At 44.3% G+C, this 288,358-nt stretch overlaps 1 protein-coding gene and 1 long non-coding RNA gene across 3 annotated transcripts; both read right to left on the bottom strand.

The window, feature by feature from the left end:
- Nucleotides 1–137,419: 137,419 nt before the first annotated feature.
- LOC127574350 (uncharacterized) lies at nt 137,420–265,238 on the bottom strand. 2 transcript variants are annotated; one of them, XR_007956905.1, is made up of 4 exons: nt 265,112–265,238; nt 189,359–189,440; nt 154,915–155,057; nt 137,420–137,812 (listed from the first exon to the last, which is right to left on the bottom strand). It is a non-coding gene; the product is annotated as an uncharacterized LOC127574350 (long non-coding RNA). The 2 variants fall into 2 exon arrangements; XR_007956904.1 differs by having other exon boundaries at nt 264,992–265,233.
- Nucleotides 265,239–268,624: 3,386 nt separating this feature from the next.
- Nucleotides 268,625–271,273, bottom strand: LOC127574653 (myc proto-oncogene protein-like). The gene is given in 5 exon segments (XM_052023862.1): nt 268,625–269,820; nt 270,558–270,743; nt 270,821–270,941; nt 270,943–271,171; nt 271,173–271,273. Coding segments are annotated over 5 exon segments (1,245 nt in total). The 3' UTR covers nt 268,625–269,212.
- Nucleotides 271,274–288,358: the final 17,085 nt, after the last annotated feature.

Raw genomic sequence — 288,358 nt, 5'->3', positions numbered from 1 at the left:
ATCAGGGTGCCCTTTGGAGAGAATCATGGTTTAAATGTCTTCATACAACAGACATAAAACTAGAGATTTGAGAAGAATTCTCTCAATTCCTGCTAAGTTGACAAGCTTTTGAAGACCTTTTTAAGGATAAGAAAGCCATGTGTATGCTTGATGTTGCTCCTTAATTTTTTTGGAGTTGTTGTGTGGTAAAGATCATTGTCATGATGGGAAAATGTGATTGGCAAGAAAGGATTAAGGAAAACTAATGCCTTGTGAGTCCTCATAAAATGCTTAGAACATAGGCTTATTATATCAAACACCCTGCTTCATCAGAGAGGCAACATCTATGTCAATACATCCAATTGAGGCACTGGCACCTGTTATATTATGTCATCATCGAAACAAGAAACCATAAGGATCTTTGCAGCACCCATGCCGATGGCTACTGGATGGACCACTGCCTAATTCACTCTATTATAGTCATCAGTCTGGCCCCAAAACAACAGCACCATTAGAAATGCTACCAGAAGAAACTCAATGTAGAAGACCTTAAGAACTCTGCTAAGGAAGGTCTTCTCTGATAACAGCTCACAGACAACTGGTGCCTCCCAAGCCACAGGAGTCAGAGTGCCCACAGTTTTATGACTGCTTTGAGACCCACCGTAAACAGTAGAACTTGTTTGATGAGAATGACCAGGAGATCCAGGAGTTAATTAACCCCAAATGCAAATTGCAAACTCCACCATACCTCAAGGCAAAAAAAGCAGCTCCGCAGCCACCCAAAGGCTGAGGTTCAATTGAAAATCCATGAGCTAAGAAGAGGTAGTAATTGGAAAGAGGGCAAGAGGTTTGACAACTCACTGATGAGCATGACATGCACAGATTCTACAGTTCTGACAAGACCACCTATGACCAAAACACACAAGAGCCCAGATGCAGGGTCTCAACCTAAAATGCTCTACAGATGCTGCCTGACCCGCTGAGCAGTTTATTTTTTACTCAAGAGCCCATCTTGCTGAGAACCAAGAAGGGTAGATAATTCGACTACTAGAGGGCATAGCTTTAAGGTGAGAGGGGGAAAGTTTAAATGTGCAGGGCAATTTTTACACAGGGAGTGGCAGGTGCCTAGAATGCATTGCCAGGTGTGGTGGTAGAAGCAGATATGATGGTGGTACTCAAGAGGCTTTTAGATAAGTACATGAATATGTAGGGAATGGAGGAATACAGATCATGTGCAGGCAGAAGAAATTAGTTTAACTTGGCATCATGGTTGGCGCAGATACTGTGGGCTGAAGGGCTTGTTCTTGTGCTGTAATGTTCCATGTTAACAATGATAGAGAGGTGGTCGACAGACATTGGAAGAAACACTTGAAAGAAGTTCTCAGCTGAGACTTTATCCTTGACCAGATTGTCATTAACTCCACAACAAATTAACTGGTCAACTCTCACCACCGTCACAGAATGATGAGAGCTTGAAAAGGCCACATGTTAAACTGAAATTTAATAAGATCTCACAAACAGTTGGTATGTGCTGCTGATTACTGGGAATGTCATCACCATTGTCTCCTCCCATGGACTAAAGATCAGCTGTCTGATTTATGCTGTGAATTCCATCCATCCAAAATATTCAAAGGAAGCTAATAAAGTTCAATGCCATAGCAGGTTCCAAAAGCTAAGAACATGTAAAGACTTCGGGGGAACTTTGCATTGACAAGAATGTCTGGAATCGGGCATGTAGCAAGCTGAGAAAAGAATGTGTAAAGACACAGTGACAAAGATAGGCAGATCCAGCTCAAATATTTCTAACTTCCATCATCACTCCAGTATGAGTAAAACTAGAGTAATCCAAACACAAGTTAAATCTCAAAACAGGTGACAAGCAGTGAGGAGATATGACAAGGTAAGTAACAAGTTAACTTACATTTGCAACAATATGGGATAAATGAAAAGTAGAAACTGTAATTGGGAACATTTGTAAGTGTAATTTTAATATTCAAATTCCATGTGGCACAGTGGAAGAATTGATGAATTTTGAATTGACACTAAAACCTCGCCACTTTCACTAATGTGTTAAAGCTGAGAAATTGAGCAGTTTCAACTTTAGGGATTTTGTGGTGTGCAGCAGTTAGGATTTAAAAGTTAGGTGTTTTTTTAAAGTACAATCTAAGAGGTTCTACTATTGTATAAATGCAGAGGGTTAATGGTATAATTTCGGCAGTGGTACTTAATTGACTTCAGGTCAGTGATTGTGTTGGTTTTGCCAAGTAAAGGTCAAGTGGTTCTAAATGAGGCAGGATGGAGAAATCCAGTGGGATTTCAGCCAAGGCTGCCCTGGAACGTTGCCAGTGTTGGCTGTGGTTTCAGTGGTAGCACTCTCACTTCTGAGGCAGAAGGTTAGGGGTTCAAGTCCCACTCTAGAGACTTGAGCACCAAAAATATGGCTGATGCCTCAGTGAAGGAGTGCTGCGCTATTGGATATATCACCTTTTGGATGAGTTATTAACAAGAGGTTTTGTCTGCCCTCCCATGTGGATATAAAGGATCCTACGGCACTACTTTGAGGAAAAAGAGCAGAGTAATCCCTAATGCCCTGGCCAATATTTATCCTTTAATCAATACCATTGAAATGCTGGTCATTAACACATTGTTTTTTGAGGCACCTTCCGTGCACAAATTGGCTGCAACATTTCCCATGACAATGAACAGACTTCAAAAGTATTTCATTGGCTGGGAAGTGCTTTGGACATTTTAATGAGGTGTTAGACCTTACTTCTTGCCAATCTACAGCAGAGGTTCAGGAAAAATGTTCCAGCAACTCTTCTTTCCATCCTTGCCTCCCCTCAGCGACCAGGAATCTGACATATATTTGAGTGGATTTGATGGATGGATGGATGGATTTTCCAGCTCAATACGCTCCTTAACATATTTAAGAAGGTTAGGCTTCATCAATGATGAGAGACAGAGTACAAGGAGAGGTTGTGAAACCTGTGTCATGGCGTCAGAACGACAACCCAGCCCTTAATGTCAGCAAGATGAAAGAGCTGGTTGTTGACCTAAAGAGGCAGAGTGGTGAACTCAACCCTGTCCTCATCAATGGAGCTGCTTTAGAGATGGTCAACAGCTTCAAGTTGCTAGGCATCCATATCACAAGCAACCTGCTCCTGGTCCCTCCATACTGATGCATTGATCAACAAAGCACATCAGTCTATGTACTTCCTTAGGCATCTGAGAAGATTCAGCTTGTCCATGAGGATTCTTTCAAACCTCTACAGATACACTATTATAAGTATTCTGATGAGTTGCATCCCATCCTAGTATAGTAACTGCTCTGCCCTGGACCATCAGAAGCTACAGAGAGTGGGAACACTGCCCCTGCCCAGTCCATCACAGGCTCGTCATTTCCTTCCATCCAGTCCACCTTCACAGTATGTTGCACCAGGAAGGCTAACTACTGCAAGGATGCCTGTCACCCTGGCCATTCCCTCTTCTCTCTTATACCTTCTTGGAGAAGATACAGGAGCTTGAAAGCCTGGACGAACAGACTCAAGCCAGCTTCTTCCTCACTGCTATCAGACTTTTGAACCAATCACCTCTTTCACATCCCCTTTTTGATGGTGCTTCCACTTTCTCAAACCCTTAATTCTACCTCTTCCCTTATTATGACTCTAGCGTTTCTTTTTGCACTACCTCCATCTGCGCCACTACACTTTGCACCATTCTGTTGTTTTGGCACTCATCACTATATTTGTTGTTGTATTTATTATTACCATGTATACTGATTCGTATGTGGGCATCACACAAGCAAAGAATTTCATTGTACCCTGGTGTATATGACAATACACTAGTCAGAATCTGAATCTGAATTCTTGACATGATTAGGCAGCACAACAACTAACATGCTTTCTATTATGTGTGTATACAATTAGCAACGATGAAGCCTTAGTTTAAGTGGGCTACCCTGGTTGCAGACAGAAATGGGAAGTGAATTTTGTTGAACTCATTTTATAAGTGCAAAACGGGATCACTGAGGTCCAACTTCTGCCCAATGTTTTCAGTCATTTATCAGGAGTGCATAATGGGTGCCTAAGAGAGGGAAAATGTGTTTTGTATATGCTAATGACAGGTGTAATGCCCTGTTGCTGGCCACTTTGGGAATTAGCTTGTCCGACTTTACCGGGCAGATGTGACTAATAGGAGAAGGAGAGTCAGCCATGTGTAACATTCAATATTTTTAGGCACTGCTGGTCAGCATTAGAAGCCACTCCTTATGCACTCCTTGAAGGGAAGATGGCAAGGTGCTTCTTGAACAGCTGAGGTTCGCATCGTGTTGTGTATGGAGCTCAAGGATTTTCATCCAAGGATGACGAATGGATGGCAATATACTTCCGGAATGGTGTATGTTTAGGAACAGAACTTATAAGTGCTGGTGTACCTGCATGCCTGCTGTCCTTAGTCTTCCAAAGTGATAGGGGTTGTAGGTTGAGAAGAGCTGTTGGAGCAGCCTAGGTAAGTTGCAGCAGTGCACTTTGCAGATGGCACACATTGCAACTATGGGGCATCAGTGATGGGTGGAATGAATGCTTAGACTGGATAATGGGGTGCCAGCTGAGTAGGCTGTTTCACTCTGGGTAGTGTTGACCTTCATATATGTTGTTTGGATTGCAATTATCCAGGCAAGTGGACAGTATTGTATCATACTTCTAACATGTACCTTGTGGATAATATAATGTCTCTGGAATCAAGAAAGAGGTCATTCACTGTAAGATACCCAGCCTCTGTTCTTCCCTTGTTGTTATCTGACTGGTTATAGAGTCACAGAGTCATAGATCAATACAGCATGGATACAGGACCTTCTGCTCAACCAGTCCATACCGTCCAGTGCTCACCCAACTAGTCCCAATTTCCTGCGTTCAGCCCATATCCCTCCAAACCCCACACCTCCATGTACCTATCCAAGTGCTTCTTAAATAATACTATTGTGCTTGTCTCAATCATTTCCTCTGGTAGCTCATTCCATACACTCACCACCGTCTGCATGAAAAAAATTGCCCCTCAGGTCCCTTTTAAATCTTTCCCCTCTCACCCTAAGCTTATGCCCCCTAGTTTTGGACTCCCCTACCCTGGGGAAAAGACTGTTACCATCCACCTTATCTATACCTCTCATAATTTTAAACACTTCTATAAGGTCGCCCCTCATTTTCCTACGTTTCAGATATTTTCCAGTTAATGATGACCCCAGGATATTGCCAGTGGAAGATTTGGTGATGGCAACTCCCCTGAATATAAAGTGGAGATGGTTCAACACTTTCTTGTTAGAATAAATGTATAAATTATACTGAGACCCACCCAGGCACAAAATGGGAAGAACCTGAATTGAACTGAGCCTGCTTTGCACCACCAAAAACTGGACACTTAAGAAGTGATGAGTTAATCAAACTTGCACAGTGCCAAAGGAGTCAGTTTTCAGATCTTTTCCTTTCTTTGAAATATTCATGGCCACAAATATGCAGCAATGAGTTCATTCAGCAGAAGATGTTCTCTGTGCTGGGAAGCAGCATGTGCCATCGAAAGCCAAAGGGAACTGAATTCTGTTTTTGCGAACTCCCACAAACTTGATATTTAATATGGGTGTTGCAAGGGCACTTGAGACAGATCTCCAGGTGTACCCCGCATTGGAATGTCCAGCTCTAACATTCTCATTTTTAGTCAGCATTTTGCACACACTATTCTGAAACTGTCAAAAAAGGAAATAAAAGCACTTCCATCTTTATCATATACTCTCCCTCATTTTGAAATCTTGTCTCTTTTCTTATTGTACATAGTTTATTCCTGAAATATCTTCAGAGGAGTCCCAGAGTTTCTCATTTCAGCAAAGCTTTGAATTATTTTGTTCGCTTCATGTTTCACATTCCAGGGATCCATGTCCTGATAGTAACTTCCATGTTGCAACCTCCTATTGGCTTTCTTCTCCCTACTGATCAACAATATAGGGGAACAGGTTCATCTTTGCATTCCATGGAGACATGCACCAGTGAAATTCATTATCTTGATGTCAACCCTCTTCCAGTGATTTTACAAGCTTCCAATTTACTTGAGATAAAAATGTCTTCCTCTTTGCAAAAATTGTGGCAAGCATTTTGTTTCCAAGTGAAGACCTTCGGATAAATGGTCAGTTGTGATTCCTTGCTCTTCCCCCACTCATTTATGAGACATTGCAGATTAAGGAGCTAACATCAACACACTTAGTTATTGAGGGAAAGTTGTGAAGTAGTGTATGACATTCATTGCATTAGTCATTTTTGTTACAGTGCTTGAATTAAAGCATTCTGCCTGATTCATTTGAGAAATATTTTGTTTGGGATAAAATCTTTAACATGACCTTGTACATCTACCACCTATCATGTGACAAACCTAGCTGTTTTATCTAATAATCAGCTGGGGAGAAAAGTAAACATTTTGGATCAATTGCTTTAAAAGCAAGAAAAAAAAGATTTAATATTTCTGAAAAGCTATATGTGCAACTTTTTGGCTGTATCCATAACTCAATGTCAGTTTTTAATGGTCAAACTTAACATTGAATGAAAGATTAAAATTCAAAGGATTATAGAACAAAGGCTCTCAGAAAGCAGACAGAGCACTCAGACCAGAGAGGACAGCGACCAGGGATTACTCACTGCATGTACCATACAAAATCAATGTTTGTTCACATCCGATGACATGTATTAAGGATGACTGCACGAGACCACTCAATGGATATGCTAATGTAAAATCAAAAGACCAGAGGCATACAGCAACTACACTATCAGTTTTTCATCTACAGGTATTATCAATCTGCTTTCTCCTTAGAAAAAAGAACCAATATTGTAAACTGGAGGGGAGTTTTAAGCAGAACATTATGGGGGAAGGAAAGAGAAAACCAGCATACAATCTGCTGGAGGAGCTCAGCGGGTCGAACCGCATCTGTGGGAAGAAAAGAATTGTTGACATTTTGGGCCAAAACCCTGCAGGGTCTAAACATCGATAATTCCTTTCCTCCCACAGATGCTGCTCGACCCACTGAGTTCCTCCAGCAGATTGTTTGTTGCTCCAGATTCCAGCATCTGCAGTCACTTATGTCTCCAAAGAGAAAACCAAGTTGGTTTTCCATTGATCTGCATCAATCTGCTTTAATCTTCAATGGCTACATTTAACAAATACCTAGAAAGAAATGTAGTTGAGAAATTCATAAGTGAAATACTGCATGTGATGGAAATTTGAAATAAAATGGAAAACCCTGGAAATACTAAGGAGGTTGGACAGTTCTTCAGAGACCCTTTGTCAGAACCTTGTGGTAGTGTCACAAAACTGAAATGTTAACTCTGTTTCTCTTTCCACAGATGCTTCCTGGCTTACAAAGTTCATTTTGTATAGTTCAAAAGGCAAATTTTAATCATAAAAATATATACAGGAAATTCAATACAAACAGTACGTCTTTCTTTACCTTCATAGTATCATTAGATCAATATATTCATAGTGTCGTCAAATCAATACTTTTTTATTTACAAAGCACCGATGTCTCTTATCTGGCCTCTTTGAACAATTCACCCATAATGTGTGTTAGAGACTGTTACACTGAATTCAGCCCTCAGTTTCCAATGGCCTGTTGAGTATTTCTTTTAATTTTTATCTCATATTTCCAGCATCCGCAGCTTTTTGGATTTTCAATCCAACATGTGTTTGTCTAGCTTCCCCTTTAATGCATCCTGACTATTTGCACAGGCTTCCACAAGAGTCTAGTAGTGTGTGATTCATTCAAATAAGAAAGCTTGTGGCTTTCAGTCTTTGAACGTCCCAAATCATTTGACAGCTTAAGCAAAACAACTTGCAGTATAGTCACTTTGCAACGTAGAAAATACAGCATCTTATCCCACTATCAGCAATGTTGTGAAGTAACAAAAACAGAATATGTTCGAGATACACAGCAGGTCAAACGGACACAATTAACGTTTCAGATTGAAGGCTCTCCATTGGGACTGGGAAAAGTAAGAAGAGTGGGGAAAAGGGGAGGGGCAGAGGGAACGAAGGGAAACATCTGTGATAGGATGTAACTAGGAAACACAGAGAGAGTGGTGCAGGTACAGGGTTGGAAGTCGAAGGAGATGAATCGAGTCTGAAACACCAGAAGAAGGAAGAGAAAACAAAAATATGTGCTGGAAATGTGGGATAGAAGACTCGCTGTTCACTGAATGGAAAACTGCTGGAATTGTTAAATTCATTGTTGAATTCTGAAGGCTGTCAGAGAATCATGTAGAGTCATAGAGTAATACAGCATGGAAATAAGCCCTTCAGCCCAACTGGTCCATGCCGCCCACAGCATCCTCCCTGCTAGTCCCAGTTGCCCACGTTTGGCCCATAACTCTCCAAGCCCCTCCACTCCATGTACCTATCTAAATGCCTTTTAAATGTTGCAATTGTACCCGCCTCGACCATTTCTTCTGGCAGCTCATTCCAGCTACTCACTACCCTCTGTGTAAAGAAGTTACCTCTCAGGTCTCTTTTAAATCTCTCCTCACTTATCTTGTATTTGTGCCTTCTAGTTTTGGACTCCCCAACCCTGGGGAAAAGACTATGACTGTCCACCTTATCCATACCCCTCATGATTTTATAAACTTCTATGAGGTCACCCCTCATTTTCCTATGCTCCAAGGAATAAAGATCCAGTGCGGCCAACCTCTCCCTATAACCTAGGCTCTCTAGTCCAGGCAGCATCCTCATATATCTCTTCTACACCTTCTCCAGCTTGACAATGTCTTTCCGTAACAGTGTGACCAAAACTGTACACGGTACTCCAAGTGCGGCCTAAGCAATGACTTACATAACTGCAACATAATGTCCCTACTGCTAAACTCGATGCCCTAACTGATGAAGGCCAGAATGCTAAATGCCTTCTTCACCACCCTGTCTATTTGCATGGCTGCTTTCAGCAAACTATGCACTTGTACTTCCAGGTCCCTCTGTTCCACAGCACTCGTCAATGCCCTGCCATTCACTGTACAGGTCCTACCCTGGTTTGACTGTCCAAAATGCATCACCTCACACTTATCTAAGTTAAAATCCATTTGCTATTCCTCTGCCCATCTCATTAACTGATCAAGATTTCTTTGCAATTCATTGTAACCTGCTTCACTCTCAACAAGGCCCCCTAATTTAGTATCATCAGCAAACTTGCTAATCGTGCCATGTACGTTGATATCCAAATCATTTACATAAATAATGAATAACAGACGTTGAAACACTGACGCCTGAGGCACCCCACTAGTCACAGGCCTCCAGTCAGAGAATCGAACTTGAACCATCACCTTCTTCTTCCTATCATCAAGCACCTCGCTAGCCCCCCCCCCCCCCCGAACCCTTTGCGACCTCATCTTCCAGATCAGCCTTCCATGTGGGACCTTGTCAAAGGCCTTACTAAAGGCCACTGCCCTACCTTCATCTATCCCCTTAGTTACCTCTTTGAAAAACTCCAAAAGATTCATCAGACATGACCTCCCATGCACCAAACAATGCTGACTATTCCTGATCAGACCTTAACTATCCAAGTGATGGTAGATCTTGTCCCTCAGAATTCCCTCGACTAACTTCCCTACAACTGAAGTCAGGCTCACCGGCCTGTAGTTCCCTGGCCTGCCCTTGTTACCCTTCTTGAACAATGGAACAACATTAGCCACCCTCCAGTCTTCTGGAACTTTGCCAGTGGCTAACGAAGAAGCAAATATCTCTACAACGGCCTCTGTGATTTCTTCCCTGGCCTCCCATAAGGTCTGGGGGTGCACTTAGGCCCTGGGGCCACCTTAAAAAGCTTCAAGGCTGCAATTATCTCCTTCCTCTTAATATGCATATGATCCAAGACTTCACTACTTATTACCCTCATTTCTCTGGCATCCATGATATTCTCCTTAGTAAACACCGAGGAGAAATAGACATTAAAAATCTCAGCCATCTCCTGCGGTTCCACGTCGGCGGTCCCGATGGTCTTCAAGAGCACCTAGTCTCTACATAGTCACCTTTTTACTGTTAATATAATTGAAGTACCTCTTGGGGTTATCTTTAACCTTGCCTGCCAAATCAATCTCATACCCTTTTATTGCCCTCCTGATTCCTCCCTTAAGCCTGGTCTTAAACTTTTTATTTTCATCGAGGGATTAATTTGTACCCAGCTGCCTAAACATGATGTATGCTTCCTTCTTTATCCTGACCAGAGCCTCGATATCTCTCACCAGCCAGGGTTCCCTGAACTTGGTATGTCTGCTGTAATGTGCCAAGATGGAAGGTGAGATGTTATTCCTTGACCTTATGTTGTGCTTTGCTACAACAGTGTAAAAAGCCAAGGACAGAGAAGTGGCGGTGGGAGTGGGATGGAGAATTAAAGGGGCAGGCATCTGGAACCTCAGGATCCCCTTGCTGAATGAATGGAGGTGTTCTGCAAAGCGGTCTCGCAATCTGCATTTGGTCTCCCCGGTGTAGATAAAACCACATCATAGGCAGCAAATGCAGTAAACTGAACTAGAAGAAATACAAGGGTTTTGCTGTGTCACTGGAAGGAGGGCCTTTGGATGACAGGATGGGAAGAGATGGAAGGGCAGATGTTACAACTCCTGCTGTTGTTTGGCAATGGGCCGTGAGAAGAGGACTGGTGTTGCTGTAGATGGAAGAGTGGCCCTGATGCTGAAAGGGAAAGCGAAGAACTGCCAAGTGTTGTCAGATGTTCAGAATCAGGATCAGAATTATTATCACTGACATATGTCGTGAAATTTGTTGTTTTGTGGCAGCTGTACAGTGCAAGACATTAAAATTACAACACGTTACCAAAATAAATAAATAGTGCAAAAAAGGAATGACGAGGTAGTGTTCAGGGTTTATGTATATTTCAGAAATTTGATGGCAGAGGGGAAGAAGACATAGTACAGGCCAGCTCTGCATCAATACTTTGGCCATCAGGTCTGTTATATCCACTTGAGAGAGCAACTGGTGACTCCAAAAGACTGAAGCTCCATTAGCGCAGCTCTCCTGCAGGACTGGAGTGGGAGTTGAATTCACAGACTTATGACTCATGGGCAAAGGTGTTGCCTGAACTAAAGGGTGAATGACAAACATATACTCTCTTTGAAATATTATTATCACATAAAATCCACAACAGAGCCTCAGCCGATTGTGATACCAGGACTTCTGGATTGTCAGCAATTAACTGACAAATTAATGGGTGGTTCTGCAATCTTGCCCCACCATTGAGTGACTCGCCCTTGCAGGAGTAGGGGTTGCAGAAGTGGAGTGACAATTCTGTGGCCCTATCTTTGAACCACATTCTCTGAAATTACAGCTCTGCACTGGAATCATATATTATGAGAATTATACTTTTACAGTTAAGTGGCATTTCTTTTGAACAATGAGTGAACAAATATTTTTGGACACTACCCATATTCTTTGCCTTTATCTATACATGCATTTGCACTATTTGAATACAAACCTTTCTCAGAGACTGATTAATCTAACGGAGCCAGCCGCACCTACTGCTCTCTGACTAAGCACAGAGTGGTACACAAGCCAACATAATCACTGACATACAATCTGTTTTCTCATACATTAGAATCCAAATCCTATTAATCCCAGAATTAATAACTCTTTTGTAAATTTCAAAACCCCATTCATTTACCTCAATGTTTATTAAAATAAATCTCTGTGGTTGGTTGTTTAACATGCAAAAAATGCTTTTGAAGTTAAAAAAGTTACTACCTTTAGTTTTGCTCATAATTCAGATTCTTGAGGTTAACATGTCAAAAGATGCTGTTGAACTTAAATGACTGTCAGGCAATAAAGGAGCAGTGTGTTTTGAAACTTAAATTATTTTTTTCCCTTCTAGCCAGCAATTGGAAATAGAATCATTGTTGTAATTATTTCTTCATTGAATTCACTCCACTGAGAGCTCATACCACAGCTGGTGAACTGCTGTCCAAACTAGAGGAGTGACAGACACAATAACTGGCCTCAGCTCCATCACTGCCCCATGGGGATGATGTGGAAGGACCAGCTATAGCCTGAGGCTCACTGGTCATACAGCTACAGTCTACTCAACCCAGTATGGTTTTACTGGGGCTGTTGGAATGCAACTGAAGCTGGAATGCATTTGATGTATTTGAAGAATAGCTGCCTTTTGTTCTCCTGTGAAAGTAGCCTTCTTCTTCCCCACTCTTCAGATGGATGAGATTAGACAGGGGAATCACCGTGACACCAGATGCCAAGTCACCTCCTCAAAAGAATCAGCTGAAGGAGGCTTTTTTTTCTAACTCTCCTCTCCATCTCTTGATTTCCCCCTCACTTCATCTCTCCTCCCTCTCAGTGGCCAAGGCAGACACCCACTTTCTCCTTCTATCTTCTCTGCAACTTAAAATTACCCCCTTTTATCTCTATTTCCCGGTTCAGACAGCCTGCCACTTTCTCTGCAATTTAAAAATACTTTTTTTTAAGTCTCTCTTTCCCAGTTCTGACAAAAGGTCTTGGACCTGAAACGTTAACTCTGTTCCTCTTCCCACAGACATCCAGTTGCTTGTCTGAAACTGGAGCTTCTTTCAATGGAAAAAAAGTTCAGACTGTTTAATCAATTAAATTTAGATTCCACATGCCATGGTGGGATTTGAACTCATGTCTCAGGATTCTTAGTCCAGGCCTCTGGATTATTAATCCAGCAATTTATGCACTGCATCACCATTTCCATTTATAACCTGTCAGCCACACTTCTCACCATATACTACACTATCATTAGGCTGTCCAAATGTTAAACTATCACAGCCTACAATTACATATAAAAGAAGACTTCTAGATAGGTACCATGACACAGATCATTAGTGTTAAAATGTGCTTAAATATTGGTGCTCAATTTGGATGATTTCCTCAAGGGCACCTGAGAAATCTGGCTACTGTTTGCATCACCATTTTCAGGGGAACAAAGAAGAGTTGAAGTGGGAACCTAGAGGAGGAATATAACGTCGTGCACTTGAAGAGAAATAATCTTTCTCTGCTTGGTAAAGATTACTTGTCAGAGTTTCAGCTGTGATTTTGGAAACATTCAAGTCTTGCACTGCCTTCAGCTCACTGGCTGATAGAGTGGTGTCAAGGTTCAGTTTGGAGGAGACAATCAGTAGCAGCACGTATTACGATCTTCCCATTGGCTGCATTGTTAAATGGTCGTACAAGCCAATGACACGTTGAATTAAGAATAGCGAGGGTATGTCGAATCCTACTTAACTGCTCAGAGAAGATAGTGGCCCTATCTGGAAACAGAACACCTCACTCAAAAGAACTACAGGAACATTGTCATTTGGACTTTCTGTGTTCAAACTAAAATATTATATAAATTACGTTACATGCTTATGATCCCGGTACCTTTGTGAAAAGATATCACAACAAAAATGGAAACAAATCATTCTGCTCTTCTCTCTTCCTGAAAACCAAGACAAAAATCCTGTGGCTAAAAATGCTGGTGGTGCCCTTAAGGTTTGCAAGCTCATTAACCAAGATAATCTGTAACCAAGGCCACTGCTCCCTGCTGCTTGGAATTATTATACTCAAATTAATCATTAGATGGAAACATAATTACACAAAATATATTCATTACGTGTTACCTATGATGTTTTAGTGTTGACGTACCTTCACTGGTACATAAAAACAGTCTGCACAGGAGAAAGATAAGATAGATAAGATATCTTTATTAGTCACATGTACATCGAAACACACAGTGAAATACATTTTTTGCTTAGAGGGTTCTGGGGGCAGCCCGCAAGTGTCGCCACGCTTCCGGCGCCAACATAGCATGCCTACAACTTCCTAACCCATACGTCTTTGGAATGTGGGAGGAAACTGGAGCTCCCGGAGGAAACCCACGCAGACAGGGGGAGAGCGTTCAAACTCCTTACAGACCGTGGCTGGAATTGAACCTGGGTCACCGGCGCTGTAATAGCGTTGCACTAACTGCTACACTACCGTGCCTGCCCCAGCTGTGATTCTTTAAAAACTTCATTTCCGAGCATCTCTTCTTCGCTTTGCTCTTAGTTCTTCTCACCTGCCCACCTCGCCTCAGAGTAGTGACTTGTACAGTGTGAAACTGTGGAAATAAAAACAGAAAATTTTGGAAATATTCAGCAGGTCCAGCAGCATCTATGGACAGAGAAACAGAGATGATGCTTCAGGTGGCAGTTCCTCCAGTTCTTCAGAAGGGTCTTTGGACTGAAACGTTAACTCTATTTGCCTTTCTGGCATCTTCTGTTTTTGTTTCAGATTTCTAACATCTGCAGTTTTTTGATTTTCGGTGACTGTGGACACTGGACTTCCCTATATCCTTACCTTGCAGGGTGGGAAAAGAGGCAGATAATTCAACTGCAGAGATGATCTCAGGCAACCTCAATCCTTTACAACAGAGGGTGCATCATTCAAAGATAGGTTGCTTTGCCCAACCACTTTAGGTTAGCATTCATGCCTATCCAGCCTTGCCTTAAGTGAATCTGCACCATTCTTCCCTGGGGTAATGGTTCCACATCCTCATTACTCTCAGTGTCAAGAAAGGGAAGGTATCAGACTGGCATCTAAAGACCTTTCTTCTGATCTGGAGACATGAGTTCAAAGGCAGCTGGTGAATTTAATTTCAAATAATTGATTAAGCTTCCAACTTAAAAATAATTGGTAGAGCTATTGATGAACATGAAACTGCAGTTTAATTGTTAAAACCCATTCTGGTTCATTAATGTCCTCCACAGAAAGAAATCTCTCATCCCTGCTTGGTCTCACATATACTTCACTACAGGTCTGTGAATTGCAATAATGAATAGAAACTCTCGCTGCCTGTCACTCTCTCCAGCCCAGGTCATTCACACCTCAGCTCTGCCTCTCTGTGCATCTTGCTGGTCAAATAAATACTTTCCAGAACAGTGTCATTATTGGGGTCTCCACAAGAAACCTGGGGCAACATTTTCATCCTTCACTCTTCACCATCAGTAACGCAGGCTGTTCATGCCCTTCTTCAGATTATCAGGTGGTAAACGGAACTGGTGCCAAGTGTGCAAAGGTGCTAATTTTCACTGTAACATGTGATCTTAGAACTCCAGTGCCAGTCTATCCTTGTGCTGAATGGCACCCACTACTTCTATAAATGTGACCTGTGAAACCTCCATCCATTATCCACTGAACCCAGCAATCAGACAAACGGTACACAGCCTGTTAGCATCCCACAGTGGGAATTTACAGACTTGCCATTCCCATGCCATATAACAGGTAAAATAAGATAAGATAAGATATCTTTATTAGTCACATGTACATCGAAATACACAGTGAAATGCACCTTTGTGTAGAATGTTCTGGGGGCAGCCCACAAGTGTCGCCACGCTTCCGGCGCCAACATAGCATGCCCACAACTTCCTAACCCCTACGTCTTTGCAATGTCGGAGGAAACCGGAGCACCCAGAGGAAACCCACAAGGAACGTACAAACTCCTTACAGACAGTGGCCGGAATTGAACCCGGGTCGCTGGCGCTGTAATAGTGTTACACTAACCACTACACTACCGTGCCGTCTACCTGTGGATCCGATCTCGTCCTCCATTTACTTTATGCCCAACCTTTACTCTTGTCATACCCATGCCTAAGGCCTGCTGTCTTCCACCATTCTCTGACTCAGGCTCCTCCCTTGGTCCTAACCCTGTTGTCCACCTTACCTCAATCATCTCAAGGTCCTGGATTTAGGAGTTTACCTAACTGCCTGATATTAACTCTGCCCAACCTTTATTCCAAAACTCTTTGAGCTCCACTGGAATGTAACAGTTTAACTTAACTTCACTCAACAATGTGCGAATGCTACAGCTTCAGCCAGTACCCAGTGGGCTTTTCACATAACACCATGTGTCAGTCATGCAAACTGGAAACAATGAATAGAGCTGGTAAAAACAAATGTTTTCTACACAAGCTGGGTATAATTTTGAGTAATATGGAAAATTAATTTCGACTATGTGACCCACACAACATACAATGGCAAAGATCACACTCATTAAAGATTCTATTGTTTTCCACAATACCTACAAAGTCTGAGATTGCTTGCTGTTGTTTCACAAATTATAGAGGACAAACGATATTAGCTGCAGCAGCTTTTATAAAGAGCATGTTTCGAGCGACACGACCTGCAGTTATAACTGCCTCCTGCTGTCTGACACAATTAACATGATTAGAACATTGCATGCACACTGAACTGCAGTTTTAGGGAAAGCACTGATTTCGTGACTTGAGCAGGTTTGAAGCATTTCTCAAGCTGTCACACAAGGCAAGTGACTCTTGTCAGGTTACAGGTTCACAGGCTGCTGCCTGCTGTATATTAGTCAAATTCATATGCTGGAATACCATAGCGAGGATCACACACAAGCTTAATGCAGCCTGTACAATTCCAAGCAACGGTTGGTGGATTGCAGTTCACCTCGGTGTACAGCAACATTGTGAGCATTGTGGCAGCGAAGATCAAGACACATGGCAAGTCGCTCTGCGAACTGGCAGGCTCCTCATGGGAGTGTTACAACTCTCAGAAATTCAGCATTTGCTCTCTCATACTGTGTGCCCATATGGAGCTGCTCTGCACACTCAAAGCTCACAGATATCCAGTCTAACATTGTGCATGATCATGGCTTTGTCCCAGCTAACTCATCTTCCATGGCTTCCAGTTCTGAGCCATTTTGTTCTTCCTCCTCACCTCGAGGGAGATTGTATAAAGCTGCTCAAGGGGGTGGATGCCAAACCAAGACGGCCACTTCCATCCACCCTCTGCGTGTCTTGCATGACCACCTGCTCTATGGTTGAGGTTGCCCTGCCAGGATACAATGGAGGAAGATCTCTGCCAGGAAGACCCGCATCAGCTACCAACCAAATCCTTGATTGTGAGCCAAAGTCTTTGTCCAGCTGGATTCAACCTGCCACATCATCAGTGGGCCCAAATTAACTTTGTCCACCCCAGGACAGGCTTCATTGTAGTCAAACAGTAAATCTGGAATCCCCAGGGTAAGCCAGCCTGTAGTTATGGTGAAAACCAAATTACATTGTGAACAAGTGCCTGCCATTCCCAAGAGCTCCAGTCACCAAGAATAAAATTGTGTGGATTTAAGTACCTGCAAATGCTAAATTAATAAATAAACCATCAGAGAGATGAAGAAGTGCTGGACTGCAGTTGAGGTTGTGGCCTTGGGATTGATTCAGTGTCCCTCCAGCTTCCCAGACAACCTCGACCCACTGCAATTTGCCTACTGCTGAAATAGGTGTACAGCGGATGCCATTTCCCTGACCCTATACTCATCTCTGGAACATCTGGACAGTAAAGTCATCGATGTTAGACAATTGTTTATTGACTACAGCTCCGCCTTCAACACCATAATTCCAAGCAAACTCATCTCCAAACTCCTAGACCTGGGACTCAACACCTCCCTTTGCAAATGGATCTTTGACTTTCTGACCAACAGACTGCAATCAGTGAGGATAGGCAGCAACACCTTCGCCACAATTATTCCCAAAGGTGGTGCTCCACAAGGTTGCGTTCTCAGCCCTCTACTCTACTCCTTATGCACTCACGACTGCGTGGACAGATTCTGCTCTAACTCTAACAAGTTTGCAGATGATATCACCATACTGGGCTGTATCCAAACAATGATGATTCAGAGTATAGGACCGAGATAGAGAGCCTAGTGACATGGTGTCATCATGTTATCAATGCACCATAGAAAGCATTGTACCTGGATGCATCATGGCTTGGTATGGCAACTGCTCTGCCCAACACAGCTCAGCATATCACGAAACCAGCCTCCCTTCCATGGACTCTGTCTAAACTTCCCACTGCCTCGGTAAAGCAGCCAGCATTATCAAAGACACCACCCAACCCGGACATTCTCTCTCCTCCCCCCTCCCACTGGGCAGGAGGTATAAAAGCCTGAAAGCATGTACGGCCAGGCTCAAGGAAAGCTTCTGTCCCGCTGTTATAAGACTATGGAACAGTTCCCTAGTACAATAAGATGGACTCTTGACCTCACAATCTACCTTGTTATGACCTTGCACCTTATTGTCGACCTGCACTGCACTTTCTCTGTAACTGTTACACTTTATACTGCATTCTGTTATTGTTTTACCTTGTACTACCTCAATGCACTATTGTAATGAATTGTCCTGCAAGACAAGTTTTTTACTGTACCCCAGTACACATGACAATAATAAACCAATTTACCAATTTAAACCATAAACCAGTTGTAGCTGCCTAGAGATGAGCTAACTCAGCACAGTTTAATAATTGAAATTGGCCTGTATGGTTTTCTTCAATGAACAGTGAGCTTGGAGTTAGAATCTTAGTACTTTGTCCCTCTGCTATTAGTACTTACATTAAAATATTCTGAATGGAAGGTAATAGCTGGTAACATCTTTGAAGACTTAGCTATGCATCTGCATACCAACCAGACATAGAATGCAAATGCAAAACCAGCTTTCTAAGGGAAATGTTTGGGCCACAGTGTGACATGTAATTCTGTAATTCAAAGTTTCTACCTTGTTCATATCAAGTTTGGTAAAAATTTTACCAAATAGTAAAGAAATATGAGTACAGTTTATGACGCAGGCAGGCTGCTTGGTGTGGACAGGTTCATAAAAATTGTGGGTGATAAAATTGTGGGTAAAAACATGTTAAAAAGAATGGCTTGTTAATGAGTGATCAATGTTGCTCTTTTTCATCTGAAAGATACTCTTGTGTAGTAATATCTCACATGCAGTTAAAACTGATAACTTGCAAATTGACAGGATCCTGATTTCTTTCCTCAGGTTGCCCTTTTTCCAGATCCATTTGCTCATTTTCGCCTCTTCTAATTTTCGTTTTCCTTTCTTCATTCTCCTGTCAATCACGTCTCAGTGGTAGCACACTCTGCTCTGAGTTGGAAGGATGTGGCTCAACTTTCACTGACAAACGCGAGCTCAAAATCCACTGTACCACACCATGAGAGCAAGAGAAAGTGATAAAGAAAGGCATTTATATAGTGCCTTCCAAACCAGTTCAAGATGTTGACAGAGACACAAGAGAATGCAGATGCTGGAAATCTGGGGCAACACACAAGATGCTGGAGGAACCCAGCCGGTCAGGCAGCATCTATGGAGGGAAATGAACAGTCGACGTCTTGGGTCGAGAACCTTCATCAGGAATGGAAAGAGAGAGGGGAGATAGCCAGTACAAAATGGTGGAGGGAAGGGGTGGAGCAAGAGCTGGCGGGTGATAGGTGGATCAAGGCAAGGGGGCGAGGGGTGATAGACAGGTGAGGGAGCGGGGAGAGTGGGAATGGTGAAAGAAGCTGGGAGGTGATAGGCAGAAGTGACAAAGGGCTGAAGAAGTTGGAACTTGCTAGGAGAGGACAGTGGACCATGGGATAAGGGAAAAGAGATGAGGAGGGGAACAGGTGGGAGGAATGTGCGGGTAATGGGCAGATCGAGAGGGCGGATATGTTCAAGATGTTCTCCTTTATAGCAATATACGGCCATTGAACTATTCTTGAAATGCAGCTACTGTTGTAGTATGGAACATTTTGCACAGTAAGCTCCCAGAACATCAATGACTGGATAATCTGTGATAACAATGTTGAGTATGGTAATGTAGTAGTTAAGTTACTGACCTAGCATCTAGAATGCTGGATCCTTGATGTGATGACATGAGTTCAAATATCATCTTGGCAATTGAGGGTATTTAAAATCAATTAACTAAAAGCTAAATCTTGAATTAAAAACAAAACCACGATCTCAGTGGTACTTACCATGAACTACTGAATGGTTGTAAAAATCCATCTAGTTGACTAATTTCCTTCAGTGGTAGGAATTTGCTGTGCTTACAGTACCTGGTCTGGGCTACATGTGACTCCAGACTACCAATCTGGTTGACTCTTAAATGGCTTTACACTTCAGGGGCAGTTAGGTTGGCCAATAAATGTTGGCGTGGCTGGTGACATCCACATCCTTTGTGTGAATAAAAGCAGTATGCGAACTGTGAGGTGGGATGCTGCAAACAGTAAACCAAATAGGAGGGAAGAGTAAAATTAAATTAAATCAATGAAGAAAGCTGCAAAGATATAGAAAAGGAACATGGGAGTTGATTTTAATTCATCTCATGGAGTGGGGAACAAGCAGTAGCTGGTGAGCCATCAGTCAGTTTGTAAAGGGGGATCCCATCCAATGCTGTCTGTTTCACACTTAGCAGGAACAGTACAAATCGACTCCCGATCACCCCCACCCACCTTTGAGTCTGACAAGTGGGAAGCGGTAACACCGAGAAAACTAGTAGTGCCCTAAGAATAGACAAGGAGAAAGACAAGGCCTGGTTCACTTGACTGAAATATTTAAAAAAATTACAGCAAAATTTTGAAACGTCAGGACCTTTAAAAGGAATGGGAACAAACACGGCAAATGGAGGTGCACATTGCAGAGAGAACTGCTGGAGCAGGAGATGAAAAGGATACAAAGGATACAATTCCCAGGGAAGTAAAAGAGGCAGGAGTCTCCCGGAAGATAAGTAGGCAAATTGGATCAGATCTAAAATTTGGAGCTCATAAATTCCAATATATTTGAATTATTTTTATAATTCTTATTAGAAACATTTCTATAATTTGAAAGCCATGATAAATATACACTGTAAATTAACAACAGGAAGGATTGGAAAGATTAAGGAAATTATCAGAGCATAAAAACAATAATGACAAAGCTTCCTGCAGACACATTGGCAGGCGGAGGAAGACAAACGTACCTCAGTGAACACACAGAGGAAGCAATCTTACAGCTGAGTGAGAGACTGAGAGAAGAGCAGAAATGCTAATTAAGAGCTTTACCTATTTCCAGAGGTAGGCATGTGTCATCAGGTTAGATTATATGAAAAAAAGCAGATGGTGTTCAATGATGATAGCTTGTGAATGGTGAGTATTCCAAAACAGGTATTAAACTTGAACACTGCTCTACACCCATAGGTGCTGATAAGGTTATGCAACTTGCGGTTCGACTTGTGGGTGCTTGTATTATTTATGGTCCACATTTGGTTAACAGCATTCAGCTCTCAAGCTGCGCTGCAGAGCAAAATATAAAGTGATTCGATTTCCTTTTGTGAAAGGTAGATTTCGGAGGTTGCTGCAAAGACAGCAGGTCTCTGTGCCTGCAACTGGAGGTTACTCATTCTAGACAGTCATATCTTTCAAGTTGTGCTCTGCAAAATATGCATGTGGAGTCATACGCTGTCAGATGTGACCTGAATCGATTCTGGAGTTCTCTAGTCACTTTCATTTTTACTTTGCATTCTTCTACAATAGGATGTAGTCAGAGGGCCAAACATTTTGGTTGTTCATATAGATTAGTGAGATATTCCCAATCCTTTTCCTGTCCCCTTTGTCTGCTGTCCTCCTATTGGTACCTGCTCACCCTGGGATGGTGATCCATGAGCAATGGTCATTCTCCCATCCGGTCAAGTGAGTGAAGGAAATTAAGAAGCAGATTTGATCTGGGAATGTTTCCTATTGCTCCATGCATGGCATTCTCTGCATTTCTGACTTTTAAGCTTAGTTTTAAAAACATTATCAAACAGAAAAAGATGTGGGCATTGACAGACAAGGCCAGCATTAAACATTTATCCTGAGTTGCCTGTGAGAAAGTGGTGGTGAGCTGCTGCAGCTGGATAGAGTCAAGCACATTGCTCACCTGTAGGATGGCAAACACAGCAGATTTACTGCCATGAACTCAGTCATTCTTTGGTCACCTTAACTAACAATGCATTTTTTAAAACAAATTCCTGATTTATTTAAGGAGCTGAATTTAAATTGCCCTGCTCTCCAACCTAACTGCCCCTGAAGTGTAAAACCATTTAAGAGTCAGGGTTTTTAATCTATTTTTGATGCACGTTAGTCCAGTACTGTACGTTTATCACTGGGCCAACATTGCCACTTGTACAACAGCTGTAAAGCTGTCAACCTGTGTGTACAAAATTATTTGCCTGGCTTCAGGGAGCTCTATGTGTCTCTCACACTTGTTGTTACCATCCACATATTGAGAGTCAACAGGCAATTTCACAGTGGACACAACAGACCTGACCCCTCATCTCATGCCCACAGATATACCTATATTGGGGCAACAAAATGGCATGGGTAGAAAAACCGCTGCCTCACAGTTCCAGCAACTCAAGTTCGATCCTTCCCTCTGGAGGTGCCTGTGTGGAGTTTGCATGTGACCATGCGGGTCGGAGGGTCAAGTGGCCACCGTAAATTGCCCCTAGTGAGCGATAGAATCTGAGAGAGTTGATGAGAATGCGGGGAGAGTGGTATAAATGAGTGTTTGATGGTCAGCATTGGCTCAGTGGGCCCAAGGGCCTGTTTCCATGCTGCACGTCTCTTTCTCGCTGTGTTTTCTTGTCCCAGAGACATGTCAGCCACCCCATCATTCTAAACCAACCAACTGAGAAAGACACACTTGCATTTCTGTAGCACCTTTCATACCTTTGAGACGAGTAGAAGTGCTGCATTTACGTGTTTTGAAGTGCAGTTACTGTGGTAACATAAGAAACAAAGCAGCCAATTTATGCACAGCTAGCTCCCACAGCCGACAACGTGTGAATGATCAGAAAATGTGACTTTAATGCTGGTAGTTGAAGGACAAATATTGGCGGAGACACAGGGAAGGACCTGCCTCACAGAATCCTTTACAGCCCCTACAGAAGGCAGACACACCCGATTGCATCTGAAAGACAGCTACTCTGATGGTGTGGCATTCTGTCTGCATTTTGCTGATTTGTCTGCATTTATCTGTGATCAAAGCTGGGTATATATTTGTCTGCATGTCACGGGATTGCATGACGCAGTCAGCAGGGAGGAACCACACATTTAACAATTTTAATAAGAATGAACAGCACTGCAATTTTAAAAATTTTAGAAATGGAAGCAAGAGTAGACTGTTCAGTGCCTGAAGCCTGCTCTGCCAATTAATATGGTCATGGCTGATCTTTTATCTCAGCACTACTTTCATGCATTATCTCTATATTCCTTGATTCCCTTAATATCTAAAAACCTATTAATCTGCCTTGAATATACATAGCGACTCAGCATCCAGAAAATCTTGGACAGAAAATTCCAAAGATTCACTCCTTCTGGGTGAAGAAATTTCTCCTCAATTCAGTCTGAATGGCTGGCCCCTCATTTTGAGACCATGACCATAGTTCTGAACACGCTGCCACGGGAAGCTTCATCCCTCCATCTACCCTATCAAGAGCTGTGCACGATGTTTATATATGACTCTCTCTCTCTTCTTGATTTCTGACTGGCTGCAGGCGAGGATGCATGCTTGGTTATCAGCTTTCTCTCTGTTCTATGGCAACGTACACAACCAATGTATTTTCCATTGAAGGTTGCTGTATGATTTTGAACAGCTCATTTTACATCTTTAGTTAGCACATTACAGCATCATTGATTTATATAATCAGATAATAAAAGATGAAAAATACGATGAATCTGGAGGAACTCAGCAGGCCAGGCAGCATCCGTGGAGAAAAGCAGGCAGTCAACATTTCGGGTCAGGACCCTTCTTCAGGGCTGAAGATAGGAAAAGGGGGTGGGGGAAGCCCAATATATAGGAGGGAAAAGCAGAGCAGTGATAGGTGGACAAAGAGGGGAGGCGGGGTGGGCACAAGGTGGTGATAGGTAGATGCAGGTAAGAGATAGAGATAGGCAAGTGCGGGGGAGGAGGGGAGAGCAGATCCACTGGGGGATGGGTCAAAGATAAGGAGGAAAAAAAGGGGGGTTGGAAAAAGAGAGACAGGCTAGGAAAGGGAAGAAAAGAAGAGGTATGGTTAGGGGTGGGTGTAGGGGTGGGGGTGTGGGGATTACTTAAAAGTGGGAGAATTCAATGTTCATGCTGTCAGGCTGCAAGGTTCAAAGACGGAAAATGAGGTGCTGTTCCTCCAATTTGCGCTTGGAATTCTCCTGGCAGTGGAGGAGGCCAAGGAAGATGCAGATCGCGGTTACAGAGTGCAGGTGTTCTGCGAAACAGCTCTCCCCTCCTCCCCCGCATCTGCCTATCACTATCTCTCACCTGCATCTACCTATCACCACCCTGTGCCCACCCCGTTTCCCCTCTTTTGTCCACCTATCACTGCTCTGCTTTTCCCTCCTATATATTGGGCTTCCCCTTTTCCTCTCTTCAGTCCTGAAGAAGGGTCCTGACCCAAAATATTGACCACCTGCTTTTCTCCACGGATGCTGCCTGGCCTGCTGAGTTCCTCCAGCATCATCGTGTTTTTCATCTAGATTCCAGCATCTGCAGTCCTTTGTTTTTCCGCCAGATAATAAAAGTTTTGTGAAATTCCCTGGCAGCAGAGTTGATAATTAGAGTATAGAGATTCAAGATCATTGGCCTAAAAGCCAAGGAAAGAATTATTTTATGATTATCCTATGTAATTCCCTGCCTGTTAAGGGTAGTGGAAGCAGGTTTGGTAGTCGCTTTCAAATGTTAATTGGACAAATATGTGAAGGAAAGAACCACAGATCCATTGGGAAAGAGCAAGTAAGAGGTACACTCTTTCAGAGACCAGTCACAGGCACAATGGGCCAAATAGATTCTGCCTGTATCATTCTATGATTTAGTCTGGTGTGGACTCCAAGGAGCATTTCTGTGCATTAACTTTGTGGCAACAGGACGCTACAATTGCAGGTGGAAAATATCACTCTTCTGGTCCGTGATAGTCAGGAGTTCAACCAATAAGTGGGAGACTGGTTCTATGCAGTTGGCTGTTTCCTGGTTGTGTAAGTGCCCCGAATGTTGTTCCTTGCTTCAGCGCAGCACTGTTAGAGTTGCTGTCCTTTGGTCATAGCCAGGCACTGTCATTCTACTCAGGAATGCATGAAATATCCCTGTTGTTCTCTGTAGTATTCATCCTTCAACCTGCAGCCCCCGTCATCTACCTCATTCAGCAACACACAAAACGCTGGAGGAACTCAACAGGTCGGGCAGCGTCCATGGAGGGAAATGGGCAGTTGACGTTTCGGGTCAAGTCCCTTCGTCTGGAACGGTCCAGTGAAGGATCTCAACCTGAAGCATCGAGTGTCAGTCCAGGTGAAGGGTCTCGACCTGAAATGTCAACTGTCCATTTCCCTCCATAGATGTTGCTAAGTTCAGAATCAGAATTCAGAATCAGAATTAGATTTATTATCGCTGACTTATATGACGTGAAATTTGTTGTTTGCAGCAGCAGTACAGTGCAAAGACATAAAAATTACTATAAATTACAAAAAAAGCGCAAATAAAAGGAATAACGAGGTGTGTTCATGGGTTCATGAACCATTAAGAAATCTGATGGCGAAGGGGAAGAAGCTGTCTCTGAATTGTTGAGTGTGGGTCTTCAGGCTCCTGTACCTCCTCCCCGATGGTAATAACGAGAAGCATTTTGTGTGTTGCTCCAGATTCCAGCACCTGAAGTTTTTTGTGTCTCCATCCACCTCATTGCTGCTTGTGGGAAACTCCTGTGCAGAACTTGGCTGTCATGCATCCTACAACAGCAGCTGCACTGCAGGAGTATTTCTACAGTGGTTTGGGATGTTCTGTGTATGTAAAATGTGCTATATAAATGCACACCCCTTCTCTCAGACACCCTGATAAGAGTTCCTTTCCGGTGCTAAATCTTAAAGTGGCTTTTCCGGCCACAAAAAGACTTGGTGCATCAGTGCACCATCAAAACGTTCAAAAACTGATTCATCTGATAACCAGAGGTGTCAATTGATAACAGTCTATTTTTTTAAACCCAGTTTTCAAACTGAAAATACGGTTATGAACATGGTAGAGTTAAATCAAATTTAGCTGATGTACATTTTATTTTCTCTTTCATATTGAGTGAACACCCAATTCCTACATTGAGTTCAACCTCACCTGCATTTCTCACTCCTTCTCTTTGTTCAAGTAATTAAATCTACGGGGACTGATCTGCCATAGACTTGTGTCTATTTTTTTTCTCTTTGATACTTAGTCCTCAGTGCACATCTGGGCTGTTGTTTTCCAGATTCTTATACATGTGCATAGAGATTTCAGTTTTCCCAACTCAACCCATGTTCTAAATGCTATAACCCGGGGTTATTCCACAGTGTTTCGGTCATATTGTTGTTTATCTGACCCTCGCTCTTTGTAGGCCATGGATTAGTGGAGGCCCAGATATTTGAGCCAGCACTTGTGATAGATGCCTGGAGGAGCAGCCAGTGATCCCCTGAGGAGGGAATGAAAGAGTAAGCACAGCTCAGCAGCCACACCTGCGAAACAATTCCACAGCAAGACTGGCTCTGCCAAGGGTTCTTAAGGTAATCATCGGCTTGGGCTGTCACTCTACAAAATTCTTCCAGTCCACGTCAGATGTATGCCATCTTATTCCACCAGCACCCTACTGTTGCCTTGTATGCGCAGACCATCGAATTCCTCTGTCTCACCGTGAGAAACATAACACCATAAGACCACAAGATATAGGAGTGGAATTAGGCCATTCAGCCCATCGAGTCTGCTCCACCATTCAATCATGGCTGATTATTTTTTTTCAGCCCCATTCTCCCATCTTCTTCCCGTAACCCTTAACCCCCTTACTGATCAAGAACCTCTTAATCTCTGCCTTAAATAAGATAAGATAAGATATCTTTATCAGTCACATGTACATCAAAACACACAGTGAAATGCATCTTTTGTGTAGAGTGTTCTGGGGGCAGCTCGTAAGTGTCACCACGCTTCCGGTGCCAACATAGCATGCCCACAGCTTTCTAACCCGTACGCCTTTGGAATGTGGGAGGAAACTGGAGCACCTGGAGGAAACCCACACAGACATGGGGAGAACGTACAAACTCCTTATAGACAGCGGCTGGAATTGAACCTGGGTCGCTGGTGATGTAAAGCATTACGCTAACTGCTACACTACCGTGCCAATGACTTGGGACTCCACAGCCGTCTGTGGCAATGGATTCCACAGATTCACCACCCTCTGGCTGATGAAATTCCTCCTCATCTCAGTTGTAAAGAGACATCCCTTTATTCTGAGGCTGTGCCCTCAGATCCTAGACCCTCCTACTAATGGAAATACTCTCTCCACGCCCACTCTATCCAGGCCTTTCAGTATTCAGTAGGTTTCAGTAAGATCCCCCCTCATCCTTCTGAACTCCATCGAGTACAGGCCCAGAGACAGCAAATGCTCATTAAGGTGTAAACAGGTCAAATCATTGAACAGTTCTACTTCTTAGGCAGTCTTGCAGGACCAAGGAGAACTTGCTTCCACTCTGATTTTGAGAGTATGGAGATGATATGAGGCCAATGGGGGAATAGCATGACGGAGTGGGAGGGTGTGCTCCTTCTGCCACTTACACAGGGGTTCTGCGTGCATCCAGTGCATGGACTCGAGGGCCTGAGTTATAGGGAGAGGTTGGGCAGGTTGGCACTTTATTCATTGGAGCATAGGCAACGGAAGGGTGCATAATATCATGAGAGGCATAGATAGAGTGAATGTACACTGTCTTTTTGCCAGGGAAAGGGAGTCAAAAACTGGAGGCCATAGGTTTAAGGTGAGAGGGAAATGATTCAAAAGGGACCTGAGAGGCAACTTCTTCACGTAGAGGGTGGTGGATATATGGAACGAGCTGCCAGAAGAAGTGGTTGAGGCAGGCACAATAGCAACATTTAAACGACACTTGGACAGGTACATGGATAGGAAAGGTTTAGAGCAATATGCAGTAAATGCAGGTAAATGGGACTAGCTCAGGTAGGCAGCTTGGCCCACATGGACAAGTTAGGCCATAGGGCCTGTTTCCGTGTTGTATTGCTCTATAACTTGAGGTTTTCAATACCATCCTGAATGGTCCTTCACGTCTTTGAGCAATCATGGGCCAGAGATTCCCAGGAGTCACTGGGGATGTTGCATTCCTTCAAGGAAGCTTTGAACATATCCATAAGTCTTTTCCTCTGATGGGAATCTCTTCCTTGGAGTGGAGTTTCTGTTTCCGTAATCTGATGCTGGATGTGTGAGTAATGTGGACTACCCATTGGATCTGACTGAGTGTCATTAGGGCCTCACTGCTGGGGACATTAGCCTAGGAGAAGACACTGTTGTTGGTTCACTTATCCTGCCTGTGAATTTAGAGGATCTTGCAGAGAGAGAGACGGTGGTATTTGTCTACAAATAGGTCTGGGCACACTCAGCAGGTTAGGCAGCATTTATGGTGAGAAAAACAGACTTAATGTTTCAGGTTAATAACTCTTCTTCTGAATTCAGGTCTCTGTTACACAACTCTGACCAAGAGCCACAAGACGTTTCTTCCTAACCGGGAGCAGAAAGACAAAAACAAAATATCACAGATGCTGGAAATCTGAAATAAAAATGGATAGTGCTGGAAGTGTTCAATCCGTCAAGCAGCATAGAGAAAGAAGCAAAGTTAATGTTTCAATTCGACAGCCTTATTCGAATTTTGTCTCTAACTTGAAGTGTTAGCTCTGTGTCTCCGTAGGCGCTGCCTGACCTGCTGAGCATTTCCTGTTTTTACTTGAGGAGGGTTAAAGTAGGTGGCAACAAACAATACACATCCAAAGTGGAGCAGGTGTTGTCCCACGATGGCTTCCTCAGAGACTTGGCAGCTGCCTTTCGTCATGTGCAGATACGTAAGTCCCACAGCCTGTAGAAATAAGCCATCACATACATCTTACATCTGAGGCTGTGAGCTTAGTGGCTTTTCTCACTCAAACACCACTCTGTCTTCTCTTTCAAGTTACAGTCAAGTAAAACATTGCTGGGGTCTTCGCTGTGCTTTGCCTTTGAGATGGGGAACCCTGCAAGCCTTTTCCTTCTTACCCATGTTCATCTTCTAAATAAGCCCCCAGAGTAGTCAGGATCATAAATGGACTGTGTCCCCTTCCACTTCCATTGACAAGCTCTCCCTTCATACACACGTACAGACCCACATCAATACAGAAGCAGTTTGATAGTTAGTTACCTGATATGTTGAACTTCATCTCGAACTGAATAAGCACTTATTAATACATAAACGCACTTTAACAGATATGAATATGTGGTGTTGATATGTTTTTAGTTTTGTTTTAGTGATGTTTTTATAGCCTATTTTAGATATTTATCACTGTTCTTTTTGTTGCACTGATATGAGCTGGTGAGAAACAGTATTTTGTTTTTTTGTGTATGTAAAGACTCAGAGAAATGACAGTAAAGTAAACCTCTTGAGCAAAGGCAGAAGGTCAGGTGTCGTGCCCCTAACAATGGAGTTCACCCTGTAGCTGTCCTAGGACCTGGATCCCTGCATATACAGGTGACAACACGCTTGTTTTACATGCATTCCTGGGACGTGGGTCTTGCCTCCAACAGTAGCATTTATTGCCCATCCCTCCTTGCCTTTGACCTGAGAGATCTGGTAGGCCTTTGCAGGGGAACATTAAGGGTCAACCATGCGATTCTGCATCTGGAAGCACATTAAGTCCCAGACTGGGTAAGAAATTTCTTTCCTCATAGATGTTAATGAACAACTTGGCTTTTTGTGATGGTCTGTTCATTTCATTTGCAATTGGATGACATGTCGTATTCACACCTCCAGTGGTTTCATGCTTCAAAACATTCCAATACATGTTCAGGCAATATTTCTCTCACCCCCCTTTTACACCCAGACTTTCCTTGGTCATTTGGGCTCATGAAGTTATCACAGCCAAGAGAATGTCTTGGCCCAGTTTTCTGCATTGCACTCAGGAATAACTGAGCGATGAATGCTTTTCAAACCTTTGCTGTTGATAAGATGAGAGGATCATAAGTATGTGTGTTTTATGAGTCATCAAGTCATACAGCAGAGAAACAGGCCCTTCAGCCTATTGTGTCATTGCTGTCCATTGTACCTATTTCCAGTTATCCCATTTACCTGCATTAGGTCCACAGGCTTCTATGCTTAGATGTATCTGCCCCCAGCAGGAATCATATTCCAGACTCCAATCACCCTCTGTTTGAATAAAACGCAGATCCTTCTAAACCTCCTCATCTTAAACCTATGCCCTCTTATCTTAGACGCCCCCACCACGGGGAAAAAAATATACTGTCTACCCTATCTATCTCGCTGATAATTTTATATACCTCCATCGGGTCACCCTCAGCCTCCTCTGTTCCAGGGATTCAGCCTATTCAATCTCTCCTTATAACAGAAATGCTCCAATCTAGGCAACATCCTGGTGAATCTCCTCTGCACACTCTCCAACGGAGAGGAAGCCAAACATAGCAGCATTCCTTTTGCCCATGCAGTAACTGTTGTGGGAACATGTGGGTGGGTATTTGTGTGGCGGTTGAATGAGGACAGGGTCTTGAAATGTTCAAGTCTACTGCTGAAACTTGCAAGCCTTGCTTAAGAAGGTGGCAAGGTTAAGCTTTAGAAATGCAGAAGAATCCTGAAGAAAATTCCTTTGGGTGAAGTCAGGCAGGGAAACCCTTGCATGATTACAGAGAAGACAGCTTTTTACCTGTTCCTACAAAATTGAGTCATTCACCACGATCTATGGCTGGGAGGCAATGTCAAGAAAGTCCGGTCAGTACCTGTACAGTTTTCCCATGACAGCTCCAAGAGGGAAATGTAAATGAAACACAGAAACCAGAGCGGAAAATGTGAAATTATACGGAGAACACAGGACAGATGGGGTGAACTCACTTATACATCCCTGTGAAGTGGTAGACCCTTTGTGTTTTGTTTAACTGTGCCTGCTTATGAAAGGAGGGAAATTCGATCACCCCAGATGGATGGCAAGTTGGAGGAGACTGAGATCTGTACCAGTTTGGGCACAGGGCCTTACCTGAGGAGGAGCATTAAGCTAGCAGGGAGAGCTACTCTGCTGTATTTTGGCTTCAGCAAGGATGATGAGGGATTTGCCTGCATCCTGCTTCAGATACTAAGTCTGTAACAGTCTCTGGGAACATTTGCTTCAGCAGCTGAATAGGCTGCCCAAGAATTGGCAGTATTGCAAGACCCAAACACTCTCCCATTTGTGCCTGGACCTTAATGGGATTCCTCCTGAAACTTTTGTAGGACTTCTTCTCACAAGAGGGTGGTGAACCTCTGGAATTCCCAACCCCGGAGATTTTGGAGGCCAGGTCATTAGTGGGGGTGCGGATATTGAAAGATCAGTAAATTGAAGGCTGTGGGGAACAGGCACAGAGGAGGAGATGAGGCCTGGGGCAGGTCACATTGAATGGTAGGGCAGGTTTGAGGGGCCAAGTGGTCTACTCCTGCTCCTATTTTCTTATGTTCTTTATAAGCAAATAGGTGCAAGCTTCAGGCAGGCCTATCTGAACATGACCTGCAATGGGCTTTAGGTGTCAGTTATTCAACATCTGGCAAGAATAAAGTATATTTATATGAGAAAAGATATCTTTATTAGTCGCATGTACATTGAAACACACAGTGAAATGCATCTTTTGCATAGTGTTCTGGGGGCAGCCCGCAAGTGTTGCCACACTTCTGGCGCCAACATAGCATATCCACAACTTCCTAACCCATATGTCTTTGGAATGTGAGAGGAAACTGGAGCACCCAGAGGAAACCCATGCAGACACGGGGAGAACGTACGAACTCCTTATAGACAGTGGCTGGAATTGAACCTGGGTTGCTGGCGTTATAAAGCGTTACGCTAACCACTACACTACTGTGCCTGCCCATATATAGTGCCTTTAACATAGCAAAATGACCCATTAGCTTTACAATATCCAACAAAATGGATACTGAGCTACACAAAGAGATGACCTACAGATCAGTTTTAAAGAGAGTTTTAAAGAAGGAAAGATAGGCAGAGAGGTTCAGGGAGAGAATTCAAGTCTCTGTGGCCTTTGAAGCTGAATATTGAGGCAAGGGCAGCAGTCACAGAATGTCACAGAGTCACAGAGAGATACAGCATGGAAACAGGCCTTTTAGCCCATTGAGTCCATGCCGACTATCAAGCACCCATGCCGGAGTGTGGCGACTCATTGCAAGCTGCTCTCTGCAGATCTACTCATTACTTTTACTATAATCATTCTACCTCAATGCACTGTGTAATGAATTGATCTGTATGAATGGTATGCAAGACAAGTTTTTCACTGTACCTCTGTACAAGTGACAATAATAAGCCAATACCAATACACCAATCCAACCCTAACTGATTTTATTCTCCATTCATCCCCATCAAATTCCCCCAGATTCTATCACTCATCATTAGATATAGCACGGAAACATGCCTTTTGGCTGAGTCCTCAGCAACAATCAACCACCCATTTTATTCTTCTCACATTCCCGTCAACTTCTCCCAGATTCTACCACTCACACACCAGGGGCATATTACAGTGGTCAATTAACCTACCAACCCACACATTTTTGGGATACAGGAAGAAACCAGTGGACCCGAAGGAAACCCACACAGTCATAGGGAGAATGTGCAAACTCCACACAGACAGCACCCGAGGTCAGGGTAGAGCCTGATCACTGGAGCTGTGAGGCAGCAGCTTTACTAACTGCACCACTATGCTGTACCCAAAACTGTGCAGTTAAACTCGGGCACAATCATAAGGCCTGAATGAGAAGAACGCAGATAACCTGCATTACATAGCTAACAGCTGTGAATTGATTTTATCCCACTCCCAAAAACTTTAGCAGATAATAGAAGCATCTGATGCCAAGTATAATTAAATCGAATGCAGCTATTAGTGAGATTTCCAAATTCCATTGAATTTACATCTTCTGAGTATTGACACTTCTACCTTGAAATAGAAATGCAGTCACCTAAGACACACTTACAGACACTACCTGCAAAACCCACTGTGAAATAAGTCACTGTCAGTTTTATCTACCCACTTCTAATGTAATAGATGCAGTGTGGAAGTGTGTGGGTGATTTCATTGACGAACTGCATTCTGACCTGCTGCTCTTGCCAGATTTAATCCCTACCATAAAAAAAGAATGATTGAAGCTGCAATGCTCTCCATGGCAACAAATTTGCTAATCAATAAAAGAAGGTAACAGGACTAATGTCATATCCGCAGGAAACAGCAAGGATAAAATTAATTGAAATATAAAATGTAACCTCTTACAACCCGAGAGGTGGTGTTTAATCCTCAGGTATAATGACTCTCAGAGTTCATATACAAATATTTCTAGAGGTTTCAAATGGGAATGCGGTTTAGACCAAAATATACAAGTGGAGGTGAGTCAGCTTGTGTTTGTCCTGTGTTACAGGATAGCTTGTTTACTGGAAACCCACAGATCTCATTATTACTTGATGCACCAAATGTGTCAGCATGTAGCTTTAAGTCATGAGCTGTGGCTCCAACTCCAGAGGTTTACACAGAAATTGTAGGTTCACACTCCAATGCCAGGCCAAGGTTCTTCTGTCCTCTTGGGGGCACTGCCATTCAGCCATTCAGGCACAATGGTGCAATGGGTAGTGCTGCCGCCTCCAGCTCCAATGATCCCGGTTCGATCCTGACCTCCACGTTCTCCCTGTAACTGTGGGATTCCACCAGGTTCTCTGGTTCCCTTCCATGTCCCACATTGTCCACTATAAATTGCCTATTATGCAAGTGGGTGGTATGAGAGTTGGTGGAGTGGGGAGGGGTGGGTGGTGGTGTTAATCACCTTGTGTGAAATAAGTGTGGGAATGGGATTGCGATTGCTCGGATAGCTGTCATAGACCTGATGAGCCCAATGGCTTCCTTGTGTTTTGTAAGAGATAAAGTGTGTGAAACCAAGGTACTTTCTGCTCTCTTGGAGGAGTGTAAAGCACTTCACAGCGTTACTTGAAGAGAAATGGGATAATTCTCCATGGTCTCCTTTGAAAATCCATCCATAGAACAGAAAGCAGGTGATCTGGTCATTGTCCTTGTGCTGCCTGTTCACTACAACAGTCACTATCCTTCAAATATAAATCATCAGCTTCAATGCACATGAATATATAAAGTTTATAGAGTCGTACAGCACAGAAACAGGCTCTTCAGCCCACCAAAGCCATGCCAACCATCAAGCACGCACATCCTACACTAATCCCATTTTTCCCTCCACACTCTTCTTCAACTCCTGTCAGATTCTACCACTCATCTAGTGGCAATTCATAGTGGCCAATTAACTTTCCAAACCGCACATCTCTGGGACGTAGGAGAAAACTAGAGCACCCAGAGGAAACCTACACAGTTACAGGGAGAAGGTACAAACTTAACACAGACAGTACTGGAGGTTATGATTGAACCTGGGTCACTGGAGCCATGAGGCAGAAGCCCTACTGGCTGCACCATAGCTTTAAGCTATAAAAGGAGAAATAGAAATGCAAGGAATGCTGCCTTTCACTAAGAATAATGCACAAATGAACTTCCATCTTATTCACACGTTCCAGGGCAAAAGGACATTTCCCAGGACACCATGACAACAGCTTTGAGTAGTTCTCAATTCCAAATTAGGGTTCAGCAAACCTACTACCAGCCCTTTGTTGGGTTATGGGGCGAGCAAACAGAATGACGTAAAATCCAGGCACATTGATCAGGAACTGACCCAACCATAGACGTTTGGTGCTGCAAAGATTTAACACTGTGAAAAAAATGCACACAGTCCTTTTCCCAGGGTTGGGGAATCAAGAACTAGAGGGAATAGGTTTGAGGTGAGTTGGGAAGGATTTGATAGGAACCTAGGGGTGGTCCATATATGGAATGAGCTGCCGAAGGAAGTGGTTGAGGCAGGTACAATAACAACATTTAAAAGACATTTGGACAGATACATGGATAGGAAAGGTTTAGAGGAATATAGTCCAAATGTGTGCAAATGGGACTAGCTTAGATAGACATCTTGGTCAGTATGGATGAGTTGGGCCAAAGGGCCTGTTTCCATGCTGTAAGACTCTATGACTGCCAGAAAATGACACTCTCTCATCAGGAGAAAAGATAGTTGCAATTACAAAACACCAAACAAAGCTCATGAAATCTCACACCTTGAACTATTTTGTAGTAAGGAAATTATTATCGTGTTGTTTTTGCATCATTCGTGTCATTATAATGAACTGAGGGGCCTTTGTAACTGTGCTGGCTGAAGGAATAAATACCAGCCCGAACAAGAATAAAAGCCCCTGGCTTCATACTGCCCCTGTGACCTTGCCCCTTCCTTACTCTGTAACCTTCCTCTGTCATGCAACCCTCCAAAATCTTTGCTCTCTTCCAATCCTTGCCTCTTGTGAATCCCCAGATTTTCTCCATTATTAGAAATGGTTTGTTCAGCAAGCCTGTATCCTAAGCTCTAGAACCCTCCTTAAACCTTTCTCTCCTCCTTAAGATGCTACCTCTCACCTTCCAACCTATGGTCCAACACATTAAATTTTATCCCACAATGTACTTGTGATATTGTAAGACATTGGACAGAAATTGCTGGTAAATGGAACAATGAAATCAGTCACACACACCTGAACAAAGCCTTGGGTTATTCTAATTCAAAGTCAAAGTTAAAGTTGAGTTTATTGTCACATGCACAAGTACATGTATGCACAGGTGCAGTGAAAAACTTACTTGCAGCAGTATCACAGGCACATAGCATCAGATACACAACATTCACAAGGAAAACATAAATTATACACAATTTTTACAAGAAAGAACACAATTAGAACAAAAAAAACAAAGCCCATTGAAGTGCAAAGTGGTTAAGGTGGTCATAGTGTTGCTATACTGAGGTAGTGATTAGGGCTGTGCAGGTTGGTTCAAGAACCGAATGGTTGAAGGGAAGTAGCTGTTCTTGAACCTGGTGGTGTGGGACTTCAGCCTTCTGTACCTCCTGCCCAATGGTAGCTGTGAGAAGTTGGCGTGGCCCAGATGGGTGGGGGGGGGGTGGTTTCTTTGCTGATAGATGTTGCCTTCTTGGGGCAGCGCCTCATGTAGATACTTTCAATGGTGGGAAGGGATGTGCCTTTGATGTATTGGGCTGAGTCCACTACTCTTTGCGCTTCTTACGTTCCTGCGCATTTGAATTAACATACCAGACCATGATGCAACCATCAGAATACTTTCAACAGTACATCTGTACAAGTTTGGTAGAGTGTTTGGTGACATGCCGAACCTCCTTAGCCTTCTAAGAAAGTAAAGTCGCTGGCACAGGCAGTAAATTCACTGTGCTGGTTTAAATATTACTGCATTGTCTGGACCTCCCCACCTCAAAACTGTAAGGAGTGATGATGATGTGCGGAAGCATAATGGGATCGGAAGCACAGGAAGAGCAGTCCTGGCACGAAGTTACTGCTTGGAGAAGGTGTGCAGAGTTTGTACAGGCCTTGTCAAGGTATCGTGGAATAATATCTCCAAAAATTGCCGCACAGGTTTACCCATTTCTGGAACAGATTACTATTCCAGGACCAAGTTCATATCAATCAAAAGCTGCCTCAATTAGCAAGTCATGGCTTAATTTGCACTGGTAACATTATGCAAAGATTTACTATAAGAAATTTTTAAATGGCTGTCTAGACTGTGAAAGTAACAAGGTCAAAACCTTCACACTGACCTTTGAATTTCCCCAAACTTTCCAAAGAAAACAAAGTCCGTTTACACACAAAACCCTGGTCATGGGGGCACAGTCCTTCCACGCATAGTCCAGGGGCACCTAATTCCCTCCGGAGGTATTGATGTTCCATGACGGCCTGCCAAGAATAAAACTGTGCAAATGCTACAGTGGAAAAGTAAACTCGTCAGCAATGAAGGAGAGTAAGATTAAATGTCATTTTGAAGAGTTTTCTTATTAATGTTTACTGCAATCCACAGGGTGAGTCAACACTTTGCCCCTGAACAGTGGAAGGTTTAATCATGCAGCAAACATTAGTAATTAAAAAAAATCTCAATCCAGGTTCTGCATAGGAAAAGCAATGTCCTAACCCATTCGCCTTTCCAAATCATTTATTTCTCACCTGGTTTGGTTAACTTCTTGCAAACTGGAGTAAATCCTGTGCCAGAAAGAAAATAAGTAAAACATTTCCTTTAGAAAATGTATTCATAAAGCAGAAGAAATGGTCTTTAAGTTCCAAACCAAAGTGACTACAGATGATGGAATCTAGAACAAAGAACAGAATGTTGAAATAACTCAGTGGGCCAAGCAGCATCTGTGGAGGCAAAAGGTGTCGACATTTGGTTCCCTGGGGCTGACATATGCCACAAAACTCAAATGAAACCGATGTGTGATATCAGAAGCAAGTGTATTTCTGAAGAGTTGTGTGATAATGCTTTTCGGAGTACAGGAAGGAGATAGAGAGCTTAGTGGAATGGTGTCATGACAACAACCTTTCCCTCAATGTCAACAAAATGAAAGAGCTGGTCATTGACTTCAGGAAAGAGGGCGGTGTACATGCACCTGTCTACATCAATGGTGCTGAGGTCAAGAGGGTTGAGAGCTTCAAGTTCCTAGGAGTGAACATCACCAACAGCCTGTCCTGGTCAAATCACATAGATGCCACAGCCAAGAAAGCTCACCAGCACCTCTACTTCCTCAGGAGGCTAAAGAAATTCGGTTTGTCCCCTTCGAGTTTCACCAACTTTTATCGATGCGTGATAGAAAGCATCCTATCTGGATGTGTCACGGCTTGGTACGGCAACTGCTCTGCCCAGGACCGCAAGAAACTGCAGAGAGTTGTGGACACAGCCCAGCGCATCACGGACACCAGCCTTCCCCTCCTTGGACGCTGTCTTTACCTCTTGCTGTCTTGGTGTAGCAGCCAGCATAACCAAAGACCCCACCCACCTGGGTCATTCTTCTTCTCTCCCCTTCTATCGGATAGAGGATACAAGAGCCTGAGGGCATGTACCACCAGACTTAAGGACAGCTTCTACCCCACTGTGATAAGACTATTGAAGGGTTCCCTTACACGATAAGATAGACTCTGACCTCACGATCTACCTTGTTGTGACTTTGCACCTTATTGCATTGCACTTTCTCTGTAGCTGTGAGACTTTACTCTGTACTGTTATTGTTTTCACCTGTACTACCTCAATGCACTCCGTACTAACCCAATGTAATTGCACTGTGTAATGAATTGATCTGTATGATCGGTATGCAAGACAAGTTTTTCACCGTACCTCGGTACAAGTGACAATAATAAACCAATACCAATACCATTTCCAAAGGGTCATGTGATTCATGTGCATTTCCATATAGCTAGTGAGGATATAACTGTGACAAAGGTCAGTTCCAGAGATCGACATGCTCACTTGTAAGAGAATAATTTCTTAATTTGTTGGGGAAAAGGACTGCGGGAGAAAAGCATGTTGACACTACTGCAAAAATGAAATCCTACAAGCAGTTTGTGAACTTCCATTTGGAACTCAGAAACAAGATTTGGCTGAAACTTTCATTTTCATTTAACTGCTCCCACATAGTCAATTTCTGCTGTTCTGAGATAATGCAGGAAAGTGTGTGACAACTCGTTACCCACCTCTGATAAAAGACGTTGCAGAAGTTTCATTGACTCAAGTATTCCAATCAGCTATTTTTGATTTGGCATCCTCAAATTAAAATGAATAACATTAAGATTTGAATAAGTCATGGAGTCATACAGCATGGAAACAGGCCCTTCAGTCTACCAAGTCTGCGCTAACTATCCACCACCCATTTACACTAATCCTACATTAATCCCACTTTTTATTATCCTCAGATACTCAACCATTTCTCCCCAGATTCTACTACCTACTTTACAGTGGCCAATTACCCTACCAACCCACATGTCTCTGCGATGTGGGAGGAAACTGGAGCAGCCGGAGGAAACCCACAGGGTCACAGGGAGAATGTGCAAGCTCCACACCGACAGCACCTGAGGTCAGGATCGAACCTGGGTCTCTGGCGCTTTGAGGCAGTGGCTCTACCGGCTGCCCTACTGCAATACGATCAAGCTTTGAGTGACTTCACAGTTGGTGAGCTAAATGGAAATTTAGTGAACTGAATCTTACTTACACAAATGGTAAGAGTTCATGTGAAACAAACAGGTAGATTCGGTATCAACCACGCCATCCAATCTGTCTTGAATTTCTTGGGACCTTTGGATTTTTCTGTTCTAGCTCCTGCCCTTTCTCTCCATTCCACATATCCATCGTTTTCTCTCCTCACTTCCCTTTGCCTTGGCCATTACTGTCTATTTCATTCGGTTTTCTCTCCATGTTTCCCTTGTTTATTTGCTTCCCTCTATTGCCAACATCTTTATTCCCAGAGATTAGGATCTAAAGTCCATTTGTCAATGGGCTACACAGATGTCACTGCAAGATAAGTACAGTAAAGAACATGAGAAACAGAAGCATGGGGAGGCCATTCAATCTCTCACACATGTTCAGCCGTTCGATAAGATCATTGTTGATTTTCTACCTCAGCACCATTTTCCTGAACTAACTCTATATCCTTTAATACCTAAAAATCAAGCCTTGGATTGTGTTGCCCTGTCTCCCCTCTGTCTCGTTTTCTATTCCATATGTGCATCTCTCTCTATTCCTCAGTTCCTTCTGCCCTAGGAAGGTCAGCCACGGTCAGCAAGATGGAAATGGCCTTAAATTCTTAAATCCAATTAATCGGTAGCAAATTCCAAGGTTTTGCCTTTATTTTTTGTGTTACTCACACTTATGAAAGCCCTTCTTGATATCAGTCATAAATTTGCCTTTCTCCAGTTTGAATCTTTGACTTTAAGTTCTACTTCTTCAATTCAGTTTGCACCATTTTCCAGATTAATCTTTTACTTGCTGTTCCCAACCTTGCTTTAACTTAGCCATTAGAAAAGACTTTGCAAGGCTTAAGATCCTAGGACTGCACTGAACCCAGGCCTTCAAGGCTCAGGATCAGTCTTGTTGGCTTTTCCTTGCAATGACTCCACTCCCTTCAGGGAGTGGAACTGGTATTAGTGATGTCCTTGAAACTCCATGATCAGAAAAGGCCATCTGACTGGTGGAACACATAGTTTGATTAAGGTTCCTCTGACTTATATCAGACTCTTTTGCCAGTTAGATTGTGAATTCTGGATCTTAATGGGAGCTTGCTCTCTTCAAATTGGCTGCTGTGTTTCTTGCTTTATAACAGAAACTGCACTTTGAAAATACATTGTTGGGTGTAAAAGGTTTTGAAGTAACCGAAAGCATGAAAGACTCGGTACAAATTTTTGTCCTTGCTATATACTGTGGTACACAATACACAACTTGTCTCACTGAATGGCCTGCCATTCCCACAACTCACTCTCAGCTGGGGTGGTAACTTGTCTGGCAGAGATGGCTCCTATCTCAACCCAACTCTCCCTGCTGAAGGAAGAAAACCCTGCCCCCCAAAATGCATCGACAACCCTCACACTTGCTGACTGTCAAAACTGATGTTCAAAAGCATTCCAAAACTACTACAAAATTATTCACACTATTAAAAATTAAAACTTTTAAAAATAAAATCTCTGAAATAAAATGTTTAAAACTACCGAACACTTTCAATTTAACTCTATGAACTCAGAAAACTGTAAGATTATCTGAAACCTCTATAGAACTCTGGTTAGGCCGCATTTAGGGTATTGCATGCAATTCTGGTCATCTCACTATAGGAAGGATGTCGAGGCTTTAGAGAGGGTGCAGAGGAGGTTTACCAGGATGCTGCCTGGATTAGAGGGCATATGCTATCAGGAAAGGCTGGACAAACTTGGGTTCTTTTCCCTGGAGCGGCGGAGGCTGAGGGGTGATCTGTTAGAAGTGTATAGGGTGGACAAGAAATATCTTTTTCCCATTATTGAGTGATCCAATACCAGAGGGCATGCATTTAAAGTGAGAGGGGGTAGGTTCAGAACAGACGTGAGGGGTACGTTTTTTACTGAGAGAGTAGTGGATGCCTGGAATGCGTTGCCTGATAGGGTGGTGGAGGCAAATTCATTGGGGGCTCTTAAGGGGGGTATGGATGGGCACATGAATGAGAGGAAAATAGAGGAATATGGGCATTCTGTAGGTAGGAGGGAATAGCTATGGCGGCACAATATTGTGGGCCGAAGGGCCTGTTCTGTGCTGTACTGTTCTATGTTCTATGACATATCTCCCCTGGGGCTGTTCTTCTCCACTGAACCTGACACAGGTTTAGCAAGCAGGTCCCCCAGATTCCCACTGGGAAACGACAGGGATTTGGCACTCCACCACCATACTCCAGGCAGAGCATAATGTCGGAGTGCATTTGGAATGACACACAACGTTTGTGTCAACCTGGCGCTCCCTTTGAAAAGGCTGTGCTCCACCAGTGCAGTTCAGTGTTGTTAAGAGCACCACTTGGTGTGTGGGGAATCTTGCAGCTCATCACTTCCTGGGCCAAAACTATAGAAAGTCATTTGACTTAGAGGTCATTCAGGTCCTTGAGCCCTGTTTCACCATTCAATAGGATCATGGCCAATCCAACTTTCCTTGTCCACTTTCCCGCCCTATCCCAATAACTCTTGGTTCCCTTACTAATTAAAAATCTATATCAGCCTTGAATATGTTTATGGTTTCAATCTCCACCAATTTCTGGGATAAGAAATTCCAAAGATTCACAAACATTTGAGAGAAGAAATTCTTCTTCATCTCAGTCTTAAATAAGCACCCACTTATTCTGCAGCAAGACCCCCTGCTCCTTGACTCTCCCACATGGGAAACATCCTCCCAGTATTTACCCTGTCAAGCCCCCTAAGTATTTCTGTAATGATATTTATCACCTTTCAACCTTCAAAACTTCAAGCAGTACAGACCCGATCCGTTGATACTTTTCTCAAATCCCTCCACTCCCAGGATCATCCTAGTGAACCTCCTTTGAACTGCCTCCAATGAAATGATACCTTTCCTCAAAATGGGGGACCAAAACTGTTTGCAGTACTCTAGATGTGGTCTTGCTAATGCCTTGCACAACTGCAGTGAGATTTCCCTATTTTTATATTCAAGCCCCTTTGACACAAAAGCCAGCATTCTATTTCCTTCCTCATTACCTGCTGCACCTGTATGCTAACCCTCAAGTCCCTTTGTACCTTCTGCAGCCTTTTTAAATTAAATTGGTAAATTGGTTTATTATTGTTCTGTATACTGAGGTACAGTGAAAAAACTTTGTTTTGCATGCCATCCATACAGATCATTTCATCACATGAGGACATCGAGGTAGTACAAGGGAAAAGCAATAACAGGATGCAGAATATAGTGTTACAGTTACAGAGAAAGTGCAGTGCAGGCAGACAATAGGGTGCAAGGCCATAATGAGGTAGATTGTGAGGTCAAGAGTCCATTTTATTGTACAAGAGATCCGTTCAATAGCCTTATAACAGTGGGATAGAAGCTGTCCTTGAGCCCGGTGGTATGTGCTTTCAGGCTTTTGTACCTTCTGCCCGATTATTGGGGGGGGTGGTGATGGAGAAGGGAGAATGTCCAGGGTGGGTGGGGTCTTTGATCCATTTAAATAAGAATCCATCTTATTATTCTTCCTTCCAAAGTGAACACATTTTACCATTTTCATTTCATTTGCCAACTTTTTATCTACTCACTATCAATATCTCTCTGTGAACTGTGAACTGTAAGCTGCATCCTCCTTGCAGCTTCCCTCTCCTCCCTACTTTTGTATCATTCACAAATTTAGCTACAGGACATTTGCTTCCTTCCTCCGAATCATTAATATATATAATGTGCGTACAGTTAACTGCGTTCCCAGCGTGGCACCAACCATTGACTTGACCCACTTATCTCTTCTTGCTGCTTTCTGCTGGTAAGCCAAGTCAAGTCAAGTCAAGTTGAGTTTATTTTCATGTGCACAGGTAAGGTGAGGTACAGGTACAATGAAAAACCTGCTTGCAGCAGCATCACAAGCACGTAGGTTCACACAACAAACAGAATGTAAATTATCCATAAATTATAGCCGATCCTCAATCTGTGCTAAAGTATTACCTCCAACACCATAAGCTCCTATCTTGCAAAGTAACCTTTGGTGGTACCTTGTCAAATGCCTTTGAAAATCCAAATGCATTATATCTACAGAGTTTCTCTATCCACTCTGGCTGATACTTCCTTAAAGAACTCCAATACATCTATCAGACATGGTTTCCCCTTCAGATAATGATCAGATAACATCTTTCTGCTATTACCTTCTTAATAATTGTTTCTAACATTCTTCCAATAATAGATATTATGCTAACTGACTTACAGTTATCTGCTTTTTGCCTCCTGCACCTTTTCGATAAGGGTATCACAACGGCAATCACAGCACAATGGCAATCCTTCGATGTCTCTCCAGAACTGAAAGATTTTTGGAAGATTACAACCAGTACACCACTATCTCTGTTATCATTTCTTTTGGAATCCTAGGATGCAAACCATTATATCACCATTTATCCTGATTTGTTTGCCTATTTGTAATTCCTCTGGTGATGGTGATAGTATTTCATTCCTCCCTCTGATTTTTCAGTGTAAGTGGGAGGTTCATAGTGTCTTGTACTGGAAAGACTGATGCAAAATATCTACTTAACTCCTTTGCCTTGTCCTAGTTCCCCAAAACGAGTTATCCCTCAGGAGATGTATTCTACTTTTTATCCCCAATGATAAAATGAAGGAGCTAATAAAATTGAACAGTAACACCCACAGTCCATTTGCAAATTCAGCCAATTGGGTGGAAGAGCCATAATTTCATGTTCATACATATTACTGATTCTACCCCACACCCCCCACAACTGAAATATTCTGTTTTGACTTGAACCCTGAGTGTTAAATGTTTCTGAGTGTCATTTAGTGGGAGGGAAGTTGTCTTGTATATTATTCCACACTAACAGTGAGACTTAGCAAAAAGATAAAAAGTGTTTGACTGCATGTTTTACTTCTCCTTTGCTGCAATTATAACAGCAAAACAAAAATCTAACCATATCCTGATCAGTTACCACAACTTCCAGGGCCTTCAGCATTTTCTATTCTACAATTCATTCATAATTCTGTCACCCCAAAACACCAAATGAAAGATTAAATTTAAAATACACAGCCTCTGAGTTACACCAGACCAGACAATACATCTTACATGTAAAATATTGACCAATATGTCTTGTGCAACAAGACCCTGGTGAATTTTGATGATGTAGTGTCTGCATTTTGAATATTCTCAAGCCTGAAAATTTTCTTATCCTTTAGAAAATGATCTTTACAGTGCAATTATCAATGCGCAGCAGTTTCAGTATGACAGCCCAAGACTATTTAAACTGACAGGATGCAACGTGGTAAAATGAGACTGCTTGCTAACTTATATGAAATGGGAACATGTTCACTGAGGCAGTGTGAGAACTTCACTGAAGGTGTGGCTACATACAGATACAGGTATTGATTGCTCTGGGTCCAATGTGCTTTGAAACAATAAAACCTCAGAATGACAGCCCCTCACACCAAACCCCACCCCAAACTCACACACATGGGGATTATTTTAATGTAACCATAACTCCAGTAGCCTCAAGTGATCAAGCTCAGTTTTGGTCCTTACACAGTACTTGCCTAGTCTCTAAGTCATGGAGCACAGTATCAGGCCCTTCAGCCCACCAACTCTGCACTGACCATCAAACATTCATTTTCACTAATCCCATTTTATTCTCCCCACATCCCCAACAATTCCCACCTTCCCTCCAGATTCTACTATTCACCTACACACCAGAGGGAACTTACAGCAGCCAATTAACTTACCAAGCTGCATGTCTATGAAATGTTGGAGTAAACCGGAGCAGCTGGAGGAAATCCACACGGACACAGGGAAAAAGAGCAAACTCCACACAGACAGCACCTGAGGTCAGGACTGAACCCAGGTCTCTGGCACTGGGGAGCAGCAGCTATTCTCTGCCACCCATGAGTCAGGAATGCGAGCGGGGGTCCAGAGTGCAGGTGGAATGTGTGGCCAGAGCAAGGGGCTCTAGAGGGCAGGAGAGGTTGGGTCCCAGAGTTGGGAATGGGGTCCGGAACACCAGTGGTTAGGAACGTGGATAGGTTTGCAGCCAGAGCTCACCGGGTTTGCTGGAAGATTTATTATACTACTGCGTAACATGTAAAAAAGCAAAATTAAATTTTGTTTAGATGTTGATAACATAACATTCAATCATCCCAAAAATCTACTCATTGGGCACTACCAAGGGTCCCAGATTATTGGAATTGTACATACAACTCTTCAATCCTGTTTGATTTCTATGTTACATGAGCCCAGTGTACTTCAAAGTGGGCTCATGCACTGAGGATTTACAACAGGGATATAACCCACTTCTGAACAGCACTGTGAAACACAGGAAATCATATCCTTCATCTCACATTTACATCAATGGCATTTTTCCTCAGTTTGCTAAGTTAATATTTTGCAGCAGCCTGACATTTCTCCCCAGCCAAGAGGCTGCTGTAGCAGCACCCCAGACACTATGTAATGTTCCCCTTGTGTGTTGTTTCTAAAGGCTGCCTGGCACTGGAGATCACCAGCAGATGGCTGGGTTTCAGAAGCCGCTCGCTTCTCTGTTTCTAATAGCAAACAGCACCCAGGCAAACCACTGGTCTGGTGCTAGTCATGGCTTACAGGTCATAGACTCACAGGTGGCCTCTTCATGTCAGAGCGGGGAAGCTTGAGCCCATATCCTTGGCTGTCTCCCCAGTGCACTGCAGGGATTCTGGCACCATCTTTCCAAAGAAGTGTTAGATCAAATCCCTCTAATATTAATGCAAAAGATCCCATGGTTTTATTTCAAAGGGTTGGGGAATTCTTCTGGTTGCCCCGGCCAATATCTAGCCTGTCACAGATTATCTGCTCATTATCACCTTAATCATGGAAGCTTGCTGTGTAGAAATTGGATCCTTCGCTTCCTACGTTTCCACAGTGACCTCACTTCACTTTAAAAGTAGATTTCTGATTGTAAAATTCTTTGATACGTTCTTAAGTTGTGCAAATCATTTTAGAAATGTAAGTCTTCTCACAGTCAATTCTGTTTTCTTCCAGGTTTGATTTTTCTTTGGAGACATAAGAGACAGCAGATGCTGGAATCTGGAGCAAAAAACAAACTGCTGGAGGAACCCAGTGGGTCAGGCAGCATCTGTAGAGGCAAAGGGACAATCGACATTTCAGGTCGAGACCCTTCATCTGAACTGAAAGAGTAGAGGGGAGATAGCCAGTATAATGAGGTGAGGGGAAGGGGTGGAACAAAACCTGGCAAGTGATAGGTGGATCCAGGTGAGGAGGGGTGATTGGCAGCTGGAGGAGAGACTGGGAGATGAAAGGTGGAGGTAACAAAGGGCTGCAGATGATGGAATCTGATAGGAAAGGAAGGTGGAGCGTGGAATCAAATAAGAGGACGGGGGAGGGGCTTGAGTGTACGTAGGAAGACCTGGGTAGATCAGGAGGAGAGAGAAAGGGATAGAGGGGAAGCAGGTTACCTGAAATTGCCTTTTCTTTACTTAATTTGATGATGTGCTGTGGAGGAGACACCGAGATCCTGGGGGCCTTCTTGTACCTCCTTAATCTATCCAAAGAGGTCTAAGGCAGGAAGTATGGTTGACTTTTCCCTACCATAGTCTGCAACACTGAGGCCAGTGATGGCTACCTGGCCACTTCAGAGATCAGTTTAGTGTGCAGGGATCAAGAACTGAACCTGGGACCTTCTCAGCCTATAAGTCAATACTGCCCTGCTCAACCTGAGAAGAGGGCACACCATCATACAATGTTCAAGTCAATTCAATGTTAACACAGGCGTATGAAGAGCTCTATTCTTTTACTTACTTAACCAAAGAGTAAAGTGGGTAAAAGAATAGAAGCAATAAGAAAGGAAAGAAAAACAAGACAGTACTGGCAAATCAAGCCCAAATCTTCTTATAAAACCATTGACAATCCTTTAAACCTTGCAAGTTATCATTTTGACTCATGGCAGTTTCAGTGGTCATAATTAGAACAATTTCCAACGCACTCCCTATGACTAAAATGGTTTCTTTTACATCTCACTTTGACATCACACTGGTTCCAGAACAGAGAGTAGTATGGTGAAGTTAACTGATTCTAAAGAATGATCAGCCAATTCAAGTCACAAAGCTTTGCAGAAAACCCCTGATGAAAATTTCTATTGTTATTCATGATAAAAATACACATTCAAAAGTTTTAACTCATTCTCCACTCAAACTGACTTCAAACATTTTTGTTGATTAATTCTTCTTTGGCAATCCATCAGGATTGTCAATGACATGCTTTAACATTTGTTCTTGAGGTGACTGATGAGGTGAATGTGAGATCTGCAAACTCAACTGCAAGGGAGCTAGGAAATATTTGATGAGGTGGGTGAGTGCATAACTTGGGAGGTGGTACACTCCCTCCTCATTTTAGTCATGGCTTCTGTGTGCTCCCAAACATGGCCCTGAGGCTTTTCTCTACCTCAAAGTCAAAGTGAAGTTTATTGTAATATGCACAAGTACATGTACGCACAGGTGCAATGAAAATCTTACTTGCAGCAACATCACAGGCACATGGCATCAGATACACAACCTTCACACATAAAACATAAATTAAACATAAATCATACACAACTTTTACAAGAAAGAACACAATTAGAACAAAAAAAAGTCCATTGTAGTGTAAAGTGTTCATAGTGGTCGTAGAGTTGATATACTGAGGTAGTGATTAGGGTTGTGCAGGTGGGTTCAAGAACCGAATTGTTCTCGAACCTGTTGGTGTGGGACGTCAGGCTTCTGTACCTCCTGCCTGATGGTATCATTGGCCAAGGATCCTTGCAAGTCAGTGGTGATGTTGCAATTTTTCAGAAAGGCTTTGAGAACATTCCTGAAACTTTCCTTTGTCCACCTGGTCACCTCTGCCTGTGACAGAGTTGGGAACAGAGTATCTGCTACAGGAATCAGGCATCGGCCACACAAACAATGTGGGCTGCCCCATAGAATCAACTGAGTGTAATTAGGACCTTAGCTCTGGGGATAGTTGCCTGGGAGAGGATGCTGAGGATGGGTCACTTATCCTGCTAGTGGATTTCAAGGATGCTGTGGAGGCAACATTGATGGTGTCTCCCTTATGCCTTGAGGTGCTTGCTGTAGGTAGTCCAAATCTTAGCAGCATATAGATCACTGCTGTCCTGTAGACCATGAGCTTCATGGCAGGTTGTAGGCCTTGACCTTCAAACATTCTTTTCCAAAATGTGTGCGGGCACACTGAAGGTGATGATGAATTTCATCTTCAATGTCTGCTCGCAGTGAGGGGTGGCTACCAGATATGGGAAGTGATGACCATTGTACAGGACCTTGTTGTGGACACTTACGGTCAGGGTTTGGTGTGGTACAGCAGGGGCAGGTTGGTAGAAGTCCTTAGTTTTAATGATGTCGACTATAAGGCCCATCTTCCTTCTTGCTTCTGTGAATAAGTCAAAGCTGACTTGGAGCTTGTCCTCCAAGACTGCACAATCACAAGTGTCTGTGTACTGTAGCTCGACTATTGAGGTTTGGGCTGTCTTGGTTCTGAATGGAGGTGATGTAGATTGAACATTTTCCCAGATGTCCTGTAGATTAGCTCCACTCCAAATGGAAGCTTGTTGGAGGTGAGATGCAGCCAGAAAGATTGTTAGAAGTGCTGCAGCAAGCACACAGGCTTGCTTGACCCTGGTTGGCTCTGAGATTGGATCTGTTGTGGTCTCGCTGATTAGGATCATGGCTCACACCTATTTTAAACCAAATGTAAGAAGGAGGCAAATTTCTATGGTCAGCCAATTCTGAGGAGACGCTCCACAATCTGTCTCACTTGATGGAGTCAAAAGCTTTACTGAGGTCGGAAAATACTACATGTTGGAGATGCTCCCTGCATTTCTCTGAGAACATAGAACAGTATAGAACAGCCACAGGCCCTTTGGCCCATAATGTTGTGCTGAACCAATTAAACTAGTAATTAAATGCCTAACTAAACTAGTCCCTTCTGCCTACACAATTTCCATATCCTTCCATTCTCTGTACTTCCATGTGTCTATCTAAGAGCCTGTTAAACACCTCTATTGTACCTGCCTCCACCACCACCCTGACAGCACATTCCAGGCAACCACCATCCTCCGCCAAAAACTTGCCCCACACATCTCCTTTGAACTTACCCCCTCTTACCTTAAATGCATGCCCTCTAGTATTAGACATTTGGACCCTGGGAAAAAGATATCAGCTGTCTACTCGATCTGTGCCTCTCATAAACTTCTATCAGATCTCCCCTCATCTGCCACTGCTTGGGGTTGTTCCACGTTAAGAAAAGGCCAAAGCATGTACGTCAAGAAACGTCCACATTTCTGTAGGCCGAAGACGGCAGCCATTGGTAGCCATGCTTACCTCCTGGCTGGATACAACAGCCTTACACTAATGGCGGTGGGACCATGACCAGGAGCATGGATGGGAGAAGGGAATTGGACCACAGCTGGTGGAGCGTCTGAGTGTGGCCAGGATTGTAGATCAAATGAGCAAGCAACCACCACTATTTATAGTGAAAATAGCTCTGGGGAAATTGCAAGCTTAACATTCAGGTTTGAGAAAGAAGTACTACTTCAAAGTTTGATTTCATAGCAGCCGAGAGGAGCACACTTTGCTTTGATGCTCTCTGCGTTGTGATGTGAAGTAAATAGAATGTCAATGGAAATAAAAATGGGGAATGTGTAGCAGAGTGCCAAGCTACCTTACACTATCACTCAAAATCAATATCTAGCCCGCAGACTGTTTAAGAAGCCAACAGCTTCCCCAAGCTTGGCAACAAGGGCTCTCCATAAGCAAGCATATTTGACCTTGATGTGGTGAATCAGGAATTCAGCCAGAAGGGTATCTAATCAATGAATTACCATTCACTAACCCAGCCACTGGGAAAGGGAACAGAAATTACATATTTTCATGAGCATTAATTCCACAGGTCCAACCTATGGACTGCAAAGTGATAAATGTATTGATTTCTCTGACATTTGTAAACAGCGCTCCAGGGAAATGAGACTGCAGCCATGTGCTGTGCACTATAATTGAAGTAATGCTGGTCTACTTGGCACCCATTACTGAGTCGAGAATTTGATCACCGGACAGTTGAGATGCCCCACCACCAGAGTTGGGTAGGCCTATAATGCAGGGTGCAAGGACTCTTCACTGCGTTGGGGGGAAATGAGTGAAGGAACTGTCTGAATGTCAGTCATGTCTGAACTGAGTCACAGAGATACACAGTGCAGAAACAGGCCCTTCAGTCCACTATTCCTATCCTCCTACACACACCCAACACCCCCGCCCAGCCCTGGTCACCCAGTTTCTTTCCCCTCCTCCACGTACCTCATCTGCCCGTCACCCACACACTCATCCCACTGGGTGCCCCCCCCTTTCTGTTCCCATCTGCACCCCCCCACCTCCCTTATTTGGTTCCATGCTCCACCTTCTTTTCCTATCAGATTCCATCCTCCACAGCCCTTTGCTGCCTCCACCTACCACCTCCCAGCCTCTGTCACTTCCTTCCTCCATCTGCCAACCACCCCTCCTCACCTGGACCCCCCCCCCCTCACTTGCCAGCTCTTGCTCCACCACCCCTTTATACTGGCTATCTGCCCTCTATCTTTCAGTCCAGATGAAGGGTCTCGACCCAAAACATCGACTGTCCATTTCCTTCCACAGATACTGCCTGACCCACTGAGTTCCTCCAGTGTGGGCCTTGTGTACCAGGACATCTCACGACACATTCCAACTTGGCAGCGCTGGAGCAGCTGTGGGTTAAGAACACCAGTCCCTCCCATATTCATAGCTATCAATAGATTCAGGACACACACAACACACAGTCTTGATGAAGGGTCTTGACCTGAAACGTCGACTATTTCTCTCTATAGGTGCTGCCTGACCTGCTGAGTTCCTCCAGCACTTTTTCTGCGTGTTTCTCCAGATTCCAGCGTCTGCAGAATCTCTTGTGTCTCCGTTTTGCTGCTCCCCTGTGAAGTCTCTTCGAGGTATGCCTACCCTGCAGAAGTTTTCCTCCTTTCTTTGACGGGAGTTCTGTGAGGCCGTCTCTCACTGCTCCCACTCTGTGATCTCTGCTGCTCCCCAGCTCTTCAGCCATGTGCTCTCCCAGTCCTGATGAAGGGTCTCGACCCGAAACGTCTACTGCTTATTTCTCACCATAGATGCTGCCTGACCTGCTGAGTTCCTCCAGCATTTTGTGTGTGTTGATCCAGATTCCAGCAACTGCAGAATCTCTTGTGTCTCCAATAGATTAAGGAACAGCTTTAAAATCAATCAGGAAAAAAGGATCCAATAACTAAACACAATGACATACAGTAGGAGGAAGTGGTTAGCTCCCAAACTTTAACTGAGGCTTTGTAAATACGTGTCTGCTGACAGGCGTTGAACCGAACCCTACTTTTCATGGCCACATTTATAAACATCAGCACTTTGCCTGAAATCTTTGGATTCCTGCTAACAAAGGAATTGATTGACTTTTCTGTCAGATAGATAAATATTCAGAGCCTCATTCCAAAGACAAACAGATCACTTTATGCAGAACAGGGTAAGACTACAAGGAGGGGAATACACTCAGTGACAAGAAGTACAGTTAATTGGGAGTCCTTCGCTTATCATTGGAGAGCTGTTGCAGCATCAGTCCCTGGACTCAGAAGAATCGATTTGCTGCCGTCAGCTCTCTTGTCTGTGCTTTGGAATACATACAGACACACAGCTTGTCCCTGGTGAATAGCTGATGGAGAAACTAGCTGAGTCAGAATGCTGTGGGGTCAAGTTCCAGTCTGGAGATTCAATGTGTGTTTTAGGCTGTCCATTCAGTGCAGGGATGATGCATCATCAAAAGGGCTGTCTTTGGGATGAGCCATTAAACCAAAGCCCTATCTCCCTCCTCAGGTGAATATAAAATATCCATGGCACCAGTTGAGGAAGAATAAGGGATTTTTTTTGCTTCAAGTGCTTTATCCGACATCACCAAAACAAATCACCTGATCGTAATCTCATCATGGTTTGCGGGAGCTTCCTTGCAGAAATTGGCAGTCCAATTTCCTACTTGGGTGCAACAAAACACTCTCGGCTTCTGTCCCTGAGGCCAACAAATACAGTGTAGACAAGGGACCCATGCAGATCACGTTGGGGGAGGTGGACAAACACTGGACAGTTAGGCTGCCCTACTCAGTTAAACTCCACATCCAGCACCAGCGCCATTCGGAGGAGCTCTGCAGGGATTGGCTGGGTTTGTTTTCCTTGGAGCAATAAAAAAGTTGGGAAGTTATATTGCAACTTTTCAAAACATTGGTTGGACGGCACTTTAGCATGGTGTGCAGTTCTGGTTGCCACACTAGAGGAAGGATGTAATGACACTGAAGAGAGTGCAGAGGAGAATCTAGGTTGCCTGACTGGAGGACTTTAGTTATGGTTAGAGATTGGATAGGCTGGGCTTGTTTCCTCTGGAGCGAAGGAGGCTGAGAGGTGATCTGATAGAGGTATATAAAATAATAAGAAGAGGAAATAGCGTAGTTAGTCAGAATCTTTTTCTAGTGATAAGGGTATCAAAAACAAGAGGGCATAGGTTTAAGGTGAGAGAAAGGAGGTTTAAAGGGGACCTAAGGGGAAAGTGCAAGTTAAAAAACAACTTGGACCCAAAAGGCAATTAAAGATCTGATGTCTCAGACCAAATGGTTTGCCTCCTTCACTGTTGACTATAAGGTATTACCTCAACGGATAATTTAGTCATTTTTGCACAGGCACACACATGCACAAGTGCAGACATACGCACACACATGCATGAACACACACGTGTATGCACCCAAAGTCAAATTATAAGTAGCATTTAGTTCCAGTTCAGGTTTGGCCTATTCCAGGCTTTTACAGCTTTGTTTTATTACATCACATTACTGGTGTTATATGTCTTCATTATTGCTATTTAATAAAAGCGTGATTTAACAATTCCTCAGTGTTTCTTCCTTACCTTGTCTATCACAGAGAGTGATTAGCAATAGGCAGTAACTTCCAATAACAATAGCCAGTGACAGGTCTCTTGCAACTTATCTAAAGAACCAACCACTGCACAATGGCTTAGATAACTGGTGTTTGTGGAGTCAAACACACCTTCCAACATCTGCATACCTGCACTCTACTAACAGAACTGGCAGGGAAGTACAATTGGACAAGTCATCATGCTCACAGCTGCATTGATCACAACCTTCGTGATGGAACTCTGGTATTCCCCCATCAAACTTGTCAGTAGGTCTTAACCTTTATTGCAGCCTCATGCCTTTCGCACATAACATTATAGAAAGATTCAGCCTATCAAGTCTGTGCCAACCATCAGTCACCCACCCATTTTTATACTAATCCTACATTAATCCCTTTTTTAAATTTCCCCACATTATCTTTAACAATCCCCCCTCCCCTTCCCCCTCCGAGATTCTACCACTCACTTATAAACTAGGGACAATTTACAGCAGCCAACTAACCTCACAACCCGCACGTCTTTGGGATGTGGGAGGAAACCGGAATACCTGTAGGAAGTCACAGGGAGAACATGCTAACCACACACAGACAGCACTCTGGGTCAGGATTGAACCCGGGTCTCTGGTGCTGTAAGGCAGCGGCTCATCTAGGTGCGCCTCTGTGCTGCCCCACTCCTGCATGGAAGTAAAGTGGGATTAGTACAGGATCAGTGTAAATTGGTGTTTGATGGTCAGTGCAGACTCAGTTGAATGAAGTGCTTGAGTCTGTGCTGTCTGTCTCTAAAACTTGCGTTTTGTTTAATTTATTCATTTTTTGGGATCTTGGCTTTGCTGGCAAGGTCATCATTTATTGGCCACCCTTAACTTCCCTTGGCAACTGATTGGTTCTCAAGGCCATTTCAGACAGCATTTCAGAGTCAACCACATTGGTGGGTCTGGAGTCACATATAGACCACACTGGACAAGGGCAGCAGAAGGACATTGATGAACCAGGTAGGTTTTACAACAATCTGACAGTTCGTGGTCATCATTAACAATAACTAGTATGTTTTTTAAAAAAATCTCCAGATTATTAATCTAAATTTAAATTCCACTGGGGCCATGGTGGGATTTGAACTGAGATCCAGGCTTCTGGTTTTCTTGTATGGTAACTCATCCAGTGCACAAACACTGTACCTGATTCTCAAGGTTCATTCCACAGGGAATGTTCACTCTCCAGGCAGCAGGTACTGGCGAGTTAATTAACTGCAATAACCTATCTGTACCATTAACTGACATCAGCAGGTCCACACTCTAGAAGAGGAATCACAAGATAGTATATATTTTGCTCCCTACCCAAGGCCATTTACGATGCTGATGTCACACAGATTTAGAAAGACAAGTTTGGGCAATAGCCCTGTTGCCAGCAGTGAGTAGAGATAGAGATAAATAATTGCCTTGTGATAAATTGTGTTGTTTCATTTTTAAAGTGCCGCTTGACCACGAGTGAAATGTTTCACAAAGGTTCTCACACTCTCACTTTAGCCATTGTTCATGAAACTACAAGGCACAGCCTGTATGAAGGACTGACATTCTTTGAAATGGAAATGGTACCCAACCATGAATGAAAATTCTGAGAGATTAATGGAGCGTGGCAGGTGAATAGTTTATAAAAATATCACTGCGTACAGACAGATTTTCAAATGAATAACGTGTGTAATTGGGTTTACTATTTTTATTTTCTTCTAGACCCGGTTTGGAAGAGAGACCCAATCTAATACGCCAGACTAATTTCACAGTTGTACAGGCGGTCTGAATTGTTGTCACACAACCTCCTGCCCTAGGCCTCATTTAGTTGCTTGGGCCATCAACATATACACAAACCATTCCTGGTCTCTATTCCCCTACCACACAAGCCCTGCATTGCCATATGATTTGTTTTTAGATTTTTACAAATAACTCATCTTTCCTGAAGCACTGCAATTGGAGATAGGAACTTCTCGCAAAATAGGCATTGGTTTCAATTCCAATTTTTTTTTGTCTCACTCAAGTTCAACATCCTGCTCCTGATTATGAATCACAAAGCTGCCTTTGGATTTCATGTGTCTGCTCCTTGACGTGGTTTTTCCGTAATACCCTTTCCCTTCGATCTTTGAGCACTAATCCCATATTCCCACCGTGATACAGAGTTGCTAGGCAATGTGTGGAAGGGAGGGCCACACTGTACCCACCACTTCCTGCCTAACGCTTCTTACAAAGCGTAATTGATTCTTTGATAATTTGTTCATTAAAAAAAAGCTTTTCGAGCAACCTGGTGGAAAAGAACAAATTTAGACTGAGACAAAATGGATAATAATTTTTTTAATGCTGACCAACATCTTCACAGGTAATAGATGTGACAAGGTTAATCAGTGCTTGGAAGATGTGCAGGAGAACATCCTCATGTACTAAGTGTCCGACTATCATACAGCAGCTTTAAGTCAATCACTATTTGAAAGTCTGAAGTGTACAGAGGAATCTGCGTGTCCCATTGCCTGAATCACAAAAGGTTTGCATGCGGGTACAGCAAGTAATTCAGAAATCCTCATTGGTGCATTAGACTATAAGATATAGGAGTGGAATTATGCCGTTTGTGCTATCGGGTCTGGTCCGTCATTCAATCATGGCTGTTTGGGCAACAGAAGAAACATTTTCATTTATTGTAAGAAAATTGAATGCAAAAGTTAGGGAGGTTATGTTTCAATTATACAGGATATTGATGAGATCACATCTGGACTGCTGTGTCAATATTGGTCCCCTTAAGTTAAGGAAGAATATTAATGACTTGGAAGCAGTTCAGAGGAGGTTTACTAAACTAATACTTGGAAGGGGTAGGTTGTCTAATCAGGAAAAATTGGACAAGCTGGGCTCGTATCTGCTGGAGTTTAGAAGAGTGAGAGCAGACTTCATTAAAACATCTAAAAACCTGAGCGATCTTGACAGGATGGTTGTGGAGATGATGTTTACTTTTGTGGCAAAATCGAGAACTAAGAGTCACAGTTTTAAAACATGGGGTGGACCATTTAAGACAAAGATGAGGTGAGTTATTTTCTCTCAGAGGGTTGAGTCTTTGGAACTTTCTTCTGCAAAAGGCAGGGAAGGAGTCTTTGAATATTTTAAGGTAGAGGCAGAGAGAGACTTGATAAGTAAGGGATCAGGGTGGTGGTGGTGAAAGGGTACCAGGGAGTTGGGGGGGGAGTCACAGCCATTATCTTAGTGACTGATAGGGCAGACTCGAGGGGCTGAGTGGTTCCTCCTCCTCCTAATTCAATTGTTGATATGAGAATGCTCTGCTTCCAGGTTCAAGCCTCAGGATCTCAGCCTGGGCTCTCTGGTAGCTCTCTGAAGGGACTCTGCTGGCCTTGACCCAGCTCCTCCAGCCTGAAACAACAAAGAGCTCATTTTTCCAGTCCCTGCTCCCTCTGACCATGCATATCGGAAATTCGGGAGCGTGCTGCCCTTGGTTTTCAATCCACTTTAGGTTTTCTGCTGGCACTGTGAGGTCAAAAACTTAACCAACCCCCACCTCCCTCTTACCACACACAGACACACACCAAGCATTCACATGCACAAACATAAGCACATGCAAACAACACACACTCGTACACACAAACATACACACAGACACAACACACACATGTACACTTATACACACATACACAAATATGTTCATCTATACACCTTCACACATATACCACTATCTCTCTTTCTCTTTCACACATACATCCTCAAATACACACACATGCAAACATAGACACACACACCACACTTGTACACACAACATACTCACACATGCAAACACAAACACGGTAACACACACACACATGCATGTACGCACGCAACGCACGCACACACACGCAGACACACACACACACACACACACACACACACACACACACACACACACACACACACACACCGTTTTTCCCAACCTCCCTCTGTGCCATCTGAGTCAGCGATGCTGCTTTATCCTTTTGCAGTGTCACTGTGTACAAACTGGTTTAAGTGCACCTCAGGTTGCACCCAAGATAAAAGACCCCCACAATCCCCCACAGCAGAATTGTAACAGCACTTAACCAGGCGTGTGTTTCTGAAAGATAAACAGAGGTCCCAGTGAAGAACAAGTACATTCACAATAGAAGAAAAATGCCTGCTTAGATATCTACTCAAGAGGAACTACAGGCTGCTTTCAACAGGAAAAGGAGATAATCTTCCACAAAAACTGACTCTGCTTACAAGAACCAGACCTTCTCAGAAATTTGTCAGGCTGATATCTCTTGAGGCCTCTCAAAGTGCTTTGTCTGGCCAGGGAACTGGCAGATCAAATTCCAGTCTGAACTGATGAGAAAGCCCACCCCAGCCAGCAATTCCTTGATCCCTTCATGGAAATGTGCATCCGTGTGCATCCTTGTATCAGCGCACCTGTACCTACGCGACTGCCTATATGCATGCATGTTGCATCTATGTGGAACTTACAGAGAGTAAATGAGAGATGCAAATTAGCCTTTCCCAAAGAAACAATAGAGAAATCCACATTTGCCCACTCCCATATCTAATAGAGAACATTTATGATAGACAAATGAACCTGCAGATATAAGAAGGAAAGAGGCTGCTTCATTTAGTTCTCTGAAAACACCATAAACCTCCAATATTCTCCGGGGGCGTGTGTCTTTGATGTAAACGCTAGGGCTTACACCATTGCTACCTGTCAGTGGATAGTCAAGCAAGCTATGAGTAATCACCGATGAAGCAGTCCACTCGACAGGAACACTCCCTTCACAGCTCAACTGCAGGGAGTGAGCCAATTTGAAGAAGAGAGGACTCTTCCAGTGGTATCACTGTTCAGCAGGGCTAGATATAATGGCTTCAAGACTTAGAAGAGTGGCAAGGAAAGAGCTGTGCACTCATTTCAGAACTGAACCTCCACAATAATAATCCATATCTTTAAGGTCAATCCCTTAAACCCTCTTCTCCCTGGGCCTTCTACTTCATGGCAACAGGCTCCTTCTCTCCTCAGCTGCCAGTTATCCACTTGCAGGAGACACAAGAGATTCTGCAGATGCTGGAATCTGGAGCAACACACACAAAATGCTGGAGGAACTCAGAAGGTCAGGCAGCATCTATGGAGAGAAATAAACAGTCGACATTTTGGGTCAAGGCCTTTCATCAGGACTGGAAAGGAAGAGGGCAGAAGTCTGGCTTCTGCCTTCTACCTTTCCAGTCGTGATGAAAAGGGTCTCGACCTGAAACATCAACTGTTTATTTCCTTCTATAGATCCACTTGCAAGAGCCTACATTTCTACAGAAGCATGTAATTAATACTTATTCAGACCTGAAAACATTAACGGTTTCTCTTTCCATAGATGATGTCTGAACCACTGACTGTTTTCAGCCTTCTCTGCTTTTGTTTCAGATTTCCAGCATCTGCAATTTTTTTGATTTTCATTATTGGTGTTGGTATTGGTTTATTATTGTCACTTGTACCGAGGTACAGTGAAAAGCTTGTTTTACAAACCGATCGTACAGGTCAATTCATTACACGGTGCAGTTACATTGAGTTAGTACAAAGTGCATTGATGTAGTACAGGTAAAAACAATAACAGTATAAAGTGTCACAGCTACAGAGAAAGTGCAGTGCAATAAGGTGCAAGGTCACAACAAGGTAGATCGTGAGGTCATAGTCCATCTCATTGTATAAGGGAACCGTTCAATAGTCTTATCATAGTGGGGTAGAAGCTGTCCTTAAGTCTAGTGGTATGTGCCCTCAGGCTCCATTATCTTCTACCCGATGGAAGAGGAGAGAAGAAAGAATGACCCGGATGGGTGGGGTCTTTGATTATGCTGGCTGCTTCACCAAGACAACGAGAGTCCAAGGAGGGAAGGCTGGAGTCCGTAATGCGCTGGGCTGTGTCCACAACTCTCTGCAGCTTCTTGCGGTCCTGGGCAGAGCAGTTGCCGTACCAAGCCGTGATACATCCAAATAGGATGCTTTCTATGGTGCATCGGTAAAAGTTGGTGAGAGTCAACGGGGACAAAGCAAATTTCTTTAGCCTCCTGAGGAAGTAGAGGCACTAGTGAGCTTTCTTGGCCGTGGCTTCTACATGATTTGACCAGGACAGGCTATTGGTGATGTTCACTCCTAGGAACTTCAAGCTCTCAACCCTCTTGACCTCAGCACCATTGATGTAGACAGGTGCATGTACACCGCCCCCTTTCCTGAAGTCAATGACCAGCTCTTTTGTTTTGTTGACATTGAGGGAAAGGTTGTTGTCATGACACCATTCCACTAAGCTCTCTATCTCCTTCCTGTACTCCGACTCATCACTGTTTGAGGTACGGCCTACAATGGTGGTATCATCTACAAACTTGTAGATGGAGTTAGAGCAGAATTGGGCCACACATTCATGAGTGTATAGGGAGTAGAGTAGCGGGCTGAGGATGCAGCCTTGAGGGGCACCAGTGTTGAGAATAATAACATAATAAATATCATTACATAATAAATTTTACTTAAAGTAGAATCCAACAAAACACTAGCATTATTTTGCTTAAAAACATTAATATATTAGATAAATAATTTTACCAACCAAACCCACTTACAGTGGCACCTTCTTATTCTGTGTTTCTTTAGCTTGACCACTTTCAGGTCTCCTAGCAATGCTCCCAATCAATAAAAACAGATGCATAACCTCCATACCAAAAGCCAGATGGTGCTGCTTTGGAAGCTCATGTGATGACCAGGCTCAAGCACAACTTCTATCCCGCTGTTATAAGACTATTGAATGGTCCCCTTATATGATAAGATGGACTCTTGACTTCACAACGTACCTCATCATGGCCTTACACCTTATTGTCTGCCTGCACTGCACTTTCTCTGTAACTGTAACACTTTATTCTGCATCCTGTTATTGTTTTCCCTTGTACTACCTCAATGCATTGATGTGATGAAATGATCTGTATTGATGGCATGCAAAACAAAGTTTTTCAGTGTACTTCAGTTTACATGTGAATTTACCTACCTGCAACCAGTCTTTCTCTCTCTATCTCATCCCTCTCTATCTCATCCCTCTCTCTCCCCCCCTTTCTCTCTCTCCCCACCCTCTCTCTCTCTCTCTCTCTCTCTCTCTCTCACACACACACACACACACACACACGCACACTATCAACTCCAGTCATTGTGTAAGTCTCTGTCGCATTGCGTTAGCAGAATCTAGACTCTAGGGTAAATCCCAACCATTAACATGTTGTCAAAACATTGTACAAATTATTAGCTAGTGCAAAAATACATTTCAGGCCTTTAGAAACTGGCTTGCAAATTGACATTAAACTGTAGTTTATTAGTGTTACTACTCAAACAAAGATGCAACTCCACCATATTGCCGAAATTGGTCAAGGGAGAATGAAATCCCACTGACTTCCATGTTCATTTATGAATAAGAGAGGACATTTAGCTCTTCAGACAGAAAATGCTATTTTAACTCAAGGAGCTAAATCACCTACTTCTCTTCCTACTGAGAAGGGCATTCAAAGAGTCTCTGGCTATCTGGAAGACAATTCCACGTTTCCAGCTTCACATCCCAGGTTACCAGAAATCTATTGCTAAGAGTTAATATTAACAAATGATCAAAAGAGAGACCTAAACCTCTGCCACCCTTTGCACGTGGATGGTAGTTGGTACTTGGTTTATTATTGCCACACGTACCGAGATACAGCGAAAAAACTTTGTTTTGCATACCATCCATACAGATCATTTCAAGACATAAGTACATCAAGGTAGTCCAAAGGGAAGAGCAATAACAGAATGCAGAGTATAGTGCTACAGTTACAGAGGAAGGTTGTCTGAAGGGTAGTACAGTTATAGTTACAGAGAAAGGTAGAGTTACAGTGCAGGTAGTCAATAGGTGCAAGGGCCATGATGAGGTAGATTGTGTGGATGGGACTCCTCATGTCACTTACGAAAGGTTTGGCTGTAACTTTTCATAGAATCATTATGTCATAGAGCATGGAAATAGGCCATTTGGCCCACTGAGTCTGTACCGACAACCAAGCACCCACTTACACGAATCCCATTTTGTTATCCCAACATTCCTATCAACCCTTCCACATTCTATCACTCACCTTCGTTCCAGGGGCGATTTACGGTGCCACTTAACCTACCAACCCACACGCCTTTGGGATGTGGAAGGAAATCAGAGCACCCGGGGGAACCCAATATGATTCCAGGGAGAATGGGCAAACCCCACACGGAGAGCACCGGCGGTCAGGACTGAACCCAGGTTGCCGGACTGTGAGACAGCAGCAATACTAGTTCAAATAAAAACAGAACCTTCATCAGAACTGACAAAGGGTCTTCAAACCTGAAAAAATAACTCTGTTTTCTGTTTCCATAGATGCGGCCTGACCTGCTGAGTATTTCCAGCATTTTCTGTTTCTTTTTTCAGATTTCCTGCACCTGCAGTTTTTTTTATTTTCAGCTCTACTAGCTGCACCACCCTGCTGCCCTTTTATGCCAAATGCCTACTGCGAGACTCCTGACCAATGGAAATAGATTCCCTCTATCTTAGTGAGAACCTAATAGAGTGGCCAGCCTTGTCATCCACAACCCTTGGAGACACAAGAGACTGTAGATGCTGAAATCTGAAGCAACAGAAAAAGCGTTGGAGGAACTCAGTAGGTCAGGGAGCAGCTGTGGAGGGAAATGAGCTGTCGACGATTCGGGTTGAGACCCTTCATGTGGACTGCTTTAAAGAAATGATGGTGAAGGAGACAGGGGCCTGATAATCCTTGGTGGTCCCCTGGTTCAGGGGTAGGTAAGAGGAGGCGTCCGAGAGCTGCCGTCTGACCTCTGCAAGGTAGAGGTCAGTCCGCCAGAACACAATGGCACCGCCCTTGACTGTGGATTTGCTGGTGAGGTTTGGATTGGTGCGGAGGGGGTGGAGAGCAGTGGGTTGGAGGGCGAGGGTGAAGAATGCTGGAGGAACTCAGCGGGTTAGGCAGCATCTGTGGTGGGAAATAGACAGTCAACCTTTTGGGTTGACTTGCATTTTCCTCCATAGATGCTGCCTGACTCGCTGAGTTTGTCCAGCATTTTGTTTGTTCATCCATAATCCTTGGTGGTTATCGAGTGCAAGCTTGTGGTCAAGGTGTGGTCCTGAAACCCCACTGCTGCCCATGGACACAACCTGCACATCGACAAAGCTCCAGAAGACAGCTCGTAGTCAACAAAATTAAAACAATAAGTTTGAAGGCATTCCATTACATGGTAAGTTTTATTATACCAAGAATGAAGTTTTATTTCTGAAAAATGAGACATAAAGAAATTAAAGTACAAGCAAAAAGAAAAAAAATCCCCATCTGAGTAAGGACCAGAAATACAATTTATGCAAATACCATTTTTTTCAGATTTCATAACTGCAAAAAAGTCAAACATGAAAAAAAAAACATGCCCTGTTAAACAAATTCTTTTTAAAAGTGATTGAGTGTCAGAGGTGAGGGGGGAAAATCACACAACCTGTCTGAAGCCCCTGATCATTTAGTGCACTCGCCACAAGTTACAAGTGGGAAAGAAGGAAAGTTGTCGTCACAGAATGTGGGTGGTTGGGGCAAGGCTGGTATTAAAAGGTTGTGGTGGGATCACCTCCCTGAACTGCTGTGGTCCATGTGGTGGAGTTGCCCCCACACACAAAGGTAGCACTGTGGGTCACATTGTTTTTATTTAAAAGAGCAGCAAAATTTCTATATAACCACTAACATTTAGCTTCAGAGGAATTTCTGCGTAAATACGCAATGGAAATTTATTCTGACGGTCCATTTGTCTAATGTTCCTTACAGTAAAGTGAACACCAGAACAACTTGCATTGACAGAAAGGTGTCTTTAAGTATAAGTGAATGTCCTGAATTTTTTTGAAGATAAGCAAAGAAGAAAGTGAGTGTCGTCTCAGGCTGGTGAATGTAAACCGAGGGACGTGTGTTTGAGGGCTTTCCTGAAAAAGATGCAGAGGGATAATAGGGATAAGGATGATAGCTACGGCTCCAGACAGTGGGCAGCTGATATCTTTAAAAGGGTAGAGGAAAGGGATTGGTTGGTGGATTGACTGATGCTCTAAAGAACAAGATGTGTGGGAAGAATTGTCAAATAACTTGAATGAGGTAAAGGAGAATTTATGGAGGGGCAAGGATGATGGACTGATGAGGTGCCAGTGAAGTTCAGCAAGGACAGGGATGATAAGCGAATACAACTTAGCATGGGGCAGGATTAGCGTAATGTCATTTTAGACAAGCCAGGACTTTCCAGATGGTGGACAATGGAAAGAGGGGACAGAGTAGCTCGGCCAAGCATCACTAAAGGCATATTGAAGACTTTAGCAATCTCAAGAACAGTCTACACAATATCAAACGTCAAATACAAAATATCAATCTGAATAATATGGCTTCAACGAGCATTATAGGGAGTCACTGAATATTATGACTGGGGACTCAGGTTCTGTCCTAAAATGATGCTTGTTGGAACTACATTTTCATCCGATGAAAATGGTTCAAGGTCTGAAGGAGTGATGCTGGACTCCCATTTCACCAAATAAGGAGGAAACAAAACAACGATTGTTTTCAACTTTTTAAAAATTTGCAACTTCATTCAAAACTGCCTCTTCATGAAAAAAAATCAGAAAATGGTGGAAACACTCAGCAGATCAGGAGCATCTATGGAAAGAGGAACAGAGTTAATGGCTTAGGTCAAAGATAGTTCATCAGAAGACCCATCTCGTTCCACAGACAGTGTGTGAACTGCTGAGTTTTTCCACCATTCTCTGTTTTCATTTCAGATTACCAACATTGCAGTTTTTTGATCTTCTGTCACAAAAAAATTTCATTAACTAGCTCTTTTTGTAACACATTTCAGAATTTTAAAATGGCAAATTTTGCATAAGATGTGCGTATTTTAAAAGTCAAATTTTCCAATCCATTTGAGGGCTGAAGAAGGCTCGTCAATTATTTCCCCTGCTCCCTTTTTGATGGCTCATGATTTATGGGAGATTTATTTTTCCTCTTACTCTTTTCTGAGAATGTTCATCCATAGTGACAGATGATTAACTGTTCTGCAGAATGAAACTCAACTTCCATGTGACTTGTCTGTACTTTATCAACCGTTTAGGAAGCTTCACGTTTCCTGTCAACAGTGAAACCTCACTGGGCTCAGATGAATCATTTCAAAAACTTCACTTTGCTTCTCAATCTCACAGGTGGCTTGGAAAGACACACAAACATTTATGCACGGCCTTTCCCCACCCTTACTTTCCACTTTATTTCAAATTTCAACAGCAAAATGAGTCATTGAGATGAAACCTTCTACCAAAGCTACAACATAAGTAACGACTCAAGAATGATTTCTTGGACCCATGGTTTCCCACACTTCGAATCGAGCAAAAGGGTCTGAGCTACAGGGTGCTGGGAAAGCCAAAGCGAAAATAAGTAGATGTGCTGAAGGGAACACAGACTAAGACAGCTGCCGCCTCACAGCTCCAGCGACCCCGGTTCAATCCCGACCTCCAGTGCTGTCCGTGTGGAATTTCCATGTTTTCCTTGTGACCGTGTGGGCTTACTCTGGGTGCTCCGGTTTCTTGCCACATCCCAAAGAGGTGCTGGTGGGTTAACTGCGCACTGCAAAATTACCTCTAGCATGTGGGTGAGTGTAGTGGGTAGTGATAGAAGCTGGAGGGAGTTGATGGAGATATGCAGAGAATAAAATGAGATGAGCATAAGATTGATGTGGATGGGTACTTAATGGTCAACACGAATTAAGTGGGCCAAAGGGCCTGTTTCTGTGTTATATGACTGTACGACTGGTGAGAAGGAGGGGAGAATAGTTAACGATAACTGGACACAATCTGCCTTAAATTGCATGTCACAAAAAAAAATCAGGCAAGCACGAGAGGCTGGTTGGCTGATTTATTGCTGGATCTCTGTGGCCGAGGTAAAGTACTATATCTGTATCCCCGGCTTAGCTCGAGCTGACTCTCTCCACATGGGGATGTGGAGCAGAGACCTGCCAAGAGGTCCATTCACACTGTGAAGGCATGCATGAATACCAGGCAGTTATGTCTTTGCAATCTTAGGACAGCCATGTCAGCATTAAGTGTGCATTTAGTCCCACAGGGAATGCAAAACAAATTCAAGACAACCTTCTCTTTTAAAGCAGAACAAGACTGCTTCCAGCAAGCAGCTGGGAGAACAGGGGGGTATCATAAATCGGTCACCTCCTTATTTCCAATTTAATCAACATTTCTGATGGATAATTAAAGTTTGCCACTTCCCATTTCCTTTCTCCCAACCCTTTGGATACACCTTCCTATCAGGAACATTTTGGGAAGAGGGCAGAGAGGTTTCTGCAACAGCAATAAAGAACGGCATCAATGCTGTGTCATTAACATTGTAAAATGTCCGCACAAGCAATGATTAAGGAGATATTTGAAGAGGTGACCAAACCCACGGTGTCTTGAGAGGCACAGGGGTAAGGTGATTTAGGAAGGGATTTCCAAACAGAGTCCAAGCAGTTGAAGGCAGAGCCGTCAAGAGAGCAGCAGGGATAATTGGAATGCACAAAGGATCAGAACTACGGGAATGTCATGTTACAAGGATGAGGAGAGGTTGAGGCATGGAGACATCTGAAACAAGGATGAGAATTTATTAGACCAAGAGTGCTGGACAAACAAGACATGGTGGGAGTTAGAATTCAGGCAGCAGTTCAGAAAGTTTACAGAGGCCAGGCGAGAAGAGTGTTAGGATGGTAGAAACAAGGGGTACTACAGTGCTGGCTGAGGGTTTCAGCGGGAGACAAGCTGAGGCAGGAACAAGGACAGGTGACTTCATGGAGGTCTTGGGGTTGAAGGTGATGTAGGATTCCAATCTTGGCCCAAGGCTGCTAAAACCGCGAGCAAGCAGCAGCCATCACAGTGTCCAGAGAGAGGATTAGAGTTGGTGGGTTAGGTGTGGAGCTTCTGGCCTCACTACTTACACCAAAATCAAGAGCACATTCCTCTCACACAAACACCGACACATATTTTCCACATGGTTGTTCAAAGCTGCAGACTGTAATCTCTTTATGACAATGTGTAATCCAACTATGAAGATATGTAACAGATACAGGACTGTCTTGCGTACTTGCCCTCTTCAGTGGGCAAGCAATCATAGTGCAACTAATCACACTGCAGACATGTCAGTCTGCTGTATTCAAGAGTCATGGCTCAGTTTGGAAAACAAACTTGCTCTGGATTCACAGATCTGCTGCTCGCAAGTTCATGTAACTTCTTCACCTCAAAACAAATACTCACTGGCTTAACGTCCGTGGAAATACCCCAGGCTGCACTGAGGCTTCATTTCAAACCAAATGAAGGTTCTGCCAGGTCATCACTTTCATGGTGGAGAAGCAAAATAATTCTTTATCTTCTGAAATCAGGGTAGGCACACAATGCCCAGTTTCCGCTCCTCACTATTTTGCAAAGTCTGCCAGGGCCAGTCCTGCTGATTGTGAGACAGGAGTTCAAATCTCACTATGGTGGCTGGGAAATTTAAGTTGAATTGCAAGAAAAAGCTGGCATTAGTTAACGGTGACCTTCAAAGTCCAGGACTCGTTGCAAAAACCAATCCAGTTCACTAAAGGGAAGGTGCCATTCTTACCGATGTGTGACTCCAGATCCACCAACATGGTTTCCTGTTACCGCCATCTGAAATAGCTCAATAGGCCACTCACTTCAAGGGCTGGTTAGGGATGGGCAACAGATACAGGCCTGACCAGTGACGTTTATGTTCTGTGAGTGAATTAACATTAGACAGAATTGCTCTGAGTTACCTGTTCATGAAGGCAATTAGGGGAGGAGGCAGGGATTATGTCAGTCTGGAAAGTAGTTTGATTCCTGCATTTGTATCACAGCACTGTCACAGGCAGCTACTCAACTGCAGAGGCATCACAACACCACAAACAAATGCTCTGCTGCCTCACACAGAGTCACACGTCCAAACAGCGGGTCTGCCTGACACAGCAGCTGGAGGGACAAGAGATTACTGCTGGTCAGAAGGCTGGCAACCCAGTCTTTGCTTGTAAAGTATTAGTGATGCACCGGGCAAGTCTGAGGATAGAAAATGCAGGCTGCAAGCTCACAAGAAGAAGAACGCTTTAGTGGTGGCCCTGCAAGAGGTGTTGATGAGGTGAGTTGGAGATAATCTATTTCAACTCACCAGTGAGTCAGAATCTTAGAGGGTGTGACTTTAGTATAATCAACAAAATCAGAGGGCAAGATTAAGAAAGGTTTCTTCTGTTTGAAACTGGAAAGGTCTAATACGACAATGGAATGACATTCAAGGAAGTCAAAGCTCTTGAAGCAGAGGTGTGCAAGCAATGCAATTCTAGAGGCTACGGTCATAGGACAGGACAGCACATTAATGGGTAGTACTCTCCGAGTGATCACACAGCTATAATGGCTGCCTTTGTTAGCATGCAAAGATACCAGTGCTTCCAAACGGTGTCATGGGTAACGATAAGTCAATGTGCTTTGCCATTCAGGTTCCCAAACACCAGAAACTAGGTTAAACGCACTTAAGAACATAATAATTCAGCTTTCGTCAGCCATTCAGCCCCTTGTGCCTGCCCCATCACTCAATAAGATCATGGCCGATCTCTTACCTCAGCTACTACTTTCCTACATCTTCCATTTGAACTGGTGCTCTTTAAGATAAATGGTTTAAGTTATCTCTTCAAACTGTTTTCTAGGATTCCCTGGCCACCACGTTTAACAGGGTGTGTTGCTACAATGGGGCACCATTTACTCTTGCAAGGCTGCGCGCATTATGTTGGTGCTGTGGCCATCATGTTTGAACAGGAGAGGTATTTCACCGCAGATGTGGTCAATGCCAAACTCTGCAAACCGCTACTCTCACCCCATGGTCTAGAACAGCTTTTATTTTTACTTTCAATTTAGAAGGAGGACCACAACCAGTTATCAAGTCCCTGGGAGTGTTTATGGATAAGTGGTGCATTTTCAACACGTCCCTTTGAATGCATACTAATTTGCTAAAACATGTACAAAAACAATAATTTTCCAAAACTATCAATGCTCGCTTGTGAAAGAACTTCGAGTTCATGTACATATGGATATCTTGCTTACAAATCCCGTAAAGCATCAATAAAATGGAACATCTTTATTTCTGTCCATATCCAGCCCTTCAAAATTCACTCAAGCCCATTTAACTCCACAGATTTATAGAACATAGAACATGGAACACTACAGTACAGTACAGGCCCTTTGGCCCACAATGTTGTGCCAATATTTGATCCTGCTCTAAGATCTATCTAACCCCTTCCCTCCCACATAGTCCCCTATTTTTCTATCATTCATGTGTCCATCTAAGAGTCTCTTAAATGTCCCTAATGTATCTGCCCCCACAACTTCTGCCGGCAGTGCGTTCCATGCACCCACCACTCTCTGTGTAAAAAACTTAAACCTGACATCCCCCAATCACCTTAAAATTATGACCCCTCGTGTTAGCCATTGTCACACTGGGAAAAAGTCTCTGACTGTCCGCTCGATCTATGCCTCTTATCATCTTGTATACCTCTACCAAGTCACCTCTCATCCTCCTTCTCTACAAAGAGAAAAGTGCTAGCTCACTCAACCTATCCTCATAAGACATGCTCTCCAATCCAGGCAACATCCTGATAAATCGCCTCTGCACCCTCTCTAAAGCTTCCACATCCTTCCTATAATGAGGCGACCAGAACTGAACACAATACTCCAAGTGTGGTCTGACCAGAGTACTATTGAGCTGCAACATCACCTTGCGGCTCTTAAACTCAATACCCCGACTAATAATTACTGTTTTTCAACATTAGTTGCAATCGACTCTTTAGTTATTCTCAACATACTTCACCATCTTCAAAATCCCACTGTGCTGTAAGTATCCCTCTGCAGTTGTATAAGACACTCAAGGTTTGCTTATTTTTTGAGCAAAGTGGGCAGCAAGGACTTGGTGAACCACATACGCAGGGTGGTTCAGTCAATGCGCCATAATGCAAACTCCTACCCTGAAGTTGCCTATCGTGGAGGGACTAAAGCGATCCACTTAACCGAGCTGGATGCCACCGATTGCACATCAAACCTCAGCAAGCAAACTGCAACTTTTTTTCCACTGTTGCATGTCAGAGTTAAACGAAAGAAGAAGTTGTACTTATTGGGTATAAGCTCAAACAACAAGCACTGGTGCACATTACCAGTACGTCATCTCCTGATATTTCTAGCATTGATTTAATTAAGGCAGCCATGCTCCAGGCATGTGAAGACCCCGAGAGTGGGAACTAATGTACAGGAGGGTAGCAGGGGAAATACCCCTGACTTACAGGATTAAACTGCTCCAAGGGTGAGGAGGCTATAAATGGAAAATAACAAACTTCTGGTGTTGGAATGGACCACAGAATGGCTTGATTCTTGGAAGGGTGTTCCTGAAGAAGAGAGCTGCCTCTCCTGCAGTGAGTGCTGAAGGGCTCCCGTGCAGGGTAGCCAAAGGGGAATGGCTGACAGTTGCCACCTCTATCTCATGACACGCTTGGGAACGTCGCACTTCACTGACCTCACCAGAACAGGCAAGGTAGGAAAATATGATGCAGATTGGCACTGGCATGATGTACATGAGATTTACAACTTCACCCCACTCCTCTGCAGCCAATCATAGAGTAGTACAGCACGGAAACAGGCCCTTGGTCCCAACTTATCCTTGCCGACCAAGGTGCCCATCTAAGCTGGTCCCAATTGCCTGTGTTTGGCCCATATCCCTTTAAACCTTTCCTATCCATGTCCCTGTCCAAATCCATGTTCCCAGTTGTTAAGGCTTTGGTAAGCAAATAATAAGTTGTTTCCACTGAGAACAGGGCCTGGAACCCAAGAAGAGCCAGAAGGTAGTCGGCATAAGAAGTATTATAAATTTATTCTTTACCTACAGCTGACTCCGGAATGTACTCCCTGAAACATGAATCGAATCAGTTTCAACAAAAACTCCCAAAAGGTAATGAGGTAAATATTTGTGAAGGAATTTGCTGGGTGATGAGAGTAGAATGAGGAAATTACATTCAACAGAGATCTCTTTCAAACAGTTGGGAACCACCCCATAGGTAGAGATATAACCCCTCTGAAAAATCTAAAGGAGATTTGATTTCCTTTGTTTCTAATGTTTTCTTCAAGGATCTGTCAATCTTCACTGTCAATTATACGAGGCACAACTGTGTCCCTTAAAAGTAATTCTTCACTTTGGCGGTGGCACAGTTATTAAGTTACTGGACTAGTAATTGGAGCAATCCAGAAAACTGTGTTCAAATCTTTCCCTCCCCACTATACAAAGCAAGTTGGAATACCACGCCTTAAAGAGCAGTGGATGCTTTCAAGCAGGAACAGGATAAAACTGAATGAAATTTTAACATCATGAGGAAACGGCAGTGTAGGGGCACTAAATGGATCATTCTTCCAAAGAGCTAGTACAGATCCAATGGGCCAAACAGCCTCCTGCCATGCTGGTAGTTGAAATTGTCCCTGGAAATCTTTGGAAGCGAGGGTGTTGGCCCTGGTGGAAATAGAAGAGGTGCAGATTAAATTTTATTCTCATATTCTATTGCTTTAATTTTAACTGCATGTTCACACCCCTCCAGCACATTAGTGACGGGTAAAACTCCCGACCAAACGGTTCTCTTTCACAGTTCAAACACTCAGTTTCAGAACATGCAGCAGAGGGACTTTCTCCAGCCCACGTGAGAGCTGAGACCATTTATTAATGCAGATCTGTGGCAAAAAAAAGGAAACAGCTCTGGGAAGTGAAGGTTCCACACTACACCCACTGGAGGAGTCGAAAACTCAGAGGCTGAGTTTACAAAAAGGAGCCAGGGCTCTCAGGAAGTAAGGACAGTTGTGTACACACGAAGGCCAGTGGGCATCTCTTCTGCAGATAGCAATTGGTGGCAGGACAATTGTTAATTTAAAATCTCAAATTGATAAGCTTTTCGTTATGGAGACAAGGGGGGGAAAAGCAGGCATTACAGTTACGCTACAGATCAGCTATAACCCCACTGAATGGCCAAAAGGCTCAAGGGCCAAAGAAGCCATGTCCTGGTGCAGTGGTCTTATCCTAGCTGGAGAGTTTCCCTTGCAACTTCTTGAACTGGATTAATCTGTTATTAAGGAGCAAGCTTGGAACAAAACACTGGTCTCAGAACTGTAATGGTGGTTGCTCTGTCGGCTTCCTATGTATTTAATTCGTAAAATATATATGAGCTGGACAATAGCAATTGGCTGCACAGGTTGATAGGGTGATAAAGAAGGCGTGTGGCATGCTTGCCTTTATTAGTTGAGGCATTGAGTTCAAGAGTGGGGAAGTTATGTAGCAGCTATATAAAACTCTAGTTAGGCCACATCTGGAGTATGGTATTCAATTCTGGCTGCCCCATTACATGAAGGATGTGAGGTTTTGGAGAGTGTGCAGAAGAGGTTTAGAACATAGAACAGTACAGCACAGGAACAGGCCCTTCAGCCCACAATATTGTACCAAACCAATTAATTAGTGATAAAATGCCCAACTGAACTAATCCCTTCTGCCTACACAATGTCCATATCCTACCGTTTGTCTCAAATTCATGTGTCTAAGAGCTTCTTGAATCCCCCTATCGTAATTGCCTCCACCACCACCTCCAGGCAGTGCATTCCAGGCTCCCACCACTCTCTGTATAAAAAACTTGCCCCGCACATCTCCTTTGAACTTTCCCCCTCTCACCTTCCGGCTGTCCACTCTATCTATGCCTCTCATATTCGTATAAACCACTATCGGATCTTCCCTCAGCCTCTGCCGCTCCAGAGAAAACAACCCAAGTTTGTCCAACTCTCCTTAGAGCACATGCCCTCTAATCCAGGCAGTATCTTGGTAAACCTCTTCTGCACCCTCTCCAAAGCCTCCACATCCTTCCTATAAAATGGGGTGAGCAGAACTGAATGCAATACTCCAGATACGGCCCAACTAAAGTTTTATAAAGCTGCAGCATAATTTCCTGACTCTTGAACTCAATGCCTCGACTAATGAAGGCAAGCATGCCATATGCCTTGTTTACCACCCTATCAACCTGTGCAGCTACTTTCAGGGACCTATGAACTTGGACCCCAAGATCCCTCTGCTCATCAGTACTATTAAGGGTCTTGCCATTAACAGTGTACTGTCTCTTTACATTTGATCCAAGATGCTGCCTGGATTAGAGGGCATGTGCTATAATGAGAGGGTGGACAAATTTGGGTTGTTTTCTCTGGAGCAGTGGAGGCTGAAGGGAAATCTGATAGAGGTTTATATGATTACGAGGGGCATAGATAGGGTAGACAGCCAGTATATTTTTCCCAAGGTCGAAATGTCTAATACTAGAGGTGAGAGGGGGTAAGTTCAAAGGAGATGTGTGGAGCAAGTTTTTTATACAGAGAGTGGTGTGTGCCTGGAATGTGCTGCCAGGGGTGGTGGTGGAGGCAAATATGATAAGAGGCATTCAAGTGGCTCTTAGAAAGGCACATGAATGTGCAGAGAATGGAGGGATATGGACACTCTGTAGGCAGAAGGGATTAGTTTAGTTAGGCATTTAGTTACTAGTTTAATTATTTTAGCACAATATCATGGGCCGAAGGGACTGTTCCTCTGCTGTACTGTTCTATGTTTTATGTTCTAACAATGAGAGATAAATGCCAACTGCAGGTTGGATATGCGACCTTGCAGAACATAGCTCGGGCTTGGCACCTTCCATGCTTGGGTTCCTGCGATCAACACCACTTACTATGGCTGCTGTTGGGAGGGATATGTTGTACCTGAGTCCTTGCTGGGGTAGGGAATAGCCACAAAGACCTTGCATGTCATTGCTAGTGAGCAGCTGGTGTCTGGTATTTATCAGTCAGACCTAGACGTCTCAAGAGCACAAGAAATTGCAGAGAGCTGTGAACGCAGCCCAGTCCATCACGAGAACCAGCCTCCCCTCCATTGACTCCGTCTACATCTCACGCTGCCTTGGGAAAGCAGCCAACATAATCAACCAAGCCTCCCACCCCAGTCATTCTCTCTTCTCCCCCTTCCTATCGGGCAGAATACACCAAAGCTTGAGAACACATACCACCGGGCTCAAGGACAGCTTCTATCACACTGTTACAAGACTCTTGAGTGGATCTCTTATACAGAAAAGAGGAACTCTTGATCTCTCAATCTATCTACTTCGTCGTGGCCCTTGCACTTTATTTGTCTACCTACACTGCACTTTCTCTGTAACTGTAACACTATATTCCACATTCTTTTTTTACTTTTTACTACCTTCATGTACTTATGTTTTGAAATGATCTTCATGGATGGCATGCAAAACAAAGTTTTTCACTGTATCTCAGTACATAATAAAACAATTATCCATTACCAGTCTAGTGGCCTTGCAAGCCACCCTGTTTATAAACAGCTATTCCTTGCTGGCAATGTGGCTGTATTTATTTCACCACAGCTAATCAAGGAGGGTCACCTCTACCACTGCTCCCTCACAACATCCAGAGGTGGGCTCACATTTGGAGAATGAGTTGTAAGGGATGGCCAGCAAGTCTCCTCAAGGTTGTTGGTCCAGCACCATAATCTCCTCCCTATTAAATCGCAGCATTCCTCAATCACTGACTTGTGACCGTATCTGCCACTAGGAGTGTCCTATAGCAGGAATAGTCAGGAACTCCTGACATCCTCTACACATTCTTGTTACATCCATTGACAAACAGAAGCACTCAATCCCTAGCCCCCTATAGTTGCTGACAGGAGACTGGTGCAGATGCCCACTAATGCCTGTCTGCCAACATCTGTTCACTCACAAGGGTGAGATTAGCACATCACGTGGGCACCGGTCAACCACCCCCCACTCACCACCTCTCCATCGAGAAGTATTCCCTCTACTTCCTCCCAATGCATGTTTTGCAAAAGGCTTGTGTGGAGAACGAGCAAGTAATGGGGAAAGCTAACAGTTTATTATAGCTTATTATTAGAGGAACTGAATACAAAAGTAGGGAGGTCACGCTTCAATCATGTAGGATATTGGTGAGACCACATCTGAAGCACTATTGTTTTTGTTATTTAAGGAGGAATGCAATGGATGGGTGTCTTATAAGGAAAGATTGGACAGGCTAGGCTTGTGTCTGTTGGAGTTTAGACGAGTGAGAGGCGACTTGATTGAAACAAAATCCTGTGGGGGTTCTGAAAGGAGGATGTGGAGAAGATGTTTCTCTACTAGGGCTCATGGTTTAAAAATAAGTGGTCACCCATTTAAGACAAAGATGAGGCACTATTTTCTCTTTCAGAAGGTTGCTAGTCCTTGGAAGCAGTGAAAATAGAGTCTTTAAACAAGTTAGGCAGATTCTTGATAAGGAAGGGGCAACAGTTTACCGCAAGTGGGCGGGAATTCAGAGTTGAGGTTACAATCAGATCAACTGTGATCTTTCTGAAAGGCAAAGCAAGCTCAAGGGGCCAATGTATGATACTCCTGCTCTTAATTCACACATTCATAGGACAGTCTATCTGACAATGCCCTGCTATCTCATAGGGCCAGCAGCAGTTTTGTGACAGGCGCTTGGCTGGTAGTTCCAGAGTCCCCTAAGCTTTGTCTAACCTTGGCAATGCAGCACTCTGCACCACAAACTAACACCCGGCCAAGTGCACTTTACAACTGAGCATGGCCTCTCTCTGCACTTGGACCAGGGTTAGCTTGCGGTGCAGAGAGAGATGAGTTCAGTTTTAAAGTGCACTTTGCAAATGAATGTGCTGCAGAGGTGCGGCTGAAAAGAAAGATCCAATGCAGAGCAACCATCTCTCGAAAGTGCAGAAGGAACGGGAGAGTAGATGGTGCAGCTCTCCAAAAAAGAAACGCAGTGAGGTCAAAGAAGTTTAGAAAGAACGATGTGTGATTCTAAAGGCGGAGTGAGAGAGAAATGAGTTGTCATTACCAGAAAGGAGGATGGATTTTTCTAATCAGTCCCCGCTAACCACTACTTTCCGGATGGTTAACCTACAGTAAATGTGATACTACCCAGATGACTCCTGAAACCCCAGCAAAATTCATTCAAAAATGTGAAAATTTGAAAAAACCGTTTCATTGTACCAATTAGCATAAAATAAATTTGCATTAATCTCACCATTAAGAGCAGTGAATTTGAATTCAATTAACTTAAAGCAGAACTCGTCTTCAGTGATGACGTAAAAATGCATCTGGTTCACTAATGTCCTTTGCCTGCCACACTTACCCAGTCTGGCCTGTACATGACTCCAATGAATTTACTTCCCAGTCCTCTGTGAATCTGACATGCTAACACATGGGGGCACCAGGACATGTGCACAAGTCACCCAGCAGCTGAGTGCTGCGGTGGAAGTCCAGCTTGTTACCATGAAAGCCGAGGCTTCTGCTATTGTAGCCCTTGTACCACTGTTCAAAGGGTGGCACAGTGCTCCACAAATCTCATCACCTGGAGAATATCAGGAACACTGATTTGACTGAGAGGGGGTTTGCAATGGCTCCATGAAGCGTGAATGGGCTGTCTTCTCTCAGGTTGACAGAGTTCACAATCCTGAATTGGCATAAAATAAATTTGCATTAATCCCACCACTAATAGCAGTGGAATTTACATTCAATTAGTATTGTGTTAATGTTAAATCCTCAGTGATGACGTAAGAATGCACCTGGTTCACTAATGTCCTTCACCTGCCATTGCCCACCTTGCCTGTCAGTTATCTAACCCATGCAGCTGAAGTTCATGACAATACAGTATAGTTCAAAACCTGAAGGACACCCCTACCCAAGTCCTGCATCAAAGGCATCTTCAGCCTCTTATTGGTGGTTGACTTTTAAATGCCCTGAAATGGCCTAAGAAGCCACTTAGCTGCCGAGCCAACTGGAGATGAGCAATAAATTTGCCAGCAGTACTCGGATCCTGAAAAATTAACATGTGAAGTAAATAAATAATTCCTGAAGAGTTGTGGAAGCAAAGTATTTCAACGTCTGGAAAATGAAAATAAAACATGCATTTCTGGAAATCTGAAATAAAGACAGAAAATGCGGGAAACATTCAGCAGGTCAGGCAGCATCTGTGCAAACAGAAACAGAGTTAACGTCTCAGGTCCAACCAGACAGATGTCAACTGTTAAGTTTCAATGAACAATCCTCTTGGTTTGCAAATAACTCATGGTATCGATAGGTTGAGATAAGGGTTCTGACTTAGACTATGGTTACCAATGAGTCAAAAACACTTTTTGAAACTTAAGCCAACAAAATTCATACCAGTGACTGAGAAGTAAAGACAAGTGGGATATAGTTTTCTAGGATTCTCAGGTGAGCTTGCTGGGGCTCAGAGGCAGTGGTTTGGACAGCCTAGAAACAGACGTTGTATCTATTTAATAAAATAATCAACCCCAGGAAGCCACGGATGTACAATGTGAAGTTGTTTGTAACTCTGCCATCAAATTAATTGTGTCACAAAGTTCGATGTTGCTCTTCCTCAGGGTACACAGGGCGGTGCACCTCCACATCGAGCCTGTGGCAGCAATGCCAGAGATCTGACTGGTCACTTCTTTATGGATGGGAAAACCTTTGCATTTATATAGTTCCTTTCACAATCTCAGGATGCTTCAACTCAGGTATGTCTGAGGTGTGGTCACTGTGATAGCCACAATCAGCGATGATACCTCAGTGAAAAGTGCGCAAGAAACTGCTAAATGGTATCACTGCCAATTAGTCACCTTTCCTTTCTTTGCTTTGGAGGGAAATGAATGGGCAATAAAATGCGACCTTATCAAACCCAAAACAATATTGGATTCCAGTGTTTTGTGTGCCACTTCCTGAATCAGCAGTTCCTACAAAAAAAATCATCTGTTCTGGCAAAAGAACTGTGCTAGGAAACATCTTGGATGAAGGATGAATTTACATCTCAAAATACTACAATTCCTGACACTTACATCACAAGCTTGCAAAGAGTGGAACAGTGGCCAAACTTTTCTTTATTCTATCAAGTGGCATAAACATAATGGCATGAACATAACATTTCAATTTAATTCTTTGCAGACAAAACTGCAACGTCTAGCTTCAGACCAAAAAGCGAAAACAGAAATTGCTTTTGGTCACCAACCACATTGTGCCCCTAATGAAACAAAACCATCCAACAGCTGAAGGCCTAACAGAGAAAGACAGACAGAGACAAAGAGGATAGAGGGGAAGGGACATGGACAGTGGCAGAGAAGAATAAGAAAGCAAGAGAGGGATAGAGATGGAGAGAGGGAGAGAGTCAAAGATATTGACAGGGAAAATTACGAAAGAAGGAGAGAAGGAGGGAAAGAGTGAGAGAGTGAAAGGAGAGAGGGAGTCAACAAGCACACCAACCATGGTACTTCTGCATACTCTCCAGTACAGGACACTGTGAATGAAACCCGGTCAAATGGTAGCAGTGAGATCAAGGAGTCCTGATGAAGTGTCTCAAGCCAAAACGTCGACTGTCCATTTCCCTTCATAGATGCTGCCTGACCTGCTGAGTTCCCCCAGCATTTTGTGTGTTGCTCCAGATTTCCAGCATCTGCAGTCTCCCTTGTGTAGCCCCATGAACTACTTGACTGTGATCTAACCACAACCCCTTGTGGGTCAGAAGAAAGAGCATTCACAATCTTAGGAATCCTCTACTCCTGAGAGTTGTGGATGCTTGGACAATGAGTATAATTGGGCCTGAGATCGACAAGGGTATTGAGTACTGAAGAAATTGAGTGATGTGAGGAACAGCTAGGAAGTTATTGTAGATTTTTCTGAATTGCTGAGCAAATTGGAGAGACTGTAGCCTACACCAATTTCTTATGGTTTTATGTATGGCCCATCTTTTGCAATCTGAGCAACTGCACAGAGAGGTCCATGCCATCATTTGATCCAGTGGCAAGAAACAGAGTGTCCGAGCTGTGACACAGAAGGAAAACTGGCCAAGATGGTGCTCACAAGGAAATGCTTCCCTTTTCTTTCTTGTAAGAAGGTCTACAAAGAAGCCTGTGGTGAATCCAGAGAAGCCTGTTCCTATGCTGTACTGTTCTATGTTCTATGTTCTAAGCCTGGATGAGCTATTGCAGTGCATCCTGTCCACAGCACTTCAGAGGAGGCTGTGGTATCACTTCTGAATTGCAGACCAAACTGGACAGACCGCATCCTACACAAATTTCTTAAGGTTTTGTGTATGGCCCATCTTTTGCAATCTGAGCAACCACACAGAGTGCTCCACAGCCTCCACTGAAGATCTGTGGAGTGCAGAACTGTAAAGCAATCTTTGACAAGTATTACAAACACATACACAGGATACCTTCAATCACTTGGCCTCTTGGCACACACTCCAACATGCCCTTCAGTAACCATGCACATACTTGATGATCTGTGAAAGGCCACAGAATCACCATCATTTGATGCAGTGTCAAGAAACAGTGTGTCCGAGCGGTGACACAGAAGGAAAACTGGCCAAGATGGTGCTCACAAGGACCTGCTTCCCTTTTTTTTCTTGTAAGAAGGTCCACAAAGAAATCTGTGGTGAAGCCAGAGAAGCCTGTTCCTATGCTGTACTGTTCTATGTTCTATGTTGTAAGCCTGGATGAGCTATTGCAGTGCATCCTGTCCACAGCACATATTGTAGCCACTGAGCACCAGCAACATATGGGTCCTGATTAAGCAGACTACTTTCCCCTGGTATGGAGCTTCTTAAATGATTTTGTGGTTAACCTGCCATATCCATCCCATTACACTCCTGATTTGTCTTGTGAAGTGTTGGAAGGATTTTGGGGTTTTGCTACAGATTAACCCAATCTCTGATTTATTCTACTGGCCATGGCATTAAGTGACTGTTCCAGTCAGGTTTTTGTTCCATGATTAAGAATCAATGTCAAATTCTCAGATGCCTCAGGTTGACATTGGAAGATCCCATATCTCTATTCAAAGAGCAAGGTCGTTATCCGCTGTAGTCAGCACTTAGCCTAAATTGCCACACTGTAGTTTACAGGGTTTGGTGTGTACAAATTGGTTGCCCAATAGAAGTATGACTGCTGTTCAAAAATATCTCATCATTTAATAAGTATGTTAGCACATCTTGAGGTTATGCAAAGCACTATACAAACGCAAGTCTTTTTTTCATAGTGTGGAGAACCAATAATCCACAAGAATACGCATTGCCTCTAACTAATCAACTTCCTTTCACTGGTGATCCATGCTGTGAAGAGTGATATATGAACCTCAATTTTATTGCGGCAAAGCACGAACACATGATGATGGGATTGTCCTTTGTGCTGAGAATTAGCCTGGAGACTCCTGCATGAAAGTTAAACAATCAAGCCTCCTTGAAGTTGTTCACCGAGAAGCACTCCTCAAGCACAGCATGGGAGGTGGTCACAGAAATCCATTGTCACCTACTCTTTCGATATCGGGCCACTCCTTAGATATGGTAAATACCACGAAAACTAGAGCAAGAGCAAGAATGAGAGTGGGAAGCAGTTTAAAAAGGTAGGCCCTGTGTTGTTCTTGTTACTGTGGTGAGTTGAAAGGCCAGTTGATTAGCTAATTGGATAATTAGGCAGCAGCTGCCAATAAAAGAAAGTTAGGGTGAAGCAGAGTGACCATTGTGGAGCAGTCATTATGTGAGTGGACAGTGTTAGAGTGGGGAGCTGAGGCTTTGGCTCAAGAGGCTTTGGTGTGGAGTAGGTGAGTGAAGGCTTCTGGTAGGTACTCTTTCTTTCTTTGTTATTTTCTTTGTATAGAACAGTGAAAATGGCAGTCAGGGCAGAAGTCTGCTCCTCCTGTGGGAAGTCAGGGAGACCTCCAGTGTCCCTGAGGATACACCTGCTGGAAGTGTGTCCAGCTGCAGCTTCTTACAGACTGTGTTAGGGAGCTGCAGCTGGATGAACTCTGGATCAATTGGGAAGCTGTGGAGATGATGGACTAGTTACCAGGAGGCACTTACATTTAGGGTGCAGGATGTAGGTTGCTGGGTGACAGTGTGGGGAGGGAAAAGGAAGAGGCAGTTGGTACAGGATACCCTGGTGACTGTTTCCCTCGATAACAAGTATATCATTTTGGATGCTGTTGGGGGGGATGAATCACCGGTGGAGAGCCACAGCAGCTGGGTCTCTGGTGCAGAGTCTAGCTCTGTGGCTCAAAGGAAAGGTTGGGGGGGGGGGGGGGGTGGAAGAAGAGTGTGATAGGGGATTTGTTGGTTAGGGGAACAGACAATAGATTCTGTGGACAAGAATGAGACTCCCAGGTGGCATGTTGCCTCCCAGGTGCCAGGGTCAGGGATATCTCAGATCGAGTACACAGCATTCCTAAGGGGGAGGGGGAGGAGCCAGAAGTCTTGGTGCACATTGGCACCAACAACATAGGTGAGGTAAGGGATGAGGTCCTGAATACTCCTGAGAGTGAGTATTCGGAGTTAGGAAGAAAGCTAAAAAGCAGGACCTCAAGGGTAGTAATCTTTGGATTGCTGCCTGTGCCATGCACCAGGGAGGGAAAGAATAGGAAGGTACGGCAGACTAATAAGCTGCTGAAGATTCGGTGCAGGGCGCAGGGGTTCAGATTTGTGGATCATTGGGATCTCTTCTAGGGTAGGTTATGACTTGTACAAAAGAGATGGGTTACACCTGAACTCGAGAGACCAATGTCCTTGCAGGCAGGTTTGCTAGAGCTGCTGGGGAAGGTTTAAACTAGGTTGGCAGGGAGATGGGAACCAGAGTGTTAGATTAGAAGATGGATCAGTTGGAGTAGAAGTAGATGAGATGTGTACAGGGAATGTGAGGAAGGATAGGCAGGGGATAGGGCATAAATGCAATCAGTTAGATGGGTTGAAATGTGTTTACCTCAATCTGAGAAGTGTTAAGAATAAGGATGACGAACTTAGCGCATGGATCTGTACGTGGAATTACGATGTTGTGGCCATTACAGAGACTTGGCTGTCACAAGGGCAGGACTGGCTGCTTGAGGTTCTGGGGTTTAGATGTTTCAAAAGGGATAGGGAGAGAGGTAGGAGGGGTGGGGGGGGGTGGCATTGTTAATCAGGGATAGTATCACAGCTGTAGGAAGGGAGGACATCATAGAAGGATTGTCTATTGAGTCAGTGTGGGTTGAAGTCAGAAACAGGAAGGGAGCAATCACTCTATTGGGAGTATTCTATAGGCCTCCAAATAGCCACTGGGACACTGAGGAGCAGCTAGGAAGGCAGATTTTGGAAAGGTGCAAAAATAACAGGGTTGTTGTCATGGGTGACTTCAACTTCCCTAATATTGATTGGCACCACCTCAGTGCAAAAGGTTTAGATGGGGAAGAATTTGTTAGGTATGTACAAGAAAGGTTCCTGACACAGAATGTAGACAGGCAGACTAGAGGAGAGGCCATGCTGGATTCAGTACTAGGCAATGAACCTGGTCAGGTGACAGACCTCTCGCGGTGGGTGAGCATTTCGGGCATAGTGACCACAACTCCCTGACCTTTAGCGTAGCCACAGACAAGGACAGAAGCAGATATTATATGGGAAAGTACTTAATTGGGGGAGGGCAAATTACCATGGTATTAGGCAGGAGTTTGGGAGTGTAAACTGGGAACAGATGTTCTCTGGTAAATTCACTGCAGAAATGTGGAGGTTGTTCAGGGACTACTTATATGGGGTTCTAGATAGGTTTGCCCTGCTGAGAGAAGGCAAGGATGGTAGGGTGAAGGAACCATGGTTAACAAGAGGAAGAAAGAAGCATATTTAAGGTTCTGGAAGCAAAAATCAGACAGGGCTCTTGACAGTTAAGGTAGCCAGGAAGGAGCTTAAGAAGGGACTTAGAGGAGAGTTAGAAGGGGACATGAGAAGGCCTTGGCAAATAGGGTTAAAGAAAGCCCTAAGGCCTTCTACATGTACTTGAGGAACAAGAGGATGACTAGAGTGAGGGTAGGACTGCTCAGGGATAAAGGGGGAAAAGCATGTCTGGAGGTGTAGGGGAGGTCCTGAGTGAATATTTTGCTTCGGTGTTCACCAGGGAGAGGGACTTGGATGAATGTGAGGTTGGTGTCGAACAGGCAAGTATGTTGGAGCATCTTGAGGTTAAGAAAGAAGCAGTGTTGGAGCTACTAGAAAGCATTAGGATAGATAAGTCTCCGGGGTCAGATAAGATGTACCCCAGGTTACTATGGGAAGTGTGGGAAGAGATTGCTGGAGAGTTAATGATGATCTTTGAGTCCTCCCTGGCCACAGGAGTGGTATTGGAGGATGGGAAATGTTCTATTGCTCAGGAAAGGTAAAAAGGATAATTGCAGGAATTATAGACCAGTGAGTCATACATCAGTGGTGGGCAAACTATTGGAGAGGATTCTTAGGGATGGGATTTATGAGCATTTGGAGAAGCATAGTCTTATTAGGGATAGTCAACATGGCTTTAAGAGCAGGTCGTGCCTCACAAGCCTAATGGAGTTTTTTGAGGAGGTAAGACAAATTGATGAAGGTAGTGCAGTGGATGTGGTAGATATGGATTTTAGCAAGGTGTTTGACAAGGTTCCCATGGTAGGCTTCCCAATGATAGACTTCCCAGAAAGTCATGAGGTATGGAATCCATGGCAAATTGGCAGTGTGGATTTGAATTGGTTTGCCCACAGAAGGCAGAGGGTGGTTATAGAAGGGGAGTATTCGACCTGGAGGTCAGTCACCAGTGGTGTTCCGCAGGGATCTGTTCTGGGACCCCTGATCTTTGTGATTTTTATAAATAACTTGGATGAAGAAGTGGAAGGGTGGGTTGGTAAGTTTGGTGGTGGAGTAGATAGTGCAGTAAATTGTTGTAGGTTGCAATGGGATTTAGACAGGATGCAGAGTGGGCGGAGAAATGGCAGATGGAGTTCAATCTGGAAAAGTGTGAAGTGGTACACTTTGGAAGAATGAACTTGGCGGCGGAGTACGTGGTTAATGGCAGGATTCTTAGCAGTGTAGAGGAACACAGATCTTGGGGTCCAAGTACATAGATCCCTCAAAGTTTCCGCACCAGTGGATAGGGCTGTTAAGAAGGCATATGGTGTGCTGGCCTTCATTAGCCAGGGGATTGAGTTTTTTTTAACAAAATAAACTTTATTCATAATAAAAGAAACTATATCCAAAAATAAAACAGTTCAAACCTTTACATTCATGTACAGTTCCATTCTTAGTGTTACCTTTTTATATATAGAGAAAACACAGCACCAATGCCATGCATGTGGCTCCCTGGGGTGATACCCCAATCCCATATTTACAATATTTGAGGGGCTTCCTTGCCTGACCCCACCCCTCCCTCTCCTGTGGCAGAAGAACCCTAAACTGTCGTCCTTCCCCACCAAGCCCTTGCGCTGGCTGCACCCAGCTTCAGTGCGTCCCTCAGCACGTAATCCTGCAGCCTGGAATGTGTCAGTCGGCAGCATTCCCCTAAGGACATCTCACAGTGCTGGGAGACCAACAACTTTCGGGCAGACCAAAGGGCATCTTTCACTGAGTTGATGACCTTCCAGCAGCAGTTGATGTCCGTCTCTGTGTCCGTTCCTGGGAACAGCCTGTAGATCGGAGAATCCTCTGTTACGCAGCTGCTGGGGATGAACCGTGACAAGGACCCTTGCATCTTTTGCCACACCCTCCTCGCAAACCCACAGCCCGCAAAGATGTGGGCGACCGTCTCATCCCCAGCGCAGTCGTCCCCAGCCCAGTGCAGGAAGGATCTAACTGGGAGGGCCCCTCTCACCGCCAGCCAAGCAAGGCCTTGGTGCTTGTTGGTGAGTTCTGGCAATGAGGCATTCTGCCAGATGGTCTGGATAGTATGCTCAGGGAACCACCCCACAGTGTCCATCGAGTCCTTCTCCTGCAGTGTCTGCAGGATGTTCCGTGCTGACCACTTCATGATGGCCCATCCTTTGCAACAGCCGGGACAGGTAGAGCCTCGCTATGTAGTGACACTTGGTGCCCACGTACTTGGGTTCCACACACAGCCTGATGCAGCCACAGACGAAGGTGGTCGTCAGGATGAGGGTGACATTGGGGATACGTTTACCCTCATTTCCAGGGACTTGTGCATGGTGACCCGTCGGACCCGCTCCATCTTGGATCCCCAGATGAACCAGAAAACGGCATGGGTGATTTCCAAGCCGGAGGAGCGAGGGACGGGGCACACCTGCACCAAGTACAGCAGCCCTGAGAGCACCTCACACCTGATGACCAAGTTCTTCCCAGTTATCAGTAGGGAGCGCCATTCCCACAGTCCCAGTTTCTGCTTCACCTTCCCAATCCGCTCCCGCCAATTTTTGTTGCACTCCTCTGCCTCTCCGAACCAGATCCCCAGCACCTTCAGATAGTCAGGCCTGACGGTGAAGGGGACATTGGATCAGTTGGGCCAGTTGCCAAAGAGCATGGCCTCGATCTTTGCGCGGTTGACTCTGGCCCCTGATACCAACTCAAACTGGTTGCAGATGCTGATCAATCTGTGAACTGACCTTGGGTCCGAGCAGAAGACGGTGATGTCGTCCATGTACAGGGAGGTTTTCACCTGAGTGCTCTCACTGCCTGGCAACGTCACCCCTGTGATGCTGTCATCCTTCCTGATGGATTCGGCAAAGGGTTCTATACAGCACACAAACAAGACAGGGGAGAGAGGACAGCCCTGCCTGACTCCAGACTTGATGGGGAAGCTGCCTGTTTCCCACCCATTGATTTGGACTGCGCTACAGATGTCTGTGTAGCGCAGTTGGATCCAGTTCCTGATTCCTTCCCCAAAGCCCATTTTGGACAGCATTTCCAACATGTACGTGTGTGATATCCTGTCAAAGGTCTTCTCCTGGTCCAAGCTGACCAGGCAGGTGTTCACCCCTCTGTCCTGCACGTAGGCGATGGTATCTCTGAGCAGCACAAGGCTGTCAAAGATCTTTCTGCCAGGTACAGCACAGGTTTGGTCTGGGTGGATCACCTGTCCCAGAGCAGACTTGACCCTGTTGGCGGTGGCCTTGGACAGGATCTTGTAATCCACATTCAACAGCCAGGGGATTGAGTTCAAGAGCCGAGAGGTAATGTTGCAGCTCTATAAGACTCTGGTTAAACTACACTTGGAATATTGTGTTCAGTTCTGGTCACCACATTATAAGAAGGACGTGGAACTTTTGAGAGGATGCAGAGGAGATTTACAAGAATGCTGCCTGGACTGGGGAGCATGTCTTATGAAGAGAAGTTGAGTGAGTTAGGGATTTTCTCTTTGGAGCAATGGTGGAGGAGAGGAAACTTGATAGAGGTGTGTAAGTTTATGAGGGGCATAGACAGAGCGGACAGCCAGCATCTTTTCCCCAGGGCAGTAATGGCCAATACTAGGGGTCACCCATTTAAGGTGCGTGGAGGAAAGTTCAGGGGAGATGTCATAGGTAGGTTTTTTTTACACAGAGTGGTGGGTGCCTGGAATGCACTGCTGGGGGTGGTGGTAGGGGCTGATACGATAGGGTGATTTAAGAAACTCGTAGATAGTCACATGGATGAAAGAAAAATAGAGGGTTATGGGAAGTGAAGTACAGAGGGGGTTAAATTGAATGTGAATAAGATAAATATAGGTCGGCACAACATCGTGGGTGGAAGGGCCCGCACTGCGCTGTACTGTTCTGCGTTCTATCTCCAGCTATCAGGTCCATTATGTTTATTAACAACATCTCTCTCCTGATGGTCACCTAAGGACTGGACACATCATGGTCACAGTCTCTTCTGCATGGCTGCTGATGGACATTGCCAACTGGATTACTTCAACTGACATCCAGTTATGGAACTACTGTACAAGTTTAGTCTTGCTGCATGCACTGGTTATGTCATTATTAAGCAAAAAAAATCTGTAAATTGGGCAGAGATTTAGACCCTTATTTTAGCCATAGTTTTTGCCAATTGCCCGAATGACCTGGGCAGTGATTGGGCACAGCCTGCTGTGTGCTAACTCATCTCCTTCAGGCAAACACATTAAAGAATGAAGATTATTCAAGGATTGTAAAAACAGGTTACTGAAATTCCAAATGGGAATTCACATAGTTTATTTAGGATTGGGTCGAATTTTGGTTCCAACTGTTTGATTTTCAAGTGTGAATCTGCAAATAAGAGAAGAAATCCAATCGTTTACAAAATTAAGCCTGGTTTTATTTTCTCTCTTCTTCACATACAGGCGCAGGCACATGTACTTATAGGAATAGAAGCAATTACCAGTGGTCCAGGGAAACAGTGTGGTGATGCAATAGGCTGAATCAAAGGAAGACAAAATTAAATATTTCCTCTTAAAAACTAGCAGATACAGCAAACATTCCTGTCCCAATAGCTTAACAGAGGCAACAGCTATTTCAGCTATCCTGATGTAACAGTAACATAGGATCAGTACTCAGACCATAACTACTGCTATGGGTTACCATGATAACCACCAAGTTTATGGTAAATGGGGAACTCTGGTACATGAATCTGTCATTGCATCAGCTTAGTCTTAGCAACTTGCTATGTGCTCAAACTGAATTTACTGAACACCAGTAAGGTTCTCAGTTTCTGGAGTAAATGATGGAGCAGGTGCCCATGGGCCAAAAAGGGAAAAATAGTTAAAGTTTAAAAAGACTAATCCTCAAATTTATTTTGGACTCTGCCACAAATGGTCAGTTGCTCTAGATACACAGGCGTTGAAAACTGCCGCCTGTCCCCATCTCCACATTGTGACCGTCATAAGCAGCAAGAATTGCAACAATCAGAAGAAGATCGATGCCAAGAAGACCCCTTGATCGATGCAGAGGTATGAAAAGGATCTAAACTCAATGCATTAACACAATATTAATCTTAAGTCAATACATTAATACAAAAGCATCATGAATCAGTCCATTAACACAAAAGCCTTCTAGAGTCCATCCATTAATGCAAAAGTGATCCTGAAGAAACAGGCAGAGGCTAGAAGAGATGCAATACTACTTTTCGGCACTCCCCATCCATTGGGGGAAGGGAACTGATCCCACCCCTTCTCAAATCAACTAACAGCATTGACAATGCATCAAGTGCAGATGTCTGGTGTAACTAGATGAGACGTGGGGCAGAAAGGTTCCTCAGATCCTTAAATTAAAAGCCCTAATTCTCAAAATGATTGTGCTTGTCTGGTCGTTTGACAGTTCCTGGTCCTGGTACTGTAAAGCTAAACAGGAACTGAAAGTGACAAAGTCAGTGAGGAACTGTGGCATTCTAATTTTACTCATCTGACCAGAAAGACCTTTGGGCCGTTCATTCATGAATCTGTCATTCATAAGGTTCTTTGCTTATGGGGTCAGCTGCATTTTGACAGTGTCAGCTGTTCCTTGCTGAGTATCCTCCACACATCGGCAAGTTCATTTTCCGACAATCCGCTGCTAAAACTAGAAGAAATTGCAGTGGTATCTGCACAAATGCCTCTCCTTTTGAGCTTATTTAATGAATCTATAATTTTTTAATAAATTCATAAATACTTAACACTTGAATTTCAATATTTATATCACTTTTTGACCTACTTTGAATTATGCAAAATTAACATGAAGTCATTATGAACAACCTGGTGCATGTTAATGACTTCATATCCGGACTGGTCATTCACAGCGGGAGTTGTGCATCAGGACATCAAGGCCTACTGTCCTGATTGCCTGCACTGGGAGTACTGCTTCTCGTGGTTTAGGCAGCTTGTTTCTATGAGATTGTTCGACCAGCCTGTACAATTCTGCTCTTCGAGATTGTTTGGGGTCACTGGGCCCTCATATTCAGTGATTGGGTGGTGTGTTGGGGTCTGCAAGGTGTGTATGAGGGCGTGTTTGTGTTAGGTGACTCCTCAAGGATGACCTAGTCTTCTTGGCAGTTCCTCAGTTACTGACAGAAGCCAAACATCCCCCATTCTAAGGTAAGTTCAATGATGGGTTGGTGAATGGGTGGGGTGGGGAAAGAGGTGTGAGATCAGGGAAGAAAAATGTTACATTTGGCCCAGAGCGCAATGGTGGAAGGAGTGGAGCTCCCCTTTCCCTCCAGTGAGTTAACCCCATTGGCACATCCTTTGGACTGCTATCCAGAGTGACTATCAGGATGGAAATGCAGTCTCAAAAGGATAACCTTTGGGGTTGTGGGGAGTGGGTATTCACTCACCTCCCCTGCCACCACCACCCTCAACAATAGCCCCTGAAGATGGCCCCACCTCCCACAGGTTCTCAACCAGCAATCTCCCATCTGGAATGATCCACTGAGAAGATGCACGTGAGATGGTGAAAATAGCTGAGGCCTCATTTCTGGAGCTTAGACAAATGTTGGCAGCCTCTTAACAGCACAGTTAAACTCAAACTTTGAAGAAGTTTTCTTCCTCTTGTTTCTCTTTAAACTCAATCTTGTCTGCTCAGTAACAGTTACCAGCAGGGAGAATATACAACGGCAGCAGGAAACCCAAATACCACCCATCAGTTACCATCTCCAAGGTGCAATCAATTGACTCAATGCAGGGCAGTCTTTGGGGATAACTCCGGAAGTTGGAAAGCAAACTAGGCACTCGCTGTACACCGATTAATGCTTCCCATCAGCAGTCTGTAGGGGATGGCTGCACAAGCTTCTACACCCACAGGTACTGGTTTTCTGGATATGCTCTTTGCCTTCTCACCTTGGGGCCTCCATTGGGGCACAAACCTAAATAATGGAAGTTATTACACTCATAGGGTCATAGAGTCGTTCAGCACAGAACAGGCCCTTCAGCCCACACTGTCCATGCTGACCACTGTACTTATCCATATCAGTCCCAGTTACCCAAATGCAGACAGTAGTCCTAACCTCCTCCACCTTTCCATGCAGTGAATTCCAAACTCCAACCACCCTCTGTGTGGAAAAACCTCCCCCTCAGATCCCCACTAAACCTCCTACCTCCTATGCCCTCTTGCTTTAGACACCCCCACATGGGAAAAGGATTACTATCTTCCTGTCTGTCCTATCCCCCTCATTATTTTATATATCTCTATCAGGTCCCCCCTCAGCCTCCTCTGCTCCAGGGAAAACAAACCAGCCTATCCAGTCTCTCCTTATAACTAAAATGCTCCAATCCAGGCAACATCAAAGTTGAGTTTATTGTCATATGCACAAGTACATGTACACGCAGGTGCAGTGAAAAACTTACTTGCAGCAGCATCACAGGCACATAGCATCATATAAGCAGCATTCACAAGAAACATTGTGGTGAATCTCCTCTGCACCCTCTCCAGTGCAATCATGTCCTTCCTATAGTGTGGTGACCAGAACTGCACACAATACTCCAGCTGTGGCCCAACCAAGGTTTTATAACGTAGTTTAATATTGAACACGAAGGGCGAAGAACTGGGAATTGCTCAGTGCAAAAGATGGTGATCATGCTCTCTGAAGTTCAGCTATCTCCCCTCAATGGTAAGGTAACACATATCTTATTTGAATGGCTTAGGACAGTACCCTTCCCTGGAATGTATTCACACTGTTAAAAGTTATGTAGTGATTTAACTACACTATTAAAGGCCCATTATTTTATCAATTAATACAAACCTGCACTTTGTGTGTGCAGACCATCAGCCTGAAGAGCAGTGGATCCATACGATAATGCCCTGCACAATCTGGAACATAGAACAATTACAGCACAATTCAGGCCCTTCGGCCCACACAGCTGTGCCGAACGTGTCCCTACCCTAGAAATTACTAGGCTTACCCATAGACCTCTATTTTACTCAGCTTCATATACCTATCTAACAGTCTCTTAAAAGATCCTATCGTATCAGCCTCCACCACCGTTCTGCCACACCAGTGAACAGCAAAGTGTACCATTCAGTTTCTGTCTACACCAGCCACAGACCACTAAATTAGTGCCCTGACAAAAGGGTCAGCATCAATAAAAGTTACCAGCTAGAACTGCAGTGCCCAACCCACAGCGTCTGGCCAAGTCTGGCTCTCTGCCAGCTCCAAATGGCTGGCCAAGCAACCCGTGACTGGACATTGTTCCACTTCTGAACCACACTGTTGTTCCCAGGGCTCTGCAGAATACAACTTCAGTTGAGTCATTCGGGACAAAGAAGAGGACATGCACTTTGCATGGGTTGGCCTTGTTGTTTAGAGAATTCTGGTCACCAGTCAACAAGGGTTCCCTTCTGTCATTATTTCCGAGTTTATAAGATAAGATTTCTTTTTTAGTCACATGTACATCAAAACACACAGTGAAATGCATCTTTGCGTAGAATATTCTGGGGCAGCCCGCAAGTGTCGCCACGCTTCCGGCGTCAACATAGCATGCCCACAACTTCCTAACCTGTACTTCTTTGGAATGTGGGAGGAAACCAGAGCACCCAGAGGAAACCCACACAGTCATGGGGAGAACATACAAACTCCTTACAGACAGCGGCCGGAATTGAACCCGGGTCACTGGCGCTGTTATAGTGTTATCGGATTGCATTCTGTTTCTTCACTGGTAAACCTTTGTGAAAGTAACCACTGTTTCATCCAGCTTGACCTGCTCACAATAACCCCTGCCCACCACCCATCCCTTCAAGAGCGGGTTTTGTACCAGATTTTAGTTGGACCTCCCTTCCCACTGTGTATGTACATCCCAAGAATGTGGACCCATTGACAGATCCCGTGGGCTGATGATATTCTATACCTTATCAGCACAATATACTACTGTTTGAAAAGTCAGCTTGGAAAGTGCATGACTGTTAGTGCAATTGAGTCAACTGCATTGAGCCAAACCTCATTTCAACATGAGTACAAAACGTTAAAAAAGGTGGCAGTAGATGCTTGATTCAGTTTGCCCCCCACAGAACAGTCTGTCGAGCAAAGAGTCTTGTGTTACGCAGGCCCTTACAATGAATCTCGACAAATTCTACTGCATCTCCTTTCCAAATGCACCGTCCAGAGGGAAATGGATGACTGTCTCATCTGCACTGCATCCATTTTGAGGGGAGTGTAGGAAGGGAGTGAGACTTACCTGTGTGATGGGGAAGGTCCTTCTCACCACCAGTCAAGGAAGGATTGGTGCTGCTCGAGAGTTCTGGTGATGAGGCACTTTGCCAAATGACAGTGTGTTCGGGGAACCATCCCACAGGATCCACCGCCTCCTTCTCCCGTAGGGAGACCAGGGCATTCTGTGCAAACTACAGACTGTTCTGTGGGGCGCAAACTAAATCTAACATCTACTGCCTGATTGACTCAGGGGTCAAAAGTGTCTTTCTGCAGAAACATCTCTACAAGGGACACACAACGGGCAGCATTCCAACTGAAGGAACATTCCATGGCAATAAGGCAGGCCCATTCTGCGCAACACAGGGGACCGGTTTATACAGGCTGAACACACAGCCTGCTGTAGCCACGGACAAAAGTGGCAATCGGGACGCGGGCTATGTTGAGTATGTTTCTCACCTTTTTTCTGGAGACCTGTGCATCACATCCTTGTGGAGACGATCCATTTTTGGATCTCCAAGTGAAACATGAGACAGCTCAGGTGATGGTGGAAGAGCTGGGTATAGACCACACCTGCGCCCTGTACAGCAACCCCAAGAGCTCCTCACACCTGATGATCGGGTCCTTCCTGCCATCAGGAAAGAGCACAGCTCCCAAATTCCTGACTTCTATTTCACTTTGGTCATTCACTCCAGTTAATTCTTGCTGCACCCACCAGCTCCTCCAGAACAGGTTCCCATCTCCTCTGTTAGTCAGTCCCAACAGTGAAGGATCGGTTGGACCTGTTGCCAAAGGACTCGGCCTTGCTTTTGCGCCCAGTTGATTCTGGTCCCCCAAGGCCAATTCAAACTGATCGCAGGTGCTGATCGATCTGTAGACCGACAATGGGTCCAAGTAGAAGACGGTAACATCACCCATGTCAAGGGAGCTCTGGTTTGACTGCCCCCGCTTGGATTGTCACCCATCCTATGCCTGCCTACTTCCTGACAGATTCTGAAAAAGGAGACACAAGAGACTGCAGATGCTAGGATCTTGTAGTTGCTCCAGGGTCTGAAAAAGACTCAATACAGCAAACAAAGTCAAAGTCAAGCACAACTACATGTATGCACAGGTGCAGTGAGAAACTTACTTGCAGCAGTATCTAAGGCACATAGCATTAGAGTCATGACATTCACAAGAAAAATATAAAGTAAACATAAATTATACATAATTTTTACAAGAAAGAACACAATTAGAACAAAAAAACACAAAGTCCATTGCAGTGCAAACTGGTCATAGTGTTGCTATACTGAGGTAGTGATTAGGGTTGTGCAGGTTGGTTCAAGAACCAAATGGTTGAAGGGAAGTAGCTGTTCTTGAACCTGGTGGTGGGGGACATCAGGCTTCTGTACCTCCTGCCTGATGGTAGCTGCAAGAAGATGGCATGGACCAGATGGTGGGGATCTTTGATGATAGATGTTGCCTTCTTGAGGCAGCGAATCAAGACATAGAGAACACCCTTGCCTAACTCCAGATTTGATTGGGAATCTTTCCACTTCCCATCCATTATTTTGGAATGCACTACTGATATCTGTGTAGAGCAGTTGTATCTGATTACACATTCACTCCCATCTTGATGAGGAATGCCATGTGTGATATTCTGCCAAAGACCGTCTCCTGGTCCAAGCTGACAATTGTCGACCCCACTGTCTCCCACGTAGACAACTGTATCCCTGAGTACTGGAAGGCTGTCAGAGATAACAGACTGAGCTGTGTAACCTGGTATAGAGCTCCCCTGGAACATCCCACTGAATTCAGTCACAGCAAAGTGAGAGGTGGTTTGAGGTGCAGGGAACATTACTCTCTACTTGCACTATTGCATATGGCATTAAAGTGCTGCAATGCCAATACAAATTAATTCAAATTTTTGTTCTTAGTGCTGAAAGCAGTTGTACCTGCTGTGTTAACCAACTCCCTACTGAACATAAATCCACTTAAATCATTTTATTCCGGCAACCCAGGTTTTTAATTGTACCCATGACGGCTTCCTTCTACTGTTTATGGCACTAAATCAAAGGCATTCTGCTCAGTGAATGTTACACTGGACTCCTGAGTGACACTACCTTTATCTATTGCCACAACACAGGTTAGGATTATCATTTAACAATGATGCAAAGGCAGATGAATGCCCAATCAGTTAAGCGCTGCCACGTATTGGTGTCAGCCTGGGTGATTAGTGGATTCTCTGAGAGATGACAACATGTGACCGTGAAAGGAACTGACTTGCAAGGAGCTGGATGTTTGAGCTGAATCAGGAGTTACCAGGTTGCAGCTTCTGTGATGCACAAATACAGTCAACTCGCACAATAACAGTTCCTGGCACAATGCAGAGAGCAATGGCAAAAGAAAGTGCAGCAATTGTCATGGTTTAAAGTAACCTAGGTGCCCCCCTTCCCACTACACTCCATGCTGCAGGCGACCTGCAGCTCAAATTGCATTGAAGTGCCTGGGCTAGGCTGCATCTGGAGTATTGCATTCAACTCTGGTCACCCCATTATAGGAAGGATGAGGAGGCTTTGGAGAGGGTGCAGAAGAGGTTTACCAGGATGCTGCCTGGATTGGAGGGTATAAGCTACAAGGAGAGGTAGGACAAACTTGGGTTGTTTTCTCTGGAGCGCTGGAGACTGAGGGGTGACCTGATAGAGGTTTATAAAATTATGAGATGCATTGATAGGGTAGACAGTCAGAATCTTTTTCCCAGGGTAGAAATGTCAAATATTAGAGGACGTACATTTAAGGTAAGAGAGGGAAAGAAGGAGACGTGCTGAGCAGGTTTTTTTACACAGAGAGTGGTAGGTGCCTGTAATGGGCTGCCAGAGGTGGTGGTAGAAGCATATATGCCTGCTCCTAATTCTTACATACTTATGACCGAGTCTCCAATTTGTCTCAGAGCTAACTGATGGGTTGGAGAGTGGGGGTGGAGTAAGGCATTGCCCAAGAGTTGGGTACATCAATTGGGCTGAGAGTTCTCCCTGCAAACCTCACCAGTGGCACAGGAACTGGCTGTAGAAGTCCTGTACTTCAGGGTGCATCAGTTAGCAAAGAGCTATTCTTGGGAGTACAGGAAGGTTCCCAGTCTGATCCTGGTTTTGCGTCGGATTGCCCATCTCCACATAATCCGGTGAGTAACAAATAGCATCAACGACCTCAGCAATGAGTAAAATCAGGCAGAGAGGTAAGCACTGTGGGGAGTAATCTAGAGGCTGTGGCCAATTATTCGGAGCTACATCACCACAGAATATTCGGTTAGTTCAATAAGGCTGGAATAAAAAGCTGGCATCAATAGCAGAGACCATGTCACAACAGGGCTGCAGGATAAAAATCCATCCGGTTCACTGAGATCCTTTAAGAAAGGGAATTTGCCATCCTTACCCAATCTGGTCTCTACTTTAGCAATGTGGTTAAATCTTAAGGGCCTTCTAAGATAACCCAGCAGTCCATACCCCAAGGAGCAATTAGAGAGGGGCAATAACTGCTGGCCTTGCTAACAACAACCACCTCCCTCAGCTCACAACCATCAATTCCCCTGAGGGCAGTCACATGGACAAGCAGTGAAAACGGGGCAACTCTGAAAAGTGACCAACGAGATTGTATCATGGGGCTTAGTGGAAGGAGCTGCAAGGAACATTTGAGCCAGGACACACCTCATACAATACACATCAGGCTGATGAGAACTGGACCTCATTAAAGGCAACACCAGCAAAGAAAAAGATCACCTTGACCTTGCTGCTTCTTGCTCAGAACCCAGCTGCACAGACCAGTTCCCACTGGATAAGATCTCGCAGACAGGTACTATTTATCTTACTCAAGTTATGCTCTAGTTATAAGAAGCGGGCGGAGGGCAAATTGCCTCCAAACTTGATCTAATCTCGCTTCTAACAGCATAGCCCACTCAGATCATGAGTGCAAAGTGAGCCGGACACACCTTTGGAACTGATCCACACCCTGGATTTCATATCATGCACTTCAATGATGAAATAGGTGCTAAACCAACTGGCCATCTTCTAAAGCTCTCAACTGCCAAATTCTTGTGCCAACATTTGTTGCTAATGTTGCTTTGGCAATAGAATCCCTGTCTTTACTTGCACTTTCCCAGTGCTGACTTACGATTCTTCTCAATGCGGTAACGATAAAATTCTCAACCCTCCCTCCCTTTCCAATCCCCTCCAGACTTTTAAATTTTTTAAGACCTCAGCACTCTTCCCTCTCATATCCTGCAGATATCTGTTGCTCCATCATGGCTGTCTCTGGCCTAACCTCTGGAACTCCTCCTAAACCTCTCTGCCACACTCTAATCCTCTTTAACCTGTTGCTTAAAATCACTCACTTTGTCCAAACCGATCTTTATGTTACTTGGCATCAAATGTTGTTCAAAAGCATCCTCCTGAAGCTTCCTGGTATGTTTTACTGCAGTAAAGGTGCTGCATCAGTGCAAAATGTTATAGAGTTGCAGAGTCATACAGTACAGATACAGGCCCACCCTGCCCATACTTACCATCAACTACCCACTTAACATTGAACATTGAATTCTCCCACTTTAGGTAATCCCCACCTCCCTTCCCCAACAACCCCACCACCACCACCATCCTTCTTCTCTTCTTCCCTTTCCTAGTTCTTTTTTCTCTACCTTTTTTTCCTTTCTCTCCTTACCCTTGACCCATCCCTCGGTGGATCTGCTCTCCCCTCCTCCCCCGCACCTGCCTATCACTATCTCTTACCTGCATCTACCTATCACCACCTTGTGCCCACCCTGCCTCCCCTCTTTTGTCCACCTATCACTGCTCTGCTTTTCCCTCCTATCCCCTTTTCCTAGAGAAGGGTCCTGACCCGAAATGTTGACCGCCTGCTTTTCTCCACGGATGTTGCCTGACCTGCTGAGTTCCTCCAGCATCAGAGTGTTTTTCATCTAGATTCCAGCATCTGTAGTCCTTTGTTTCTCCATTTATACTGAACCCATTTACCATAATGCAACCCATTGCCTTCGATGCCTGGGCGATTCAAATGATCATCTAAGTACATTTTAAATGTTGTGAGAGCTTCTACCTCCATCACAAGCTCAGTCTGTGCATTCCTAACGCCAACCTTTCCCTGAGTGAAAAAACTCATCCTTATGTTATTTCTCTGGAGCGTTGGAGACTAATTGGGGACCTGAAAGAAGTTTATAAGATTATGAGAGGCATAGATAGGGTTGCCAGTGAGAATCTTTTTCCCAGGGTAGAAATGTAAAGTAATATAGGACGTGCACTTAAGATGAGAGGGGGAAAATTTAAAAGAGATGTGCGGGGCAAGTTTTTTACACAGAAGACATTAGTTGCCTGGAATGGGCTGCCAGGGGTAGTGGTGGAAGCAGATATGATCTTGGCGTTTAAGAGGCTGTTGAATATGCGGGGAATGGAGGGATATGGATCAAGTGCAGGCAGAAGAGATTTAGTTTAATTCAGCATCATGTTTGGCGCAGACATTGTGGGTCAAACAGCCTGTTCCTGTGCTGTACTGTTTGATGTTCTATATTCTATATCCCCTCTAAATTCTTTGTTTAAACCTAAGTCCTCTGGTTATAGATACTTCTGCAATGCGGAGAAGTTTACTACTATCTACCCCCCTTATTTTGTACACCTCTATCAGCTGTCCTCTCAGCCAGCTTTTCTGCTCCCCTTATAACTGATCCCAGGTAACATCTTGAAGAATCTACATTGCATCCTCTCCAGTACAATGTCAACATCTTGTTGCCAGCAATAACAAAATTAGCCATTTGGTTCACTGTTGCCCTGTAAGCACTCATTCTCACTGGGTGTTTTTCACTCATCTGCTCTGATGAGCTCAGGAATAATGTAACAGGCAAACTACTACTGTCACTCCATTGACAGCCCATCAAGACTGTGTATTGACAAGCACAAAGTCTAACTCACTGAGACTCTGCACAGCAGTGCAAGATGCACTCTGAAAGCTCTGTCTGTTATTGAATAGCTCTCTGGATCCACCTCAGAAGCAACCTTGAGAAATATTTACTGATCCCAACTGAGGCTGCCTATTTTACACATTATCTGCGACAAAATGATGCTTGACGAGCTTCCAGTCAAAAAGAAGATCATCATGATGGTACAGAAGAGGGATCAGGAGAAGGCCCATGTGCAGGAGCATGGTTACCTGACCATTCTGCAGAACCAGAACCCTTCCCAGATCTTCAAGGAAGATCAAAGCACTTTTAAAGAGTGTTAGGGATTACTCTGGAATTATGAAATTATGGATAGCAGATATTAATTAAAATGAGAACCAGTCTTCAGGAAATAAAATCTGTTCACTCACAATTTAACTTCAACTGATGCTTTGGGGTCATTGAAACCAATTACTGGGTGTGGGACATTACTGGGTGTGAAACTACGCAGAGGAAGACAATAGATGAATGTTCATGTTAATTGGTGCTCATTGAAAACTTCAGGATGAGATCAGGGAAGGCACTAAGTGGTCATCTCCTGTATTAACACATTGCTAAAGGCATATCCCTGCCACTTAATGCACATTTCAGGTCAGGTCTGTTTTGTCACTTAATATTCTGGCTAGTTGTATATTCATGGCGCCATCCCTCAACACAGTGACAAAAGAGGTATATTTTGGGTGTCTGGAGTTTGTGCTGAGAAGCTTTTGAAGCAGACACCAGTATTGAATATTCAAAGAAGTTCTGCTAGTTGGGATGGGCTACCATTATAAATAATGTAATTCTGCAAAGTTACCTGACTGTATTCAAAATGTTAAAGTTAAGTGGGTGATTATAGCCATTGAAACTGTAGTTAATCGTTTATTGTATTCTTTGTGTTTAAACAGTATAAAACATTGTGTCAGGAGAGTGAGATTCTCTTAGACCCTCTCTCCAGAAGATCTGCTGTGTGAATAAAGACTTCTATATCTCCCAGTTGCAGCTTCCGTGTGGCTCAGTTTAGTCAGTCAAGGTACACCCTTGACGGGACTTCCAGCAGTACAGATGGATAAACAGAGAACCAAGTATCTTCACACAGTTAGCAGTCAAAGGAAAAGATTTGTTCCTATGTTCCTACATCATTAAGCTGGAAAGTGTGCAGAAAAGATTCACCAGGATATTCCTGGAACTGGGGGGGGGCGGGGGGGGGGGGGGCTTGAGCTGTAAGGAGAGGCTAGATAGGCTGGGACATTTTAACCCCTGCAGCATAGAAAGCTGATGTTGTGACCTTATAGAGATTTATAAAATCATGAGGTGAACAGCCAAAGTCTTTTCCTCATGGTAGGGAAGTCCAAACCTAGAGGGCATAGGTTTAAGGTGAGAGGGGAAAGATTTAGAGGGGACCCGAGGGGCAAGTTTTTCACATGGAAGGTGGTGGGTACATGGAACGAGCTGCCAGAGTAAGTGGTAGAGGTGAGTACAATTACAGTGTTTGAAAGACATTTGGGCAAGTACATGGATAGGAAAGGTTGAGGGATATGGGCCAAACATAGGCAAATGGAACTAGCTAAGATCGGCACCTTGGTCAGCATGGACAAGTTAGGCTGAAGGTCCTGAGAGACTGTTTCTATGCTGTATAACTCTATGACTCTGAAACACTGACAAACAGCATACTCCAGTGGCATAATTCCTCCAAACTCTTCCTGATTTCAACTGGCCTCTTTTGGAAGATTGGAGACACAAGAGACTGCAGATGCTGGAATCTGAAGCAAAAAACAGGGTCTCGACCTGAAACACTGACTGTCCATTTCCCTCCACAGATGGTGCCTGACCCACTGAGTTCCTCCAGCATCTTGTTTTTCGCTCTGTGGGAAGATTGACTGCCAGTGTGAAGGCAGGGTATCTCTGGGTTATGACTCCAAACACACGGCAAGCTGCATTGCCATCAGCATCGGGCTGCTCCTGCAAGACAAACAGGACAAGACGTAATGTTGTGGAGAAATTATTTCCCAGTCAGTCACAAACATGACTAGTTTGTGGCGAGTTTTCCCAGTCAGTCACAAACATGACTAGTTTGAGACTAGTTCTGGCGTTTTGCACACAAGTGACGTCCACTCAACTATGTGGACATCCTGGGTGACCAGCCAGACCTCCTCAGCCCTTTGACGTTATAGTGATCAGCGTTGGCCCTGGGCTGGAGAAGGAAATGTAGTAGCAGGGTTCCCACAGCTGCGTACAGCAGGTGGCCCTTGTAGATAACCACTGAACAGAAGATTGAATGCAGGCGTGTCATCTCCTTATAGTCCCACAGCAAGTTGCTCAGCCCCACTGATCTACGCCAAAGACCACAACCTCCCTTCACCTCATCATACTAATGTATCTGTCTACAAAGGTACTTGCTTCCATGGTTGAATTGCCTGCTGGTCCTCATCATTGGAGATACTTTTTTAGGATGGCTTTTTATGGAGGTGGTGGAAGCTTGAGTCAGCACCTCATGGAGGAGAAGGTAAAGGGCAAAACCAACCAGCTGGAAAGAGCAACACCTTCAAGTCAACACATCCAAACCACCCGTGAAGAACTAGGAGGTTTCTTTCTTGGACAAGTTCATCCAGGCTTTCATACAAAGAGTTGTCCCGTTGGCAACATGCTGCTACTATCATTCTGTCACAAGTCAATAACCTGCAAAGCTTCTGCTGCTTTCCTTAGAACATGGAACAGTGCAGCACAGGAACAGGCCCTTCAGCCCACCATATCTGTCCCTGAACACGATGCCAAATTAAAATAAACCTCTTCTGCTTGCACATGATCCATATCCCTCCATCCCCTGCATGTTCATGTGTCTGTCTAAAAGCTCCTTAAATGCCACTATCCTTCTACTCTGCAATTACGTCCAAAGCTGACACGAGCTTCATGGAATTTTACACTAAATGGAGAGCAGTTGGTGCTAGAATTCTAGGCCCAGCTATTGTAATGACAACTGAAGCATTCACTTCTGCTCCCTGTGTAGGGTCAGTGGCTCCAGGCACAACTTTCTACAGTCATAGTGGGAACATCGTTATTTGCAGAAGGTGACATGGCAGAGGAGAGGGTGCAACTAGAAGAGGGTAAAATGGTATCAGAGGCAGATAAAAGAGAGTGTGGAGGGAGAGAGAGAGATAGGGAGAAAGACAAAGGGAGATAAGAGAGATAGAGAGAGAATGAGAGTGAGAGACAAAAAGAGAGAAGGATAAAGAGGGAAGAGAGGAAATAGAGAATGAGAGAGAAAGCGAGAAAGATATAGGAAGAAGAAAGAAAGAGAGAGAATGATTTTGAGAGAGAGAGAGTTAGTAGGATTGACAGAGAGATAGAAACTGAAAACAAGTGAGAAAGAATGAGAAAATAAAAAAATGAGTCAGGCTTTGGGAAAAATGGAGGTTGTTAAGATGGGCGAAAGAAAAAGTGTTTTTTATTATGTAATAGGTTCATTAAATATTCCTTAGTTGCCAGAGATGCCATCTCTCAATGGAGACATTAAACCAAGGCTCCACCTGCCCCTCAAGCAGACATCAAAGATCCCACGTCATTAGTGCAAAGTAAGAGCATGGGCTATCACCAGTGTCCTGAAACATTAAGTCCCCGCTCAACAATAGAGGTTAACTGGTCATTATTACACTGCTGTTTGTGGGAGCAACTGCACTTCAGAAGTACCTCATGTGCTGTATGGGACGTCTTCAACAGAATACAAAAGGTGCTATATATATAACCATGTGCAATCCCCTTCAGGATTTCGCAATATTTGGCCCCAGTGTCACAAAATTGGGCATCTTTGCATTAACCCTTTATGCTTTGCAACTGGTAAGGTGTGTATTCACCTCATTAATCCCTCACTTGTATATGTTCCTTCTAGAGTAAAGTGGAGGGGAAGCACTTTATCACATAGGCATAAAAGGCACCAGGACTCAGTACAACAGTCACCTGGGAGACATCTCCTGGAGCCACAGCTACTACTCAATCAAAATGTCAGGTGCATGGTCTGCTTGCCTTCAACTTTGGTCACCCTGATGTAGGAAAGATGTTAGTAAACTGGAAAGAGTGCAGAAAAGATTTACAAGGATGTTCCCAGGACTCAAAGGACTGAGCTATAGGGAGAAGTTGGACAGGCTAGGACTTTATTCCTTGGAACATAGGAGACTGGTACAGATAAGGTGAAGGCACTCAGTCTTTTTCCCAGGGTTGGGGAATCAAGAACTAGAAAGCATAGGTTTAAGTGAGAGGGGAAAAATTTAATAGGAAGTTGAGTGGCAACATTTTTACACAGAATGTGGCACTTATGAGGAATGAGCTGCCAGAGGAAGTGGTTGAGGCTGGTACAATAATGACTTTTAAAAGACAGTTGGATAGGTACATGGATAGGAAAGTTTTAGAAGGTTATCGGCCAAACACCGGCAATTGGGACCAGCTTGGATGGCATCTTGGTCGGCATGGATCAGTTGGACTGAAGGGCCTGTTTCTGTGTGTATGACTCTATGACTCTATATGCACATATACTGAGTTCTAGTAACCAGTGCTCCTTCTGGTCTCTTTGAATGAAATTCGTGAAGAAAACTTCAGGCTCCCCAGATAGATTATCAGGTTTATCCAGTGAATAGCTATCACATTTAGTAACTATTTTGTACTGAATTAGCCAATCTCACCTGGCTGAACTGTCAGAGATGCTGTTTTTCAGATCAAATTTTAAACCAAGGCTCCATCTGCTCTCTCAGATGTATGTATAATATTTTATACCACTATTCATATTAGAAAAGGGGAGTTATCATCCTTGGACTGGTAATATTTACCCTACGATCAACTTTTTTCCAAAGAAGATTATCTGATTATTACCACATTGCTGTTAGTGGAACTCATCATACACAACAAACTATCTGCTGGAGGAATTCAGCGGGTCGAGCAGCAGTCCTGATCAGGAGTTTTATCCCCAAAATGTCCACAATATTGTTCCCCCCACAAATGCTGCTCGACCCGCTGAGTTCCTCCAGCAGATTGTTTATTGCTCCAGATTCCAGCATCTGCAGTCTCTTGTATCTCCTTGTTGTGCACAAATTGGCTGCCATGTTTCAAAATAAATACATTTTTATTTACAGCGTGGTAACAGGCCCTTCCGGCCCAACGAGTCCGCACCGCCCATTTTAAACCCAAATTAACTTACCCGTACGTCTTTGGAATGTGGGAGGAAACCGGAGCACCCGGAGGAAACCCACGTAGACACGGGAGAACGTACAAACTCTTTACAGACAGCGACGGGAATCGAACCCCGATCGCTGGCGCTGTAATAGCGTCGCGTTAACTGCTACGCTACCGTGCCGCCCCTAAGTATCCTAAGTACCCTAAGTAATTCAATGGCTGATTTGGGTAATTGTTTAAATAGGATAACCTAGTTATACTGCATTGATATCCAATTTATCGTAATACGAGTTCCTTCACAGTGTTTGCACCCAATTCAAAAATGCAGCTATTTCTTAGGAAGGCTGGATTGGTTCCTATCAATAAAGAGAAGACTAAACGAGCCAGGGTACTTGATCACTTTAACTCCGGCATGAAGACTACATGCTGAATGGCCACTTTCTGAGCCATAAAACTCTATTACTTGATGTATTAACATACATGGAAACTGGGTGATAAAATGATCAAATGTGAACGTGTAATAACCTCAGCACCAAACCCATTGCTAATTATCACTCAGTGGGCCTTGTGAATAAAGTGCAAGCTTGGATTAGTTGGTGCATAGTCAGCTCCAGCTCATAGTCAATGCTCACTCCAGAGTCATAAGCACATAATCTGAGGTTTCAGTGCTGTATAAGTCACAAAGAGTACCAGGCATGAAGCTGCCTAGTGTTGAACATCCAACAGCACTGTCTCAACAGCAGTAGACACTTGGTTAATATACTTCCCTCAGCTCTGGTGTGGTAGCATAATGGCTGAGGTCCTGGACTAGTATCAAGAAACCTGAACTATTGAGTTCAAACTCCACCACCACAGCTGGAGAATTTAAATTCCAGTAATTGAATGAATCTGGAATTAAAGCATTAGTGCATGAGCTACTGGATTGGTGAGAAAATAATATTTCACTAACCACCAATAGGAAAGGAAATCTGCCCTCCTTACCTCGGTTTGGAACAGTGTTTAAATGCTGGTCTGGCCACATCCCACGTAATTTACAAAAACTACATCAAATTCTGGCTACTCTTCTCATTGCCTTTCCTGGTGCCTTTGCCTGTATATGAGTGACTTTAAATCAGAATACACACGTGACATTAGTACTCATGAATGGAAATTCTTTCTCAGTTAACCACATGGGTGGGATACAGGAGGACCAGCAGGAGAGAGAGCACTGGAGACAAATAAATCGAATGAAAAAGGCATCTACTGCAGCAGATGTTACAGTGGGATTATCAAAGCAAATGTCAGTTCATTTCTGTCTTAGCTTGCCAAGGAGCTTGTCAGAGAAACCCCAAGCACTTCAAGGTCAGCATCAAAGAAGAGGGTATTAGGCCTTATCCACGGACCCGGTTTCTCTTTCGTAACTCTTAGCTGAAGGTTATGAAGTCGATCACCCAAGGCAGTGAGTAGACTATGTTCTTGGTCAGGCTCGGGTGCACCTCGCCTTGAGATTCCAAACAAAGTAGAGGTAAAGGGATCAGAGTCTGAAACATATCAAGAAACTTCACAAAGCATGCTCTTCACCATCTGCATCTCTGTTGCAGACTAAGAAACACCTCCACATTTTAGAATCGCTTTGCAGTTTCATGATATTCTCAACTGGAAAAACTGAAGACTACTTTTTTTTCAAAGGTATGCAATATATTTCCTAAGACAAATAGCTCCCAAGTTTTGAATTACATTCCACATTTTCTAAATTTACATTAGACCTGACTTGTCTTGCTGAACACACTGTGGTACTGTAAGCTGAACTGACAGCTCAATTGTTCCAAGTACAAGACCACAGGCACTTGGGCTGATTTGGGTAATTGTTTAAATAGGATAACCTAGTTATATTGCATTGATATCCGATTTATCGTAATACGAGTTCCTTCACAGTGTTTGCACCCATTACAAAAATGACTGCATTGCATGGTAGCTCCTGGTGTGAATTTTGCCCAGCCTGACTTGTCCTACTTGTGGCTTGAATAAAATGGTGGGCATTACAGTGAGCCATTCCAGCAGTGAGCATTTACCCCGGATTTTGCACTTTACCCTTGCTGAAGTGTTGGAACAGAGATTTGCTCAGGTACACGCACTCTCCATTTACAAAGATTTGCGTTCCTGGAAAACGTTCATCGAGCAAACTATCATAAAGCAAAAAGGCTTACATAGATGTAGATTTTGATGCAGTGTATTCCCATTTGTTACCGCAAAAAATAGCATGGTAAATTGATGACCCATTCCCAAAAGAGCCAAAGGCACTATAGACGTGTCGTACTTACGAATTTGGTAAATTGAGGAATACCAGTATAAAATTAAAACCCGATCCAAACCAGACATAGCTTGAGGTCAGGTGTTTGTCATTTATTGATACCACCCCAACTCACGTAGTTGCCTGCTGTTAAGCTGGGAGAGGGTAGTCAGAATCTCACAGAATTATAGAGTAATACAGTACGGAAACAGCCCCTTTGTCCCAACTCACCCATGCTGACCAAGATGCCATAAGACCGACTCAACCTTAAGTTAATCTTAAGGGAATCCTGAACTAGGACTCCCAAGTCACTTTGTACCTCTGATTCCTGAATTCTCTCCCCCTTCAGGAGATAGTCTACGTTTTTATTCACTGTGTGCTGGTAGTGGGAGAAAGAATTTTTTTATTCTAAAATAAACTTTATTCACAATAAAGACAAACGATATACAATTATAAAACAGTGCAAGCCTTTATATTCTTGTACAGATCATTCATTAGTGTTACCTTTTTATATAAAAAACAGCACCGATGCCACACGTGTGGCTCCCTGGGGGCTACCCAGTCCCGTATTTACAATATTTAGGGACTTTCTCGCCTGACCCCACCCCTCCCTCTCCAGTGGCAGAAGAACCCTAAACTGTAGTCTTTCCCCACCGAGCCCTTGCGTTGGCTGCACCCAGCTTCGGTGCGTCCCTCAGCATGTACTCCAGCAGCCTGGAATGTGCCATTTGGCAGCATTCCCCTACAGACATCTCGCAGTGCTGGAAGGCCAACAAGTTTCGGGCAGACCAAAGGGCGTCTTTCACCGAGTTGATGACCTTCCAGCAGCAGTTGATGTCCGTCTGTGTGTGTGTCCCCGGGAACAGCCCGTAGATCAGAGAATCCTCTGTTACGCAGCTGCTGGGGATGAACCATGACAAGGACCCTTTCACCTTTCGCCACACCCTCCTTGCAAACTCACAGCCCACAAAGAGGTGGGTGACTGTCTCGTCCCCAGCGCAGTCCTTCCGGGGGCAGCACGCGCTGGGACTGATGTGCCGACCATGCAGGAAGGATCTGACTGGGAGGGCCCCTCTCACCACCAGCCAAGCGAGGTCTTGTTGCTTGTTGGTGAGTTCTGGCGATGATGTGTTCTGCCAGATGGTCTGGACAGTCTGCTCAGGGAACCACCCCACAGTATCCATTGAGTCCTTCTCCTGCAGTGTCTGCAGGATGTTCCGTGCTGACCACTGCCTGATGGACTTGTGGTCAAAGGTGTTGGTCTGGAAGAACTTCTCCACGAAGGACAGGTAGTGCGGCAACGCCCAGCCGACTGGGACGTTGTGTGGCCACGGGCCAGGCCCATCCTTCGCAACAGCTGGAACAGGTAGAACCTCAGTATGTAGTGACACTTGGTGCCCATGTACTTGGGTTCCACACACAGCCCGATGCAGCCACAGACGAAGGTGGTCATCAGGATGAGGGCGACATTGGGGACACCTTTACCCCCATTGTCCAGGGACTTGTGCATGGTGACCTGTTGGACCCGCTTCATCTTGGATCCCCAGATGAACCAGAAGACAGCACGGGTGATTTCCAAGCTGGAGGAGCGAGAAACAGGCCACACCTGCGCCAAGTACAGCAGCCCTGAGAGCACCTCACACCTGATGACCAAGTTCTTCCCAGTTATCGATAGGGAGCGCCGTTCCCACAGTCCCAGTTTCTGCTTCACCTTCCCAATCTGCTCCTGCTAATTTTTGTTGCACGCTCCAGCTCCTCCGAACCAGATCCCCAGCACCTTCAGATAGTCAGGCCTGATGGTGAAGGGGACATTGGATCAGTCAGGCCAGTTGCTGAAGAGCATGGCCTTGCTCTTCGTGCCCCTGGCCCCTGATGCCAACTCAAACTGATCGCAGATGCTGATCAATCTGTGAACTGACCTTGGGTCCGAGCAGAAGACGGTGATGTCGTCCATGCACAGGGAGGTTTTCACCTGGGTGACCTCACTGCCTGCCAACATCACCCCTCTGATGCTCTCGTCCTTACTGATGGATTCGGCAAAGGGTTTTATACAGCACATAAACAAGACGGGAGAGAGGGCAGACCTGCCTGACTCCAGACTTGATGGGGAAGCTGTCTGTTTCCCACCCATTGATTTGGACTGCGCTATAGATGTCTGTGTAGAGCAGTTGGATCCAATTCCTGATTCGAATGAATGTTTAGGGTAGTTGCTGGGCTGCTTTGTCCAGGATGACAGCAATCTTCTTGAACGTTGTTGGTGTGTCATTCATCCAGGAAAATTCTATTACACTCCTGACTTGTGCCCTGTCAATAGTAGAAAAACCTTGTGGTGTCAGAGGTGAGTCACTCACTGCAGGATACCCAACCTTTGACCAGTTGTGGGAACCATGGTATTTATGCAGCTGGTCCATGTGAGTTTCTGATCAACGGTGACCCCCAGGATGTTGAATGTGTTGGACTCAGTAATGGTAATGACCCTGAATGTCACGGGTAGGTAGTTAAACTGTCTCTTGTGGAGGTAGTCATTGCCTGGTACTTCTGTGATGCGAATGTCACCTGCCAGTTATCAGGCCATGTATGTTGTCTAAGTCTTACTGCATGCAGGCATGGGCTGCTTCACTTGCTGAAGAGTTGCAAATGATTTGAACATTGCACGACACAGGCTGCCCCTAGGTGATGAATGGGTTCTGGGGTTTTACAGATATCCATAAGTTGATTTTGTCCATAAATCAGAAAATACATAAAAGCACTCGATATGGTAACCATACCTCCACAGTATTGTAATGAATGGCATCAGAAGCACATCAGACTGATAATAAAGAACAATTACTGAAAGTGGAGATAGAGAGGAAACTAGTTTTGTTGTTTGTAGGAACGAACATATGTACATAAGTTGGACTTTTGAATTTAATAATATAATGGGAGCTCATTCCAAAGACCATAAGGTATAGGGGCAGAATTAGGCCATTCAGCCCATCGAGTCTGCTCTGCCATTCAATCATGGCTGATTTTTTTCAACCCTATTCTCCCACCTTCTCCCCGTAACCCTTAACCCCTTCACCAATCAAGAACCTATCAATCTCAATCTTAAATACACCCAATGACTTGGCCTCCATTGCCCTCTGTGGCAGCGAATTCCTCAGATTCACCATCCTCTGGCTGAAGAAATCCCTCCTCACCTCTGTTTTAAAGGGACATCCCTTTCTTCTGAGGCTGCGCCCTCAGATCCTAATGTAGGTAGTTCACACATAGGGGTGTCCATACATTATGTTATGGACATAACCTAATTTAGTTTATAACCTTGGGATGGCCTGTATTCGCAAACATCCCCACTTCTGAAGTGATGGAAGGAAGGTCATTGATGAAGCAGCTGAGATTAAATGTTGCAAGTTGCTGGATTTGAGCATTTATATATAACAGTCTGTACTTTCCTATCCAACTCGAGTTTGAGGACTTAATTATTTTTCCAACAAGTCCTGTCAGGTTCAGGTTGGGCACATTGGGTCCAAGCTGGCAGATAAATTTTGCACATCAGTTATATCGAGGGTTGCATCTTCAACCCTCTCTGCTCACAAACAATAAGTTTCACTTTAGAAAGAACAAGCTTGCAGATACTGAATTTATGACTCCCCAGAAGACAATCCCTCACTTCTAGAAGAAGGGCTGTGGCCATGCCAAGGTGGGAAACACTCTCACTACTGCGGGGCAGTATCTCCCCACCCACTACAGAAGGACCAGTCTCCCCCATCTCTCCTACTGAAGGACAAATTAATGGGCAGGTACATAAGTGATTCTCCACCCTGGACATGAGGACTTGCCTCTCCGTGCACGATCTGCTGGAGGCCCCCGCAAACAGATGGGTGGAAATTCAGTTCACGGTCCCTCTAAAAGATGACACTTCTGACATTGCAGCAAACCCCTCCAGAGTGATGGGCAAGATTGCAGGGTCAAAACTCCAGAGCAAGACTTCAAGTGTCCACTCTCAGTGGTGGACAATACATCTGCTTTGAAAAAACATGTTCCGTCATCAGCCCTATCTACAGCTCATAGTGTACGTTGTTCCTCCACCTCCCCCATTGAATATTCCTCTCCCTTTGCAACCTTGGCCACAGTCTTGGGTGTGCCTACTCCCTGTCTCACTTTGTGACAGGTGCATTTACTTCAGTTTAGGATTAACTGGCCTCTCTGCCCTGATTCAAAGGTGAAGCTCTTTAATGCCATAACAAAGGGTCCCACTGAGAACTGACACAGCTCTCCAAAGAAGGCTGAAATGTTCAAGGAGCATTTGGGGCAAGATTAATGGCCTCTTTAGATTATAGAACAGCTGCCAATGGCAGGCCTGACACTGGCAACTGTTTTATTGGCTAATGTCACAATGCAGCTGGCTTCAAACCAACCATCAGGGCTCTCATGTCAGCAGTGTTGGTGCCAGGTATGTATATAGCCTCCCAATATGCCATAACCTCTCAAAATGCTTCCCAATATTAACAACGAACTGTACTGATTGATATAGAACATAGAACAGTACAGCCCACAATGTTGTGCAGCACTAATTAAACTAGTAATTAAACGCGTAACTAAACTAATCCCTTCTGCCTACACGGTGTTCATATCCGTCCATTCTCTGCACATTCCTGTGCCTATCTTTATTGTATTTGCCTCCACTACCACCCCTGGCAGTGCATTCCAGGCACCCACCATTCTCTGTGTAAAAAGCTTGCCACGCACATCTCCTTTGAATTTACCCCCCTCACCTTAAATGCATGCCCTTTAATATTAGACATCTTGACCCTGAGAAGAAAGTACCGGCTGCCTACTCTGTTTATTCCTCTCATAATCTTATAAACCTCTATCAGGTCTCCCCCCAGACTCTGCTGCTCCAGAGAAAACAACCCAAGTTTGTCCAACCTCTCCTCATAGCACATGCCCTCTAATCCAAGCAGCATCCTGGTAAACCTCTTCTGCACCCTCTCCAAAGCCTCCACATGCTTCCTATAATGGGGTGAGCAGAACTGAATGCAATACTCCAGATACGGCCCAACTAAAGTTTTATAAAGCTGCAGCATAATTTCCTGACTCTTGAACTCAATGCCTCGACTAATGAAGGCAAGCCTGCCATATGCCTTGTTTACCACCCTATCAACTGTACAGCCACTTTCAGGGACCTATGAACTTGGACCCCAATGATAAAGGTCAAATTGCCTGTTTACTGCAATTGATGCTGTGGAACTTGCCTCGAAATCCTAATGGTATACAGCAAATTGAAGAATTATTCTGGAAACTTGACGGAGAGAGATGTCCTCTCTCTCCGTCAAATTGCCTGTTTACTGCAATTGATGTTGTGGAACTTGCCTCGAAATCCTAATGGTATACAGCAAATTGAAGAATTATTCTGGAAACTTGACGGAGAGAGATGTCCTCTGTTTCTCTCCAAGATGTTTGACCTCCTTGTTTGAATCTTTCTAATTAAACTTTGGCCACTTCCATGCATGGAGTAAGGTGTATAGTTTTGGTCTCCCTAGTAATGAAAGAATTGAAGGCATTCCAGAAGAAATTCACTATACTAATTCCTGGGACTAGAGGATTGTCTTATCATGAACAACTAACATATTTTAAAGTGTGAGAACTGAAACACATAAGAGGGCACAGCAAGGTAGATGTTGAGATGTTTACATTAGTGGGAGAGTGTTGAATGAGGGCACATAGTTACAAGGCAAGGGGGTGGTCATTTAAAACTGAGGAATTTCTTCTTGCAGAAGGTGGTGAAACTCCAGCTCAGAGGGTTGTAGAAGCTAAATCACTTGAGGTATTTGAAGAGGAGATATATACATTCTTGAAAGATCAAGGAATTAAGGGCTATGTGGCACTGGCAAAGAACAGCAGTTGAGGCCTGGGGAAGACCAGCCATGATCATATTGCAAGATTTTCATTGTATCTGTACGTCACCATACTTGTGCATATGACAATAAACTCGACAACTTGAATGGTGGGGTAGGTTTGAGGGGCCGAATAGCCTACTCCTCCTCCTATTTTGTTATGTTCTCGTGCACCAAAATCACCCTCACCAAGAGGAGGAACAATCTGTTCTGCAACCAAAGTGCACTATCCCTCAACCAGCAGCACAGTGGGGCACCTAGTAGGGCCACTGACTCACACCTCCAGAGACCCAGGTTTGATCCTAACCTCTCTGTGTGGAGTTTGCATGTTTTACCAATGAATGCATGGGTTGTTCTCAGGTGCTCCAGTTTTCTCCTACTTCCAAAAAACGTGTGGATTGGTGGGTTAATTAACCACTGTAAATTGCCTCTGATATGTAGGTGAGAGTTAGAATCTAAGCAGAACATAAGGAAACAAGAAAATACAAGCAGGAGTAGGGTATCTGGCCTCACAAGCCTGACCCCACATTGAATATGATCATGGCTGATCTGTCCCCAGTCTCATCTTCTCTTCTGTTCCAATTTCCCACAGCCCTCAATTCCCCGATCTTTCAGAAATGTATCTACTTCCTCTTTAAATACCCCTGGGTATTGCCTCCATACACTCTGGGATAGAGAATTCCAGAGATTCACTATCTTGTGCAAGAAGAATTTGCGAAGATTAACTTCAATCTTGAACGACTGTGTAATATTCTTGCAAGTTTGAATTGATGGAAAGGTGAAGAGACTGAAATGAGATTACTGCAGGATTATAAAACTTTTGTTAGGCCGCACTGGGAGTATTGTGTGCAATTATGATCGCCCCATTACAGGAAAGGTGTGGAGGCTTTGGAAAGGGTACAGAAAAGGTTTGCCAGGATGCTGCCTGGATTAGAGGGTATGAGCTGTAAGGAGATGTTGGACAAACTTGGGTTGTTTTCTCTGGAGCGTCAGAGAATTATGAGATAAAATTTATAAAAGTTTATAAAATTATGAGATGCATAGATAGGGTAGAGAGTCAGAATCTTTATTCCCAGGGTAGAAATGTCAAATACTAGAGGATGTGCATTTAAGGTAAGAGAGGGAAAGAAGGAGATGTGCCGAGCAGGTTTTTTACACGAAGAATGGTAGGCGCCTGGAACGTGCTGCCAGGGGTAGTGGTGGAAGCAGATCCGATAGTGGCGTTTAAGAGGCTTTTGGATAGACACATGAATACGCAGGGAATGGAGGGATATGGGTCATGTGCAGGCAGATGAGATTGAGTTTAATTTGGCATCATGGTCAGCACAGTCATCTTGGACCAAAGGGCCTGTTCCTGTGCTGTACTGTTCTATGTTCCATGATTAATATAAATGGAGGCTTAATGGTCAGTGCAGACATGGTGGGTCGAAAACCTATCACTGAGTTGTATGACACTGACTCCATAATCCAACTACATGGTCAAAATCTTCTCCTCCAAAGCTTCCAATGTCTTGTGCAGCTCTGTCGGACCTCTCTTTTGGTGCCACTCAGTACAGATAAAGTAACTCTGCTAAAGGCCTTTCTTCCCATCATCACACTGTCATCTCCTGGGTATCCCTGGTATCTGCTCTTAGATGCCAACACCTCCTCACCTACTTGGCAATATTCCAGAGGGACCTGCTTAACTGGAAACAATCCAATCCTGTAATAAGAATCTCAAATTTAAAATCTTCTGGAGCCTTACAATAACAAATGAGATCAAAAGCACATATCAACTGTCTTTTGCCCAACATGTTCTTGAAATTTCATTAGCCTGAAACAGGCCATTTGAATCACTGTGACTTATGCCTGATCCCCCAATAACGATAAATTTGGTTAAACATGCTGAATGAAGAAAGATTAATTTAAAACCTAAGTTCGGCATGGACATTATGGGCCAAAGGGCCTGTTTCTTTGCTGTACTGCTCTATGTTCTAAGTCAGCACACTGATTGAGAACACATGCCACCAGGCTCAAGGACAGCTTCTATCCTGCTGTTATAAGACTCTTGAACTGATCTCTTATACAATAAAGATGAACTCTTGATCTCTCAATCTACTTCTTCATGACCCTTGCACTTTATTTGTCTACCTGCACTGCACTTTCTGTGTAACTGTAACACTATATTCTCCATTGTGTTTTTTTTTTCCTTCTGTACTACCTCGACGTACTTATGTATGGGATGACCTGCCTGGATGGCACGCAAACAAAGGCTTTTCACTGTATCTTGGTAGGCACGGTAGCGTAGTGGTTAGCGTAACGCTATTACAGCACCAACAACCCGGGTTTAATTCCAGCCACTGTCTGTAAGGAGTTTGTACCTTCTCCCCGTGCCTGCGTGGGCTTCCTCTGGGTGCTCCGGTTTCCTCCCACATTCCAAAGACGTACGGGTTAGGAAGTTGTGGGCATGCTATGTTGGTGCTGGAAGCATGACGACACTTGTGGGCTGTCCCCAGACCACTCCGCAAAGATGCATTTCACTGTTGTTTCGACGTACACGTGACTAATAAAAATATCTTATCTTATCTTACAGGTGACGATAATAAATCAATTACCAATTATTCAAACAGTCATTATGGAGTGTGTTATTTGTTTCAACATATTGAGACACTAAGCCACAAACCCTTTAAAATGTTAAGCTGCAATGTCAACTGTGGGTATGGCCAGGTAATAGTTAATATGCAGATGAAGCAAAGAGTTCTCAAGGCTGCTAAGCAACGGCTTACTCAGCCCTTCAGACGTGTCAATAAATAATTACACAGAAACAGCTGGAGCACTGGGTCACACAACAGCACCTGAAGCTCCTGCACCCAGCAGCAGGAACAGCCTAGAGGATTCAATCAGTATGAATGGACCTCACCTCATGTGAAGCGAAGGTCACTCGACCTCAGCATACAAATCATCCAACCACCGAGAACCAGCAGCAGCCAATCAGAAAGATCAAGTTCCCAGGTATCATGATTTACTTTGGATTGATATGAATGTGATTCAAGTCTTCTCAACTCTAGAAGCATTTGGTGCAGGCAGATCAAACAAAGTCTGTGGGACAACGTGCTAATCTAACAGCTGTGATTTGCCTTCATTTTCTCCGACATCTTGTTATTTTCCCAAATCCGGCAGCCAACAACTGTCACACCTCTGTAAGTGTTACCTGTAATCATTTTTTAATGGAACAAACACGTGTTTGGCTCTGTGACTCACTTGGATGCCGATTGGAGGATCGTGCTCTGAACTTGCACTGTGTTATGTCCCGTGCCTTTGTGGAGGCTGATAGTGTGGAACCCACAAGCTAAAAGAAAACCCAGGAACCTGCAAAACTTGTTTTGCTTTCATTCTTTAACCAGCCCCAGTTCTCCTGTGGGGTTTGACTGGTAGGTAGGATTGTCCAAGTGTTGGCAACCTTTCTGTTGCCTTTTTAGTTGTATTGCTGGTAGTCATCTCCAATGGGAGGAAGAATGACAGCTACACCTTTCAAAAGATCATAGTATACAGGAAACCTATTGGCCCATCACAACTATGCTAACTCTTTGTATGAGCTCTCCAATTGGTCCCATTCTTAACATTTTCCCTGTTTATTAGTTATAATCATATTGAATGGCGGGGCAGGCTTGAGGGCCCTGGTGGTCTACGGCTGCTCCTATATCCTTGCATTCATGTCTTCTGCCTTTCACAAAATGTCTGTCCAATTCTTTACTCCTTCAGGAAGACGGTGGTCAGAATTTGAAACTCTCTCGCACATGGAGGAGCTGAGGTGAACCTTCTGAAGACAATACATCAAAGGAGGGGCTGTGACCAGAAATGAAACCAGTGTGCACCATGTGCAGGTGTACAGGAGAAGGGAACAGATGGTTATACTAATAGTGATGAATGAGATAGGGTGGCAGGTTCATTAGCAACAGCACAGATCTGATGGGCCAAATGGTCCATTTCTGTGCTATAAATTCTATGCAATTTATTGTTTAATCTTCTTTCATTGAACTGTTAACTAGTCTAATCAGATCTTCACCCAAATCCCTGAAGGAATGACTGAATGGTGATCAGTTACCTATATTTCCATTCACTTGGCATCATAGGATGAGACTGACTTCAGGAGTGCTCCTTAACCTGCAAGCAGCCTGTCTGATAATCAGTCATAGAGTCATACAGCATGGAAACAGGCCCTTCGGCCCAACTCGTCCATGCCGACCAAGATGCCCCATCCAAGCTAGTCCCATTTGCCCGCATTTGGCCCATAACCTTCTAAACCATTCCTATCCATGTACCTGTCCATCATCTTTTAAAAGTTGTTATTGTACCTGCCTCAACCACTTCCTTTGGCAGCTCGTTCCATATACGTACCACTCTCTGTGTAAAAAATTTGCCCGTCAGGTTCCTATTAAATCTTTGCCATCTCACTTTAAACCTAGTTCTTGATTCCCCCAACCCTGGGAAAAAAACTGAGAGCATTCACCCTATCTTGCCTCTCATGATTTATTACACCTCTATAAGATCACCTCTTGGTCTCTTACGCTCCATGTATACCCTTAGCAAGGGAAACTATGGGCACAAAGCTAATCTCCTGCACTCTATGGTGTGACAGAACAGTGGCTTAGCTAGGAGAGCTACTGCTCAGGTGACCCAGTTTCAATCCTGACCTCTGGCACTGTCTGTGTGGAGTTTGCACATTCTCTCTGCTTCCTCCATGGACCTCCAGCTTCCTCCCATATCCCATGGACGTGTGGGTTGGTGTGTTAATTGGCTGCTGCAAATTGCTCCTAGTGTGTGGGTGAGGGGTGGAATCTGGAGGAGTATCAGGGAAATAAACTGTGATTAGTGTAGGATTGAAGTAAATGGGTGCTCGATGGTCAGTATGGACTAAGGAGACCAGAGCATCTGCTTCTATGCTGTACGACTGTGAGAAGTTCAATGCTTTCATTGCTGCAATACTCCTTGTACCTTCAAATTCTGGGCTACAATCAGTGAAACCACTGCCCCATGGTCTTTAATACTTCAGCACAACTTTGAGTTTCTCTGTTATACATCACACTGCAGCCAAGTCTCTGCACAAGCTTCAATGAACTGGAGTGAAACTCTCACCTCTGCAGGTGTGCAGAGCTACTCAAAGTGGTTTCTGGGTGTTCCTCTGGGCAGCAGTGGGCTGTGGCTGATATCAATTGTCGTCCCTACAGCCCACCTGTTTCGCAAGTGGAGGCAGTCAAGTATCCTACCTGTCAAATCAGCACTTTACTATTCTTCTGAGCTGAGGAGCAGACAGCTAAGTTTCAGTGCAAGTATCAGGGCTGGGTGCACAAGCACTTTCACTGCTGCCAGGGCCACTTCTGATCTCTCTACTGTGCCCACCAAGATTAGTTATCAGGGTGTGAAACAGACAACCCTCCTACAGTAACCTCCAGACTGCCGCAAGCACCAACAGGCAGCAGGTATAATCACTGCAAAGATTTGTGATTGCTTATCTTGTGTGATGATCTACCACCAATCCTTACTGCACTTGCTGATGGATCTGTGCAGAGGGGTCCAAGAAAGAGGGAGGATTCGGTGGTCAGAGAGAGAATTCTGTGGTCAAAACCTCAGCGTGGTCCTGGTCATAGGTCTAGTGGCTGACAGTGCAGTCAGGGGCAAGGAAAAGGTGTCAACAACCAAGAACTGAGGTTTCTGTCGCTCTAACTTGTTGCCTCTTACTGGTGAATGGGCAAAGGTTTCCTCGCAAAGTAGCCTAATAGATGCCTTGACTCCATAGACCTTGTGGCTGGAAGCTTGGTGCGGAAGCTGAGTGACGCATGGGTATTTATCGGTTGTGTCAGAGGGTAGCAGTAGAGAAGGTCACACCCCAAGAGTCATTGCTCACTGTCAGCAGAGGCCTTAAGTATACCGAGGCATCCCCTTTAAGAAGAGGGCAGAGTTGGGAGCTCTCCAAACTTGGGCCATGAAAGATTGCTTTCAGTCATAGTGGAGGCAGGTATCCATCATAATATATCTGGAAGCAAAGAAGTTCTCCGAAACTGCGTAGTGGCTCTTGGTAGGGAAGGAGCAAAACTTCAACCACTCTGATACATAGAACATAGAACAGTACAGCACAGAACAGGCCCTTCGGCCCTCAATGTTGTGCCGACATAGCTATTCCCTCCTACCTACAGAATGCCCATATCCCTCCATTTTCCTCTCATTCATGTGCCCATCCAAGACCCTCTTAAAAGCCCCCAATGAATTTGCCTCCACCACCCTATCAGGCAACGCATTCCAGGTATCCACCACTCTCTCAGTAAAAAACGTATCCCTCACGTCAGTTCTGAACCTACCCCCTCTCACCTTAAATACATGCCCTTATGCTGAGAAAGTCCTGAGGAAAGCTTGGTTGCTGACATACATTAAATCCCCAAAATCCTGCACCTGGCCCTGAGGTTCTTTATTTAGAACTTGCACTACACAGAACAGAGGGTTATCAGACTAGCTGAAGTGGGTTACTCGGTCATCAGTAATGAAACTCAACAGTTAACTATGGTAATTGGTTATATTATGTGCATTGCATATCACGTTCACCTAGGTCATGGTTGTCTAAGTTTGACATAACTTTGTTATACACTCTGCCTGTTTTATTATTCAGGCCACAACAGTGGTGATGAATTTTTACCCATTCCTTTGCACTTGAGTATTTTTGATGGTTCCCTCCGCCAGAACAGGCTCTGCTCATTTTGTGCCATGAAATAGCTTCATTCGATGATCAGATCTGCTGAGCAAAGCTGGCTTCTCTGGACTTATTTCCTTCAACGTAACATAGGTGAGAGTATGCATCTTTTTTGTGACACAGTTTCATGTGGCATTGGGGGATCTCCAAGCTGGTGAAAGTGCAATTATTTAGCAATGGGAAATTAGCCACTCCATGGTTATATTAACAACGCTGTGGGTGTAATTAACTAGGCAAATCATCCACTGACTATTTATTTCAGATGCTTTTGTTTTCTTCTATTTATATTTTCCTGGACTTTTTCTGTTCCTTATAAACACTGTGATAAAGACCCAAGCCTTGGAGACAGGGAACTCAACCCTGTCCTCTTCTTAAGGGTAATGACGTAGAGTCATAGAGAGATATGGCAGGGAAAGAGGCCCTTCAGCACACCAAGTCTGTGCCGTTCCATTTTTACACTAATCCCACTCAAACCCATTTTATTCTCCCCACGTTCCCATTGACTCATCCCAGACTCTACCACTCATTTCTGAGGAATCTGCTGGCTATGAGCGATAGCTTCTGGGGTGCAACCTCCTGTATTGTTATCCTCTGGTGTAACAAGAGTAGTAAGTCATATAACTCAGCTCCCACGACAAGCTTCAATGTCTTTCGAGTCAAGGCATGTATTCAGTTACTTTGCCAGTGGGAACAATGGATGGTTTCAACCAAAGTTGCAGGTTTAATAATATCCTCTGTCTGTCAGAGGGAGTGTGGTAAGGAGTTTCCGTCGCTCTTCTGATAGGTCTCCGGGGAATGCACCAGCCATTGTTTAGCACTTAGGACCTGGCGAGGGCTTGAGAGCCAGGGTATTTGCTGGCCACCTTCTTCACTGCTTGTTGAACAACTAACAAGAGGCACTCTCAGTCAGGCAGCATTTTCCATTGTTATTCACCTGACCTGCAACAGAGAAGGGGGTGGGAGAAAAGGAGGGACTTTCCCACATGTTCCTACCAGTGGCTGCCACCTGTCTCAGCACAGCTGGCTCTACTCCTGGAGCTGGAGGCGTTTGAATCACAGCACAGCCAATAACTACAGCCTTCACACATGGAACACCTGGATGCCTGGGCAGGTTTCACTGCAAACATAAATTAACAGCTGTGATTGTCTTGTGTCTCCTTTACATGCTGAAGGGGATACAATGATATGCCACTTCACAAAGTGTCTCGCAATACAATTGGCTCTGGTTTGTCCATACAGTTTAGGAAATGTCTCTATTTAAAATATAGAACAGTACAGCAAGGGAACAGGCCCTTCGGCTCACAATGTCTGTGCTGAACACGATGGCAAATTAAACTAATCCCTTCTGCCTGCACATGATCCAAAGTCCTTCATTCCCTGTATATTCATATGTCTAACAGCCTCTTAAATGCCACTATCATATCTGCTTCCACCACCACCCCTGGCAGCGCGTTCCAGGCACCCACCACTCTCTGTGTATAAAAACTTGCCCCGCACATCTCCTTGAAACTTTTCCCCTCTCACCTTAAATGCATGTCCTCTACTATTTGACATTTCTACTCTGGGAGAAAGATTCTGACCATTTACAAAGCATCTTGACTGGTTGCATCATAGTCTAGTACAGCAATTCAAATGCACAGGAACGTAAGAAGCTGCAGAGAGTAGTGGACTCTGCCCAATGCATCACGGGCACATCCCTCCCCACCATTGGCAGTATCCTCAGGAGGGGCTGCCTCAAAAAGGCAGCATCTATCATCAAAGATCCCCACCACCCAGGCCATGCCATCTTCTCACAGCTACCATCGGGCAGGAGGTACAGAAGCTTGAAGTCCCACACCACCAGGTTCAAGAACAGCTACTTCCTTTCAACCATTTGGTTCTTGAACCAACCGGCACAACCCTAATCACTACCTCAGTATAGCAACACTATGACCATTTTGATCACTTTGCAGTAAAATGGACTTTGCTTTTTTGTCCTAATTGCATTCTTTCTTGTAAAAATTGTATATAATTTATGTTTAATTTATGTTTTTCTTGTGAATGCTTCTTACATGATGCTATGTGCCAGTGACGCTGCTGCAAGTAAGTTCTTCATTGCACCTGTGCATACATGTACTTGTGCATATGACAATAAACTCGACTTTGACTTTATCGTACATGTATAAACTTCTATCAGGTCTCCCCTCAGCCTCCAACACTCCAGAGAAAACAACCCAAATCTGTCCAACCTCTCCTTATAGTGGCAGGTACTCAGTCAGAAGCTCTGACCTGTGTAAGTGGCATCATCATTCAGAAAAATAACACACAGAATTTATTATCACTGTCTTACATGACGTGAAATTTGTTGTTTTACAGCAGCAGTACAGAGCAACGACACAAAATTACTATGAACAACAAAATAAATAAATAGTGCAAAAAACGGATTTGGTGCCGACTTTTTCATGAGTTGCTTGACCAGGTGATCCTTACAACATGATATTAATATATCAAATGTTTATGATTTTCCTGTAACAATCTGTCGCAGTGGACATAAGCCTTAATTGCCAAGTTTACAAAACCTATCAGATTCAGATTAGTTTATTGTCACATACACCAGAGTGCAATGAAAGTCCTTGCTTGCATGAAGCTCACAGAGTAAACAGTATACATGATAATAATAAATACAGCAATAAATACAGTGATGAGCGCAAAAACAATGGAATGGTGCAAAGTATAGCAGTGCAAACTGTGGCAGTGCAAAGATAAATGATAAAATGACAATAATGAAAGAGGTAGAAATAAGGGTTCGAGAATGTGGCAGCATCACCAGGAAGGGGATGTGAAAGACGTGACTGGTTCAGAAGTCTGACAGCAGTCATCACAGGGAACAGGGGTTCTCAGCTTTTGTTTTCTGCTTTTGAAGGTTTCATACACCTCATCTCCAACCTGGGCAGTCGCTCTCCAGAACGTGTGCTCAGTGCCTATGCACAGGTACACATGCACATGATCACTGGATTCAGGTGCCCTTGGAGAGGCCAAATCTGATGCAGTGGTGGGAAGTGAAGACTCCATGATCCGACTGAGAGATGGGGTGAAAATAATCTGGAAATATGGCTGGAGAGAGCCATAGGGCCAGAGAGTCATACAGCAGGAAACAGGCCTTTCAGCCCACTGAATATGTACCATCCATTTATATTTCTTGCTAATCTTATTTTAATTGTCCCACATTCTCTTCAACTACCCCAGATTCTTACCTACACACCAGGAGCAATTTGTATTGGCCAATTAACCCACCTGTCTGCGACCTTTGGGATTTGGGAAGAAAGTGGAGCATCCAGAGGAAACCTACGTGGTCAGAAGGAGAACATGCAAAGTCTATACAGACAGCACCGGAGGTCAGGATTGAACCCAGGTTACTGGAGGTCTGAGGCAGCAGTGCTACTAACTGCACCACTGTGCCAGTCACACTGTGAGTCCAGGCACTGGATAGTGAAGGCGTAGCCTGACAGGATGTGAGGATCGCGTGGAATCCGGGGAGAACTGGTGAATTGGATACACAATTGGCTTGATGGTAGGAAGCAGAGGGTGATGGTGGAAGGTTGTTTCTCAGACTGGAGGCCCGTGATGAGCAGGGCAACATTTCAGCATGATGGCCACCTCTCCTCCCTCGGCCAGTCTGACAGGGGATAAGATTGAATGGGGCAGCAGGCTTGAAGGAGCCCCGTGGTCCCCTCCTGCTCTTATTTTACTTCTGACGTCCAGGTGAAGTGCAGTGATTGAAGCTGTTTGCCAAGAAATTTGTTCCTGGGCAGTGAGGCTAAATTCATTCACTAGCCTCAGGCACACTGCGCCCATCTCCAAAATTCATTCCACTGAAGTTGCAGAGGCCGTGTTGAAGCACTGTACAGCTTGCTTAGTGTTACAGACCAGCAATTGATTTCCATTCGGTTCCATCTTATCTTTTGTGACACCGTTTTACATCTCAGCACCTAGTAGAGTTGCCAACAGTCTCGACTGCTGTTAGATGCTCCCCCAGAGACACAGTGCAGCTGCTTGTAAATGTTAAGTTGTGCTACCGGCGATGCTATGTGCCATGTCTCCTGGGTTAACTCAGGCTGAGTACTGTCACAAAAATCTGCCTGCTTCATGTGGACCTCTCGCAGCCAACACCTAAAGAAAGAATGGTGCTGTAACTGTTATGAAAAGCTGTCACAACCAGCTCAGCAGGTACCAATGAGTTACTCTGAAATGTAATGAGCGTTATTATCACCTGACAACCAGGATCCCACAAACACCCATGATTGATTGTCCCTGGTCAGATTGGTGGAGGGAGAAATGCTAGGTACCACAACAATATGTCACACTGCTCCTCTTTGAATAAGCGATATTTAATGGCCGTCTGTAGGCAAGGTTTGGTTTTGGGCATCAAGCAAGAACTTTAATGACATTACACACTCTGAAGAGGGGTCAGCCCCCCTAACTTCACCGTCAGAAACAAGAATGCTACCAAATGAGTCAAGCCAACATTAATACATCAGAATGGAGGAAGGGGCAACAGGGCCACCTGAGCAATATTACCTGAAGTTCCACAGAAACTGGCTGCCTTATAATAATCGACTCAAGCCAGTGTGTGCAGGAGTAAGTACAACATTGGAGGGGAAGGAACTGTGACAAGAAGTTAAATCCATAGTTCATATCATCTGAAATTTTCAACCTTGAACGGACCTCTTGTACGATAAAGATGAACTCTTGACCTCACAATCTACCTCGTCATAGCCTTTGCACCTTATTGTCTACCTGCACCACTTTCTCTATAACTGTAATTCTAACACAATGTTCTGCATTCTGTTGTTGACTTTCTTTTTGTACTACCTCGATGTACTTATGTTTTGAAATTATCTGTATGGATGACGTGCAAAACAAAGTTTTTCACTGTATCTCGGTACATGTAACAATAGTAAACCAATTAGCAAATGCAACAGGTCAGGCCAAGAGAATAACTGGGATGCATAAGAACTGAAATACAGCAAAAATTCACAGGAAACAAAAGGGTCAGAGCCCTTGAATGGTTACTCAGTAGTGCCAATGTGCGGAGCAGGATGTAAATAATAGGCGGACATTAAGAATTCTTCCTCTACTGAGGCTCTGGGCTTACAGCTTGTACCTCACTTTATTTGGTGTATCAAGGGTTGAACATTTGATTTACATTTCTCGGATCTGTACTAAGTTTAAGCCACCTTAAGTGAGCAATTTCCATCATTAAAATAATATTTGGAAATGAGTAGACTGCTGAAGCAAATTTAGATAAAATCTAAAATGCAGGATATGCACAGCAGGTGAGGCAAAATCCCAAAACGTTAATTCTGCTTCTCCCTCCACAGATACAGCCTGACATGTTGAGTATTTCCATCATCTTTTGGTTTTACTTTATATTTCCAACATCAGCAGAATTCTGTTCTCAATCAAACCTAAAGCAGTACAATAAAATAATCCAACAAAGCCACTAATTATGAACAAGCTTAATTGCAAAATATGTTTTTCAGTGGTCTTATTTTGATTCAGCTGCTTTTCACCCTGTGCCATAAACAAAGCACAAATGTTCTATAACACTGTAGGCAACAAAGGACATCTTGTTTTTGGATGATTTAGTTTAATTCCTGGAAGTGTTGTTCCACCTCCTTACTGTCATGGGAGGAATCAAGATCCTGGTAGGAGGGTTACATGAATCATCATTGTGCACAATGATCGGACACAGTGCTCTAAGCCAAAATAACTGAATGGCGCCCAACCCCAATGCAACTGCCGAATCAAAATACTTAAGTAAAATGTTCAGGCTTGGCAAGTCCTGCACTGGAGTGGCTGTAAGCACAGATTTAGCAGCTGCAAGCTGTGTTATCCTCTGATGACACTCTTATGCATACAATGAGAAGGAAATGACCAGATACATGCTGAAATGCTGGAAATGATGTTTACTTGGACATGTGCCGCCAATTCAAAGGGATATAATTGTGTCTTTTGGCTTCTCTTTTGCATTTCATTGCTGGACATAATTTTGCCTTGAATTCTCTTCTCCCCTCCCTGTCTCTCACCTCCACCCTCAGGGAGGAGAGTGGCTGATTTTCAACTTGCCAGCCCCACTACCCACTTGGGGGAGAAAAGCAGGCGGTCAACGTTTTGGGTCAGGACCCTTCTTCAGGACTGAAGATAGGAAAAGTGGAAACCCAATATGTAGGAGGGAAAAGCAGAGCAGTGATAGGTGAACCTCCTCCCCTGCACCTGCCTGTCACTATCTCTTACCTGCATCTACCTATCACCACCTTGTGCCTACCCTGCCTCCCCTCTTTTGTCTACCTATCACTGCTCTGCTTTTCCCTCCAATATATTGGGCTTCCCCCTTTTCCTATCTTCAGTCCTGAAGAAGGATCCTGACCTGAAACGTTGACCGCCTGCTTTTCTCCACAGATGCTGCCTGGCCTGCTGAGTTCCTCCAGCATCATAGTGTCTTTCGTCTAGATTCCAGCATCTGCAGTCCTTTGTTTCACCACTACCCACTTCACCTGCTAAGTGTGAGGTAATATCAGCAAGCTCGGTACAAACCAGGCGGGGAGTTGTGCTCAGCGCACGAGTCCCACCAAGGGCCAGACTAGAGGGGGTAACAACTGGTGGCTTTGATTTAACAGGGAATGGTGATGGGGAAGCATGAGGTGAGAGGAACAACTCGAGTCCAGAATTTTTCCCTCCACAGCTATATCGTCGCCCACACTCATGATTTATTGGGCCACAAGTGCAGTTGGTTCCCTGCTATCTCACCCTGATGTCCATTTACAGATGAAAGTCCTGATGACGATCATCTTGTCGTAGAGACATACAGCATGGAAACAGGCCCTTCGGCCCAACTGGTCCACGCCGACCAAGATGCCCCATTCAAGCTAGTCCCATTTGCCAATGTTTAGCCCGTAAGCTTCTAAACCTTTCCAATCCATGCACCTGACCAACTGTCTTTTAAAAGTTACTATTTTACCTGCCTCAACCACTTCCTCTTGCAGCTCATTCCACATACATACCACACTTTGTGTAAAAAATTTGCTCCTCAAGTTCCTATTAAATCTTTCCCCTCTCACCTTAAACATATGCCCTTTAATTCTTGATTCCTCAACCCTGGGAAAAAGACTGAGTGCATTCACCCTATCTATGCCCCTCGTGGTTTTATACATCCTGTCTTCAAAAGCAGGCAGACACGGCAGAATAAGGTGCCTGGGCAGTAAATAAAAGGTTACGATAGCCACTCCACACAGAGAAGCTTTTGCAGATTGAACTGGAGGATTTCACAATTTTGCTGCTCCCTGTAACACGTCCAATGTGAACGTAAGTGGAAGCTGCAGGCTATTCGGTCCATCGAACCTGCTCCACAATTCAGTAAGATCATCCTGTGTTGCGCCCACTCTCCTGCTTAATCGCCACAACACGACCCTTCCCTCTTAGTGCCCAGAAATCAGCCTCAGACTTGAAAATTTCTACTTTCATATTTCAAATTTTTACGTTTAAATTTTATTTACAGCGTGGTAACAGGCCTTTCCGGCCCAACGAGTCCACGCCGCCATTTTTAAACCCAAATTAACCTACTCATACGTCTTTGCAATGTGGGAGGAAACCGGAGCACCTGGAGGAAACCTTACGACATAGGAGGCCATTCATTCCATCGAGTCTATGCCAGCTCTCAGTGCAATCGTTTCACCCCACTTATTTCCCTGTAACTTATTTCTCTCACAAGTGCCCATTGACACTCCCTGTGATTCTCCCACTGGTCATCTGTAATGGGGTAATCTATAGCAGCCAATTAACCCAATAACCTTATGCTCTGTTCTGCAACTGAGCACCCATAGCCCAGAGCTAGCAATTTCCAAATATTTACCACACTTAGAAGAAAAAAATACACTATGTTATGTAAAGGTTACTACTGAGGTAGGATTCAGACACACCAATCTCCAAGGGTGGTCTCCTCTCAACAGAAACCCCCCCCTCCCCAGAAGAAATCACACGTTGGCTTCCCCTGTCTGTTGCTGGGTGTCAGTTTATCTAAGTATCAAATGCAGCAAATAACTGGGAAAGGGAGGCAAGAGGGCAGAAGTGATGTCCCACTGATTCTAATCCAAGTGAACCTTTCCTCTCACAGTTAAAAATGTAAAATATCCTAAGACATCCAGTTCCCCACTCCACCCCAAGCACAGCCTGGTGCCAAAAATATCTGTGGTTCAGCTAGCCCTCATCGAGAGTCACTTCCTTCCAGTATCATTAACTGGATCATCAGCCTTGTAACCCACTCATCATAAAAGTATAGCGTGCTTCTCTTAGCAGACAGGGACCCATGGGTGGGGCCTTGTGGAAGAGTGGAATCAGCCCAAAGAACATAGAACATTACAGCACAGTGCCGGCCCTTCAGTCCACCATGTTGTGATGACATTTTATCCTGCTCTAAGATCTATCTAACCCTTCCCTCCCACATAGCCCTCCATTTTTCTATCATTCATGTGGCTATCAAAGAGTCTCTTAAATGCTCCTAATGTATCTGCCTCTACCAGCACCCCTGGCAGTGCGTTCCATGCACCCACCACTCTGTGTAAAAAAAAATTACCCGACATCCCCGCTATACCTTCCTCCAATCACCTTAAAAATTATGTCCCCTTGTGTGAGTCATTTTCGCCCTGGGAAAAAGTCTGACTGTCCACTCAATCTATGCCTCTTATCATCTTGTACACCTCTATCAAGTCACCTCTCATCCTCCTTCTCTGCAAAGAGAAAAGACTCAGCTTGCTCAACCTATCATAAGACATGCTCTCCAGGCAGCATCCTGGTAAAGGTCCTCTGCACCTTCTCTAAAGTTTCCACATCCTTTCTATAATGAGGCAACCAGAATTGAACACAATACTCCAAGGGTTCAATTCTGGCCACTGTCTGTAAGGAGCTTGTACGTTCTCCCCATGTCTGTGTGGGTTTCCTCTGGGTGCTCCAGTTTCCTCCCACATTCCAAAGACGTACGGGTTAGGAAGTTGTGGGCACGCTATGTTGGCACTGGAAGCGTGGTGACACTTGCAGGCTGCCCCCAGAACACTCTATGCAAAAGATGTATTTCACTGTGTGTTTCAATGTACATGTGACTAATAAAGATCTTATCTTATAAAGTGTGGTCTAACCAGAGTTTTATAGAGCTGCAATATTACATCGCAGTTCTTGAACTCAATACCCCGACTAATGAAGGCCAACACACCATACGCCTTCTTAACAACCCTACCAACTTGCATGGCAACCTTGAGGGATCTATGGATGTGGACCCCAAGATCCCTCTGTTCCTCCACACTGCTCAGAGTCCTGCCATTTAACCTTGTATTCTCCCTTCAAATTCAATCTTCCAAAGTGTATCATTTTACACTTTTCCGAGTTGAACTTCATCTGCCACTTCTCAGCCCAGCTCTGCATCCTATCAATGTCCTGTTGTTAGCTACAGCAACCTTCTGCACTGTCCACAACACCACCAACCTTCGTGTCATCTGCAAACTTACTAACCCACCCTTCCACATTCTCATCCAAGTTATTTCTAAAATTCACAAAGAGCAGGGGTGCCAAAACAGATCCCTGCAGAACACCACTGGTCACTGACCTCCAGTCAGAATACGCTCCATCTACAATCACCCTCTGTCTTCTATGGGCAAGCCAATTCTGAATCCACACAGCCAAGTTTCCCTGGATTCCATGCCTCCTGACTTTCTGAATGAGTCTTCCATGAGGAATCTTGTCAAACGCTTTATTAAAATCTATGTACAACACATCCACTGCTCTACCTTCATCAATGTGCTTTGTCACATCCTCAAAGAATTCAATCAGGCTCGTGAGGCACAACCTGCTCCTCACAAAGCCATGCTGACTGTTACTAATCAGTCTGTGCTTGTCCAAATGCCCATAAATCCTGTCTCTAAGAATCTTCTCCAGTAATTTGCCCACCACTGAAGAAGGACTCACTGGCATATAATTCCCAGGGTTGTCCCTATTCCCTTTCTTGAACAAAGGAACAACATTTGCCACCCTCCAATCATCTGGCACTACTCCTGTCGCCAGTGAGGATGCAAAGATCATCACCAATGGCGCAGCAATGTCTTCCCTCGCTTCCTGTAATAACCTTGGATATATCCCATCCGGCCCTGGTGACTTATCTGTCCTAATGTTTTTCCAAAAGTTCCAGCACATCCTCTTTCCTCACGATGACATGCCCCAGCATATCAGCCTGTTGTATGCCACCCTCACAAACATCAAGGTCTCTCTCACTGGTGAATACTGAAGCAAAGTATTCATTAAGGACCTCCCCTTCCTCTTCCAGCTCCAGGCACATTTCCTTTTTATCCCTGATTGGTCCTACCCTCACTCTAGTCATCCTCCTATTCTTCACATATGTGTAGAACGCCCTGGCATTTTCCTTAATCCTACTCGCCAAGGCCTTCTCATGCCCCCTTCTAGCTCCATTCTTAAGCTCCCTCCTGGCTACCTTATAACTCTCCAAAGCCTTGTCTGATCCTTGCTTACTAAACCTTAGGTGAGCTTCTTTCTTTCTCTTGACAAGATATTCTACATCTCTTGTAAACCATGGCTCCTTCACGCTACCATCCTTACCCTGCCTCAATGGGACAAACCTAATAACTATGAATTCATATCCCAATGCAGCAAGCCTAGAAAGTTAAATTCAAAAAGTCAGTTATTTTTTTAAGGTGGAATTCAAAAAGCAACCCCAACGGCCCCAGACTGTTGCAAAATCTCAACTGGTTCTTTACAGCTTCTGGAAGAGAAAACCCACCTGCTTGCCCTACATGGGACTTGAGGTTCACATTAAGGAGTCAATTGTCAATTCCCCTTTAAGTGGGATTATGCCAACATTTGAGAGGTTCAAGTTCCACGTCAATTCCTTCACCCTGGCCAGCTCTATTTTGCTCAATTCCCAAAAATCCCACCTTCCAACACGAATCAACTGAGCATGTTCTACTATTTGCGGCAAAGTCCCACATACTCCAGATGGAAGAAGTTTCCTCATTTCAGTCCTAACTGTGTGACCTTTATCCTCAAACTACATCCCCATGTTCTGCACTCTCCTGTCATGGGAAGCAGCCTTTCAGCATCTAAATAACTCTTAATGTTTCCAAGAAATGGGACAATTTTTTCCAAAACAACTGGAGATGAAAAATTTAGCCCGGTCAGCCAAATTTTTAAAAATCCGATTTCTTGTGTTTCCTATCTTTCTCCTTTTCAATTTGGTTCACAGAATAGGTTCTTCAGATGGTGCCCATGGTTGCATTTAATGCTCTTCCTAGCTGGTATGAAAAAGTTGGGTGGGCTGTCCTGGGTTACCACAAGCCTGCTTCACTCCCATGATGCCATGAGATGGACAGGTCCTGGACTTTGGCTCCCTGATGATAAGGAAATGGGTAGAACATAATGGAGGCTTAAAGGGTGATTAAGTCATTACTTTTTACCATTTTGGTGGTGTAGATCACAGGGGTGGGAGATGTTCTTCAAGTAACCATGATAAATATCCAGGGCACGGGACAGAAGCAACTCCATGGATAATGCAAAAGGACAGACAATGCAAATCATATTAAAACATCTTGCATTGTACTTACTTCATTGTTTATTAAAAAACTCAGGCCATGTTTGTTTGAGTATTTTTTTTTCAGAGGTCCCTGTCCAAGCTTCTCAAGCACTCCAAGTTTCTTTACAATGATCAGAACCAGACATTTCTGATTGGAGATGCGCTTACAGTAGGGGTATCTGACTTACAGTACTGCTGTATAAATCCTGTAAGCTTCAATTACTTTGGAAGGTTTAGTCACTCTAATGGAGACTTGCTGTACTCTAGTTATTGTAGTATTGCAGTAGCTAATGTATTCTAACAATTTTCTTTGAAGGCTCCCTAGAGGCGGGCTTTTTAAAGAGACAGTGCTGGCCTTTGAAACACCGCATGGTTAACCCACAAGTTGGTAAATCAGCTGGTGGTTAATGGAGAGTTTACTGCAGCTGAACAGTATGCTGGACTTGGTGTGGGTTCTGCAGCCATGGGGAATTGATATGGAACTGAGTGCCAGATTCCGATTGCATTTTCTGATCAGATTCTTGAACTTTTGCCTGCACCTTGGGCGGAATTTTCACTGATTCTATTCCTGTCAGCTCCCCAATGGACGACAGCACACTTCACTGGATGATGTAGGGTTGCAGAGTTTCCCTCTGAACCTTTGGACATGGGGATTAAGCATCTGTAGAAGCAGCAGGCCATTTGGCCCCATACCTCCTCTGCCATTTAATAAGATAAAGGCTGACATTTTAATTCAGCACCACTTTCTTGTACCAGCTTCATAATTCCATTAATATCCAAAAATCTATTGATTGGTGTCTTGAATGTATCCGGCGAGTGAACTTTCACAGGCCTCTTGTGTTGAGAATTAAAAGACTCATTAGTTACTAGGTGAAAAAATTTCTTCTCGTCTGTCCTGAATGGCTTACCGATATGTTGAGACAGTGACCCTTGTGTCTGTACATCAAGTCATGGGGAACATCAGTTCCATATCTATCCCATCAAGAATTTTGTATGTTCAATTTAAATGACATGTTCTTTTTAACTCTAGAGCAATGATACCCAGATCATGACTCTTGAGCCACAAGTAGTGCTTACACATGCAGTTTGTAGCTCCTCACCATCTCTCATTTCTGTATAGTATGTGATATTTTGTTATACTAGAGGACAGAAACTATGCTACATTTCCCATTGCACACAGCCAACACTAGGTCATCAGTTATAAGCCACTTGGAAGTCGTTGATCAATCACTCATTCATTCCTCTTGTGGATGGTACTATCCCCCACTGTGGGCACAAAACTAAACATGGCTAAATCAATGAGAAAACGAGAGTACAAAGATGAATGGAGATATTTTAGAGCGGGATGGGAACACGATTTCTTCTTTGTGCCCAGTAGTGGAAGTAAATGCATCCGATTACGGTCCAATAACTTGATAGTCCAATTTTTAAAAAAATCAAAAACTAAAAGCAACAGGTGAAGTCAACTTACTCTCCAACACACACAAACATACATGAGTCCCTTTGAATTGAATTGCTCTCTCCAGTATGGACACCAACATCATGGGGCTTGTATCTTAAACAGAGATCCACACATCAAGCTGACAGTAAGGCAATTAAATGCATGCAATAAATAAAATTTATTTAGTGAAAATATTAGACAATTTAGAAATACAAAATATGACTGCATACATGTTTTTGGTGTGCAGGACATAGTTATGTGGCTCCTTTGGTTAATGACAATTGTGAATATGCTCGTGTCAGATGGGTTTTACCATGCTACAATGGTGGCGGAGCAGAGCTTCTCCATGGTGCCAGATATTCCAACGATTCCCCAGATTTATCAGCACCACGAATTCTGCTCGTTACCCCACTGTGAACACTGCAGTCGGTCATATTCATCCCATTGCTGCAGCCACGATCCGCTCATTCTGTAGATGCCAGAGATGAAACTTGAATTCAGCATTACTTCATGCAGCCCATTTATCTGCCAGATCACCAGCTTTTTTTTAAATTTGCTTTTTCAGTTCAAAGCAGTCTTGCGTTTGGAGAGGAGTTAAGTTTCCTTTGCTGCAATTTGTAACGTAATCTTCAGTAGCTGCTCAGACTGGATTGTCAAACTGACCACTAGTGAACAGAGGGAAGCCTCCCTCATAGTCAACAGCAAGCTACAAATGGTGGACCTTCTGCTAACTTCCATATTTCCTTATGACACTGAATGAGGCCATTTTAACCAATCGAGTCTATGCCAACTCATCAGAACAACCCCATTCCCCACTAATTTTCCTATCCTCCCCACACCCCATCAACTCCCCTCAGATTCTCCTGCTCACCTACTCTACTAGCTGTGCCACAGTACTGCCTGAGACTTAAGTGTGCCTCTTGCTAATATGCCAGTAGAAACTTTCCTTTCCAAATTATCAATCAGGTTTGAATGGAAAGCATTGGGAGTTGGTAACTGACTGAGACCACAATCAAAGGAAAACTGCTCTGCATCAATAACGTGGAGGAGGCAGGGAATGAGAAGTAAACAAGGAGGGCATTGTTATTCACTGCGTAGGATGTGGAGCCTTGCATTGCAAGGGAAAAATCATAAAAGTTCCCGATGAAACTGACAACTATCTAGTTTACTCACAGGTGAGGTGTAACTAAGTGAATGGTGCCGAATTTTACTTTAATATGGATGGTTTACCAATAGGTGATGCAATCCCCCATCACACAACCACAATGAACAAGGGTAGCAAGTGCATGAGAACACTACCACTTGTGGATTCCCTTTGCAGTCACACACACATCTTGACTTGGAAGTAGGTCACTCGCTGTCTCTTCACTGTTGCTGGAACCCTTGCCATTGACACCGTGGGAGTCAATTCCCTGAAAGGACCTCGGTGGTTCAAAGATGACTCACCATCACCTTCTCAAGGGCATCCATGGATGGGCAATAAATGTCAGTGATGAATAAAAGGTGAATACATTAAAAAAATACAGAAAAAATGTCAAGATTGATTTAGTTTTCCTGAAAAAAAATTGCACTAAACAAGATATCCACAATACTAGTGGGGATTTGCGAAGTTACATCAATGCACAAAGCTGGAACACTTCTGCAGGAAAACAGTATCAAGGATTCCCACTGGTCAACTCAGGCAACAAATTCACCTCAGGAATTTAGCACCAGGAACCGGAAACAGAAGATAAACATCACCAAATCCAAACAGAGTTCAAGAGAAACTTTAGCCCAGAGAGTAATTACCACATGAACTGACTACCACATGGGGCAGCTGAGATTGACAGCATTGCTACAATCAAGGGCAAGTTGGCCAAATATCTGACTTGAAGGCAATGCTGATAGTGTAAAGACGTACAGTGAATGGCCTGGATCCCAGTGGCAGAATGCCCCATTTATCTGCTATAAATGTGTACTATATACTAGATGGGAAGCTGAAAGGGTCTTATGGTCAATCGGTGCCTGATCAAAGTCTACCATGTATACTGACGTTATAGAGTCAGGCAGCACGGAAACTGGCCCTTTGGCCCAACTGGTCAATGCTGACCAAGATTCCCATCTAAGTTAGTCCCATTTGGCCCATATCCCCCTAAACCTTTCCTATCCATGTACCTGTCCAAGTACCTTTTAAATGTCGTTAATGTACCTGCCTCAACCATTTCCTCTGACAGTACTTTCCAATGTAATGACCACCTTCTGGGCGAAAATGTTGCCCCTCAGGTTCCTATTAAATCTCACCTTAAACCTATGCCCTCTAGTTCTTGATTCCCCAACCCTGGGAAAAAGGCCGTGCGCATTGGCCTATCTATACCCCTCACGGTTTTATACACCCCTGTAAGATCGCCCCTCATTCTCCCAACCTGCTCAACCTCTCTCCATAACCAATCCCACAAGTCCTGGCAACATCCTCATAAATCTCCTCTGTACTCTTTCTAACTTAATGGCAACTTTCCTATAGCAGGGTAACCAAATGATGTATTAGGTCTTTGGAAACAATAGAAAACTCCACATCTATTTACACTCCATTGTATGTATCAACTCTCTCTACTCAACATTCCCAGTAACAGTACAACTCAGAACCCCCAAATTCAAGTTAGTTTTTGTCATAGGCATACATACATAGGGTATAGATGCCATGAAAATTAGCTTTTTGCAGCAAGAGTACATTATAAGGACAAATGCAAGTCAACATAACCTTAAATTAACATAAAATATTTTTAAAATTTTTAAATTTTAAATTTAAATTTTTATTTACAGCGTGGTAACAGGATTTTCCGGCCCAACGAGTCCGCGCCGCCCATTTTAAACCCAAATTAACCTACCTGTACGTCTTTGCAATGTGGGAGGAAACCGGAGTACCTGGAGGAAACCCACGCAGACACAGGAGAACGTACAAACTCCTTACAGACAGCGACAAGAATTGAACCCCGATTGCTAGCGCTGTAATAGCGTCGTGCTAACCGCTATGCTACCGTGCCACCCATATACATATATACATAACTTAAATGTGTGCAAAATAAACAACAAAAAGTCAACATAATGACATGAGTGCAAGATTGAGAGAAAGAGAAAAAATATAGCTCAATGTAGTGCCAAGATTTTTCAGGCTGGTTCAAGAACCCGATGGCAGTGGGGAAGAAGCTGTTGTTGAACCTTGAGGTGTGTGTCTTCAGGCTCCTGTATTTCCCGCCTGGTGCAGCATTGAGAAGAGGGCATGGCCTGGATGGTGGGAGTTCCTGATGATGGATACCACCTTCCTGAGACATCATCTCTTGTACATGTCCTTGATGCCCTGGTTGGCATTCCAACTATAAAAAGTCCCCACCATACAAAATTGGACAGTTTTCTTTCCCTACAATTGATTTAATTAGGGTTATGCTAAAAAGCCACCATGTCACTCACTCAATCACTCAAAATACCAGGGTCGATCCCAACTTTAGGCAACACCTCTTTGGGTTTGGAAGTAATGCTGGCTTTTGCAGCTTTGAAACTGTGTAATACCAAAAGAGCCCCTCAATATGCTAAAACTCACATTGCAATTTGTTTTAATCTGCCATTGACAGTGCACATTTGAAAATCCTACCTCCAGTGAACTGAGCAATACATAGAAGTAGACATCACTCTTTCCCAAAGGTTCCCAAAGATTATCATTATAACTTTGTTCCCCTTTCCACAGTTGCTGCAGAGTACTTCTGCTTTTATGCCTAATTTTGCAGGTTGAGAACTTATTCAGCAGCAATAAGTGAAAAGAAGTGTCCAACATAAACATGCATCAGCTGTGTTCAGGAATCCAGAGCACCCATTTAATACAGACAGTACTTTTGGCCACTAAAATTTCATTGACCGCCTCTAAAAGCTTCCTGTGATTTTATCGACCGTGATTCATGTGTGCAGCAATGATTCAGAGGATGTACCAAATTCCATCAGAGTGAAATGCTCACTGAATTCCTGTAAACCAGAGGCATTTATTACCTACTTTCTAAAATATTTTTTCACTTATCAGACACACAGGAAATTATTAGAAAGGATTTTCCTGTAACAATATCTCATGAGATTTCAGCTGAACAGAGGAATAGGAGGAGTTCATTCAGCTTCTCGAGTCTGAGGCAATTAGATCATGGCTTGAGTTGACTTCAGCTCTGAGTGACACAATTCCCTTTTCCTTGTTGATCTTATCCTGAAAATTACAGCAAAATATGCATTTATTTCTGTGTGTGTGTGTGTGTGTGTGTGTGTGTGCGTGCGCGTGCATGCGCGCGCAACAGTATAACACTGAGAGGCACATCTTGCTTCTTGGCTGTTTTTGCCTGATAAAACCTCAAATGTTTCTGCTCTTTTTCTCTTTATTTTTCATGATGAATAATTTTCTGGGCATTATTAGCTGCAGACTTGGCCTATTGCTTCTTTTTGTCATCATCTAATTTTAGATTTTTTCCTCTTCACTCCGGGAACTTCAGTCAGTCACCCATTGTTATGAGCCTATTTTCCTGCATGTTATTGTGAGTTAACCATATCGCTTCCTCTGTTTCGTTTCCACCAATTCGTATGCTACAATAACCTGCCAGTGGAGAAGTACTTCTCTTCCATAATGCCAACTCAATGCATTCTGTTTCCGCATCATTCCCAAGTTGTGAAAAGTGGAAGCTCTCCCATAATTGAGTGAACTTTCATCTGTCATTCTGCTAGCATGGGCATAGAAGACAAGCATTGTACAAAACACTAGTTAGGCCACAGCTCAAGTTACTGAGTAGATCTGGCGAGCACAATACATGAAGGATGTGACAACACTCTAAAAGGGTGAAGAGGAGATTTACATGTTACTGGGGCTGGAGAATTATAATTATGAGAGCCTGTTTCGGCTGGAGTTGCTTTTTATCCCCTGAGGGGGTGCAAGAAGATGAAGAGGTGATTTCAATGTGGTATTTAAAATTATAGGAGCTCCAGTAGGGCAAACAGAAAGGTCCATTTCCCTTTGCAGGGAGGGTTGCGAGTGAGGTTGGAGAATTTACACTAACTGGCAGAAGGATTAGAAGGGACTCAAAAAGAAATTTGTAAGTATGGAACTCGCTGCCTGAAGGGATGCTGGAGGCATTAACCCTCGCCACATTTAAACATTACCTGCTGTGATCTGCAAGGCTATGAAGGGCCAGGAAATGTGAGTAACAAAAGGTGCATTGTTGGCCAGTATGGACACAATGGGCTGAATGGCCTTCTTCTGTGCTAAGAATTTCCATGGTTCTGCTCCAACCTAAAATGGACTCCTCACCTCAAGCTGTGGGATTGTGCTGTGCAAAATGTAACTGCCAAGTTTGCCTAAATAGGAGCAATGACACTGAGAACAATTCATTGGCTGACAAAAGGCATTAAAAATGTGTAAATTATTTAATGCTCTAGCATAGCTATTAATGCAGCTACCTTACTTCCTTCTCAAACTATGGCTCTCCAAGTAAATTCCAACTTCAACTCTGCAGCCTTATGCCAACCTTCCACATTAATAGTCACTAATTTTACTCAATATATTTTTGCACCTTCATGCAGATCATGCAACCTTGTCTATGTCTGTATGGTAAACTTATAAGCCTGCAAAATTCTTCTGTGCTGCACAAGTTAAATAGGCAGTACCTGGTAGGATCGGGAGCCCATTGTTTTGTGGGAAGTTGTGGTGGGATCAGGGTGGAGGGGATTGGGGGAAGAGGGTGGGGAATGGGGGCAGTGGACTACCTGAAGGAGAGTTGCAGTGCACGACTCCATAAGCTGGGATCTTTAAAAGTCCTGCTTCACCACGAATTGTCCGTATCTTCCACAAGCCAAGGCTTTGCGAATGAATTTTGTGGACGATAGAACACAAGACAGTACAGCACAGGAACAGGCCCTTCGGCCCACGATATTGTGCCAAATTAACATATTGGGAATGTTGGGAATGGAGTTATTTGGGAATACCACTGTGCATCTTCAGCCTCCTGTGCGCTCCAGCACGTCAAACACCAAGGGGGTCCCCGAAGGAAAATCTCCGACTTCGCAGCAAGTCCCACACCATCAATGCCATGCTATGCAGTGCACATAAACATCATACTACGACATAATTTCCAGGCAAAAATCTCTCCCACTTTAATACATAAAAAAAAATTACTCTCCATAAGACCACAAAGCTTGGAGCAGAATTAGGCCATTTGACCCATCAAGTCTGCTCTGCCATTCGATCATGGCTGATTTATTTTTCCCTCTCAACCCCATTCTCCTGCCTTCTCCCCATAACCTTTAATGCTCTTACGAATCAAGAACTTATCAACCTCCGTTTTAAATATACCCAATGACTTGGCCTCCACAACATCTGTAGCAATGAATTCCACAGATTCACCACCCTCTGGCTCAATAAATTCCTCCTCATCTCACTTCTAAAGGGACGTCCTTCTATTCTGAGGCTGTGACCTCTTGTCCCAGACTCTCCCACTACTAGAAACATCCTCTCCACGTCCACTCAATCCAGGCTTTTCAATATTCCGTAGATCCCTCTCATCCTTCTAAACTCCAGCAAGTACAGTCTCAGAACCATCAAACGCTCATGCGTTAACCCTTTCATTTCCAGGATCATTCTTGTAAACCTCCTCTGGACCCTCTCCAACCCCAGTACATCCTTCCTTAGATATGGGGCCCAAAACTGCTCATAGTACTCTAAATGTGATCAACCAACGCCTTATAAAGCCTCAGCATTACATCCTTGCTTTTATATTCTAGTCCTCTCGAAATGAATGCTAACATTGCATTTTCCTTCCTTACTACCAACTTTCCTGTTTTCCTTACCCTTCCTGGAGTGTTTTTTCACCACTTTCCAGAGCTATCACTGAAATCACTGTTACCTTCACAGCGAGAAACTGAATTGTCTATTGGGTCTGCATAGTCAAGGACCAGTAATATGGAATCCTTCCCTCTTGCCACATATTAGCTCCTTCCCTTGATTTTCCTGTAATAACACTCCCTAAATCTAGGCTTGGACAGCAGAGGTTCAAAGACAAATGTCTTCCTTTCCAGTTTTCTTATTGAATGGTTACAGTATACTGTCAAACTGCTTAAAAGAAAAATAACATTAAGAAATCTGCCCCTCTAAACACCCTCAAGACTCTGCCTTCTGAGTAAACAACGAGATTTATGCATCCTGTTCTGATTTACCCACAACAGCTCACCCTGTATCACTCAGCAGAGGTGAGATGAACTGTTTAGCTTTTGGTTCCTTGCAGGGCTAAGCTAAACATTCCAAGCTGCTGTCGAGACAGTTTGCTCGAGAGGGTGACACCTGATGCACAGTGAGTTCGGGAACCAGAGATGGTGATGGTCCATGTGCAATGACACCGACGACTTCCTCACCAGAGACCAGGCAAATGTTGAACGTGACTTTATTGGCTGAATGCCTCCAGATTAACATGCCCATATGCTTACATCTTAAGCAGATTTGCTTGTTACTGACGTTGTTACAGCAGTGTGATCAGTCCAGGTTTTATGACTTTAACTCTGACAGCTGATGCTGAGGGACATTCGGAATTCTCTCCAAACCTCTTCACTCCAAATGAAGCAGATTTAATCATCAGTTCCTGCAACAGGAGCTCAGTTAAACAGGTCCTCCTTCTCCTGCGACAATGCTGTTCACGCTCCTCCGGTGTTCAGAACAGTGGTGCCAGGCCAGTATCGTTGCGATAAAAAGAACAGGAATGGTGGCATCCTGGTTCTGCATTCCAAATGTGGAAACGCGGGTTCAAATCCCACCACAACACCTGCAATAAAAACCCAGTGTTAGTGACAGTGACCACGGTGGCTTCAGAGAGCAGAAAACCCCATCTGGTTCACTGATGCCCAAGCAGAGAAGGAAACCCATTGTCCTTACACTGTTTGACGTTTGAGACAACAGACAGTGTGGCCAACCCTTAACCACCCTCTAAAATGGCCCTGCAAGCCATCCAGTTCAGATCACACAGCAATGCCCACATCTCAAGTGTGATTACAAAGGGTCAACCAGCCCAGTGCTGGGGGTAACATGCACTGCTTTCATTGCCAAGCTGTTCATAAACATCGACTCTGCCCTAGACAGCAAAGTCAGTGAAATGGAAATATTGAGTCATGAAGGAAGGGGTGGTACAATAGTGCATTAACATCGAAGGGAACAACTGAGCCAGATTAGAATCTGTCAAAGTAGATAATTATTTTAGGCATGTTAAAAGCTTCAAACACTCCACACCCACACTGTCACACAGAAGACGCAGCTGGGGCTCTCCCGGCGGCTGGGCTGTTTAATACGCCTGGTAGCTGAGTCATACAGCTTATGGGTGTCCCAGGTTCGAGTCTCAGCCTGAGTTGACTGGCATGCCACCTCTCTCAGACTGCGTGTGGAGGGAAGGGAAAAACATGAAGCAGACGAGATGCCCCCACCCTTTACCCCAGCCCTCAGGTGAGGGAAGTGCCAGCTATGGCCACAATGACTCCAAGCAATAAAAATATTTCCTTATGGGCTACCTCTTCTAAATTGACATGGTAATATAAGATGGCCAACAGCCAGGAAACAGGCTGCAATAGGAGGTAAACATTGCCAGGAAGTAGAGCGTGGAAAGTATTTGCAGAAAGGCAACATTGCAAAGTGGCTCTCTGCCTTCTATGCACGGGCAAAGACAAGGGAATTCTGACACAATTTGCAGTCCATGTTTCGTGTTGGGCCTTCCTTATCCTACAATGTGGCAGAATTTATTATTATAATCACAAGCCAATGGCGATTAAGGTTATTTTTACATACTTTAGCCAGCAACCTCAGGTCAGCGCAAATGTACAACTGAACACTGAAGATCTGAACGTCACCACCCAGGATTCACCATTCTACCCTAAGTTGTGCTGAAACAAAATCCATTTAAGCACAGGCTTGACTCTTAAGGTTCAGGCTTGACTCTTTCAGTCTATGCACACTTCTAATAACGTGAAGCCTTAAATATCTTATAACTCCTCTGGGCCTCAGAAACGAACAAGTACAGAATTTCATCCTTTCCAATTTTAATTGTTAAAGTTTTAAAAGAAAATTAAGCTGACTTTTAACATTTTCTTTGTCTTTTTTCTCTTTTGTCCCCCTATCAATCCAAACTTACTTTCCCTCTCTTTATTTTGCTTTCTATACCTGACTCAATATTGGATTCACTGTTATAATTTCCCGGTATGATTCACAGGTTGATTGACTGCTGAGACCTTTGGAAGCTTTCCCTATTCAGACAGGTGCAGGATGCTCTGTAGAGGATGCTGTGGAGTTCTGAGCCCTCAATTGTAGTATCTTGACATGCAAAGTATTGTAGCAATCAAATAGATCAGACCAGTCTATTTATTCATTAAAGTTTAATTACTGGGAGAAAAAAAGTCATATTTAAAATAGGTTTAGACAACACACCTCAACTCCTGGTATACTGGGTTAATGCACTGGTTCGAATCTGACAGAATGACGGTCTCTTCTCTCTACCAGCAACCAGCCCCAAGACAAAAAGGTAGACTGTTTCAATTCAAACTGCACTTTTACATTCAGAAGTGTGGCAAGCAATTGACCAGGAAGTTAAGACAAGAAGAGGGAGTGTTATTATCGACTGGGATAGTAAAATATTGAAGTTAGGGTGTTAATATCTGCAGCAGGTCAGGCAGCATCTGTGGAGAGGAAGCAGAGTGTGATGTGGATTCACGTGCAGCCTGGACAGGTGCAAAGTCTCCAAATGTTGGACTTGGGTGCAATTGTCCACCTTGGCCTAAACAAGCCAATCATTTCCTGCTTTCAGCAGAATTTATTGTCTCGTTCAGTGAGGTCTCCACACCCAGAAACAAAACGTGTGCTTTTAGGTGCACTGGTTACAAAACACAAAAGCTCAGAACTTCCTTAAATGTGGTAGCAGATACGGGAGAATTACAACACAGCTTCCCAATAGACTAACGGAAAGGTAAAGTACTGGAATACACGGGGGGGGGGGGGGGGAACTGAGATGGATTTTTGAAATTTGCTGGCCAATTCCCATGCTGGACCTTCCTTCCATGTGAACTACAACTACATGTGGGATTAACTAAACATTGAGTAGGGAGAGGATAGCTGTTTGGAAGTCTGCTTGCCTGGGTGTGTCTGCATGTGTTATCGTACGATGAGGCAGAATTTATTCTTACAATAAGCCAGTGATGATCAAGGTTATTTATACAAACTGCAGCCAGCAACCTCAGCTGTGCAAATGAACACAATCGTTAGGAGGTCACCTGCACTGTGAATACAAGCCCTCCCTTGTTTACAAACACCCGACTTATGGACCGTGAGCGTTTGGGAGACCGGTGGGATGGATTTGTTGGCTGCTGTGGAGCTGCAGGTATCTTCTGCCGGGTGGGAACGGGATACTTCCCAGTGCATTGCAGCTCCCCCATCCCCAAGCTGTAACAATCGGGGACTGGGCCGAGCTGAGCAGATTCACTTGCTCACTGAGTTAGTGAGGGCCATCTGGCGACCGCGCTTCTCGCACCCTGCTCGCTCTCCCACGCAGTTTTTGTTCATTTCCGACTTATGAACAGTTCGGGTCGCAAAAAGTTCTCGGGAATGGAACCCTGTCATAACCTGGGGACTGCCTGTAATGTGTCCTGGGTTCTGGAGGAAGACTTCAGCACCTGCGACTTGTCTGCCTGTACAGAGGTAGGCGCCTGATACGACAGGGTCTCCAGCTGCTGAAAGAGCTGGTCTGTGATTCTGCACCCATCATATTCCCTCTTCAACAACATCAACCTGTTGTGTCCACTCTTCCCACATTACCCTCTTCTTGCCCTTGTCAGTACTACTCTTTTCTCAGTCCTATGTGGCTTCATGCCCCAATACAGCTCAAAAAAAAATCAGCTGATGCTCCTCTGCAGCGCTGCAGGAGTGCTGCATTCTCAGAGGTGCCATCTGCACGATGAGGTTTCAACCCCTGCCTTCACAGCTGGATATGAATGATCCGACAGCACTATTTCAAACAGCAGGGGAGTTAGGTGTCCTGCCTGATATCCACACCTATGCGGCATCACTAAATCTGCTCATTATCACATCAGGGAGGAACAGTTCAGCACTGGGGCAGCACAAAAGTGCGACTAGTAGAGCTGCTGCCTCACAGCTCCTGCAACCTGACCTCTGCCTGTGTGGAGTTTGCACTTTCTCTGTGACTGCATGGGTTTAGTCCGGGTGCTCCGGTTTCCTCTCACATCCCAAAGATGTGCTGGTTGGCAGGTTAATTGGACACTAAATAGCCCCTAGTGTGTAGAATCTACGGGAACCTAATGGAAATAAAAACAGGATTAGTACAAATGGGGTGCTTGATAGTCAGTGTGAACTCAGTGGGCTGAAGGGCCTGTTTCTGTGATGTATGCTCTATCCCTGTTAGATGGTGCCGTTGAGCAGAGTCAGGGCTGGTCAGTACTTGGATGGGAAACCATCTGGACAACAGATGACCTAACCAGTGGGCAGAATTCATTCTGTGAATTTTAGCCACACTGCATATGCTTAAATAAAATTAAGTGCTGCTTGTGGGAGCTTGCTGTGCACAATCCAGGTGCTGCCTTTACACTACATCAGAACAGTGAATATTCTTTAAAATGTTTCACTGACTGTACAACAGAACTATTATTCACTATATATCATGTACTATTTTGGTGCATATATGACCATTTGTTTTGTGTGTATGTGTTATGTGTACATAGGTATGTGTGCATGAATGCTTCTGTCTGCCAGTCTCTGTATGCATGTCTGTGTCTCTGCCTGCATGTGTCTGCTTGTCTCTGCCTGTGTGTCTCCGTGTCTGTGTGTATACCTTCCACAGCCCCGAGGCTCTCTGACATCACTCACATTCGCCCTTCCTCGTGCGGCGCCACCATTAGCTAGGCTAACCTTTTCTAACTCAGCACTTTACCTCCAGCAGTCTGCCTGCGGAAGCCACTTCCTCCAATGGCCAACAACACCCAGACCAGAGGCAGAGAGGAGCAGAAGCTCAGTATGTGCGTGCTTGCCTTCTCCTACACGCACACACAAAACCAACCTCAGATGATCGCTGCTAGATCCAAAACAGCTGTAGGTGGGCTTTGAATGGGTGGAGAGAGGCCAGTGAATTTAATAGTTTAAAGAGAAAGAGAGAGAGAGAGGAAGAGAGAGTGAGAGAGAAGAGGAAGATCGTCATAGCCATAAGACTGGATATCGATGTTTACAGGTAAGCCATCATTATTCTTTGAATTATTACTGCTGATCTTCAAAAATATCTGTTAATTGTTGGTTTCAACATTACACAATGGTGTTGGCGAGGGCCTGCCAAGCCTGCAGAAACTTGATGTTTGCAAAAATGTGATCGGCAAACACTGACAAATAACAAAAGAAAGATAAAGAGCTACTTGCAAAAGAGGAGGAAAAATATTCTGTTTTGAAGAGTTCAAAACAGGCACACGTTCATAACAAATACTGTATGAATGACATTCAACCGAGAGACTGATTTTCTCATAACTGGGTTAACCAAGGTATCTGTTCTTCAACGTGCTACCTTAAATTAGAATCTGGAAAACTATTTGAGGGTTAGATTACTAATATGTGCTGCTTTAATGGAATTCCCCCAACCAATGAAAAAAAGAATATAAAGTTTAGATTCTCTAGAGAAGCACAATGAAGAAATTTCCCTCCCCGCAGCATTGGGGAAAATACCAAGAGCAAGAAGTAGGTATCTTGGAAATCATGATGAAGAGGGCTGAGTGAACAGCCAGTGTCAATTCAACTGAAAGAGAAGTATTGGTAGAAGATGTTGGAGACAGTCTGCACTGCCATCGGTGCAGTTGTCAGAAGTACCTTCTCCTGTTGCTGTTGATCAAGACTAAGTGCATTACCTTCTGTTGCTCCCCGTTTTCATTGAAGGCCTCTTCTCGTAGGCTGACTGGATATCAATTCAGCATGTGGAGACCTACTCTTCTGGAGAGTAGAACAGATAAACGCACACTGACCACCACCCACTGCACCTGCCTTAGTTATAAATGATACAATTCAATTGCTATTACATCATCTCCTTTAACCACCCAAACGGACCTGCTCAACATTTCAAAGCATCTCCGAGAGCCATCCTGAAGAGATGGGATGGAAAGCTCAAGACTAACTTGGGCTGCTCATTATCCAAACATCAGAAGCTCCTAGCTGCTCGGTCCAGAGAAGTCTGCTCAATTACTGACACCAGTGGGGAATTGTGAGTGCAGTCACACAGGTATCGTCAGCAGGTAAAGTACTGTGTGGTTGTTGTTGATATTAAAACAAATGTTAAGAGTCACGAGATAGACTCTCACAATCCTGGGAGAGGTCACTTCTTTGCGTATGTGGTATGTGTATCTGGGTCTCAGGACAGTGCTTGGCAAAGCTCACCAGAAGGTTAAGACCTGAATATTATACATAGCCTGCACTGAATCACATGATAGGTGGTCCACTGACCAACTTTGAACCATATTCAGTGCTAAGTGTGTCGATCTCCTCCCAATATCACAGTCAGTGCGATGTGACAATGCTTTTTCCACTCTCAAAGTCCCATGCTCGGTCTCTATCCCTGACACATCATTCTTGCTCAATGGAAGAATTGGGCATGTCTCAGTTGCAAAATTCAACAGACTTCAAGTCTCTACCTCTTGCAACCCATTGACTGCACACCACCTTTCTTTCCTCCAGTTTATACCTGAATTTAAATCTGACCCTTTTTGGGAGGGTACATCAAGTCCACACATTTTATGGACAGATACGGGCCCTCCTACTGTGGGGAGGAGGAATAACAGCCTATACCCACCACACTCCTGTACCCACTACACCCCTGTACCCAACCTGGAGAAGGTCATGCACCATAGGGCCATGCAGCATTGAAACTGGCTTTTTACCCTACCGAGTCTGTGCCAACCACTTGCACGAATCCTATTTTACTCCCTCTCCCCCACATTCCCATCAACTCTTCCCCTGATTCCACCAGTCACCTACAGTCTAAAGGTAAATTTACAGCAGTCTACCAACCCCCACGTCTTTGGGTTCTGGGAGGAAACCAGAGCACCTGGAATGACTGTGCGGTGCTCCAGTTCCAAGGAGAATGTGCAAACTCCACGCAGACAGCGTTGGAGGTCAGGATCAAACCTGGGTGGCTAGAGCTGTGAAGCAGCGGCTCTACTAGCTGGGCTACTCTGTTTGACCCTGCCCTCTCAATAACAAACACTGCATCTCATTTATCCAAGTACTGAATGAAATACTCTGATGAGCTTCAATATGATAAGCAGGATAATTGCATTATTTCACTACTCCAGTGAACACCACAAACTGCCTGCTTTTTATCCATCTGTCCGTTCAATATCTAATGATCTTGTACATGGCTCCACGCGAGGCAGTGCAGCAATCTGTATTTGGCGAGCTCTTTTCTTCCAACAAAAAAAATTGAAAACAGTCCTCTGGGGAAAAATATAATCATAGTCTGCTGTAAATATTAAATATTTTCAGGCATCAACAAATCACATAGCTCCAGGGCTTTGAGCTACTGTAGAGTTGGCGATAGAACATATTTTGGTGTGTGCAGTGCAAGTCTGATACTATCTTGGCAGGTTCATGACTATTGCTAAATATAGTTTAAGTAAACTGCGGTGTTTAAGACTGATATAAAAGAATAGAGTAGTGTCAATGGAGCAAAGGAGCACTGTACGATCATCCATGCTGGTGAGTTGGCACCCAGCCTAAATATTATTTTCAGACTTTCCTTAAGGTTCCACTTCTTCCCAAGTTGTGAAGGTGAGATTTAGGGTTCAATCCCCGAAACCTTCCCTGCACCAGTGTCCTCTGCCCTCCAGTTCATTCCAGGCCACTGTTCCACTTTCCACTAGATTCAAGAAACGGGTCTGTTACTTGTGTAAATGCTTCAATGTGAATGCCAGTGTGAGCTATTGGCAGTATTGTCAGCTGTGAAGAGGATAGTGGTGAACTGCAGCGGGATATAAACACGGTGGTGGAATGGGCAGGTGCATGGCAAAAGAAGTTTAATGTGGAGAAATGCGAGATACTGTACTTTGGTAGGATGAGTGAGAGGCAATATAGAACTCCAAGTGGGGTGCAGGAGGTATCTGGGAGCAAGTGTGCACAAATCATTGCAAGTGACAAAATGGAGACACAAGGTAGCATAGCGGTTAGTGCAACACTATTACAGCGCCAGCGATTGGGGTTCGATTTCCGCTGTCTGTAAAGAGTTTGTGCGTTCTCCTGTGTCTGCATGGGTTTCCTCCGGGGTGCTCCGGTTTCCTCCCACATTCTAAAGATGTACGGGTAGGTTAATTTGGGGGTTTAAAATGGGCGGCGTGGACTCGTTGGGCCGGAAGGGCCTGTTACCACACTATAAATAAAATTAAGAAGCTACAGATGCTGAAATCTGGAGCAGAAACAAAAAGCTGGAGGAACTCAGCAGGTCAGGCAGCATCTGTGGAGGGAAATGGACAGTAGACATTTCAGATCAAGACCCTTCATCTGAACTGAAAGATAGAGGGGAGGCAGCCAATATAAGTGGTGGAGCAAGAGTTGGCAGCCAATAAGTGGATCCATCTTCACACCTGTCACATCCCAGCTTCTGTCGCTATTCCCACTCTCCCCTCCCTGTCACCCCTCTTCACCTGGACAAAGCAGTTAAAGAGGCATATGCAATTTTGGGCTCCATCAATAAAGGCACAGAATATAACATCAGGGAAGTTATGTTGAACCTCTATAAAACATTGCTCCAGCCTCAACTGAAGTATTGTGTTCAATTCTGGTCACCATATTATAGGAAGGATGTGAGGGTATTAGAGCGGTCTAGAAAAGATTTACAGGAACTGCTCCCAGGACGAGGGACTACAAATAGATTTGAGAGGCTGGGACTGTTTTCTTTATAGAGAAGGATGAGGGTAGATTTGAAAGAAGTACAATAAGTAAAATGATAACGGGTCCAGACAGTGTGGGTAGTAGGAGGTTGTTCCCGTTGGTGGAAGTGTTGAGAAGTGGAGGTCATGGTTAAAATATAAAGGGGAAGAGAATTAAAAGCAACACAAGGGAAAGCTTTTTTTTAAAAAAAGTCTGTGGTTGCAATATGGAATGCTCTGCCTGCAGATGTGGTAGAGGGAGGTTCCACTGTGGCCTTCAAGAGAGAATTGGATAAGTATGTGGTGGGGGAAATCTTGCAAGGCTGCAGAGATAGGCTAGAGTGGTGGTGGTGGTGGGGGAAAGAGGGCGGAACTAGAGATTTGTTCTGGAAAAGAGCCTGCAAGGACATGATGGACCAAATGGTATTCTTCTGTGCAGTAACCATTCTACGATTCTATTCGGTGGCAAGGGAATCAGTGTGGACTCCAAGCTTGCAAACCCACACTGACGCTCACATACAGAGGCTGGGTTGATGGGACGTTGGGAGGCCGTCCCAGAGTTCTATGCTCTCTCTCAGTCAACATTCAGTGATTCATAGGTTCAGAGTATACAGCACGGAAACAGGCCCTTTGGCCCAACTCGTCCACGCTGACCAACATGCCTATCTAAGCTAATCCCATTTGCCTGTGTTTGGTCCATATCCCTCTAAAGCTTTCCTATCCACGTATCTGTAAATCCTGTCCCAAGAATTCCTTCCAGTAGTGGCACGGTAGCATAGCGGCTAGCATAATGCTATTACAGCGCCAGCGACCTGGGTTCAATTCCCGCTGCTGCCTGTAAGGAGTTTGTACGTTCTCCCAGTGTCTGCGTGGGTTTCCTCTGGGTGCTCTGGTTTCCTCCCACATTCCAAAGACGTACAGGTTAGGGAGCTGTGGGCATGCTATGTTGGCACTGGAAGAGTGGTGACACTTGCAGGCTGCCCCCAGCACATTCTTAGCAATGCAAAAAGACATATTTCACTGTGTGTTTCGACGTACATGTGACTAATAAATAAATATCTTAATATCATCACTGAAGCAAGGCTCACCAGTCTGTAGTTCCCTGGCTTGTCCTTGCAGCCCTTCTTAAATAAAGACACAACATAGGGTCATAGAGTCATACAGCACAGAAACAGGCCCTTCAGCCCAACTAGTTCATGCTGACCAAACTTCCCATCTAAGCTCACCTTACTTGCCTGTGTTTGGCCCGTATCCCTCAAAACCTTTCCTATCCATGTACCTTTCAAATGTTGTTAAGGTACCTGCCTCAACCACTTCCTCTGGCAGTTTATCCCATATACAGGCCACCTTTTGGGTGAAAAAGTTGCCCCTCAGGTTCCCGTTAAATCTCTTCCTTCTCACTCTAAACCTATGCCTTCTAGTTCTTGATTCCCCAACTCTGGGAAAAAGACTGTGTGCATTCACCTTATCTATGCCCCTCATGATCCTACACACCTCTGTAATATCAACTCTCATTCTTCTACACACCAATGAATAAAGTCCCAACCTGTTCACTCTCTCTCCATAACTCAGTCCCTCAAGTCCCAGCAACATCCTTGTAAATCTCCTCTGCACTCTTTCCAGCTTAATGGGATTTTTCCTATAGCAGGGTGACCAAAACTGAATACAATATTCCAAATGCAGCCTCATCGATAATAACCATCTTTCAGTCAGTAAAGACTTAACATTAACCATCCTCCATTTCCTCGGGTATTTCACATTCCTTTTTTAAAGCTGCATTACCCACCCACCTCAAAGCATCCATCCTCATCTCCTTACAAGTTTCTTCCCAACATCAACTTTCCATTCTGATGAAGAATGTTTGACTTGAAACACTTTCTCTCTCCACAGATGCTGCCTGACCTGCTGAGTTTTTCCCAAGCGTTTCAGATTTCCAGCATCAGCGGCTTTTTTTTTGGATTTTCATCCTTAAATTCCTCTCCAAGCATTTTTTAATGCATCCAAATCCACTTCAATAACTCTTTTAATGGATCTGCCATTCATCCCTCTCCTGTTTATGGGAGCTTGGTGTGCACAGCTTAGCTGGCATGCTTCCTATAATACAGCAGTGATAGCACCTTGAAAGTAGTCCATTAGTTGTACAGCATGCTGAGATATTCAGAGATTGTGAAAGGCAATACAGAAATCCAAGGTGGACCTCCTCTTCATTATCAGGCCAAACAGCCAGTCAAACAGATCATGAAGCCTGGAACTTTGTGCAGCACAGCTAGAGGTTACAGTAACTCAATAACCTGGGGAGGGAGTTCCTCTTATATCATTGACTGAAAGGGAAGCAGGAGGCCGACTTTGATCAATTTGTCTTCTCTCTTCTCCTTATGCACTGTTCACACACACTATAGGGGGTGGGCCTAGAGAATATCACAGGCTGAAATCTATTGCAGTGTACACCCTCTAGCTCCTCCCCTGCACCTGCACAGATACTGGAGTTAGGATAACACAGTAGCAAGTTTTCATAACCAGGTGACATTTGCATTTTATTTCACTCACTATATCTCCAATAAGATAGCTTTTTGCCACAGCAGCACAGTGTAAGTTTCATGGCATTGCTACACCGGTTGTGTATGCCTATAACAGTAAATTTGAACTTGAAAAGCCACATCCTCCTTAGTCTTCAGTCTAACACCAAACTCAAAATAATAGCAAGTGCTGCAGAGTGTGTCCAGAGAGGAGATTCAAGAGACTGCAGATGCTGGAAATCTGGGCAACATACAAGGAGCTGGAGGCACTCAAGCAGGCTGGGCAGCATCTATGGAGGGAAATGAATAGTTGATGTTTCGGGTCGAGACCCTTCATCGGGATGTGTCTAATGTTTTGGAACAGTATTTAATGTAACGGTGTGAACCTACTCAATGCGCAAGCAATCCATTGGATTCAATTAATTAACAATTGCTGAAATTCTTCCACATTCCCTCTACCAATTCCTGTCCCCTCCATCCCCATCCCATTTCCTCCCTCCATATCTCCGTCCACATTATTTATGGAATAGTTCAAGGGTGAGAGATTACAACAGTGCAACTAACTACAGGTTCTTGGCTCAAGAAGAGTTTGGATGTGGACAAAGTTTCCAATGACCCAAGAACCGCAGATCTGAGGAGACAGGCAAATGAACTAGCGATGAACAAGGAAAGCCAATTAAGCTAATAGTGGTTAAGATTTGAGCTGCATCCCATGTGAGGGAAGGGGTGAGGGTGTTGGATATAGATTCCATACAGATTTCAAAGAGAAATGAATAAGTACTTGATGGAGAAACAAATAGGGTTTCTGAGGAAAGAGCTGGGGAGAGGGATTTACCTAGACTGCTCTTCAAAATGGTCATGAAGGACTAGAACAGCTTCCTTTCTTGCAATACAATACCATGAAAGCCATCAAGGTCTTTGTCTATTGCTATGTATCCACTTCTGTCTATCTATATGTATGTCTTCACTGACACTTTGCAATTGATAAATGTTAAAACATAAAAACAAATTGCACTCTCGCTTGTGTCAACCTCCCGTGCCCTTTGGAGAGTGCGGCAAGACTGGCTGTGGTGATGAAGTCATTGAATGGAGCAGAGGTGACAGATAGTCACTGGTAGCATCGGAGGCCCGAGGCAAACTGCTTGGGAAGTTTCATTTGACCAATTAGGCATTAAGTGAAAGCTCCCAGTGCTTCTTCCAATGGCGTGACCCATGCCTCTCACCAACACTCCCTCCCACCCAACATAACTGTATGGGTCAGGCCCACCTGCCCACACACACCTGGGCTGGACATGGGCTGATCAGCCTGGCCTGCTGTACCCAACAGTCCGCCAACCAGGCCTCAGGCATACAGAGGCCCCGCCTCTCTGATGGGCTTTGTCAGGGAACTTTGCCTTCTGTCAAGCCTGTAACTGATTTTCAACTACTTTCAAATGTGTGACCCTCAGGAGCATGTAAAAGCCATCAAAATCATGCAATTAAATGTTAAAACAAAACTAAAATAAAGTTAAAAACATTAAGATACTTGGAAATAATTAATAATATTAAAATAAACAAAATTAATTTGTGAAAAAATATATAATTTATCTTTCCCATTTGGCAGGACAGGGATCACCATTAAATGCATGGATTACAGAATCAGATTCATACAGAGATACAGCACAGAAAAAGGCCTTTTGGCCCATTGAGTCCACACGAACCATTAACCACCCTTTTTTTTACAGTAATCCTGCTTGCATCCATTTTATTGTCCGCACATTCCCATCAAATCTCCCCAGAGACTCCCACTCGCCTACACACCAGGGGCAATTTAGAGGGGACAATTAACCTACCAACCCCCACATTTTTGGGATGAGAGAGGAAACCCACACAGCCACACAGAGAGCAAGCAAATTCCACTCAGACACCAGCGGAAGTCACTGGAGCAGTGAGGCAGCAGCGCTACTGCACCGATCCATGCCCATGTCTCAGATTTTCTGACCTAACACCTGGTCTGAGCAGCAGTTCGCATGTAGAGGCCATTCCTCAGTGGAATCCCACCAGCAGATCACAGCCACAGACGTGGCAACTGTCACTCAGCAGGTCCAGACTGACAGGAGATCCATTGAAGCAGTGAAGCCCACTTGACCATTACCAACAACCTAGGGGATCAACCATGGATCAATGAGGAGCGCAGAAGCAACATTAGGCGTACATTAGAAACAAGATACCAGCCTAATGAAGCTACAACTCAGGATTATGTGTGCATTAAGTGGCAAAAATAGCACCCAACAGACAGCCAAGCAATGGATCAAAGCTTTGCAGTTCTGCCACATCCAGTCATGGAGGTAGACAGTTTAAGTAGGCAAAGGGAGGAGAGGACTCCAGGACTATCCCCACCCTCAGCAACAGCTGAAACATTTGCAACCTCATTCAGCCAGAGGTGCTGAGTGGATGATCTTTCCATTTCCTCCTGATGTCCCTGCCATCACAGAAGTCAGTCTTCAGCCAAACTGATTCACTCCACATGTTGTCAAGAAATAGCCGAGTTCTGGATACAGCAGAGGGAACAGACAACATCCGACTGTTGTACTGAAGACTTGCGCTCCAAAACTAGTTGTGCCTCTGGTCAAGATGATGCAGTACATCACTACAATGGCATTTACATGACATTGTGGAATAACGTCCAGGAACTTCCTGCCAGCAAAAGGCAGGGTAAATCCAAATCAGGCTAATTACCATCCAATCAATTTATTCTTAATCATCACCAAATTGATTGTAGGTGTCATCGACAGTGCTATCAATAACCAGCTCTCTGATGCCCAGCTTGGGATTCACCAAAATCACATGACTCTGACCTAAACGTGGACCAAACTGCTGAGTTCTAGAGGTGAGGTGAGGTGAGGTGAGATTGACTGTCCTCTACATGAAGGCAACATTTGAAAGAATGTAGCATCAAGGAGCCCTGGTAAAATTGAAGTTGATTGGAGTCACACTTCAACACAAAGATAGATGGTTATAGTTCTTGGAGGTTAATCATCCCAGTCCCAGGACATCACTGCAGGAGTTCTTTAGGGCAGTGTCCCATCCCAACCATTTTCAGCTGCTTCATCTATGACCTTCTTTTCTTCAAAAGAACAGGAGACATATGCTAATGACAGCATAATGTTCAATTCTGTACAGAACTCCTCTACAAAAGAAGCAATCCATGCCTGCATGCAGCAAGGCCCAAACAATATTCAACCATGCAAAATGCTGGAGGAACTCAGCAGATCAGGCAGCGTCATTGTTTCAGCTCAAGACTTTTCATCTGGACTCAGAGGTTCCTTCCACCTCTTCAGACCAGCTATCTCCCCATTACCTTTCAGTCCAGATGAAAGGTCTCAACCGTAAATGTTGACTGTTCATTTCCCTCCATAGGTGCTGCCTGACCTGCTGAGTTCCTCCAGCGTTTTGTGTGTTGCTCCAGATTCCAGCATCTCTAGTCTCTTGTGTCTCAATATTCAACCATGGTCTGGTAAGTGGCAGGAAATGGTAGTCTCCAACAACACAGTCTACTCACCTACTCTCAACTTCCACGGCATAATCACTGGCGAGTCCCCCACCATCAAAATCAAGATCACCATTGTTCAGAGACTTAGGTGGACCTGTTACATAAATGCTGTGGCTACAAGAGCAGGTCAAAATGACTGTGGGAAGTGACTCATCTTCTAACACCCAAAGCCCCACCACCATCTACAAGGCACAAGTCAGAACATGAAAGAATAGTCTCCACTTGCCTGGATGAGACCAGCAACAATCAAGAAGCTCAGCACCATTCAGGACAAAGCAGTTTGACTGATACCCCATCCAGCAATTTAAAGGATACATTCCCTCCAGTACTGGTGCACTGTGGCTGCAGTGACCACCGTCGACACAGAGCACTGCAGTATAGCACCTCCCAAACCCATGACCTCTGCCACCTAGAACAGGGCAAGACTGTGGGCAAGGCAAGCACACTGCTCTCCCAAACTGGGAGACACCACAGGCGTGTAAAGAAAGGAACAAGAAGGATAAATGTTTTCTGTTCGTCTGACAACTTCACAATACTTCATGCAGTTCTGACCAGTTAAGTGTTTTGAAACGTTGCAACTGCAGTAATTGTGGTTGCCATGGCATCCAGTTAGCATACAGCCATCTCCCACAAGCAGCAGGTTGTTTGTGACCAGTTCCTCTGGTTATGAACAGAGAGGGAGGGATATTGGACAGCACGCTAGATTGGTTTATTATTGCCACATGTACTGAGGTACAGTGAAAATCTTTATTTTGCATGCCATCCATACAGATCATTTCATTACAGCAGTGCATTGAGGTAGTACGAGGGAAAACAATAATAGAATGCAGAATAAAGTGCACCCTGGTGAAATAACCACTGTTTTAGTGAAATGGAATCTGGTATAGCATGGAGCAGACAGGAACTCAGGCTAATACATCATTAGAAAGACAAAGCAGCATTCCCTCTCAGTTGTATTGGAGCTGGATATTGTACTGGAGTTGCATGGTGCTCAGCTGGGTTTGCAATGCCTATACCGTCTTCTCCCAGCTTGGTATCCAGGCTGATGACAACTGAAACAAACTGAAACGCACTACAGGGGACAGGATCTAACTACAGTTTCCTGAAGGAAATGCTGGAGATCCAAGCTGTCATTAACCAAAAGCATTAGCCCAGTTGCTCTCTATGTGGATGAAATTCACACAAAAAAAAACCTGCAGATGCTCCAGATCTTGTGTATTGCTCCAGATTCCAGCATCCGCAGAATTTCTTTGTCTCTTTGCAAATGCTGGAAATCTGAAAATGCTGGAAACAGTCAGGTCAGGTAGCATCTGTGGAAAGTGACACAGTTAATGTTTCAGATCTGAGACCCAGAGTTCCTCTGCAGATGTTGTTTGTCCTGCTGCATATTCTGCTTCATTTCCAGATTTTCAAAACCAGCAGCATATGTAATGTTGTGGCTCCGCTGGGCATGCCTTGCCCTCCAAGGGCAGGTAGTTTGCTGTTGTGCACAGATGTTGCCCTGCTTGTTAGCAGAACAATGCTCTAATTATGGTGACTTTCAGCCTGTTAACTTGCAACTTGCAAAAGCAGACACATAATGACTCCACCTAAATATGCAGACCGCAGAGATTAGCAGCTATAATAGAAAGCACACCATCCCTTTGTAGCTCACCTTGCTATTGTGTCTTTGCTCTTCTTACAGATCAGAAACTTTGCCTCCCTATAATTGAGAGGCGCATTCACATTTCATTCAAGAATTTACTCTGTGAATGAAGAGGAAGCCACAGCACGTCCTGTGGCTTGTAATTAAAGGAAGTTACTCTGGCATTAAGTACTTTGAATAATAATAATGCATTAATGTGAGAGGCATTCTCTATTACAATTTTTATTCCAGCTAAACTAATTGCAACTCAAAAGGAGGCCCCCATTCTCTCTCAGCAGATCGGTCCAATTCTAAACCAACTAAGATGAGCATGCTTCTGGTCAGTAGGTCAATGAAAGGCAGTGCTAAAGATTTATTGCGTGCATACTCTTTTGCCTTAAACTGCAAACAAAAGGAGAAGGTGCCCTTCAGAGAATGTGGGCCACGGTGCAGGCTTTTGTGGACCAACCAGCTGTCATTTTAGGGAGCATGCCCGCCCGCAGACTTTGACAGACAAATGCAACCCAGAAGAAAGGAAGGACAATTCAAACAGAACTCAATTTGGACCGTTACAAGAGGGGCAGTACAGTGGCGCAGCTTGTACAGCATGCCAACTCCGGTGACCTGGGTTCAATTCTGACTTCGGGTGCTGTCTGCGTGCAGTTTATACATTCTTTCTGTGACTGTGGAAGGTCCTGTTTCCCCACACATCCCGAATCATTGCAGGTTGGTAGGTTAATTGGCCATTGTAAAATTGACTAACGTGTAGGCGAGTGGTAGAATCTGACAAATCTGGGGATGGTTCGTGCAGGGAGAATAAAACAGGTTAAGTGTGGGATTAGTGTAAAAAACAGGTGCCTGATGGTCAGCATGGATTCGGTGGGCCAAAGGGCCTATTTCCAAAGCTGCATCCCTCTGACTCTAAGATCTACTCCTGGGATTCCTGCCGCTTTTCCGCTGCCTCTTCTCGCTAACTGGGTAGTTTCCTACTGCTGTCACTTTGAGGTGCAACTCAATTAAGTAATTCATGGACAGAAATATTTAGGATCATAGAGTCTTACAGCATGGAAACAGATCCTTCAGCCCACCGAATCCGTGCCGACCACCATTCGGCTCACCATATCAACACTGACCAGTGGCTCCCCCAACCCCCAATCCATATTAATCCCATCTTCCAGCTCCTGACCATTAGGCTTCTATGCCAAGCCAATTCAAGTGCTTGTCTAGACACTTAACTGCTGTCAGCATTTCTGCTTCCACCACTCTCTCCCCATTTAAAAAAAGAAATCATATTTTAAGAGAACTACATCTTACCTTGTGACTTCCATGATTTGGTTGAAGAAAAGGGGAACTCGTTGGGTTTTCTCTTGGTCTGAGTCACGGGAAACACTCCATTGTGGCCTCCAGGGACTGAAGAATGACTTGCCACTTCACGTCTACACGAGCCTCGACCAGCCCTGTCCAAACGCAAGAGGATCTAGATTCTAACCTCACTCACACATCACAACCCCCTCAAGGGAAGTCGGCACAGATTCCCGCGCTTGACCAGAAGTGGCTGATAGCAGCTGCACAGCCCACAGGAGGAGTAACGTGGGGACACGCATGCTCCCACTTCAATGGCCAAAGTTGTCATGGTTTTGCGCTCACAGAGAGGAAAGCCTCCCCACCTGCACAGTACTGTCGTATATGGTGGAAGCCTTGGAAGGTGCCCAGCTCCCCCTCCCAGTTCAGCACTTCTCCTTCAATAACAGCGCGGTGATGTGCACCGACTGATATCCAAGTCCTGGATCACACGCTTCGCGAGGAGGTCGTTGGCCCCACTTCAGTGATTTCAGACCAGAAATCCAGACCCACATCTCTCACTGTAATACCAAGGGGGAGGACCAGCCCAGTCAGAGGTGCCATCTTGCACAGCAGGTTTTGGACTGGGATGCCCAACCACCCCGAGTCCAAACTGAAAGAAATCCTATCCATTGTTCTGGAGGACAGTGGGGAGCAGCATCACCATCAACAACTTTGAATCTTGCATTGAATACAGATGCTGGGACATCATTTTACAACTGTACAAGTCATTGCTGAGGCCACACTTGTGTGCAGTTCTGGTCACCCAGCAATAGGAAGGACGTCATTAAGCTGGAAAGACGCAGAATAGTTTCACAAGGATGTTATCAGGACTGGAGGGCTTGAGTTATAAAGGTGAGTTTGGATAGGCTGGGACTTTTTTCCCTGGAGTGTAGGAGGCTGAGGGGTGACCTTACAGAGGTTTAGAAAATCATGAGGGGTGTAGATAAGGTGGATGGTCACAGTTCTTTTTCCCGGGGAGGGGAGTCTAAAAATAGAGGACACAAATTAAAGGTGAGAGGGGAAAGATTTAAAAGGGACTGTTTCCACACAGAGGGTGGTGGGTATATGGAACAAGTTGCCAGAGGAAGCTGTAGAGGTGGGTGCAATTACAATATTTAAAAGACATTTAGACAGATACAAGCGTAGAAAAGGTTTGGGGGATATAGGCCAAATGCAGGCAAATGCTCAGATAGATCTTGGTCAGCATGGATGAGTTGGGCCAAAGGGCCTGTTCAGTACTGTATAACTCTATGGAACGTTAAACTGCAGCCAAACATCCAAAACCTGACCCAGGAGATATGAAGTAGGTGACAAGAAGTCTGACTGAGGAGGAAACGTCTTGACCGAGTAGAGTTTAAATTGAGAATTTGAAACATTAGAGCCTTGGAGGGCTGATGGTACATTAGTCAATAACTTAGGGACTGTACTTGGTGTTTGAACAGGGAGCTAGAAGGTAAGGAGCACAAGGAGTTGCTGGTTAGAGAGAGGGGAGGGTGAGTCCACGGAGGGATTTAGATACAAAGACGAGAGTTCTGAATTGAGAGGCTGATGAGCTGGGATCTGCTGGGTGGCATGGGCACTATTTATTCCTCAACCAACACCCAAGAGGACCAGTTTTGACAGAAGGTCTTAGACCAGAAACATTAACTCTGTTTCTCTTTCCCCAGATGCTGCCTGACGTGCTGAATGTTTCCAACACTTTCTGTCTTTATCACCCAAGAGGACTATCTAATAGTTACCCTGACACTTTTTGGAGGAGCTTGCTGATCCCAGATTGCCAAAATAAGCTTCCTATCTCACTACAGACTGCAAATCACTTGGAGATGATCAAGCTTGGTAGAAGATGCTAAATAAATGCAGGTCAGTCTTTTTAGGAGGCAGGACTGCAGCTTGCAACAACCTTGGGTGCAGTCTGTGTGGACTTCGCACGTTCTGCCTGTGACTGCTTGGTTGTCCTCTGGGTGCTCCAGTTTCCTCTCAGATCCCAAGGTCAATTAGCCACTGTAACTTGCCCCTCATGTGGAGGTGAGTAGTGGAATCTGGGAATAGTCAATGAGAATGCAAGGGGAATAAAAAATGGAATTAGCGTAGAGTTAGTGTAAATGGGTAGATGGTCAACAAGGACTCGGTGGGCTAAAGGGCCTGCTTCTCTGCCCTCTCTCTCTCTCTCTCTCTCTCTCTCTCTCTCTGTCTAAAGCTCCAAAATACAAATAAATGTGCAGGTATTGGAAAGATGAAAGTAAATTGGAAACAGGTCATTAAGCAACCGTGCAGAAAGAGCAACTCAATATTCGAGTGACGTCCCATTTCCAAACACAGGAAGGAAGGCGCCTGTGCCCAAAGCACCACCTCTCTTTTTACTTCAGTGACTCCAGCCAATTCCCCTTCCCCCAGCACCCCTTGCGTTTACTCCTCCTGCCAAGTTCCTCCCTCCACCCCTGCCAAATGCCCGAGTAAGACAGGGCAATAAGAACCACAACCTTACATAAGCCTGAAATCTAGGGGCGCCCTTATCTATTCAAATTACTGTAGCTCAAAATAGACAAAGCAACTCCCTCACTTCCCCAAGAGAACACAACTGCCTGGGCACACTTGAGTCAAATAGGTTGGGTGTATTATTTTTTAAAACAACTTTTTTTTGGGAGGGGAGATGGGGTTGTGAAAGAGAAGAGGCTAACGTCAACTTTGACTTCAAATATGTCAAGACTTCCAATTTCAGGTAACCCTCACCTCTGGTTTCACTACTCTCCTTCCAATCCTCCTCCGGTTCCCCCTATTCTTGTCCCCTTCCCTACACCCCTCCCCTCCAGCTCCCCATCACCCGTATTCACCCCCTCCCCTGCCTGGTTCCATGCAACTACTACACACATATTTTATCCACCAGCCATTTCCCCCCCATTCCCCATCTGTCATTTTTCACACTCCCCTTTGTCGTCCTCAGTCCACCAGTCACCTTGGGCTCCTGGCTCACCACTCACCCTTCTCCTCTTTATACTGGCTCTCTCCCCTCTCCAGTCAGTCCTGATGCAGTGTTTAGACCTGTCGACAATTCCTCCCCCCCCCCCACTCCCCCCCAACAGATGCTGCTTGACCCGCATATTGTTTGCTGTTTGAAATATTTCCAACTGGCTTTTGGATGAGTGGGAATGAGGAGCTCCCATCCATCACATTTCCACGTTGCTCACTGTGATGGTTCAAGTTGATCATCGTGATGGACATCAGAATCTTGAGTTAGGATTTAATAGCCGGCAAGGAAACAAGTCTCCAATCCTATGAATATCAAACAAGGAAACAGAAAGGGTGCACACAGTGGGGAGGACAAACCGCACAGGGCTCCTAGGGAGAATGATAGTTCTTAGAACACAGGTTCCACAATCTTATCCTGAGCTGCAATCTATCCAGGCTGGTCCAGTTAATCTTCATCAAAAGGCAAATTAAAGCAGATAATGATATCCAAAACGAAAATAGTAAATTGCAGAAATATTAAGCAAGTCAGGCAGCAACTGTAAAGAGGGGAACTGAGTTATCATTTCAAGGTGCTGGCTTTTTCCACAGGCCACTGGCCTGAAATGTTAATGTTTTCTCTCATCACAGGTACCAACTAATCTGATAAGTATTCCCAGCATTTTCTGGTTTTAAATGCTCAATTGCATCATGGAGCCATGCAGCACAGAAACAGGCCCTTCCTGTTTCCATCATGAGTCTGTGCCAACCATCAAGCACCCATTTACACTAGTCCCATTTTCTTCCCCTCCCCACATTCCCATCAATTGGCCACAATTCTATTAGTCACCTACATACTAAAGGTAACTTATAACAGCCAATTAACCTACCAACTCCCACGTCTTTGGGTTATGGGAGGAAACTGGAGCACCTGAAGGAATGCAATGTACTTTTGGTGGGAATGCTGGCACCCCCCACATTGGGTGCAGAACACAAAGGGTCGATGAGAAAAGAAAGAATGAAAGAGGGAGAGAGAAAGAAATGTAAAACAATGACTTGCATTTCTGTAGCACTTTTCATGGTCTCACAAGAGTTCCCGCCGGGCTTCCAACCAACAAAGCAACAGAGGTTCAGTCACTAATACATTCCCCATTCCGAATTTTTCAAATCTTTTGCCATTTCAGTGTCATGGAAACCAAATGAAAGGAGGCAGAGTACTCTGGAAAGACACACATTCGAAATTTATTATGGTCAAACCCTTCTGAAAGCTTCCAACATTTTTCCGTTTTCCTTTCAGAATTTCCTACGTATGCAATTTTACCACAGGCCAAAACTGAACACCACTTTGGACATGGATATTAATCAAACCACTGGCAATCAATGGAAGTCAAAGGTGACAGATGATAGTGGGAGGAAGACTTTTAAAAAGACCCTATGTAAGTCCTAAAACTTGCTAACACCATTCAGCCAGCTTTCAGTAGAGCACAGAAACAGGCTCATCGACCCATTGAGTCTGTGCTGACCATCAACCACGCACTTACACTAATCCTACATTAATCCAATTGAGAATAGTTTCGAATGAGTTCAAAAACTACATTGGTACTGTCCACAAAGACATTATTGTTGCCTCAATAACCAGGCAACTTAAGTGTGAGCAACAGGCTGCTTTGAACAATAATTGGAAGCTTTAGAGCCAGATGTTGTTATTTTCTACAGGTGGCCACTTTTTCATATAATTTGAAGTCCTAAAATCTCCATCATGAGGGCACCATCATACTAAATTTCATACCGAGGCACACGCAGAGATGACAGGACAGATGGCCAAATGCTGGGTCAATGGTAGGGATCATTAGGAGCCTCTTCAAGGAGAGAAGTGGCAAAATGGAGAAGTATAGCAAGGGAATTTCAGGAATTCATGCCTGAGTAGCAGTAGGAGGTTGGAATTGCAGAGTCACAGATAACCTTTAAGGCTGAAGGATCTCACTAGCCTAGGTTGGCAGGGAAGGATTGAAAACAGGGCAAGAGTCAAGGTGTTGCTGGACAAGGAACCAAAGCTACACAGACAGCACAGTCCTTTTCATTTCTTTATTTGTTCAAGGAACATGGACCTCACTAGCAACGTAGCAAATTGTTGCCCATCACTAACTATTCCTGAACTGAAGCAGTAGTTTAGTATCAACTGTAATGCAGTGAGTCTGAAATCACAGAGGCCAATCTATGCAAAGCTGGTAGATGTTATTCCTTTAAGGGCATTAGAGAACTCGGTGGATTTTTCAAAGAATTTGTAAATCTCATGGTTACTCTTACTGTAATTAGCTTTCTCTTTTAATTCCATATTTTAATAAGGGTGTCAGAGGGATTTGAATTCACATCTCCAGACTGATTGGTCCATAACACTGCTGCCAATCTATTAATTTAACTGTTAAGCGACTGTTCTGTTATTCCAAGATTATGAAAATTAACTAAGAATTATTCCTTATAACCATCCACAGCTCCCAAAAACATCCAGCTCCAGAATGCGGTTTTGGAAGGGGATGTACACATTGGAGACTAAACTGCAGTTTGTCCATTCAGTAGGCAGAAGAGATGGCATTCACAAGAACACAAGAAAACAGGAACAGGGGTGGGCCACCTGATTCCTGAACCCAATGCAACTCCATACGATCATGGCTCCTCCTCTGTTCCACTAATGCCCTGTTCTTTCAAAAATTTATCAACCTGTTCCATAAATACCTCCAGTGATCTAGCTTCCACAACTCTCCAGGGTGGAGAATTTTAACAACATTTAAAAGGCACGGACAGGTACATGGATAGGAAAGGTTCAGAGGCATATGAGCCAAATGAGCATCTTGGTTAGCATGGACCAGTTGGGCTGAAGGGTCTGTTTCCATGCTCTATGACCATGAGAAATTCCCACGTACCTCAGTTTTAAATAACCAGCATCTTGGCTTGTAACCGCGTCCCCCTGTTCAAGATTCTCCCATTTCTGGGAACATCGCAACATCTAATCTGTCCTGCCCCCTATATGTTTCAATAAGATCACCACTCATTCCTCCAAAGAATGCAAAGCTAGCATTTTTAGCTGTTCATGATAGGACAACCCTCTCATTCCAGGAATTAGCTTGGTTAATCTCTTCTGTGATACTAGTTACCTCACTATGACGTATGCCGTTAAGTGTTGGTAGGAAGTTCTCGTCAGTGACTTCTCTCGTAACTGTTCATGCATTTGCATGCATCTTTTAGCAGTGGATTACTTTATCAACACCAGCACTAAGAAGTGGTTCACTACTGCTGATGGCGTTGTTGTATATTTAACGCCATTAGATTTATACATCATCCAGGGAATCAACCAGGAGCCAAGTGAACACATAATCCCACTCTGTTTTGCTGCTTATATACATAATGGCACAAAAATTCACGTTGATTTTTTTGGGCAAATTTCCAAAATTCACTGGCACAATGCAGACTCTTTTTAAAACATTCCAACCTCCCACTCATTCCCCCAAATTTTCTTCTGCCCTCCCTCTTAAGCTGCTGAAGTGCAGTCCGACGGGGCTGGCCGGCTTCCCAAAGCTAGCTAAGAAGGCTAGCTCTTCACGTCTGCATCTGGGCCAGTTCAGGCTGTGCACACTGAAAGGTAGGCAGCAAATCAGTCTTCCCCACTATAAATCTCAAACTCCAGCAGCTGGCTCCTGCTGTCAAACACCTCCATTGGACCGAGAGTAAAATGAATCAAAGTAATACTGGCAGGGAAGAGGAAGGTTTCAGGATTATAACTAACCCTCACATACGTCCTTTATTTTAATTCTACTACTGCAACTCCCTTTAACAGCAACCTGTATTTGTAAGAGCAGCATTATCAGTATAATAGTCAAAGAGAGATACAGCATGGAAACAGGCCCTTTGACCCGTCTGCGCTGGCTGTCAACCATGCACTTGCATTAATCCCATTTTGAGTCATACAGCAAGACAGCATGGAAGCAGGCCCTTCGGCCCAACTCGTCCATGCTGACCAAGGTGCCCACCTGAGCTAATCCCATTTGCCTGTGTTTGGCCTGCATCTCTTTAAATCTGTCCTATCCATGTTCTTATCCAAGTGTCTTTTACATGTTGATATTGTACCCGCCTCAACTCCTTCCTCTGGCAGCTCATTCCATAAATACGCCACCCTCTGTATGAAGAAGTTGCCCCTCAAGTCCCTTTTAAATTTTTTCCCCTCTCACCTTAAATCTATGCCCTCTAGGTTCTGGTTCCCCAGCCCTGGAAAGAAGACTGTGCATTCACCCTTTCCCCCTCATTATTTTATACATCTCTACAAGGTCACCCCCAAATCTCCCAGATTCTAAGGGATAAAGTCCAAGCCTGTCCAACTCAGCCCCTCAAGTCCTGGCAATATTCTTGTACTCCTTTCAGCAATGATGACGTCTTTCCTATAACAGAGTGACCAAAACCGTGTACAATACTCCAAGTGTAGCCTCACCAACTTCTGGTACAACTGCAGCATATTCTTCCCACATCCCCATCAACTCCCCTCAGATTCTGCCACTCACCTACACACTAGGAGCAACTTGTGGTGGCCAATTAATCTACCAACCCACACATCTTTGGGATGCGGGAAGAAACCGGAGCACCCGGGGCAAACCCACTTGGTCACAAGGAGAACGCACAAACCCCACACAGACAGAGGTCAGGATTGAATGTAGGTTTCTGGCACTGTGAGGCAGTGACTCTACTAGCTGCACCACTGTGCTGCCCTTAAAATGTCCCAGATCTTCATTGGAAAAAGACAGGCTACACCAGACAAATTAGGTTAATCCCTCTTCCTAACTCTTGGTCTTTCAGGTTGAGACTCTTCAGGTGTTCCATGAGGTACTTTATGAAATGGTGAGATTTTCCACCTCCAACACTCATTCAGGCAGAGAGTTCCAGACCCTCATCATATTGTTGAGGGAAATTACTTTTCCTTAACTCTTCTCCAATCCTTTAGTCACTGCCCCCTTAAAGTTTTCTTTTCTTCTGCTAAGGGAAACATGTCATTTCTATTCACCCTGTTTAGGGCCCTCATAAACTTTAACACCTTAACCAAATCACTCTCCCTTAGTCTCAAACAAAATTTGACATCGAACCTCACGAGGTGGTTAATGAGGGCCTTGGTCCCTGAGAGGTAAGCTTAAGGAGCTTCTAGGAAGATATGAGATGGGCTGAGAGGTTTAGAGGTTCCAGACTTTGTTCGTGACAGCTGGCCAATCAATGGAGAAGCGACTAAAACTAGGGAAGCCAGGGACTAGAGAGCTGGAGATTACAGAATGAGGCATGGTCATAAAGTGATTTAAAAGGATGAGAACTCTGAGATCAAGGTGTTGCTTAATTGAGAACTTGTATAGATGAGTGGCCACAGGGACAAGAGGTGAATGAGACTTGGCTTGGAAAATGGCAGCAAGAATTTTGGCAGGGCTCAGGTTCATTGTCTGGTTATGATCCACCCAAGTGTTAATCTGACCTGTTCTTTTTAAAGCCACTTTTCCCTTCAGGGATGTGGATTAAAAGGACAAAACCCAGATAATGGAGAGTAATTTTTATACAGGAAATCATAGATCCCAGGATATACCTCATCTGAAAGTTTGAGAGTTATATCTGGAACAAAAAGAAGTTTAACATGCCTATTCGTCTGAACAATAAAAACAATACTAAACCTCTTTTGGCCTTCATGCTCTGATCCTGAGAGGACAACACTGGGACCATCTTTGGGCCCGCACACCTCACCTACACATTCTGGAGATCAGTGGAAGCACAATACATTAAACAAGGGACAGCAACCTTTAGTGACCTATATTTAACACATGCAAGCAGTCAATCTGCAAGAGACTCATTCCCTTGAATCACTGAATCATTACATCAAGGAAGGAAGCCATTCCACCCATTGGGGACTTACTGGCTCTCTCTGCATGGGAGCAAAGTTTACAACACAAATAGTCTGAAGAACATTACTCCAGAATGTCAATTAAGGAAGGTCTGTATCTCTGCTGTCTGATATTCCTATCTGAGGCTAGGAAGTCTGCAGCGAGCAACTCATGTTCTAACCCCTGAAAGCCTGTCCACCATCTGCAAGGCTCAAGTCAGGAGTGTGATGGAACACTCTTCACGTGCCTGGATGATGCAGCTTCAACACTCAAGATGCTCGATACCGTACAGGACATAGCAGCCCACTTGATAGGCACCCCATCCACAACTATTCACTCACTCCATCATGAAGAGCAGCAGTTTGTACCATCTACAGGATGCACTGCAGCAACTCAACGAGACTCCCTTAGACGACACCTTCCAAACCCACGACCTTTGCCAGCGAGAAGGATAAGGGCAGCAAAATCACAGGGAACACAACCACCTGGGAGGTCCCCTCCAAGCCACACACCGTCCCGATTTGGAAATATATCACTGCTCCTTCATGGTCGCTGAGTCAAAATCCAAGAACTCCCTCCCGAACAGCTATACCCTCACCTCAGCGACTACAGCGGTTCAAGAAGGCAGCTCACCACCACCTTCTCAAGAGCAACTAGGGATAGGCACTTAGAAGCTGGCTCAGCCTGTGAAGCCCACATCCCTTGAATGAATAGGTAAAAAAAAATGTTGGGCTTCCCTCAGTCTGATATTCCTATCTGAGGCTAGGAAGTCTCCACTGCTTGCTGGAGCCACTAAAACAACTTGTGCTTATACGACGTAAAATTTCACTAGATACAGGGAGAGCAGGTGACTAGGTCATTAGGCAAGAGGGAGCTTAGGGGAAAACTGCAATTCCTAGGATCTCAATAGCTGGAGGCCCAAGGAGTTGCAGACGCCAATAGTGGAGCAGGGATAATGTGCGAGAGACCAGAACTAGAGAAGAACAAGGAGCCAAGGCCCTGAAAAGGTAACAGAGATTGTGAGGCAGTCTGAACTGTGTGCTGGGAGGAGAGCAGAATGGAAAGGCAGCATCCTTTACTTGGAGAAATAAAGGTTATTCTCTGCCTGAAGATTGCTGCGTCTACAGGCAGGCATCAGAAACATCAAGGGCAGGCACAATCCCACCAGTCTCCACCATGACGCTTACCAATAAGTCTGAAAACCCATGCCCTGTGGGCAGGACCTCAAACAGCTGGTGGCTGTCAGACACACATTGATCACTTTGCCTCTGATTGCCCAATATATGAAACTGTGCCCAATGGTGCAGGAAACAAAATATTCTCCTTTCACTGCCACCATAACGCAACTTAAAAGTTTGACACCAAATCACAAGAGAAGGCTGGCCAAGGCCTGGGGAGGTGAAGGTAAAGAGCATCTTGGAAGATGCAAGAAGGACAGAGAAGTTTAGTGGAAAAAATTCCAGAATGTGTTTGTGACAATAGGCCCGTCAATAGAGAAGCAATTAAAATTGTGGGGAGCATGATAAACCAGGGATGTGGGGGCTTCAGCAATTCCCACAGCTCGTATTAAAGATCAATTAATTGAGCCTTTAATCTGATTACAGTCATTTGAACAGAGACAGGACAAACAAACCCCACAGAGCACTTCCTACCGAAGAACTGCATTGCCCACTTTTTGCACACTGGAGTCTATGGGTTTCTTCACACCAATACCAGCTGTCCATCTTGCTCTTACAGAAGAAAGGGCTGCTCACCACATTCCAGGGACAAGGTGTTTCTTCTACCACTAATCTTTTTCTCCCCCCACAGTCATCCAACAACTTGCACTTAGACTTTAACCTGGCAAAACATCCCCAGCTGCTTGAGGAAGGATATCAAGCCACGTTCAAAACAGAGTCAGGCAGAATAATGGAGAGGTGGATTTTTATGGTGAGTTTTAAAAGGGAAGGAGGGGGAGAGAGGGGAGTAGAGAGAGAGAGGGGGGGGGCGGAGAGAGAGAGAGAGAGAGAGGGGGGGGAGGGGGGAGAGAGAGAGAGAGAGAGAGAGAGAGAGGGAGAGAGAGAGAGAGAGAGAGAGAGTGTGCACACACGAGGGAGAGTTAGCAACATGAATGTATAAGTGACTCACAGTACCCTCTGTAACACCTCTCTCCTCTCTAAACCTCACTTCCCCTCTTATCTTCTCCACATCTTTAAGTCTTCAACATTACACATCTTCATTAATGCCGTAATTAGCAACTACAATCTACCTTGTTATCACCTTGCACTTTACTGGCTACCTGCAATACACTTCCCTGTAGCCATGACACGTTACTATGTTTTCTGTTATTGTTTTTACCCTGTACTACCTCAATGCACTGTGCAATGAATTCATCTGTACGAATGGTATGCAAGACAAGTTTTTCACTGTACCTTGGTACAAATGACAATAATAAACCAACACCAACTAATAATCATTACAGAATTAAAATTCCACAGGACGGAATCAGGCCCACTGGCCCACCAAGTCCGCACTAACCATCAAGCATCTGTTTACGCCAATCCTACAATGATCCCTGTTTTTTTTATTCTCCCCACTTTCCCATCAGCTGGCCCAGATCCTAGCACTCACCTACACACCAGCGTTTCATTTACAGCATCCAATTAACCTACCGACCTGCTTGTCTTTGGGAGGTGGGAAGAAATGGGAGCACTCACAATGAAAACGTGCAAACGCCACACAGACACCAGTGAGGTCAGGATTGGAGCTGGGTCACTGGAGCTGTGAGGCTCTCCCAGCCTCACTACTGTGCCACCCTAAAGCTACACCGGAAAATAATGGAAGCTGGAACTATTTAATAAACTGCCACAAAAACTAGAAGCAAGCAAGACAAGAAGAGTTTCCTTGTAATTTGCATAGTGGATGGCTAGATCTCAAACCTGCTATGCAAGAGGGAGATGGAAGTAGATCCAATAGTCAAAGTTGAGCTTATTGCCATATGCACAAGTACATGTGTGCACAGGTGCAATGAAAAACTTACTAGCAGCAGCATCACAGGTACATAGCATCAGATATGCAACATTCACAAGAAAAACATAAATTATACACAATTTTTACAAGGAAGAACACAATTAGAATAAAAATAGTCCATTTTAGTGCAAAGTGGTCAGTGGTTGAAGGGAAGTAGCTGTTCTTGAACCTGGTGGTGCGGGACTTCAGGCTTACCTCCTGCCCGATGGTAGCTGCAAGAAGGTGGCATGGACTGGATGGTGGGGACCTTTGATAATAGATGCTGCCTCCTTGAGACAGTGCCTCATGTAGATACTACCGATGGTGGGGAGGGATGGGCCCGTGATGTATTGGCCAGAGTCCACTGCTCTTTGCAGCTTCTTACATTCCTGCGCAATCAAATTGCCATACCAAATCATGATGCAATCAGTCAGGATACTTTCAACAGTACATCTGTAGAAGTTTGTTAGTGTTCGGTAACGAGCTGAACCTGCCTAATCTGCTAAAAAGGTAAATATGCTGGCACGCCTTCCCTTTGATTGCACTATAGTAATGGTGACTTTCAAAGCAGAACTGGATAAAATGCTTGAAGGGAAGAGGTTTGCAGAGGTAGTGGGGAAGGAACCAAGCAGCTGGGACTAGCTGGTTAGGTCTGGCAAGAGCTGGCTCTGATACTTGGGGGTGAATGTGTTCCTTGTGTCATTAAGATCTTTGTAAATTGGTTCAGCTTGGAGGCTCAGATAGCCAGGAAAGGGATGTGGGCTATTCTATTGACACCTGCAGCTCTGGGTTAGGAGGAGAGATGGCAAGATGTGGAATACAACCAGCCTGTGGAGATGACCTGAGCAAGGAAGTAAATCCACCAGTGACCAACAGCGAGGCAGCACTGCTGCCTCCTGAACCAATCTCCGAGGCTGCTCAGACCCAACAATGGAACTTTCAAAGCATTGTTTGGACTCCACTCTGAAACGCGAGCTCCACTATTTTGTTTCCATGGACTTGAACACTTAGCTGAATGCAATTCCTTCAGAAATTGCAATGGAGCTGGGAATTTGAGCTCAGCTACCCAAACCCTGACTCGGCTTGCTACTAACCCATGCTTTCACCTTTTGTACTTGCATAGCAAACTCCTAGATCCCATGCCACTCACTCAGGGAAGGCGAGGGGCAGGGGGCATTCAGGCACCTCCTACTGGCAGTAGTAAGCATTGCAGAATCCTCCCTCCAGGCATCCCAAGATCATGGTGGAGCATGGCGACTCTTTCCAAGCTGTCTCCAGCATATCCTCTCCTTACATTTATTACAATTGTTCTATCCTTTTAAATCTCAATTCTAAACCTATCAAAATTACTAACAATGTTCTCTTAAATCTAATTACAGGCCTGGCGATCTTCTGACCACCAAGAACACCCGACCCAACTCCTGGACCCAACCTGTGAGGTTCACAACGGCCCCAACCTCCTGGAGAATGGACCTCTCAAACACTAAAGATGAACTCTTGATCTTCCAATCTACCTCGTTGTGGCCATAGCACTTTATTTGTCTACCTGCACTTTCTCTGTAACTGTAACACAATATTCTGCATTCTGTTTTCCTTTTACTACCTCAATGTACTTATGTATGAAATGATCTGTCTGGATGGCACATGGAAGTTTTTCACTTTATCTCAATACACATGACAACAATAAACCAATAACCAAACCACAACAGAGCCAATACTACGCCCACAAGCAGGGAGTGGCAAGGGAACCATCAGAACAGAGCCCAGAACCCGGGGTTGGTAGGTTAATTGGCCACTGTAAATTGCCGAGTGTGTAGGTGTGTGGTAGAGTCTAGGGGGGAGTTGATGAGAATGTGAGGAGAATAACAAAAATAGGATTATTGTAGGATTAATATAATCAAAATCAGGTTTATTATCACTGACTTATATGACGTGAAATTTGCTTTGTGGCAGCAGTAAAGTGCAAAGACAGAAAATTACTATAAATTACAAAAATGAATAGTGCAAATAGAAAGGAATAACGAGGTAGTGCTCATGGACCATTCAGAAGTCTAATGGTGGAGGGGAAGAACCTGTTCCTGTATCATTGAGTGTGGGTCTTCAGGCTCCTGTACCTCCTCCCTGATGGTAGTAATAAGAAGAGGGCACATCCCGGATGGTGAGGGTCCTTAGTGATGGATGCCACCTTCTTGAAGCACCGCCTCTTGAAGATGTTCTCAATGGTGGGGAGGGTTGTGCCCGTGATGGAGCCGGCTGAGTCTACAACCCTCTGCAGCCTCTTGCGATCCTGTACACTGGAGCCTCCATACCAGCTGTGATGCAACCAGTCAGAATGCTCTCCACTGTACATCTATAAAAATTTGTAAGAGTCTTTGGTAACATACTAAGTCTCCTCAAACTCCTAAAGAAAAGCCGCTGGTGTGCCTTTTTCATGATTGCATCGATGTATTGGGCCCAGGATAGATCCTCTGAGATGTTGACGCCCAAGAACGCCCTCCTCATTGCCATCTGAGATTCTACCAACAACAGCGGTGTCATCGGCGAATTTATAGATGGTGTTTGAGCTGTGCTTAACCACACAGTCAGGAGTGTACAGAGAGTAGAGCAGTGGGCTAAGCACGCATCCTTTAGGTGCACCTGTGTAAATCGTCAGCGAGGAGGAGATGTTATTACTGATTTGCACTGACTGTGGTCTCCCGATAAGAAAGTTGAGGATCCAGTTGCAGAGGGAGGTACAGAGGCCCAGGTTTTGAAGCTTGCTGATTAGAACGGAGGGGATGATAGTGTTGAACACTGGGCTGAAATCAATAAACAGAAGCCTGACAAATGTATTGCTGTTGTCCAGGTTCTCCAAAGCAGAGTGGAGAGCCAGTGAGACTGCATCTGCTGCATACCTGTTGTGGCAGTAGGTGAACTGCAGCAGGTCTAGGTTCTTGGTCAGACAGTAGTTAATTCTAGCCATAACTAACCTCTTGAACCACTTCATCACAGTAGATGTGAGTGCTACTGGATGACAGTCATTAAGGCAGCTCACCCTGCTCTTCTTGGGCACTAGTATGATTGCTGCCCTTTTGAAGCAGGCGAAAACCTCAGACTGCAGCAGTGAGAGGTTAAAGATATTCTTGAACACTCCAGCCAGTTAGTCGGCACAGGTTTTCAGTACCCGGCCAGGTACACCGTTGGGGCCTGACGCCTTGCGAGCGTTCAACTCTTGGAGGATTTTGTGACATCGGCCTCCAAGACAGAACTCACAAGGTCACCAGATGCTGTGGGGATTTACACACAGGTAATTGATAAATGGGTGGTTGATTGTCAGCACAGACTTGGCAGGATGAAGGGCCTGTTTCCGGGCTGTATTTCTATATGATTGGAATTGGAATATTATTGTCACATGTACCAAGGTACAGTGAAAATCTTGCCTTGCATACCGTTCATACAGATCAATTCATTACACAGTGCATTGAGGTAGTACAAGGTAAAGCAATACAGAATGCAGAGCGAAGTGTCACAGCTACAGAGAAAGTGCAGTGCAGGTAGACAATAAGGTGCAAGGTCATAATGAGGTAGATTGTGAAGTCAAGAGTCCATCTTATCGTACTAGGGGACTGTTCAATAGTGTTATAACAGTGGGATAGAAACTGGCCTTGAGCCTGGTGGTACGCGCTCTCATGCTTTTGTATCTTCTGCCTGATGGGAGAGGGGAGGAGAGAGAATGTCCTGGGTGGGTGGGCTCTTTGATTATGCTTGCTGCTTTACCAAGGCAGCAAGAAGTACAGACAGAGTCCATGGAGGGGAGGCTGGTTTCCGTGACGTGCTTAGCTGTGTCCACAGCTCTCTGCAGTTTCTTGTGGTCATAGGCAGAACAGTTGCTATACCAAGCCGTAATGCATCCAGGTAGGATGCTTTCTATGGTGTATTGATAAAAGTTGGTGAGTGTCAAAGGGACATGCCAAATTCCCTAGAAAGGTGCTTGGAGCAAACATCTGCTCTCAATGAGGACCATGGAACAAACCCTCTGAACCCAGAAGCACCAAATTTGAGCCAAGAGCAAGAGCTCTTGGATTTAAATCCTGTGTCAGTGATATAGTGAATGGCAGAAGAGGCTCGAAGGGGTGTGCAGCCTACTCCTGTTCTCATCATGGCAAGCTGCAAGGACAGCACAGTGGCACAGCAGGTAAAACCACTGCTTTGCAGAGTCAGAGACCCAAGTTCAATCCTGACCTCCGGTGTTGTCTGCATGGAATTTGCATGTTCTCCCTGTGGGTTTCCTCCAGGGTGCCCCAGTTTTCTCCTTCATCTCAAAGTCAGGTTGGCCACTGCAAATTGCCCCTGGTGTGGAGGTGAGTGGTAGAATCTGGGGGTATTTGATGAGAATATGGGAAGAATAAATTAAAAGGGATTAATGTAGGACTGGTGTAAACAGGTGGTTGAAGGTCAGCATGGACTCAGTGGGTTGAAGGGCCTGTTTCTGGGCTGTATTTCTCTATGGCTGATCCTGGAAAGGTTCTCAAAGTGAGCATCCACTCCTTACAAGGAGCAGGGAACAAACCCTCTGAACCCATTTTCAAAAAGTGTGTTGCCTGCACCTTCAAAAAGCAAAAAGGTTTTACAAAATTCCAAATGGGGTTTTCCAGGGGCTCCAGAAACCCATTTGGAATTTTGTAAAACCTTTTTGCTTTTTGAAGGTGCAAGCCAGACACTTTTTGAAAATGGGTTCAGAGGGTTTGTGGTTCAGAAACTGTCATTCATAATTCTCAAAGTGCAAACAGGGTGTCCACACCCCCAGGCCAAAACCCTCACCAGGAGAGAGAGAAAGAGAAAATAAATCTAGGAAAGACAATAGACTATCCCAGCTTGGAAGAAGGCCATCTGTACAAGCCAGTCTTGGCTTGGCCCCAATCACAGCGATAAGCTGAAGAACATGCCACGGTTGGAATTGCTACTACTGAAAACAAAAAGGAACCAGTCGTTTGATAAGTGATACCATGAAATTCCTTGTTAATGTGATACAGGCTGGCTCTGTTGGAAGTAACTGCCCGGTTGGTCTAACCAAATCAGCTAAATGAGTGTGACAACACGTGATACAACTGCTTGCTTGGGGAATGCGATACCATGTCACTTGTCACTGATTGATGTTCATCTGGGGACAGAAATCCCTCACCTCTGGGGCCCTAGGGAACAGAGCACACGCACTCTCAGCCAACCTGTGTACTTGGCTTTTTGTTTTATTTGTACAGCAGCTTGGGCTACCCACTGCATCAACAAGATCCTCAGCCTCTTGTTAAAACACGAGGAAGCCCAAGGTCCTGGATTTCCGTGGGTGAATGACCAGAGACCTTGGTCCCAGCCAGATGCTGCTTAAGACACTCGAGGGTGGGTGGGTGTACAAGATCACCACTCCATCACAAACAAGTGGATAAGAACCCCTCAAATAGTTTAAAATCAGCATCACAGTTTCAAGGAATAATTCAGAATGCTATGTGGGAGGGAAGAGTTAGATAGATCTTAGAGCAAGATAAAATGTCGGCACAACATTGTGGGCCGAAGGGCCTGTACTGTGCTGTAATATTCTATGTTCTAGAAGAAATGCAGTTAGAATTCGGAACAAACAATTCCCAACTGTTCCAAATATTGCCAAACAATACCCAAACTAAATATTTTCTCCAAGATTAATTGGAGTAAGTGTTGGCCATTTGAGAGCTTGGCCTTACTAGTGACCCTAATAGTCACTCAACGGCATCCTTCAAGATCTTCAACCTTGCCCAATTCCCAAACCCCTCAGCGTACATGAATCCCAAACCAAACAGAGACTGCAATTTGAAATCAGGTAGAAAATTCCAAAGATTTGCAACGCTTAGAGTGTAGAAATTCCTTCTCAGGCCAGTCTCCTTAGACTATGTCCCTTGCACAGTCTGTGAACACAATCTTATCCAGTAATCTGTTTTCCTTTAGCATAGCAAACAGTTGTGGAGTCTGGACCCTTGAAATATCTCAGTTGCAGTTACTTTGATTACATTGGAATACGACAACACAAAAAGCATCGTTGGTAGTCATCTTCTGGCAGAGTCTACATATTGATGGAAAAACACATCTGACTGAGGAGGCTGTTTAGCATTCAAATTGATGGCACTGGAGTCACATAAGGGCCAGACACGGCAAGGATAGTGGACTTCCTTCCATGAAGGACATTAGTGAACCAGATGAGCTTTTAAAAGGACAATCTGGTAGGTACATGGTCACCATTACTGAGGCAAGCTTTTAATTCCAGATTTTTATTCAATTACTCACATTTAAATCTTCAGCTGCCTTGGTGGGATGCAAAGTCCTGTCTCTAGACCAAAGGTCCAAGCCTCTGGGCAATGGTTCAATAACTCCACCACTGTGCCCACTGCTGAGCATTGCTGCATAACCTGCAAAACCAGGCCAGACCCCAACAGCTGAGGACGTCACAACACCACAGTGTCATAGCGCCAGAGACTTGGGTTCATTCCTGAGCTTGGGCACTCTCTGTGTGGGGTTTGCACATCCTCCCTGTGACTGTGTGGGTTTCCTCCAGGTACTCCGGTTTCCTCCAACATACCAAAGACATGCAGCTTGGTAGATTAAATGGTTGCTGTAAATTGCCCCTAGTGTGTGGGCGAATGGTGAAACCTGGGTGGAGTTGGTAAGAATGTGGGGAGAATAAAAAAAAATTAGGATTGATGTAGGATTAGTGTCAATGGGTGGCTGATGGTCAGCATGGATTCGATGGGCCAAAGGGCCTGTTTCCACACTGTATCTCTCTATAACTAAACACTTCCAACTGAAGCAATGCTGATCGTCAGGACTGCATCAGGAATAGCTACACCATTCCCCTCAGCCAAAGGCCTGTGTATCTGACCTGGTCTGGCAAGGAGCTCACTGTGTGTGTGCTGGAGTCCATGTAAATTCCGACAAATACTCAGATTCAGCTCGCTGCATCAGAAGAACCAAGTTCAGATTGGTCGTGCCTGTGTTTTAATTTTGTACCCAAGTAAATCCCTTCCTCAGTGGGGGGGAAGAGGAAGCAAGGCTACTGGCTGTTCAGTGTTAACCTCACCTGCTGGATAATGCAATCCAACATTCCTGGCTGTGGAGGAGGAAGGGCCTGGTTATTAATTAGAAAAGGAAGCACATGCACTTAGATTAAGACTGATCCCCTGAAAACCTTACCCAACAAAAACCCATGGGCTTCAGAAATTTCAACTGACCCAGAACCCACAAGAGTTGTTTCAGTGTTTTGAGAGATGGGCAGGCCTGGATTGCAACTCCTTTCAGATGAAAAAGACTCTCCTGCCACTATCCTCTTTGGGGGAATGGGGGCGGGGGGGGGGGGGGAAGAATTCCAGAGCGTGGGAATTTAATGGGTGAAGATGGAGCAGCATTGAGGTGAGTGGAGATGCAGAGGTGTCGATAATCAGATGGATATGGTTCATGGATGGTGGCAGGACTGGAGGAGGTTATAAAGATAAGTGGAGGGGGGGGAACACATAAGGGACAGGGGGAGGAATCCCTCACAAGCCACTGCCTTTTCACTCTGGGAAGGAAGTAGCTATCACCTTTCAGTTACTGATAAAATAGACACACACAACCCACTGTTCCTTCCAGTTATTGTTCCCAGTTTGCAAAATTAAAACAGGGAAAAGGTCTTCCTTTGCCTCACTTCTCCATAATTGGACTAATGAGAAATACTTCAGTCTTTGTCAGGCCCATGAGTGGTGACCACTCCAGGGGAAGGAGATGGCACAGGCCTTTTACGTTTGACTCTTAGATAAACAGAATGATGAAAAACACCAAACTGCTGTACAGTCAGGTCTGGCGTTTCCCCAGTGACCCGCACCAGAGGCCATAGGGCACTTCTCCGAGGGAGACGCGTGAACAACTCCGAGGACTCCCAGCTTGGCTTCAGCTGCTGAGGATTTAATGACTGTGGGAATGTCTGTGCCGAGTTCAAAACAGCAAAACACAATAAACACAGGACTGCTTATGTTTCCTCCCAACTTAATGAAAGGCGGTAGTTGCAATGCACCAAGCAATTTGGGATGCAACACCGGACTCTTGCAAAGTCAACATCAACAAAACTCCTCAGATTATCTTTCAAACCTAAAACATTTTTTTCCTCTATCATCTTTCATCTCTTCATCCTTCAATACACTCTGCCCCTCCTTTACTGACCTGTTTTGCCTCAGTTTTGTCCCTGTTTTCCATGACCTTCCCTCAGCTTTCTGTACCCTTCTACTGATTGTAGATGGACACATAAAAGGTGCCTCAAAGCCTCAGTGAGTGTCAGCCATGGTGTCCAGGTTCAGAGAGGAGTGTTGAACCCAGGCAGGTAGAATTGGGCCTGGAAATGAGATGAGGTTGGGTAATCAGTGGAAGAGACTGCTGGGAAAAACTGGGGGAAATGGGATCAAAGGAAGAGGGATAATAAGGAGGAAGGATGGGAAGGGGATAGTGGTGGTGTGGACCAGCAACCAAGTAAACCCAGCAGATACTGGGACCTGGAAAAGTGGGGAAATAGAGCATTTGAATCCCAAACACAAGCACAGAGACGAGGAACAGGGCTCAGTGAAATGACGGACAGGGAAACCTTTTGTGGGAGCAGTTGCAGGGAGTTGCAGTGGAGATTCAGAAGAGAAGTTTATTAGTGAGCGGAGCACTGCTGCCAAGGATTATCAGCTGCTGTTTACTGTAAAGTGACTCCATCTAAAAAAATAACGCAGTGTATTACTACATTGCTACGCCTGATTAAAGTTGACTGTGTATGGATTCAGATGCAACGTCAGAGTGATTTTCCAGTACGAGGACTGGTAACCTTAATCTTCTGTCCTATCCCATATCACCACCCCTCCTTCACAGTACTTTTTGGAATCACATTTATTGAAGACAGATGCAAAACACTCATTGAATGCATCGGCTGTGCTCTCTGACTCTATCAAGTGATTTCCTTTTTTATCCATAATCAGCCTTACTCTTCCAGTGGCTACCCTGTTTACCATTACCTTATTACCCTGTTTACCATTACCTTACTACCCTGTTTACCTTATTTTTTCCAAATACATGAATGTGTACTGAGTGACCAGATTTGAATATTTCTTATTGTTCTAATAAATTTGACACCTCAAGTTTTTCAACCCTGCTCCCACCCAACAGCTCCGCTACAATGGAAATCTGGGCTACCCAGAAAGAATCCTTTCTCCATTCAAAAGGTCTGCAAGCTTCCTAGAAAGCATCTCTGTTTCCATTCTCGTTCTCCCACTTTCCTCCTCGTTACCTCTTCCCCTTCTTATCACCCCTTCCCTCTTCTGTCTGGAATCCATTACCTGTATTCCTGCCTCACGTTTGGTCAGGGAAAATTAACTAGTTATCTAATAATTTCAGCAATGGTGTGTTACCTGCAGTACCTGTTACTCCTGGAGGTGGCAGTGTCCTATAGTGAGACTGTGCAGCCCATGATTACACAATTTGACCAGCAGCTTTGCAATTAAAAGTGCTTTGACATCTTTTATCCCCATCTGCCATTTTGGCCTCTTGGCAAACACAACAGCAAGTGGTCAAAATAAAAATCTTAAAGCAAACTAAAACAAAAATGTGTTAAAATTATTAAATGCTTCTTTATTTTAATTCAATGCTGAAGCTCTTACCTAACTGCCCAGACCCATCCCAAAACCCTGAGTTTGCATTTCGTAACTGTGTCAAAGTGGTTACAGCTTGTAAAGAGGCCAGTCAGTCTATCAAGTCTGAAGCAGCTCAATGCAAAAGCAATTCAACTAGACCCATTCCCCAACTCTCTCTCCATAATCTTACAAACAATTTCCTTTCAAATCCTTATCTAGCTCCCTTTTGAACACCACAATTGAATCTGCTCCCATCACTACTCCTGGCAGTGCATTCCAGAGCCTAACCGCTCACTGTGTTAAAAAGTTATCCTCACATCTCTTTCGATTCTTTTGCCGAACACCTTCACCGGATAATAGAAACAGGAAATGCTGGAAATACTCAGAAGAATTCAATATCAAGTCCAGAAGGCTGCAAAGTGCCCAGATGGAAGGTGAGGTGCCGCGTAACAGCACAGGAGGTCAAAGACTGCTAGGTCAAAGTGGGAAGAAGGATGGACAATTCAAGTGGCAGGCAATAGGAAGAGATGGGAGGGCAGCGAATGTGATAAGAGTGAAGCTTCTGCAGAAGCGTAAACAACTGGAGGGACGAAAGAAGGAAAACTGCTGGAAGCCTCTTCCTTCACTCGATGTTCCCCAAATACATCCTCTAGTCACTGGCTGTCCCATTCCCAAATAACACTGTGGCACAAGCAGACCATCAAGATGGAGGGAATTGTGGTATACTTACTGGGGAAGTCATCGACTTGAATCACACCTCCAATTTAGCTGCCCCTGTCTGAACCTTTGAGAGAATGTTTCACCATGGGTGTGCATGTGAAATCCATTTTTTGCAAAACATTCTGGAAGACCTTCCTTTGCTTAGGTTGTTATAAAAGGCCTCTTGCCAGGGTGAGGTGGGGGGGGGGGGTGGGGGAGGTGGGGGGAGAACAAGGTGGAGAAATATACAAGGGATGGAATTTCTGAAGTATCTGGGAATAGCTGTCCTTATCTTCCCCACCTCTGAACTTTCCCAGAGAAATACAGCACCCCGAAATCACACAATTAAAACCTCCCGCTGCCTGGGGCAAAATTAGAAGCTGACCCACAAATATTACTTCAGTGGCAAACTCCCACACCAAACTGCCCCGTTTTTCTTCAATAATATTTGTTGCTTTAATTTGCAGTAATTCACCTGGTTTCACCTCTCTCCTAATACTTTGATGCAGACACAGAAACACTTGGCTGGGTTCCAGCTGCTTGAAGGGAGTTACAACCCACATTTGGGGAGCAGTCACCAACACATACCATTTCCGTCTCACACATGTGGCCAATTACTTTATTTCATGCGGTGCCTATGCTTGGTGCACATGTGTCTCCCTTTTAATACCCACATTGAACGTATTATCACTTATCACAGGTCTTTCTATGCCTCAACAGAAATGGAATTTCCTAAAGAAACTCCAAGCGTCAAAAGCAGAAACACTGCCACATGTCAAATCTTAAATAACTTCTGATGCACCAAAGCAGTTGCAAGTCTCTCCAAATGCGTTCTTATTCCCCAGAGATGCCTTCTCCCTTTTTGTTTATGTCATAGGCTTTCACACGATGGGGCTATCCACAACATCACCCATACCAGCTCCTTCCAATAAGTGGAGGAACTGTCTGAGAGGATGGTGGAGGCAGAGACTCTCACAATATTTAAATATCTAGATGAGCAATTGAATCACCTAGGCATAGAAAGCTACGAGCCAAGTGGTGGAAAATGGGATTATTATAGATGGATGTCAGCACAGACTCAATGGGCTGAAGAGCAACTATCCATGCTGTGTGATTTTTATGACATCTCCCTATAAAACACTGACCCAGAACAACCATTGCTCCCACAGCCCCCAATCTGCCATGAAGGAATAAAGACAAATGTAGAACAGCACAACATTGGAACAGGCCCTTCTGCCCACCATGTCTATGCCAGCCATGATACCAATTTAAACTAATCTCATCTGCCTGTACGTGTTCTACATCCCTCCATCCTCTGCCTGTTTAAATGCCTCTTTAGTGTTGCTAATGTGTCTACTTCCACCACCACCTCTGGCAGTGTGTTCCAGGCACCCACCACCCTCTGTGTGAAAACCCTTGCTATGCATGTCTCCTTTACACTCTCACCACCCCCCCCCCCCCACCTTAAACCTATACCCTTTGGTATTTGACATTCCAAGCCTGGGAAAAAGACCCTGACTATCCACCCTATCTATGCCTCACGTCATTTTGTACACTTCCATCAGGTCAGCCCTCAGCCTCCGATGCTCCAGAGAAAACAATCTAAATTTGTCCAACCTCTCGTTATGCCTAAAACTCTCTAATCCAGGCAATATGCTGGATTTTGCACCCTCTCCAAAGCCGCCACATCCTTTCTGTAATGCAGCATTTAAGTTCCTGTAGCATTTCCAACTCCACTGACCCAAGCAGAATTGAGCTCATATTCTCTCCAAAAGCCTGCTTAATCTTTTTGCAGGTCATGGGTGGCAATTATTTAGGCTTATTTTATACTGAGAGAGTAAATTAAAGTTGGCCCGATCACTCAATGCCATCCGATTGGACAGAGTTAATTATAGAGGAGCCATCACAGTGCAGCAAGGTTGTGGTGGCACCTGGAAGCCTTACTGAGGGTGAACTGCTCGCTTTGGATGGCAGTGCCACTCATTTCCCTCAGCAGATCCAGCAACAGTATACCATCACTATCCAACAACCAAGCAGTGGTCTTCCCTTCCAAACCCTGACGACAAGAAATATGGGGGGTGGGGGCTTCTGCCATTGGAAGATACCCTCAACCTCATTGCCAACCATAGATCCTTACATCAGTGGCTGCGCGCAACTCCCCTGACAGCACAGAAAATGCTTGCAGCCTGGCACAGCATAACGGCTGCAAATCTACCCGGCATCATTAACTTGACAGATCTAGCAGAAAGGGAATGCATGCTGGGTACGTCACGTCACAACGACTCACAACGTACATTGCTCTCACGGCCCCCATCCGTCATGAATGAATAAAGACAACTTGCATTTAAATGGCACATTCAACATCCCTTTCGGAATGCCCTGATGGGTTTTACAGTCAATAAAATACTTCTGAAGCGCAGTCATTCCTTTAGTACAGAAACACAACAGCCACATCCTCAGAATAAAGGGATGTCCCTTTAAAACTGAGATGAGGAGGAATTTCTGTGGAGGCCAAGCCATTAGGTGTATTTAAAGCAGAAATTGATAGGTTCTTGATTGGTAAGGCGGTTAAGGGCTACTGGGAGAAGGCGGGTAAAACGGTTGAAAAAAAATCAGCCATGATTGAATGGTGGAGCAAACTCGATGGGCTGAATGGTCTAATGCTCCTCTACCTTATGGTCTTATTCAGTACTGCAAGTCCCATAGAATGCAGCAAGCTAATTATCAGTTGGCCCATTTGAAGTCATGTTGATTGACAGATAAAGATCGACCAGGACAGCAGGGGAGGAGGACAATCTCTTCTTCTCTTTGAATCAAGGGATTGTGTACTCTCGGTTGGTTCCTGTGTCTAATGCTTCATTTGTAGACCAGTACCTTCAATACCGCCTAGACTCTGGGCTCAGGTCTCCAGAGTGGGACTCAAACGCACAACCTTCTGGCTCAGAGGCTAAAGCATTGCCAACTGAGCAAGGGCTGACATTGTATGGGAGAATGCATTCGATAGACTCCTTGCTCAGAACTGCCAGGGAATGAGTAAGTAGCCACTGTGTCTATGATGCTTCCTTCTCATCTGTGCTTCCCAAGAGGCAGGCTGAGTGCACGCAAGGCTGCCCTTCTTCCTGGTGGCAATCTTCCGTGCCTATTCAATGTGTCTGGCAACGTGCCTGCCAAGAATAAGCCTGGAAAGAAACTCTGAAACAGAAGGGGTAGCTGCCTTAGCTACTTTAATGTGGCTTCCAGCAGCCAATTCTGAAGCAGCATTGGCAGGAGCAGGGCTTCAGTGTTGAGAAGTTCCGATCTAAAAATATAATGACACTCTATCCAAATGTTCCAGAGCATTTATCAAAAATCCACCTTCCCTGAAGAGTCAAAGGACCACATTCATTGTTAGAGATCACTAAACTAAAACAGTGACAGTTTTACCTCTCTTTTCCTTTTCAGCAATGGTGACTGACATTTGACCAAGTAGTTAACTGATGCCCTCCACTCATAGATGAGCAAGTATGCTCATTGCTACTTTCCATGATGAATGGACAATCTGCCACACGTGACAAGCCTTCAGAGACTTGACAATAAACTAAAGCCATAACATTTAATGACATGGGGCTACTGCATTTTCTAGCCTCTATTCTTAATTAGACATCACAGAATGAGAAAAATGCTTTGACTAAGAAGACCGTAAGAGGACATAGGTTTGAGGTGAGAGGGAAAAAATTTAAAAGGGACCTGAGGGGCAACATTTCACATGGAAGGTGTTGGGTTTATGGACCAAACCGTCAGCGGAAGCTGTAGATGCGGGTACAATTACAATGTTTAAAAGACATTTGGACAGGTACATGGATAGAAAAGGTTTAGAGGGACATGAGCCAAATGCAGGTAAATGGGATTAGCTCAGATAGACATCTTGGTTGGCATGGACGAGTTGGGCCAAAGGGCCTGTTTCTGTGCTGTATAACTCTATGGACTCTATGACAATGGGGTTCTGACCTCCTGGACAACCATCCGAAGCAGAAGGCCCCCACCACAAGGCTCTCAGGCTGAGTACTACAGACCCCTGGAATAACTTCAATGAGGGTCTCTGTTCATCGGGATACATGACTATTCTCATGCCCAGCCTTTCACTCACAACACACAGTAGATAACCCATGCGCATTCTCCCTAGGCTTGGGTTCCCTTCCCACTCTCTTCAACAAGTGAGAGGCCTGCGCGATTCCCTACTCATACCACAGCAGAAATCTGGATTAAGAAAAAGGCTTAGGAGGGCTTCCTTCCCACCTGCCAAAGTTATAGAGTCATTACAGCAGAGGCAAGGTCATTCAGCCCATCTGATCCACTATGGCTCCTCGCAGACCAAACAGGTCGGTCCCAATCCTCACAGGCCTTCAGGTTATTTACCAATGCTCCTGATAGTACTGACTAACTGCTTCCATCACTGTAACAGGCAGCAAGATCCAGATCATCACTGCTCTCCTGGTCTGGAACCATCCACTATTAAGAACAGTTTTCTATTTTTCTACCTAAACCAGTCATAATCATGCCCACCCCCTACTAAACTCCTCTTAACCTTCTCTGATCCAAAGAGAACAACTCCAGCTTCTCCCTCCTGACCTTATGGCTGAAATCCCCCATCCCTGGAACCATTGACCTCGTTTCCTCCCCAGGACCTTCACATATACCAGGTTAAAATAGACATTTGAAGGAATGGGTGGGGGGTGGGGGTGGTGGGGTGGGAAGAGACACAGAAAATGCTGTAAACACACAATGGGTCAGGCAGCATCAGTGGAAATGGAAACAGTTAACATTTCAGGTCAATGAAGAAGTTTTGATGAAGGACCACTGACTTTCTGTTTCTCTCTCCACAGATCTTGCTTGACCATCTCCAACATGCTCTGTCATATTTTAGATTTCCAGCTTCTGCAGTTTTGTTATACAGCTTTGTTTGTTATAGTCCAGCACAGGAACAGGCCCTTCGGCCCACAATGTCTGCGCCAAACATGATGCCGAATTAAACTAAGTCTCTTCTTCCTGTACATGATGCATATCCCTCCATTCCTTACATATTCATTTGGCTATCAAAAAGCCTTTTAAACATCACTATTGTATCTGTTTCCACCACTACCTCTGGCAGTCCATTCCAGGCACCTACCACCACTCTGTAAAAAAAATTGCCCCACACATCTCCTTTAAACTTTCCCACTCTCACCTTAAATGCACATCCTCTAGTATTTGACATTTCTACTCTGGGAAAACAATTAAGACTGACTACCCGATATGCCTCTCATAATTTTCTAAACTTCTATCAGGTCTCCCCTCAGCCTTTGATGCTCCAGAGAATACAACCCAAGTTTGTCCAGCCTCTCCTTGTAATTCATTCCCTCTAATCCAGGCAGTATCCTTGTAAACCTCTTTTGCACCCTCTCCAAAGCCTCCACACCCTTCCTGTAATGGGGCAACCAGAAATGCACACAATTTTCCCAAGTGTGGCCTAAATTTTTATATAGCTGCAACATGACTTACTTACTCTTGTACTCAATGCCTCAATGTTTTTGTTTGTTTTCACTTGAGAATGGGAATGGGATGTCGGTGAGTCATCCATCTGAATAAATTTAATGGTCCAGGTCAGTTTGCCTTAGGCGAACAGGACTAGTGCTGAATGCTGCAGTCTTGGATTTTATTACCTTAGCATCCATTTACCATCAGGTACAGTTGCAGTAAATAAGCTGATGACGTGTACAAACACAATGATCCTTTCGCCCTGGTTTCTCAGTTAAGGGATCTCCATGTTGGAGTGCATAGCTGATCTGACGGCTAAATAAACAGTCAGAACTGCCCAACTCAACACACTCGATAGGGTGAAGGTTTTGCCACTCTGGAAATCAACGTTGGAGCAAATCTCTTCCGAATGGCATCAGCTGGACAGTGAGCAAAATGGACACAGATAAATGGGGCAAATCCACAAATATCACAGTTTTGATACTGGCAATTACCTCCTGGGCTATTGCCGCCCACTGCAACACTAGACCACACACAGAGACAACTCGCAGTAGATTTCACACCTTGGCCCGTCTGGAAACACTAATTCCTTTTGGGTTAAACACGGCAGCCAAATGGCTCTCCTTTAAAAGCCCACTGTGCTAAGCATCAGCAACTGGTTCATGACAAGCTGTTGGCCAATAGATTTCATCTGCCACATAATTCCTGTGGTCAGAGAGTGCTTAGATCAGACCTGGAAGTGAGGGCTGACTCATGACTTTCACTGTCTGGGTAATGCAATGAAACACATACAGAAAGCCAGCAGAATATCAGGATATATATACCCAGAATAGTAGGCTGGAGGCCTCCAAAGGTCATGCCCAGAGCTCAACAATGGTACGGCCAGACTACACTTGTTGCGATACATTCCATTCTGGTTGGGCATGCCTCGGACACAAACAGGACATTAGTCAGATAGACCACAGGTCCCTAATATGACAACAGTTCTGAGGAAAGGCGTTCATAAGGCAATTCAGAAAGAGAAACCTGCACTTATAAAACATTCACAGAGTGTATGCCACAAGTGCTTTCCAGGAAGAAGGGGAAGTGGGGAACGAAGGGATGGCTGAGGATGATGGTTATCAGTGGTCACTGGCCCCCACTTACCACCAGGTTGGGTACAGGACAAGACAGTGGGTATGAGATCAGGCTCAAGGGCTTCTGAGCACATCAGTTTTGGGATGCCCCAGGATTGGCCCTATTCTCAGGGGAGGATGAAGATCACAACTGAAGCACTGGTATAACCGGCAGAGGCAGTGTGCCTGGTGACTGGTCTGAGGCAACCAAAGGCTTAATCATGGAGATGGACTTTGAGAAGTGTTTTTAAAGGAGTCTGAAAGAATTCCAGAGTCTAAGAGATGGACAGCTGTAATGGTGGAATGGAGGAGGACAGGGAGAAGGTCAGATTCACAGTGTCTGGGATTGAAGAGCAAGTGGAACTGGCCACATGTGGCACTGCCCAAGTTGAATTCCCTAGAGGTTGGAGGGAACCAGCTGGAGGAAACAACTTCGAACAGGGCGTGTGCGTGTGTACACACACACGCACATGGGGAAAGGGTTAAAAGGGGAAAGGGTTAAAAGGCGAAACACAGAAAGGAGCTGGAGGAACTCAACGGGTCAGGCCGCATCTATGGAGGGAAAATGAACAGTCGATGTTTTGGTTCGAGACCCTTTATCGATCCATTTCCCTCCATAGATGCTGCCTAACCTGCTGAGTTCCTCCAGCTCCTTTGTGTATTGCTCCAGACTTCCAGCACCTGCAGTCTCTTGTGTCTCTGGGTTAAAAGGAGAGGTTGGTTTTGATATAGTGAGGACACAACAGCTGAAACTATACCCAGAACTGACCTGGGAGCCACCCTTGCCCCAGCTCCTGGCAATGAGCAGCAGGACTGGTTGCAGAGGCCAAAGCCAATGCCATCAGCTTGCCTGCTGAGCTACAGGAAGCTGTAACTCATTCGCTATAGAGACCCCAACAAACGACCCAATGCTATCAAGGCAGTGAAGAAATATTAACCACTATTAAGTAAATAAATTTCCATGAACGCATTGGTTGTAAGGATCCAAACAGTGACCATTTCACAGGGCCTATTCCCCGCTCTGATGGATAGGAATGCTCAGTCCAGGAGAAAAACAAACAGAAACTTCTCCTGGAGCTAATGATCAAGAACGTGGCCACCTACCATCTCTCCAAGTCTAGATTTTTTTTAAAACAGGGAGGGTAGTTCAGCAAATCACCCCTCCCCTCACGAGAGTGTTACTGTTACCTTGAGAAAGGGGGGCACAATTCTAAAAGCAAATTGTTTTTATTCAATGTTTAAAACTGGAATGGAGTGGGGTGCAGAAGCAGCAGAGCTCTCAGGAGTAGGACGCAGCCACCTCTACCTCATGGAATCTCTTTTCAACTTACGCACCACATCTAAAGGGAGTGTGAACCAAGACATGGTCAAGAGAGGCAAACATCACTTCAGGCTTGCTAGTCTTCTCCCGGAGTGACATTTCAGTACACCAAATGCATTTACGCACTGAGTCTCATTTCCAGTGAAACACAAACTCAATGGGCCAGGGTTCCTGCTGCCCAATGGCAGGAGAAGCTCTGGACACAATGATCAGGGGGACTTGGTAGCAGTCATTTGGAAATGCATGCATTGATTAAAGAAAACCAGCGTGGACAGTTAAAGGTAACTTGGTGATAAAATGACAGAGAGGCTCAGTGAAGGCAACAAGGTTGATGCAGGGTATACATGGATTTCCAAAAGGCATCTGTTGGAAATGCCACTTCAACAATAGGACCTTCCAAACCCACAACCTCCACCAGCAAGAAGGACAAGGGCAACAAATGCATGGGTACATCACCACCTGGAAGTTGCCCTCCTAGCCACACACTATCCAGACTCGAATATATATTGTCGTTCTTCACCGCCCCTGGGTCAGAGTCCTGGAATTCCCTCCCTAACATCATTGTGGGTATATCCACACTTCAAGGACTGCAGCGATTCAAGGAGGTAGCTCACCACCATCTTCTCGATGGGCAATTAAATGCAGGCTCAGCCTGCGAAGCCCATATCCATTGAATGAATATACAAAAAAACATTGGGTTTGTTATTAAGACTGAAGCCCATGTAATATAAGGGAATGTCTGAGTGGAGTTTGCCCGTTATTACCATGACCGTGTGAGTGATCTGGTTTCCTCCCACACCCAAAGTAGTGCTGGAAGGACCAATGGCAATTGGAAGTTACCCTTAGGATAGGTAAGTGACCTAAGAATCAATGGGGAGGTGATGCGTGTGTTCTGATGGGAGACAGGATAGACTCAATGGGCTGAATAGACTCCTGTGTGGAAGCATGACCAAGAAAATTGACCAAGTAACAGGAAATATATAACAGTTCGTGAAAAATAGCTTTTTGGACAGGAGGGAAGTTTTAAGGCCATTGTTTTTCTCAATATACATTAGTGACATGGATTTGGGGGCTACAGGGTATAATTTTCAAGTCTGCAGATGACACAAAACTTGAGAGAGTGGTGCAAGGAGGATCCAGGAGAGACAGATAGGCTGGTGGAAATAGACAGGGGTGGATGAAATGTAATGTTGAGAAATGTGAAGTGGTACATTTGGTACAGCACAATCCTAAATGGGTAAAAGGACAGAGATCGGGGGGTATATAAGCCTCTCAGTCCCTGAAGTACAGGGAGACATTGGACAGGCTACATCTGGAGTGTATACACCTTTTATACACCTCTTCTGGAGGTGCATAAAATCATGAGAGGCATAGATAGGGTGAATGCACTCAGTCTTTCTCCCCCAGGGTTGGGGAATCAAGAACTAGAGGGCATAGGTTTAAGGTGAGAGGGGAGAGATTTGAGGGGCAACATTTTTTTTTACACAAAGGGTGGTATGTATGCGGAATGAGCTGCCAGAGGAGTGGTTGAGGCAGGTACAATAACAACTTTTAAAAGACAGTTGGACAGGTACATGAATTGAAAAGGTTTACAAGGTTACGGGCCTAATGTTGACAAATGGAATTGGCTTAGATGGGACATCTTGGTTGGCAAGGACCAATTAGGTTGAAGGGTTAATCCCGTGAACTCAATGCACTCTATAAGCAAATCTCTTTAAAAGTGGCAAAACAAGCTGGGCAAGTGATTAAGAGTAGAAGGGATTGTGCACTGTATAAGGAGGCAGAACACAAGAGCAATGAAGTCGATATGAACCAAAGCACCAATTCAAGCACAACTGGAGTACTGGGTCCTGTTCTTGGTCCAACTTTAGGAAGGTTGGAAAGGATTCACAGAGTGCTGAGGATATTTGTTAGAGTGACTCTGAAGGACTTTAGTTACCTGGATAAAACGAAGAAGCTGGGGTTTTATGTACTCCTTGGAACAGAGACGGCTGCGGGATCTGATAGAGGTTTTTACTATCATGTGGGATACAGACAGAATAGTTATACAGAAAATGTCCTGAATGGCAGAAAAGCCAAGGATGGGCAGATAGAGAATTAAGGTGATTAGCAAAAGAAAAGTGCCTAAGGAAACATCTATTTACACGGAGAATGATTAGGGTCTGGAGTGCAGGGGGAGCAGGAGATGTTCCTACATGTCGACTTTCTGTGGATTGCTGTACAAGGACACCCAGAACTCTTTGTATGCCACCATTTAATAGTTGGTCTCCATTTAAAGGAAGAGCAATCTGCATAATTTCCTGTACTCCAACAATAACCACACTTCAAAGGTACCTGATTGGCTGTGAAGCACAATGGATGCCCCAAGGATATAACAGCCAAATTTCTTTCTATTCTGCAAGTTAGTTTTTGTAGCTAAATTCAGAGTAAAGTTCCTTTTTAGTCTGAAACTATTAGTCTGGCCCTGCTGTTACAGAAAGTGGAAATTACAAGAATTTCCAATGGAAGATCTTGTAAAAGTGAATTTAATTTAAAGCAGCCGTGCCTTAGCTGGTTGTACTTGCATCTCTGAGTCAGAAGATTGTGGGCTCAAGTCCCATTCCAGAGGCTTGAGTACAAGACTCTAGTCTGACACTCCAGAGAGAAGTACAGAGCAGCAGGAGTTAGCAGAACTGCTGTCTCATAGCTCCAGTGACTTGGATTCAATCCTGACCTCTTGTGCTATGTGTGTGGAGTTTGCATGTTCTCCCAATAGCTTCATGGATTCTCTGCCCCCAACTACCCCCAGATGCTCCAGTTTCCTCCCACATCCCAAAGACTGCAGTTTTGGTATGCCATTGCCATCAATGAAAAGCACAAATAGCCCATTCATTGCCGTTCAACCACAATCCCACCGTGCTGTACACAGCGACCTGCAATTACATCAGCAATTTCTCTCTGCAAAATCTTGACAAGGACCACTGCAAAATTTGCAATGCATGACCTTCACTCTGTGCAATGCATTGCTGCTCTTTTTAGGCATTTAATGCAAGTGACAGTGAAGGAATTTCAACCCCGCACACACATTTCACCCTGCCCGAGTGTGTACACCATTGGCCTTTGAAACCAGTACCCCTCCAGGTTGCTGAACAGATGCCAGGACACATGATAAGTTTAAATCCCAGAATGATGGTTTTCTTGTTAACCTGGAGGTGTTAATGGAAGCAGGGAAATGGCAGGGGAGTGGAGTTACGTCACTGACGCCCCCCCCACCCCCCCACCCCACCTAATATTATGAAATGACAAGTCAGACTTGAGGGGCCAAATAGCAATCTCTTGTTCCCACATTTAACATGATCTCCTTATCCTCATCCACCATTTACGAAGACAGAAATTCATGGCCTAGAAGTCCTTGTCCATCCCAAGCGGTGCAGTAGATGGACTTGAGAGCAACTAAATGGTTGCTTCACATTTTCTAGATTGGAGGCACACCAGCCAGTAATCAAACCAGAGGCCAGATTATGGCGCAGCGTTTGGGGTGGGCGCAGAGGGTTCATGGACCCCAGTTTAGTAGTAAGGGGTCCTCAGGTCAGGACGGTGGGGAGGGGCGGGGGGGGGGGGGCGGTGGTGTGGTGGTGGTTTGCTGGTCCCCCTGGTAGGGAAGCGACCTGCTGGTTTAAGCGTCACAATCCGGTGCTGTCTAAGACCCACTTGTCCCAGAGTGACCAAACTTAGTCACTCCTGTGATAATGAGTTCTAAGGTTGCCCCATGGAACATTGCACAGATAACGTCAAGTGTACCCCTGACAATTGGACAGGTACATGGATAGGAATGATTTAGAATAGGACTAGCTTGGATGGGGCACCTTGGTCAGCATGGACCAGTTGGGCCTGTTTTCGTGTTGTATGACTTTGAAATCCCATTGGGATACAAGCATGTCCAGTCAAATTTTCCAAGTGACAAAACACAGCCTGGAAATGAAGGTTACTCTATTTGACTCTGGGAATGGGTAGGGAAAGAATTATTTTCAATCGTACAATGTTAAAATAAGCATACCGCAGTTGTATCTGCTTTCTGTTTCAACACACCTAGCCAAAGATTTATGTACCAGGTTTCTCTTATCCTACAACATTCTGACACTTGCACCATTTAACTTAGCATGTCTCTCTTCGCTCTCGGGACCAACATGTACCAATTGCTATTTCTCCATGTTAAAATGTACCCACCACATATCTGCCCATTTAACCAGTCTGTGCCCTCCCAAAGTTAATCATCCTTCATGTGTAATGTGCTTCCAAGTTGTGACCTAAAAGCAGATGTGTATTAAAAATGACACTCACCTTGAAAGCTCACATGCTAATGACTGCTTGATGACATGGCAGAGAAGTTCTGGTCTTCATGGGATATCGTAAGGGTGGACACCTTCAGTGAGAAAACAAGAGAGAAAATTAGCCACAAAGAGGAGATAAAAAGATCATAAGACATAGGAGCAGAATTACGCCTTTCAGCCCATCGAGTCTGCTCCGCCATTCAATCATATTTTTTTCAATCAAATTCTCTCCATAAACTTTAACCCCTTTACCAATGAAGAACCTAGCATTCTCTGCCTTGAATACATCCAATGACTTGGCCTCCACAGCTCTCTGAGGCAGTGAATTCCACACCCTTTAGCTGAAGAAATTCCTCCTCATCTCACTTATAAAGGGACATCTCTTTATTCTGAGGCTGTACCCTCGGATCCTACATTCCCCTACTAATTGAAGCATCCTCTCCACATCCACTCTATCCTGGCTTTTCAGTATCTGGTAGCTTTCAATGAGATCCCTCCACAGGCCCCCCCCCCCCCCCCCCAATCTTTTTGAACTCTACTGAATACAGGCCCAGAGCCATCAAATGCTCCTCATACGTTAAGCTAAAAAGTTCCAAGTTTAATGACTGCCCCTGCAGTGCAATATCAGGATTTTAACCAACACAAGCATGGTAGACTATGGGTTCGGATCCTACTTCTCTGCACCAGGCTCCTCATTAATCAGCGAGTAAAACTGACTGAATTATTTTCTTTTGTGCATCTCCTGGGAAAAGGAACCAGAACGATGCCAGCTGCAAATCACCAGGTCAATTCTTTCAGATTTTGTAAAAGGCTATGAAAAATTGGGGCATACAGTAAATTAAGAAATTAAAATGGCAATTTTATGGCTTAAAATAAGATATTTATCTTTTTATTTCATTGTGCCTCAAAGGAATATCATACCCACTAATGTACCAACTTGCCAAGGAAGGTACCATCAACAAGGCAATGGGGGATTCAATATCTCATTGTGATGGACAAAATTCATAAAACACAAATATTATCATTTATTAAAAAAACTTCCAGATTTTTAATGGTCATTTAATACACATTTTATAACTGTTCATTCACTTTACTGGGTTTAAGCAGCTCTTTTCTTTAAAGATGAGAGAAAATTCCAAATATGGCCTTTGGCGTATCATCACAAAAAAGCCAAGTACCACCACAGTGTAAATCATCCGGGGGCTGAAGATTGCTGGTTTTATACTAATATGCAAATGCACAGGATCCAGAGGAAGAGTGAGTAAAGGGACTAATTCACCAACTACTTCTACAAAAACAAAGGGGTCTGGAAGGACAATGAGAGGAGGAAGCATCCCATTTCAGGGGCAGGAAAAATCATACAGGAAGATCCTGTATAGGGTTAGTGAGTAAGCATGGGGTTCACTGTAATCATGCTCTCCAGACCTTGAGCTAACGCACTTGGCAATGCTCCAAACTAAATTGCTTTAATACAATTAGCACAAGTTGCTAGGACAACCAGAACTACATTAGCAGGAGTCTGCAGTGAATGATATCAAAGACATTACACACTTTTAGAGTTACTGGCAAATACTGTCTCTGTGTGTCTAGAATCTATTAAGGATAATCTCATCCTATCATATCCACATTAAAAGCAGCAATCTACAAAATGTAGCCATGAATTAATGCAGCCAAGTATTTTTCATTTCTTTGACAAGCTAATTTGAATTCTTTAATTGTTAAAGCTACCTGGTGAATAAAACCACACCTCAGTAAAAGCCTAGATTGTAGCTGATGGTACCAACTCAAAGTAAACACACATCATCAGCTCAGACAACTTCTGATATAAAAAGTGAAATTGCTTTAATTATTCAGCAGGTCAGATGGTATCTGTGGAAAGAAAAACAGCTGACGTGTCAGGACAGAAAAAACTTTCATCAGAAGAGAAGTCTTCACCGGAAGAGAAATCTTCATCATGAATGGCTCATGGTATTGGCCACATTGGTTATTACTAATCTAGTTAATTGGTGTTTGCATGAAATCTGTTTCATTGAGCATTCTTTTTTCCCAAATATATGTTTTTCATAAAATATGGTTATACAATTCTGACTTCATTCACTTTATTAAGCATATCATTATGTTTGCTTACAATACTTCCTCTTCATCTTCTTAGGAACTGAGGATGACTTGCTTCCACTAAGAAGCGGAAGTAACCTGTGTGTTATTTTCTTTAACATGGGATACTGTTGCTCATGAGCTACAGCACAGTCTTGATAAAAGGAATTCTTGGTCCAATGACAGGGAGATCTAACATTTACAAGATGTCTACACGTCTTTAATTTGCAGTCCCAGAAATGTCTGAGAGGTTATTACAAGGGCCTGGTCCCCCAGTACCCAGTAGTGGGGGCACTCTACACTGTGATCTTTCTTTCCTCACAGAGCCTTGACAGCAGCTGCACTGAGCTTCAGCACAGTCCAGTACCTTGGAATATGCCAATCAGCAGCATTCCGTTGCAGACATCTCTTCACTCTGGAAGACCAACAAGTTTCGGGCAGACCCAAGAGCATCTTTCACCGAGTTGCTGATCTTCCAGCAGCAGTCCACGTTTGTCTCAGAATGTGTCCCTGGGAACTGCCCACAGAGTACAGAGTCCTCTGCTGCACATGATTGACAATGACAATGACCACTGCAGTCCTTTGTGTTTGCCAGGAAGATCTGCAAGGTCCATAAGGATGTGGTACTCCCATTTCCTACCCATGGACATCCAAAACTGTGCTCCCAAGCTCTGGGCTTCCCTTCACAAGCATGCAACCTCAGTGGCCAGTCTACATCGATGGAATACTACAATTGTAACAACACAGGAGGTTATTCAACCCTTTGGGACAATGCCAGCCACTATTACAGCAATCCTGTCAGTCCCATTTTCTCCTTACCCTGCAAATTCTCTCAAAAGTGCCTGTTCAATTCACCATTGAAAGCATCGACTGATTTTGTTTCCACCTGCCTTTAAGACGTTCCTTAAAAATCTCCTCCCACCCTGTAAGTGACAAGTAGGTCAACGTCAACTTGGAGCCAAGTAAAAAGACAGCCAAGCCAGACAGAACTGCAACCTTCTACAAGGTGGCCAATACTGACAAGCTCCTTCATGGAAGGTCCCACTAAAGACTGGGGTTCTTATCAGTCACCTTTAGATAATTGCACGATGCTATACTCCAAAACATTTAGTTATTTATTCACTTGTGATGTGGGCATCAATGGCAAGGTCAGAACATTGTCTATCCCTTCGTGCCATGAAGCTGGTGTCTTGCTGGGCCACCTCAGAGGGAAATTTAGAGCTAATCACAATGTTGGGTCTGGACATATATACGGCAAAACCTCCTTGAAAAGAAAATGCAACATGCTCACTAACTCCCAGGAATCCCTGGCCCACGACCACTCAAAAATGAGAAGCAGTATTCCGACTGGCAGTGAAAACCTCACGTCTGTGCACTGGAACTCCAGTACAAATGGTTGAAGTAGTACATCACCTCACAAAGCATCTGCCCACCCGTTCTCTCAGAAAACTGTTGCACCACTGGTGGAAGAGACTGCAGATTCCACATCAGCCTCATCAGTCACTCAGAAATAAGTCATCCTCGATTCCAAGGGACTGCCTAAGAAAAAGGCATATAGAACAGACCAGGTAACAATGATGGATTTCCTGTTCTGAAGGATGTTACTGAACCAAATGGTTTTAACAGCAACCCAGCGGTGGTGATCATTATGGATCACACTTACTCAGACCAGATTTTTATTTCAGATTTGAAGCTGCCGTGGTGAGATTTGAACACATGCAGAGAGCTTAAATTTAGTTAGATTAACAGACAAACTTTGAGCAAACATCCCAGTTTAAGATGGGAGGTTCTATTGAAGAGAAAGCACCTCCTCAGATGAATGTATTTGGGTGAATTTCTCAATAGATAGACCTGAAGATTCAAACAAATGACAACTTTCCAATCATGACAATCTTCCTTCAGATCACAAGTAAAAGAAAATGAATTAAACTTAAATCATTGACTTATCAACCTGGAGTAGTCCCAAACAGCAAGTTAACTCTAATAACAGGGTAATCTTAATTGTGAGTTTAGTCAAGTTGGTAGAAACACTCATACCTGAGCCAGGAAAACTACGATTCAAGTTCCACACCAGGCAGTCCAGTGACAGTCCAGTGCAGAACTGAGGGAGTGTTGCATTGTCAGAAGTGCTGTCTTTTGGATTGTGTATTAAACTAAGGCAGAAGCAAAACATGGTCCTGTTCCTCGTCATTTTATAATCCTCAACAAAATTGCTATTGGTGTGACAAACACAAAGTGCTGGAGGAACTCAGCAGGTCAAGCAGAATCTATGGAGGGAAATAAACAATCGATGTTTCGGGTCGAAACCTTTCATTAGGACACTTCACTGGTGTGATCCTACTGTGCACAAGCTGGCTGCTGCTCTGCAATGTTACAATAACAATTACACCACAAAGCTCTCGCACAGGCTGGGGAGCACCTCCTTGAAGAATGGGTTTTCTTGATATACAGTTTAACGAGTCTTCTCCTGTTTACCAGTGGTAGTGATCACTAAACAGGATTCGTAAACAGCACATAAAACACTTGTGGCTGCAGAACTGAAAGCACACACAGATGCTCCTGATATAGGCATTACACTTAAACCAAACAATTGCAAAATCTTTCACTCCACAGACTTGTTGGTGTTGTATCATGCAAAGATACAAGCAAGTAAAAGGTTAACATATACTGCAATGCATTTTGTTTATGCATCTGTTTTTAAATCTAATTTTCTCCCTTCGCTTCAGAAGCCACGAGGTACAGCACTGACAGTCAGCTGGTTGCTATTGATGTAGGAGCCTCAATGATAAGTGACAACCATAAAGGTTACCACAGCTAGAGCCTTCCCCAGGTATCCATACGTGTAGGGCACTCATGGGGAAAGACCACCCAGGAATGACATCCCTCTGCCATTTCAACACTGGGGTCTGCTTGGCCAAAGGCTTTCCATGAATCCTCCTAACTCCTGGGTCTCCAGTATCTCAAGTAATGTTTACCTCTTGCTATCGACGAGTACAGTTCTTCCATTTTCTATACCAATGCCTTGGAACATTTCAGTTAGGACTTGGAAATTCCTGTTGGATTTTGGCTGCATTTTGGGTAGATCAAAGCTCTTGCTTTCAACAAGGCAGCACAGAGCCACCGACTCGCAGCCCCAGAGACCTGGGTTCAATTCTGTCCTTAGGTGTTGTCTGTGTGAAGTTTGCACATTCCCCCTGTGACTGTCCCCCAGCTCCCTCCCTCATCCCAAAAAACATATGGGATGGTAGGTTAACTGGCCAATGTAAATTGCCTGAGTGTGTAGGCGAGTGGTAGAATATGGCGAGAGCTGAGGAAAGTACAGGGAGAATTAAAAAAGGGTTAGTGTAGGATTAGTGTGAATGGGAAGTTGATGGTCTGTGCGGACTCGGCGGGCCGAAAGGCCTGTTCCGGCGCTGCATCGCTCAGACTCTATGGTAGCATGAAGCACCTCAAATCAATCTTTACTTGACAATTTCTTTTACCCCCTACAACTCAGAGACTCTTTCGCAAACAGGAAAGCACCAGAGATGGGTGGCACAAGGTTCTCGGGCGTAGGAAGGTTGCTTCAATACCGCACCTTCATCGACCCCTGGTGTGCTGCTGAGAGGGGGGCCAAGCACGATGCCAAGAGCACCACAGCAGGGCTGGCAGCAACAATCGCGGGGCACCTCTCTCCTCAGAGTCACAGGCAAGGCTTGCTGACTCGCTCATCCGGAATGATAGTGCAGATTCCAAGATCAAAAGCGGACATATACGCCCTACCCCAAATGGAAGAAAAATGCCGGGAACCCTTTGATGTGGTCAGTGGGCCAGGCTTCAAGATCCTTGGAAAGACTGGATCTCTCCCCCTGCTCCCCAGTGTTACCTAGCAGGATAGGCTGGAGACCTTGGGTACAAAACTGAAACCCGAACCCGACCCCTCCAGGGCCAGTCCAAACCTGACCTCGACCCCAATCCTGCCAGGGCCAGAGCCAGTCCAAACCCGACCCCAATCCCGCCAGGGCCAGTCAACACATTTGTAGCGAGAAAATCAACTGAATAGGTTCCAACTCGGCTGCTTACACCACCCGCTTGACATCAAGATACAATCACCAACACAGAGGTCACCAACAAAGCCAACCAACATGCCTTTGGTCTGAGTGCTATAGCCACCATCAGAAAATCGGGCAACCCAAACAACATCCCCTATCATCATGTGGTGGGAGGTGGGTAAAGAGTGGACTCCCGACACTCAATGACAGTGGCGACACGGGCAGATATGGTAGTGAAGGTGGTGTTTGGCACGCTTGCCTTCATCGGTCAGTGCACTGAGTACAAGAGATGGGAATTCATCTACAAGACGTTGGTGAAACCATACTTGGACTACTGAAAGAATGTCATCAAGCTGGAAAAAGAGTGCAGAAGAGATTCACAAGGACATCACCAGGTCTGGAGGGCATGAGTTATAATGAGAGACTGGAGAAGCTGGGGCATTTTCCACTGGACCGTGGGAGGCCGAGCGGTGACTCAAGAGGTATATAAAATCATGAGAGCCATAGATAAAGTAAAATTTTGCAGTCTTTTTTTCCAGGCCAGGCAGTCCAAAACTAGAGAACATAGATTTAAGTCGAGAGAGGAGAAATTTAAAGGGGACCTGAAGAGCAACACAGTGGGTGATGAGTATGTGGAACGAGCTGCCAGAGGAAGTGGTAGGGGTGGGTACAATTACAATATTTAAAAGACATTTAAACAGGCACATGAATAGGAAAGGTTCAGAGAGATATGGGCCAAACATAAGCAAACGAGATTAGCTCAGGTAGGCAACTTGGTCAGCATGGATGAGTTGGGCCAAAGGGCCTGCTTCCATGCTGTGTACCTCTATGATTCTATCTACAAGTGAGACACCAAGGCTCTTGGTATTGACCCAAACCTTGAGACTACCTTGGAAGGAGATGGTTCAAGCAGTTCTCAACCACAGAGTGCCAAAATCAGGATGAGGATTGGTGATTCAAATCACAAGGGAGAAACGTGACCAAAAGACACAGCTAGCCAAGATGGTGACCTCGTACACTTGTCACCACTGCGGTAGTAGGTGAGAGTCTCAAACAGGCTGAGGATTCTCTTCCTCCAATCTCGTTCACAAACACAGACTTTAACCGCACGGGGACCAGAGACCACTAAAAATCCACAAAGGATCAAAGTCCAGGCACAACACACCATCCTCTTTATATCTGGGCAGGTTTGAATGAACACAAGGAAACCAAGCGTAAAACAATTACATGGACACAATGAAATAGTATGCCTATCATATTTTATTAACTGTTAGAAAACAATGTATTTGGCTTATCCTATCTGTCACACCAGGAGTGCTCCTGATTACTGGTGATTGCATCAGAGAACTAAACTAATTCAACATGTGAATGAAAATGCGGTGGGAACTAATCCAAAGGATAGTCATAAGGCAAACACAAGCAGCTTGTGTGTGCAATTTTGAGTGCTACTTAACTTTGTCTCTTCAGCAATGCACACCAACTTGCTTTTGGTTAACATTTTGAAATATTTTGCTCATTTCTTGCACAAAAATAATTATATTACTACCTTTCAGCTGGAAGACCAAAAAAAACAGGAACTCAGATATTGGTGCAGTGCAAGTGCTCTATGCAATTAAAAATCAAGCAGTTAAAGCACATTTAGAATAATTAGGTTACTCGAGTGGAAGTGTTATGGGGCACTGTTGCAATGGAAAAATAATTCACAAACTCAGGTTTGCACAGCCTTCTGTCAGTGCACCAGGTTATTGCCATGGAAACCAAATTTCCTGCACTGGTGTGGCTGCTGCACTCTCTATAGAATTACTATTCAGGATTGTTTGTCGGTACGGATCCTCAGGGGGAAATTTCATGTTTTATTAACATCCCAAGTCACTGGTATCTACCACTTCACATTAGCTCAGGTCATGCCTGTAATACAATGAACACACTGCTGCGTCCCACCAGGAGACACTGTGTTGTCCTGCTACATTAGGCTCTGACGGATGGCTTTGCAAAAACTAGATGGTGGCAATTTGAATTGAGCACTCTTTGACACTGAGCAGCAAGAATTATGCTGGAATGGCTGACAAATCCACCCTTGCACTGAAAAATGAATGAGTGATTTAACCTCAACATTACACAACAGCCCATTTAAGCTAACTATATTTCCTTGCAATAGTTATCCTTTCAGTACCACAAGTCGACTTGAATGTTACAATATATTTCATAATTTTTGTAAGTATATTTTGAAATAAAAAGGGACAGAAGGGCAGTGGGATGGGACAAAATGTTGCTGTCAGAACCTTCAGTGTCCATTGAATGCCATTCAGCAAAGCTCTTAACATGGCTCATAGACTCAGTCAGTCACAGAGCAGAAACAGGTCCTTCACGCACTGAGTTCACACCAGCTATCAAGCACCCATTCTACACCAAGCTCATTTCAACATTCTCATCAACTCCCACTCAGTGGCCAATTAACCTAACAAACTACAAGACCTTGGGATGTGGGAGGAAACCGGAGCACCCAGAGGAAACCCACATGCTGTCAAGGGGATGTGCAAAGTCCATGTAGACTGCAGCAGCAGTCAGGACTGAACCCGGGTCACTGGACCTGTGAGGCAGCAACTCTACTAGATACACCATTGTGCTACTATTCTTGAGCCACTGTCTTGGAGAGAGGTCTAATGCAGTCAAGAGGCAAATCACTGATAGAATCTCATCCAGCTCCAAGCACTCCCCATGGCACATTAGAGGTGTGGGAACAAGTCTTGAACAGTCTACAGCTGGCACTGATAATAGTAATCTCAGTCTTACTCCTCTATTGCTCACCTTTCCACAACATGGAACCTGCAGGAGTAGGCCATTTGGCTCTCATACCTGCCAAGCTAACCAACAGCCCTCAGTTGTACTCAATGGAGTTCACAAGGATGAGGGGGGAGATCTCATTAAAAGCTACCAGATACTTAAAGGCCTGGATAGAGTGGATGTGGAGAGGATGTTTCCATTAGTAGGAGAGTCTGGGATCCCAGGGCACAGCCTCAGAATAAAGGGATGCCCCTTTAAAACTGAGAATGAGGAGGAATTTCTTCAGCCACAGGGTGGTGAATCTGTGGAATTCATTGCCACAGAGGGTGATGGAGGCCAAGTCATTGGGTGTTTTTTTTAAGACAGAGACTGATAAGTTCTTGTTTGTTGAGGGGGTTAAGGGTTCCGTGGAGAAGGGAGAATGCGGTTAAGAAAAAAATTATCATCCATGATTGAATGGTGGAGCAGACTCGATGAGCTGAATGGCCTAATTCTGCTCCTCTATCTTATGGTCTAATTCCTTTGATATCTAAAATTCAGAAGTATGCTCAGTCATTGGTAACTCAGTCAATTGGTCAATAAACAGAAGTCTGAAGCTGCTCCGGAGTAGAGATTGTTGGGAACCTTCACATCAGTGAGGGATCTGGGAACTTTCAGGAGTCTATTCTTGCTCAGAACCAAGACCATAAAAGGGCTCAAACCTGGAACACAAATTCATTAGGTTAGCTGTCGTCTCTGGAGAGAACAGACAAGGGCTTCGTTGATCATACATGCGTAATTGATAGCACATTCCACAATGTTTTATTTGGTAATAAGTGCAATCAATTATCATAGGAACTAAATTATGGTTTTCTATTGTAACATTTCACTGGTATTGGTATATTATTGTCACTTGTACCGAGGTACAGTGAAAAGCTTGTCTTATAAACCGATTATACAGGTCAATTCATTACACAGTGCAGTTACATTGAGTTAGTACAGAGTGCATTGATGTAGTACAGGTAAAAACAATAGCAGTACAGAGTAAAGTGTCACAGCTACAGAGAAAGTGCAGTGCAATAAGGTGCAGGGTCACAACAAGGTAGATCGTGAAGTCATAGTCCATCTCATTGCATAAGGGAACCGTTCAATAGTCTTATCACTGTGGGGTAGAAGCTGTCCTTAAGTATGGTGGTACATGCCTTCAGGCTCCTGTATCTTCTACCCGATGGAAGAGAGGAGAGAGAATGTCCCGAGTGGATGGGGTCTTTAATTATGTTGGCTGCTTCACCAAGACAACGAGAAGTAAAGACAGAGTCCAAGGAGGGAAGGCTGGTGTCCGTAATGCGCTGGGCTGTGTCCACAACTCTCTGCAGTTTCTTGCGGTCCTGGGCAGAGCAGTTGCCGTACCAAGCCATGATACATCCAGATAGGATGCTTTCTATGGTGCATCGGTAGAAGTTGGTGAGAGTCAAAGGGGACAAACCAACTTTTTTTTAGCCTCCTGAGGAAGTAGAGGCACTGGTGAACTTTCTTGGCTGTGGCTTCTACGTGATTTGACCAGGACAGGCTGTTGCTGATGTTCACTCCAAGGAACTTGAAGCTCTCAACTCTCTCGACCTCAGCGCCATTGATGTAGACAGGTGCATGTACACCGCCCCCTTTCCTGAAGTCAATGACCAGCTCTTTTGTTTTGCTGACATTGAGGGAAAAGTGGTTGTCATGACACCATGTCACTAAGCTCTCTATCTCCTTCCTGTACTCCGACTCATCGCTGTTTGAGATACAGCCTACAACGGTGGTATCATCTGCAAACTTGTAGATGGAGTTAGAGCAGAATCTGGCCACACAGTCATGAGTGTATAGGGAGTAGAGGGCTGGGGACGCAGCCTTGTGGGGCACCAGTGTTGAGAATAATCGTGCCGGAGGTATTGGTGCCTATCCTCACTGATTGCGGTCTGTTGGTTAGAAAGTCAAGGATCCAGTTACAGAGGGAGGTGTTGAGTCCTAGGTCTTGGAGTTTGGTGACAAGCTTGCTTGGGATTATTGTATTGAAGGCAGAGCTGTAGTCAATAAACAATAGTCTAACGTAGGTGTCTTTACTGTCCAGATGCTCCAGAGCTGAGTGTAGGGCCAGGGAGATGGCATCCGCTGTAGACCTGTTTCTGCGATAAGCGAATTGCAATGGGTCCAGGTTGTCTGGTAGGCTGGAGTTCACGCGTGCCATGACCAACCTCTCAAAGCACTTCATGATGGTGGATGTCAGAGCCACTGGTTGGTAGTCATTGAGGCATGTTACCTTGCTTTTCTTCAGTACCGGGATGATGGTGGTCTTCTTAAAACAGGTGGGAACCTGAGATTGAAGCAGGAAGAGGTTAAATATGTCCGCAAATACTCCTGCCAGCTGATCAGCACCAGATCTGAGCACACGGCCAGGGACACCATCTGGGTCAGGTGCTTTCCTCGTGTTCACCCTTTGGAAGACTGATCTTACGCCCTCCACTGTGATCACAGGTTCAGCTGTATTGGTGGCTGTCAGGGTGGATGGCGACAATCCACTTCCCTTCTGTTCAAAACACGCATAGAATGCGTTAAGTTCATCCGGAAGGGATGAGCTGTTGTTAACTATGCAGCCCAACTTCATCTTGTAGCCTGTTATGGCATGTAAACCCTGCCATAACTGACGGCTAGTCGGGGACTCTATTTTGAGTCGGTATTGCCTCTTGGCATCCCTGATAGCTTTTCGAATGTCATATCTTGATTTCTTGTACAGGTCAGGATCACCAGCTTTGTGTGCAGCAGTCTTCTCCTTCAGTAGGGAGTGGATCTCCCGGTTCATCCATGGTTTCCTGTTTGGGAACACCCATATTGTCTTCTTTGGTACACAGTCCTCCACACACTTGCTGATAAAGTCTGTGATGGTGGTGGCATACTCATCAAGGCTGGCAGCTGAGTCTTTGAACATGGGCCAGTCCACTGTCTCAGAGTCACGTAGGAGCTCATCTGCTTCTTCAGACCAGCACTGCACTACTCTCCGTACTCGATCCTCCCGTTTCAGTTTCTGTTTGTATGCAGGGAGGAGCACAGCGGGGTGGTCTGATTTCCCAAAGTGAGGACGAGGGGTAGCTTGGAAGGCATCTTTGATGGTTGTATAGCAGTGGTCAAGGGTGTTGGCGCCCCTGGTGGAGCAGGAGATGTGCTGATAGTATTTTGGTGACACACTCTTGAGGTTGGCCTGATTGAAGTCCCCTACGATGATGAAGAAGGCCTCAGGATATCCTGTCTCAAGGTTGTTGACCACTGAGTATAGCTCATTGAGTGCAGGCTTCATGTCCGTCTGTGGTGGGATGTAGGCTGCCATCAGGATAGCTGGTGAACTCCCTTGGAAGATAGAATGGTCAACACTTCACTGTTAGATATTCCAGGCTGGGTGAGCAGGAGCTCACCAGGACCGTCACATCCAAGCACCATAAGTTATTAAGAAGCAGACCCCTCCGCCTTTAACTTTGCCCGAGGATGCTGTACGGTCCATTTGATGAATTGAGAAGCCCTCAGGTTGAATCGCAGTCAGGTGAGGCAGGTGTGAGCCACGTTTCAATGAGACATAGTACACAACAGTCCCTCAGTTCTCTTTGGTAGATCAGTCTTGACCTTAGTTCATCAACTTTGTTCTCAGTGGACTGGACGCTAGTTAGTAGTATGCTGGGGGGGGGTTCTTTTAACCACGTTGCTTCAGCCTCTCCTGCAGCCCAGCCCTCTTGCCATGTTTCCGAGATACGTGGCGGCGACTCTTCGTTCTTGAAGTGGAGCCACCTGGTGGTAAATTATTGTTTAGGGTCAGACCTGTAAGACCTGGAGTGGATTCCCCTAGACTGGATGGTGAGTACACTGACAGAATATGCACCCTCTCCCCGGGTGGGAGAGCCAAACACACCATATAGTAATTCTGATGAAAGGTCTTCAACCTCAAAGGCTAATTCCATTTCTCTATCCATGAATGTTGCTTGACCTGCTGAGTATTTCGCGTTTGCAGGTTCTCGGCCACATTAGCAGTGTGCTCAGCTTCTGAAATGCATTCCACTTCATTCAATGAATTTCAGAAGCAGGATACAATACATTGACTATTGTGTTTAGTGTACCTAATGTTTGCACGCCCCAGCGTGCATTTCCAAGTACCTTTCCTATTAACGACAGCACCATAACATCAGTTAATTCCATCCTCACCTGCCAAAATCCTTGCCTTTTTTTGTGTCCACCAGACATGCCTGACCCAATGCATCCTCAGCCAGTAGACCACCTCTCCATTTCCATGAACACCCATAACTCTGTTGCCCATATCCAATCACACCAGGCCCAACTCACCTGGGACTGGGTGACAGCTCCCCATCAATAGCTCACAGAAAACTATGCTTAACCCTGGCTTACCTCCCCCAGTCCTGTCTATCCTTAGTGATCTCAGCACTCCTTCCATTTAATTTCTTTTCCTTATTTTTAAAGAGGCCATTCAGCCCCTCAAACAATACAAGCTCTCAGAACGATGTGACAGAGTGCAAGGAGGCGATAGAGAGTCTTGTGGCATGGGATCAAGACGACACTCTTTCCCTCAATGTCAGCAAAATAAAAGAGCTGGTCATTGACTTCAGTAAGTGGGGTGGTGTACACACCCCTGTATCAATGGTGCTCAGATGGAGACGGTTGAGAGCTTCAAGTTCCCAGATGTAAATATCACTAATAGCTTGTCCTGATCCAAGTACATAGACACGTTGGCACGTCTACTTCCTCAGAAGGCTAAGGAAATTAGGCATGTTCCTGCTGACCCTCACCAATTTTTATAGATGCACTTTAGAAAGCATCCTATCCAGATGCATCACAGCCTGGTATGGTAACTGCTCTGCCCAAGACCGCAAGAGATTGCAGAGAGTCCAGCCTATCACAAAAAACAGCCTCCCCTCCATTGACTCGTCTACATTTCCTGCTGCCTCAGGAAAGCAGCCAACACAATCAAAAGACCTCTCCCACCCAGGTCATTCTCCCTTCTTCCCCCTTTCCATCAGGCAGAAGATATAAAAGCTTAAAAACACGCATAACCAGACTCAAGGACAGTTTCTATCCTGCTGTTGTGAGACTCTTGAACTGACCTCTTGTATGATAAAGGTGAACTCTTGACCTCTCAATCTACCTCGTCATGGCCCTTGCACTTTATTTGTCTACTGCACTTTCTCTGTAACTAACACTATACTCTGCATTCTATTATTGTTTTTCCCTTTATACTACCTTGATGTACTTATGTTTTGGAATGATTTATATGGATGGCAGGCAAAACAGTTTTTCACTGTATCTTGGTACATGTGACAACATTTAACCAATTACCATCAACCCCATTTCCCCACTTAGTTCACCTAAGGTTACTTAGTTAACCTATTTTCTCTCAGGTGCTCATCAACACCCCTCAGATTCTTGTACTAACTCCCTCTGCTAACCAAGAGCAATACACACTGGCCAACTAACAAGACCAATATGGTTTTAGGATGTGGGAGGAAACCTGTGCAGTCACAGGGAGATCACGCAAACTCCACACAGACAACACTGGAGGACAGGATTAAACCCAGGTCACTGCAGCTGTGAGATAGCAGCTCTACTAGCTGCAACAATGTGCATTCCCCAAGTCCACTGCTCATTCTTTTAAGGAAAAGGCTTGAAATTCCCTCCATACATCTCTCTCCCTCTTCTGTATGATGCCCCCTACAACCTACCCCTGACCAAACTTCCACTCACCCTGCCTCAAAATCTAATGGGGGTTCAGCGTCAAATTGTGTGTGAAAATACGTCATACACCACATTATTTGGTGACTGCAATGAAAGCGCTATACAAATGCAGGTTGCTGTTGTCGTCTGGAACACTCTGAAAAAGACTGACTGGAAGACAAGTCATGCTTCAAAGTGAGCAACTGCTTCTGAAAAGGTATCAGTTTACCAAGTCTAAAGTTAGCCAAGCTGTAAAATTAGGTAGGGTATAGGGTGGCTACATTCTAGAAGGGGGGGCTGATCATATCCATAATTCCACGAACTGAAACCAGCCTCCATTTTGCAGGAACGTCACTAGATTACTGCATCCCCCACCCACTTTCCCCACTCCATTATATCAATTTTAATGCATGCAATTCAACACTCATATTGCAACATGGAGTTGCATGTGACGTCAGGGAGGGGAAAAGAGGTAGTACCTAGAATGTCAGGTTTGACATGCCCCAGCTGACGCACTCAGTGAAGATGCTGATGTCTCCATTACCCTCCAGTACCAATGGCAACTCCAGCCCTGACTTAGTGCTGCACTAAACTAATAGACTCTGCTTGTGATGTGACCTGCCTGTAGAAGAAGTGTCCTCCCAGCAGCACTTATGACAATCCAGTGGAGTGAAAGACATCAGAGGGTTTTGGTTTTATGCCGCTCATTTACGGGACCTGGGGAAGGTTTCTAAATGCCCCGTCAAGATTTTAGTAAGACAACCTCTTGAACTGTTTCCAGTCCTTCTGGTGAAGGTGCTCCCTTAGCAGGGAGTGTTCCAGGACCCAGCAACCATGAAAGTTCCACCCTATGCTTCCAGGTCTAGAAGGCGCAACAATTGAGTCACCTGGGGATAGAAGACTATGGGCTGAGTGCTGGAAGATGGATTTAATACTGATGGGGGTACCCACTGGTTCAACGTGGATGAGATGGGCCAATTGGCCCGTTTCAGTGCTGTATGATCCTATGACTTGGAGGAGAACCTCAGCTCTGGGCTTGAGAAGAGGCTGTCCATTGAGGAAAACATTTAGTTTGTCAACAAGCATGGGGTCCAGGAAGAGAAGTTTACTGGTGAGAAACTTGGTGGTTGTGGAGTCGAGTCTCATAATGAGCAAGGGTGGAGGATGGGGCAGGGACAAGGGAAGGAAAATTCTAAAAGGTGGGTCCCAAATTGAACACCACAGCCCATGTGGCAGGCAAGAGCACTTCTGACCTCTGCATCTGGGTTTTGCAAGGTGACAGGGTAGCACTGGAGTTTGGAATCATCTGTTTGGATGCATGCAACACAGTTTTTCCACTGTACCTTGATATATATGACAATATTAAACCAACTTAAACCAAGCAAGGTAGAGTTTTGGGGGGTGGGGAAGGAGGCAGGAAAAGGTGCGCAGGAGAGAGGAGAGAGCGCGAGGAAACGGGGGGGGGGGGGGGGGGGAGAGAGAGAAGGAGAGAGAGTGAGCAAAAGAGGAGCGATAGAGAGAATCACACAGATTCCAGGAACAAAATCCCATCTACAGCTGATTTTCCAATCCAATCAAATACTTCAGCATTGAAGCCCACAGCCAAGCCACATGCTCACAGCCGCACTCATACTTTGCATGCTTGAAATAATTGCACCAAACATGATACATAGATTTTTTTTGTTTTTAAATAAAATCATGTGATGTAAATGAGATGGATGAACAGAGCATGGTTTATTTTTAATAAAGTTGTATGAGTAGTCCTGTCTCCTCGACAATTCTTTAATTTTTCAGTAGGTTTTAGTTCTGGATCTGCCAGAGCTTTGGCACGGAAGTTGGAAGCAATGTGGAACCAAGTCAGGATGGAGCACTAGAGTGGAGTGAAATCATAGCCTGACTTAGACCAGCATCATATGTAACACTGTGAAGATTCGGTGTCTAGACAACAATCTTCCAGCCCAGCAATGGACAAGACCACAAACATTTTAATTAAGAATCATATTTGGCTATGTGTTTCAGTGATTCACAATCACTGCCCAGCACCTCACTCCCACAGTCCAACCGGGCTGCTGTGCCAAGCTGCAAGGCAAATTGAAGTACTGATTCACACACAGGCAGTGACGTACTGACTGGCCCAAAATAGCTTGGCATTGCTATCTAACCAGCAGTGGAGACAAATACAATTCACAAAGGAACATTCAAAGGGAAGTGAGCTGTGTCATGTGTGGAGTGAATCTCTGCTGATTAACGCCAATAACATGGAGATAAAAAAGTGTGGAATGCAGGCACCATAGCTGCCAATGTGGGGGATGGGGGGGAGAAAAAGAGAGACAGAGGGGAGAGGTCGCCGGGGGGGGGGGGGGGGGGGGGGGGAGGGGGAGGGGAACGGGTGAAGGCACAAGTGGGGGGCGGGGGAGCCGTGAGGGAGGGGCGGGGAAGACAGCATGTGATGCACAAGGGGTGAGGTAGAAGGAAAATTTAATGTTAAGGGAAGGAATTCAGGCCTTGGCAGTACTTGGGACTCAGTGAGCAGGCAGCAGGGATGAGCAGGAATATCATGCAGCTACCAGCCTTTCCACTGGCTTCAGCTTTGGAACAAGATCCATTGCACTTACTTTAAGTGATGAGTGCATGAAAGACCCTGAGCTAATTGATGTGTTGCAAGAGCGAGAAAATTGTCTTGGAGACAGAGACCTGTGCACCAGCTTTTCAAAATCTCCTTTCGCAGCTTACATCGCTCCAGCCTTATTCATTTTAATCTCCCCTGGATTAATTAGTCGTTTGGTAAAGGATGATCTATAAAGTGCAAAAAGGAGCACTGTATATAACTGCAGTTTTGCAAGAACATGTATCAGGCAGAAAATAGAGCGATTTAAAACCTGTCACTTGCGTGTACTGCACCACAGCAATGGGCAGCAGCAAGCATAAGGTGTTGATTTATTACTTTATCCCAAATGAGCCAGTCCAGGTGGCAGAGAGGTCTATTACTTTGATCACTTTTTCAATCATTAGTCCTTTGAAGGTAATCTTGCAGGATACTCCTCAGCTTAAAACCTGCAGCAAATGATTAAATCGGATATCTCTGTCCTTGGACAATGCTTGGTTCTTAAGTGAAAATCAAAATTAAAAAAAAATCTGGAGATTCGTGGAAATCTGAAATATAAACAGAAGAGGTTTGTGCACCTGCTGGGTTTTCTGGTATATTTTCTTTTTAATCGCAGTTCTTAAGTGTTTACCAGTGACTCTGCCACAAGTGCCTCGGACAGCTGGAGATTTGCTTGATACCACTGTGTGAATGGATGTCTCAAGTGCCTGCCTGGTTCCACAGGAGAGACCCTGTCCCTCGCAAACCCAATTGCTCCATTTCTCTGCATTCAACTTCAAAAGAAATTGGTTTGTGACTTCAAGAGTCAGAGTAATAATACAGCATGGAAACGGGGCCTTCAGCCCAATTTGTCCATGGTACCCACCAAACTAGTCCCATTAGCCCACTTTTGGCCCTAAACCCCTCCTATCCACGCACTTATCAATACGTCTTTTAAGAGTCGTTACTCTACCTGCCTCAATCACCTTCCCTAGCAACTCGTTCCATATATATGCACCACCCTCTGCAGGAAGAGGTTCCTTTTAAATCTTTTGCCTCTCACCTATGCCCTCTAGTTTTTAGTCCCCTTTTCCTGGGGAAAAAGACGATGCATGTCCACCCTATTTATCCCCCTTGTAATCTTATACACCTCTGTACACTTTTATACACCCCTCAATCTGGCAGCATCCTTGTAGATCTTCTCTGCACTCTTTCCAGTCTAATGACGTCTTTGAGGACACTTAGGTTGTGGACAGAGCAAGTTATACAATCAAAGAGCATGGAAACCAGCCCTTCGGCCCATCATTTACACTGATCCCATTTTATTCTCCTTTCAGAGCCATCACTCTGCCCAGATTCCACCACCCCACCCACATGCTTGGGGGCAATTAACTGTGGACAACTAACCTACCATCTTAGAGATGCGGGAGGAAACCCAAGCAGTCACGGGGAAATGTGCAGACTCCACATAGACACTGCTGGAGGTGGGAATTTAAGCCAGGTTGCTGGAGCTGTAAGGCAGCAGCTCTTGTGACTGTGTCACGAGTCTCGTTGGAACCAGGGCAGCAGTCTGAATAACAGGGGTCAAAGCTCAAGCCTTCCCACAAGCACCAGGCTGAGAACCACACCACAATCACTTACCCACTCGGCCATCAGTGCCGGCTTAAACGTTGGCAACCGAGACAACTTGAGCAACAACTCTTTCAGGCATTGCTGCCCACTGCATTGGCTGCCTATCAAACAGAATGAAACCTCACTTCCTGGACATTTGAGCTTGTAGTAATCGCATTTGACATTTGGAGGAGTGGGACCTGGTTAGAAATGTTTTTGACACATATCAGGGACAAATCAGCTGTCGGAAACACATGTTCTGCTGTAAGAGCAAATATAATTTAACACAAGGACCATCTGCTGTTGAGCTGTATATAACAGGAAATGACGAAGCCTGCACCCCAGTCCGCTGCGGATCTGCTTTTGAACTTGCATGGACTCTAACCAAGTAGAGTGAGCACTTATACCTCCTCCTGGAGGCAGAGATGCAGGAGGCAGTGAGAGATGGCTTCTGCTGGTCTCAGTGCTAAGAGACAGAGAGCCATTACACCATACTGAACTCACATTCCACGGTAACTGGACACAGCCCCTCACAGGCAGGCGGGCATTAGCTCAGGCCCACAATACTCTAATTAGTCATATTGCAAATCTGCAGATCGGCTCAGGGAAGCACTGGGATTAAAGACCTTATATAAAATGGTTCAATCTAAGGAGAGAGGCAGGACAGATTGGAGGGCAGAGGAGAGAAGAGGGGGAAGCAGAGGGAGGAGGGGAGGGGGGGGAACAGGGACAGAGGAGAGAAAGAGGGGGGAGGGAGGGGAGAGGAGCGAGAGACATATCTGATAAGGTGACAGTGGGTGGGAGCTGTTACGAGGAAGAGGATGGGGGCAATGGGGCCAAGAGGGTAATGTAAAAATGTGTACCGCTTCCCTTTAAGTCCATAGCTTCTTCCAATTTTTTTTTAAAGAAACAGAAAGAGAAACAATGAGTGCTGTGTCCCTTTAAAACCTGAGCGTGTCCAATTACACTGGACAGGGACAGCCGTAGACAGCCGGCTCACTTGCTGTGAATCAGCGGCAGTATTATTTGCAGCAGATGGCAGGCACTCTGAAACACAACTGCTTTTGGGCAAAAGGCATTCGATATCCCCCCAGGGTCAGTCAGACCAACCACAGCTCAAGAGCAAAACTGATTCCTGTGTGATAATATCCCTGCCCACAACGATAGGTGCAGGTGAGGAACTACCAAGGAGATGCCGAATGTCATCGTGCAACGCACAGGATTCTCAACCCCTCCACATTCTCCAGCTCGGATTGAGTGCCCGGCATCTTGCTGATATGTAGGAAACTTTGGACAGACCACAACCTCATTGACAGTCCATCGTCTAACCTGCCATTCCATCCCTCTACTTGGCAACTCCCTGAGCCTATTTATAAACCTCCACAAGACCCATACCAACACATCTCCAAGGTATCCTCCAACTCCACTCTCTCCTCCCTCATCTTTTGCCCTGTGCCCTTGTTATCTCTAGACTCCCATATCCCAGGCCAGTCTCTCCCACTCTACACTCCATAAACTTGTGGTCAGCCTAAAGTCTGCAACCTCTGTGCTAACTCATCACCTCTGTCCTTCCTGACTTACATTTAGTTCATATCTCAACACCAAAAATACTCGCCTTTCATTTAAAATATTTCGTCTTATCTGATTATGGTCAACTGCTCCAGTCCTACATTCACTCACTGAGCTGTTTTCTCCATTGTTCAAAGCTGTGGCGCCAGCTCTTAGCCCACAAACCACGCAAATCCATCCTTAATCCTCCTCCTCTGAAGATGTTCCTCAAATCCTTCCTTCTTCTCCAAGGTTTTGGTCACAGAGTTAAACAAAGACATAGGCCTTTTGGCCTACTGAGTCTGTGCCGACCCTCAAGCACCCATTTACCTTCATCCCACACTAATCCCATTTTAATCTCTCCACATTCTCATCAACTCCCTTCAGATTCTAACACTCACCTGCACACAAAGGGCAGTGGTCAGTTAACCCACCAACCTGCATGTCTTTAGGATAACCCCCAAGAGTGAACATCACGTAGATGCCACGGCCAAGAAAGCTCATCAGTGCCTCTACTTCAGGAGGCTAAAGAAATTCTGTATGTCCCCTGTGACACTCACCAACTTTTATTGATGCACTATAGGAAGCATCCTATCTGGATGTATCATGGCTTGGTACGGCAACTGCTCTGCCCAGGACCGCAAGAAACTGCAGAGAGTTGTGGACGCAGCCCAGCACATCCCAGAAACCAGCCTCCCCTCCTTGGACTCGGTCTATACCTCTCGCTGCCTTGGTGAAGCAGCCAGCATAATCAAAGACTCCACTCACCCAGGTCATTTTCTCTTCTCCCTTCTCCCATCAGGCCGAAGATACATGCGATAAGACTATTGAATATGAGATGGACCTTTGACCTTGCAATCTAGCTTGTTATGACCTTGCACTTTATTATCCATCTGCAATGCACTTCCTGTAGCTGTGACACTTTACTCTGTACTGTTATTGTTTTTACCTGTACTACATCAATGTAACTGCACTCTGTAATGAATTGACCTGTACAAATCGGTATGCAAGACAGGTTTTTCACTGTACCTCGGTACAAATGACAATAATAAACCAATACCAATATGGGAAGAAACCAGAGGAAACCCACACAGTCATAGAGAACAAGCAAACTCCACACAGACGGCACTCAAGGTCACTAGAGCTGTGAAGCAGCAACTCTACTTGCTGTGCTGTCATGCCACCTAGCAGTTGTATCTCCTCTCCTCCCCCCATCCTTTATTCCATGGTCCACTGCCCTCTCCTACCAGATTCCTCCTTCAGCTCTTAGCCTCTTCTACCTATCACCTCTCAGATTATTACACCTTTCCCCCCTCCCCCACCCACCTACCTTCATCTGATCTCACCTATCCCCTGCCTACATGTGCTCATCCCCCTCCCTCCACCTTATTCTGGCTTCTGCCCTCTTCCTTTCCAGTCCTGATGAAGGGTCTCAGCCCGAAACGTCAACTGTTTATTTCCCTTTATGGATGCTGCCTGACCTGCTGAGTTCCTCCAGCACTTTTTGTGTATTGCTCCAAATAAATCCAGCATCTGCAGAATTTCTTGTGTCTCTGACTTATATGTCCTTATTTGGCTCAATGTCAACCCTATTCTTAATAAACCCCCTTTACCCCACTATGAAGGGGAAGTAGATGTTGTTGTTCCTAAGTCATGGGTTCAAGTTCACTTCAGGATGGGAAAAAGGCTGAGGAGGAAAAATTCTATTAGCTAATCCTTTCAAAATGTGTGGATGACACAAAGCTTGGAATTTGGTAAACAGTCAGGACGAGGCAAAGTCAGCAGAATGGGCAGGTAAGTGGCAGATGCAGCTTAACTAGTGGGCCGAAGGGCCTGTTCCTGTGCTGTACTGTACTATTCTATGCAACGGAGAAAAATGTTTGAGCAAACAGAATAAAGACCAAATGGCAATAGGTTCTAAAGGATATGCAGGAGCACAGGGACTTGGGTGTGTGTGTGCTTGAACCCTTGAAAAGTGGGAAGACATGTTGAAAGAATCGTTAGTAAAGCAGATGTGATCCTGAGATGTGTGGAAACAGTCTACAGTACAAAAGCAGAGAGGTTATGTTGAACCTGTGAAGTCGTAGTTGAGTATCGCACCCAATTATTGGTCTTATCAATTTAGGAAGCAGGCAAAGTCCCTGAGGACGTTGCAGAAAAGATTTGCTGAAATAGTTCCAGAGAGGAGGGGTTTCAGCTGCACGGTTACACCAAAGAAGTTGGGGTTGGTCTACTTGCAGCAAAGGAGGCTGAGAGATTGATTGAAGGTCACAACTAGTTCAGAGTGAGGAAATGCAAAGAAGCTGTTCCATTAGCAGACAGTTCAAGAACTAGGGGCACAGAGGTAATAATTCTGCACAAAAGAATAGAGAGTGAGGAAAATATTTTTTTCAGATGTGAGAGTGTTTTTTGAACCCACCGCCTATAGGGGTGAGGGAAACAGATTCCACAGGGGTTTTCAGGAAGGAACTGTTCAGCACTTGAGGGAATACAAGTAGCAGGGCTACGGGGAAATGGGACCGATGGGAGTGCTCCGAGCTCATATTGGGCTGAACGGTCACCTCCTAGGTCGTAATGATTCTATAATTTTTTGCAGTTCTTTCCTTAGATTGCTGCATGAAAGTTATTACATTTGAAACTCATTAGACGCCGAGAAGCATTTGCTTCCGCTCTATTACTGATAACATCTTCTTTCCCATCTCTCAAAGTCTGCCTGTTTCCTTCAAATGCATATCACTTATGAAAGTACATTCAAGAATTAATCTCCTCTGATTGTGTGTGTGTGTGTGTGTGTGTGTGTGTGTGTGTGTGTGTGTGTGTGTTTTTTGCAATTGATGGGGTCCATTTTATTTGCTACCACATATTTGTTCTGCATTTTAGCGTAACTAGGTCACAAGTCACGGCTTCAGCTGAGTGTCACTTTTGGCTCAGTGGTAGCACTCTCACTTCTGAGTCAGAAGGCTGTGGGTTTAAGTTCCCCTCCCAAATCTGGAGCACGAAAGCTAGGCTGACAGTCCAGCGCAGTACTTATACAGGCAGATCTGTGCTGTTGGAGGTGCTGTATCTCAGGTGAGACAAACAACCAGTGGCCTACCTTGCATCACGTGGATGTTTAAGATCGGAGGGCGGCACAGTCAAGCAGCTGTAGAGACGCTGCCTGAGACCCGGGCTCAATCCCAAACTCTGACTGTGTGGAGTTTGCACGTTCTCCCTGAGATTGTGTGGGTTTCCTCCTATTTTCGGGGAGCTATGTTATAACACTTAAGAGGTATCTGCACAGGTACTTGAATGAGCAAGGCATACAGGGATACGGAATTAATGCAGGCAAGTGGGATTAGTACAGATAGGCATGACGGTTGGCATAGATGCAGTGCTCAAAGGGACTGTTTCTGTGCTGTATGTGTTGGTAGGTTAACTGGCCATTGTAAATTGCAACTAGTATGTTGGTGAGTGACAGAATCTGGAGGAAATTGGGAATGTGGGAAGAATAAAATGGGATTAAAAAGCAAAAAAGAACAAACTGCTGGAGGAACTCAGCAAGTTGAGCAACATCTGTGGAGGGAAATGGACAGTCAACGTTTTGGGTCGGGGCCCTTCATCTGGACTGAAAGATACCCAGTGAGCAAGTGCTGGCAAGCAATAGGTGAATCCCGGTTGGTGGGGGGGGGTGGGGGGAGGAAAATAGGCAGATGGAGGGGGAATAGTGACAGAGAGGCTGGGAGGTGATGAATGGAGGCAACAAAGGGCTGCAGATGATGGAATCTGATCAGAAAGGAAGGTGGAATCAAATAAGGGAGATGGGGAGAATAAAATGGGTTTAGTGTAAATGAACAAGTATTCATGGTTAGCAGACTCGGGTGCTCATAGGGCCTGGTTTGCGTGCTCTCTCTATGACCCTATGAGACAAGCCTATGGACAGAAAGCCATGGAGGAGAGAAATGGAGGATCACAATGTAAAGTGAGCCACATTAAATGGCTCCTGAGGGCTGTCACAGTGGGTTGGGAGAAGCCATTGCCAAGATAGCTCTTCTCATCTGCCCGCCTTTCCTTGTCAATTGGCACCATGATCATCTCTGACAATAAAGATTCTGCATCCCTCCCCAGAAAACATTACTACAATATCAAGGTGGCCCATCCACACTGTACACAGGGAGTGATGTACTGTACAGGAGGTGGTGTTGCTGTTCTGCTCTCTTGGCTAAATGTAAAACATACCATGGCACCATTTCAAAAAGCAGATGTGCTCTCCCCATTTCCTGGCCAGTATTTACTTCTCAACCACCGTTAAAACAGTTTACTGACCATCATCACAATGCTCCTTACAGAATCAGCAAAAGATATACATGCAAGTTCTTGAGAGCCGTGCAAGACGGTGAAAGGATCCACAGAGCAGTGTGCCACACCACCAGGTTCAGAAACAGCTACTTTCCTACAACCACCAGCACAAACCTAACCTTACCTCAGCAATGGAACACTATGGACCACCTCTCACACTACCATGGACTTGTTTCTGATTGTCTTTTTTTTCACTAATGTCCTGTATAATCCACGTACAACTTACGTTCTGTGTGTTGTTATCCGAATCCGTGTGCTTGTGGTACTGCTGCAAGTTTTTCCATTGCAGTTCCACCTCACTGTACTTGCGTACATGACAATAAACTCAATTTGACTTGACCTACCTTCCGTATCCATAACCAAGCCAGCTAATGGGGTAGGCACTGCTACACAGTGGCAGAGCTTTATCAACTCCCACAACCAATGAGAATCAGGGCATGCGATCATCCAAGAGTCCAGAGCCAGAACTCTTGCCTCACTCGCCAAGACGATTGGGAGTGGGATCCAAATCTTGCAGCTTCCATCCCAGAGGTGGGAGTGCCATCAGCAAGCAAGGCAAAAAAAGTGATCTCTTTTCAATCTTAATTGCAAATATTTTTTTTGAATGCAAGTTCAGATTCCCTGCCAAGATATCTCACTCCTGCTGAGTCCATCATTGCAATTTCTAACCGTATCCTGGTTAATGAACTATGTCAACTGATTATCAAAACACAGGTTCTTCAATCAGTCACAATTGGTTTGAGCTGTGACTGGTTTCTGTGGTATTAAAGGGCCGATTTTTCAGCAATTGGTCAACATGGCTTCAGTCATTAGATTCAGGAGGAAATGTAAATTAAAACTAAATGAAAGGGTGCCTGTCACCCACTGATCCAAGGACTCTTAACTCCTTGTTACCGAGACATGTTTTAGTAGTGTTGGCACATTTCATTATCAAACCCTTGTCACAGCCTCCAATGTACCAGCAGAGATCCATCCAGCGATCCCATCTCCTATAGTCCGAGACCCTGAGAAGCTTCTGCTGAAATACATGCCTATCGAATTTCTCGTAGACCAAATCTACTTCCACAAGGAGTGTGTACACAGGTAAACCTGCTACTGAATGGGCTCCTTGTTCTGGAGGTTCACTATTTGACAGCTGGAGGAGACTTCTATTACCACTTCAAGGGGGGGGGGGGGGGGGAAGGGCGCAGAAGTCAACATTTTCAGCACTGGTTATTGGAAGTGATGGTTTGTGTTAGCCAGTTGCCCACAGATGAGTGGAAATGCGCTACGCTGGTTAACAAAAGGTAACTAATGCCAATTTTGCTGACAAACATATCAATTAGGCCACTCAGACCCTGAAGGCTGATCTGCAGGGTGCATTCTCAGGATTCTTACTCCAATGGGTCACACTGCTCGTTGAAACGTTCAGAAATGGATTTTTAAAAAAAAACACAAAAATCGCCTGCTTTGGGTCTGGACTGCCAGTGATGATTAGTTTATCACACACCCATTAAAGAGCAACACATTCCATCTTCTACAAAGAGTTGGAAATCACTAAAGAACAAGACAATTTGTAAAGCAGCTTTAAAAAGGGCAACTCTTTACCAACATGCATTCTCCTTTTCCTCTGACTGAAAAAAAATGAGTGAAACCACTTAAAGAGTCTAAGTGTCTTTCAGTTTGATTCTCCGGCGATTTTCCAGCCAGTCCATAGCACACTTATCACAGCAGGGTGGGGGTGGGCGCAGAATAGAAAGATATATCACTTGAAGTTGTTGGCCTCCCAGCCCAGGTGTCAGTGCTACAATTTTGTTCCAGGCCCAGCATCTACAGGGCACGGCTAGGGCCAGAAAGCATGACACCCGGGTGTGCAGATACTCCGGCATGGGGTACAACACAGGCCAAGACCAGCTGGAGACACGAGAGGTTGCAGATGCTGGAATCCGGATCAACACACAAGATACGTGTTCCACCAGTTGGGTTTGAATTCAGTCAGGACTTCACGGCTATAAATTTCCCCACACGATCAACCAGTCTCATCTCCTTCCAGAGCAAAAACAGCCCAGTATTGGCACCCCATCCATCACCCTGAAGGTGCACTCAATGCACTACCAGTACACCATGGCTGTAGTGTGCACCATTCACAGAATGCAGTTACTTGCCTGGGATCTTTTTATTATTATTTTTGGGATCTGAATGTTGCAAGCACAGTGTTTATTATCCATGTCCAACTGCCCTTGATGGTGATGAGCCAAATTCTCGGAGTGTTGCAATCCTTCTGTTGAAGGTGCCCTGAAACTGCTGTTGGGGAGGGAGTTGCAGGATTTCGATCCAGCTCTGGTCAGAGGGGATGTGACCAAGCCAATCAAGGTGATGGACAATGAAGTCCTCCTCCCAGAAAATATTCTGCGTCCTTGCTACGATGAGCACTTCCTCCAAGCTGGCAGCAAGCATGAAAAGGCCCAGGGGTTTGGGTCTATAAAGAAGCAGAGATTGGGGGAAGGAGGAGAAAGAAGAGGGCCAAGAAAACAGAAAAGGGAAGCAACAAACAATCTGCTGGAGGAACTCAGCAGGTCGAGCAGCATCTGTGGGAGGAAAGGATTTGTCGACGTTTCAGGTCAAAACCCTACATCAGGACTGCCAGGTCTTCACCATATCCCCTGACCTCTCCCTCTCTGATGCCGAGCGGAGCAGGGTTTCGACCCGGAACATCAATTCCTTCCCCCACCCCTCCCTCCCCCCACAGATGCTGCTTGACCTGCTGAGTTCCTCCAGCAGATTGTTTGTTGCTTCAGATTCCAGCATCTTCAGTCTCTTGGGTCTCCAGCAGAAAAGAGGAAATTGGCCTAATACAAGTATCAAATAGGAAATGAACCTGAAATGTAACAAGACTGAGTGGGCAAACTGGTTCAATTTGTAGTTATGTATTTGTTAAACCAGCTTTTGTTTCTTCTGAAAATATTTCCTTAACACACTAACTGTCGCTATCTGCCAGGAAGCCCAATTGACTAAGAAAACAAGTGCTGCAACAGAGTTAGATTGGAGGCAACTGTGGCGATTCCCAGTTGTAGCACCTCAAAACCATGCAGTTGTACAACATGAAAGGCCATGCAGAACAATACTTGCTATCTTCACTGCTGCTGTGACTCAGAACATGTGGAACCACAACAGGCAGTCATCTGACCCCTGTGCCTGCAAACACTGACACACCCCAGATTTCTCCTTTCACAAGGAAGGGTGTGGTGTTTCTACAGCCAGCCCAAAGCACCATCATACAAGCACCGGGCTTTCTGATCTCCCTTCAAGTAGTGGCTTTCGTGTGCCAAAGCACTTCTGAAGTGTTGTCACTGTGGTAATGCGGTAAACGCAGCAGCCAATTTGTGCACAGCAAGCTCCCACTGACAAGTGTGGCAACAGCGGTGCCATCAGTTTCTGTGATGCCAATTGATAGGCATCAGTCTGGATGGGCAAAGGAATTTGCCCAAAGCATCACCGCGGGATCTTGTGCACCTACTTGGGAGTAACAGTCTTCAGGAAGGCCATACGCGAGAATTATTGGATGTAATATTATACACACAAACTTGGTGACTATGCATGTGCAATAAATATTGGTTAAAAAAGTAAATTGGGCAAGTTGGGGGGGGGGGGTTGGTTTGCAAGCACACATGCCCCATCTCCTTGCACAAACTCCTGGGCCCTGGTTTAGCATCTCATCCAAAAGATGGTGCCTTTGACAATGCAGGACTCCCCCCGATCCTGCACTTGAACACCAAGTGTTAGGGTGACATTTGAATCCCTGGATGGGCCTTGACTCGAGGGCAAGAGTGCTCCCAGCCTTCCGATCTGTGGCACACTTGCAATTTAACTGGTGCTCTCCCAATGCATCTCACTCTGTCTTAACTGCCTTAAGGATAGAAAATTCAAGTTGGATAATTGGTGAGTGGGAGTAAGAATCAATGATCATGCTGAATAGTACAGCACTGTAGTCTGCAAACTAAGGTCCTACTGCCACTGGACACAGAGGGGCCGCGTCCTGGGTCAAGCCTCAAACACTAGGTGTCCAAAAAGACCACACAAGTAACATTGGTGCTTTGTACATAGAAGGTTGTTGCTCATCACTCACTCTCAACTAAGACCATGACACCTTAGTCTACAGTGTTGCTATGTGTACGGAGATGGTTAATTAGACCAATCTGGGCTCCAAACAGAATATATTAACCTGATGACACTACAAATATATATAGACCTGACAACACTGGATGAAACTATGAATGTAAAGAAAGTCGTGCACTGATTTTGCATTTCTTGTATATATTTTTATGATTACATTTTTTAAAATAAAAACTGTAGTCTGGGAAAGTCTTGATATTTTGAGGATAACTGCAGCTAAGCAGTTAGATGAAACAGACAGCACAGCAATGTAGCTAAGAACTGTCGTCTCACAGCATTCCCCACTGGCGCAGGAGACAGAATACAGGAGGCGGCCAGTTGGCCCATCATTACTGTGCCAGAATAAAAGATTCCACCCCCGCCCCCACCTCAATTCACACATAATTCAGACCCCAATTGGGACCATCCCCATCATCATCCCCAGCCACTGAACCCTCCTTAACACAGGAGGGAGAATGCGATGCCTATACTAACTCCTTCCAGCTTACACTCAATTTTCGTCTCTTCTTTAAAACTATTTCAAACAGATGCAACACAAATAATGTTGATTTGTATGGCGCCTGCAATCTAACAAAACACAGACCACTTCCCATTATGAGGGATATTTTGTATAAAATTATAAAAGCCAAATGGAGTAAACAGAAATCCCTTTAGGAGAGGGGTCGATAAACAGGGGTGGTGGTGTGGGGGGGGGGGGGGGGAAGAGATAGAGATTTAAAGTGCTGGAAAAAGGATGAGAGGAGAAACATGAAAATGTTTCACCCAGAGGGCTGTGGGTTTCTGGAATTCGCTGCGAGAATGGTGGTAGACAAAGACATCCAATTGTAAAGCCATGACCTGCTGAGCAAATGCTTGAAGGTGGGATTTGGTGGGCTAGCTCATTTTTTTCTTGCCAAGCATCAATACAAGGGGCAAAATGGCTTCTTTCTGTGATTCCAGTGGCAACAGCCTACAAATTTTTTTATTCCAAAATAAACTTTATTCATAATAAAAGACAAACTATATATAATTATAAAACAGTGCAAGCCTTTGTACTCCTGTACCGATCATTCATTAGTGTTACCTTTTTACATTAAAAAAAGCACTGATGCCACACGTGTGGCTCCCTGGGGGCTACCTAGTCCCGTATTTACAATATTTAAGTGGCTTTCTCGCCTGACCCCACCCCTGCCTCTCCAGTGGCAGAAGAACCCTAAACTGTAGTCCTTTGCGTTGGCTGCACCCAGCTTCAGTGCGACCCTCAGCACGTACTCCTGCAGCCTGGAATGTGCCAGTCAGCAGCATTCCCCTACGGACATCTCACAGTGCTGGAAGACCAACAAGTTTCGGGCAGACCAAAGGGTGTCTTTCCCCGAGTTGATGACCTTCCAGCAGCAGTTGATGTCCGTCTCTGTGTGTGTCCCCGGGAACAGCCCGTAGATCAGAGAATCCTCTATTACGCAGCTGCTGGGGATGAACCATGACAAGGACCCTTGCATCTTTCGCCACGCCCTCCTCGCAAACCCACAGCCCACAGAGAGGTGGGCAACTGTCTCATCCCCACCAACAAAATGCAAATCAAAAGGAGACAAGATGACCAGCAGCTAAAAGGCTTGGTCAGAGGGAGGTGTATTTTCAAGAGGAAACACATGGAAGGGGGCGCGGGGCTGGGTGGAAAGATTCAGAGAACGAATTCCACAGCTCAGAGAACAGGTAAATCAAGAGACGGGCTCAGGAAATCAGGAACACACAAGAGGCCAGAATGCAAGGAGCACCGAGTTCTGAGGCCTAGAGGGAGTTTGAGTCATATCATGCTGGAAAATATTTGGTGTCATTGAGTGATAAAAGCATTGAAACAGGCCCTTCAGCCCACTGAGATAATGCCGTCTATCAAATGATCTGTATGGATGGCATGCAAAACAAAGCTTTCCCACTGCACCTCAGTACACATGACAATAATAAACCAATTTACACTAATTCTACATTAATCCCAGTTTCTATTTTCCTTACGTGCTCAACAACTCCCCCTGGATTCTACCACTCACCCACACACCAGGGACAATTTACAGCGGCCATTTAAGATAGCAACCTGCACATCTCTGGGATGTGGGAGGAACACCACGCGGTCACGGAGAGAACGTGCAAACTCCACACAGACAGCACCAAGGGTCAGGATTGAACCTGGGTCTCTGGCACTACAAGGCAGTGGCTCTGCCAGCTGCACCACCCTATCAGCTCATCTGGTGAGACAGAGCAAGCAGGTAAAAATCGAGCAACTTGGTTGGAATGAACAAGTTAGGCCGAAGGGCCTTTTAAATTCTATGACTCTAAATTCAGATGAAGTAGCCTGTTCTTCTACAGATTCCAATGTCGTCAGAACCTCTGTGAATATTGTGTCATGTGCTGAAGTGATTCCTGAAGAGCTGGACCACTGGCCCAAGACATTTCCTTTGGCTTTCCTATGTCAATGTCAATAAAGCAACACAATACAGGGGAATTTACAGGGCACTTTACTTATAAAAATCAGACCTGTGTGCAATGATCATGCAAGCTGTTAGGGCCATTTAACCTGTGCCAAAAGTGCTTGAGCTTGTTTATTATTAGTGGGGTTTTCGTTGTTTGTTTTTCAGTGATCAGCAGGGTATGTTTGGCAGAAGCTCTAATCAAAGATTTTCACAGCCCTATTGTGGTGTGGTCCTGCTAATCTCTGCATTTATTAAAACCAACAGCTTCCAGCTAGTTAAATGATGGCCCACAAACCCTCGATGTATACTGGCAAAGCCTCAGCAACACAGTCCTGTTTGCTCTTAAATTATTTTAATTTGCTGTTTGTTCCATTTGAATTCCACACACACAATGGGCAAAGGTAGTTTTAATATTAGCAGAAACATCCCAAAGCCTGAAATATTAGTGGGTTAAAACTACAAATCTAACAATGTCCTGCCCACAGATACAAATAACATTTAGAGAGAGATCATACATCTGCGGACCTTCACTTATTCTTCCAAGTTGCTCTGCTCGCAGGTATAGTGGTAGCACAGGGGTTAAATTACTAGGATAGTAACCCAGAGGCCTGGACCATCAATCCAGAGACCAGAGTTCAAGTCCCACCACAGCTTGATAATAAACTGGAAATTTGGAATTCCAACTAGTCTCAGTAAAGAGGATCAGAAAAACTCATCTGGAGAGAGGGAGAAAGGGGGGGGGGGGGGGGGAAGAAGTACATATTAGGAGGAGAGAGAAACAGAGCGGGAGGGGAGAGAGAGAGAGAAAGAAAGCAGCATTAGTTCAGGGTAGCATAATCTTGAGGAAATTGGTTTATTATTATCACATGTACTAAGATACAGTGGAAAAAGGATACAAGAGTTAGTGCACGTGTATATCTTGGGAGGGGGAGGGGTGAACGTTTATCTACCCAATGCGAAACAAGCAATGTACAAGAAAGAATGCAACGGTGGGTGACACGGGGTACTGAGGCAGCTTCTGATCGCAATGGTTCACACCCCAATGAACATTACATGAAACCAGCTTCTGAAGCTACCATATGTCCGTAGTATCCAACAGCAAGAGCGTGGAAATGGTGAATCTAATTCAATCTCTCTCTCTGTGAACAGCTATCTGTACTGCGTCTGAACTCAGCTCCCTGAGGTGAAAGGAAAGTGCTCAAAACCACTGCAGCACCCAGTCACACCCTGGTCTTTCCGTTTGTTGTGAAAACAACCCCATCTTCGAGAAAGCAAATCTGAGCGAGGGCATGACCTGCAAATTTGGCATCGAGCGCTTTGCCTAACACAAGCGAGGAGGGGTTACGTTTTACACCAAGCTTTCCGCAGGGACACGGACACTACCTACTGCCACCCGGTGTAGATGCTGGCTGCATTAACAATGCAGTTGTGCACGCTGGCCTGTTTCAGACACAGCAGGGCTCCCCACAATACAAGGGGCAGCGAGGGCATCCCATGACTTCAGACATTCTGCCTCTAGACTGACTGGTTAGCAGTGGAGGGGGCATGGTGAGGAAACTTCTCCAAAAACTGTCCTGAATAATCCACCGTGCACCTAGCATGAAGGGCATCTTTGACCCAAAACATTCACCATTTTACTTCCCACGGATGCAGCCTGGCCTGCCGAGTATTTCTAGGGTTTTCTGTATGTATTTTAGATTTCAAACATCTGTAGTGCTTTTTCTTTTAATTTTCACTTACTTGTTGAATAACACTGCTACTTCTCTTCCATGAACACACAAACTGCAGCATCTCTGCTCTGCACTTCCAATGGGATTTCCATCTGTTTCTCTTCCCCAGTTCTGATCCTGTTTATCTTCCCACAGATGCTGTCTAACCTGCTAAGTATTTCCAGCTTTTTCTGTTTTTGTTAAAGGAAGGGTGCCCCTCCCACCCACCACCTAAAAATCACACTTAAATGTCCATATCCCCGGCAATGCCAGCATTTATTGTCGTCCCAAATTGCTTTTAAGGAGGTGGTACTGAGCTGCTATGCTCCTTCCACCAAAAGTGCTCCCAACAATGCTGTTAGAGAGGGGTTTCAGGGATTTAGATCCACCCAGAAACAATTTTGCAGGGGAAATGTAGGTGATGGTGTTCACATTCACCCCGTGCCCTTGTCCTTCTTGGTAGAGGTTGTGGGTTGGGCAGGTTCTATTGGAGTAGCCGAAATGGAATTGGTTTATTCTGGACAGAGATACAGTGAAAAGCTTTTGTTTGCGTACCATCAAGACAGATCATTCCATTCAGAGTTGCATCGAGGTAGTAAAATGGAAAACAGAATGCAGAATATAATGTTGCAGTTACTGAGAAAGTGCAGTGCAGGTAGACAAATAAAGTGCAAGGGCCGCAACAAGGTAGATTGGGAGATCAAGAGTTCATCTTTTAGTGTACAAGAGGTCTGTTCAAGAGAAAGCATCCTATCTGGATGCATCATGGCTTGGCATGGCAACTGCTCTGCCTGGGACCGCAAGAAACTGCAGAGAGTTGTGGACACAGCCCAGCGCGTCACAGAAACCAGCCTCCCCATCATGGACTCTGTCTTTGATTATGCTGGTTGCTTCACCAAGGCAGCGAGAGATAAAGACCCCACCCACCCCCGTCACTCTCTCTTCTCCCCTCTCCCATTAGGCAGAAGATACAGGAGCCTGAGGGCACATACCACCAGGTTCAAGGACAGCTTCTATCCCACTGTGATAAGACTACTGAATGGTTCCCTTATATGATGAGATGGACTCTTGACCTCACTATCTACCTTGTTATGACTTTGCACCTTATTGTCTACTTGCACTGCACTTCCTCTGTAGCTGTGACACTTTACTCTGTACTGTTGTTGTTTTTACTTGTACTGTCTCAATGCACTCTGTACTAACTCAATGTAACGGCACTGTGTAATGAATTAACCTGTACGATCAGTATGCAAGACAAGTTTTTCTACTGTACCTCAGTACAAGTGACAATAATAAACCAATACCAAGTTTGGTCAACAGCAGGATAGAAGCTGTCAGAGTCTGTTGGTATGTATGCGCAAGCTTTTGTATCTTCTGCCCAATGGGAGGGGGTGAGAAGAGAGAGTGACCAAGGTGGGAGGGAAATAATTTGTACATGGTACACAGCACAGCCACTGGGTGCCAGCAATGGAGGGTGGTGGGGAATGGGGTGCCAATCAGGGGGGTTTTTTTTTTTGAGGGTGGTGCCGAGCTTTTGAAGTGATGCCAGTGTCACTGTCAAAGCTCAAATCAGACTTCATCAACAGAGTTCCCATTTTCAGAAATGTCAGATTTTCCAGGAGCTTATAGTTATTAGACATACACTTTAACACACATGTACACATACCAAATCAGTGCACCTATAGTATAAGTCACAATTTAAAGTTCAACAATCCACGAACATAGTCCATTTAAAGTCAGAGTAATATAGCACGGAAACAGGCCCTTCGGCCCAACTCATCCATGCCAACCAAAATGCCCATCTAAACTAGTCCTATTTGCCCATGTTTGGCCCATATCCCTCTAAACTTTTCCTATCCATGTACCCATCCAGGTATCTTTTAACTGTATTGTACCTGCCTCAAACACTTCCTCTGGCAGCTCGTTCCGATTTCACACAACGTTCTGTGAACACATGAAAAATTGCCCCTCAGGTCTCTTTTAAATCTTTCCCCTCTCACCTTACACCTATGCCCTTTAGTTGTTGATTATTACTTAGAGATGCCACTCTTGGGGGATCATTCAGTGAGGCCATACGAGTCGAGCAGACACAAGAGGGGGAGGGTCACTCTAGTGGGGCTGTATTATAGACCCCCCCAGTAGTCAGCAGGAACTTGAGCATGTGTGTAGAGAAATTGCTCATAGTTGTAAGAATGATAGGGTTGTACTAGTGGGAGATTAATGCCCCTGTATTGACTGGACTACCCAAAGTGTTAAGGGCCTGGACGGGGTGGAACTTGTGAAAATTGTCCTGTTGTTGATAGTGAAGAAGGGTACCGTAGATTATAGGAGGATCTTGGTCAGTTAGGGAAGTACGCCAAGGAGTGGCAAATGGATTTCAATACAGGCAAGTGTGAGGTGATGCATTTTGTAGTCAAACCACTGGAGGACTTGTACTATGAATGGTAGGGCACTAGGGAGTGTAATGGAACAGAGGGACCTAGGAGTACAAGAACATAGTTCGTTGAAAGCAGCATCACAGTTAGACAGGGTGGTGAAAAGGGCATTTAGCACACTGGCCTTCATCAGTCAGGGCACTGAGTATAGGAGTTGAGATATTATGTTGCAGTTGTACAAGTCGGTGATGAGGCCACACTTGGAGTACAGTGTACAGTTTTGGTCACCCTGTTATTCGAAAGATGTGGTTAAACTGGAAAGAGGGCAGAAGACTTAGGAGGGTGTTGCCAGGACTAGAGGGCCTGAGTTATAGGGAGAGGTTGGCCAGTCTAGGTCTTTATTCCTTGGAATGTAGACAAATGAGGGGCAACCTTACTGAAATATTTAAAATTATGAGAGGCATAGAGAAGGTGGATGGTAATGGTCTTTTCCCCAGGGTAGGGGAGTCCAAAACTAAAGGGCATAGATTTAGGGTGAAGAGAAGAAAGATTTAAAAGGGACTTGAGGGGCAACATTTTCTACACGGAGGGTGGTGAGTATATGGAATGAGCTGCCATAAGTAGTTGAGGCAGGTACAATCACGTCAGTTAAGCAGCACTTGGAAGGGCACATGCAGGGGTGGGGCTCAGAGGGATATGGGCCGAACGCAGGAAATTGAGACTAGATGGGTGGGCACCATGGTCGGCATGGACTCATTGGGCCGAAGGGCCTATATCTGTGCTGTATGATTCCCCAAATGTGGGAAAAAGACAGTGCATTCACCCTATGTCCCTCATGATTTCATACACCTCTATAAAGTCACCCCTCAGTCTCCTACACTCCAATGAATAAAGTCCTAGCCTGTCCAACCTCTCCCTCCAACTCAGGCCTTCAAGTCCAGGCAACATTGTTGTAAATCTTCTTTGTACTCTTTCCAGCTTTAAAAGGCGAATACAAGACAAAACCAGAATACAACAGCATGTGATGGATTGCAAACACAAGGCAGACAGATGATGGTAAGGAAGAGGGAGGTGGCCTCACTGCAGTAGAGTGAACAGGAGGAGTGGGTTTCAGGTGCTGACCATCCAGCCAGCCATTAAAACAAGCACTGAGACCCCACCCCCAAGTTGGCATCCCTGTCAATCCCACTGTCAGGCCCACTTCCAGCTGTGTGCGAGCTGCCATTAAACACACTTGGAGATGTAATTTATATTTTTATATATAAAAAGTGGTAGGATTTCAACAGTGTAAGTACTTTAGTAAATAAACCATCAGTGCCTTTCATTTTCTTTCAATTCCTCACTAACTTTGATGTCACTGGCAGGGAACGATTAAACTATTCACAATCTCTCCCATTGGCGCCTTATTCAGAACCAGTACTCTGCCACTGTGCGCTAATTATTTTACCATTAACACTTATTTGTCACACCACTCAACTGCAATGCTTTTTACACCCTCTCAAATATCCCATTAATCCTTGATGTTATTAATCTCTCTCTCTCTCTCTCATCAGTGCCTTTTACAAATGCCACTTTATAGCTCACGTTCCCACAGTAGATTTTTTCCCACTGAATTTTCTGACTGCACATACAAATTCCAAGCATTTATTTTTAGTTTCTCCTTTTCAGTCAGGGTGCTTTCTGCAGATGAGCCTTCCTTCTTCTACGCCATTCCATTTCAAATGCACATTGCCCGATTACTGGCAGCCATGGGCAGTATTATTTTAGCTACTGCTTATGTTGCATAAATATTCTATCAGAATCTACTGTACCATGCTCTATATCACATGAGGTAACTTCCTCTGAACAAGTGCTCAAGAAAAGCCACCTACTGCTCTCCCAGTCTATTTTCCAAATATTTGTTTAGGAAAAACTAAGTTATCTCCTGTATGCCCCCATGTCAAGCTTTTATTTTTTTTGTCACTGATCAGCATATCCATAGTAACTGAGACCCAACTTCCTCCCTCCTCCTGCAAATTTGGTTATCAAAAATTGTGTCATCAGATTTCAGCTACATAAAACTTTGGTTAGGGTGCACTTAGGAGTATTGTGTACAATTCTGGTCACCCTGTCACCCCATTACAGGAAGGATGTGGAAGCTTTGGAAAGGGTACAGAAGAGGTTTACCAGGATGCTGCCTGGATTACAGGGTATGAACTATAAGGAGAAGTTGGACAAACTTGGGTTGTTTTCTCTGGAGCGGCAGAGGGAAGACCTGACAGCTTTATAAAATTAGGAGAGGCAGAGAAGGAGTAGACAGTCAAATTGTTTTTCCTATTGTAGAAATGGCAAGTACTAGAGGACATGCATTTATGGTGAGAGAGGGAAAGTTTAAAGGAGATGTGCAGGGTAAAGGGTTTTTTTTCAAAAATGCACCTAGTGGGTAGGTGTCTGGAACAGGCTGCTGGGGGAGTGAACTTTAGAATTTAGCACCAGATTTATTATCACTGATTTGTATGGCATGAAATTTGTTGTTTGCAGAAGTACAGTGGAAACACAAAATTACTAGTGGTGAAAGCAGATACAATAGTCGCATTAAAGAGGCTGTTAGGACAGATACATGAATGTGCAGGGAATGGGGGATATGGATCACGTACAGGCAGAAGAGATTTAGTTTAATTCAGCATTGCATTCTGCACAGGCATTGTGGACCAAAGGGCCTGTTTCTGTGCTGTACTGTTCTATATTCTAAGTGAGAAGCTGTCTGGGCAGCACCTGCTGATTTCAGATGTGGACATAGACTCTTCCTCCCAACTCTTGATCCTCCCAGCAGTGAAAGTATGGCCTATTCCCAACTCTACTCCCGAAGGGACAAAATAAGACACTGGAAGAACTCAGCAGGTCAAGCAGCACCTGTGGAGAAAAGAGGTACAAGTTGATGTTTTGGGTTGAGACCGTGCATCAGGACTGAGGGAGAAATAGGAAAGATTGGCAGTATAAGATGAGATATCTTTATCAGTCACATGTACATCGAAACACACAAGTGAAATGCATCTTTTGCCTAGAGTGTTCTGGGGGCAGCCCGCAAGTGTCACCACACTTCCGGCGCCAACATAGCCCTAACCCATACATCTCTGGAATGTGGGAGGAAACCGGAGCACCCGGAGGAAACCCACGCAGTACGAGGGAAGGGTGGGACAGCGGCTGGTAGATGACAGGTTCAATCAGATGTGGGGGGGGGGGGGGAATAATGAGCAGATGGAACCAAGTGGAGGAAAGGGAGGGGGGAAAAATGAATGGAAAAGGTGAGCAAAGGGAGAAGAAAACTTGGTGGACAGATGAGAGTTAGAGAGAGAACAGCAGGGGTGGGGGGTTACCTAAAGCTGGAAATTCCAAAATTCATTCCATTGGGTTGTCAGCTACCCAAGTGGAATACAAGTTCTTCTTTCAATTTGCGTTTGGCCTCTCCGTGGTAACGGAAAAGGCCGAGGATTGACAGCTCGGTGTGGGAGTGGGAAGGAGAGTTAAGATGACATGCAACCATATAATATTAGAATGGGGAATCTGGGGTTGTTCTCCTTGAAGCCAAGTAGGGGATTTGGTGGAGATGTACAAGAGTGTGACTCATTTCCTTAGTGTAAAGAGAGGAAAGCGTTTCGATCAGCGTGGGTGGGGACGCAGATTTAAAGGGAGGGCACTAGGCATACAGAGGGGATGGGAGGTAAAAGTACTCAGCATAAAAAAAAGATCTGGAACTCACTGCCTGTAGGGGTGGTGAAGACGAGAGTCAGTCTGCACTCCAATAAAGTGAAGTTTATTATCAGCCCTCAGACTCAATGGGCTGAAGTTATAACTATAATTATTGGTTACCAAGTCTTACCACTATTTAACATGTTTGGCAGTTCTGCCATACTGCATTTATTTGAGGTGATGTGGCTACATTGGAGGGGTTCAAAAAATAAATGACAAGGAGCATAAATGTAACCACAAGCATGTTTAATGTTGGTGACTGCACCTTTAAAAAAGCATGCAAGGTACTTAACTATCCTACCCATCCCCACATTCTTGCAGTACCTTTGATGACCTGCAGGGGTTCAGTAGAGCTCATTCAGACCACACCAGCCGTCAGCGGTCAGACTGGTGAACTGTCCACCACCTTCAGACAGCTGCTGTGTCTTTCACAGCCACTCCGTGCAAGCTATTCACCCATGTGATGCATCACTTAGATGGTGGTGCCGTCACATTGCCTACTTGGCACATGTAGGCTAGGAGTGCGTCTGGAGCCAGGATTGGGGCCAGGAACACGGATACTTTCATAGGCGGAGCGCTTGAATGTTTCCCGTTCCCTTTAAACTTGTGGTTCACTGGAACATCTATTATACTACTCTATTTAAAATAAAAAGTAAATTAGTGTGTTTGGATATTAATAAGAATAACATCCGATAGTCCGGAATATCTGCTAGTCCTGCAGGAGAGTCAAGGGTGCCGGATTAACAGAGTTTTACTGAACACTGTATGGACTCTCTGTCACAACTCTGTCCAAGCCCTGTTGAAACAAACCCAAAATGACTCAAGAGCTGAGAGCAAAGGAGTTGATAAAAAAAACATTCCACAACTCTGGGTTTGTTCTATATTTTTCTTCCCGTCTGACTTTTTTTGCTTTGTATGTTTATATTGCACATACACCTACATTAAAGCAGTGACCTTAAAAGTACTTTGTTGGCCTTGAAGTGATGTCCCAAGGTTTCGAAAGGCACCATTGTAAAAACAAGTCTTACTTTCTTTGAGGAGCGATTCAGGACTTGTGCACTCCCACAGTGCAGTTAAGTTAATGGGGATGGGGCTGTAACAGTGTAGCACCCAATTCTCTGACCTAGAAGCTTGTGAGTATTAATGTACAATCCAATTTCTGGTGAAATTAATATTATGCAGAAAACAGACCATGCATCTTATAAAGAGCATAGATGAACACCCACAAATCCTTCACTGGTGTACCAGCTAAGGCCAGAAGGAAACAGCAGTCTAAATTCTTAGTTGGGAGTTGGGAGTTTAAAATCGCGCTTATGTGCAATGCCGTGCTATGGGCAATTGTTCTGACATGCAGCAGGCACGGTAGTGTAGCGGTTAGCGTAACGCTATTACAGCATCAGTGACCCGGGTTCAATTGCAGCCACTGTCTGTAAGGAGTTTGTATGTTCTCCTCATGTCTGCGTGGGTTTCCTCCAGGTGTTCTGGTTTCCTCCCACATTCCAAAGATGTACGGGTTAGGAAGTTGTGGGCATGCTATGTTGGTGCTGAAAGTGTGATGACACTTGATATTGATTTATTATTGTACCGAGGTACAATGAAAAACTTGCCTTGCATACCGTTCATACAGATCAATTCATTACACAGTGCATCGAGGTAGACACTTGCGGGCTGCCCCCAGAACACTCTATGCAAAAGATGCATTTCACTCTGTGTTGTTTCGATGTACATGTGACTAATAAAGATATCTTATCTCATCACAGGGTCTCGGCTTTGAAATGTCAATTCTGTTTCCCTCTCCGCAGATGCTGCCTGACCTGCGGAGTGTTTCCAGCATTTTTGGTGTTTAATTCAACAACAGGGAAAGTTGGGGGGCAGCTAAAGATTATAGGTTATCATTAATACTTCTCAGTCCCACTTCCTAACCAGAGGAAAGGCAAAGCTGGGGACACCCTGGTCAACAGGGACAGGAGGAAGACTGTAGCAAGGAGGGGAAGGTGGGCATATAGGGAAGTGGTGTGGGGGAGGTGGGTGAGAGAGGGACGATGGGGAGGTCATACCCCCTCAAGGAGTTGAGCGAGGATGTGCTGGAGGACGACTGGGGTGGGGGGGGGGGGGGGGAAGGAGTTGGGGAGAGGTGGAGAGAGGATGCGAGAATATAGGAATGTGGGCTTGTGTGCAGGGAGGGAGGGAGGAGGAACGAGAGCAGGGAGCCTCAGCTGAGTGCAAGGGGAAAGGAAGTCCTGGGGTGGAGCAAAGAGGGACCGCAGACACCATTGCACTAACCCACTCCCCCAGTGGAGTGAGTTTGAATAAGCTGACAGTTTTGTGGATGAGACATAGGTCAGAGGTAGTGGCTGTAAAATACTTGCAGGTGACAGTCTAACTGAAGGCCGACAGATGTACAAGATGATAGACCACCCTCAAAGGCATCACCAGGATCCTAATCACTGGTTCGTCCCAGAGGCAACAATGCGAGCTATCCAGAGAGTATCGAAGCATGACAAAGGCCATTCAATCCAACTAAATGATGCCGTTCATTCTCCCCACAAGTCCATTAAACCCACTCTATCCACCACTATTCCCACCCCATTCTACTCCAGTACCAAAAGCTCACACAATGTGTGCTCCAACCTCCAAGTCCACACGTCTCTCTCTCTCCCTTGTCTTTAGCCCCATCTGCTCCAGCTATGACCATGCTTGTTAACTTTCAAACCACTGGCCAAGATCTGTTCTCATCTGTCCCACCTCCGCTTGCAACTTTAAACTCTTGCCACCATAATGACCCGCATCTCACATTATTCTGATGAACAGAAACTACCACTTTGAGACTAAAATCTCCTTTCATCTGCCAGTAAATACCCACAACCTCCTTCCCCAGAATCTGGCTTGAAAGCCATTTCAACTTCACTTTCTCGGTCTCTGTCATCTAAATCCTTGACTGAATGCCAGCTTGCTGTTTCAATACCCTGCGCACAAGGAAACAGAAAGAATAATTGCAGACTGTCTCATTCGCTTTCATAGGGTGAATTAATAGAGAGTGCGGATTACTGAAGTGGCTCTCTTATGTCCAGGACACATTAAGTCCGGCCTTAGAACCACACCTAGGAAAGCACTGGTGCAAAGTCCTCTTCCCCCTCCGAAGAATGAGCTGTCAAACACAGTGGGCAACTACGCAGGCATTATCCAGTTTCAAAGGAGTGCCCGACACCGAGGAAACACTCGCCCTACTTCCAAACTCCTGAGCTCATGCTCCAAAACTTGCTGGGCTGTGATTGGAAGGAACTTCCATGGAAGTACCACAAAATTCAATGTATAAATTGCATGCGTATATAAGCCACTTTGGAGAACCTTAAATTTTGGGGTCAGGCACAGATACAATATGGAAACGGGCCATTTGGCCCACACATTTACACCAATCCAACATTAATCCCATTTTGTTTTATTCTCCCCACATTCAACTTCCCCCCACCCCGCCCCCAGATTCTACCACGAGGGACAACTTAGTGGCTAAATAACCTGCAAACCTGCACATCTTTGGGATGTGGGATGAAACTGGAGAACCTGGAGAAAACCCACACAGTCACAGGGAGAACATGCAAACTCCACACAGACATCACCCGAGATCAGGATCAAACCCGGGTCTCTGGCTTCACGAGAGAGCAGCTCTACTAGTTGCACCACTATGCTGCCCAGAAAAACACCTTCGTTTGGGACTCAACCCTTTAAGCTTTGGGGTCAGCAGTGAAAGAAGGAACAGCAACACAACAAGTGGAGCTGCTGCCTCACAGCTGCAGCAAGTCGAAGCTTTTGTCACATGCACAAGAATGGCGAGGTACTGGCACAATGAAAAACTTGCTTGCAGCATCATCACAGGTTTCCTCTGGATTCTCCAGTTCTTCCCACACCCTAACAATACATGGCTTGGCAGGTCAATTGACCTCTGTAAATTGCCTCTGGTGTGCAGTTGACTGGTAGAATCTTGGGGGGGGGGGGGGGGGGGGGGGAGGGGGGGGTGGAATTCATGAGAATGTAGGGAGAATAAAGTGGATGAAGTGCCACCCCCCCCCCCCCAACCACCGCCGCCGAAGAGGGCAGCACTGTAGTGTAGCGGTTAGTGCGATGCTATTACAGCACCAGCGATCGGGGTTCGATTCCCGTCGCTGTCTTTAAGAGTTTGTACATTCTCCGGTGTCTGCGTGGGTTTCCTCTGGGTGCTCCGGTTTCCTCCCACATTGCAAAGCCATACGGGTCGGTTAATTTGGGTTGAAAATGGGCAGCGTGGACTTGTTGGGCCAGAAGGGCCTGTTACCACGCTGTAAATAAAATTTTAAAAAATTAAAGGATAGTGTAAAAATGGGTGGTTGATGGTTGGTGCAGACTCAGTGGGCTGAAGGGCCTGTTTTCCACAACTGTCTCTACCTACGGCTCCAAGAACTGATCAAGGGAGAATAGACACAAGAAATTGTTTGGATACATGCACTTAAAGACAGATACATCAACACACACACTGACAAATACAATCACAAACACTACACAAAGATAGTGCCTTCACATTGACATCTGCCATTTTACTTGTTTTGGCAGCGTCAACATCAAGGGCTGCCATTGCTCCCACAGAATACAGCAACCAGCAAGTCCGAAAAATATAAATACCAAACTAAAAACATATCTTTTCTTGCAAGTCACTGAGATGATCAAAAATCATGGCAGGGGGTGAGGAAATGGAGGTAGGTGGAAAATCAGGATCTCCTGTGAACCGAATCCCAGACTAGGTCGTCAAGTGAGAGCAGTGAGTGAACAAGGGAGGAGGAAGCAGAAAGGAGAAAGAGCGATAACACTCAAGGTTGAAGACCCTCCCGTCAGATGCTGCCTGACCTGCTGAGCGTTTCCAGCATTGTCCGTTTTTATTTCAGGTTACCAGTATCTGCAGGCTTTTGAATTCCCAGTGGGTGAACGAGACTTGGGGCACACGGGAATAGCAACAATACTGAGAATCTGGAATTTAAAGAGAATAAGTCAAGGGGGTGGTGAGGGGAGTGCTGGAGTGCATCAAACAGTCAAATGTGACAACAACAAAGGCAAGGAAGAGCAGTGAAAGTGGGGCCATATCGTGGAGTTTCCTGGTCCAACCACATAGTCTCCTGAGGAAGTAGAGGCACTGGTGGGCTTTCTTGGCATCTAAAGAAATCTGGTATGTCCCCCTTGACACTCACCAACTTTTATCGATGCACCATAGAATGTATCCTATCTGGATACATCACAGCTTGATTTTGCAATGGCTCTGCCCGGGACCAAAGAAACTGCAGTGTCGACACAGCTCAGCACATCACGGAAACCAGCCTCCCCTCCAATAGACTCTGTCTATACCTCTAGCCGCCTCAGTAAGGCAGCCAACATAATCAAAGACCCCACCCACCGAGAACACTCTCTCTTCTCCTCTCTCCCATCAGGCAGAAGATACAAAAGCCTGAAAGCCCGTACCACCAGTTCAAGGACAGCTTCTATCCTGCTGTTATAAGACTATGGAACGGTTCCCTAGTACGATAAGATGGACTCTTGACCTCACAATCTACCTCATTATGACCTTGCACCTTATTGTCTACCTGCAATGCACTTCCCTGTAGTTGTGACACTTCACTCTGCATTCTGTTTTGTTTCAGCTTGTACTACCTTAATGCACTGTGTAATAAATTAATCTGTATGAACAATATGCAAAACAACTGTTTCCACTGTACCTCTGTACAAGTGACAATAATAAACCAATTCCTATTCCAATAAACCAATTCCAAAAGATGGTGATGGCAATGGTACAGAGGCCATAACTCCACCAACAATCAAACTCATTGCAAGTTGTCAGGCTTGCTTATAGGCAGTTGCAACACTGGAGCAGCACAGTGGTGTAGCTGGGAGAGCTTCTGCCTCACAGCTCCAGTGACCCAGCTTCGATCCTGACTGTGTGGAGTTTGCATGTTCTCCACAGGGGGCTTCGCTGGTGCTCTGGTTTCCTCTCAGACATGCAGGTCAGTAGGTCGATTGGCCACTTTAAATTCCCTAGTGTGGAGATGAGTGGTAGAATCTGAGGGAAGTTAATGGGAATGTGAGCAATTTAAATGGGAATAATGTTGGATTAGTGTTATTGGGTGGTTGATGGTCGGTGTGGACTTGGTGAACTGTAGGCCCCGTTTCCATATCGCACAGCACCGCAAGCTTCAGAGCCGTACAGAATAGCTTTTTACTCATGGGATTAAGCTCTACTTTAATCATTAAAGCTTTAGCCAGTTCCAAGGACAGAACCTATTCTCAAAGTAAATGCCAGATCACTCGGCAACATAGAAACCCCCAGGCTCAGCTCCGAGTCTGTGGTGACGTCACTGATGGCCAGGATTTAGCTCAAGAGGTCAGGACGATATATTACACTTATGTTGCTCTCCTAATTTTGGTTCTGGTTACCCGAGAAATGGATTTTCAACAGCCCAGCAGTAGGCTCGAGGACCCCGTCTACTGCCTGCGGGCATTATCGATGCTGCAGGATTTGGATTCAAGAGCATTAACAAGGGCTGGCAAATGCAGGATGTCAGGCTAAGAGGGTGGGGGGGGGGGTGATTTGGTCCATTTACATCACAGGCAGACCTTGCTTTAAGAGCTCAAACCCCCTTCAAACGAACATCAGTGGGAGGAGGAGGTTACTGAGCCCATCAAACATGCTCCAACAACTAATTAAATCATGGCTGATCCAACAGCCTCTTCAACATTCTCATCTACCCATGGTGAGCTTTCACCCTCGATTATCCAGAACCTACTTACCTCAGTCTTAAAAACATTCAACAACTCTGCTTCCACCACTCTGCGGGGAAGAGACTCACGAACCTCAGAAAGGAAATATTTTGGCTTCAATACAGAGACTGAGAATTGATTAAACATCACATTTTTGCACACCACCCTATGGTACATTACTGGCTAAAGGACACTGAAGACTTGCATTAATATGGTGTTTTTGACATCCACTTCAGGATACCCCAAAGCATTTTATAGCCAATCAAATATTTCTGATGGGCTACAGAACACCCCATCACATTTCTGTTTAATATTGTACATCTATCAACAAAAGGGTGTTAGAATCTATGGGCTTTCAAAATAAAAATTGAAAAGGAATATTACACTTAAAATGCTAAAAAGCTCCCAAACATGACCACAGAAGTAAAGTTTTGATTCACAAACTGCATTTCTTAGAACAAATAAATATATTTTTAAGAAAGTTAAAGCAGGACTAATCCCTGTAAACCTCCTTCCATTCGGTGTAACCATTAATCAAGGACCCAACTCCATACCCCCTCATCCCAACTCTTGGAAGAACACCATTTTCTTCCTCCCACCCCCCTTTCTTTGCCTCTGTTACATTTGATGAGGCCTTCCATTCTGAAATGTCCTCTTTCCCAAAACGTGGCTTCCCCTCTACTTTTGTGGATAGAGTTCTCACCTACATTTCCCCAATTTCCCAAACATCTGCTCTCACCCTCTCTTCCTGGGACAGGACAATGATGGAGTTCCCCTGTTAGAGTTCACCTTCCACTCCACCAGTCGTCGCAGCAATATCCTTCACAATTTCCACCAGTTCCAACATCATCTCACCACATTTTCCCTTCTCCTCCCTCTCCTGCATTTTGCAGGGACCACTCACTTCATAACTCCCTGGTCCACTCTTCTATCCCCACCCATCACCCTTCGTCCCACGGCACCTTCCCATGCAACCGGAGGAGATGCAGCACCTGTCCATTCACCTCTTCCCTTCTCACCGTCCAGGGGCCCAAACAATCATTTCAGGTGAAGCAGTGATTCACTTGCACTTCTTCCAATCTAGTCTAATGCAGTGAGTGTTCACAATGTGGTCTCCTCAACACCGGAGAAACCAACCGTAGATTGGGTGATTCCTTTGTGGAACACCCGTAGAGATGATCATGAGCTTCATGTTGCGTATCACTTTCTTTCTCAGTCCCACTTCCATTCCAACCTGTCTGTAGCCTCCTCCTTTAGCATGGTGAGGCCTGGTGTAAACTAGAAGAACAATATCCTATCTTATGTCTAGGCACTTCGCAACCCCCTGGAACAAACAATGAGTTCCCCAGCTGCTCGTAAACTGCTCCTTATCACTTACCATTATCATGCTTTTGTCCCTTTCACGCCCTACTTCTTGACAATGCCTCACTAACAGTCATTACTCATGCTCTTTATTACCTGATCTGTCTTAACTCATCTCCATGTAGACCTTCATTTTACACCCCACTCCTCGCCTCCACCCTGCTTTTAAACTGCAAACACTCCACTTCCCCTCTGGGAAAAATGGAGCACTACATAGGAGGGAAGATAGTTAGATGGGTCTTAGAACAGGACAAAATATCAGCACAACATCGTGGGCCAAAGGGCCTGTACTGTGCTGTAATGTTCTATTTTCCCCCCTCCCCATTCTGAGGAAGGGTCATTAATTCAATACATTAACTGCTCGCTCTTTCCAAAGTGTTTCAGATTCCAACATTTGCAGTACTCTGTTAATCTAACCCCCTATACTGCACATCCCCCTATGCACAGAACCTTTTGTTAACCAGTCTCCAATTTAAAACGCACATAATGTCAAATGCCATTTTCAGATCAGAGTTCCTAATTTCCACTACCTCCTGTGCACAAGTGTCTCACCCTAAAAGGCCTAGCTACAATTTTATGGATGATTCCTTCTCTCCCCTTCCATCCCCATGAGATGGTAAACTGCTGGAATTCTCTACCCTAGAGGCTAGACCTCTGGAGGGTTTAAAGAGGAAGTAGATAAATGTTTGAAGGATCGTGGAACTGAGGGCTACGGCAAACTGGAACAAAGGCAGCCTGAGGCAGATCAGCCATTATCACATTGAATGGCAGAGCAGGTCTGAAGGGCTGAGTGTCCTACTCCTGCTCCTATTTTCTTGTGTACAAGATCCCCAAAACACTGGAAAGTTTCTTGCCATCACTTCCTCTAATATATTAAGGACTTCAATGTATCATCTGTTAAAACTTAGGAACTACAGGAATTACAACCCTATTTTTGTGTAATTTTTCTTTATGGTCAGCATGGACATGGTGGGCCGAAGGGCTGCAGAGAGTAGTGGACTCTGCCCAATACATCACAGGCACATCCCTCCCCACCATTGGTAGTATCTACAGGAGGTGCTTCCTCAAAAAGGCAATATCCATCATCAAAAGGCCCTCACCATCTGGGCCATGTCATCTTCTCACAGCTACCATTGGGCAGGAGGTACAAAAGCCTGAAGTCCCACGCCACCAGCTACTTTCCATTTCTTGAACCAACCGGCACAACCCTATTCACTACAGAGTGATGCAGGGTTTTGACCCTAATCCTGATGCAGGGGTTTCGACCCAAAATATCAATTCCTTTCCTCCCACAGATGCTGCTTGACTTGTTGAATTCTTCCAGCAGATTGCCTGTTGCTCCTAATCTTTACAGTTTAGCAACACCATGACCACTTTAATCACTTTGCACAAAAATGAACTCTTTTTTTCTTGTTCTATCTAGTGTGTTCTTCCTTGTAAAAATTATGTACAATTCATGTTTAATTTATGTGTTTCTTGTGAATGCTGCTGCTATGATGCCATGTGCCTGTGATGCTGTAAGTTTTTCATTACACCTGTGCACATATGTACGTGCATATGACGGTAAACTCAACTTTGACTGTTACTGTGCTGTATGACTATGACTCTTGGAGAGTGAGTATCACTCTGGTAACCCGACACTGTAGTCCTTCTCAGTATGCTACTTGTGGTCCAATTAGGGCATTGTCCGAGGCTAGGTAACTGCAAAATGAGGTAAACCAACAAATACTGCCATGGGCTCCTCTTTAGAAAAGGCTGCTCACTACCCCACTCATTAGTCGTTAGGACAATTGGATTATTAATAACCCTCACCATACTATGCAATAGTGAAACTCAAATATCCATGACAGAAACAAAAGGCGCAAAGACTTTTCAGGTCACTTGTTGCCAGCGTAGATGGTGTTTGTTTGTTCCTCTCCTTAGGCATCGACCACGTAAACACTGTGTGGGGAAACGACTCATATTTAAATACCAGGCAACCAAAGTCATACTTCTCAGTTGCATCTCAGCAGTCAGAAAGCTCTACCTCGGCCAAAGCTGTCTATAGGTTCAAGTTACTTGCACCCAGCACAAGAGAGGGTAAATGAGAATCCTTCTGTTACAAAATCACACGTCTTCAGTTGCCCCATGCTGCTTTTGTCCTATTCACTAATAGGATCCACTAAACTGCCAAGCAAAAGCAGTAACTTACAAATGTAAAAAGTGTGTGCCGTAGTAAACAATACAGTCCCTTGAGCCTGCTCTGCCAGTCAAGATCAGGGTTGGTGTGACCTTGGTCTCAGCTCCACTTTCCTGTCCCCATAACCCTCAACTCCCTTTAGTCCAAATTACCTTCGATGTCCGCCTTGGGTAGAACATAGAATAATACAGCACTGGACAGGCCATTCGGCCCAGTGTTGTGCTGGGCTTGACACCAATTTACACTAAATGCCCTCTTCCTGTATATCATCCATATCCCTCCATTCCCTTCATATTCATGTGTCTATCTAAAAGTCTCTTAAACTCCAAACTGCCTGCTTCCACTACTACCCCGGTAACCCATTCCAGGCACCTACCACTCTCTGCGAAAAAAAAATTGCCCATCACATTACCTTCAAACTTCCCCCCAACATTTCCACTCTGGGGAAAAGATTCAGACTGTCTGCCCCATCTATGCTTCTTATAACTTTAAAAACCTCTATCAGGTCACCACTCAGCCTCCGACACTCGATGGACAAAAACACAAGTTCATCCAACCTTTCCTCATAGCTCATACCAACTAATCCAGGCAGCATCCTGGTTAACCTCTTCTGTACCCTTTCCACAGTCTCCACATCCTTTCTATAATGGGGTGACCAGAACAGCACACAATACTCCAAGTGCAGTCTGACTAAAGTTTTTCTTTAGTCTGACAAAAGTTGGATGTATTCAATGGCTCTGCTTCCAGAATTCTCTGGGGTAGAGAAATTCAAATATTCAAGATCCTCCAAGAAAAGGAATTCCTCATCCTCTTATTGCAAGATTATGCCTAGTTCTGGATAGCCACACTTGGAGAAACATTCTCTCAGCACCCACTGTCAAACCCCCTCAGAATTCAATGAGATCCCCTGCCATTCTTCTAGACTCCAGTGAGGAAATACCAACCTGCTCGACCTTCATACATCAACCCAATGATCCACCTTAGGATTCCCTCCACAAGAAGTACATCCCTCCTTAAAAAAGACGACCAAAAGCACAAATAGTACTGCATGTGTTGTCCCACTGACACCTTTTACAATTGTACCAAGACATCCCAACTTTACAACCCACCCATAACAAGATGCCAGTGGCTGAAGCTAATTTGGAAGCGAGCCACGATGGTTTCTCATCAGGGTTTAGTTCCCCCCTCCGAATCGGAATGCTGTTGGGTTCAAGTACCACTACAGGTACGCAAGTACAAAATGTTAGGCTGGCATTCAGTGCCAGAGAGCTTGATATTATGACAAGATCCCCATCTGCTTTTTAAGTGGATGGAATCGATCCCATGACACTACTTTGAAGAATAGGAGGGTTCTGCCAAGTGTTCATGCCAAATGTTTAACCCTTAACCAACACCTAACTAATCCACTTTTCTTGCTAAGTTTGGGAGTTTGCAGCCAGATTTGCTGCATCAGAACAGTGAATAAACTGTGCCACAGACTTGTAGAGGGCTTCAGATGGCCATGGCGAGAAATGCATGAAGTAAAAATCATAGAAATCAATGACCCTTGATCAGAGGGGGAAACACGGGTGTTGAGAGAGAAGCAACACTTCCTCTGAAATGCAAAGCTACACATCAAATATACCGTCTTTGATAACGGCCCAATGACTTTGCTAAACGTGGTACTCAAACAAACCTAACATCCCACCCCTCTCTGACGTATTGGCCCAGACCTTGTGGGGAAATGCCAACAGCTCTGCACAGATCAGTGACCATTCTGTTGCACAAGAACCACCACGTTTTTGGGATTCCCACGACACAATAACTCCTGAACTTGCTGGTGAACAAAAAAAAATCAATGAAATTGCAAATACTGGAAATCTAAAATAAAAATAAAGTGCTGGAAATACTCGGCAAGTCAGGCCTCTTACAAAATGCCACCTTGTCGCTTGTGTGTGATCGAGATTTGATGGTCAGATGCAGCCTGATCTGCTGAGTGTTTCCAGCAATTTCTGGTTTAATTCCCAAGCTTGTTCGATGGTCCTTGCTGGTCTATTCCCTGTTGCTGGAATCTTGATTACAAAGTTGCAGCAATTTCCAAGTACTGGTTAATGTTCAATATTTACTAACCAAATGCCAGTTAAATGCTTCTAATTTTTTTTTAATGAAGTGAAGTTGTTTCACACTTTTTCTTGTTACATCTTATTTTTAAAATTGTATAATTGATTAATTTTTTAAGTAGGTCTTGAATTTTTAAATCATAGTAAATTAGTCAAACCCAATTTCACATCTTTATCTTTACTGAGTGTGCTTCAACTGCCTAGTCCCTGCCCAAACAACTTACTCAGCTCCCCTAACTGAGCAAAGATGTGCCAAGCACTCAGCAGGAGAACTAACTACTGATCAGTGACAGAGAGATATATTACGGCAGATGTCCACAAGCTTGGTCAAGGTGGAAGGCATCGTAAAGGTGTAGAACATATGAGGACAGCAAGGCAGAGAGGTTCTGGGAAAGAATTCCAGAGCTTTGGGCCTGCGACTGCTGAAAGGATTATGGGGTGAAGGAGGTTATTGGCACAGGAACAAGGTTTGTGAAGGGACTTGGACAAAAAAAACCTCCACCATTCATGAAACTCACCTTTATTTGGAATATTAAGTGCAGATTTGGGCCCTGTATCCAAGGAAAGATGCGCCGGCCCTGGAGAGAAAGAATCCACAAGAACAATCCCAGGAATGAAAGACTTAATGTCTCAGGAGCATTTAATGCCTCAGGGTCTGGTCTTCTGAGTTCAGGAGGAGGAAAGGGGATCTCATTGAAACCTGATGAATACTGAAAGGCCTGGACAGAGTGGGCGTGGAGAGGATGTACCTTTAGAACTGAGATGAGCAATTTCTTCAGTCAGAGGGTGGTGAATCTGTCAAATTTGTTGCCACAGAGGGCAGCGGTGGCCAAGTCACTTAAGACAGAGATTGATAGGTTCTTGATTCGTAAGGGGGTTAAGGCTTACCAGGAGAAGCCGCACCAAGGTGCCATGTAACTGTGATTACAGAAGGGGCCACTTCCACCTCCTCAAAACACAGGCCTCAGTTCTGTTTCCCACTGGGTAAGGACTACCTGATCTTTACCACAGCCAAGCAAAATAGCATTTCAAAGCTTCCATGCAAATGATTTATAATTTATGTTTCTAGAGGTAGGGTCATAAATTCCATTAGCCCAAGGTCCAGATGCAATCACTTAGGCCCCGGACTCAGGTTTAGGAAAACATGTTTGGTTTGGGGAAGGGTGAGGAGGTCACTTCATTGGCCACTAGAGGTCACCAGGCATCCAGCCAGCTCATTGGTGGATCCTGGTGCTCTGGCATTATCCTTCCACAGAGGCTGTCTGGTCGGCTGGGCAGCCTTCTGCGGCGGGGGGCGTGCGGAATACTACGACATGAATAAGAGGTGTCCCAGGGTCAAAGCCTTGCTTGTACCAAGACAACTAGTAACATCTTGGGCAGTGACCACATGTTATCACCAAGACAAATGCAGTGTACAAATTTTAATAGTTTGAATTAAATACCTCATGCTTTTGTCCAACCCAATAAAACTGTGCTGCTAATGAAGAGTGCACAGTGTTTACAGCCAAAATAAAATCTGCTCAGAACAACATTCAGTAATCCCATCACTGATTAAAGAACTGCGGTGTTATTTGCTGTTGCTGGGAGAAACAATTGTGGAATGGTTAGAGCTCCACACTAGTCACAACAACAACAAACAACACAGCAGTTACATCAGAGCAGTTACAAAGTCAAATCAAAGCTCTTCATTGAGCTAATTAGCACACCATTTTGTTTTGCAACGTTGAGTGTTACGTATCAGTGCTCACAGACTATACCTCAGCTAGTGTGATATAACATTCTGCAGCATTTTTATAATGGAGCACATTTCTCCTGCGCGGGACCCACACTTAAGGTAGACACCAGACTGCGGTTGTACAACTGTTATCAGCTGGAGCTGGCGATTATGCAATCCCCATTGCATACCCACCAGGTTGGAAATTAACTAAAGCTCCTCTGGACAGGATGGTGTAATCAGCAACAGAACACCGACTGCGATTACAGCAACAATCCAGAGTCCACAGCAATGGCCCTCTTCTAGCAGGAGAGTGCGAATCTCCGGAACGCTCTACTCCAAAGGACACTGGAGATACTTGAGGAGACAGATACATGTTTTAAAGATCAGTGGAATTGAGGGCTATGAGGAAGTCACACAGAAGAGGAGATGAAGTCTTGGGAGATCAGTCATGATCGCACTGAATGGTGGGACAGGATTGATAGGCCTTGTGGCCTACTATTTTCTTGTGTCATTCTGAAACATAAGTAGCATGAATCCTGCTCCACCACACAATGGGATCACGGATGATTTCCTATCTCAATACCACAGGGAAAGAATTGTGGGCATTGATTCCTCTACTTTACACAGGCCAAGTACTATTATTATTAATTATTGGTTTATTATTGTCACATTACCAAGATACAGTGAAAAGCTTTGTTTGCATGCCATCCATACAGATTATTCCATATACAAGTACATTGAGGTAGTAAAAAATGAAAACAGAATGCAGAATATTGTGTTACAGTTACAGAGAACGTGCAGTGCAGGAAGACAAAGTGCAAGGGCCACAACAAGGTAGATTGGGAGATCAGAGCAAAATTCCCCGAATGTATCATGTATCCATATGCATGGAGATTGCTTGTGTAAGGTTTCCATCTAGAGAACAAACCAAGGACACAAATAGAAGATAACACACACACACAGAAATCACAATTCAAGAAGTTTTAAGCTAGAAAACACTTTGGGCACTCTGAACGAGGTCAGAGTGCAAGTCTTCTAACAAACACGTGTAGCTATACACAGTGACAGAAACAACGTGCACACAGATTCTCAAACTTGCATACACACTCTACATAAATAATTTGTTCCAATTATGATCCATGTTCAGCAATACAGTGTTTACCAAAATGAATGTAGATAGATTAAGTGAATGGGCAAGTAGTTGGTGGAGTATAACTTCGGAATTTGTGAAATTATCCATTCCGGGTGGGAGAATGAAAAAGCAAATTATCATGATGGAGTGAGACTACAAAATGTGATGCAAAGGGGATCAGAGGGTCCTGGTGCCCAAAACATCAAGTTAATATGCAGATATAGCAAGTAATTAAGAAGGCTAATGAAAAGTTGGCCTTTATTGCAAGGAGATACAGACAATGAAAGTAGGGAAATTTTGATGCAACTTTATATGGCGTGGGCAAGACTACACCTAGGGTAATGCATGCAGTTTTCATCTCTATATTTAAGGAATGATACACTTACATTGCAAAGAAGGTTGGTTCCCAAGATGAAGGGGTTGTCACATGAAGAGGTCAAGCAGGCTGGGTCTGTACTCACTGGAGTTTAAAGAATGAGAGGTGATCTTGCTGAAATGTAAAAGGTCAAGGACCAACAGGTGGGGGTATCCAGAACTAGGGAGCATTGTTTCAGCAAAAAGACTGGTTCCTGTTCAAGATGGAAATAAGGAATTTCTTCTCCGAGGCTCACAAATTTTTGAAATTCTTTAATCCACAGAATCTGGAGACAAAGTCAATGAATACATTCAAGGCAGAAATTGACAAACAATGGATTCAAGGGACGTGGAGAGAGTGGGGAAGTGATTTTGAGGTCATGGTTGAATCAGCCGTGGTTTTATGGAATGGTAGAGCAAGCACCAGCATTCAACCGGTCGTTTTTGCGTAATCCCAACACCCATTCCAGAATACCTCAGTCAAGAATAGCTTGAACATCCAAAGTTACATTTTTTCCCCAAATACCATTTCCCACACCAGCAATTTATGACAAAATCCTGCCCAAATCTGTCAAGTGCTTATTAAACATTTTATTGCACCATAGGCTACTCAAGGAAATTTTACAAATGATTGCTAGGCTCCTTGGAAGGGGAAAACTTTAATCTGCCTACCATACATTGTATTCAAAATGAGCTGTGGGACACTTGATTGCAGATATATACACACACACGCCCAGGATAAATGCAGATCAAGGTGGATTGGCCAAAAGGTCCAGCCCTGTCTCGTGATTTCTTTATATTCTCCAGGTGTCCTAGAAGACAACATCTTCATACTGTGGAACTGGCAGTTTCCTTTGGATGTTGCTGGTTTCAAAACAATGTCAAATCCTGAACTCTTGCACTCGACACTTTTCATTGAGACCCAAACATTGTAAATAGTAAGTGTGACAGAAGATTTGGAGTCTGACCTTGTAGCCGAAATCCTTCAGGCTTGGAAACATTTGAGTAAATCTTCCCTGCACTCTCCCCAGGTCTAGAACTTGGTAACCAGGATTACCCACCATCAACACTCCTGTGTGCCAGATTATTAAAACCAACAATATAGTGAAATGAAGCAAATAGTTCTGCCCACCCCAACCATTACCTGATCTCTGCTCTTCAACTGAAGCCGTGACATGTAGAAATGGCCCAGCAACAGAAAACATGGAGTTGATCCAATGGGCACATCAGAATATTTCTCACCAACATTGGCATGTGGCAAGGTCACTGAATCTTCTGTTCCCCAATTTCCACCACTCCACACAAAACTACTTCAAGCAATTTACTGTGAATGAAGTACACTGTGTATGTTTTCAATTACATGTGACCACAGAAAGATGGCTATGAGGTCCAAGTCCATAGCTTCCTGAAAGTGGCTGCCAAGGTTGATAGGGCAGTAAAGAAGGTATGTGGCATGCTCGCCTTTATTAGTCGAGGCACTGAGTTCGAGAGTCAGTAAGTTACATTGCAGCTTTATGAAACTGTTTTGACTGCGTCTGAAGTATTGCATTCAGTTCTGGTAGCCCCTATTATAGGAAGGATGTGGAGGCTATGGAGAGGGTGCATAAGAGGTTTACTAGGATTCTGACCAGATAAGAAGGCAAACGCTATGAGGAGAGGTTGGACAAACTTGGGTTGTTTTCTCTAGCGTGGCAGAGGCTGAGGGGAGACCTGATAGAAGTTTATATAATGATGAGAGGCATTGAGTAGACAGCCGGTATCTTTATCCCAGGGTTGAAATGTCTAATACTAGAGGGCATCTATTTAAGGTGAGGGGGTAAGTCAATGGAGATATGCAGGATAAGTTTTTTTTTTACCCAGAGTGGTGGGTGTCTGCCAGGTGTTGCTGGGTGTGGTGACTGAGGCAAATACATTAAGAGACGCTTAAAAGGCTCTTAGGTAGGCATATGAATGTGCAGAGAATGGTGGGATATGGACATTGTGTAGGCAGAAGGGGTTAGTTTAGGTGTTTAATACTAGTTTAATGAATTCGGCACAACCTTGTGGACCGCAGGGCCTGTTCCTGCGCTGTACACTGTTCTATTTCTATCACTGGACTAAATCTTGAGCAGTTAACAAAAGAACATCAAGTCAGACTGTTCAACAGTACTCTGTGGGATCTTGAAATTTTTCACACAGCCATTTCTAGTCCAGAATGAGATGTGCTACATCAAGGAACATATTCTTTCAGTCCAAACTTTCCTCTTGTAAACTTGTCCCTGAGGGACTGGGCAACCAGTGGATGAGACCCGTGGAAAGCAAGTTCACTTGAGTGCAAATTAAGTGTTGTCTGTCTATTAGCAATAAGGGTTGTACATGAAATAACTCAGGACAATCACAATCTGGTATGATTTCATTTCTGTCAGAAAGACCAAAAGATGGCTGTTATGGGAAATAGAAAATGAGCATGAGTGCAAAAAAGGGTTGCTTCAATAAGTCAAGGCATTAATGCTCTCAAACAGAGAGAAGTATCTGATCATGTCAGACTTAACATGGCTAAAGACTGCTTAATGCTGAGACTGGAATAGAAGCTATTTGACCCAATAAACAATACTTCTCACCATAATGAGCACAATGATGTTCAAGACGTACTGTCAGCCTTAACCAAAGAGGTGCTTATTTCACTTCAGGAACCAGCTTAGGCTTCTGTTACATCCTGCTGCCTAAAATAATCACTTTGCGTACCAATATATACAGAAGTGATTGCAGTATAAACCAGGGCATATTTAAGATGCCACAGAGCACACTCATCATCAAGAACAAGTGCTTCAGGGGCAGTAAAACCACAACTTGCCACAATGGGAAGATTTTGACAGGCGCACTACACAAACCAGATTTTTCAGCATGAATCATGTTTTATTTCTTCCACTTGTGGTGCCTATTTCATGTTTTATTGTCAAACTTCACGTACATCAAACTGGAAGTACCACGCAAAATATTTTAATCTCGTTCAAACGCAGTGTCCCATTAAAAACCCTGTCAGCAGGTGTTGGCAACAATCATCTCACCATCACCGACTACGAAGACCCCCACTTGGCCTCACCACCCGCCTGGCTTGCACTGTACTTCACTGACCCTGCAGGTGGGCCCAAAGCTGGTCTCAAACATGCAAAGTTAACATTGACAGGTCATTTCATGGCACAATAAACAGATTGGAAGAATATACTTGCAAATTTAGTGCAGATCGGAAGGAGGAATAAAGTATTGAAATGAATGAAATAAAACATGGAAAATGTCAGAAGTACTCAGCATGTTTGGAACACGGCTGGCATTTCAGGTCAATGCCTGTCTGAACCTGAAATGATGACAGTTTCTCTCTCCACAGATGCTGTCTGACCTTCTGGTCATTTCCACTTTAAATTTCCCACACCCAAGGCATTTCACTTCCCCATCAGTGATCACAATAATGCCAACTTAGCTTAACTTCAGTTCTATGTTTTTGCATTTATTAATTGTTGACATTAATGTGGGGGAGGATGGGGGAAAATACCATGTGCTTCTACTTAATTGGAGATCTCTACTTTACCAACTCTAACTTGCAAAAAGTTGCTTAAAGCACTCTCTAGACTCCAAACAAGTTCAGAAAGACATCCACAACTGAACAGACAGCAATACTTGGGGAGGTAAACTTCAAAACGTCAGGTCGAGTCAGAGCAGTACAGCACAGATACAGGGCCTTCAGCCCAAGTCCATGCCAACCAGGTGCCCACCCAGCTAGTCCCACCTTCCTATGTTCGGCCCATCTCCCTCTAAGCCCCACCCCTCCATGTACCTATCCAAGTGCTTCTTGGATGATTCTATTGTACCTGCCTCAACCACTTCCTCTGGCGGCTCGTTCCATATACTCACCATCCTCTGAGTGAAAAAGTTGCCCTCCAAGTCCCTTTTAAATCTTTCCCCTCTTCACCCTAAACCTATGCCCCTTAACTTTGGACTCCCCTACCCTGGGGATAAGACTGTTACCAACCACCTTATCTATGCCTCTCATATTCTACAAGGTCACCTTTCATTCTCCTACTTTCCAAGGAATAAAGACCTAGCCTGGCCAACCTCTCCCTATAACTCAGGGCCTCTAATCCTGGCAGCATCCTCATAAATGTTTTCTGCACTCTTTCCAATTTAACCATGTCTTTCCTATAACAGGGTGACCAAAACTGTACACAGTACTCCAAGCGTGGCCTCACCAATGACTTATACAACTGCAACATAATGTCCTAACTCCTATACTCAATACCTTGACTGATGAAGGCCAGTGTACTAAATGCCCTTTTCACCACCCTGCCTACCTGTGACTCCACTTTCAACAAACTATGCACTTGTACTCCTAGGTCCCTCTGTTCCATACACTCCCTAGTGCCCTACCGTTCATAGTACAAGTCCTCCACTGATTTGACTTTACAAAATGCATCACTTCACACTTGCCTGCACTGAAATCCATTTGCCACTCCTCAGCCCACTTCCCTAACTGATCAAGATCCCCCTGAAATCTACGTTAACCTTCTTCACTATCAACAACACCTCCTAATTTTGTGTCATCCTCAAGTTCTTACACTAATTGGTAGCACTTTGCACTCTTATTATACATCTGGTCACCACAGCAGAGATATCTCATGCTCACATGGCAATCAAAGAGCCTGCAAATGTACTTGGAAAGTTCTACCTGATCAGTTAGACTATGTACATTAGAAACAACCTCACGTATATCAATTAATCTGTGTTGAAGAAACTACACGAAGCAGTGAATGCAGATCACTAATGGAAAACTAACTCCAGGAAAATCACTGTTTAATATACATCAATGGATTTCCATGTGAAGCAATGTGAATTTAGCACTTTGATGGACACACATGTGGAATATGATGGGAGGGTCACTTAAATGGTTTATTTAATTAGTTAATGTGCAAAACCTGAACCCCTATTGCACTATGAGGAATACCATGTCTGAACTGATTCCATGACTACAGATGATCAGTATGAAAAAAATTAAGATCTTAAGTTTAATTACAGATATTAAAAATGAAACTGTACTACTCCCCCATTTGGAAAAAGGGGGGTCAGGCAAGCATTTATTTAAAAATAATTTCCATTATCCATATTATTTTATAAAATATAATTTAGCAGCTCAAATTCTGAGAGAGAATAACCTTAAAGGAATCAGGTGCAAGCAAGTAGTTGTAGATGTTGGAAGTCAGAAAATGCTGGAAATAGTCAGAAGATCAGGCAGCTGGCGTGGAGGGAGAAACACAGCTGGCCTGAACTCCATTTCACTCTCCACCAACGTGGCCAGCATTTTCTGCTTTTACTAAAAGAATGGGGTTTAGAAATGTTCTTCTCCAATTCAATGAAAAATGTAATGGATTCAGGAAATTGAGATAAACGGCATCAGACACCAAGAGCGAATGCCATAAAGAAGTGACCCAAGTCGCCAAGATGCAATAGGGCCCTTTCTTTAAACTTTGAGTTGCTCATATGCACTTGATCAGATTTCAGTCACATGCAAGACTGTCATTGACCTGCTACAAGCCAGTGCACAGCTGCTCATGTTATGCCAGTGTGCGCAGTGGAATGAGGCAACAGCAGTAACATACCCACAACCTTAACTGAAGACAAGGTAAACAACTCGAGGCAGCAGCCATACCCAAATCAAACTCAACCCAAGGCACACAGGTTCAATGCCAGTTCTTAGGATTCAACAATAGTGTAGAGAGTAGATCTGCTGCCTCACAGCTCCAGTGACAAGGGTTCAATCCTGACCTCTGATGCTGTCCGTGTGGAGTATGTTCTCCCTGTGACCAAATGGGTTTCCTCCTACATCCCAAAAGACATGCGGCTTGGTTGGTTAGTTGACCACTGTAAATTGACCCTAGTGTTTAGTTGAGTAATAAAATCGGGGGAGAATTGATCTGAATGTGGGGAGAATAAAATGGAATAAGTGTAAATGGGGGCTTGATGGACAGCACAGACTTGGTGGGCTGAAGGGCCTGTTCCCGTGCAGCATGACACTATGTACAGACTGTGTACATGCCTGACACCAGACCAAGCTAAACAGGAACCACATAAGCCAAAGCAAGAGAGTAGTAAGGACAGATAAAAAGCAGGAGCCACATGGTCCTTCTAACCTGTTCTACTACTCAATAAGAATACATCTGATCTTATCACTAGCCTTCGCCCTATTCTCCTGCTCAATTTCTGCAATCCTCAGTGACTGCACACCTTGAGGGAGAGAATTCCAAAGATTAACAACCCCTAGGAAAACTGTCCTTGTCATCTCAGTTGAACACTTATCCTGTGACTCTTCCTGGAATGCTCAGGGAAAACATCCTCACATCATCCCCCCTGTGAAAGACCACCCCAGTGCTGGCCTCACCCCACTGCTGAAACCCACCTCTCATTGAAAGATCCCATAACTGTGTGGTCTCCCACAGTGTAGTACATCACTGGTGAGTCTACAATTAGAGAGCCACTGTCTCTGGAGTAAGAGTTCGCCATTTAGGACAGAAACAAGGACAAGTTTCTTCTCTCAAGTCTTTGGGATTCTGGTAGGATAATGGGATAGGATGTGAAAATGGGGTTGAGATAGAAATACTTCCTTGAGCTGAATGGACAACAGGCTCTAGCGACCACGTGACCTACTTTTACATCCTCAGTCCTTGCTGAAGGAGCATTCACAGAACTAAAATGAGCCTTGCTCCTGTGACAAATTCTGCAGTTACCAAGGAAAGCACGATAAATATTGGGGAAGTGTACACTCCACCACCTGGGCAGCACAGTGGCATAGCTAGCAGAGCTGCTGCCTCACACCACCAGCGACTTAAGTTTAATCCTGTCCTCCGGTGCTGTCTATGTGGAGTTTACATGTTCTTCCCATCACCTCCATGTGCTCCAGTTTCCTACACGTCCCCACGACTCGTAGTTTAGTAGATTAAATGCCCACTGTAAATTGCCCGTAGCATGTAAGCAATTGGTAGAATCCAGGAGTTGATGGGAATGCAGGAAAAATAAAATGGGAGTGGTGAAAATGGGAGTTTGGTAGTCAGCGCAAACTCAGTGGGCCGAATGCCCTATTTCCATGCTGCTGGCCTCTATGACCCGCAATGTCCCATACAGCATCAAACAGTTCCAAGGTTAAATTTGTTTGGGTGCAGAGCACTTTAACAAAAAGTCAAAGAGTCCAAGAGGACAGAAATAGTACGAAAAGCACATTAAAGCATCTCTAATGCAGAAACAGATCCAAGGGCATTTGGCAAAGCTCCAAGAATAGAGAAATGTTTTCATTAATATATTGAACCCTTAACCTAATAACTTATTTTAACCACAACACAAGGAAGCATGATTTGCTACACACAACAACAACTAAATATAAATACACCTTGCCCCTTTATTCAAATAGTTTATGTACTTCAAAATACCACGTGCATCTATCAATGGTGAATGCAAACCACAAGAATGCACCTTCTCACCATACTTTATCTGTAAGTAATGGGCCCCGCATTTAAAATTCCTCAGACACTGGATACTTCACAATCCATATATGACTGCAGGCTACTGCCAAATTATCAACATTTCCCTTAATGGCAATGTAAAAGTGAGATGGTTTAACCCAGTCACACAAGAAGAATGTGGTGTGTGTGTGTGTGTGTGAAGAAGAAAGGCACCTAATCTTTCAAGTTCTCTCATCCATTGAAAGGCAGTTGGCTTGGAAAAGATCCAATTATTCCGACTTGAGGAGGCAGGGGATCAAATAGGAGAAAGGGGGGGAAAAGAGGAAAATAAATGTGCAATTAAACAAAGGTCACCTTTGCACACAGGGAATTCTGCTCAAATTTGGGGAGGAATAATAAATGAAGCAATTTGCCCGTAGCCTTCCCAAGTCCTAGTGGGCGCTTCTGTCCAGTGGCTCCCCAGAAGAGACTGCAGCAGGAGCAGGGCTCTGGGACTGTGAACAAGAAGATAATCTGCTTATTTAAAAATACCACAGGACAAGTGTCCAGGCAGGTATCTACAGCATAACGTAACCCCTTGTGATAATACAATTAGTACACAAGAGTGTGAGAATTCATTTTAGCAGGGAGTCATAACATTTATTCATAAAGATTTTCCAATCACAGGCAGAGTCCCAGGTTAGTTCCTGAGAACTGTCCATAAGCTAATTTCTCCGCAAGTCAAAAGCATCCATTTTTTGTAGCTACCCATGTCCTATCGCTCTACATACACTAGCTATAACTCTTTAATTTCATTGAATAAGCACCTGAACACTACCCGTAATTAAATATATACTGTATCCAGTCATTACGAATACCATGAAACATTTTGTTATTACTAGTTTGAAAAATGCTTTGAAAATGTATGGGAGAATTTGCGTAGTCAGATTTCTGCAAGTCAGGTTATTCGTAAACTGGAAAGACCCCGCATTCATTTTAATTTAGGCTGTGACCTATGCTGTGCACAATTTCGCATGTTAACTTTGGACCTCAAGATCTGGAATTTCCTTCCTAATCCATTTGCTCTTTAAGATCTGCAAAATTTGGTCCTTTAACCAAGTTGTTTGTTATTCTATTTTAGTCCATCTTTTGCTTGGTAGCATTTTTTTGTCTGAATTCATGGTCAATTCCCTAGTTCAAGGGCAACATGGTTTGAAAAAGCAGTTGAAGAGAGGTGCAAGTAGCATCCCCAGAATAACTCCTATACCCCAAACCTTAGTCCCCACATTGTTACAAAAATAAATGGGGTGGCACCATGGTACAGCTAGTAGAGCAACTGCCCAGCAGTACCAGAGATCTACTTACTGAGTTGTGCAGCATTGAAAAAGGGCTCTTCAACCCATTGTATCCATGCTGACCATCAAGTAGCAATAACATTTGCCAGTATTCAGTCTGTAGTCATTTGTGCTTTGACGGTTCAAGTGCTTCTCTAGATATTTCTCAAAGATCTTGCCTCCACCACCCCCACGGGAATGCATTCTAGATGCCAAACACCCACTGGGTGAAAAAATATTCTTCCTCAGATCCCCTTCAAACCTCCAACCCCTTACCCTGAACCTAAGCCTGGTTCAAGACCACCTCTGATATGGGGAAAAGTTTTTTTTACTATCCACCCTATCTCTACCTCTCATAATTCTGTACAGAATCAGGTCTCCCCTGGTCTCCTTGATTCCAGGGTAAACAAGCCCAACTTTTTAAGTCTTTCCTCTGCTTTGCAATCCCACCCTCTGCCACATCTCTCTGAACACCCCATTCAGATTTAATTAGCAGTTTTTGTTTCAAAAACTGAACTAAACACAAGAGATAATTAACTAGAAAATGAATTGTTTGCATAAAGATACTGCCAACTAGACTAGAAAGTTTGGTGAAATACCAATGTCCACTGTAAATTTCCCCTACGGTGCAGAATCTGGGGAGAGGTGTTGAAAATGTGGAAAGAATAATCAAAAAATGGGATGAGTGTAAATAGGTGGTCGACGGTCAGCACAGACTCAGTGGGCTGAAGGGCAACTCTACAACCTTGGCTCAGTAGTTTATATACCACAAACTGTTAAAATCAAGGCAGAAACTGATAAATTTTTCTCTTGCCCCACTAGTAAAGCTCCATTCTGACAATAAACGGCAGCTCTATAGAATATACATTTAGCTGTCAGAATACTGGGCGTAGTTTACAAATCATGCATTTGGACTACTGACCAATCCCTTCCTCCTGTGGGACTGCGGTGAAAAGAAGGAGAATTAATGTGCAGGTGGAAATGGGATGAAAAGCAAAAGGCCTGCAAAGGTGATTATGAAGATAACTAGGAGCAACAGATGAATACCAATAAACCCTACTTTCTGTCAGGCAGAAGTCCTCCAGCGTGTTATCCCAGCACAGGATAAAACACTATAGGACCAGTCGCAGAGTTTAGAGTCAGAGATATACAGCACGGAAACAGACCCTTCAGCCCAATTTGTCCACACCAACCAAAATGCCCATCTAAGCTAGTCCCATTTGCCCGTGCTTCACCTATATCCCTCTAAACCCTTCCAATCCATATGCCTGTCCAAGTGTCTTTTAAATGCTGTTACCTGTACCTGCCTCAACCCACAGCCTTCTGACTTGGAGGTCACAGTCTTATCCAATGATTTAAGGCTGACGTCTCAAGGTTTCTCTCTCTCTCAGCCAATTTCAATCGACCCAATAAAAATACAAGCATCTCTAAACCAGTCTACATCTCTGCCTCCAGACATTCTACTCCCCCATGATCTGGTAAGTAAATAGCAGCCAAACTGTACAAGGGTGACATCAGGAAACAGTACTCCCCCCTAAGCCATGGACCCAGCTGAGGGGAGACCAGATAGAACTTTATAAAATTATGAGAGGCACAGGTAGGGTAGGTAGTCAGTCTTTTTCCCAGGGTAGAAATGTCAAATACTAGAGAATATGCATTTAAGGCAAGAGTGGGAAAGTTTAAAAGGAGCATGTTTTTGTTTCACAGAGAGTGGTAAGTGCCTGGAACGGGCCGCCGGGGTAGGAGTGGGAGCAGATACGATAGTGATGTTTAGGAGGCTTTTAGAAAGACATGAATATGCGGGGAATGGAGGGGTATGGATCATGTGCAGGCAGAAGAGATTTAGTTTAATTTGGCATCATGTTTGGCACAGACGTGGTGGGCCAAAGGGCCTGTTCCTGTGTTGTACTGTTCTGTGTTCTATTTTCTATGTTCAACCAGCTCATCTGAGCCACAGATGACTGAGGATGCAGGGGAATGTGAAGCTGAGGTTGCAGTCAGACCAGCCATCATCTTTTTAAATGAACTCCTCCATCTTCTGTATTGCATGTTCATATGTATTGCAAACTAGGCTCACTTTAACACCCCTGAATGAAGTATCAGTCTGAATTAGTAAATCCAAATCCTCCTCAAAAGCAGAGTTAAGACCAGCTTTTTGTCATCATGTCTGAAGGGAAGCAATGATTCCAGACACATAGTGCTTGGAAATCAAGGAAAGTAGATTTAAAGTCACGGAAGAGCTCCCCAATGTTGCTTGTGGAATCTGTACATAAACATATCAAGCTGCCCCGTGACTTTGTTGATATTTAGTTGTGCCTATAGAGAATGAAAGTCAATGCACCTTATTGACGCAGCAGCAAAACTAATTTTGCCAAATGCTCAACACAAAAAAAACCCATATATAAAACCCAAGGATTCCAGCCCTAACCACCAGTTAGCCTAGTCAGCATTGGAATGGTGTTTAATTGTGCAATTATTAAACAAAGACCCACACCCTATTTCACTGTCTCATCTTTCAACCAATGCCGTGGGTGATCTGTATCCCACCCAACCACACTCGAGTATAAATAACAAAACCACACCACCAACACCATCCACCCCAGTTTCTCTTGCTTCGGATCACTGGACCTGATTGTAAACATAATGAAACTCTCCTCTGTTGGTGTCCCAATAATTCAACCATAAACCAATCTGGGGTTTGCTGGCTCCACTTCCAGTCCACTTAATATATGGAGGGGGGGCTCAGTTCATAAGTCAGTGGTATTGTGCCTGCCAAGGTTAAAATAAGGAACACCGATCAGGCAATTGCACGATGCACCAACCTGTGGGATGGTCAGTGTCACCCAGAGGACCTACTCTCTTCAAAGCAGATTTTTACTTGGCGCAAACCCAAAAAGTATTTTTTAAAAAGTCTATCCGAATATTGAAGCAGCTGTGTGCCTTAACTGGACATCTACAGTAAGGGTTATTAACATTGTGGAAACACACAAGAGACTGCAGATGCTGGAATCTGAAGCAACACAAAAAGTGCTGGAGGAACTCAGCAGGTCAGGCAGCATCTATAGCAGGAAATACACAGTCGATATTTCAGGTCGAGACCCTTTATCTGGATTGATGAAGGGTCTTGAATCTGAAACGCCAATTGTCCATTTCCCTCCAAGGATGCTGCCTGACCTGCTGAGTTCCACCAGCATTTTTTTGTTATTAATATCGTGATCTTGCTGCCGAGTTAATTTCATGGCTAAGTGCACTGAACTCCTCTTTGGAGTTGATTCATCAGTACTGGGATGGATGGTTGTGTTTGGTTTGAAATTACCTTCAATTGTCCCTGTGCTAGCAAGGATTAAAAAAAAATCAGATCCTTATCACTTAGCCACTTCCATCCAACAGTAACGCAGAAGGCAAACAAGGACTGGATTTACTTCACCTTCCATGTTCTTAATGCCGAAAGTCAAAGGTCACTGATGACGGGGTATAACCAATAGAGTATCTGTGGCCTGCTTCACTGTAGAAGTAATAAATCTATATTCTAACCCAATGCAGGAAACCTCGTTCTTACCCCTTTGCCTGGGATCAAATGGACAGAAACCAGAGACACAAGAGACAGGAGATGCTGGAATCTGAAGCAAAAAGCAAACTGCTGGAGGAACTTATTGGGTGAGGCAGCATCTGCAGAGGGAAATATCCAGTCAACACTTCAGGTCCACATGAAGGATCTCGATCCAAATTGTTGACCATCCATTTCCCCCCCACAGATGCTGTCTGACCCGCTGAGTTCCTCCAGCAGTTTGTTTTTAAGATAGAAACCACACACTGAAGTCAGGGCACAAGCGACAGCAAGACTGAAAATTCAAGGCTGAAAAATGCAGACAGACATTGAAAGAAACAGCATTTTCTGGTTTTATTTAAGATCTGCAGATTCTGCCCTTTCATTGCTTTTCACCCACTGTGGGATCAGTGCTGGCAAACTGCTGAACCCAGCGTACCAACCCACAGTTCACTAGCCCAGAAGCCAGTGGGCCGATTCCACTGGATGTGGCTGGCAGTTCCACAGGGACCAGGGGGTGACATTCACTGGTGCACCTGTCACTCTTCTCTGTGCCAAGTCCATTGGGGAAGCTCACTGGGGAATCCACCTCTGTGATCCATCAACAACCAGGCCCAGAATAGGATCAGAATGCCTTTTCATTCCAACATAATGCCCAAGAAAAAAGGCAAATTCGATTTGTTACAAGCAGTCCTTAGATTATGCAAGGGCTCCCTTCCCAAGAATTGTCAGCAAGCTGATTTCTCCAAGAGTTAGAAACATTTATTTTATACAGCTACCTACATCGTATCACTCTGTATACACTTGCAAGTTATTTCCTTTCATTGCGTGTTCACCCTAACACCACAGTTAAACTAATGGAATACATACTGTATCTAGTCATTAATAAATACCATGAAATATTTTATTATTGTCACTATATTGGAGAATGCTTTAAAACACGTATGGGCAACTTTCATAGAGTCGTATTTCCGCAAGTCTGATCATCTAACCCAGGAAGCCCAATACGTAAAATAAATAATTACATGCATTAATTATTTAATTTAATTACATGCGATCCAATACCAGAGTGCATGCATTTAAGTTGAGAGAGGGTAGGATCAGAACAGATGTCATGGGTACGTTTTTTTTCCCCTCAGAGAGTGGTGGATGCCTGGAATGCGTTGCCTGATAGGGTGGTGGAGGCAAATTCATTTGGGGGCTTTTAAGAGGGGCTTGGATGGGCACATGAATGAGAGGAAAATGGAGGGATATGGGCATTCTGTAGGTAGGAAGGAATAGCTATGTCGGCACAACATTGTGGATGAAGGGCCTGTTCTGTGCTGTACTGTTCTATTTCTAAACAAAATTTTTGATTTCATTCCATTTTTAAAGAATTTATATTTAATTAGCTTAATGATAATTGCACCTCTCTACACCGAGGGGGGCCTGGTAGGTTTTGAATCCCCCAACTCTGACACCGGAAGGTCCATTACAATTGGACCCAGCCTAGTGTGGGCTGTGGGAAGAGTGCAGCAGAAACCAAACAGAATTCAGCCCAATGAAGTAAATGATTGTCATTAAGCATGAACATAAAGTTATGGTACCAAGGCAGGTAAATTCAATCAACCAATCAGTAACCATTAAAATGCCAGAACAGGCTCAAGGGGCTGAATAGACTACTATGATTCAACAAAAGCTCCTTTAAAGCCCAGTGACTAAAGCACCAATGAGGAGATGCAACAACAGGTCACAAAGTCCTGTACAGAGTTTGCCTAAGAAATCTGCACTTGGCCTCAGAATCCCCGAAAAGGATGCATGTTTAAGAAAAAGTCAGCTGCTCATCATTCTCTCATGACCTCACTTGGCAAAGCTGCAGATGTTCAGCAAAGAACTGGACCAGATTCAGCTGTGATATCCTTAATGGTCAAGAGCCTGCATGGCCAGGATCAGGTATGGAGGGTGACCACTTGAATGAGATTACAAAGGGTTTGTTGTCATTCTTGGTTTGTGAACCAAAAGACATGGGGTACATACAGGGAGACGGCACGAAGGGAAAAAGATTGGCCATTATCTTACTGAATGGTAGAACAGGCATGAGGGGCTATGGCTAAGTAGCTGCTCAGAGAGAGCTGAGAACCATGATAAAAATCAGTCACGCTAATCTTAGACCACTGTAAGACGCAGATCCACAAAACTAGCTGGACCAGACACTCAGTCTGAGCTCACAGGTAGTGTTACTAGGTGCTTTTGACCACAATGCCCCATTAGGTGGTTGGCAGAGGAATCAAGGTGGAGCTGATGGGCACTCAGGAGAGAATAGGTCACAGGGAAATAAATGGGGGAAATGAGGTTGATGCCTCTGCTCTGAGAGCTAGTGTAAACTCTACGGACTGAATGACAATTTCCTAATGACATTTTGTGTCATTAGGAAATACAAGAAAACGTTACGTGAAAGAACTTGGTCAGAATGTTGTGCGCAGTTTGAATCTCCTTACCACATGGGTGCTTTTATGAAGGGGTGTGTGTCAAGGAGGACCTATATTCATTCCCAGTTTGCAACATCTGACTAACCATTATATATCTGCCCAGCCTTTATATATTCCCATAGTAAACCCGCACTTTAGAGAGCTCTAGACTCAGGTGTAATTGGAAAAAGACTTATGAAAGATAGAAACTGCAACAGGTTAGAGGACAGAGTTGGGAGGTAGAGAGTATTACTAAACTTTGCAAACCTGCCATCTTGAGCAGCAAGTAGGTATCTTATTTTTTTTGAGATGACTGGACAGAACAGTAGCTCTCTTAACAGTCCAATCTTTACAGTAATTTTTTTTATATATACAGAAGCTGTGTTTCAGAAAATGAAACCACATTTTCACAGAAACACTCCTTGACACCTTAACTTTCCAATTTTCAGCTCCGCAGTTTACTATCATAGATCTTTGACTCTTTGCTGGTAAATTGCATGAAATTCCTGTCTTTGTTACATTAACCCAGAGCAAAACATAAAACTTCCCAAAACAGCTTTACCCTGAACCAACTCAGTGCCAACATGTGCAGGAATGGTTCAATTGGAAGCACTCTTATCTCTGTTAGAAGCCAGTGTGGATTTGGCCCACTATGGTACATCATCTATACTCATGGTGTTTGGGAGTGTTGAGACATTAAGCAGAAACTCCATCTCCCTGCTCAGGTGGATATTAAAGCCCCCATGACGAAAGTGATGGCGAATGAAGACTAGCCCCAGCTCATTACTCCCTTGACCTACATCCACTTATGTGACATGTACGTGTCAGCCAGGTCTTGTTTGCTTTAAGTTCCCGTTTTGAACCCTTCTGCAATAGTTAGCAAGGTTATGATATAACACTTTCCATATATAAAACAAACGTTTCTCCCCACATGGTGTTCCTGGGACAAAACCAAAGGATACCTGCAGAAATCAAAAGGATGTCATACCTTCAGGAGCCAGCTTTAGGAATGGCAGTAGAGTTATGTGTGTTATTAGTAGATTCTTTGGCAAATGTTACCAGTGCTGTCAACCCCTTGGTCTAGAAGCGCAACTACCGTACCTTCAAACATGCAAAGGGCAAGTTCAATGTGGTTCAGGTCAGCTGGGTACAAAGGATATTGCAAGGAAAATCTTATTCCTGGCTCTGATCCCAAAAACAGCCACGTAACCCCAGATGGGGATCACTGGCACAGAACTCACATCTGGAGGGAATTTGGCTTCTCTGACTTTGTTGGTCAGAGAGCATGGATCACCAGCTCGGATCTTCCACTGAGAAGCCAGCAGCTCCACAGAGAACTGGCGGCTTTTACCTGCGTGAAGGGGCAGAAGTTCACGATCCCACATGGACGTGCTCAGCGGATCGCTGTTGGTAGGACCTCAGTTCAAAGCTACTGGGACCATGAGGAGTCCAGCAGGGAGTGGAAGTGGGGGCTCAAACACCCGCACAGTTCCCAGCACCTCTCGCTGGGAATCCCGGTGGATAACTGTGTACCAGCATAGAACTGCTGCAAAAATTGTGAGCACAGTTATTCGAATCGGGGAACTCACAAACTAGAGGACATAAGTTTAAGCTAAGAGGGGAAAGATTTAATAGGAACCTGAGGGGCAAGTTCTTCATGCAGAGGGTGGTGCATATGTGAAACAAACTGTCAGAGGAAGTGGTTGAGGCAGGTACAATGACAACATTTAAAAGACATTTGCACAGGTACATGGACAGGAAAGATTTGGAGGGAAATGGGCTAAACGGGGGCAAATGGGACTAGCTTAGATGGGGCACCTTGGTCAGCATGGATGAGTTGGGCCGAAGGGCCTGTTTCCGTGCTGTATGACTGATTCTATAAATGGTTGCAGGGGAGAAGTTTAGATAATCTGTAGATTTTAATTAATTTAAATGTTTTAATGTTATTTCAGATATTTAATTTGAACATTTATATCCAAACATTTTAATAGCATATTTACTTTTGATTATTTCCAATGGCTGTGAGTGCCAGAAACTCAGAGAGGTTGACAGCTGGCTAAGCCTTGGGGTGGCGTTGGCTCTAACTGGCCATCATTTTATTCTGTAGGTGGGGTTTTCCAGGGCTTGCCCTGTGCTGCCAGCTTTGCTTGGAGCAGTCTTACTGAGCAGTATCCAAGTCAGACCATGCACCCAGGGACAGACAGGCTCAATGAGCAGACAACTGGTGAGCTTGGGAAGCTCGAGGCTCAGTGTAAATCCAGGCCAGTGAACATAGAGCAATACAGCACAGGAACAGGCCCTTTGGCCCACAACGTTGTGCCAAATTAATTAAGCTAATGACATCTAATCCTTTCTGCCTGCACATGGTCCATATCTCTTCATTCTCTACCTAAGAGCCTCTTAAACACCTCTATCGTATCTGCCTCCATCACAGCCCTTGGCTGTGCACTCCAGGCACCCACCACTCTGTGAAACTACCTGCCCTGCATATCTCCTTTGTGCTCAGGCTCACCCTGAAATACAGTCTATGGCAGGAGGTGAGAGAGCCCAGCCAAACTCTGCAGACTGTATTACACTACATGCATCCTGACAGCACTTGGCACACACTCTCTCTCCCAAATAAAGGAGTCCAGCTCACCATCTCGGACTCCCCACACTGCTGGACAAAAGAAACGACACATGCCCAAGTGTCATCTGCATACCACAGCTTGATGACCGAGTTTTGGAGTGACCTCAATTCTAGAGTGGGGGTGATGTTGTTTGAACGGTTTCCCCATTTGTTCTGCAGATCAGTTCCACCCCAGCAGGAAGCTTGTTTCAGATTCAGATTAGTTTATTGTCATATACACCAGGGTGCAATGAAATTCCTCATTCGAGTGAAGTTCGCAGAGTATATAGTTGGAGGCAAGGTGCAGCGAGAAAGAATAAAAAGTGTCAGGCCAATAATGCAATCTTGCTTGAACTCAGTCTACACTGAGACTGGGTCTGCTGCATACCTGCTGGTTGAAATCATAGTTCACATGCCATCAGGCAACAGGCTCAAGACGATGACAAATTTTTTAGACCTGTCAAATTTGAGAAGAATACTCCATAGTCCTTCATGACTGATGGGAGTCAAAGACTTTAATAAGAATGAAAAAGCCCACATTAAGTGCTTGGCACTGCTCCCTGCACTTCTCCTGGGGTTGTTGAGATAGTCCACTATACCCTTTCATGAGCCAAATCCACACTGTGATTTGGGATATTAATTACTTCACCATCAACAGTTGCAAGTTCTGGAATTCCCTGAACACCTTAAAATCTACTTCTTTGACTATTTGCCCTGACAATGGTGTCAGGCTGAGGCATTCTTGACTGACACAGATGATTGTAGACTGCAGTACTGTGTGGAGTTGTCACACAGTTGATGTCCCTTTAAAGTGAAGGCCCATTTACCCTGTTACATGGAGGCTAAAGATCCAAGTGCACTATTCTAAAACAGAAAGAACAGCGGACTTATGGTTCTGACCAATCCTTTATTCCTTAAAAGATTATTTGGTCTTTATCAAGCTGCTAACTGTGGGAGCTTGCTGTGCACAAATTGACTGTCAGATTTGTTGCATGATAACTGATTACAATCAGTAGTGCCTCATTGGATGTAAAGAGGCTAGAATTTCATGAGAGATAAAACTTTTAATATGAATATTAGTCTTCTCTGCTTTACCCGTCGTTCAAGTCAAAGGATGCTTTAGTTTATGTTGTTCATTTTATAACTCTAAGTGTCTTAAGAGTTTTAAACATTGCAATGTGTTAAATAATGTTGTTGGGTGTAGTTGAAATCAGCTGTCTTGATATTCTTGGGTCAGTGCCAACTGAATGCTCTTGTGAGCCAACCTGGGATGTCTTGTGTTATATAAATCTAAGTTATTATTAGAGAAAAATGAACCAGAATGTTCTCCATAAATGCTAAAATTGGAACCTCTTAAAAACAGTAAACCTTCTAATCACTTATTTTGCACAGAGATAATTATGGCATTGCAATAATAATCCCATTGTCGAGATCACTACTTAGCACTTCATCGCAGAGTTGTGTAAGGAGAGAATGACATATTGTAAATGTTCCTGGCAGAACAGTTATACAACCTCAGAATCACTGAGCAAATTCACACTGGTGTGTAAAAAAAAGTCCCGTGGCCTTCAGAACACAGACCCAGAGCCTTGTTACTCAACCAAGCTGCAGCTTTTAACCCACTGCACCCTTGTTAGAAGTTACATCAAACCAGAAACACACAAAATGCACAATTAAAATGCTGCAAATGGTACTTGATTGAATAATGTTTGCATAAATATGGAATCCTAGGCAGAAAGCAGTTTTACACAGCACACAAAGACGCCACTCGATTCATATGTAATTCAGGCTAATCTCCCACCACCTTGTCTGGACTCCCACTACTACTGGGGTGTATCCCTTCCACAAATCTGCCAGTAATTACTACTTCCTAGTTTACTTACTTTTCATCTAATTTTTGTTAAAATGATACAAAATGTAATCAACCTGTGTTTAAACATCACTTTTAATGCAATAAAACATTCCCAGACCTTTCACAGGAAGCGTCAAACTAAATTTGAGACCGAGACACGTAATGTGATTTTAGGAAAAGCTTGGTCAAGAAGTGGTGTTTTCAAGAATAGAGGACAGGAGATAAGTTCTTGAATTGCATCCCTAAACCTAACACCCAGGCAGCTGATGACATAAATCAATATTAAGATTATTACAAATACACAAGAGTCCAAAGCTAGAGGAACACCGAGTTCCTCGAGGATTGGCTGCAATTACACAAGTACTATTAACACTATCTAAACTGATGAGAATGAAACAAAATTATCTGGGAAAAAGTAATCAGCCATCATTGTTACATAAGCTATGTTGCGAAATTTACAACTGTAACATCAATTACGTTGCAATGAACTGAACACCTGAGACCACAATCACCTTTCAAGAGTATTTAACCCATTGCAAAAGATCCATAACCTCTTTATCAATTTTATGTTTTAAATGCTTACAAAAAACAATGATTTAAATACACACCACGTAACATTTGCTCAAACTGATGTTTATTCCACAAACAGGTAGTACGGATCAATGTCACTTTTTTTTTGACAAAAGTCACTAAAATTTCACTGGAATTGATTCTTCCCCGGCTACTTTAGCAGCCCAGTTTGTTCGCAACAGGTTTAAAGCGATGCTTCTTGCAATGTGGAATAGTGGGGTTCCTGGACTGTGCTGCAAATCTCAGGCAGCGACTGGATAATGGTTAGGTAATGCAGGAAGTGCGAATTCATAATCCCCGCCTACTGGAATGACCATCTCCTGTACTTTCTCTATGGTGGGGAGGGAAGAAAAATAAGCTCAAAGACCATCAAGTAGGCGCTTTATGGCAAAAATTCATTTTGCATTTGAAAAAAAAACTAGGCTCCGTGCTCAGATAGGTCAATGGGTTTTCATTTTGGATTGGATGTAAGGCACTAAAATCAAATTCGCCGAGCGAGCTCTGATTGCAGTCTGGTGCCTAAATAAATACTTCCAAAGCAATGCCCAAGTATTCCAGGGACCTTAAACTTCCACAATTCCGTCAAAAAAGTCTTTTTTTTGGTTGGGGGGGTGAGAAGAACACAATAAGATGGAATTACCAAATTTCTCTTTTGTTCTATGCACAGATGCGCTAGGTTTAATAAAAATACAGTAAACCTGTTTTTGGAAAGTCTTAAAATATGCAAGCAAAAATAATGTAGAGAAGCAAAGCGTTGGGAAAGTCTAAAGAATGAGCCATGAGTGATGGGAACTACAACTGGAAAGTACTGTGTAATATTTTTAACAGCTCATTTTAATAAAACTTCCGTGCAAAATTCACCAGTTTCAAATTTACCCACCACCAAAAGACAAAGAAGTAATGCAATGTTTGAACACGGCCTACGTTCAAATCAACTGGAATTCAAAGCAGATATTGGTTTCTGTTCTGACTGTGTAAAAAAAAATCACAGCAAGATTATGGCCCGATCGGATTTTTAACAATGCAACGACAGAAGCCGTACAATTCGCAAACCAAGCAGAAGATAAACAATAATATAAATAACTCACTCCAGAGGTCCATTCTTCCGGTGCATCACTGCAGATAATGTTGCAAATTAAACAAAATAGCAATACACAAGTAGGCAGTTGGAAACAACAATAAAATGGTCCCACTTCATAACAATTCACCTTCATTGTCAATGGAAACTGGAGAGAGGTGGTTTGCAGTTGTAGAGAGCTTCTGGTTGTCAAGAAAGGGGTATTTCCATTGCAAAGTGTGGTTATAGCTCCTTTCTCCATGAGCTGCAGGTTGTCGCTCCTCCATCATTATTCCATGTGCTCGCACGCCTCGCTTGCGACGTCAATGGAACGTCGGCCCGGCGGTGCGAGCGCCTGACGTCACGGAACCCCTGCCAGCCGGGGAACACCCATTCAAAGCGAGCAAGCACTGTACTGTAACCACTAAAGCTGTCATTAAATGCCCACAATTATTTCTATTATTAATATCTCACAATGTGATGAAAGTGGACGGAACTGCAGGTCGTCCGCCCACCCTCAATTAATTTATCTCCTGCAGAAAAAAAGTGATTACAATTTCTCTAATTAAGTACAACTAATGAGATTTCAGGTATCAGGTATCATTTGCAACAGATGTTTTAATAGACGAAAGTTGTCTTGCTTTCGTATGTAAATGTGCATCTTTCTCCTTGAAGTGTGTACATAATTTCGAGCATTTTAAGTGTGCTTGGGTGTGGAAAAGTCACTTCCAAAATTCATGTTAAATCTAAGTCTTGCTTCATGCAGCACAATTGTCAACATGTTAAATATTCCAAGTAAATGTAATTACTTTGAAATAAATTCCACTGTAGTGCTTAAGCCTTCTTCAGATTTTCGAACGCTTGTTGACACATTAACTAACTATCCAAGTACAGCACTGCGGAGATTGTATTGCATTAAATCACCTAGCACGAAGCAATGCAAATGACTATGGCTCATTTATTAGGTTTATTGTTTCTTCGTGTACGACCCGTTTAATATTGCCTACTGATTTAATTGTTTCAAAGTTCCTTTATTTGTGGCTCTTAAACATTAGGATATTGTTTTTCATTCTCATATTATGAGACGTGATTATCGTTGGTAATCAACTGGGTGTCAACCCTCGTTACGCTAAGAAGGTAATGGTGAGGTGCCTTCTTGAACGACTGTACTCCGGATCCTTCTAGTCAACCTCAATGCCAGAAACAGATTTAATCTTCAGGAAAGGTGTGCTTGGATAGGAGGGAGTAGGGAAATTCAATTCCAATAGATCCCTTTTCTTTTGCCTGCCTCCATCTATCATCCACCTCGCTCTGTCTCCTAACTCCACCCTTCCCCGTCCTCTACCTGGCTCAATCTGCCTGTTATCCTTCACCCTCCTCAATCCACCAATCACCTCGGGCCTCTGTCTCACCATTGCCTCTCTACGTTTTGATACCTGCTCTCTCCCCTCTCCACACTCAGTCCTGACGCAGGGTTTCAACCCAAAACGTCGACAATTCCTCCCCCCGTCAGATGCTGCTCAACCCCCTGAGTTCTTCCGGCAGATTGTTTGTGGCTCTAACAGAGTCCTCCTCTTGAGCACCAAGTCTTGTTACAACCAACATCCAATTTCATCAGAGATACCTGGATTAGGAACAGCAGTTGAAGCAACAAGGGATAAGGAACAACACCTGAAGCCTGGATTAGAGGGCAGATGCAATAAGGAGAGGTTGGACAAACTAGGGCTGTTTTCTCTGGAGTAGCAGAGGCTGAGGAGAGATCTGATAGAAGTTTATGAAATTATGGGAGGCATAGAGTAGACAGCCAGTATCTTCGTCCCAGAGTCGAAATGTCTAATATTAAAGGGCATGCATTTAAGGTGAGGGGGTAAATTCAAAGGAGATGTGTGGGGCAAGTTTTTTTTAAAAGAGTGGTGGGTGCCTGGAATGTGCTGCCAGGGGTGCTAGTGGTGGCAAATATGATAGGGCTGTTTAAGGGGCTCTTAGATAGCCCATGAAATATGCAGAGAATGGAGGGATGTGGATCTCGTGCAGGTGTGACACAAAAGAATTGGGTGTCATTAGCTGAATTAGTTTGGCGCAACATCATGGGCCAAAAGGCCTGTTCCTGTGTTGTACTGTTCTATGTTCTAAACAAGTGTGAATCCTCAATGATAATGCTCCCGGTCTAAGCACAGGCACCTGATAGATTGTCATTGTCCGGGCAAGAACCTGCAAGGATATCCACGTTACCTGGGGTATGACAGGGACAGAGGTCTATTAGAATGATCACTGCCCAACCCACTGTTACCTCCAGTAACCTAGCCCCAAAACAGCAGCACCTGAAACAGTGCTGCATGAAAACCAAAGGTCTCCTATGTCCCTCAACGCAAGTTCTTCTCAGTCAATCTGAAGAAGCACAATGAAGAATGTACAGAATGCCAGAACTGCCTTGAATTCCACCTTAATTAGTAAAGCAACTCCTGACCTCTCCACTACAAAACAGCTGTACTGGTTTGATGAGAATGATCTGGAGATCCAGAAGGTAATTAACTACAGGGCATTCTTGGATTAGAAACTCATCTGCACTTCAAGGCATAAAGTACAGCACCTGAAGGTCAAGGTACATCAGAAAACCCTTGACCTAAAGAACATAGTGGGTGGAAAGAGTACTGGAGGTCCAGCAGCTTGTTTATAACCACATTACATGCAGATTCTTCTGAGCTGTCAAGACCATCTACAGCCCAAATAGACTAGGGCTAAGCCCACTCAGAGCCGAACATCAAGGATAGAGACAGACAGCACCTGTTGTTGGGAGCACTTAACCTGGGCATGGGTGTCTTAGTCTCCAACACAAACCTATCAGTCCAACCTCGTCACCACCTTTGCCCTACAAGGCAAAAAAAAAACAACCAGTCCTTCGTGAAAGTCCTCAGACACAAAGCTGTGGTGCTGAGGTCCACATTCACTCAGATGTGAAATGATTAATCTGAAAGCAGATTTTGTGGCCAAGGGCATCTAGGGTGATTTATATAGACCTCCAATGAAAGTTATCAAATGCTCAAATAACATGGAATGAAGGATACAACCACATACCTCAGTGAAAGTGACAAACCCACAAATGGAATGGATTTGAAAAATTCTCCTCCTAGCTACTAAACTTGTACAGGATTCATCCTGCATATATAATCTAAGTTCATTTTATTTATTTTGATTGAGATTTTGGATTAAACATTGACTGTAGCAACATTTATTGAAAGATTTGATTTCCAAGTGCTGACCAGATATTCACTTTGCTTCCAGCACATTCATCAACCACACCCCCCAGTTATTTCTTTCAGCATTGTTTTCAAAACTAATAGTGGGGTGGTAGAATATACAAACTGGTGGCATTCAGGACTTGATTGATAAAAGCTAATTACAGGTACACTGCTCAATTGCTATATCTGCCATTTTGGTATATTTAGAAGATCAATCCATCAAGTGGTACCTTGTGTTTTTATATGGATAGATAGATGAATGCCCATCACTGAATACACAGACCTTCCTGCCCACACCTCTCTAGCAGAACAGATTCCAAGCAAAATCCCCACCCTTTAACTCTTTCTGAATCACTTCCAGTGGAAATAAGGAGGCATCATAGAATTTTTGAAATGAACTCAAATAAAAACTCACAGACAAGGAATAGATTAACATTCTTTTATGGCACAAATCACATACCAACTGAGAATCTGTGCGAATAAATCGCATATTTTAGTCTGATGCAACCGGTTAGCAGTGATATTACATAGTAACAGTAAATACATTTTCTACACAAATTTAGGAACTGTACAAATCTTTCTTTTTTACAAAATTGCAGTTGTGATAAAACAAAGGTTTTAATTTCAAACTATTTGGACCTGCAAGTCAACCTTGAGATTTTGTAGTTTTTTTTTAAGAAAAATAAATGCATTAAATACAAATATATCTGTAAATTAAAGTAAAACAGTGAAACTGATAAACGCTAAATTTCCCCCCCCTCCCCGAGAAAAGTGAGATTTCCCATATTCCCAGTCTTTAGTTACAATGAGGCAGTATTACATCTCCTGACCAAAAAAAAGTGTTTTCTATAAACACAGCTTGGCCATGGTTGTGTAGTTTCAGTCTACTATGCAATAAGCATGCAAAGTACAGAGTCATTTTGTTTATTTAAGACGACTGGTAATGTCTTGCAGAGATTAGGACAGCAGAAAAAGTCTTTTGCAATCCATAAAACCAAAAGAGGGAGGAGTTTCTAATATCTCTGTTTGCTAGAGTTCCTCAGCTGCTCAAGCCTGTGTTTCAGCTGTTCCCGTTTCCTCCTCAATTGTTCCTTCTCTGACATCAGTCTCTGCTCATCTGACTGGATTGACATTATGTGTTCCGTCGCCTTTTTGAGTATGACCACCTTCGCTGCCCTGTCATTTTTCGCCACCTCTGGGATCTGGTCCCTCAAGGCAAAGAAACTCCGCTTCAGCTCATTCCTCCGCTGGCGCTCCAACACGTTGTGCGTCCTCCTCTTGTCATTCTCCTCCGAGTCAGATGTCCTCGGGCTCGGGCACTTCCCTTTGCTGTTGGTACTGATCTGCTTGAGGATCCGACTGCTCTCCACCTTGAGCCGCTTAGCCGGGGGCTGCGGGGAAGGGGCTGCGTAGTTGTGCTGGTGGATGGGGACGTGGCAGCGCTTGAGAACCAAGGGGCTGTGGTGGGGTCTGATGATACCAGCTGTATTGGTGTTCAACTCTGCTCTCCTGGCTGTGGGCTGCCTCTTCTCAACTGTAACCACGTCAATCTCCTCTTCTTCTTCCTCCTCCTCCTCCTCATCCTCCTCCTCTTCCTCCTCCTCATCTTCCTCTTGGTCTTCTATACATGGGCAGAGAGAATTAAAAAATGTTTAGAGACAATTCACGTGGCTATGCACAGATTCCAATTGATGGCAATGAAGCAATTCCCTTCAGCGGGGCCCCCGTCAGCTGATATTTGCATTAGATTACAGGATCTTGCGCAACGACGTCTTTATTCATCCGCACCCAGCTCCCCCTTCTCTGTCCCTCCCACTTCCAAGACAGTTCCTGCCACAGAATCTAAAAAGGAGAAGTTGATCGAAACAAGTCCTGTTGGGAAAACTTTTTTTTGGAAAATGCAAGGCTGACGCCCTCTTAAGAGGCTGGAATGCACAGCCCCTTATTACACTTTCACCCAATTTGTCCTGGGACGACCCGAGTAACGCAGCCAGCAGAGGCGGAAGAAAATCTGCGCAAAATATTTTACAATTTACATTTGGCCAGCTGCATGTCTCTCAAGTGTTAGATGCAATAAAAGTTAAAAATGCAAAAAAATTAAACCAGCCACGCAACTCGAACTCGCACCCGGCTGTAATGCTGCCAACCCCTGGAAGCAACCCTTTAAATTCAGTGCCGTAATGCCACGAATTAGAATGCAAGATTTTAAAGGCAAATAATTTTATCTAAAAGTGAAACTACAGAATGCAATGTCTTAAGATAACAATGCAAGTGTTTAATGCAGTTCCGACCAAAGTTAAAATTAAACCTCCCAAGTTAACCCGGGCTTTAAATGGTAAAGCATGCAAATTTCCTTACCGGAGTCACTTGGCGTATCTGTGGCGGGAGGAGTGGCGTCTCCGGGCGGTAGGGGCAGGCTGCCTTTGTGCTCGGCGAAGGGGTAGGGGAAGACGACGGAGGGATCGATGCACTCGGCCACCGCAGCGCTCAGGTCGTGCAGATAGGCGGAGGCGGCGCCCAACCCCAGCGAACCAGGCGGCGGGGTGCAGCAGCGGCGTCGGCGGCGGGCGGTGCAGACGGTGGCGACGGACAGCCGGACCGCGACGGTACCGGCGAAACGTGATTGCACGGAGCCGGGGAGGGTGCATCGGCGCACGGTGGTCCCGTCTCCTTCCTCGAAGCTTGCAGAGACGCCAGCCTCTCGTTCACCACCTTCTCCAGCTTAGCGGCTGCCGAGAAACCACGTCCACATGCAATCCTGGATGATAATCGACTTCAGCTCCGCGTCCGAGTCGCAGATGAAGCTCTGGTTGACCAAGTCATCGCCCAGGAACTCGGTGACCATTTCCAGCTGGTCAGCGTTGGAAGGGAACAGGCTGAAGCTGGGTCGGCGGCTGGGGGACAGGGGAGGGGTAGGCAGCAGCTCAAACTTCTTCCAGATATCCTCGCTGGGAGCCGGCAGCTGCTGGTGGTAGAAAATTCTCCTCCTCGTCGTAGAAAACCGGCTGGAAAGAGTCGTAGTCGTAGTCATAGTTGTAGCTTTTCCCCAGGAAAGGAGATGCAGTCAGAGGCATTTTGCTCTGAAAAAATCCGTGGTGGCAGGGCGTAAAAAATAAAACCAATTTAAAATTTAAAAATTTACTAAATGCACCAAAATTGCAATTTTTTCCCTTTATTTCACATTCCCTATTGATACAATTCCCCTTTATACGCTATAGTCTCAGAGCTGCTCTTTAAATGTCAGGTATTGACGCAGCTTATTTCTAGAGAGGGGAAAAAGCCATCATATTGCTAATGTTAAAGTCTAAACAACTTCTACATTAAAGATATTTTACGACAATAAAATAAACCCCAAGCGCATCAAAAGATAAACCTCCATTCTCCTCACACAACATATAGATTTTTTTTCCACAGTCAAAGTTGCATAAAATGTGACGCCGCATTACCGACGCCGGCCGGCTACTACCAAGCAGAAACGCCGGCTAGGGTTGGGCGCTGGATTCACTTTACATAAGATATTCATTTGCTGTGAGAATGAACGAAACTTACCGGATAAATTAGCAGCGGCTATAGAAGGGGCTCCTGTAACGAGAGCGGAGCCCCACACAACTCAAGAGCAGAGCAGCAATGTAATAAATTCCACGAGCAAGCGGAGCAGCTCCTGCTTTTTTCCTTGCCTGTTTTTACTTTCTTTCCCTTGTCTCAGAGATTCCTCCGGCAGCTTGGTTCTTAATATTCTATAGGAGACAAGACACAGTGATGGGCTGAGTGAGTTTTTGCCGGCTCTCTACACCGGTCTCCCTTCAATGCAATCCCGTATGTTTTCTCTCTTACTCACTCCCTGCTCTGCTACACTAAAGTGCTTTAACCTAGAGTGCGTGTAACTCGGTTTAATGCTTTGAATCAGTCCCGCCCCCTACCCTCCCATCCCATCCCCCCATGCCAAACACCTACTTTTGGCGCCAAAAAGACGCATCTCCTCGTAACAATTTTGTTCTGCAACATGTATATTTCACAACATGCATGTAACAAACACCGACTCCTCCCTCCCTCATTCCCCACCCACCACCCCCAAACACAAGCCCCCAACAACTTCCACAACCACCTCTCCATTCAGGGTGGGAGTAGAAGGACTTTTCAGCCTGGATAGAAATGTTAAAAGACGCACTATTTTCTTTGTAAATCCAGGAGCAGAGAGGGCGGGGCCGTAGTAAAGAATAATTAACTTATTGAGTGCCAGCTGGCTGCGGGAAATTTAGAAGGAGATTAATTCAATCAATATTGAGCATGTCTATTGTTTATTTCACTGTTTTTTCATCCTCGTTTATTTTCTTGACCTTATTTTTTTTCCATAGCTCTTTTCTTTTTGATAATGATTTACTTAGGTCCAAGATAGATATTTAATGTGATGATCTATAGTATTCACTTATCCGGGAATCACTTTAAGCAGATCATTAATATATTTTATATGTTTTCCCTTGACTTTTTTCCTTTATTTTGTAGCCGGTTTTTGACCATGGAGGGAAAACGTCCTGTGCACTGTTTATATTAGTCGTTTTAATGCTACACATGATTAAAAAAACAATCAGGTCACCGATGATTCATTTTTGATTATTCGGTAATATAATTAGTGAATATGATTAAATCTGAATTACATAATTATAAATTAATCCCGTAAATTGACTCCAAATAGATTATTGTCTAGTGACCTTTTCTTTGTAGGTGGGGAACGGACGGAATTATAAAAGTTAAATAAACATTTTGAACCGCCGAAAGTGAACTGGATAAATCTGTGGAAGTCTGTGTGTGTGTGTGTGTGTGTGTGTGTGTGTGTGTGTGTGAGTGTGTGTGTGTGTGAGAAGAAAATAAAAACTGGATTGTCAATACCAAGAGCTGAATATTTGTTATCTCCAGCTGTGCCATAGTACAGTGCGGAGTTGCAAAACTATCATTTGAATTCCCTGTGACTGCCGCCGTATCAGGCAACAAGCCAAATAAATCCAATGTATAAACCACAGAGAAAACACTTACTTCTGACACGAAATGAACGACAGACGTAACAAGAACACATCTCCATCATTTATAACATGTAATATATAATAGATCTGATAATTAAATGGATAAAAGTAGTGAAACTAAAAATACGGATTTACAAATTCAAACATATGATTGAGTTCAATACGATTATTGATTTATGAATTTTCTGTTTACGTTCTTGAATTATCTATGCGTTGATGTATTATTTTGCCCTTTGGTTGATAACAATTATTTTCTGGGTGAGATATTAGTTTATGTTCAATATTTATTCCCCCAGATATAACTTCACAGACTTTACCTTTTAATGTTCATTATAACGCATCTCTTTCATGCGTTCCGGATAATCTAGGAACGTCCAATCATAGTGACACTAAAGAAAAATGAAAACGAAGCCATATGATTGTAATGAATCCAAAAATAACTTTGGGTATATACTGGAATTTCTGGCACTTGGAAAGAAGCGCTACTGAAATCGTCGTGTGACCTTTATAATCAAGATGCCGTTTGTTGTGATGCTGCTATTGTCTTGAGCATTTTGTGAACTTAATGGGACAACTAGAAAATGCTGAATGTGAATCCCGTAAAGAACTCGGACTATTTCTGCACTAAAATGGTTCAATCGCGCCCTCTGCTGCTATAACACAGAGGCCTTGACTTTATGCACAATAGGAACTATTCATTTCACTGACGGAAATCAGTGACATAAACGTCGAATTGTGAGAACGGCATCCTATTACTTATTAATTCATCTCTCGATCATGATTGCGGACTAGTTGATTTTGCTGCGACTACAATGTAATATCAGCGTTTGTTAATCAGTTCATATAATATAGGTGTGTACCACATTTATAATATGTCCGCTGCCAACAATTGCCTAACATTGATACAGCCAAAATACTTGGGATCCTAATTGCATGACTCAAGCCTTAAACAAATGTTTAGAGGGTCACTTCTACCACCAATGTTATGGTTGGTCCAACAGTGATTTGTGCCAAGTTAAATGTCTGAATTCTGAGCCAATCTATGGTGAATAAATCTTTTGATTTTAACCATCAGGTGTGACTTTGGATGTTGTTATACTCTCGCTCTTGAGCTTTAAACTTAAAAAACGTAGGCTAACACTCTTGTTCAATACAGGGAATGCAGTACAGTCAGAAGTGTCAATTGTCAGATGAACATTAAGTCATAGAGAGATACAGCATGGAAACAGGCCCCTTCGGCCCACTGAGTCTACATCAACCAACCATTTACACTAATCCTGCATCAATTCCCTATTTGCTTCTCCCTGCCTTCTCAGCAGCTCCCGTCCAGATTCCACCACTCATCTACACACTAGGGGCAATGTGCAGTGGCCAACTGACTTATCAACCTACATGTCTTTGTGTTGTGGGAGGAAACTGGAACACTCGCAGGAAACCCACACAGGGACCACCCAGGCCTCTGGTGCTGTGAGACAGCAGCTCTACTTGTGCCACTCTGTCACCCTGTCTGTCCCTCAGCTGGATGTAAAGGACTCCATAGCACTACCTTTGAAGAGCTGCAGCTGCACCAGTCCAGGTAAAGGGTGTTGACCTGAAACATCGACTGTCAATTTCCCTCCATAGATGCTGCCTGACCCATTGAGTTCCTCCAGCATTTTGTGTGTAGCTGCAGTATTACCCCTGCTGGTGCGCCGGCTAATATTTAACTCTCAACCAGCTTGACCAAAACAGATGTAAAAACTGAAAGTACAGGAAAATCTCAACAGATCAGGCAGCATCTGAGGTAAGAAAATCAATTAACTTTGAGATCTGTAGCCTTTATCCAAATTGAAAAAGAGAGAAACTATTTAGCCTGGGTAACAGAGAAGATGAGGGAGGGCAATAGGTAGAAGAAAGGGAATTTCTCTGACTCCCTCAGTAAAGCAGATTATCTGCTTATTATACACTGCTGGGAGCTTGCTGTGCACAAATGTCCTCTACATTATTGTCACAGTTCTTTGCGTTCTTCGACAGTCCCTCGGGACTGAGGACGACTTACTCTCAATTCCAGTTTTGTGATCTCTGAGGTGACTGATGAGGTCAATGTGGTAACCACAGACCCTTCTCCAAATGGGGCGGAAGGTTGTTCATGGAGTGGGCAGACGGGTAGGTTATGAGGCGATGCACTCCTTACGCTGTTTACACAGACATTCTGTGGACTCGAGGTTCTCAACACCATCCCAAATAGTCCTTCACCACTTTGAGCAGTCATGGCCCAGGGATTCCCAGGAGTCAGTGGAGGGGTGTTACATTTTCAAGGGGGCTTTGAACAAATCCTGTTTGGGCTGGTGATGTTTCATCGAGTTCCTGTTTTTTATTGCTATCTAGTTATTGGCCAGCTAGTTTTAAATCCTTAGCTTTTATAGTCACAGACTGGAAGGTAGTTGTATAAACCATTATTTACTAATTGGTTCCTGCAGCAAGCACTCCACTAAGTTTACACATTCATCCACAAGAAAGCCAACTTTGCAAGCATTTACTGGTATGTGTTATCAAAATGAAGATCAGAGATAATAAATTATAAAAAAGCTAAAATTAAAGAGTCGCAACATCAGTGAACTTGACAGCGCAGGGGTAAACCAGAAATGAACTCTAAGAGAGTTCTAAGAGGAGAAGTAACTGAAAGGTGTCAATATGCCCTCCTAGACAGGTGGAGCGGCAGTTGTTAAATAAAGGAGACTAACAGAATAACTATTAAATCAAGCAATCAGTGAAAATCTAAAGAATTTTGATGGCAATGCATACAGACATGGTCAATTTTCACTGATTTCCATTAGGACAGATCATGGGAGTTATAGTGGGTCAACTGCCTGCCTCACAACTCCAGCAACCCTGCTCGATCCAGACCTCCAAAGCCATCTAAGTGGAGCTTGCACCTTCTCCCTGTAACCACGTGACTTTCCCCCAGGGGTTCCAGCTTCCTCCCACATCACAAAGACGTGTGGGTCGGTCGTTTAATTGGCTGATGTCAAGTGCCCCTAGTTTGTAGGTGAGTGCTAGGATCTGGGGACAGTTGACGGGAATGTGGGGAGAATAGGTCACGGGAAAGGTTTGTGAGGGGGTGGGATTAGCTTTGTGAGCTGTCAGGATCCTTCTATGCTGTAAGGAAATATGGAAAATTGAAATATGTGCCTGCTCCACACATAAAAAAAATAGAAAATGTTGGAAAAACTCAGCAGGTGTGGAAAGAGAAATGGTTAATATTTTGGGTCTGAGACCCTTCACCAGTATTTTCAGCGTTTTTTAATTTCAGGTTTCCAGCATCTGCAATTTTTTTTATTTTCATTTACTGCTCCACAGATGCCTGAAGCTTGAAGTGGCACTGCCAGCCTTGGGTGTGTTTCAGAGCTTGAGCCACACAGTGCAGCCAGGTAATAAGACATACTGCTCATCACAAGTTAAATTCAGGAGACTGTCTGGCTGGGCTCGTTTGCTGTCTCAGGACCAGAGCTACAATGTAAAGGTGGTTAAAATCATGGTGTAGATGAAAGATTGCTGGCCATATTGCAGGGTGCTCCTAGCATTGTCCTGCTCCTGCATCAGTACAAACGTTCAGAAAAGTTGCGATATATGTGCTCTAAGCAAGTACCAGAGACTATTCAAGTGCCACACTGAAAATCTGAAGTGGCTCTTGTGTTTCTCATCTTTGCAAGGAAGAGGCAGAGTCATATAAGAAGCTCAGGTACGACCTCCTGGAAGGCCATTGCGAGTGCAAAGGGGCAATTTAGGACTAAACTGGAATCACACAGATGGACACCCGACAGCTGTGGCAGGGTTTGCACAATATTTACTTCCTACGAGGCGAGATCGGGTAGCATAAGTGTCAACAACCCATCACTCCCGAATGTGCTCAATGTGTTTTACCGCACACTTTGATAAGATAAGAGATAAGATAAGATAAGATAAGATATAAGATAAGATAAGATATCTTTATCAGTCACATGTACATCGAAGCACACAGTGAAATGCATCTTTTTGAATAGAGTGTTCTGAGGGCAGCCTGCAAGTTGTCGCCATGCTTCCGGCACCAGCATAGCATGCCCACAACTTCCTAACCCATACATCTTTGGAATGTGGGGAGGAAACTGGACCACCTGGAGGAAACCCACACAGTCACGGGGAGAACCTACAAAACTCCTTACAGACGGCGGCTGGAATTGAACCCAGGTTACACTAAACCGCTACACTACCGTGCCTGCCCGAACTATAACACACCCACATGAGCCCTCTCTTCTCCAGATGACCCTGTAATTTCAGTCTCTGAGGACGACATCCAGGCATCCTTCAAGAGAGGTGAATCCATGAAAGCCTTCGGGTCCAGACGGCGTACCTGGCTGAGTACTAAAGATCTGTGCGGACCCAACCGGCTGGAGTATTTACAGACATATTCAACCTCTTGCTTCTGCAGTCTGAAGTTCCCACCTGCTTCAAAAAGACATCTATTGTACTGGTGCCCAAGAAGAGCATGGTGACCTGCCTCAATGACTGCCATCCGGTAGCGCTTACATCAACCATAATGAAGTGCTCTGAGAGGTTGGTCATGGCACAAATCAACTCTTTGCCTGGATCTCCCCTCCAATTTGCAGATCAACAGCAGATGCAAGTTCTCTGGCTCTTTACTCTGGTCTGGACTATCTGGACAATACGTCGGGCTGCTGTTCATCGACTACAGCTCAGCATTCAACACAATCATCCCATCAAAGCTCATCATTAAGCTTCAAGACCTGGGCCTCTGTACCTCCCCCTGCAACTGGATACTCCTTCATCTGCAGACTTCGGTGAGGATTGGTAACAACATCTCCTCCTCGCTGATCATCAACACAGGTGTACCTCAAGGCTGCGTGCTAAGCCCCCTGCTCTACTCTCTATACACACATAACTGTGTGGGCTAAACACCAGGTTCCAATGTCATCTTCAAATTTGCTGACGACATTACTGTTGTTGGACGAATCACAGGTGATGATGAACCAGGGTACAGGAGTGAGATAGGACAACTGGTTGAATGGTGCACAACAACAACCTCTCGTTCAACATCAGCAAAACTAAAGAGCTGATTGTTGACTTCAGGAAGGGGAAAGAGGGCGAAAATGCACCATTGGGTGGATTGGTGATGGAGACAGTCAACAGCTTTAATTCTCTGGGCGGTAACATACGGTATGATCTGTACTGGGCCAGAACATAGATGTAACCATAAGGAAAGTGCACCACATCTTGACTTTCTAAGGAGGTTAAGGAAGTTCGGCTTCTCACTGAACACTCTAACAAACTTCTACAAATTGTTACGTACCAGCAACAATAGAAACACAACGAGCCATGTATAAATGTTAGAATCTATTTATTAATAACTACTTGTAATAATAAGAGAAATAAAAATGTTAGATATTGAGCATTGACCCCAAAATAAACTCGAAGTGTGTGTGTGTGTGTGTGTGTGTGTGTGTGTGTGTGTGTGTGTGTGTGTGTGTGTGGCAAGTTCCCAAACCCCCAAGTCTAGGAACAGTTCTCAAAGTTCAGTTCAGCGAGTCATAACGTAGAACAATGAGCAAAGGCTTCTGAAAACCACAGTAGAATGTGGAGAGAATGTAGAGAGAAGGAATTTACGAAATCCACAAGTTCCACGATGGAACCCATATGACACCTCAATCACTGAAGATCTCCACTGCTTTGTTCTGAAGTATCTGCCACACCAAGGTCACTTGATACATGACAGCCCACAGACATACCTGCTTTCCAGTACAGGTTAATGACAAAGTGGACTCCACAGATTGCTCCAAAAATCCATACATGGATTGTATAAAGACAGTCACAACTATTGTTCTTCATCCATAGATACAGAGACCGGCAGTCAGTGCCACCAACTCTCTCTCTCTCTCTCTCTCTCTATCTCCCTTTGTCTCTCTGTGCAACTGCCAGTACGCTCCAGTTATAGTCTTTTCTTTCACTCGCAATAGTCAGATAAAACCACACACACACACTGCTACACTACTGTCCAGGTGCCTTAAGGGGACACTCACCAAGTAGCAACCTGGCTTGTAACAAGATGTACTGTTGAAAGTCTCCTGACGGGTTGCATCCTGGTCTGGTACAGCAATTCGAATGCACAGGAATGTAATAAGCTGTAGAGAGTAGTGAACTCTGCCCAATACATCACAGGCACATCCCTCCCAGTCATCAGTGGTTATCTACAGGAGGCGCTGCCTCAAGAAGGCAATGTCCATTATCAAAGATCCCCACCATCTGGGCCGTGCCATCTTCTCGCAGCTACCATTGGGCAGGAGGTACAGAAGCCTGAAGTCCCACACCACCAGGTTCAAGAACAGCTACTTCCCTTCAACCATTCTGTTCTTGAACCAACCGGCACAACCCTAATCACTACAATTTAGCAACACTATGACCACTCTGATCACTGCACTAAAATGGACTTTCTGCTTGTTCTAATTGTTTTCTTTCTTGTAAAAATTGTGCATAATTTATGTTTTTCTTGTGAATGCTGCTTATATGATGCTACGTGCCTGTGATGCTGCTGCAAGTAAGTTTTTCACTGCACCTGTGCATACACGTACTATGTAGCATATGACAATAAACTCAACTTTGACTTTGACTTTAATAGTTGCCAAAAAGAACAAAATTATATTCTTTCTAGAAACTTGTCGCCAAAGTACCTCTCTCAAAACTAAAGTGCAACTTGCTTGATCATGAGTCCTGATGTAGACTCCTGACCAGAAACATGACTGTTCTTTTGTCTCCACCCGCTGAGTAACTCCAGCAGTCTGTTTTTATGCTCCAGACTCCAGCATCTGCAGTCTCATGTGTCTCTGTATCTGTAACTATCTGTCTGCAACTATCTCCTATGATTCCAATTATCCTGGACACACAGCTCAAACTTTTAACCAAGAAGGTGCTCTAATGAAAGGAAAGATAGAAGATGAAAATAAAAATAAATAGGGTTCTGTAGAAGGGTCTTTGACCTGAACCATTAACTCTGTTTCTATTTCCACAGAAGCTGTCTGACCTGCTGAGTATTTCCATAATTTTCTGTTTCTGTTAATGATAGAAGACCCTGAAAATACCTGTAATTTCAATAAGCACTAGGGAAGGGGAGCTGGTTGACAACATTTGGGCATTGCTCTAAACAAAGTTCAAATAGCAGAACATTATCTCCCCCTTTCTCTTTATGAGTGCTGATCAAGCTTCACTTTGTGCATTATTACAGCCACTTTGGATTCACTTTGAAGATTCTTTTTCATTATTCTTCAATGGTGGCACTTATGATTATTTAACAGCACTTCTTTTATATATAACATCCTCTAATAAGCACGAATCACACGTTAGTTTCTAAGATCACAAAGACCTTTTTAAAGAAATGACTTGCTGAAGCAATGACGGAAGATGTCAGTAATAACCATTGCCATCTATGAGAAAGAAAAACAGAGTTAACTTTTTGCATTGGTGGACTGCCATCAGAACAGGCAGAATCGCTGGCATAGATAAATCAGAATCAGAATCAGATTTATTATCACTGACTTGAAATTTGTTGTTTTGCGGCAGCAGTACAATGCAAAGTCATAAAATTACTATAAATTAGAAAATAAATCAGTAGTGCAAAAGTAAAGGAATAATGAGGTGGTGTTCCTGGATTCATGGACTGTTCAGAAATCTGATGGCAGAGAGGAAGACGCTGTTCCTGAATCACTGAGTGTGGGTCTTCAGGCTCCTATACCTCCTCCCTGATGGTAGTAAGGGAAGAGGACATGTCCTGGATGGTGAGGGTCCTTATGATGGATGCAGCTTTCTTGAGGCACCGCCTCTTGAAGATGTCCTCGATGGCGGGGAGGGTTGTGCCCGTGATGGAGCTTCTTGCAATCCTGTGCATTGAAGTCTCCATACCAGGCTGTAATGCAACCAGTCAGAATGCTCTCCACCATACATCTATAGAAATTTGCAAGGGTCTTTGTTGACATACCAAATCTCCTCAAACTCCTAATGAAGTAGAGCTGCTGGCATGCCTTCTTTGTGTTTGCATCAATGTGTTGGACCTAGGGTAGATCCTCTGAGATGTTGATGACCAGGAACTTAAAGCTGCTCACCCTTTCCACCGCTGACCCCTCAATGAGGACTGGTGTGTGTTCTCCCAACACCTCCACATCCACACTCTGCACTTGTAGCATTCAGCAAATGTGCAAGTAGAGGAATGAATGTTAGTTGATAGCTGATGAAATACAAGAAGGTTGTCCCTTTCTGCTAGTTTCCCATCTTATTTACCTTGATCTCTAGTTTTGGATACCCCTGTGATTGGAATATACCTCTCAAAGTGTTACTTCTTTGGGATGCAGCAGAAAACTACACAGAGTGTAAGTTCAACACAGACAACACAGGTCACTGGAACTGGGGTACAACAGAGCTCATACTTATGATCCAGCTTTTCACAATTTATACCAATGATTTGACAAGTAAGGTAATGCTGGTGGAAAGAGAGTTAGTGTTAACATTTCAGATTTCATCGACCTTGAAACTATATTTCTCAGGATCAGGGGTTGCCTGATCTCCTGAATATTCCCAGCACTTTTACTTCAGATTTCTATCTTCTGCAGTATTTTGCAAAATCAGAATCAGAATCAGCTTTATTCTCACTGACTTAGATGACATGAAATTTGTTGCTTTGTGGCAACAGTAAAGTGCAAAGACATAAAATTACTATAAATTACAAAAATAAATAAATACTGCAAAAAAAAAGGAATAAAGAAGTAGTGTTCATGGGTTCATGGACCAAACTTTTGGATTACTCAACAATTTCAGATCACGAGAAACAAAGAACTGAAGGACTAATTTGTTTTTTTATCTCTCTCGGTGGGTGTTGTCTGACATGCTGAGTACCTCCAGTATTTTTCAGTCTTAACTTCAGGTAATGATTCTGATATTGCCATTTGCATGTCTTCTACAACATCTTTGGTTGCTTAACTTGAGCCATTATCATTCCCATTTGCCGTACCTTTTGTTGTTTAATCGCTCTTGCCTTCAACTGTGTCACAAACATTCCCTTCTGTTCTTTTTTCCTTGACCCTCTTCCTTTGCATCTATACTTGGTTAAAAGTTATTGTATCATCAACTTTATCAAGTAGGTACTTAACCTGAAACATCAACACCATTTCTCTCTCCACAAATTCTGTGTGGAATACTGGTATTCTGTTTTTATTATAAAATGTTGGAACATGGAACAAACTAGGTCAATTCCTTCATTCAACAACGTGTGGAAGAAAGCAACAGTCGTTCCCAGAAAGGTGTTAAATATATAACAATGAACTGTGAATGGTTGGTATGATGCAACTGTAAATGTTACAGGATCCACTTTCCACCCACTTAGAATGAGAAATTAAGTGATTCAGACTGCAAAATGTTAACCCTAAAATATGCAGTTAATGGCAGGACACTTTATTGTTTCAGCTGAATTAACTCAGGAATATTTAAACTTGATCAGGACTGAATAAGGGGCAGAATTCATGGTGGGTATAGCTTGGAGAGCATCCAACAACAGTTGTAGTGTTGGACATTGTATAACCCTAGAAGTGTTACAGCACAGAAGGAAGCCACTTAGCCCTTTAAGTATGTGTCAGCTCTTTGCAGAGCGACCTAGTAAGTTCTGACAAAGGGTCTCAGAAGTGAAACATTAACTCTGTTTCCCTTTCCATAGATGCTACCTGACCTGCTTCACGATATATGTCACTTTTTATGTTAGTTCTGTTTCTTCAATCCATGCCCCTCAAAATACTCCCTACTTTCTTCATAACTTTGTCAATTATTTTTTCCCTCAAGTGTCCATCCAGTTCACTTTTGGCCACTATTTGCATTCTCTGTGGTTGAAGACATTTCTCTTCACATATCCTTGTATCTTTTGCCCACCTCTTTATAAATCTGAGTCCCCTGACTGGTGAGTCACCAATGAAATACTTCTTTTTCCCCTATCTAAATCAGTCATGATCTTGTGAATCGCCTTCATTCTTCTTTGATGCCAGAAGAGCAATCCCAGATTCCACAGTCAAACCTTGCAGCTGAAACTCTTCATTCTGGGAGACACAAGAGACTGTGGGTGCTGAATTTAGAGCAACACACAAAGTGCTGGAGGAACTCAGCAGGTCAAGCAGCATCCACGGAGGGAAATGGACAGGTGACGTCAGATGGACTCAGGTGAAGGTTCTCAATCCGAAACATCGACTGTTCAATTCCCTCCACAGATACTGTCTGCCCTGCTGAGTTCCTCCAGTATTTTGTGTGTTGTTCCAGATTCCAGCATCTGTAGGCTCTTGTGTCTCCAGAGATGTTTAGTGAAGTAATTTCCAGAAACTTTGAGGCTAAAGGCACAGCCACAGATGATTGAAAGGCTAGTACTGTGAGTGGCAGCTAGTAGAGATGCTGCCTCACAGCTCCAGAGATCTGTGTTCAATCCTGACCTTGGGAGCTGTCTGTAAGAAGTTTGCACATTCTTCTCCCTGTGACCTTATGGTTTCACCGGGTGCTCCCGTTTCCTCCAACATCCCAAAGACGTGTTATTTGGTAGGTTGATTGGCAACTGGAAATCACCTCAGTTGTGTTGGTGAGTGGCAGAATCTAGCGGGAGTTGATGGGAATGTGGGGAAAGTAAAATAGAATTAATGTAACCGAGTCCTTAATTGCTGACTCAATGTGTCTATTGTCTCGCTGTATGTTGATATGATTCTCTATGATCTTTTGTTGAAAATTACAGCGTTAAACAGTCATGGAGGGATTTGAAAGCATGTTGAAAGTTGAAGTGTGCTCAAGTGAGGGAAGTGTAAATTGGAGAGCACGGGTAACATGGCTTAATTGGATTCAGTGGACTGCCATGAGTCAGAGGGCTGCAGCTTAAAACCGCAGGAGATGAAGTTCAAGTGATAACAGAGTGTCACATTGCCAGAGGTGCCATTTTTTGGTTGAGCAGTGGTATTAAGAGTCTTCAATCTGAACTGAAGTGCAGAGACTTCGATACTCTCAACTAAAAACAGATTAGTCATTGAACTCTTTACAGTATGCGGGAAACAGCTCCTGTTTTAACCTGCCTGATAATAGTTATTGCACAGCAAAATAATTAATTATATGGTGAGGACTTTGAAATATTTTAGAGAGGGTTGATGCCTTATTCATGCAACACTTAATTTCTTCCTTTTGAAGGAGGTATAGGATGTGCAGTTAACATCAGAAATATGGGTTTTAAGATCTGGTTCTTACAAGTTGTTGACTTCCATTGCCTAGACTCAGATAAAGAGGATTACTTGGATGCAGTGATCAGGGGCTCACTTAGGAGACTGTGGAAGTGTACCCGTCACATGTAAGTGCATTCGGAGGACAACAGAGGAATGTTGGGTCAGATCTTGATGTGCATGGCCAGGGATTCTGCCATCTGGACTCCAGTGGACTTGTTGTCACTCCATTCTCCTGCTGTACCCATATGCAGTGCCCATGAATGTGTTAAGATTCCATATTATTACACTGGGGAATCCACCACTAGGATTCAATGCCATTCAGGGTGTAGAAGTGGAATGTCCATTCATTTGAAGTGGGATTCCTCACCTGTAGGTTAGGAAGGGAGAATGTAAGTTCAGTTATTTGTTTTCTTTCACTTATTTTACTTCAGTTCAAGTTTCTAATAATTTCTCAAAGTTTTAATGGCAAGAAATTGGAGTTCACAATCTTCTGGTTTGTCAAACGATCGGGGGTGGTGCTGCCAATCTTCCAAAAACATCTACAAAATGAGCAAAAATTACATGAATAATAGCACTGTTGCTTAGCGCACAAATCCACACTAAAGACGGAAGGCTGCTGGTTCCCTTTGGAGAGCTGGTTGGTGCTGTGTCATTGCTTGAAAGCACTCTGGTAGCCACAGAACAATGGCACCTCCTATAGAGGTGTATAATATCATGTGGGCCTAGATAGGGTGAATGCACTCAGTCTTTTTCCCAGGGTTGGAGAGTCGAGAACTAGAGGGTACAGGTTTAAGGTGAGAGAGGAAAGACTTAATAGGAACTTGAGGGGCAACTTTTTTACACAGAGGATGGTAGGTATGTGGCATCAGTTGTTGGAGGAAGTGGCTGAGGCCGGTATATTAACAACTTTTAAAAGACAGGTACATGGATTGGAAAGCTTCAAAAGATTATGGGCCAAATGCTGATAAATGTGACTAACTTGGATGGACATCTTGGTCAGCATGGACCTGTTTGGTTCGGTTTGGTTTATTATTATTGTCACATGTACTGAAGTACAATGAAAAAGTACCGAGGTTCAGTTGGGCTGAAGGGCCTGTTTCCATGCTGTGTGACTCTATGATTCTGTGGCTCTATGACTCTATGGCTGTCAATAGATGTGGGTGGAAACAGACAAACAGGCAAATAGACAAACATATACATTAAGAGCAGGAGTATGCCACTTAGCTTCTGCTCTGCCATTTAATAAGATAAAGCCTATCAAGAATTTACCTGCCCTCTACCTTAAAAATATTCAAAGACTTTGCTTCCGCCCTTCTTTGAAGAAGGAAGTGCTAACAATTCCTTGCTGCGTACAACAGTGGAGGCCAGATCATTGGAGGCGTTTAAGGAAGAGATAGATAGATATCTAAATAGTCGGGGTATCAAGGGCTATGGGGATAAGGCTGGAAATTGGAGTTAGAATAGTGTGTTTTTTTTCCACCCCCCCCCCCCAATTTCTCATTTCTTTTTCTTTTTTCCCTTTTCTTTGGAGCAGACTCGATGGGCCGAATGGCCTACTTCTGCTCCCTTGTCTTGTGATCTTGTGAACTCACATCCCTCTGACAGAGAAAAAAAATTTGCCTCATCTCTGTCTTAACCAGTGATGCCTAGTTCTATGGAGACATAAGAGATTGCAAGTGGTGGAACCAAAAAACAAACTATTGGAGGACCTCAGTGGGTCAGGCAGTAGCTGTGGAGGCAAAAAGATAGTCAACTTTTTGGGTTGTGACCCTTCTCAGTGCTGATGCAGGGTTTTGACCTGAAGTGCAGATTACCCCTTTGCCAGACCCGCTGAGTTGCTCCAGCAGTTTGTTTTTTACACCCAGTTCTTGATTTTCCCACAGGAGGCACTATCCTCCCACATCCACCCTGTCAAGACTTTTCAGCATCCTAAATGTTTCAATCAAGTTCTGCCTTACTCTTCAAATCTCCAGTGGAGACAAGCCCAGCCTGTCTAACCTTTCTTTAAAAGGGAATCTACCTATTCCAGGTATTAGTCAGTAAATAGTCTCTGAACTGTGTGCAATCCATTATCATTCTTCCATTAGAACATAGAACATTACAGCACAGTACAGGCCCTTCGGTCCACAATGTTGTGCCAATATTTTATCCTACTCTCAGATCTATCTAACCCTTCCCTTCCACATAGCCCCCTATTTTTCGAACATTCATGTGTCTATCTAAAAGTCTCTTAAATGTCCCTAATATATCTGCCCCCACAACCTCTGCAGGCAGTGTGTTCCACGCACCCACCACTCTCTGTGTAAAAAACTTACCCCTGACATCCCCCTTATACCTTCCTCCAATCACCTTAAAATTATGTCCCCTCATGTTAACCATTGTCGCACCGGGAAAAAGTCTCTGACTGTCCACTCGATCTATGCCTCTTATCATCTTGTACACCTCTATCAAGTCCCTTCTCATCCTCCTTCTCTCCAAAGAGAAAAGCCCTAGCTCACTCAACCTATCCTCATTAAACAAAGGAGACGGATACTGTACACGGTGCTCCAGATGCAGTCTCACCAATATGGGTGCCACAATGGCACTGTGGACAGCGCTGTTGCCCCTGAGCTCCAGACGCCAGGCTTCATTCCTAACCTCTGGTACTGCCTGTGTGGAGTCTACACATTGTCTCTGTGACCATGTGGGTTTCCCCTTGGTACTTCAGTTTCCTCCCACATCCCAAAGATGTGCTGGTTGGTGGGTTAATTAATTACTGTATATTTCCCTTAGTGTAGGTGGATGGTAGTAAAGTCAGGGTATGTGAGAGAAAATAGCTTGTCAGGAAATGAGTGGGATTGGGGGTTTGTTCAGGGAGATGACATAGATTCAATGGGCCAAATTTTCTCCTTCTGTGTTGTAAGAAATATGAAATAATCTGTTTACTTCTGGAGCATGAGGGATATGTTTCCCTTCAGTGTGTCTGGACTTCCCACCCAGTCTTATGAACTAGCCCAATTGTCTTCTGTGCTGTGAATGGCCCCAAACAGCAGCTAGCTACCGATTCACCAAGGGGCTGGTGGTTGCTCACAGTAGATTTTTTAAAAAGGCTGCAATCAATGGAGGGAACTTGGGTGAATTACATAACATAAAATTGGTCATTGGAGAGTGATGCAGGAAGATGTAGTGTACAAGACATCAATACGACAGTGCAGACCCTTTGAGAGCAGTCTCATTCTCAAACCTTCCACGACAATGTCATTGAGTCATACAGCACAGAAGCAGGCCATTTGGCTCACTGTGTCAATACTGACTATTGTACCCATCTACGCTAATCACACTTACCAGTACCTAGTCTGCAACCTTCAATGCCTTGTCAATTCAAGTGCTTGTCTTCAATGTTGTGAGACTATCTGCCTCCATCACCCACTCAGGCAGTGTGTTCCAGATTCCAAACACCCTCTGGGTGAAAAAAATCCTTCCTCAGATCCCTCTAAATCTCCGCTATGGTGCATAGCTCTCTGTAATATACCCTGTCTATGCCCCTCTTAATTTTGTATATCTCTATCTGGTTCCCCCTCAGCCTCCTCTGCTCCAAAGAAAACAAACTCAGCCTATGAAGTCTCTCCTCATAAATGAAATGGTCCATCCCAGGCAACATCCTAGTGAATCTCCTCTGTACTCGACAGTGCAATCATGTCCTTCCTATAGTGTGGTGACCAGAACTGTACCCAGTACTCCAAATATAGCCTAACCAATGGCTTATAAAGCTTTATCATAACCTCTCTGCTCTTACATTTTATGCCTCAGCTACTGAATGAGCCCACCAGGGGATCGGCTCTTTTGGATTGGGTGCTGTGTAACGAACCGGAGGTGATTAGGGAACTAAAGGTAAAGGAACCATTAGGAA

The sequence above is a fragment of the Pristis pectinata genome, chromosome 9, assembly GCF_009764475.1.
Source record: "Pristis pectinata isolate sPriPec2 chromosome 9, sPriPec2.1.pri, whole genome shotgun sequence".
NCBI lineage: Eukaryota > Metazoa > Chordata > Chondrichthyes > Rhinopristiformes > Pristidae > Pristis > Pristis pectinata.
The sequence above is the reverse complement of the archived record's forward strand: the minus strand, read 5'-3'. Positions and strand labels throughout refer to the sequence as shown.